The sequence below is a fragment of the Rhinolophus hipposideros genome (genome assembly GCF_964194185.1).
Source record: "Rhinolophus hipposideros genome assembly, chromosome: 3".
In the NCBI taxonomy this organism is placed as follows: Eukaryota; Metazoa; Chordata; class Mammalia; order Chiroptera; family Rhinolophidae; genus Rhinolophus; species Rhinolophus hipposideros.
In genome coordinates this window covers 34,631,607-34,919,964 of record NC_138049.1, presented here as the reverse complement: position 1 = coordinate 34,919,964, position 288,358 = coordinate 34,631,607, and the positions used below count along the sequence as shown (strand labels likewise).

The window sequence follows — 288,358 nt, the reverse complement described above, 5'->3', positions numbered from 1 at the left end:
AGTTTAGACCAACCTACATAGTGATGCGTGTCTGTAGAATTAAAACACTCTTCTCTAGGACACATGGTTTACATTTTCCAAAGCAATAAAGCATGACAGGGTGTAGTCATTAAAAAGTAATCATTCCTGTGGAGATGGCGCATCCTGGGGCATACAAGTTTATCTAGGATTATCCGAAAATGAGCTAATTTAATGAGGAGTGACTTGTCATCTTGGAAATATAAAATAAGCCAGCACACTAAATTAAAGAGGCACAAATAGTTTTAAACAGCCTGGGCTCAAATTTAAATGTTATTGAGATTAAGCATAAAATAGCCCATACTTCAATATGAGTGCCAATACCGTATTTATTGTTTTTAACAAATAAGGTATTGTTGCTTTATGAGATTCTCTTTGTTAACGGAAGATAGAAAAACATGGAAAAGAACAAAGTGTGACTACCTACAGCCTCTGAATTTCTTATTGTAGGCATTCCAGTTTGGTAAGTTAAATTGGTAAAGGAACATTAGGATAGTATTCCAAAATTTCAATTGTTGTGGTACCAGTGTGTTATACAAGGCTCAAATTGTTTTAATGTTTTGAAAAAAGGCTCAGCTTCAGACTCCGGTTCTAATTGCTAAGTACCCAAATGGCTGTCAGCATCTCCACCCAATGCAGTCTCCCTTCTCACTATGACACACTGGCCTCCCTTCTGACTTTCTTGCTACAGACAAGGTCATTCCAGAAGCTACTCTTTGATGAGGTCCAGTACCTGCCTCACCCCCATGGAAGAGGCTCACTGATTAATCTCTCTGTCCCCTGCAGCAGCCAACCTGCCAAAGAATGCTGCTTAAATTACAGCTCAGCTGGCTTATTTGTCTCTTGTTTCAAAAATGTTGAATGGCTTCCCATTTCTATTAAATTAACTACAAATGCCTCAACCCAGAATTCAAAGTCCTATATAATATGGCTCCAACCTTTCTCCTCAGTTCATCACTTTCTACTCTCTGACTCAAGCTCTATATTTCAGTAAAATTGAACATCTCGTATTTCCTCATATTTTGTAGTATTTTTCTCTACTCCAGGGCACTGTTTTTATTTTCCTGTGTCAGGAGAGAATCCTCAATATGATTTTAAATATTATCTACTGCAAAAACAACTTTTCTAATTTTTCAGTCATATATTATATCCCACTTCCTTGACACACCAGTCATTTTTTTTCCTCTTGTATTGTGCCTTATATCATGGTTGACTTTTTTATTGGCCATGTCCCTGGTGTTAGCCCATCTACTCTGGGAGAGATACGTATAGCATCTAACTCCAAGAAGACATCTCCTGCAGCAACCAGGACAGTGCCAAGCATACTGTGGCTGATCAGCTATTTATCAACGTATTCAACAAAGACCAAGTAGTCAATATGTGCCAAACAAAATGCTACTGATATTTAAATAGAGTTTCATAAGTAAGGTCAGAAAAATTTTCTAATCTCATAACATGCTTTGAAGAAAAATTTTTCTACATCACCAATTCTTACCAAGCGTTTATAAAATTATTTTAATTTAATAAATTTTACTAAAGAATTTAATCTATAAATGTATTATATAAAATATTAATTTAATATTGAGTATTTCAAATGATCTATGCCTGGAATTTTCATCCTTCTCACAGAAATTCCCTTAATTCTCTCTTCACTTCATTCAGGTCTTTGCCCAAAGGACACTTTCTCAATGAGGTCTGCTCTGGCCTCTCTTATCTATTCATGCCGAAACACACACACACACACACACACACACACACACACACACACACACACATCCTATATCCCTTTCCTGCTTTAGCATTTTGTTTCTTCTTTAGCACTTACCACTCTTTAACACATAAATATTTTACTTATGTATGTTTTTATTGTCTATTTCCCACACTAGAATATAAATTTCATAAAAGCAGTTTCATTTGAAGAATATATGACTATTTACACAAGTAATGTACCATAGTAAATCTAAAATAATGCTTACTGAAGAGATTTACAAGCAGAGAAGTGACCAAATGCACATGATCTCATCCATGAGCCCTCATTAGCCTACAAAGAGGCAAGTGAACCTGGACTGGATTCACAGACTGAAAACAGACACTGCTCTTGAGCCATTTTACATGCTCTCAGGAGAGGGAAGTGATGAGCGGACACTTAGTTAACTATGTTAACAGTGAGAACTTCCTGGTCAGAGGTTGAACTTGTAAGAAACAGGCAGCTTCCATTGAGCAGGATTCCTACCACTCTACTGGAAAGTAAGAGCCTCGGAACCATCCAAATCAGACTCAGGTTTGTGAGAGCTCATTGTATATAGGAGTCTATTCATCAACTGTGACAGACACTTAATTGTTCTGTTGTTTAGGAGTTGGGTGTTAATAAATATCTCCTGTAGCTGGGTCAGATAAAGAATAATGTGGCCAATATTTCAATGAGTTTGTATTAAGAGCCAATGATTGGGACAATGTTAGAAAGGTGTTCGGATCTATCCGTCCACATTTACAATACAAATGAATTGTTCAAACCACCCTCACCATGCCAAAAATCTTCATTTACTTCCGAAGATTTTATGAGTTTATCCCCAAACTATCACCATATATTGGGAATGAACCAAAATTTTTTCTCCCCTTTCTTCACTGTTGTATTCAAGTAGTTAGGATGGTTCCTGATGCATAGTAGGCACTCAATAGATATTTATTGCATGAATGAGTTAATGAAACATTGCCAATCAATGAAGTTTCTTGCCCTCACTTGTTTCTCTCATGTCTGTGTTATCAGTAAATGTAAAAGTTATGTAGTTTGATACAAGAGGTTATTATTTTTTTGCCAATTTAACCTTTTATATATGTCCAGCCATGGCAATGAGCAGATAATAATAGCAATAACTAACTTTCAATTACTTCATCCTGAGGTTCTTCTTAGATTCTTGTTATCGCTAAGGTGCTCTGCCATTATGAGAAAGATGCCAATCATTTATTTTCAAAAAACCCTTTCTGACTCCATCAAGCTTCCATGGACTTCTTTTTATTTTATTTTATTTTTGCATAATATTACATATTTCTATACCACGTAGCTTGTATCTTTCCGTCCTTCTTATGCCAAATGGTCCCTTAGTTCTCCTACATATTACCTTCTGAGAATATTTTCTCAAGTATTTTAATACTTTCTTATTTCATTTTCTTTAATTGACATTCTCTAACATAATCTTCTTTTCATTGTAGCACTTCCATTTATAAATGCAATATAATTTATCAAACTAGCATGATGCAACATCTATCTTTGTTATGATAATCACATAAGATCCATTAGCAATCTGAATGAGAAAAATCTGAAGGGAGTTAAAATGTTATATTAATCAATTCTATAACATTTTTCATTTTAAATCCATTTGACTAAGGCACCATGAATTCTGGAGATACAGAAATGGGAAGGGAGTTATATGTCTACAAAATGTACAAATAAACACCTCCTTATGTCAACTTCAGGATATATATATATATATATATATATATATATATATATATATATATTTAGAAAGTTCATAGCTTATATTAGTTTACTGAGGCTGCCATAACAAAATGCTATAGACTGGGTGGCTTAAACAACAGAAATTTATTTTCTCACAGTTCTGAAGTCTAGAAGTCCAAGATCAAAGTATCAACAGGTTTGGTTTCCTCTGTAGCCTCTTTCCTTGGCAGATGCCTGCCTTTCTGCTGTGTCCTCACATAGTCTTTATTCTGTGCACTTGTATCCCTGGTGTCTCTCCATGTGCCCAAATTTTCTCTTCTTATAAGTATACCCGTCAAATTGGATTAGGGCCCATCCTAAAGTCTTCATTTTCTTTTAATCACCTATGTATAAAAGCCTTATCTGCAAATACATTCAAATTCTGATGTACTAGGGGTAGTATTTCACCATATGACTTTTGGGAGGACACAACTCAGCTCATAACATAGCTCATGATAGAGAAAAAAATACAGTCACAAAAGCATGTAATTTAAAATAATTTATGATAAATATGGTGAATTCTAAAGGAAGATTATGATAAATATGCTGAATAATAAATATGGTACACAATAATAAATATGTGGGTTGGTTGGTTAGATGTTTAATTGTTGTTTTGTTTTTGAAGAAGTGGGACATGAGCTATGCTACAAAAGGGTACAATTTGGCATCCAAGAATAAGCATTGTGCAGTAGAATTAGAGACTAGGTGAAGGAAATAAATTGCACACATCCCCAGTGGCAGGACAATATCAGATAAAGAATAAAAAATTTATCTGCCTGGAACGTTAAGTATGGAGAGTAGTGATTTGCAAGAGCAGGAGCAGGGGTGCCCTTTGGGTGGGAAAAAGTGTAGAGGGATCTAAGACAGGAAAACCTAGGTAGGACTTCACCATCACAATTTGGATTTTACTCTGTCGGCAATAGGAAAGTATAATGGTCAAAGTACCCTTGATAGTTCTAAATAATTACATGTATCACTTATTTTTTGAATGTCTATATTAACAAAAATCTAAATTACAAAGCATTTGGTTTCCTTCAAATGTTTGAACACTTCCTATTTCATAACAGTACCCCAAACTCAAATGAAATTTTTATATACTAATTCTTAAGAAACCAAATCAATTCTTTGTTTTGATCATTTGGTCACCCTTCACAAATTGTAACACCTTTTTTCCTTTTTTCCATAAACTATGGCCTTTGGTTCCCTAGCCATCCATGGATTTATTCTTACAAGTTGAAGAAAATAATTTTCTTTTTACGTACAAGTTCTTAAAGTGCAACTCTTGAAGACATGTGAGAAAATAATTGCATGCCTTATTTTCACTGACGTCTAAGTGAAATATAACATTTCTTTCTAAAATGAATATAGTCATGTATCGCTTAACGACAGTGGTATGTTCTGAGAAATGCATCATTAGTTGATTTTGCTATTGTTCAAATATCATAGACTGCATTTACACGAACCTAGATGGCATAGTCTACTGTATACACCTAGGCTATATGGCAACCCTATTCTTTTTAAACTATAAACCTGTACAGCGTATTACTGTACTGAATACTGTAGGCAATTGTAAAAAAATGGTAAGCATTTGTGTATCTAAACATACCTAAACATAGTAAAGGAATAGTAAAAATACAATATAAATATTTTTAAAATGGTACCCCTGTATAGGACACTTACCATGAATGAAGCTTGCAGAACTGGAAGTTGCTCTGGGTCAGTGAGTGAGTGATGAGTGAATACGAAGGCCTAGGTCATTACTGTACACTACTGCAGACTTTGTAAACATTGTACACGAGATTAAATCAAGCACAAGAGAAAATGATACAGTCAAAAGATGCCGTAAACACAAGTTATCTGAGGCTACTGCCTGCATAACACAACATACAGTTACATAGCAAACATTTTTTAATAAGTAGAAAGAGTACACTCTGAAATAACAATAAAAAGTGTTGTGCAATAAATACATACACCAGTAACAATCCTTAATTATCATTATCAAGTATGATGTACTATACATATTGTATGTATTTTACGTTGATACGACTGGCAGCACGGTAGGTTTGGTTACACCAGCCTCACCACAAACTTGTGAGTAATGCATTGCACTCTAACATGACAATAGCTGTGATGTCACTTAAGCAATAGTAAGTGTTCAGCTACATATTATAATTTTATGGGACCATCGTCATATACACCGTCCATCATTGACCAAAACATTACACAGTGCATGACTGTATTGGTGGCAGATCAGGCAGATACTGTCATAGGAAATTACAATTATTGTGAAAATCTTGAATACGTTTGTGCTCATCTAATTCAGAATTATAGAAGTATCAAACCTGATGCAAGATCTTATTATTTATTATGTTAAAAAAGATGCACCTATATTAAATGTTATGATTTTTAAGTATTTTGATTACTATAACATAATTGTGTATAGTTGTTGTTTTCTGTAAGCCTTTGAATTTAATTTTTATGTATTAAAAACAAATTATTCTGAGGAAAGGTCCATGAGTCATACCAGATTGCCAAAGTAGTCTCTGGGATAAGAATAGTTAAGAACCCATGCTTCAGAAGGAGTCTATATATTACTCAAATAAGGGAAGGGAGAACTGGCTTTTGTTATTGCTCCCTCTTGTAAGAAACGTGTATTTAGGCTTTTGACTACTAAACCATCTATTTCTGTATTTATCAGACTCCTTTGAGTCAATACCTCTGAGCTTTCCTAGACAGCTTCTTATCACTTGAACATTGACTGTAAATGGATTCTTTTATTTAGTTTACCCTGGAGTCAGAACAGGCAGGAAGAAATCAGGATGAAAGTAGTAAAGCATACTAAGAAAAAACTCTATCAATTAAGTGTTAATGCAAAAAAAAAAAAAACACTTTATTTATCTTCTTGATTTTTATTTCTTTAAAGTGAAATTCAGCATACTGAATGAGCTTATCACAAGGTTGCCTAAATGCCTGCAACTTTTTGGCACATTCTTTCACCAAGTTCCACTAGGGATAAAATGTAAATATATATTTCCACTTAACCAACCTCCAGATAAGATTTTCAAAGGTAACAAATAACATCTGAGCTCCTCAGATGGAAGCTGCTCTATAAGTACAAACTACAATTCTTACTATTCTTACAAATATTTGCATCTTCGGATCTCACTGAAACATTTAACATTCTTTTCACATAACCTGTGCATAGGAAAGTGCAATCAGAGCATGCTGCACTGGAAATACCTGCTTCCTGTGAGAAGTAACAAGAGTCTCAGTGAATATAGCTTGCTGAAATTCCCATGGTGTTATCAAGTGAGACCCCAGCCAGTTCTGTCCAACAATATTTAAAGCCTCCCTTAGCGATTTCACTTTAGGGAGAGACTGCCACGACCAAGAAGTAAATGAGTGTTTTGCTGTTTCTTGGCTCACACAAGGGCCTGGTTTTATCAATCTGCTGCACAGCACTTCTGTCCTGAAAGACGTCTGTGTGACTTGGATACCGTTTCAGAGTCACACTGGATCCTCTTATGTCTTGCCAATTAAATTATCTTCTCCAGCCTTTATTGCTGCCAAAGAGGTTCAAGCTGAGATTAGGTCACACTCCTCTTAAATTGTTCTTTGAAATAGTGTGGAGGGCCTCGTGGAGCACACGAGCATGCGCAAGCATAAATGCTGCGTCGTCCCAGCCTCCCTAGTAGGTAACTGAATTTCTTTGCAGAAGTTCCTCCCGTTGTGCATCACCACCTGAACCTCTAAGAACTCAGGGGTCCTCTTTAATCATATTAAGTTAAATTACAGCACTACCAAAATTGTGTGTTACATGTGGGATTTGACTATCACTGTGCCAATTAAATTACAGACCCGGCATTACAGCAGTTGAAAGGGAGTTCTTCAATTGGTCCTCGTAAGGGACTATGGGGACCCAACATTGATTCTATCTTGTATCTCTATAAAACGCTCTCCATTCTACTCCACACCTAAAAAGTTAAATGTTTAGGAGCTATCTAGATATTTGCTATTTTGCATGTGTTGCGTCCTGCACTTTGCCTCAACCCTTTCTTTCCCCATCAGAATGCTTCATAAGACACGCCAAAGATAATGGGCCTTTATTTTGAAGTAACCGTGACATGTAAAATTGAGCTCTTCGTGGATTTTATATTATCACCAAGGTACCAGCTCTCCATGAAGAACCAGCTTCAACCTCATACTCTAGACTTGCAAGAGACTATAGCGCCTTCTCTAAAACATTTGTTTAAAGTGCCTCTTAGGACTGTTGAGAATGTCAAGATGAATTTCACTTTCGTTGCCCAGTTGAGGAATGACAGGAAGAGCACCTAAGGTTGTCTTGTAAAAGTGAGTAGAAGAACGAGAAATCCTGGGGTTATGGTGCCCAGTTCCACTCACGAACATATCAGCTTCCAAAACCTAATCATTCTCAGCCACTTGTCCCTCCCACACATTCCCTCCTCTGCCTACTAACAAAACCATAGTCGTGTATTGTCTAAATGCCTACATTTCTTTCTATTTCTACTGAAGGAAACTGGACCCTCAGTGCTCCAAATTCCCCATGTCTGAAGGTGATGTCACACTTAGAACACATTGCCCATATTGCAGAGACTGGAGAAGCACAGGGAGCCCTTGCTTAAATGTTTGCTTACACAATTGCTGGCACAGTAGAATATTAACATGAGGAAAACATAGGCTCTAGATGACATGCTTTTCCAGAATTCTTCTCTTTGTTCAGAGTTCTGAATCCAAAGAATAATTTTAACAGAGTTAACAGAATGAAGGGTTGAAAATTTTTTGGCAACTAGACTTATTGGGGTGATCACATCCTAAGCTATATAAATGCCCAACCACTATGCTGTACACTTGAAACTAATACAATATTATATGTCAACTATAATTGGAAAATAAATTTAAAAAAAAAGAAAAATTTTAGACAGGCAATAGAATTGAAAGCAAAGATTATTAAGAGGCCTTCCTCATCTTTAAGGATTTTTCTTTGAGGTGTCTTTTTTTTAATTTGGAGTACAGAACACACTGTGTTTCACATGTCTCAAACTTCATGCCAATTTCCTGTATTACTTCAGGTGTTAATGAGGCACAAGGAAAATGAAAAGAAGCAACACGGTTCACTTTCCTGTGTCTTTTTTTAATATTTTTTTTGTTTAGTTATAGTTGACATACATTAGTTTCAGGTGCACAACATAGTGATTAGCTATTTATATAATTTACAAAGTGATCACCTCAATAACTCTGGTACCCATCTGACACCATATATAATTATTGCAACATTATTGACTCTATTCCCTATGCTGTACTTTACATCCTGTGACTGTTTTTATAACTAGCAATTTGTACTTCTTAATCCTTTCCCTTTTTTCCAACCTTCCCTCCCAACCACCCTCCCACCTAACAACCATCAAAATGTTCTCTGTATCTATGAATTTCTTTCTGTTTTGTTTGTTCATTTATTTTGTTTTTTTAGATTCCACATGTAAGTGAAATCATATAGTATTTATCTTTCTCTGTCTGACTTATTTCACTTAGCATAATACCCTCTAAGTCCATCCATGTCATTGCAATTGGCAAGATTTCATTCTTTTTATGGCTGAGTAATATTCCATTGTGTGTGTGTGTGTGTGTGTATGTATGTATGTATGTATATATATATATATGTGTGTGTGTGTGTGTGTGTGTGTATGTGTGTGTGTGTGTATATATATATATATGTATATATATATATATATATATATATATATATATATATATATATATCACTTCTTCTTTATCCATTTGTCTATCAATGGGCACTTAGGTTGCTTCCACATCTTGGCTATTGTAAATAATGCTGCAATGAACATAAAGATGCATATGTCGTTTTACATTAGTGTTTGGAGTTTCTTCGTATAAATACCCAGAAGTGAAATTTCTGGGTCCTTCTTTGGCTCTTGTTATAGGCTTTGTTTGAAAGTTTCTTTTGTGTGATATAAGTATTGCTACCCTAGCTTTTTTTTTTTTCTTTAAAGAAGTGTCTTTAATATTTCTTGTAATATTGTTTTGGTGGTGATAAACTTCTTGAGCTTTTTTTTTTCCTGTTACTTTCCTATTTTTTTGACAGTGCTGCTCCAAAACACTTTTCCACGTAAATTAGATTTTGCTTTGCAATTCTATAAGGTCTTATCCACCAAAGAAGTACTCGTGGCAAAAAGGCAATGGAATATATGCTCTTGCTTTCACAATTGAGGACATTGTCACATTCAAATTCCACAAGAATATTTGTTTTACTTTTAAATATTGGTGGAGAGGTATGTAAGATGTCAAGTCCTTGATATGCTTTTTTTCCCCTTGCCCATCCACACACATACACATATTCTCTCACTTTATCGCTCACATGTATGTACCCCACTTATAAAAGACTTTGCAATGCTTTTCTTCCCACCTAGTTCTTCTCAAGTCTCATTTTTCTTGCATGTCCTCCCTTTCCTAGCCTCCTCCATCTTTTCTCTATATCCTGACATTTTGGCCAACTAGACAACTTTAAAATTCCTCCTTATGTAGGTTCCATAAGTTTATTTGCTAATTTTAATTATACTTGGTAAACATAAATTAGGTGAAACCATGCTGCATTCAGATATGCAAAAAAATAGATTGTTAACTACTGGTAGAACTCAGTACTGTTTTGCTCCTATAGATTTAAAATAGCATTTGAAATTCATACGCTATACAAATTTTGTTTTGTTTTGTGTTTTTAATTTTAAACTGGCTCCTGCCCACCCTTTCAACCTCAGCTCCCATTGTATTTACACTGGCTCAAGAAGTTCTAGTCCCATTGATTTTCTTTCTGGTGCCCAAATGATGCCAGCTTTTTTCCTACATTGGGGTTTTCGCACTTGCTGGGCCCCTGTACCTAGAAAGCTCTGCCACCAGATCTTTAGATGGCTGGTTCCTTGTTTCCTGTTAGATCTCAGTTCAAACACTACCTCCTCAGGAAAGTCTTTAAACACACCCAATCCAAATCTAATTCTTCTCCCTTATACAAAGGGTTGGCTAGCTGATAAAAGTTGACTGTAGGAGTAAGATTTCAGTACTTTAAAAATGACCATCTATTGTCTTCTAGCCTCCATTGTTTCTGATAAAAGTAATTTTTTAAAAAAATTGAGATGTAATTTACATGAAATTAATATTTTTTCGACTTAGAATTCTATATCTAAAGAAAAAAAATTTTTCCAATGAAAAAGGTGATAATTTCTGAGTAAAATATCTTCCAGCAGATAGGCACTGCACTATTGAAAATATTAGCAGGAGTTCTTCCAATTGAAGAGAAATGATACTAGAATATACATTAAAGAAAGAACACTGGAAATGTTAAACAGGTAGCTAAACATAAAATGTTATGTTTCTGTCTTTCATCCTTTAAAAGACAATTGATTGACACGTGCCGAGTGATGAAATTGTAACCTTATTGTAACCACTCACAAAAATTAACTTGAAATGTATCAGACTTAAACAGACCCAATACTGTAAAACTCCTAGAATAAAACACAGGAAAGAAACTCCTTGACATCGGTCTTAGTAGGTTTTTTGGATATGACACCAAAAGCATAAATAACAAAAGCAAAAAGTCATTAGCCTACCACCAGAAGCAACTACTGTTCTTATTTCTATCAGTATAACTTAGTTTGCCAGTGCGAATACCTTAATATATAGGGAATCATATAGTATGTAATTTTTTCAAGAAACAATTACCTGACTATTAACATTTGACATCACACCATCTGATAATGGATACACATTTGTTAAAATTATAATCACATTAATCTTTGTAATACCATTAAAAGTAAACTAAATGGAATGTTTGTGTTCCTATTCTACAGATAGAAAAAAAGTCCAAGATATTTAAAATAAAAATGCTAATAATTTAAGTTTAAGAGAATGTCCTTAAAAACTAAGTATGTAAATTTATATTATCTTTAGATGGTATATTACTATAATTTGTGAAAATATTGACTATAACAGACCAGGATGGAGTTAATTAATTTTTTATTAAGGTTTTATATCCAGCCTGATTGCAAAGGAAAGAATGTACAAACTCTACATTTCTGTCAGTGTGAAGAAATAATAAATTTTACCTCTAAGAATGCCAAAAGCCATCTCAGCTTTCCTCTCCATCAGGCCATCAGTCTAATCTGTCATCTCAGCGGCACTCACTGGCCATTCTGTGAAACAGCCTTCAATCTTAGCCCTTTGAGAGCCCAGACTCCAAACTTCACTCTAAGAAAAACAACAAATCAGACTGTCCTGATTTGACAATGCTTCTTATGCTAAAAGAACAATATCACAACCTTCATATACAAGACCTCTGAGGTAACAGTAAAAGGATGTCAGTCACCAAATACACCTCAATCATTTTCTAGGTATATGAATTGTTTAATTAACCATACTTCAAAATTTTCCTACCTAGAGGGGAAACAAAAACCACCTTCTAGCTGACTTTCTCTGCCTTATTTGTAGTAGTTTAATAATTGGCATGACATGTGACATAAAAATTTATACCTTGTCATTGACTGGGTTGTGCTTCTTTCCAGAGATAGAACTGTTGATGCAAATGCCATTAAATACCCATTTTATAGCATCACATTTCCAAAGATGTTTTGAGTTACCACAATCATTGAAATTCACTCACCCGTCAGATAATATTTCATTCTGTTCATAACATCACATTTTTCCTCTCGTGCAAAACAATCCATAGTCGTATATTGTTTCTTTCTTTAAGCCACAGTTTTCTAAATTGAGTGTCTAGAATTTATAATCAACTGCTTCATTAAATTCAGGGCAACTTTAAATGCTATGGTAGGCCTTCGTTTGGTGGGCTGTATGACCTGTGGTTTTGTTTGATCTGCAGCATAAAGAAACAGTTTTTCTTATCCTGATCCTATAGCTGTCTGGGAAAGGTGACACATGGCGAGACATAATAATAAGAGAGGATATAGCTGCCCTAGGCAGTCAGATACCAAAGCCAGATGATTAAACCATTATGTAACATTCCCCAAAGGAAAAGAAGGGGAAAAAATTATTTAAAATGCTTAACACACACACACAAAAAAAAACACCTCCAAAACAGAACTCACACATCTCACACATGCTGTATGTGTTTTTGTCCCTCCAGACCCCGCCCTCTGGCTCTGTAATTCTTCCTATTTACATAGAATTCATAAAGGAAGGAATGATTGTTTTTTAAATGTCTGTTTACCGGGGAATTCTTTTCTTCAGTTATTATACGGAAATATCAACTAGATTAACTTTTAAAATATTATAAAAGGGCTTAGAATTTTCCACCTCTCCCAATAAGGAAAATTGTTTTCTCTCTTTCAAGCAACAGACCTAAAAGACACACTCATGCATTGTGCTGAATCTACGTATTTATCTAATTCAAACACGTTAAACACTAAAGGAACTGAAACACATTGAGGACAGTTGAGATTGTTAGATTAATTACTATTGATTGATGTGTTTACTTGGCAACTTCAAGACCTATTTACTATTTAAAAGCAAACCCTTAATCCTAAATCTAACATGAAGATTCATAATTTGGGTAGACTGCTTTTAGGTCCTTGAAGCATGCTCTGTATCGACACTCTTGTTTTAGGGAGAAGAGTGGGGAAGAAGGAGGAATGGTGTATATAGTTTTATACCTCATCTTCTGGAAATTCAGGAGTTAACTCCTTTCTTTTATTATCTTCAACTTGGTTGAAGGCAGGTAGCAGCCCTCTCTAGAGACAGATTCTGTCAGCACTTCAATAGCTCCCTCAAATGAGAGCAGTCACATTCAATAGCGGTTAGAGAAAATAGAGGAGGTATTTGCTTTAACCAGAGAAGAGGAAAACATTAACAAACCAAGCATGTTATTTTAAATATATGAAAGCATCACGTTTGAAAGGTAAGAATGCCTAACTGAATCTTGTAATATGATGTTGGGATCACCTGTACGTAGGCACCACTTCAGCCCTTCTGCTGGGTTCAGCTTCTCTCAAGCCAGACCTTCCCCTTGGGAATTTCCTGTTTCCTGCCTATTGGTCTCCTTTCATACCCTCACGCTCATTTCAGTCTTCCTGAGAAAGGTGATAAAACTTCTCCAGTCTTTTAGCAACATTCCAGCTGTGTGTCTATGAACAGTGTGCAGATAAACACCTTAAAACCCCATCCCATTTCCCTACAGAATTGGACCTCCTAGAGTGAGGTAGTATGCGGTTTAGTTTCCATTTTTTCAGGAGAACAGTATCTTTTATTTTAACTACCTCTGCATGTCATCCATTTCAAAATTTCATTATGTAATTTACACCTTTTTAATTTCCTTTCTTGTCTTTTTTCCCCTCTTTTTATCTTTACCGCCTAAAGTCTGCCTTCTCTTGTTAACTGCTTTCTGACTCGTTATTTCACTTCTTATCATCTGTTTTAAGTCCACCAGAGGCTACGTAAAAGATTATTAAACCTCCAGAGGACTGACTGGTACTCATGCATTAGCTCAGTGATTCTTACTTGTTTCCCTCCGATAATCTCATTAAGGCTTTCTTTTCTAGCATACACTATGTTATCCCTATTATTAAAATAACACCAAAAAAGTGATCCACAGTTTATCTTCCTTTTGCCACTTTAGGAGAACTATTAAGTTATGAAGGAAAAAACAAAGGAGGGAATCTAGAAATGGCTCTTCTCACCATTAGTTAACAGCCACTGGTTATTCAAGTTTCCGTTTTTCAAACTTCTCAGAACCCCTGATGGCTCCCTGAAGATCCTGACTCCATGAGCACTTTGGCCTGTCATACAGCCCTGTCCTATGATTTCATCAAGAACTGAACAAAAAATGAGCGTTGTCTAAGATACTTTCTTTGCACCATAACACATTTAGGAGAACCTATACTTTTGAAGTCGTTCAAAAAGTGTTACGTTTTATCTAATTTAGGCTATGCTTAAAATAGAGTTTGAAATTGTTTATGAAAGGATTAAGTGATGTTTTTGCAAAAGGTGTAAAATTTATTAAAGTGCCCAGGCCAGCAATTCCATTCTGCATATGTTCTAAAGAAATAATTTGATAATTTAATCAATATGTGTGTTTGAATAAGAGGCCTTTAATAGAAAAAAATATTGAAGCTACCTAAAACTCATAAAGAATTGAGTGACTTATAATGCACTTATAATGGAATATATATATATATATATTCCATATATATATAAAACCACTACAAAAAGTTAGAGTTCTGTTTATTATCATTGAAAGATTTTTATGATATTTTGCTGAGGGAAAAGAACAGGTTTCAAAGAGAATGTATAATAAGATGATATTTACATTGTTACAAAAGTTACAAAAAAGTCTTTTTACTATATAGAGAGATGTTATGATAGATAACAGTATGTTAACAGAGATTAAGTGGCAGAATTATGAGTAATTTCTATATCTCTAGTTTTTTATGAGTAAGCATAGCTTAATTTTGAACTTAATGAAATTTAAATCCAATTTTAAAAAGAAGGGTTTGTCTCATAGAGTAATGGCCCTAAACGAAGAATGAGGAGGTAACATCTAAGATAAGTTTTGAAGAAACAGAAAGAGTTGTCAAGATGAATACAATAGTTCTCTTTGAGGCAGAAGGAACAGTAGGGGCAAAGGCTGTTACAGGTTGGGGGACTTGTTAGAGAGAATGGCATTTATGAACAACTGCAAGCATTTCAGTGTGGCTAGAGCATATAGTGCAATGGAAATAAAGCTAGTGTGACAGGCAGGAGGCAAATCTTGAAATGCCACATATGCCAGGTAAAAGGGTTTGAATTTTCTTCTGAAGGAATGTGAAGGATATTTTTTTAAAGAAGACTGACATGATAGGATTGCATTTTTAGAAAGATCACTCTGGCAGCACTGTGGAAAATAAATTGGCAACCTATTACAGTAAGCTCTGCAAGAAATGGCAAGGTCCCAGACAAAAGCATTGGCAGTGTGTTTGGAAAAAAGAAAACCAAGTTTATAGATCTTTAGTAAGGAGAAACTCAGGTCTTAGTAGGTTGGAGGCAAGGGTTCAGGTGCCAGTGATAACCTCTGGGATTCGGGCTAATACAATGAAATAGACAACGGTGCAATTAATTGAGACAGGGAGCAAGAGAGCAGGGCCAGAGCTGAAGGCAAAGAGGACTCAGTGCTGAGCAGGATGAATGTGAGGGACCCCAGCTCTTCCAAGTGATGATGCCCACATTAGAGTCTGTAGTACTGGAGGGACTGCTGAGCAGTGGGTGTTAATTTAAAAGTCTTCTTCCATTTGCAACCAGGTGTTTGAAGGATTAGTGTATACTTGCCCTTAATATGACTTTCATTGCACAATCCAGACCAGTGTCTCCCACTTTCTTCTCTGTATACTACCGTTCTCAATTAAAATTATACCCAACAGTCTTCAGGATGCTACCTCCATTCACAGTGGAAGATGTGAAATACAGAAGTATATGAAGTGAGAAATCAAAAGGACCCAGGAAAAAATTTGATATCATAATTTCTTAATGCTCTGTTAAAAAAAAAAAGAACCTAGAAAGAAGACTGAAATGTACTTGTATCAACAGGTAGGAAGAAAAACTAGAAGAGAGTTTTGTCAGTAAGGCTAAGGGATATGAGAATTTCACAATGCTGTGGGGTTTTCAATAGTGTTGGAATCCAAGCCAAGTTAAGTAAAATAAGGTCTGAATATGGTCCATGGACTTAGCATCCTGAAAGTCATTGGATATCATCTTAGTGAGAACAGTTTTAACATAGAGGAGAAAAGTAGAAGCCTGCTTGTTCTGGGTTGTGGAATGAAAGACATATGAAGAGCAGTGTAGAATAATCCTTCAAAAAGCCTGGCTGCTAATGGGTTTGGCATAAGCGGGGGTGGGGGGGTGCTTGTGTCAATGGGGGGCTTTTTAATGTTTCAGTGTTTTTCTGCAGAAGGGAAAAGAACAGTAAAATGGGAACATTTAAGGGTAAAGGTGAGGTAAAGCTGGTTGATGAAGAAAGGAAGCAGGAAGATGCAGTATGTCAATCACAGTGGAGGGATCAACTATGGTCCAGAGGATGAAGCCCCCACGCAGGGAAATGGAATCATAGACCTTCAGGATGGATAAGGATGGAGTGCGTTTGGATGGGGAAGAAATATTTGGGGCTTTCCTCTAAGTAAGATACCAGGACCAAATTAGAACTTACATTGGGTTTCCCCAAAAGGACCAGAACTAGCAATTTCTATCCAGATTATTAGTGCCAAAATAACCCAGATCAATCACACAATAAATTTTAGAAATGGAATAAAAAGGACTTGTTCATGAATCGGATGAAGTTACTATGGAAAAATGATAGAGCAGGGTCTGAGGTATTGACAGTTCCAAGGAAGGTGCAATTTAAAATAAGGCAATGAGGGTAAGCAACATCATGAAGGCAACATTCGAACAACACCTGAAAGATTTACAGAGAGAATACCCAGGGCCCAAAGGCTGTCATTAGCTTATTTGTTCAAGTAATATAGCAAGAAAGCTCCTGGCACCTACAGAAGAATGGCAAAGGGAAAGGGAGGAATGGATCAGGTCAGAGAGATAATAGGGGGACAGATTATGTCACAGTTGGGGGTCCTTGTAGTAACTTTGGCCTTTACTCTGAGTAAACTAGAGAGCCAAGAAGGTTTTGAACAAAGGAGTGACATGATCTGACTTAGATTCTTAAATGATCATGTTGGCGACTGTGTTGCAAGTAGATTATTGGTGGAAGGGAAAGATTGGAAATGGGGAGATGAGTTAGGACAGTCTGCAGCCATCCAGGTGAGAAAGATGAAAACTCCTACCTAGGAGACAGCAGTGGTTAAAAGTCATCAGGTTCTGGACATAATTTGAGGGCAAATCCTACAGTATTTCCTGTCAGATTGGTTCTACAGTCTGACAAAATAGGATAGAACAGTTCCGCAGGCTTTGGGATTTAACATCTGGAAGGATAGCATTGTCATAACCTGAAAGAGAAAGGCTGGGGTACACTCCGAGAGAAGAGCAGTTTAGTTCTGGTAAGTGTGTGATGTCTACTAAGACATCCAAGGGGAGATGCCTGCTGGGCAGTTGGAAACACCAGTATGGAACTCCAGAGATACTGTTAAGGAATTTGGTGATTATTTTCAAAAGTAAATTTACCAGCCCTAAAGGGAGCTGAAGATAAAGGTTTTATTTCCTTCCCCCTCAATCCTTTGTATGCCCACTACACTTGGGTATAGCATGTGGAAGGGACCCAGTCAATATTTGATGATCAAGTAAATCAAGCACAGACAAGTCTTTGCTACCATCAAGGGAAAATGCTTCATCTTTTCTGGCTACAGGACTTTGGAATGTTAAGCATTCAGTGGATTGAGTGGTAAAGGCAAGAGTAGGTAGTCAGACAATTTTTGAGACTGGCAAAAATGGAACTCAGAAGTGAGCTCTGCATCTGCCAACTTCCCAGAAGACTAAGTGGGCCAAATCATTCTGAACCTTCTTGTTCACTTTCTTGGGATGAAGCCAGCCTTTAATCACCTCAAAGGAATTTCCATTTTTACCTATTGGATTACTGGTTTCACCTGAGAAGTTGATACAGGCCAGATTTAAAAAAAAAAAATACCTCTGTTATAAATTGGCATCATCTCCAAACACTATATTGAAGTTCTAAATTTCTTAGGAAACTTTGAACACCCAGAAAGCATGACATTATTTATTTTTGTTTAATCCCATTTCATTTTCACCCAAAAGCTCTTTGAATAGCATATAACCGTATACATTTAAAACTTTGCAATCTATCGTGGAAAAGTATATTGTAATTCCACATGAACATAAAGAGAATTTTATCTCTGAAGTGAAAAAAATGCCTATAACATCAGTCTTTTATTCAACTTGAGCAGTGACCCACCATCTTAAGTATGATAACCCTGAAGGAACCAAGTGTATCGAGCAGGATTATTGCACTGGAAAGCTCCAGAATCCTCTTGACACTAGTTTAATTGAAATAAAGATTTTTTTTTCTTTTACTATTTTGAACTTTTCTGTTCCTTTAGTGAGGTCAAGCTGCTAAAATAACAGTATTATCCAAAGAGTCAGGGGCAAGGGACCAAAAAAGAAATTTGAAGTGGACCAACCTGGAAGGATTCGGTAATGTGAAAGTGCCTGACTTGTGCCTGTATCAACATTCTGCTCCTTTTGACTGAGGTTGGCATCTCTGGCAGAAAGAAAATCAAACCTCATCCTCCTCAGTCTGTTTGCAGTTTGGTTTCGGGGGAATTTTTGTTCAGAAACATTACTCAGAGGTCTCTGTTCAAGCTCAATCCATCCTGTGAGAAATGATTAAACCTAATTCGTCTTGGTTGTTCATTAAGCCTCCACAGGTATTTTTGCATAACAATGGACTGTATATTTCTACCTAATAGAATAGCATTGGGTTTTCTCCAATAACACCAGAGCCCTTGTGTTTACTCTACACTACACTTGGTTTTTAATGAAAGCATCATACTTGAGCTTGACGTTACTGAGTCTGAAAAACAGCAGAAGTTCTAGACTAGAAGGACTAAGAATACAAAGGGGATTGTTTCACCTCTCTTTTTCATCTGCCCTCCAGTCTCTCCATACACCCCCTGACAGGGGAAAAGGAATTATAGCCACAAAAAGTTAGTGAAAAAGTACACTGTCATTCCAGTTCTTTATTCCGTCTCATTCAAGAAGTATGTAATGTGTGTTGTGTGTCTGTATGTCTGTGTGTGTGTGTGTGTGTGTGTGTGTGTGTGTGTGTGTGTGTTTCCCTTGCCTCCCAAATAGTGTAATCTCCTAAAGGTGGAACTATGTATTTTATTTCTATGATAGCCTGTATTCCTCTGAACTTCTACATTAATATAGCCTGAACTATGTTATTGTATGTCTTAATTTTTATGACATCTTTCTACTGTACTATGTTTTCTAGGAGATAAAACTGTGGTTTCTTTCTTTTTTTTTTTTTTAATTTCTCTAACAATAGCTGGAATACCAAGCTTCAAATTACAGGCACTCTATACTGACAACTATTCATGTATTTTTATGCCAAGTGATTTTTTTTTTCTCAGTTACTTTGCCCTTAGGAAAATTAAAAGTTTCTTTTTTTTTCTACTGCTGAGTATGTATATTTCATCTTTCTTGTAAACATACAACTCAGGTTACAGGCTTAGGTAGTTTCATTAATTATCACTAATGACTAGAAATCATTGAGGTGAATTTTTACCTCTGCAAAATGAAATGTAATCAAAGAAATGTACTGTCATGCGGTCAAATTTTTTAACTGCCTAAAGATTTAAATATAAGGAAATTGATTCTCTATCATTCAGATTTTTAATAAACAAATAATGTTAAAACCCAGAAGGAAAGTTATGCTTTGGGGTATTCATTTATGTTTACTTCTCTCAACAGCTGCATTTCAAGACAGAAATTTTAGTTCATGAAGTAGATATTCCCGAAATCTATAGTGCCTAGGCTGGGTGGGCAGCATTGTGTAGTGGTTAAGAGCACGTATTCTGGAGCCAGCCAGCCTGGTTTTAAATCCATCTACTTACTAGCAGGTGACTTTCAATCAGTCAAATCAGTCTATGCTCCAAATTCCTCATCTATAAAGAGGGTATCATTATCATACCAACCTCATAAAGTGACTGTGAGGAGTAAAAGAATTTATGTGTGAACAGTGCCTGGCAGAGTATTATATAAATGTCAATTATTATTATTCGCTGATACTCTCATATTGAATATGTTTATCAGGGATGAGGAACAGCAGTGTCTCCTGGCTCTTCAGGAAGCTGTGGATTGAATGTGGCATGTGACAGGGATAGTGAAGTTGCAAGTAGTTGGGAATCAGAATAAAAGGGATTTATTTAGAAGAACTCATACTTAGTCCCAAACAAACTCTAGATGGGGACTTTGATGTGGAAAGGGAAGTTAGGTATAGGAAAAGTATCTCCTAAACTCTTAATTTTAGAAAATTGATCTGCGGAAGCAGACCAGGGGTAATTTTAGAACTCAATCAACCTTCATAAAAGACCATGAAAATCAACAGAATGTCATCTCCTACTCAGTATTTCTTGCTCCCTTAAGCCCACATTCACACACCCATGCACACAAGCGCATAGCAATGACATTCAGTAATTAGGTTTCAACAATTTTGAAGTCATTATGGTAAAGTGAGAGGAGATAGATTGTCATCAAGCCTCATTTTTCTGGGAGAACAACTGATAATGACAGCATCTTTGAAGACCAGAAAAAAGCAGATGTCTTTCTCCCTCTGATTCTGATGCTGTAGCTATGAAGAGCATGCTTCTTTGTATCTTTTCAAACATAGGAAAAAATATATAACTAAATGGAGACCATACTTTCCAGGAATTAAGGGAAAAAACAAGTCTGTGTCAATACTAATATGCTGAGTTACAGGAATGAGAACTTGGTTCTCATAGCATCAGGATCACGATTTTAAAGCAATGAGAAAAGAAATTAATTTCTGCATTTTCCTTATCTCTGCAAATTTATCAAATCCTTTTGTTTTCTCCTCCCTTCTTCTTAAGTGGTGTCATCAAGTGGTGTCATATACTTGTTAATAATTTTTGACAAGTATATAATGAGAAAAGTTTAATGATATAAAATTAGAAGGAGAAAATAGAAACAGATTATCTGGATAGAATTAGTTTGATATAATATACGAAGAGTGAGAGCTCAAATATATGAATAATACTTATTAATAAAGAATATGTAAACATTTTTAAAGATTTTTTTTATACTTTTAAGATTTTGGAGTAAAGGAAACAATTTTAAACCAATGTATTTAAACTTCAATTTTAGAAGATGTTTCCATGAAAATCTCGAAATTAGTTGACAGTTCTCAACTCTACACCCTTAAATGAAAAAAAATAAAGAAAAAGGAAATCGCTTGAGCAAATCAGTACATGTTGGGAACAAAAAAGAAATTAAAAACTGTCTTCCATCTTGTGGGGATGACTGAATGGTTTGAGTCTGATAGATATTTAGAGAGAAAGAAAATTATTACAACGCATGGTGTTTCTCCAAGGAGCTCAAAGTGCCTTCATAGTTGTGATTTCATTGACCTGTAAACTATATGAAACATAAGCTTCTGTGTCACTATTTAATAATGAAATTTTAAAGTATAATTATTTAAATGAGTTAGCCCAAGATATATGTTTAAAACTAACTGAAAATGGAAGCCAGTGAATCCTTCACAGCCTACAAAGTGTTAGGTATTATGCCTATTCATTTCCCAGTGAAAGCCTTCCATCTACTGGGATCAACTTATTCTCTGAGATAAAAAAAAAAAAAAAAGTGTTCGAAACTCCCACCCCATATACAATGTATTCTGCAGCATCACTGGGGATTTCTTGGAACCTTTCTTGACACTTTTAATTCCACTCTTTCAACTGAATTCTCAACTGTCCTTTTACATCCCATCTTGTACATCATCACCTTTATTCCTTCAGTTTCCCAAAGTACTGCTCATATATGAATGCATAGCAAACCTTTCCTGAAGTTTAAGGTATAATGAGATGTTGGTAAGATGATGACATTGTACAAACATACCAAAAAATTAAAAATAAAATTTGGATAACAGCAATCTATATTCTTGAAAAATCCACTACGTATTCTTTCTGCTAACTATTTTCAGAGGCCCAGATCAATTCCACGCAGCCAGGCTTATCCCTGAAATGACCAAGCAATTCCTCTAGTAGGTATTTCTTTAAGAGAAATGAAAATATATATTCACAAAAAGATCTGTAGAAAATGTTTAGGGCAGCTTTCTTCATGGTAGCCCAAACCTGGAGCCAACCCTAATGTCCTTCAACAGATGAATAGATAAATAAATTGTGGCGTCGTAGGAGATTTTTGCTGTCGTTTTGATATTGCAATCATTTTGATATTGAAATGATAGCAAAAATAATGCAAACTGAGGCTTGAAAAGGTCAGCCTACTATTACTGCTCTTAGAAACTGCCACATCAATGTGAACAACCCAAACTGCCCTGATGGATGATTAAATATGTGATACCACAAATATGTGGTCCATTTGTTATCATCACCTCAACAAACAATCAGCCAACCCCAAAGAAAAGAGCTGCCTAGATGATGGACAGCCAACCACAAACGCGCGAACGAAGTCAACCATGTCTAGTAAAAGAACTGTCCATCTAAACTCATCCCAAATTGCCAACCCACAGAACAATGAGCAAAAAGTGAACAGTTGTTTCAAACCCTAAATTTTGGGGTGGTTCATTATGTAGCAAAGGTGAACTGACATATGAATATTCATGCAATAAAATGCCAGTTGAGAATAAAACAATGAATTACTGCAATATCTTGGATTAATTTCAAAAATAGTATGCTCAATGATAGAAGACAGACACAAAATAATATTATTCTATTTGTATAAATTTCAAAACCATGAAGTTATTCAATGATTATTGAAATCAGAAAAGTTGCCTGGTGAGTGGGGTGGGAATGACAGGAATAGTGACAAGAAAAAGTCAAGAGGGAACTTTCTGATAATGGAAATATGCTTGGGGTATCTTGAGAATGCTCAGAGCACGGTTTAAGGGTTAATAGGAATTACAATAGACTAACTTAAATTGTGTAATACAGGTATTTAACAGGGTACTATATGAGCACAGAGCAACGAGTACCTATCTGTGCCTTTTGGCATTTAGGAAAACTTCCCTGAAAAGTAAGTATTCTTGAAGTAGCCCATGTTGCATGTAGGCACTCGCTATATAGTGTTAAATTGTGTTTGCTAGATAAGGAAATGTCATATTCAAAAGCATGAAGCTATCAAACAGTATAGCATGTATATTGGGGGAACTTCCCAGAGATTCAATATGGAAAAGTAAAGAGGAACCACAGGAGTTGGAGCTAGAAGAATAAGTAGGATTGAGCTAAATCATGTGTGTTCTTGAATGCTTTGCTAACAGCTCTTTGTTTTATGATCAAGAGAGCCACTGATTATATTTGGGGACCCTTTAAACCATACCACCCCTATGAGGATCCACCTAATGTGAAACTCACCTTGCTCACCAGAAGTAAAGTGAAGGTAATTAGTGGCTCACCATTCTATGTCTAATATTACAAGCCCAGTCTAATGTGTAGAAGTGTACATAAACAATTCAGAGGAGGACTATAAAATCATGATGAGTTGGAACCACTGAAAGAGAACTAAAATGGTAATTAAATGAGTGGGAGGAACACTCTAGTTCTCCTATATACTCCAGGTTTCCCACTAGTGTCATTAAACTCCTCTGTGGTTTCTTTGGTAGCTGAGCCAGTTTGTTTCTTGCTGATTTCCAAGATCTGCTAATCCAAAGCTCCATACTGTCCTCTAATTTCCAAATTTCCAACTTGGAAAACTAGGTGAACTTAACTTTAGGATTTTTTTTCTTTTTCTGAATGTGAATTCAGTCTTATTTTTAGAATCTTATGATCCTTTCATTTGAGAGTGTTCTCAGTTTTGCCTATTTGAGAAGTTAACAGTACTGTGTAAGAGTGAAAAAAGTAGGATTTCAGGTTTGTAGACATTGACTCAAAGCCTTTCTTTACTATCTCTTAATCTTGAGACATCTCTTACTTTTGCTAAGCCTCAATGTTCTCATTTGTCAATTATGGGTGATGATAAAAATTATCCTTTTTGTTCTGGAAAGAATAGAGAGGACAATAGTTGCAAAGATGTTAACATATGCTCAGAATGTCATGAGCACTCCAACAATGGTAGCTATTACCTGAATACTAACCCCAAATCACTAGCTTTTCCTTTTCTACCTGCCAGAGATTACCAGGATGTGAAGGGTTAGTCAGGTAATTGGTTGTTCTGAGGTTTAAACATTAAAAAGTAAAACACACAAACACAGTTGCAGACTCTCCTAGTTTATATATTTCCAACTGGTAATAATTGTGTTTCCAGAAATTAATGAAATCCTTTCATTATGAGGTAGTTGACAGTGTCTTTCACCCCCATATTGATTATAAATTACGTGGAAAGAAGATAATCTAGGATTTATGTTGAAAACAAGGTAACTCAGATAGAAAAGAAGAAAGGGTCCATGAAGAACACTAATCATAGCCAATTTCTAACTCCAACGTTATTCAATCCAACTAGATTATTCTGCTACTCATGGATACAGTTGACAAGCCTTTCAAGTGACACTTTGATTCAGTTTTGGGCCTTTTAAAATTGCTTTGGGAAAAAACTGGTCTTCAAATTTGTGTCTTCCCCAATCCACATCTTATTCCTATTGGGGGTTCTTTTTCTCTTACTACTTTCACTCCCATTCATCTTCCTCTGCCACATATTGCAGCAAGTACTTTGCTTCAGAAGCAAGCTTCATTGAATGCTACATAAAATATGTTTTCATAGAGCATAAAGTTTATTCCCACAGATGTCGTGGTAAAGGGACCGATTGCTCCAAGGTTCCTATTCAACTGTGTTTTCAAAACCCTAATAATACATCTAAGTTTACTATAACATTCGGAAGTAACTTTTCTCTCTAGCTGGTACATCCTAAAGTTTCCTTTTTACATAGTTTCTTTTTTCCATTTTCAGTACAGTGAGAGCACTGAGAATTATTCTTGTTGTTCTAAATTGATCTCTTCATCATTGCTCTTTTCAGAGCCCAGAGCTTCAACCAGATACAGATCCACTGTGTAGTCTCCATGCATATATTATACATGTACATATTCTTTTTTTTTTTTTGAGATAATTCTTCATTTTAATGAAATACAATTCCCTTCAATCATCTCTTTTATATTATTGCTTTCAGTTTAAGAAATCTTTACACATATTCAACATCATGCATATATTCTCTTATTTTATATTCTAGAACTGCACTGTCCAATATAGTAATCACTAACTTTTAGCTACATGTACATATTCTTATGACATCATCTCATTTATGATTCCTTGAATTATGGTGTTGTAATATGTGCTGCAGGATTAGGTACAGTATATATTCTACACTTTTCCTTGTCTTCTAAACTAGCACCATTGGGGGAAAAATATTAATGTAATTTTATCATATTTTTAATATTAGTTATTTTCACGAATAGTATTCCAATATAATTCTCCTATTCTCTTCAGAAGAATCTAGCCTCATATTCTCATTGTCATTATTGGAACAACACGTTCCCTCCAATGAAATACACTGAAATGTTTTAGTCTTGTCTATTAATGTTGACACACCTAAAATGGGTTGATTTATTTTTCATATGCTTTACTTGTACAATTAATTTTACTCTATCTTTTCTATTATCTCCTAGCAAATGCTATGTTATCTGTATCATTTGCCCCCCCCAAAAAAATTATGTACTTATTTTGTTGAAATTTTTTGGCCAGCAGTATTGATTGTTTACATTTTAAAGAACATTTTAAATTTCACTTTCAAATGCTTCATTATGAATAAATGAGGGTCTCTATTATATGTGACATATATGCAATCTTAAACTTAGCTTTACTCCTAAAATAGTAGGGTGTTGTTGATAGGTTGCTTTTTACATTTCCCATTTTTTAATTGAGATATAATTCATACATAACATTGTATTAGTTTTAGGTGTAAAACGTAATGCTAGTTATTTTCAATGAACACTTTTGGTTAAGGACTCCCATTGCATTTCCTACTTCAAAAATTGAAGGCATCTTATGGCAATTCTATTGCACTAGAACAGCTGGTTACTTTATCACCTCCCAACTGCCATATGTATAGAATGGTTGAATTACTTCTCTCAGTACAATTTTTAAAACTAATCTGATATTTAAACTCTGACAGAAGTATTGATAACCATGATGACATTTGAATTTTATCGTTTGTCTTTCACCCTGCCTGAATATCTTCTGCTCTGCCAACTTTACTAAAACATTAGATTCATTGGAACTCAGGTCACTTTTTGGTAATTTTGCCCTGAAGAAATCTACTAGTTTCCAGAGGTCGATTTACAATGGGAATTATTGGGTAAGCCAGTGTTGGCATTTGGTTCAGTCCATTTCCCAGCCATAAGTAGATAATACAAGTTTGCATGTACATCTACTTTTATTTAATCTTTTAAAAAGTGTTTAATACCGTCATGCTTGATGATGCAACACAAATCTAAAGGCTGGTATTGGATATGTTTCTGATCCTCTGAAAAGCTTTTCTGACCCAGTAGGCTGTGAATGTTCACAATAGCCCTACAGGCAATCCCCCATGAGTTAGTGCAGGTTGATAACCGCACCTGGATGATTCACAGCAAAGACAATTTGCAACATGCTCTTTAGTAGTCCAGCCAGTGGGATAGTATGGAATAAGAATTATCTGGTGGGCAACAGAGTTGATACACCAGCCCACATAAAAAAAATTTCATATAAAAGACCTTCATTAATAATACTGATATAATCATATTGGAATCCTTTGCTGAAGCAATCTCCAATTATATAAATGGAATAAGATACAAAAGAGCAAGTAAGATATTTGCAACAAAAGTATATTCAGTGAGGGCATTCTATTCTGTTCAAATTCATATTACAAAAAGCATGGCCTTATAGCATCTCAATTATGAATTCAAAACAAAAATAGATGATTTAATTTAAATGAATCAGAGAACTAATTTATTTGAGAATGAGGTAATTGCAGATTTTAAAAAAAAAAAGTGTTTGCCCGTCCCAGTCTTCACTTCCAGTCAAGCAAAAAAATGTTGAATAATGATTCTATATTGTATCTACATCAAAAACTACCGTGGATTTTTATTTGATCTAAGGGTTCAGAATTAAAATGTGTCATAAATGTGTGTTTAAGGAAACAAGTATATCACCTTACTTAAATATATTTGACAATTTAAAAATTATAATACAAAAGGTTTTTAACAAATAATAGTACCCTAGCATGTATTATTTTTAAAATAAACTTTTACCTGAGATAATTTTAGATCAGGAGCAATTGCATGAAATAATGCAGAAAGATCCTCTGTACCTTTTCCCCAGTTCCCCCTAATGGAAACATCCTGCAAAACTACATAGGATATCAATATCAGGATACTGACCATTGATGCAATCAAGTGAAGAACAGTTCCATGACCACAAGGACCCCTCATGCTGCCTCTTTATGGTCACATCCACTTCCCTGAGACCCGCACCCTCCTTAGTCCCTAGCACCCACTAATCTGTTCATTTCTATAATTTTGTCATGTCACAGATATTATGTAAATGGAATTATACAGTATAGAACCTTTTTAGATTGATTCTTTCCACTCAGCATAGTTTTATGGAAATCCATGCAGGTCATTGCATGTGTCAATTGTCCCTTCCTTTTATTGCTGAGTAGTAGTCCATGATATGGATATACCGCTGTTTGTTTAGTCATTCATTGAAGGACATCTGAGTTGTGTCTAGTTTTTGGCTCCTAAGGACAGAGCTGCTATAAACATTAGTGTGCACGTTTCTGTGTGAACATGGCTTCATTTCTCTGGGGTAAATGACCAGGAGAAATTGCTGGATCTTATTGTAGTTGTATGCTTACTTTTTAAGAAACCTCCAAACTGTTTATCAGAGTAGCTGCACATAAATAGTTTACTCTTTCTGCTTTCAAGATTTTTGTCTCAAACAAATGAGAAACAAAAACTTATAGACACAGACAATAGTTTAGTGGTTACCAGAGGGTAAGGGGGTTTGGGAGTGGGAGATGAGGGTAAGGGGGATTAAATATATGGTGACGGAAGGAGAACTGACTCTGGGTGGTGAACACACAATGGGATTTATAGATGATGTAATACAGAATTGTACACCTGAAATCTATGTAATTTCATTAACAATTGTCACCCCGATAAATAAATAAATAAAAAATAAAGAAAAGAAATATTCATTCCAAAAAAAAAAAAAAGATTTTTGTCTCTGGTTTTCAAATTTTGACTATTATGAACCTTGGTGTAAATTTCTTTGGGTTTATCCTGTTTGGGTTTCACTCAACTTCTTGACTATATGTAAGTTTAGGTCCTTTGTCAAATTTAGAAACTTTTCATTTCCTTCAAGTACAGTGGACCTCGGTTTTCAAACGTAATCCACAAGTTCTGAAACTTTCGAAAACAGCGGACAGCTGGGCCTCTGGATCTTGCACTCAGCGGAAGACACATGACATGTTCCACTTCTGAGTCGTGTTCAAAACCTGAAGCATTTACTTCCGGGTTTACGGCATTCATAAACCAAAATGTTCATCAATGTAGATGTTTGAAAAACCGAGGTACCACTGTACTTTTTCAGTACTGCTCTCTTTTTAGTTTTCCTTTCAGGACTCCAATGTCACACACGTTAGATGTATCATTATGGTCCCATGGATCTCTGAGGATCCAGGTTCAACTATTTTTAATCTACTTTTTTTTCTTTCTTGCCCATTTTGGGTTATTTCTATTGTTCTGTTTCCAGGTTCACTAATTCCTTCCTCTGTCTCTTCCATTCTGCGGTGGTTTGGTTTGGTTTGGTTATTGCATTTTTTTTCCAGTTCTTAATTTTTAGTTTGGTTCTTCTTTATGTTTTCTATTTCTTTGCTGAGACTATTGTTTCATTTATTTTAAGTGTGTTCGTACTTATTGAAGCATTTTTGTGAAAGCTACTTTAAAATATTTGCCAGATAATTCTAATATCTCTGTCACCCAGCTCTGTGTTAGCTTCCATTGATTTTCTTTTTTCATGCACGTTGAGATCCTCATCATTATTGATATGATGAGTAATTTTAAATTGAAATATGGACATTTGGGGAATTATGTTATGAAACTCTAGATCTTTCATAAGCCTTCTGTTTTAGCTGGCTTCCTCTGACACCACTTTAGCAGGAGAAGAAGGGACACTGGCTCATTACTAGTGGGGATTAGAAGTCCAGGAACTGGGGTCAGCCTAGTGGCTCAGGTGTTTGGAGCACTGTGCTCCTAACGCCAGTTCAATTCCCACATGGGCCAGTGAGCTGCATCCTCTACAGCTAACACTGTGAACAACAGCTCTCCCTGGAGCTGGGCTGCCATGAGCGCCGGAGGTCCGTGTGAGCTGCGGTGGGCTGCGGAGTGCTGCCACGGGCTTGGGGGTCGGTAGGCTGAAGAAGGAGGGGAAGAAATCTAGGAAGCCCACACAGACTCTATTAAAACCCAAAGAGGGAGGGCCTTCTCATTAAGGCCGGGAGGCAGTGGAAGTCCCTGCTCTGTACTCAGCCTTCACTGATACCTTCATTGATACCTCCATAGGAAGGAGGGATAGGACTGCCTTGTTACTACTTACAGGTGGCAGGCGCAGGGGACTGGCCTCGTTACTGTGGGGCCTTGGTGAAAATTCTCCACTAGACCCCCTCTGACACCACCCAACTTGGGAAGGGAGGGTTGCCTCCTTACTACCGAGTGAAGCTAGGTGTCTAAACTCCCAGTGTGGTTGCTCCCAACACTAGGGAGGAGAACTTCCTCCTTCCTGGCAAGAAAGAAAGTCCAGGATCCCTGTCACACTTCTCAGGCACCACAGCCTGGCCAGGAGAAAAGTCTTGGCTCCCATTATTTGCTGCTCTGGTTAGAGAATGGGGCTACAGTTTTTTTCTCTGTGGTGTTGGCTAAATAAGAGCTATTATTGTCTTAAATATTTTGTGTCTTCCTAGGTTATCCCCTTCACAGTCCTTTGGCTGGAGAGAGCAGGCTTTTGTTGGGGCTTTTTTTCCGTGTCAATTGACATTTCTGGATTGCAGGTTTCTTTAGCTCCAAGTCTGATATATATGAGACAAAAGAAAAATAGAGTACCCGTTCTCATGTCCTTTCTCAGGCCCCAAGATTCCTGTCTAACTTCTTTCTGCCTTTTGCAGAAAGGCCCTTTGCAAAGTCTTCCGATGTTGGTTACACATATAATGTCCAGGGTTTTGAGCTATAAATAGAGGGAGGTTTATGGGAAAGTAGGTCTATTCCAACTTCCTAGAAACAGAAGTCCAAAAGACACATAGTATTTTAAACACAAGGTTGTTACACTTTCAGTTACTACAATTGAATCTTTTTAAATACTTACCAAAAGGCTTTGAGTTCCTCTTACCTATTAGCTTCTAAGTGAATTTCTGGGACATACCATCATAATTTGGTTTGTACATATGAAAAGAATTTTAATCTGATTTAGTTATAGAGAGAAAATATGATTTTCTTTCAGCCAGTAATGACATCAAGATAATATGTAATTCCCTATCAGGTGAATTAGAAGTGAACAAATCATATTAGATGTAGCAAGGTGAAAAGATGAATAAAACTAAACACATTGAGGCTTAGTTCTGCTTTGAATGCCAAAGACTGACACAACTGGAATATTTGGGGTTTTTATAAGTGTATAATTATATGTTTGCCTATTATGATATCACTGGTATCTTTTATGATTGTTGTAGCCATCCTTAAACAAGAAACAAAATAACTGTGTTTTAATTCCAGGTACTCACATCTGCTCAGGCAGTCACTGTTCTCTGCCTTAGATACCATCACTCCCTTTCACATTGCCCAAACTCCTCTGAACTGGAGCCCTTTGCTCCTTCCTGAACATAATTTACATCTTCCCGGAGCTTCTCTGAGTTCTGCTTGGAAGATGTCCTCTCCTTTCAGCAAACCACCAATAGCTTACTACTGGCATGAATCCTGAGACTAAAAGTGGTAGGAAATAAGGCTAGAAAGAGAGCTAAGTATCGCATTAGGAAGGATTTGTATTCCATAAAAAATGTCATACTTTTCAGTAGTCACTTAGTATGTATTCAATTTCCTTCTTTCTCCTGACACTGAAATTAATCTACTTAGAATTACAATCACGTGTGTATTCTTGCTACAAGATTGCAAATTCCTTCAGGATTGGATTGTATCTAAAACAGTAGCTCAAACAGGGGCAGTTTTGCCTCTTAGAAGACATAGGGCAATGTCTACTGACATATTTGATTGTCTCAATTGTCAACTGTCTTAATGGTAGGATGTCACCAGTTAAACATCCTACAATGCACAACAGACCCCATATAAAAGATTGTTCAACCCAAAATGTCAATGGTGTCACAGTTGAGAAATCCTGGCTTAGTTAGTTCATCTTTGCAGCCCAGGTAGCAATTAGCAGAGTTGCACATTAGAGGAGCCATTCAGTTGTTACAAAGAATTTGAAACCCCTTTTATATAGGTAAATTTTATCAATTGCTATGAGGGAGTAAAAATTAAATTAGAAATTTATGTGGTATGGGAAAATTAGAAGATAACAGAGGTTTATGAATCTTGATTAATTTGGGGGAAACAAATTTCCATTTGTACTTAGTGGTAACCAATTTAAAAGCTGAAGTTCTCTTAATCAGCAAGCTTTGGTAATGAAATGCAGCAGGATTTACTTTTATATCAAAGACGCTCCCCGGATAGTTAAAGAATGCAACGGAATACAATTAAAAGATCACTGGTAAGCAAAATACAGGGCCTTCGCTGCATTCTGGGAGAGGAATGCAGTTAATAATCTAGAATTGAGTGACACCTTAATGAGAAACTTAAACTTATTCACCCTGAATCTCAGAATTTATTAATGCTCTTTACCTAGATTTTTATTTCCAAAGCAATGAAGTGATGAGTAAGAATCAAAAGAAAAGTTTGTGAGTGGGTAAAAAATTGCTTTATAGATAATTCAAGTAACATGTATTTGAAATTAAAGAGAAAAGATAAGCTATTGATACATCTATAGCATTTAGCCACGGATGGTAAGGACTTGTGTGGAGGAAGAGGGGAGCGATAGACATTCCCTAGCGGATTTAACCAAACCCATGCCTCTTTATAGCCACAGGCAGATTCAAGTACCAATGACAAAGTACTCACGGGACTGGGTCACTCAGCAATTCGAGCATTTCCATGGGTCCTGGTAGATAAAAGATTAAGAAGTGTTAAGCATAGTCTAATTTTCCAGTACCCATGAAAATTCTCAAATCACCATGTGATTTTGTTTGGTCAAGTCAACTATCTTTGCTAAAGCCAAGCATGGAATCCTGGTTTTGAATTGTACCATGTACTCTAAAAATAAGTACCGGAAATACAATGATACTGATGATTCTATTATATAAGGAAATAGTTCTTACTATCTCTATTTTATTGCCAATAGCAACATATAATTCAAGACAAAAAAATGCTGACTTGGTGATTTTTCTAAGACATTTTTTTTTAAAGAAAACATTCTGGGAATATAGCATCGGTGGCACCCTTATTTAACTTTCTATCATGTGTCCTGGCTCAGATACTGCATTTGGGGTTGGGAAGGCAGGGGGTACACATTCCCTATCATCCGGGATCTGAAAACAAAAGCCCTTGAAGAACATGTTGCACAAGTATTCTTCCCCATCCATTCCTCTCCCAAGCAGGGTCACGACTTCTGTGCCAGGATAGCCACTGTTTCATTCCATGCCAGTTCTCTTTGGAAGAGACCTAGAATCTGCCAGAACATGCTTGCTCCCTCAAACCCCAGTTAGAGATTCTCTGAAGTTCCTTTTAACTGGACTCCCCTTTGTCTCCAAATAGTTCTGTGCTAATTATATATCTAGTCGTGTACCCTGTGACTTCAAATGTTCCATTCACATCTTCCAGAAGGACTGGTGTGAGCTAATGAAAAGCAGCGTCATTAGCCTTATCACAGCACCTCCTCTTGCCGTTTCTAAGCTTGCTGATGGAAGACTGCAGCCTTTCCTAACGTTACCTTCCCCACACCAAACACTGTCCCATAGGGTCAGTGCTCAGCCAGATCAATGCCTTTCTGAAGTGTCACCGTGAATAATCTTTTCTGTTCTGAGAACGTATTTTTAAAGATTCTCCCAAGATAGATTGTTTGGGGAAACAATTTTCCCACTTATCAGGAAATTATATTAGTTTGCTTCCTTTCAGCAGCACTCATAATTTGACTAAATAAATATTACACTGATATGAAGGAATACAAAACTACTCAATCTGAAGGGATAGATATCAAAGGACTTCGCTGTGTTCCTTTATGGGTACCAATTTCAGTGAGTGAAGACTTCCTGACCACAGGGACCTTTCAGTAGTATGTTTCAAAAAGGATGACGTGATGTGTGCCATCCCTAATTCAATGTGTTGTGATACTCCTGGCCTGCAGGTGTCCACCCCATGGCTTCTCTGTAACATATCATCCTAATTGGACTTGGTATGTCCTGGTTCCTGTTACAGCTCTAAATAGCAAGTCTTTTTACTTACAAAGTGTTTCTGCAACTTTGTAAGTGGAATCTTCTTAATAGCTTGCCCTCAAAGCATTTTTATAATAGTGGCTAATGTAAGTAAATTAGAAGTTGGTTGGCACAAATGCAAGCATGATTGCATTAATGTATGGCAATAATTCTTTTTTTTTTCTTTTCCTGCACCTAAAATAACTTGTTTTAGATTCACTGGTAATTAACAAATCTTACACATAAATACAGGTCAGAGAAAAACAGAGCAAAAGATTTATAAGGTAAATAGACATCACTTGAATCAGGAATCCACACTGAGTCAAGATCCAGTCTGATGAACCATTTGGAATTCTAACTGTAAATGTCCTGCCTTTGAAAAGTCACTGCCTCAGTGAGATTCAGTTCTGTTGCCTTTCTCTCATGTCTAAAGCATCTTTATTTTGTTTCAGCTGGCAGGGTTCATCTACTCCTGTTATGTTGTGAAATGTATAACTGAAGAAGAGGACAGCTGTAAGTATTAAAGCTCTGGTCTGTTTCTTTCAAGTTCACAGCATCTTGTTACTGCCTTTCACCTCGCTTCCCTCATTCTCAGACTATATACCCCAACACAGCATTAGAACAGGGAATAATGTGTTTTCATAAAAGTAAACAGCATATTGAAAGAATTGGGAAGCACCCATTTTGAAAACATATTTCCTTCATTTCACTGAAAGGTACTAAGATCTTGTTTCTCTTGTAAGAATTCTAATAGGGACTATAGAGAGGAAACTGGAAGTAATTTAAAAATATTGTTAACTTGACTGTTCTCTTTTTATACACCATTTATTAGATATTGATAAGTAATCTGTAGAACTACAAATCTTAATCAACAATTTACAATAGTTCCTAAAATTCTAATAAGCATTGACTTTGGATTAATTCAAGAAATTTATCTTCAGGCAACCAAATGTTCATATGTCCTTTTTGTTCCTACATTTTGATACAAATGGCAGAACTCTATGTCAGGTTCTCAGCATGGAGTCCTACCTATTGCTTGATCCAGAGTTGAGACGGTGGTACCCTCCTACAAGCCTCTAAGAGGTTCCATTGTCCTCTGCTCTTCTAAAAATGGCAGGTAGAAGGTTTCACTTCTTACTTGTATCCTAAGGATCTGAGTGCTATCATGGATACTTGCTCATGCAGCTATATTTACCCTGAAGAAAAATCAGAGTTGGGAGTCATTTGTTTTGTTTCCAAAAACATTCATATTGATTGGGATTTTTGAGAAAATGGGGGGAAAGATAACCCCCCCAGAGAAACCACTGCTCTGTTGCAGGATGATTTGAGGGGGAAAAGTCCAGAGAAATGTGTGTTTCTTTTTCACTTTCCAATCAAATCAGAAAGGAGGAGGCAGTATCAGGTGGTTAGAAGGAGAACTTGTTCATCCATACTAATACGTGGTGTAAAAGCAGGAATACACAGTATATTGCTTATATAATTTTGTGTGTAAAAGGAAACGATGATCCTTTCATTAAAAAAGCATTTATAAAACACTTTTCAATGTATCAAGTGCTCTGTCAGGCTTTGGAGATTTTAAGAGAATAACACAGAATCTTTTACCTTTAGGAGTTTACCGTCTAGTAGGGAAAAGCAGACATGTGGACAAATAAGTATGATTAAAAACTCTCTAGAGTACATAGTGGGAGGAGATAAGAAAGGGACCAGGAAAGGCTTCATAGAGATAGACAATCTAGAGCTTGGTCTTGGAAGCTGAATCGCCAAAAGATGAATAGGGGAGCTGATACAGGAGTGAGGTGATCCACTGCAAAAGGTGAAAAAGCACAGAGGCATATCACAGCCAGCCTTGTTGGGGGTAGAGGAAGCCAGGTTAATACGACTAAATTGTATCTGGTGCTAGAGGTGGGCATCCAGAGAAGACTGGAAAAGAGAGCATACATGAAACAGTAGAAAAATGGTTCTGACAGAGTAAGGAATTTGGAGTTTATTTTGTATAGCATGATGGAAATCAATTGGCAGGTAGTTTATAAAAATAAAATAGCATAATCAGAAACGTACTTTAAAAATACATCACATCGGTATCAGTATGAAGAAACGACATTGGGGTTGAGGGCAGCAGGTTAGGAAAAGGAAGTCTACTTAGACACCATGAAAATGACTGAAATATGAGGGACTAAGCCTAGTACTGAAGGTGGAGAGAATAGATGTGATAGGAGACATGTTCGAACAAAATGATTAAGGGGATATGGATCGGTACTGTGTAAGGGTCAAGGGAAAAACTGAGAGATTCCTGGTTTTCTGGTATAAGTGAATAGGTAAATGGAAATGTCACTTGAGGAAAATAGAATGAGGATGTGACAATTGGTTCAGTTTGAACAGGTTGAGGTAGAAGTGCCTAATGAATATTCAGAAGAAGACTTCTAGTAAGCACTTGTCTTATGCACAAAAGATTTATTCAAAGATTAGGAAGGGTAATAGATACATGGATTTTTACATGTATGGACTCCACAAACTATGTCAGTTCACTCAGATATTACCATTCAATGTTTTTGTGCCAAATCCTTGATGAAAGGGAAAATGTACAGGTTAAATTTCATATGGGAATTGAACTTTCCTTGGACTATAAGGACTGATTTCATTTCACAATGATGCCAGTGCATTTTTATCTACAGAAAATACTGACACATCAAGTCTCCTAGACAGACAATAAGTATCTTTCCAGAATAGTGCCTCCCAAAGGGGATCCCAGAAATGCTCATTCTATAAGATATACTGCTCAAAGTTATCCCAAAGCCAAGTAAGTTTGACACTGAAAACTTATACTTCACACTTATATATTCACATCTCTGAGAGTATTGCGATAAATCAATTTTTCCTAATCCACAGTTTTATTTTAACCATGTTACTTTGGGTGAGGTATAGTGGGGACAAATGCAGATCGAAGAGAGCAACCAAAACTAGTTTTGCCATTTTATTATACTCAACATTTTCCTGGGGAGAACACTTGATGCCACCCAGGGCCTCTCAAGAAACTCTAGGATTGGTGCCAAGGCAGAGAGAGAAAGACAGCAGAATCGTGGCAAGCACCTTTATTGTGGTTTCTTTCCATCTAAAGAAATGGGCAAGGCAGGGTAAGCAGGTTTAGGATTGGCAGGCTAGGTTTGATAGTGGTACCCTGTGAAATTTACATTCACTGTACTGTTAAAGAGTACGCCTTGGAGCTACCTAACGTCTCCCGGTATTTTAGGTGAGCTGAGGTTTGCTTGGTAACAGTCAGTGGTCCCTTTGTAAATGTTAGGGCATCAATTACAGAAACTGAAAGTATAGTTAATATCCAAACATTTGAACACAGAGCCCTTGTTTGATAAGAAATCTTAATATTCCAGAGAACTGGAATTCCAGAGAACACCTTTTATGGAATTTTGCCCTAAATCAAGTCATTGCCAAAGCCATGTAAACCCAAGCCATTATTATGCCAAAATACAAGCTGACTTCTCATCGGCAAGTGTATAATTTTAGTCTTTTCGCTCAATGAGCAAGATATGAATTACTTTGTATTTTTATATTCAAGTAGACGACTGATGCTTACCTTGGACTTTGAGGGGACCAAAGCCTGGAGGAGACGGTCATTTGAGCTAATTCTCCATTCAGTTACGTTCATTTATTTGTAGTCATTCACATGTGCACAATTAATGAGTATTTGTTGAGTACAATGCTTTTGATTAATATTTGCCATGTATTATTATTATCTTGGTCCCTTGTCTGTCTGTTCACCTCCAGACACTGCCTAGAATACATGACTTCCAGTGCCCAAAAGCAAAAGAAGTTTTAAAATTTCTGTCTAATTTTTGGTAATTATATCATAAAGAAAATTACTTTGATCCATTGAAAGCACACTGGCTTGATGAAAGTCGGTCAAACACACACATACACACACACTCACACACACAGAGATGCTCTCAGAAAGTAAGCCCTGACATATAGGAAAAGTTTAATATCTATGTAAACAGGGAGCGGATCTCCGTGTGTCTGCTCTTACCTGCTGTGGATTTGTAATGAAGCATCCTGATAGGAAAGTCATGCAAGAGGAGGTTCTAGCAACCTGCCTGCCAAATGAGTTCAGTTTCTGTTCCTAAGAGCCTCATGAGGAAGAGAGGGCAGTTTTGGTTCTGTAACTGTGCTGAGAATGGACTGTGGAGATAAGAGTTCAATTATGGCAACTGGATAATTCAAGTATTCTCGGCATCGTTCTGAAGCTGACAGGCTACGTGCTCAGTTTTGACACTTCAAGCCTCAGCCATAAGTGTAGCCAGGAAGCCTCAGAGACAGAAACCTCTGGGAGCTATGGAGAGGGTTCAGGCTCCAGGAGCAAAGACTCAAACTAGACTCCCGAAATAGCAATGAATCATCGTTGAACAAGAGGGAGTTAGACTGCAGGCACCTCAAATGCCTGAGAATTTTGTTTCCCGTATTTTTCCTTTTAAACAGTATGTCATTTGCTTTTCTAGAGCCTAGTCTGATTAATATTTATATTGACATTTTCATGCAAAGTTGTTGTTGTTTCTTATGGAAAAGCCTGGACCTTGGAGTTCACATCTCTGACCCTGGAGTTATCTAAGCCTGAGCCACAGCTTGACAGGCTGACTGGCTGTGCAAATCACAGGACACCACTGCCATCTACTGTGCCTCCCAGGAGATAACAACCACCCTGGGAACAGAGAAGTCAAACAGGAAGATGCAAACACTCCCGCCCCCAGCTATTAGTTGCCTGGGGCTGCAACAAAATACAACAACTTGGTGGCTTAAACAACAGCAATTTATTTTCACACAGTTCTTAAGGCTAGAAGTCCAAGATTAAGGTGTTGGCAGGTTCGGTTTTTTCGGAAGCCTCTTTCTGTGGCTTACAGACAACTGACTTTTTGTTTTGTCCTCACGTGGCCTTTCCTCTCTGTGCGTGCATGCCCTTGGTGTCTCTGTTTCTTCTTACAAGAAACTGACCTCATTTAACATCAATTATCTCTTTAAAGGCCTCATCTCCAAGCACAATGACGTGGGGGGTTAGGCCCCCAATATATACATTTTCGGGGAACACACTTCAGTCCATAACATCACACACACACACACACACACACACACACACACACACACACCATGTGGCTCCTGGATATTTGAAAATGCCTAGAGGACACAGAATGGGCCTCACTTTGGCTCACTGGCCCATGAAACGGCTGTGGGTAAGAGGCTCCAGGCTGCAATGCTACCATCTTCCTTGGGCTCCATGCTTCCTGCCTCCAGACAGGAGTATATTCAGCATCCCCTGCTATGGGGCAGGGTGATCTGCCTTCAGATGAGTAGCTCCTCACAAGCTGGGACCCTGCCCCAGAGGGTGTGTCTTGCCATTTGAAGCCTATTTTGAGTGGGGCAGCCATCACAACATACTTTTATATATTTGTTCATGAAAAGCCAACAATGTGTCATAGGAAAAAAAGGTTTTCTCCAGGAAAGCAGACATCCCTTGCTGAGCTGTCTTTGTGGCTGGCTCCTCACTGTACCATCTGTTGCCAGCCATGCTGAGTTTTCCTTATGACCTCCAGTATTTTCTATTCCCCTCTACTTGTTCTCTTTTACAATATTCTGTGAAAGAAATAAAATGCTCCGAGACTCTTGGTCTGGTGCACCTTTTGTCATATATGTAGCTCTTCTCTCAATCAATCCTCAGTTCTCCTGCACCACAGTTGGACGTCTACTTGCAGTGATGGAACTGAGAAAGTATGTCTCTGCTTCATTAGCATTGTTACACCTGACAATTAAAAGGACAACATGCAGCCCTGGTAAATATCACTAATTGATAATAGAAAGAAACATTATCATTTGATTTCTCAATTTTTATTCTGTGGTCTTACAAACCTTTGTTTTAATAGTTAAGCTAAAACTAAACATTGATCCTCTAAAAATGTGTCCCTTTTTCTAAGGAGACACTGTCGTTTCTAAAAGAGATTCAGTGTATTTGCAAGTGTTATTAACTATTCAAATCATTTGGAGAAGTTATGGAATGTCACTTAAAGTATAGGCTACGAGAACTTATTTTGAAAAAAAGTATTTAAAAATGAATTCTAGATGTTTAAACTTATAGATGCACATATGCATGAACCTACCAACCAAGCACAAGTTCATAAAAACCTGTCCTGAATTCTTCAAAATCAACGGGCCTTGGATAAAAGTCACAATTGATTTATAGACCCTTTCATTTGAAAAGCAAACCACAGGAAATTATTCACTTCTCTGAGGCTAATAATTTTCTGTTATTTTTGTTTGATTTTTCTTCTAAGGCCTGCTGACCTAAGCTTCTGTGTATTGAACTATCTTCTGTGTTTTGATCATTTTTCCAGTTTGTCAGGATAACTGAGTTTGGATGCAGTTCGTTAAGCACAATCATACACTCTCCCACCTATGGAAGAGGCTAGAGGAGGGGAGCAGGGAGGCAAATTCCACCATTAAAAAATATTTGGCTAAAGTTCACGTGTCTAGAAAACCGGACTGCAGGTCTGTCCTTGCGGCCGCGGCGTGAGAGCAGAGTATGAACTGCTGCTGCCGGAGTCATGGCAGGACAGGCATTTAGAAAGTTTCTCCCCCTCTTTGACCGAGTATTAGTTGAAAGGAGTGCTGCAGAAACTGTAACCAAGGGAGGCATTATGCTTCCAGACAAATCTCAAGGAAAAGTAGTGCAAGCAACAGGAGTAGCTGTTGGATCCGGCTCTGAAGGAAAGGGCGGAGAGATTCAACCAGGTAGCGTGAAAGTTGGAGATAAAGTTCTTCTTCCAGAATATGGAGGCACCAAAGGAGTTCTAGATGACAAGGATTATTTCTTATTTAGAGATGGTGACATTCTTGGAAAGTATGTAGACTGAAATCAATCACTACTGACATGGCATCACGTGAAGCTGCCCATTCCACTGAAGTTCTCAAATCTCATCATGTAAATAATTTCCATGTCTCTTTTGTAATAAACTAATGATATCCAAAGTAAGGACATCTAGTGTCTCTTAAAATTTAGTTCCACTGTACTGATACAAACATTTCCAAGTAAAAATATACATATAAAAAAATATTTGTTTCTTCCTTTTATAAAGAAATGTACATTGACTGCAGAATGTATAGAAAATATAAATAAAAAAAACAGAATGACCCCACAATTCTAAATTCTGGTTCTCAGTTAATATTTTGGCATATTATATATCTCCTAGTCTTCCTTCCTTTTTTCCTTCCTTCCTTCTTTCTTTCCTTCCTTCCTTCTTTTTTACCTTCCTTCCTTCCTTCCTTCTTTCTTTCCTATATCTATCATCTATCTATCTATCTATCTGTCTGTCTGTCTGTCTGTCTGTCTGTCTGTCTATCTATCTATCTATCTATCATTCTTTCTGTCTGGTTGTTAGGACCATACTATACATCTGTTTGGTAGCCTGAGCTTTCTTTCATGTTATTTATAAATCACTCTACAAAGACAACCTAATTAGCACTTCAAAAAAGGTGCCAAGTTTTTGGGTGTCAGATAGACAGGTAAAATTAAGAGAACGATGTGTCTATTTTACTTTTCACATATCATATGCAAGGAATCAAATGAAAGAAAGAGTAGTATACTCTGTTTTATCACCTCTTTACAAGATTTGTTTTATAATTCTGAAGTTGACTGAGTGAAATAATCTTGTCCATATCTGGCAACTTCACACAAAAATAAAACTTGTCATTTCTTGCCCCATCGCCGAACAGAATCATCACGTTATCAGAGCCTGGAGAGCCAGACTTTGAATGCTGCTAATCTCTAGCCATACTCTCTAGAACCATAATGGGACGAAGGTAGACGGTGTCACCTTGCTCCTTCCCCAACTCCCCAAAACACAGGAGCTCTGCATTTATTTAATTTAATGACTTTTCGTTCTGCTTCAGAATTCTTTTGGACTAACAACACTGAAGCGTTTAAAACGGTGGAAAGCTACTATCTATAGCTCTATTTCAACACCTTAATTCTGTAGAACCACAAGATTAAACGATGTGTCCAACGCGACCGAGCTTCTTCATGAACTTTTGTCACCAGCCCAGCACATATCGGACTCCTTCAGGGTAAGAGAGTATTAGGGGAGGCCACTGGGCACCACACCTGCATTGACAACGACTACGTATATTCTCAGCACCTAACATATCCCCAACCTAGAGCACGACTCAGTAAGTATCTGGGAAATAAATGAATCAATCAGTCAACTCTCCACAAACATTTTCTGGACTATATGGAAACTGCTAAGGAAATGTGATTTGTCCCTAGACCCCAGTTTATGCTAAGTCAATGAATAACCAATCAAAACAAAGCACCTTTTGTCATTTTCTAAACAAATAAAAGGAAAACCAAAACTGTGCTGTCATATATAAAAGTAAAAGACTAAATAAATGACCAACACCTGAAACAAATGCCTGCATGTGCATATGCCTCTTGTCAATCATACGCAAATACTTATCAATGACAACAGCATTCCCTAACAGTGACACATACAATTTTTTCATTAAGTCTCCCAAAATTAACACTGGTCTCTTTTTCAGCCTACTATTGCATTCCTCCCTCTTGTGGTCACTGAGAAAATATGAGCTTTACTTTTAAATCGGAGTCTGATTCATCAACAATTACATCTCATTTTCTCCCCCTTTCTCATAATGTCTCCTCCATTATACTATACTGCTTTGTACACACACACACACACACACACACACACATTCATACATACACATGCACACTATGAACATTTAAAAATAAATCTTATGTTCCCAATTTAAAAAAGGGAAAGAAATGGATTCATTTCTATCCTTTATTGATTCAAAAGAATCAGGATCTTGTTTCTAATTTTACTATATGTGCTGCCAAAGCAAGCACGAGGACTTTGTTTCTAAAGAATCAATGTTGTGGTGACAATATTCAGACAAGCAAAGGAGGACCTTTACCGGGTGTAATAAAGGAGGCCTGTTGTTCAGTACACTAAAGTTATTCATTAGATTAATAATATCCAAGTTGTTTAAATCAGCCTCAACAGAAAAGAATGCTAGAGCATGTGACTGGAGGGAGAAGTGGTGACATTTACAGAAATGACTGAGAGAAAAATCTTCTGTTCTAATTATTCTTCGATACCCAGAGCACCTGTAATGGGGGTTCTGTATTTGTTTCCTCTTGATCCTCGCATTGGTGACAACATGAGAAAGAAAACAGCTGAGTGGCAGAAAGATAGGATGCTTTGAGCACCAGAATGTAGACATACATGCTCACAAAATAAAGTTGCTTGTCCCTTAGTCCCATCTCGAAAGAACAAATGAGAGCAAGACAAAGTGCTGGCACAGGAAACAGAACTCTAAAAGCCCTCAGAAGCTGAGGCGTGCAGAGAAAGAACCTTCAAAGTTAGTCTTTTGATAAATGATAGTGGCGGGGGTGACCACTTCAATATGTCCAATTGTGCTTTGGTTTTGGAAGTGGCATCTAATGGAAACAGAAGGCTGGGCTTAGCTATTTCCTTCTTAACAGCATGAAGACTGAAAAACACTGCATCTCTAAGGATGGCCACCAGGTATGCGGAACTAAAACATCTGAGCATAGCAACCTTACATGCAGCTCTGAAAGAAAGCCTTGTAAATAAGCGAGCGCAGGGCAAACCCTCAGTCCTGTGTGACATTTAAATGAGGCACTTCTAGCAGCGGGAACTCAGGGAGGCCTCCACTAGGATTGGTATGGCATTGTGTGCCAGGGACTGAAGAAGAAACAAACTTGAAGCTCACAGGAGGTGAAGTTTGTTTAAATAATAGAAAGTAATTAGGCTGAAGACAAAAATCAGCAATGGCATTTTATAATTACAATTAATTTAAAGGTTAATTTCCTTTGGTGCTAAAATCTTATTTAAAACATTTACCAGGAAAGGAAATTAGGATGTTACTATCAAGAGGCATAGAGTGCTTCTGGGAATCCATGCCTATTATCACTTGAAATTAGGTTAGGCCCAAAGTGGGAATTTCAATTCATTTTTGTGTATAATAGATGGTGGTCAGGGCTCAAAGTCAGCAGGGTCAGCTGTGGCAGGCAGTGCAAAATTTGCATTTTTGGTTTGTTGGTTTATAGGATTAATTGCAAATGTTTCCAACAAAGGACCCTAGTTTATACATGAACAATCCTGACACAAAAAGAAAATTGGATATGGATTGCTGCCTTTGTAACTAATGAAGTTGATGTTAAAGAAATTCCCAAGAGCAGAGAGGCAAAGGAAGCACATAGTCACACATCCATACACCTTCATCACTGAACTAAATTGAATGGGGCGACAATATTTCTGATGGCGCCAAACCTGTCAATCCTATTCTCCTCTCCCAAGCCCCTCTGTTTTTCATCACTGTTTCTCATTTGGGAATTTTCATGTCTCAGGTTCCAAATGCCATATATATGTATATATCCTATTCAGTAGACCATTTCTCTGTAAACTTGACTCGTAAAATCGGTGCATAATACTAGTGACAGCCGGAGGAAAATAACTGTTCTGTACTAATTTTTCCCATTCACGGTGCCTTTGCAGATTTGCTCACTTTAAACATTTTATCAGTACCACCGGTACATAAACCAATCCCAGAAATAAGGAATTGTGCAGAATCACAGTGCTATGAACAACCCTGGCAATCACTTACCTTAATCCCCTAATTTTACAGTTGAGGTAAGGAATGCTCAGATTGACTTGCTCCAAATCAATCAGTCATGTAGAGACAGCACTGGGAGCAGAACTTAAGTTTCCTGATTCTAAGTCAACTTCCCGCCTCAGTCCATTGTGATACTCGAGATAGACCCTTTCAACACATATTTCTTGAGTAACCGCTCTCTGGTTGGCTGTATTAGTAGTGAGAGATGAGGCAGTGAACCAAACAAATACTGCCTTTGCTTTCCTGGTGCTTTCAATCCAGCACATTTCACACAATGAATTACACTGAAGTTCTGACAAGGAGAGGAGGGGTGCTATGAGAAGGCACCCCAGGGCCATCTGGACCAGTTAAGAAGACAGGAAATTCTTCCCTGAGGAAGTGACATTTCAGCAGAAACCTAAAATATAAATCAGAGGGATATGTAGACTTTAGCAAAAACAAATGTGCCTTTTCTAAAGACAACTACAGTTTCGATCTATATTTACCAAATGTACATCATAATTTACATAGGATTAAGTGTTTTAAATGAGCTCGATATAGCAAATCTCAGTTTCAACTTTTCCAAGTATCGATAAAAATGTCAGAGTAACCACTGGACATTCTGTTTCCGGAAACGGCAACTGTCATCCTAAAAACATGATTAATTTAGGCTCAGGAGCTTTGTGATTTTCCTTTCTGGAGGCTGCAAATGATACACAGATTATGTTAACAAAAATTTCAAGCCAAGAAATATTTCTATATTGGATCATTATAGCACGCATGCTTTATTTTTTATTTCCCTAATATACACATTAATGTGCCCACGCCCAGTTAAAATCATTGCATTTAAATGGGCTATGCACTCTAAATATATTCTGGATGTCAGTTGAGAAGACATGCCATCATGTCTAGCTAGCCCACCTATAGCTTGAAGTAACTGGTCTCAATTTCACCTGAAACGCATGTTATATATAATTGAAAGCAATTCTAACAGAAAAGAACAAAACAAACACTGGTAAATCTAATCCATCCAAACGTCATGGCATAAAGTGAGTCCAAGCACCTTTAAGGTAAAGTTTACTTAGTTAATTTATCACATTTTGCACGCTTCTTTCTCCACATCTATCAGAAGTATTAAAGATATCTGAATACATAATTTTCTGATTCTAGCTTTACAAATATTTGACCTTCTCAGCTCTTACCACCCTCATCACCATTCACTGCATCTACCCCCTTGATTTCCTTCATCAAGAAGGCTAATTTGGATTGCCTTTATTATGGAGAAAGGAGGCTTCTCCAAAATCACCAATTCCAAAATTCTCTGCCTGACTGTAACACCTATCTTTTCTCCCACCTTGTTCTCCAGCCTTCCTCCTGGAGAAATGTTTCTCCAGGAAAGCTCCCTCCATTGGAACCTTTGTTTCATACTTTGGATATTTCTAGTTATCATGCAGTTCCAGGATTAGTAATGGTGGTGATACTCTCACTAGCACCCTTGGTTTTCTTTCTTGCTTGCATTTGCATTATGCTTGGATTTTCAAGACCTATGCCTGATAAAGCTCAGGTTCAGTTTCTCCACTTCTAATCCTGGGTTGCTGCATAGTACCTGCGAAGTCGCTGTGCACAGCTGTATGCTCTCTCCTGCTCACAATGCTTTCATTCCTCTGCTGTTGACAGTGCTTTCAGGACCTGTTTCAAACCTTTCCAAGCTCCTTAAGCCTAGCATGCAAATCTGAGAAAAATCAATGCTATCAAACATAACATCCTTTATTTTTTCCCCCAGAACTTTAGCAGCACACTATACCAGCAATTATCCTTTTGTCTCCTTCCCACCCTGCCCAAATCTGAGAGAAAAAGTTACTCCAAAGTAATCCTTCCACCAAGCATTGACCTCATGAGCTCGCAAGGTCTTTATTCTTGCCCCTCCGTTGGATAGTTCCTTTGCCTACATCTGTGTCAAAGCCTCATAGACCACAAACCAGGCAGGTTCCAGCCTCTCTCTGTGCTTTTGGATAACTTAGAAGGTGATTTCCCAAAACACTTGAAATGTGGAAACTCAGTTCTATGTAGCTTTTAATATAAAACATCTTTCCTTTTTTCCACATATATCACACATGTTGCTTGTCAGACCACAGTTAACCAACTAAGTGGGCAGTGGAAGGTTTTCTATAGGCCTACCTCAGTTCTTCTCAGCTTCTGCTGATGAGTTCTATGCTTATGACATTCCATACAAAACTCTAGTAAATTATCATACAAAGTACTCATCCTCTAAGAAAAGAACCTAATATGCATTTTTAAAGCATAGTTCAAATCATTTTCTTTGTATAAATCCCTTTCAAAAAGAGATGAGATCCCAAATCCATCCATCATGTACCTTTAATATACATGCCTCTAAATGTTACACACATATGATTCTCTTATTTGCCTTGGGTCCTCTGAAGACAACTCAGGACTGTTACCATTTTCTTTGCAGTTGCTACAGAGTTTTCTCTTTGCCTCAGCTTTCCTATCTGTAATATGGGTATGTTTACATCTGATCTACGGAGGCATAGAGAGGTCCAATTATTTTAAATTAGTAAAGCACCATATCAGTTTAAGAACTATGATATAATAGCACTAATAACAGTCTGATTTTGAAATTACCAAGTAAGAGAAGAGTGCTTTTTGAATAAATATTCTTTGCTAAAATATGTTCCCCGTTGTGAGCTTCCCTTTTATTTAAACATTTTATTCATGAACACTGAGTCCAGCAAACCTAAAGCTGCCTTTTTTAAATACATGCTGGCAATGAGGTACTGTAAAATAAAACTGTATCTTGGTTTTAATGACAAAGCCACTAGTCAACATACTCGCTTTTGGAGACAGAGCTGGGAAAGGCCATGAAGGGAAACAGTTCTGAAGCTAAGCTTAAATATTTAGGAGAACATATTGGAAGACATTAAAGAGTTTGTGTGGGCCTATGAAAATAGAGCATATATCCATTATCTCTGCAGGTAAGGATTTCAAGGTACTTATCTCCAGTTGTACAAAAGAAATTTAGACCATAACCAACCATATGCCAAATTCAAAAAAACTGCCTTTCTCCCACAATTCTTAACCCTATGAAGTTAGAATTGTGTTATCATCCCCACCTTATGGAGGAAGAAATGTGTGACCTGCTTAAGGGTAGGGTGCTCATAAGAAGTGAAGGCACAACATGAGCCCAGGTCTTCTAACTCCAAAGCCCTCAGTCTTTATACTCCTTCACAGCTTCCCTGGAAAGTAACACTGTTTTATATTATTAGAACACTGTTAGATGGCAAGATCCTGGTCTCAGCAGAAGACCAGCATGTGTTTCTTCAAATCTCATCTAAGGTATTACCCTCACTGAGAGCTGACAGAAATAGGCAAGAGCAAAAAGACAAAACAGTTTATTCAGTGGAACTTATATTTCATTTTTTAATAAGTTTTTAGAACCAAAAGCTTAAAGTGATTACTCAAACTATTTCTAAATAAATATGTATATATTTTTTTTAATGATACCACAGTGGTGATTGCTTTTCACTTTCATTGTTTAGCATATGTAAATGCATTAACAAGTTTAAAAATATTGAAGATCTGATTCTGTTACAACTAAGAGAAATATATGGAAAATAGGACTCTAAGACCCTGAGGAAATACATATTTGCTGAACAGGGTTACGAAGTGGAGCATTTGTAGTGATGTAGCTAGTATGTCCCATTTCCCTCATTGTGTGCTTCGCCTGCCAGAAGCTCTCCATAGCATAACACTTTGGTGACCTTTCAAGCAACAACAAGATAAAGTGCCCCTATAAAGGATTGTATTTTCCTAATCAGAAAAAAAAAAAAAATCTCAGACTCCACACTGAGGGATTTTAGCCCGGATTGAATACCTCAAGCTCACACTTAACTAAGCTCAGTTGCTGCCAGCAAGTAAGTCTGTGTGGAAGAAAGGCAGTTCTTTTGAATTTGGCGTATGGTTGGTTATGGTCTAAATTTCTTTTGTACAACTGGAGATAAGTACCTTGAAATCCTTACCTGCAGAGATAATGGATATATGCTCTATTTTCATAGGCCCACACAAACTCTTTAATGTCTTCCAATATGTTCTCCTAAATATTTAAGCTTAGCTTCAGAACTGTTTCCCTTCATGGCCTTTCCCAGCTCTGTCTCCAAAAGCGAGTATGTTGACTAGTGGCTTTGTCATTAAAACCAAGATACAGTTTTATTTTACAATACCTCATTGCCAGCATGTATTTAAAAAGACAGCTTTAGGTTTGCCGGACTCAGTGTTCATGAATAAAATGTTTAAATAAAAGGGAAGCTCACAACGGGGAACATATTTTAGCAAAGAATATTTATTCAAAAAGCACTCTTCTCTTACTTGGAATTTCAAGATCTGACTGTTGTTAGTGCTATTAAATCATAGTTCTTAAACTGATATGGTGCTTTACTAATTTAAAACAATTGGACCTCTCTATGCCTCCATTGATCAGATGTAAACATACCCGTGTTGCAGATAGGAAAGCTGAGGCAAAGAGAAAACTCTGTAGCAACTGCAAAGAAAATGGTAACAGTCCTGAGTTGTCTTCAGAGGACCCAAGGCAAATACCTCCAATGAGGCAAAGTGTAAGCAAGTACAAATTTTATTTTTTTTCAATTTCTGCCCAGTTATGTACTTGTTTAACATGATATAAATTGGCCAGAGAGAGAAAAATGGTTTTTGCACCAATTCTCTACATTTGCAACACTCAATAGCATTCATTAATGAATGACCCTCTCACTCTAGTCATTTTGATGCTAAAGGATGTCCTAGCTTCTTTCCTTCCACTTCTCTAGATCAAAGAGACTACAGTGGTGGCTTCTCCCTATTGGTATCCAAAAACAAAACGTTTTTGGTTTTTTTTAATCTCACAAGACCCAGACAACAGCTCACATTCCAGATCTTCTATAAGAGGTTGTCTCTTTATTATCATTCAAGGCCTTAAGAAGGAAAGAGTAGAAATAACCAGTCAAATTGCATTTGGAAGTTTTTTCATGCTCCAGTCAATTGCCTTATTTTTCTTTACAACCTATAGCATCTAAAGAGTTCATTCAGTAAATCTATACTGATGGTCTTTTATGAGCCAGACTACACTCTGGGTTCTGGAGTGACTGTAATAAACACTAGTAAACAGTACTTCTCACACAGGTTACACTATAGTGATAGAAACAACAAATAAACAAGTAGATTTATAACATGTCAGGTGGAGACAGGTTGCAATGAAGCAAAATAAAACCAGGTAAGGAGAAAGAAATCCATGTCTAAAATCCCAGCAAGTCCCCAATTTGCTTTGCACCAATTAATTACATTTCCCTTTTTCCCCGTGTTTCCTGGCTTTTGCCACTTGTATGTGCCACTTACAACTTAAACACTACATTTCCAAATGAAGCCAAACACTAACTCCCTCATGACATTCTTTTTTGTTCTGGTAAAAGCAGCAACATTCTCCTAGCCAAATAATTTCTGAGTGAACTTCGCATCTTGCCTTTTTTTCCCCCTCCCCCATATTCAAAAACGTGGCATGTCCTAGGTTTTCTACCTCTTTCTCCATTTATCTTGTACTCATTCTCATCTTTTTTTTTTCAGTCCCCTATTTCTAATTCAAGCCTTCAATATTTCCTCTGTCTTTCACATTTTCTGATAAGCATTGAAAATAAAGCATTGAAATAACATAGTCCACCAAGTGGCTTTAAGGAAAACATCCCTCCTTACTTTGAAAACCATCACTATAATCAGAGTTACACAAGACGGGACTGAGAAAATACATAATTTCCAGAAGAATGGACTGCTTCAATGTTTATATGATGTCTGCACAATTTATCAGACACAAAGGAAATGAACTAAACCTTGAAAGACACTTACCTTATCACCTCTTAAAGATACATTACAGAAAATCAAAACTTCTTATTCATAACTATTACTAGCAAATCCAGCACAGGTAGTTTTTCTTTGGTTATTGTTCATATCAGAATATTCTGAGAATATTAAATTGGAGATAGGACAAAGATGAAGGAGTAAATTTTCTTTAAAAAAAAAACAACAACAGAGAAAAGATGCTGGAGACTAAATAACAAAGGGAGACATCTACAACCAACAGATACTCAACTGAAGAACTCTAAATTTTTTTTAAGTAAACAATAAAAGGAAAAGGAAAGCCTGAAGATTTGAGATTTAATCCAAAATGTGATGCAAAACCTTTGATAACATTCCAGAACTTTTCTAGAATAACATGAGTCAAAAACAGAAATGCTTTTTCAGTATAGTTATAAGAAAAGAGAATGCCTGTCTTCTAGTCCCATCCTGAGCTGGTGTGTGGTCCCACGCAGTCCAATAAATCTGTATTTATCTGTAAAATGAAGATAATTACTCTTACCCTATCCTCCTCACAACAATACTGTAAAGATAAATTATACCACCTGAAAGGACTGTAGGAATTAAGTATTTTACAATGTCAGGAATGTATTTTATTTTATTTTTTATTTTTTATTTTCTTTGGAGAATATTGGGGAACAGTGTGTTTTTCCAGGACCCATCAGCTCCATGTCAAGTTGTTTTTTACAATCTAGTTGTGGAGGGTGCAGCTCAATGGCCCATGTGGGAATTGAACCGACGACCTTGGTGTTATGAGCAATGCACTCTAACCACTGAACCATCCAGCCTCCCATTGGCAGCTCAGCTCCAAGCTCAAGCTGTTGTTTCTCACTGGTCCATGTGGAAATCGAAGGCGACCTTGGCGTTATGAGCACTGTCCTCCAACCACTGAGCCAACTGGCCACCCGAATTATATTTTATTTTTATTTTTGATTCTGGTTTAAATATTAACCTCCCGTCACTCCATGAGTGAAATGGTAAAAATCCATCCTGATTACAGTTAGATCCTCTTCTTTTCTCATCTTGGTTCTGAATCACCTGCTGTTGGAGATAGGTTGCAATGAAGCAAAATAAAACCGGGTAAGGAGAAAGAAATCCATGTGTAAAATCCCAGAAAGTCCCCAGTTTCCATGGTCCTGGCTGATGTGAATGATCAGAACATTTGCAATTCTGCCACCGGAGCTTTAGTGCTATTGTTCCCAGCTGAGTAGCTGCAAGCCAGTTCTACGAAGCCACACACCAGACAGGTCATGGCTAGTAAGAGCAAGCCCCAGACACTCAAGCTCCATTTGCACCACATGCTCAGGGCACACCTCCTTTCCCTTCTGGCCTTTTCTCATGTCTTAGGAAGGTACATTGTATCAGGCTCAAGCTTTGTTTCCCATTTTTGGCCCTGATTCTATCGTGTTTCCCAGAAAATAAGACCGGGTCTTATATTAATTTTTGCTCCAAAAGACTCATTAGGGCGTATTTTCAGGGGATGTCGTATTTTTTCATGTATGACAATCTACATTTATTCAAATACAGCCATATCATCTTCTTCTGGAACATCGCCATAATGCACTAAATGTGTCCATCCTGCTATCTTAACTGGGGCTTATTTTCGGGGTAGGTCTGATTTTCCGGGAAACACAGCGTCTGTTGGACTTGAAGATTCATCATGATTCCATCAGGTTATCCCTTGGTTCACTCTATATTCTTTGGCTTATAATTGCCATCTGGCTTTTTCTGCCATCCATCTGAAATGCCTAGAAACTAGTTAAGAAAATATTTTTAAGCAACACCAACACTAATAAACCTGAGCTTGACTTGGATCTCCATATCAGTGGAGACCTTACTGTTTATATCTGCCCTGATTTTCTTCATCGACTCTAATCACTCTATTCTCCAGCACTAGGGTGTGGACCATCCTACTAAAGGGGAATCTCAGAACAAGAAAACTCTAAAGCTGTGAATATCTCTCAACAAATCAGTCCTTAATTAAGTGTCAGTATCGACAAGAGGAAACCCAAATGAACAAGAATTTAAGCACTATCTACAGTCGTGGCCAATAATTTCTCAAAATATAGTCATTAAATATAGTTGTCATTCAATTATTACATAGCGCTTCTGGTACTGCTTATATTAGCTAAAGACAAATGTGGGCAATTCGAAAACAAAAGAGATTCACTCTCTTTTAATTCATCTTCTATAAAATACTTGGTGTAGTTCCATAGTTGTCCCAAATTAAACATTTTGTCTTTTTTATTTCTCCTTACTGCATGGGCTTAGAAGAGTCCTAAATTTTTTCAGGGGCTTTTAGTTTTCTTCTTCCACACCATATGTCTCTCACCCAGAGCTCTGCATTCATTATCTTATTTTATCCTCACACCAAGTATATGAAATAAGTATTATCATCCCTTTTTTAAGTGATGTTAAGAGATTTGTCTAAGGTCACACAGCAGGCAAGTGGTCAAACTAATATTTAAACCCTGATCCTTCTAACATCAGGGTCTCTTTTTTTATACTAGTCTATTTTTGATGAGAAGAGAAAGTCTGCCTTGAATAAAAGGGTTTTCACAGTAGAAAGAAATGAGATATTAAACTATAAGTAGACATGGAGGCACTTTAAATGCATATTAGTAAGTGAAAAGGAAATCGGAAAAAGCTACACACTGTAGGAGTCCAACTACACGAGATTCTGAAAGAGGCAAAACTATGGGGATAGTTGAAAGATCAGTGGTTGCTAGAGATAAGGGGAGAGGCAGGGATAAAAAGGCAAAGAACAAAGTTTTTTCCGGGCAATGAAACGATTCTATATGATACTAAATTTGTGGATACATATTATTGTAGATTTGTCAAAACTCATAGAATATAAAACACCAACAGTGAACCCTGATGTAAACTCTGGACTTTGGGTGGTAATGACGTGTCAATGTGGGTTCATTGACTGTAGCACATGTACCACTCTGGTGAGGATGTTGATAGGAGGCGAGAATGCAAGGGTGTGGGGAGAGGAGGTACCTGAGAACTACTTTCTGCTCAATTTTGCCATAAACCAAAAACTGCTCTAAAAAATAAAATCTATTAAAAGAAAATTCCCCCACTCAACAGAAAAATGGACATAATGGAGTTTATGGGACTTCACACCTTTCTCCAATTTCTGCCTGTAACACTTAGGATTTTATAAATAAAACCAGAATTAGTCAAAACTAAGCCAATAGAATAAGATACTTGAAAGAGTAAAGCTATCCTAGGGCATCCTAATTCAGTCTCTATTCCCCTTTCGTTCTCCTTCCTGCCATCTATCTTGTCAACCTTTTTGTTGTTTTGCCTCTTTTACCCCCACCACACAACCTCTGAATCCAGGAATGGAAAAGAAAAAACAAAACTTTTTCATAGTACTCTTAGTATTTACTGTTCCAGTTACTACTGCTACCAGCACAGTGTGTGTAAAACAACCTTTTAGTTTGCTCATGGATTCTGCAGGTTAAGAATTCAGACAGGGCACAATGACAATGGCTTGTCTCTAATTCCTAAATCAGGGGCCTGCCTCAGCTGAGAAGATACTAAGACTGGGCTGACTCGACAACTAGGGGCTGAAATCATTTGGAGGCATTTTTTCCTCACAGGTCTGGGTGTTGATACTGGGTATCTGTTGGGATCTCAGCTAGCCTGTCAACCGAAATACATATCCATGGGTTCTCCATTGTTCTCTCCATGTGGACTAGTTTGGGCATGGTGACAAAGCTCCAAGAGAGGGCATCCCAAAAGAACAAGAGGGGAGTCCATGACAGTTTTAGAATCTAGACTTGGAAGTCATATAGTGTCACTGTATTGATCAAAGCAGCCACAAAAGTCTATTCAGGTTCAAGAGGAAGGGACCCAAACCACTGAATGGGAGGTGTGTCAAAGTTACATTGTAAGCACATTTGAAATGGAGATATTGTTATAGCCATTTTGGAAAATATAATCTACCATAGTAACTCTTGTTATGTCTTATTGTACGTTAAATATCTAGGTATATACTGCATTTGAATGTTTGGTTAGGCATAGTTCCACATCTTTATTTGTGATTGATTATTTCAGATTACAAACCACAATGGCAGGGACAGCCATGTTGAGTTAATTTTCATGAGCTTCACTATAGCACCTTGTACTTGACAATCACAGTGCATAGTGTTATTACTAGTGTTGTAAATTGCTAATAGATACATGTGCTTGCCCCATCATTATTTTTTACATTTGTGATGTGATGCAGAAAATCTCCACACTAACCAAAAAGACATATAGCGTCTTTAACGTGCAAGTGAATTTTATTACTACAATTAGGTTTTGCTAGCTTGAGAGGAGTCCATGCATTCTTCTCCCAAGTGAATAGATTCTTGTAAAGCAATAATTGCATCTCACAGTTGGGGCAGGGGGTGAATCACTATCTTGAGGGAACTCTTTTTTTCCTCCACAATTAGTCACTTCTAGTTTACTAGGTTATTAAAAGTTCATATTAGGCCACTGTGTCAGGCCATGATTATGAATAGCTTATGTCTTCTAAAAAGTTAATTAATGAAGGCAATTGTCCCTTTTCAGTTGATTTCATAGGTGGCTTTGATTCTTATGGCTATCAAGGGCCTCAGAAGACATCTCATTTACAACTACAGCCTATGTACATGTAAGTACTCTACTTGGGAGGTATTCTTCTGGGATACTAAAAACTGTTTAAGAAACATTCTTGTGGCATAAAATAGATGGCATGCAACTTTTCTTCAGTTCTATACTTTCAGTATTTTCTTTTCTATTCATATTGTTTTGTCTGGGATAATTCTAATAACATTTTCTTCATAATTTTTTTAATTTAACTTATCAGAAATGCCATAGCTCAAGTTACCTTTAGTTGTACGTGACTACAAAAAAAAGTATATGTTACTTTTTTGAATTACCCAAAAAGTGTATATTTTGAAGATGATATAACATTACATATAGTTATATGTACTATATATAAACCATATGTTTTAGTTTTCCCAGGATAGTCTGAGTTTACATGGGTTGTCCTGGTACAATTACTACCAGCACCCCCCATTACTCTCAAAAGTGTTCTCATTTGGATGATAAATGATAAGCTATCAGTCTAGTTATACATAGTGTTAGAAATCAAAAACTGAGCAATACTCTTTCTCTATATTTTTCTGATATTAAAACTGAAAATGAAACATAGTACTAAGACTGAAACTTATCAGACCCTTAACTCTAGCACTCCAGAGAGCAGACATACAATCAGAGCCTGATTTTTATATCTGTGTTTAGGCAAATTCCCTTGGATAACAACTGATAACAAATTCTATATATCAGCATCAAGTGATATGCTGAATTGCAAGCGAAGATCAAAATAGAAAGTAAGATTCCAATTCATTTCGAAATGTGAGCTTCTCTTTTTGAAGATATGTGTTTGTCATTGTTGTCCTTCACCATTGAATCATTTTCTCTTTTAATATTGTTAGTGTGTAGGGTAATAAATGGATTTGTGGAGAGATTAATCTTTATGCAGACCTTTATAAGCTCTTTTTTAAAAGGGGATGATCTATGCATCCTACTTGCATTTTTATTTGTGTCCCTTGTAGTTCTCTGGAAGTATTTGGTAACACCTCTTGTAAAAAAGACTTTATCAGTTCAGATATCAGTCAACACTATATGCCACTCAAAGCATTCCCTCTGTAAACAGTATATCACCCACCCCTCTTACATCCCCACAACCACTGTCCTAATTCTGCATTCATGACCTTAAGTTTTCCATTCTCTTTCTTATTTTAGAACTCCTCTCTCATCTTCCACAAGGATGCCAAATTAATCTTCCTAAAGTATAACTCTGATAATTTCATTCCCCTGTCCCCAAATTATCAATGAGTCCCTATTACCTACTGAACAAAGTCCAAATTCCTTATCATAGCCTGAAACTGTGCTGATCTGGCCCCAAAGTTTCATTGAAATATTGTCTAGTCTCTTCAATCCTTAATAACTTTTGAGCCTCAGCAATATGCAGATGATGCTAGGACACGCTAGGAAAATGGAATGATGAATAAAAACTGGCCCCAGTCCTCCAGAAGCTTATAATCTATTGAGGGCTTAAGTAGTTTTATGTCTCCTCTTAGCCACTTCTTTTTCAGCCAAACTATTATGTTGGTGCAAAAGTAATTGCAGTTTAAAAGGTTAAAAATAATTGCAAAATCCGCAATTACTTTTACACCAACCTAATAGAACTCTTGCCTTGTGCAAATATGACGTGTATTTTTCCAAGTGTCCATACTGTTTTCTTGACATAAACATCTTTTTTTTTTCAAATTCCACTCTTTGAAACCCCACTAACCTTCAAATTAAATCTTAAAATATATCTCCTTTATGAAACATTTCTTAATCTCTCTTCCTCTGTTACTTATCTTTTTTTTTCTTTTGCCCTATACTACAGTTGTTTCTATTTATATCATACCTTTCCTTATCTTTTCAGGAAGATTAGATAGCTTAATAACAACAACAACAAAAGATAAATCCTTTAATTACTTTGCCATTCTTCTCAATATTATATCATAGCCGTATGTTAAAGTAGCCCATTAAAAATAAAGGCAAAGTGGTATGAAAAAGTGGTTAAGATGACTTATTGCAAACAGCCTGAGATAAAATTCCTTATGAACTTGGACATATAACTGTATTTGAATAACTTTATTTATTCTCACAAAGCCTAAATTTCCTAGCCTAAAAATAGAGTTGATAACATACATACTTCATATAATTGTTCTCAATTTAAATGAAATAATGCATGTAAAGCATATAAAACATAGGATGTACCATACAGTATGTGCTTAGTAAACATAATTTATTAGTAGTATAAACATGATTATGTTAACCATTATTCATGAAAAGACTTTATCAAGTCAGAAATCAATATATGCTATATTTCATTCCCAAAGGATTTCCTCTGATAATAATATAACTCATATAATACTAGCCCAAGTACCATGTAACAATGTGTTTGTGATCAAGAGCAAACCAGGACATCTACCATTGCTTGCTTCTGACAATATCATGTAACATTTTTATCATGCAACATTTCATTGTGTTGGTAAAGAGGAATAATCAATAAATATGATCAAGCTACAATAAATTAGTTGTAATTTATTGTAAGGATTGGCTATAATAAAAATATTAGAATGCTAATTTTACATCATCAACTATTTATTTCAAAACAGGCATTTATAATTCTAATGTTGTCTTTCAACAGCGGGCTCTGCAAATTTAATATCCAGCACCAAATTCTTTGAGGACAAAACTTTCTGATTTGTTAAATAGAATACTTTAAATGCTAAAGTAAAAGGAGTAAAAATATTGTTTTCTTCTTTACTGCCAAGGAATGGTAGAATTATATAAGAGCTTTCAACTCTTACTGCTCATGAAGTAAGTTAAATATTTAATGGAATTCAATTTTAGAAAGTTAGAAATACTTAAGATATGTAATAAATCACCAGCCAAAATATGACTACCATCGCTTCCACAAAACATCCCCTAGGGGCCTGAAATACTAGAACACTAAGATTTTATTTTACAGATGAGGAACCTGAATCAAGAGAAAGGAAAACAAGGTCACACAACTTGGCAGTTGTGCAACCCCAAATATCAACCTGTTTTCCCGACTTTTAGTTCAGTTGTACTTCTTCACACTAACTTAGCTGCCATAATTCCATTCATGCCTGCACCCTACCCCCTTTTCTTCATTTATTTTATTCCCTTTTGATTTCACATTATGCAGTGTTGAATGAAGAAGGGCCTTTTTAACTTTGAAGACCTCAAAAATCAATCACTGGAGAGCTGCTGCCTACTCAAATCCTATGAAAAATCAAAGCTGACTCATGCAGAAACCTCGTCCCCTGCCGAGCAGCAGAGACCTGAGTATCTCCTATATCTTTGTCCTTCAGGGTGTACCTTCTCCTGTCAACCTGCTATAAATAAGTTTCATAAAGTAAGCGTAACTGAACATCACGGGCCAGTCCAAGCTACCTGACAGTATTACATAGCAACTGGAAGTAAAAGCTGTTCCTTAGAAGGAGAGCAAATGCTGAACAGTGACGTGCACTTTGAGCCATGGGACTTCCATTATCCCAGCAAATCTTCTGAGGCAGAGAGCCTGGTTAGAGCTTTGAAAACACTGCCTAACTGACTCACTCACGGTCCTGTGTCCACTCCTACAGTCGGTCAACCGGCAGTCGTCTTTTTTATGTTTTTTGCAGTTATATTTGGTAAATGTTCTTGGCCTATAATTCTTCAGATTACCTATAATCCATCTAAAAAGGAAAGGTTTTCATTAATTGTTGTTTTATAGTTTGGTAAACCTCTTTGAAACCAACGATCCAATAATCGCTATGAAGTTGTTGTACAAAAGCATTCCCCTTTTCTAACAAACTACCTGCTTTGACTAGTACTGACCTATGTGCCATAATAAATAGAGATCTGGTTGGGCTCCCTGCAGTATAAACTGTGAGAATGTCCCACGGTCTATTAGACAACATTTGAAAACATCACATTCTTTCTCAAAGTTTAACTGTACAGCAATACATATTCATTTCATTTGTCCCCAGAAATGGATTTTAAATTACCATAAGTGGCCTTTCTGTCCAGGAGGTTGCACTGAGCAAAAAGAAAAAGAGAGGAAAATTGTCTATTTAAAAGCACAATTGGGCTTGGAAGGTTTTTGTTTTTTGGGGTTTTTTTTGGCTTGCTCTTATGCTTAGAGAGGTGAGGTGATGACAAAAGGTGCTGAGCTTCCCCCTTTGATTAAAAGCATCTTTGCTTTCTCTCTCTCAGGTCAAAATGATACAGATGGCTTCAGAATGTCAGCTCTTGGACCTTTCAAAAAACTTGTTTCCCAGTGGCCTCCTGCATTTTATGAAGAGCAAGAAGCAACTGAGTTTAACTATCTATACATGTTAACAAAACAAACACAAAGCCTCCTCATACACTGGGGCACGCACGCACACACACACACACACACACACACACACACACACACACACACCAATTCCACTTGGCCTCCTCTGTATAACTGAAACAAATATGCAGGACACGCCCATCTTGGATTTCCTGAAAGCGGGCTTCCTTCTTCCAGGCCTTTGGAAAGTTTAAAAGGAGACGTGTTGGTGCCCTCTGCTGGCCATCACTGACTTCTCTGCAGCCCACTCGGTGGGCCTCTGCAAGCTGCGAAGTCACCCAGGGCACAGTAGCTTGAGAGTCCTGTCTTCTGCACTCCATAAGTCTTGACAGTACCACGGCTATGTAGGCAATATAATTGCAAAAACAAACAAAACATGCCATGATGATCTCGTAACCGAAGTCTGAAACGGCAGTTTGTTTGCCCTAAAGGCTGTACGTACATACTTGCCTTAACCCACCTAAGTTGTGCGCCCAAGAATCTCAGTGCAGACATCCCCAAGTCACTTCCTTTAGGCTAACACACTGCTATGAATTCCGAATGAGTTCGAGTCTGTGTGTTTTAAGTCAAGAAACAAGACTGGATAGCCCAGCAGCTCCAGTGTGTCTGTGGATGAAAACTGCCAGCTGTCAGCAAAGTGCTTTACCATTGAGCCTCCGCAGTGGCCAAAAAGAGACAAGTAACAATAATCACAACAATAATAAGTCATCTTTGTAATTCTTAAATATGGTCTTCTGATGCGGTTAAGTGGGACAAAGTAAAACTTAATCTACTAAACTCAATCTACTGGAAGCAGAAAGCAGAAATGGCATAACTCACTGATCTTATTTATCGCACTCTACGTGCTTTTATAAGTCTATAAGTATCTACAAATGTCTTTTACTAACACAGAAACAACTGTGGATTTCTATCAACAGAGGCCAACTGAATATGTATTAGCTATGTTTACTCTTTTATATCTAATTCAAATTGAAGACCCTATGTAGGTGAACTTTTTTTCCTAACTTCAGCGTACGAGATTATTTTTTGGGTGGGGGGGGAGCAATAGTTACCTTGGTGAAATATTTGAGATCTCTTCGTGGTAATTGGGGGATTCGTTGTGTGTTAGAGTGTATTTTAATCCTCTTGTATTATTGTGGCAGAAAAACTGTGCTGTTAACGTAGTTGGCAACAAGATGCCTTTGGAAACTTAATAGTAGGTCAATGTGTTTATGGAATATTCTGAATTCCTAGGAAATTTTGTTCAATATATTCAAGCATTATTTGGTTTTCATTAGTAGAAAACATAGTTAGCTCAGGCTTGTCAGGAACTCAGATGAGTCATATTTTTCTTGGACCCACCTGAAACACTAAAATCAATTTTTTTAAATGAATACACCACCTTTAAATACAGTGAAATTCAGACTGGCAAAGGTATAAATTGGCATAGAACATTTTCTCTTGGTTGCTATGACGTTTCGGTTATTGGGTTAACCTACTTTGGGCCTTAACCCATCCAGAGCTACATAAACCAGTCCCATTAATGTGTTGCATGGATGTCTATGATATAAAAGTACACGCATATACATTTGAAAATGATAAAGGAACAAAGGTTACTATTGGAACATAAACTACGGAAAAGGTTCCAGCACTTGTGCTTGAATTTTTCAGTGGCTTGTATATGCTTGTCCATACAAACATGTACAAAACATAAAATTACAAACATGTCAGTGAAACCTCATCTAATGATTTTATAGTGACATGCATGTTTAACGTATGAGAAAATATTTACCACTGTATTGTCCTTTGATTCTTAAAATATAAACACTATACATGCCAGAAACTATTCCAATGTAATTATTAATGTGACTATTAAAATGAGGTTTCACTGTACATTCATGTTCTGATAAGAATCTACCTTCTAGGACATGTTATATGGATAGAGATTGAAATGCACAGAGAATAAGACCTCATATTCCTGCTTTAAGTTGCAGTCAAGTTACCACTAAATCACTACTATCATCACCACCAAAATTTCAAAAAACAGTTGTTGACTACTAAAAAAGTGGACAGGTCTTTTTTTGGGAGCAGTGAGCACAGTAGTGTGATTAAATCTGGAAAACATCTAAGTTGTATAGCTGTATCCTCCTCAAAATCCGGTGAAGAATGCTATTTTTCTAGGCTGAGCTTTTGTTATAAACCTAATATTCAGAAGGCAAGAGTTACAATCCTGATGTGTCTTTATTTCTTTTTTTGCGTTTGTTAATTCTGAATGTATTTTTAACAGAGTGATTTTTTTGACTTACTAGTGTAATTTGCATTTTAAAAATAAATGGAAAAACAATTAAGTTTTGGAGCCATCCCTGAAAGCCCCTGATCCTTTTCACAGTGTACTTGATTATGCCATTGACAGGATAAGCTTATTAAACTTACATGGAGGCAATGCTGATATTCCATTCCAAGCACAGATGTGTTGACAGTAAAAAGAAAATGCCCCGTCATGGCACCATTTTAGCTCAGTCATATAGTAACACGTACTTTCATTATCCCCTGACACTGTGTTTTGTTTTTTTTTTGTTTTTGAGAGTTTTGGGCTTTTATTTGTTTATTTTATTTTTATTTTTATTTTATTTTTATTTTTGACAAGACTGCCTGGAATAGACTTGCTGTCATTTGGGGATCTTTTTCTTTGTTTTTTCCCTACCCCTAGCTGGAATTTAGAGTTAACATCAGTCTAAAGCTGACAAAGGTATTAAGGCACTATATTAAAAACCTTTGGTTAATGTAGGTAGGGTTTTTCATATTTTGTACACCAAATTATTTAAAATAAAATAATGTAAAATGCCTATGTATTGCCCCTTGATGACATAGTCTTTGACAGTGACTCTAGTGAAGCATGTTGGGGTAAGGTAGGCAAATAGAAAAGATTAACCCCTGGCATTTGTGATTGTCCAACCATAATTTAAGCTGAGTTTCACTGTATGGATTAAAGGGATAGGAGGCAGCAGGCTGAGGCTGCTGGTGGGGTTGTGTCCTTTCTCTCACTGTACACAGGCACACACCAGCCCCCAGAAGAACAAAATGCCCAAACTGGTGAAAACAAGGAAGGCTTTGAGGCAGCATTCAAGAAGCTGAAGATCAGCTCATAGTACTTGACTTCTCTGCCACGTGGTGAGAGCCTTGTAAAGGACCAAGTCTGGTTTCCCTTTGCTCACTGCGTGAAAAGTATGCTGATGAGGATTCATTGAAGTAGGTGTGAATGGCTGTCAGGTTGTTGCTTCACACTGTGAGGTCAAATGCACATAACAGCTCAGCTGAATATAAAGAGATAAAAGTTAATAGATCAAATATATATCCTAAAGAAAAGATTCCTTCTTCTGGATTTCTCAAATGTCGTGTGCATTCAGTAAGTAACAGTACCAAGATCTTCATTTGGTAACTATTAAAAAACATCATCTCTGATATAGTGAAGCAAATATCTAATATTCCACTGTCCTATAACAAATGGACCATTATAAACTCAGAAATACAAATTTGTTTTAAATTGGTCACACTGTAGAACAAACTTTTGAGAACCAACCCACTTATTATAGAGACAGTAAACTAAGGCCCATAGAGGTTAAGAAATTACTCAAGATTACCAAAAATCCTCCAAATGCAAATAACTCACTATTCTACAACAAATTCTAGTATGTGTACTCTGGAATAAAACAAATCCCAGGCCTGTAAACTGACCCTGGACTGTGTAAATCAGAATGAACCCTGATAAGGACGACCCTAAGATAATGTAAGATCATAAATGTCTCTGAATTATTGTGTATTAGGTTCAGCATAGTCTAAATGTTAAACATGTTTTATCGCTATACTTCTTTTAAAGACCAATAACTCATACACATATGTGTATATATAGAATATATAAATATGTTCTATGTAAGTCAACTAATTATGTTCAGTTTCAGGGTTAGAAATTTGTCTGTTATTTCTTTTATAACACATTTATGAATAGCTAATATTAGAGAGATTAAGATTACTTCAACTGTCCCATCTTGAATACTTCCTACAATTGTCAAGATAATCTTCCTGCAGACATTGTATCTGTCTTTGGCAAAATTTTAGCACTCAACACTTGCACTCAGGAAGCTTTGATATCAAAATCCACACATTGTGAAAAACGAAGCCCCAGGTATTCTCGTCATATGCGAATCTTTGCTTAGGAATCATGTTCAATCCTCTTTTCATTGTGTTACTTCTACCTTCCACCTACTCTTAAGAAAGGAAAGAACAAAATCTGTGATTGATATGTACAATTATAAACATGCTAGTATCTTGAAACAATCACTTTTGATAGCTATGAGAGCAAAACCTCTAACACATTTATGTATTCTATGCCTTTTAATTCAACAAAAACGTGAACTAGATAGTACATTCAAGTGTCTTATTTACCGCTGAAATGTGCACAAGTGTCATGAGTTATGATTGCTGGTGATAACAAAGAAAACAAAGGTGAGTTCCTCCTACAAGGGATAAAGGCATATCGTTTTATATTCTCTAGAATTATGAAGAAGGTTGTTTTAATCCTTAAATATTATGGAGTTTGGAAACACATGAGCTAAAAATTTCATAGTTAGTGAAAGTTGATTTCTATAAGATAAATTCAGAGAGGAAATATCCTTTTATAAGCCACATGTAGATGCTCTGACACAGTCTAAATCATTATTAAAAATGTAAGTCTTTTCTATAATGAGGGCATAGCATTGTGGCACCTTAATAATAAAATAGGTATATTTTTTAACCTCTCATTCTACCCTCATATGAATTTATGCTGTAACAGCTATGGAATAAAACAACTCCCCAAAAAAGATTGCAAATTGATGCTGTCACCCCAAGGATGATGGATTGATTCAATTAATCAGTAAGTCTTCTCTAAGAGTGCTTCAGGGAGTTATTTACCAGAGGCATAGCCTGTTTATTCCCTCCTACGCGCCTGTCATTTTTCTTCATTATTCTTCTAGTTTTACCCGTTATATCCTTTGGGGATATGTTGATCTCCATGTGCAGAGAGGTTTTGCACGCAGCTGTCTAGATATAAATCTTCCAAGCCTCCAACTGGAGGCCACCAAAACTCCTGTGCCTCTTGTCATCATCCTCTCAGGCTGAGCAAGACTCTCTCAGGGAAGTCGTGCAAATGGACACTGAGTTAGAAATGATACGTCACTGGGAAAGCATCAAACTGAGTGAAGACTATGAAAAATCCTCCCCTGATGAGGATGTAACCTGGTAAGGTGTGCTCCACACACCTGGGAACGAGCCTTTCCATTTCCAAAAGCAGGTAGGTAGAGAAGAACCAGAGGGCTGAGAAGCTTTATTTTCATGGAAAAACAAAACATATGATTGTGTTGTTGTTTTGAGTGCTGAAAAGGTAAATATTCTTAAACATGAACTGTTTCTAATAGGAAAAGTCATCTGTCGGTTCAAGTTGTAAAGAGTAAAGATTCAAGATGTCTAGAGAACCTCATGGCTAAATCTTGCTGTCGGGGTTGGCTACATAGTTTGTGGGGCCCAGTGCAAAATCACAATGTGGGCCCCTTATTGAAAGAGTAGGGGAAAAAAAAGTGCTGTTAAATATACTGAAATATAAGAGATTTTTCCCAGGACAATTACAGCTACAGAGACATAAGCAGAGGTCAACGGCAGGTGGCAGAGGCAGCTCTGGGTTTTCAGCAGCTCAGAAATCTCAGGCCCTCCACACCCCCTGATGGAAGAAATACCCTAAGATGCAGGAGACCTGGGCACAGGGAATAAACCCATCTCCCAGTGGCTGGTTGTGGTGCTGTCAGAGCGCGTTATGTTCAGGCAAGAGCAGAAACTACATTGACTTGGTAAAAACTACCATCCACACCCCACAGCCCCACTCATCTACAACTGCAGTGCCAGGGACACGCTGGGCGCCAGGTGGCCAGCTCTGCCTCCACAAGATGCAGAGGACTCTATGTACAAAAGAGGACAACCTGGAGATTGTTTGGTGGGCTTAAGCCAAGACGCGGCACTGCTTTTTGTTTTTGTTTTTGTTTTTTTTTGTATAAAAGTTTTTTCCTTTAAAAACATTTTATCTTCAATCAGTATGAGTGGATGTGATATAAGTCACTCTTGGCAAATGTATCACAGCTGATTTTTTATCATTTTTAATTTTGAGAAGCATCTTCCTGCTGATGCAAATGTTACTGGAGCCTGAAGAAGATTTTATAAATGGTGACAACACTGGGATACACTTCTGATAAGTTATTTTGAAATATAAATGATTTTTTGTCATCTGAGTGAGGGGTTCACAGAATAGTTTTTCTAAAAAGATTTAACTCTTCATAAAAATCAGTTTCATGTATCTCTGAATTCAATTTTAAATAAAAATTATACAGTAGCATTTTGGTGCTTTCTCTGGCATTGCCTATAACTTGTAGAGATTGTTCAAGAAGCTAAAAACGGCTCCATGATTTCTGTGTAGTTGAAAACACCTACTTATGTATGTTGCTGTATCTTCAATTATAAGAAAAATAATGTTAAAATTGTCTTCATAATTAGTTTATCTGAAGAATCGTATGAAAATAGAGTTATTTTCAGTCTACTGCTAATGCTACAATCTTTAAGTTTAGTTTCTGTTTGAAAAGCTGTGAATATTTGTTTTATAATGTTACAGTAGTTTTCAAAATCAGAGACTCTAAACTCTTTGAATAATTCTAATAACTCTTATATGCTGTATTGCAATGCCCATATTTATGCTTTTATCTTACAATAATTTACTGACAAAGTTTCCTGCCTGAGCACCAGCAATTCCTGTCCCAGCATGAAGCCAGGTTAATGTTTATGCAGAAGCTGCAGGGACTGACTCTCTTGGGGAATTCATGGACAGGCTGGAATCCCAGTTCCCAGGGCTCCCCTGGGTCCCTGTTTTCCCCCGGGGTACAGAAGCTGCCACTCCGCTGCTGCTGGTGCTGTCACTGTCACCACTGCCAATCTGGTCCTAGGACCCTCCGTCAGCCTGGTGACTCCTCCGATTGCCCTGAGGCAAGCCAGGCCAATTGCTCTGCAAGCTGCACTCTGTGCCCAGGGGTCTGAGCCAGTGCCATTGGGTACTGATGATGGATCACAAACAGTCACCTGGGGTGTCACTCCAGGACATTGCCTGTGCTCACCACATGCTTAAAAATGATAGGTTAAGAATTTCATGAAGAGGATAGTAGAGCATAAACCAAGCACTAGACTCCTTTGAGCATAGAGACCATTGTGTGATGGCACACGTCGCATGTCCATAAAGCTAGCCCTGCTTGCTGTAGAAGCCAAGAATAAAAAATTCTTCTATCTCTACCCCCACCTCAAACTTACCCTCATTTTGTTACTGGAATAAACAGAATTAGGGCATATTTCACTTATTAAAAATAGTTCTGGGTGTTTTTTTTCTAAGAATGAAAGAGTGATTATGTTTCAAAAAAGAATAAAACACAAAAGGAATAGAGTGGATACCTTGGGTACTAAGGCTGGTGAGTATTTTCAGACCTCACGGTGAATTGGATCAAACATCTGCTTACATGCATAACTAACCAGGTTTTTATTCCACTTCTATTAAAGGAAGAGTTTTGTTGACGTAACTGAAACCTATTATGGTGCATGGGCACTAACATTTCCTGGCTCTACTGCAATCTGGTAAGTCAAGTTTAAGAATAAGTTTCAAGAGAAACAGAAAGGGTTGTTTCTCAATCCCTCCCACTAACATTCTAAACTGAGAATCATTGATGTCAGTGATAGTCTATAGCTAATACAGTTAAAATAAGATGGATATATTGTTAAAATGCATTTAGACACTAAAAGTATAAAAATATAATTATAATGCATCATGTATCAAGGCACCATATATCAAAAGAGTAAATTGAAGTGATTATACTTTACGTAATTGAGGGATATTTTCATCCTTCATATTTCTCTCTGTAGAAGTAGATTAGAAGCAGTTGAGTAGCATATTCCCCTCCCTTACTCTTTCATCTAGTTTTTGACATTCAGCAAGGTAAGATAATATTAAAGATACAATAAGTGCCACACAACACTCTACACGCTCAGAGCATCTAAGTAAAAGATCCAAATCTCAAACACAGTCTATCCACAGAGCCCACAGTTCAAACCTCTAATAAACAAAAGTCTCCAGAGAGGAATATGGAGATGTGAGTAGCTATGTTTTCCTTTGAGGTCAAAGATATGTCTCTCTGATTATAATCAATTTTTATTTATTCACTCAGAGAATATGTAGTTCTGACCTTATTCAAGTCACTTCCTTCCATCTAGTCCCACTTTCCCAAACACATTCTATGGAGGCATGAGATGGGATTTCTTGACAGTGAAGGCCACGAGGCAGAAGGTGGACTTAAGGAGGTAAACTCTGGAATTATCCCTCTCGAACGGTCAATCAAGGCTGAAATATGATCCTATCCTGACCACAGGATCACTCCCCAAAATCCATTCCGTGTCTGTACAGGGAGGAATGAAAGCACAGTGAATTTTGGTAAACATGATCAATTCTGAAGGAAAACAAGACATATATTGTGTTTATAAATTCCCTTCTCCATAAGCCCCACTTCAGTGGTGCTTGACATTTAAAATTAGAACAGAGACGTGCTGATCCAAAGTAAAAAGGGATATGGATGGGCAGTAAACCAGAACTTGTTCAGGATTCTTTGCCAGTGTCACTCATTCCTACAGACAGGATTTAATGTCACTACAAAAAGTCACATTTTCCTAAAGGACTATTTACATTAGAAGGCTAAATGGAAACTGAAACAATTCCCTACAGTCTTCCACCATTCATGCCAAGGGTAATAGTAGTCCCTTATTCTTAGTCTCATCAAATATCTATTGGTAATTTCTCCTTCTTAAATAGTGTACATTTACAATTAAAAGGCAAGCATCTGAACAAAAAGGAAAAAAAATACTAAAAATCCTTACCTACTGATTTATCTTCTCTTATATTTTGTCCATAAAAGTCAATAGCATTTTATGTGTATTACTCATGATTAGTGGGTGGTCACACGTTTTCTTCAGTCTTGCTTTAGCTGACAATTTCAATTTGTATTAAGGGAGATGGAAACACATACAATTGATATGACCCTCAAATTTTAATTCTAGATGTGAATCACTGCATTAGTTTCTTACTGCTGCTGTAATAAATTATTACAACTTGGTGATTAAAAACAACATAAACATATTAAGATACCCTTCTGGAGATCAGAAGTCAGAAATGTGTTTCACTGAGTTAAAATCAAGGTGTCAGCAGGATTTTGTTCCTTTTGGAAGCTCAAAAGATAATCCATTTATTTGCCTTTTCCAGATTCTAGAGGCTGCCTGCATTCCTTGGCTAGAGGGCCTCTCAAAGTCAGAAGTGTTACATCTTCAAATCTCTCTCTGACTCTATGGCCTGTGATTTTTATCCTCACGTCTCCCTGTCTGACATTGACCCTCTTCCCTCCCTGTTATAAGGACCCTTGTGATTACATTGGATAATCTAGAATAATCTCCCCATTTCAAAATCCTTATTCATATCTGCAAATGTGGCTACAAAAGTCCCTCTGTTATGTAAGGTAATACATTCATAGGTTTCAGGAATTAAGGCATGGGACTCTTTGGAACCATTATTTTACCGACCATAATCACCTAAGTCTCTACCTAGGTACTACCCCACACACCCTGGTGTAAGATGTTTCTGCGGAGAGTCGGCCTTCCTAATTGGTGATATATAATATCATGTAGCATATTAAAAAATCTTTAAAGAGTTCACAGAACTTCTAAAATTAATCCTTTGCTTTCTAGCAATAAGAGAATCCAGGAATGCTAATGTGGGACAGAATCTTAAAGATGAACTTGTTACTTACTACTTTTAACACAGGAGATTGCTGTGTCTTAGACTAAAGGTGCCCAAAGTGGAAGAGCCCCAGTGAGACTCTCAGGTCACTGCTCTTTCCACGCCATCACACTATTACTAATAACTTATAAAATCCAACTTATTTTTACTAAATTATTTTTGAAGACTGAGTGTGACTGAAAAAAAGAAAAGTGAGTCTCTAGAATGGATTAGCTGTTCTCTACTTGTGAAATTTTTACAGGAGTTTTCTATAATATATAACTCATCCATTTTGATTCACATCAACTTAGGAAAACATGAAACATGATATTGAACGTTTTTCACAGAAGCATAATATAAATCAGCTTTAAGTATTCATTAACTAAAAATAATCTATGCACATATTAAAATATAAATACTATAGAGATTTATCAAGTGACAAATAAAAGTCATCCACCCATACATCCACCATATTTCCTATCCCTAAAGGTAATCCCTATTCATCATTTCCTCTGTGTCCTTCCAGAAAAGAACACTGACATATAGAATAGCATATGTACATAATGTTCTTTGTGGGGGCTTTAAAAAATGTCCAGAAATGAAACTGCACGTACTGAACTTTGCTTTTGTTTACTTACTAATTTACCTATACCTCAATACCTCATTCTTTTTAAGAGATGCTGAGTATAATCCATTCCATGGAGCACCATAATTTATCTACCTATTCCCTTATTGGCAAACACTAAGTGGTTTCAAGGGTTTTGTGTGTGCATTTTTTTTTGTCACAAAGTGCTTTTAAAATTGTTTTGTTTATTATTTTTATTTATTTCAGCATAGGTTCAAAATCACTTGGTGATTTTGGTTCAAAATCAAACAGGTCTCTCTCACACCCCTGTCCTTTAAGACCGGCTTCTCTTTTTGAAGGCAGCCATAGTTACACATTTTGTGGGTGTACCTTGCTTTTTTCTTTTTAACTTAACAAAATACCATGAAGACCTTTCATAGCAGCACTCACAGTCTTCAGTGAAATCTATTCCACATCTGTTAATTATCACCATCTCTGGGAATAACTGAGTCCTTTTATAAAAGAAATTTTTGATAGGAATTTTTGTTGTTGGCAGTTTATTTTTGTTTTCAAAATATGGGAAATGTACATTTGTTTATGATAATTCAGATCTTATTAAGACAGGCAAGATTTATTCATAGAAATCTATTCTGAGGCCAACCAACCACCTATGTCACCCATTCAAGGGCCCAACAATGCTTCCTACAGAGAAACTCTTCCCTGTGTCTATTCTAAGTGCACTCTTCAGCAATTTAAACATGTTGACAATTTCTTTGTCTTCAGTGAAGACAGAATTACTGCTTATCACTCACTACAAAAATGAGGATAAATGTTTCTTTAAAAATATGTGCCATGTGGATTTTTGTTTCTTAATATTTCAAAATAACTACAATCTTTGTATAACATGTCAGAAAGAGAAACATTTACATCTGGAAAAAAAGGCAAATATACATATATGTGTATATATGTATATATGCATATATATATGCATATATATGTATATATATATACATATATAAACCACACAGAAGAGGATGCAATTACTGACATGCAGTGTATGTATAAATTGTGGTCAACAAAGGAGGCAACAGCAGTTCCATCTTCATCAGGAAGAAGAAATTGATATCCAAGGGTCTCTAGGGAGTATTTATGTATATGTATGCAAATTGAGATAAAGATTGTAGTCAAGCACCATGTTGGTTCCAAAAAACAGGATTTATAACATATATCTTTTTCTCAAACTTTACAAAATGCTTATGAGTGCAAATCTGATAAAGACAAGCTTTGAAATATACCACCATTCTTTGTAAATTTCTCATTGCATAAGTAACTACCCACATTTCAGAAACTTTTTTTTTTTTTGCTGGAATTATCCACCAGATATTTCATTTAAATGTTCATTGACTTATCCATGTGCAGTTAAACAGATCTCAAATTTTCCAACTGGGATTACCAATGAACTTGAACCTATCCTATCTTTCTCAGCTGTATAAATTAATTTATATGCATTGAGGATCTACTATGTACTATAATTTCTGATGAAATACAAAGGAGTTTTAAGACTGAGATATCTGCTTCAGTGAGCACAAAGGATTCATAAGGCATGCTAAATATGAAGTGAGTGTGATAGACTTGAGTGCTGATTGAACCACTTGTGACTATAAACAAAGAGTCTAAATTTCAATGATTTATTTCTTATGTATGGTACTGAGATTTCACTAAGCAAATAAGACTAAATAGTCTTAGTGAGGAAAAACAAAATACCTCTGATGATGATAGACACCTATACTGTGAAAAAACTTACAAATTGTTCATAATCTGGTATGATTAAGAACAAAGGAATCAACTGCAGAAAATATAAAATTCATTGGCTCTCATTTTTTCTTCTTTCCCATCTTAACCTCTCTCTTCTAAGCCTATTACAGAGACACAGAGAGAGTGAGAGAGAGAGAGAGAGAGAGAGAGAGAGAGAGAGAGAGACCAAGATAATTTGCAATTATGCAAAAGTTTTCCATCTTTTTGTCTTGTATTTTCTTACTTTCAAAATAGTTGAAGAATCAGAAATTCCTGTCCTGGTTTTAGATTTTAGTGCCAAAGGGCTTGACCTAAGCATGTATTATGTAAATTGTACGAGAGATTTTAGACCAAGGGGACTTAAAATTAAAAATGAAATTCAAGTATCAGGAAAAATACATTAGTTTTCATATTGGACACACTTGAAAAACAAAACCCTGAGAAGCTAAATTGTGTGTTTGTCTATGGGTAGTAAAGCAGTAACTTCAATTTGGTGCTACAGCAGTCCCCCTTATCTGGGGGATACATTCCAAGACCCTCAGTGGAAACCATGACAGCCAATCTGATAACCCAGGCTGCTACTAGGTGACTAATGGTCTGGAGCATATATAGCTAGGATATGCTGGACCAAGGAATGAGTCACATCCTGGGCAGGACAGTGCAAGATTTGATGGCACTACTCAGAAGGATGAACAATTTCAAAGAGATGAATTGTTTATTTCTGAAATTTTCCATTTAATATTTTTGTACCTGGTATACCACAGATGACTATGGGTAACTGAAACCAGAGAAAATGAAACTGTGGATAAGGCAGGGACTACTGTACCATAATTAGATCTGGGTTGGAGCCACTAAATCCACAGTTATGTCTGAATCTTGAATAAAGTGTTATTCACAGCTAAGTACCACTCTATTCTCATTTGAATTATTCCATACATGTGGCCTCTCATGGTGGTTACTGAGATTCTTCCAGTGCAGCCCTCTGGCCCCAGTCCACCCTCCTAGAGCTGCCTCAGAGTTCAGATGCTAAATATCTGATGTTTCACCCATCATGCAATCCAATCTCAAATCCCATTCCCACTTCATTCTCCTCAACCTGTCAAGTATGTGCTTTGAAAGCTGCAGGATTTTCATAAGCTAACTCTCCTATATCCTTATACATTTCTCTAAACATGAATGTGAGCCTCATTGTCTGTATCATGATTTTCACATGTTAGGGTCAAAAACATCTCCTAGAATGCTAGAGAAGCTGCAGCAGCATCTTCTCCCACCACCCCTTTGCCACCGGACTTCTCAGGAATCTGCAACCACCCAACGAGCGGCCCAGGGCCACTGGCTTAACTAACTACAATGGACTCTGTGTCCAGACAGCCACTTGTAGGTGGCAGTGCCCAGGCACAGGAGGAGGTACTGGAGGACATGGTCCTGGTGGCAGAGAAGCCGCAGCTGCAGCATGGGGCAAGCATGTGCCAGTGAGTCACCATGTGGAGGAGGTTCAGTTTCCTGTCCATGACCTCCGGCACAGAGGTCGCACTCAACCCTGGGTCCAACATTATTGTGCCCCAGAGTAAACTGCACATGGAAGGATGTTGAGTCTGAAGGAGGATGAGGCAGTAGAGTTCACCTTTAAGAAATCTGCCTAGGGACTGGAATCTCAGTGTCACCAGCCCTGGTGGGTGTTCTGTATTGGGAATGAGAGGCAGTCAAAAGGGAAGAACAAGAACATGAAGAGCAAATCAAAGGGAGACAAGTGGGACAACTCCATTGGGTGCACAGATGTTTGCTAGGGTTGTGTCCTCTTGTTGGATTGATCTCTTTATTATTATGTAGTGCCTTTCTTTGTCTTTTATTATAGATTTTATTTTAAAGTCTATTTTGTCTGATATAAGTATCGTTACCCCAGATTTTTCTTATTTCCATTTGTGTGAAATATGTTACTCCAATCCTTTACTTTCTGTCTGTGTCTGTTTTTTGATCTGAGGTGAGTCTCTTGTAAACAACATATGCAAGGGTCCTGTTTGCTTAACCACTCAGCCATGCTATGTCTTTTGATTGGAGCATTTAGTTCATTACATTTAAAGTGATTATTAATAGGTACATATTTATTGTTATTTTATTATTTGTATTTCTGTTCTTCTTTGTTAGTTTGTTTTCAATTTTCTTCTTCTGCTTAAAGAAACCTTTTTAACATTTCCTGCAATGCTGTGTTGCTGGTAATGAATTCCTTTAGCTTATCCTTTTCTGGGAAGCTGTTTATCTCTCCTTTTATTTTAAATGATAGCATTGCTGGGTAGAGCAATATTTGTTGCAGGCCTTCAAAATTATCACTTTGAATATTTCCTGCCACTCCTTTCTGGCCTACAACATTTCTGTAGAAAAGTCAACTAATAGTCTTACTCCCTTGTAAGTAACTAGCTGTCTTTCTCTTGATGCTTTCAGGATTCTCTTTGTCTTTAACTTTTATCGCTTAAACTATGTTTCTTACTGTGGGCCTGTTTGGATTCATCTTGTTTGGGATTCTCTGCACTTCCTTGGCTTGTATGTCTTTTTTCCTTCACCAGGTTAGGGAAGTGTTAGGTCATTATTTCTTCAAATAGTTTCTTGATCCCTTGCTCCCTCTCTTCTCCTTCTGTTATTCCTATGATGAGAATGTTGTTGTGCTTATGTTTCCCACGGGTCTCTTAAACTATTTTCTTTGTTTTTTATTCTTTTTCCTTTTTGTTGCTCTGATTGGGTGAATTCTGCTATCTTGTCTTTTAAATTGCTGATTCGATCCTCTGCTTCATCTAATCAGCTGGTGATTCCTTCTAGTGTGTTCTTCATTTCAGTTATTGTATTCTTTACTTTTGACTGGTTGTTTTTTTATGAGTTCTGTATCCTTCTTTATGCTGGCTATCTCTTTGTTTAAATTCTCACTAAGTTTCTTAAACATTCTTATCACCAGTGTTCTTAACTCTGTCTCTAATAGGTTGGCTGCCTCTGTTTCATTTAGTTCCATTTCTGGAGGTCTCTTCTGTTCTTTTATTTGGGACATGTTTCTTTGTTTCCTTATTCTGACTGTCTCTCTGTGTTTGCTTCAATATATTAGGCAGATCACCTATGTATCTCAGCCTTTGCTGGGTGGCCTTATGTAGTATGTGTCCTTTACAGTCTAATTGCACAGTCTCCCTATACTCCTGTACATGTGTTCCAGAGGTGTCCCTTGTATTGTATGTATTCTCCTGTTGAAGTTGAGCCTTAATTGCTTTTGGCTTGTCAGTGCATGAGATTGACTGACTAGCTATGAGGTTGACTAGCTATGAGAATTGGCTATGCCCCCAGTGTATGAGCTGCTGTGTGAGGGTTGACCCCTCAGAGGAGGCTTCGCCCCTGCAGACCCTAGTGACTGCAGAGAATTTCCACTGGTGTGCCACTTGTAGGTTAAACCAGGTAGTGCTCTGTTTTGTTCTGAAGTTGGCTTCTGGGTGTACTGTTTCTGGTGTCTCTTGAGCGGGGCTCCTGTGCAGAGCAGCTTCAGCCCTCTCTGTTACCAGCTTGGTAGATGCCTCAAAGCTGTAGGCAGTTGGCTGATGCCTGTGCTGGACCTGGAGGATTGTGGGGGTGGTCTCTCTCTTAACTGGCTGCCATCAATATTGGGCCAGCGCCCCCTCGGCCTGTTGCCACCTGTCAGTTGCCCATAAGGCCCAGCTGTTGAAAGAGGCTCTTTCGGAGTATATGTCTGGATGGTTGACCCAGTGTTGAGGGTGCCCTCAGTGACGTGGCTCTTCTGGGCAGGACGGAGTTCAAGTGAGTCACAAAATGAGACAGGTAGTTTTTACAAGTTTAATGTAGTTTTTACAAGTTTAATGTAGTTTTTACAAGGTTCAGATCTTATGCTTTTACTGGCCTGTGACCCCCTTGTACAGTGCCCTGAGGGCACTGCAGCCAGCCTCCACCTAAGGCTTGCAGATTCCCAAGAGCTGCTCCCAAGTGGCTGTGGTGCAGATATGGGATCAATGATCACCACCAAAATCTCCCCAGGGCACTGTGAACTGTCCGTGGCTGTAAAAAACCTTCTCCGTGGTTTGTGGGGGCGGGACTGATCACTCGGGCACCCAGAGTGCTGCTGGCAATGCCGCTGTAGGGGGGCGGAATGGTGTTCCCGGGGGCTAACGAGTGTGGTCAGTGGTTTCTACCAATTCAGTGTAGTCTCAGCTCCTGGACCAGTGCTGGGTCCACATAAAACAAACCAACAATGAAAACCAAATATACCCACACACAAATAAAACAACATAATAAAACAACATAGATAAGACAAAAATATAAAAACCAAAATCAACATAACGAAACAGAAAAACAGTAACCAAAAACAATAACAAAACAAACAAGAGAAACAATAACAAAAAAGAAAATAGAAAAAAGGGAAAAAAAGAAAAGAAAAAGAAAAAGAGGGAAAGAAAAAACAGAGAGAGAGAAAAAAGGATCTCTGCCCACTTTAGTCTACAGGTGGCCTGTGGGGCAGAGCCAGCAGCCCAGCAGTAAAGAGTCTCCTGGAGACTCAGCACCAGCTGTGCAGAGGGCAGGGACCCAGTGCTTCACAAGGTGATACCTGTGCTCGGGTTCCACCAGACCAGTGAGGTGCCAGACCTGGCCCTCTGAGGGAGGGCCCAACCAGGAAAAAATGGGGCACTCCTGAAAGCCACACATGCACTTGTCTCCACCTCAGGCTCGCAGGCTCCCAAGAGCTGCCAGCAAGTAGCAAGTGGCCTCTGGGAAAATGCTCACCACCAAAATCTTCGCAGGTCGCTGGGGGCTGTCCTCCACTGCAAAAAAACTGGATGGTGTGTTGGGGTGGGGCTGGCCACAGACCGCCCACGGTGCCCCTGGAAACGCAGCTCTAGGTGGAAGGGGCAGGCCCCTAGGGCTCCACAGGGTGTGGTCACTGGCTCCCTGTGGGGACAGAGTCCCAGAGAGCGGTTTCCAGGTCTCAGCCTCACATGGAAAGGTGCTGACTCAGTTATTAGATGGCCATCAGCTGTAATCAGATGGCCATCCGCTGTGGCTGGTTGGCCGTCAGCTGTTACTGGTTAGCCATTAGTCACTAATTAACTGCCATGGCTATGCAAGGGGGTTGGTTGTTTAGCAGCGAGGTGGACTGCGGATTGCAGTTCATGTGGCTCTTGCTTCCTGTATCTCCAAGCCAGCTGCCAGCAAGACTATAGTTATATAAACCCCCTATCCATGGCTCCACTGGTGTTCCTTTTTGGCCTCACCATGTCCTATGTTCTTGTGCAAGGAGCGGGACCAGAGACCCCCGCATGACACTCCCACAAAGTCAGAGCAACCTCCGTTCCTGCACCAGCAACCAGCCTGCAAAAAAGCTCCAAGAACGCTTTGGTCGGCCATTTCTCTGAATGAAGTTCCCAGCCTAAGGCCTTCCAGCAAATGCTTTCCCACTGCCAGAGTCCCTCTGCCTGTCTCAATCTGCAGCCTGTGGGGCAGGGCCAGAGGCCTAGCAGTCAGGTGTTTCCCAGGCAACACTGCACAAGTAGTGTGGAGGGCAGAGACCCAGGGCATTACCGAGGCAGCATTCAGGCTTCAGCTGATTCCACCAGACTAATGAGGTCCCAAACCTGGCCCTTTAGGGGAGGCCTTCCCCCTGAAAAGATGGCACCATCCTGTTATCCACACATGTGCACGCTCTACACAAGGAGAACAATGGCTCCAGCTCCCCAGCCAAAGTCTGAGCTCCCTTGCCAAAGGCGCTCAGTTCAGTCCTTCCCTGCAGGCTCCTGGGACCCCTGAGCTGCTACTCCCTCCACCAGAGACCAGGTAAGAGCTCACCAGCAAACGAATCTGTGTGCCGGCTCCACAAGAGGGTGTCTGGGCCTCTAGCTGCCCTCCACCCTACCTGGACAGGCAGAGTTCTTGTTGATTTCCACTACCAGCTATGGTGGAATTCCTTTTCCCAGCACAGGACCCCTGGACTGGGGAGCCTCGCATGGGGCAGGGAGGGGAGGCTTCCTCTTCAGGGAGGACCTCTGCCACTGAGGTGTCCCTCCCGGCTTTCACCCCTTCTCCATGGGCCTGGACTCAGCCTGCCTCGTATCTGTCCCTCCTACCAGTCTCGACATGGCCTCTTCTTTAATTCTTTTGTTTTAGTGGTCTGTTCAGCTAGTGTTCAGATGAATCCCAAAGTTGATTGTTGTATAATTTATTTGTAATTTTGGTGTGATCCTGGGAGGCAGTTGGTACAGCGCCGACCTAATCCGTCATCTTAGACCGCCTGTCATATATCATTTTAATTTTTCTTAATATAAATATTCTGGCTTTGTATTTTTTGTGTGTTTTGGTGTAAGATCTTCATTTCTGCACTGTGTTCGCAGGGTACATGAGCAATCAGGGATAGTGGACAGCAGCTCCAGGTCAGTACAGCAGGAATACTTTTTGTTGTTGTTTTACTGCTACAGAGGACAGCTATTTGGAGTGCAGAGCCTCTTGACCTACTTCACTTTTGCCTAATAGAGCTGGCTTTTCCGCCATGGTGTCCTCTTGAAACACCTTCACCTTGAACGTTTCACGGGAGACTAGGTTTTAACTAGGGTGCCCCATAACTTGATTTCCTCTACTGGAAGATTGGAAATTGATCTGAACAGGATAAGATGGTGCAGAGAGGTTAGGAGAGGCTGGGTCAGGTGAAAGGCGTTGAGAGGAAGCCAACACTAGGTGAGGGTTGTCTAATATGTGATGAAAATGTCTTGTTCTAGATCTCTAATCCCAGGGAACAGCATTCAATTTCTATACTAGATCCATCCTTCACTGGATTGGTCCAGGCCTACCATGCCCAGCAGGGAATATGTGTGTTTTTATAAAAAATGTGAGTTGGTAAGAATAGGTTTTAGTAATAATACCTTGGTACCCATCTTTTGCTGCTTAGGAATGGATATATGAAGCAAGGACTAAAATCTTTAACCTTTACAAATTCTGGGCTTCTCCCCTTTGGCTTCTAGAGAGACCATAAGGGATGGCTTCTTTGTGGTGCCCGGAGCCAGTGTCTTGCCCTGCTGCCGCCTGATAGCTAATGGAGAAAATGGGGTTCATTTACCATGACCTCATTCCTTAATCCTCTGAGTTTTGTACACTCTGTTCCAGTCACACTGGATTCGTTGTTATTCCTTAAATATGTTAGGCATCTTTTCTCTATTTATTGTTGTGATTTCTGCCTGGAATGTTCTTCTTCCACATATCCACATGGATGTCTTCTGTACTTCCTTCATGTCTTTATTATAGAAGAGTCATTTCAGTGGAATATTCCTTCAACATTTCATATCTTCCTACCCTCTTCAGTTTTTTTTCTCTTTAGTACATATAAATAATACTATAAGTCTACTTTTTGTCTCATTTCTCATTATTTCCCCCAACTAGAATGTAAACTCCTTTAGAGCAGAGATCTGTATCTATTTTATTATTTTATCTCCAGAGCCTAGAAGAGTGGCCTGGCATATGATTGGTATTAAATTAAATATTTCTTAAATGTGTGAACAAACCCTCTATCATTCAATTATTCCTCTTGATTTAAATATAAATAATATTCACAAAGAAAATGCATGTTCTGGAATCTTTATTTCCCTTCAAATATTAAAAGAGTGAATTTAGTATAATTTGAGAAAATGAAATGGACAGTGACAAAGTCAGGGAAACTAGTTAAAATAGTACCATGCAAATGTGAGGTAATTTTGATTTGGACCAAGATGCTGGCAAAGAGATTAGAACAGCAGGGAAAAATTTGGTTTCACTGTGGGAGATGATGAGATGGTACAGAGGAAGGAAGGCAGAGTCAGGACTGAGATAGCACTTTGAGTTTTAGTTACTAAGGAAATGACCAAATTAGAAGGATCCTAAGTGGCAAAGAAATTGAGTTTATACATCCCAGCAGGAATTTTAAATTGTGGAGCTGAAACTAAGGAAAAACACATAGTAGACATGAGAAGTTGAGGATTCTTTACATAGGGATACAAGCTGAAATCATGGAGGAGAAAAAAACTCTCTAGAGAAATCTGAGCAAAAAGAGAAACATAAAACCAGCCGTGGGGCTTGTCATATATTCATATTTTTAGGAGGAAAGAAGGGGAGAAATGTGACATAGATAAGAATCATTCAAGAGGTAGATTCAGATAACAAAATATTAAGCCAAGAGAATGTTTTAAGAAGGTAGAGATGGTCAACAGTGATAAAAGGTTTAGGAAGATCATAAAAAATAAGGTCTAAGACAGATGGTTGGATTTTTCAATTTAATGTTCAGGAGTCAATTTTTAAAGTATTAAGATATATAAAAGGAAATTGATTCTTTCAGAATTATATACTATACATATACTATACATATATACTATAATCTATTGTCAGCTTTCTTTCTATTGCATTTACAAATACACATAAATTTATAACACACTAGTTCATTAACACTATAGGAAATGGTACATTTTATGTAATGCACTGATAATGGTTTGGCTATTAATACTTCACTTCTTTTAGGGGAGATAATTCAACTTTATTCCTTTGCAACAGAGCTAAGTAAAAATCTATTGAATTATTTCAGGGTCTACATCAATTCCATTAAAAAGAATTAACCCTGGTTCCAAACAAACTTGAGCTAAGAGAAACAAACTGTTAAAGTACCCTCTCTCCTTCCCTTCTTCTTGTGGAATAGCTCCTGGTGTCCAAGGAGGTTTTATGTGCTTCATGAGAACACTAACCTCCCAAATACTCTGAAACGATGATAGCTCCAAAACAGAAATTTTAGTAATTCTCTCATTCCCTTCTCATTTTTAAAAAGAAAAGGATTTTGGACTCTTCTTTCCAATTATCTGCCTACCTAGCTACCACCAAGACTTAGACAAAGGGGTCAGCAAAACATTGTTTTTTAAAGGCTAGATAGAGATAGTAAGATTTTAAGATTGTTCACTCTACAGTCTCTATTGCAATTATTCAACTTCGCTATTGTAGCATGAAAACTACCATAGACATGTAAAAATGAATGGCTGCAATTGTTTATAAAAACAGGCAGCTGACTGGATTTAGCCCATGGGCTATAGTTTGCTGGTTCCTGATATAAACTAAAAGCATGCTGAAGAGGGAGCTATAACTATATTTTGTCTATATTGAAATAGAATCATAATTTTTTATAGACGTAAAAAAAAACACTCTCCTCTATTTTTTCGAAGAGTCTCTGGTTGTTGCATATTTCATTTTAAATATAAACATATACCTAAGGCCAAAATATTAAGAGTTCAAATAAACAGGCAAAGAAAAACATATACTGTGACCCTCAAGTCAGACAATACTTATGTATTCATTAATTTATTTTACATCTGTTTGCATGTTGCCTATAACGTATAAGTCATTGTGCTAGGTACTATAAGGAATGCGAACATGAATAAGATTTAGACTCTTTCATCAGGAAATCAAGAGCCCAGTAAGGAAAATAACACATGTTCATAAATATATATAATACAAGGTAAACAAGGAAATGTGTCACAGGAGAAATATATATTTTTCTAGATGTGGGAGGAATTACTCTTGACTGACTTAAGGAAATGTGGAAGTTTGGGAGAAAGATCAGAGTACTTTTTGTGAAGGAAATGATATACAAACCAGGTCTTATAGATCGAGGCAAGTAGAAATTAGAAGGCAATACCAAAAGAAAGGACAAAGAAAACAAAAGAACAGCATTGACAAAAGTCCAGTCATTAAAAAAAAAAAAAAGCATAGACTATGGAATAAAAATGAATAATTGCTTTTTATAGGAATACCAGATTAAGGGCTAAATACGGATAAAGCCAGGGAATTAAGTAGGAGCAAGGCATTGTGTGTGTTATATGCCACTAAGTCGGCTCTGATTCCTGATGGCCCTATGAATAAGTCCACAATGACCTGTTCTCAACAGCTCCGTTCAGCTCCTGTAGACACATGCTTATGGCTTCTTTTATGAGATCACTCCATCTCACATTTGGTCTTCCTCTTTTCCTGCCGCCTTCTGTTTTTCTTAGCATTGTGGTCTTTTCCCAAAAACCCTGCCTTCTCATGATGTGTCTGAAGTAGGACACAAGGCATTAGCAGGAATTAAAAGGAGTTGAAGCAGGGTGGATCCAAGTCTAGGGTTGTGCAATCTGAAGCTTACCCCATTTTTTGACCTATTTAAGAAAAGGAATATAAAATTTACATATAAAAATTACTATGTATTTGGAATGAGTAAAGAAGTTATAAAAATTAGAAACTTTTAAAAGCAGACAAATACTGCAACTGTCACAAGATCCAGAAACTATCCAGAAACTATGAGAACACTCTGGAGTGCGTTACTGTCTGACACCTCTCTCTGTTGACTGAATACACTCTTCAATCACATCTCCATATGACAAGGAAAATAACCTAGTCTTTATTCTAGCACAACTGATCAAAATTTATTATCAATAGTATACAAAAGTTTCTTTCAGTTTCACAAAATATCATTGATGATAAGTACATTTTTAGGACTGCTACAAATTTAGATAACTCTTTAAATTGGGAGATTCCAGGCATTTCAAAGTATTCTGTTCAGTGACTAATCATAAATATTCCTTGGATTGATGACAAATCAATCATGAGTCACTGATGTTGGTACATCATTAGTCTTATCTTTTTAGGAGAATTTATCCTTGTCAAGAATGTAAATCTTTTATCAATGTGTACATCTGATTCATGTCTCATCATTAGTCAGATTATCAAATAGTTCAAGAACCTATTCATTATTTCCTTTCACAACATATTTCTTCCTCTTAGTGAGCTTAGAGGGGAAAAACCTCAGATGATGCCTTTGGTAAGGATATATCTGTGGGTCACTGAAATAACACTTTCAATGATTTCAATTATGAATTATGTATTTCTACAGTTTGGCAATCTTATAACCTATATCTTTAATTAAGTGTATTTAAACTGTTTTAGAGATTTAAAAAATATAAACAAAGGAAGTCATAAAATTGCATATGCTTTTTCCTAATAAAAAAAATTTATCATGGCATTTTTAGTGCCATCTAGTGTTTAAAAGACTTCATACACAAAATAAATAAACAATTTACTTTTAACTTTTTGTTAACGTATATTCTTTGATTCTACATTCCAGTAATTCCTTCTAAGATTTTATATTAAATGTTGTACAGAAAATAGTTGAATGTAAGACCACATGAGCTTTTAGAAATTCAATTCAATTAATTCTCAATAAGAGGAATTAAACTATTCCTTCACTATTAAGGAGATGTGGGGTGGGACCTCAGTTAACATAAGACAAAGAGACTAGTTCTCATTAAAATGAAATGTACAGTCAGAATGTTTTCATAGACTCTGCGGTCTAGAAGGATATGTTTGATTCAAATCAAGATGAATTTAATTAGTATATGGTATTTATATTTTAAAAAGTTGCTAACTTATATCTCTACTAAAAGTAAAAAGTTTTAGTTAGCAAATCAATAAATTTTTATCACCATCACCAGCAACAGATGTCTAAGTTTCTTAATTTTATCAAAATAAAGCTTGTTTCGTTTTGCTATTTTTATCCTATAACAAACAATACTTGATTAACCAAACAAGTTTATTTAAACTATTTTATTGTTATATATGAAATAGAAAACTAAAAGTGAAATAATTTCTGTGATGTCAACATGGGAAATAACAAGTAATAGGCAACAGATTTAATCTTTCCCCTTTTTTGGTATTAACTCGTTGACCATACAAAAGACCTGAATTTCCATGCTATTAAACTCATATTGCTCTTATATTCAGAAGATTTAGACTGAGAAATAAAGTCAAAACAAATTACACATTTTTAAAAAGTGATGCATACTGTAAATACCACAAAATCCTGAAAATACCATAATATTTTTACTTTTTTTTTTATCCTAAGCTAACTTTTTAAAAACTCCAAGTAGCAAATTGCACTCTTGTTGGCTCACAGAGGCATTTGCAAGGATGAAGCAATGCCACTCAGCAGTGACTCTCACTAAACACTAATTCTTCTAAGTGGAGGTGGGTGCTCACTCTTCAGTCCTTAGAAAACTCAGCCACAAAGTCACCAGCCTCTGTCAGCCTTTGTCTGCAGGAGCAACCCCGCCAGCCTGCTCCATCTAGTTCAGGCCTGCACAGGTCAGGAGCCGGCCATGCCGGGATTGTAGGACTAACTCTCTATGGTCCACCAGGAAGTTATGGAAATATGAATATGTTATTTCAAGACGTTATCCATCAATGATGTGGCACACTGAACCTTAGTCAATCCCAGGGAAGGAACACGGGAGTGGACCGTGGGTAAGGCAAGTGAGTAGTGCCTGGTTGGAAATTCCCTTGATTAAAATTGAATCTTGGATAGCACCAGCATCAGTAGGTGTGCGGGCGTCTATGTGAAAATCTGTGTATATTAAGTGACAAGCAACACAGGCCTCTCTGACTAGTGGCCCAAATTACATTTTGCTGTGAATTCATCTTTGATTCATAAACATATACGGTCATATCTACTGTTTTGCTATTCTTTCTAATCACTCGGTAAATATTCTGAGTGATTGATTTCTCCCTTTAAAAAGAGACAGCAAATGAGAAAAAAATTTGTATATAAAGAAGAAGCAATTTTTATCTCATGAGTTTCTGCTTAATACAGGCTATATTAAATTTCATCTGATAATTAGAGTAGCAATGTGAAAAGAGTGCCCCCAAAATATTTATTGAGTTATTCATCCTTAACCCTAAAATTTATTCTGGTTTTGGTGGATGGTTGAATCTGGACTGACAGGTTTTACTTATTATCAATTACAACATTAGTGCTCAAAAAAGACATAAAGACAACAAAAAGAAAGAAAAATCATAAATTTGATTTGCTATTGTGTTTTGCTTACAATTTTCTTGTTTTCATTTAAGCATTCCGTTAAAAATTGCTTCAAATGTGACACAATGGTATGGTATAACCAAAACTGTTATCATTGCAAAATTTTGAAACCGAGTGTTATATGTATGTTTTATTTTTCTAAAACAAATTTGTAGGAGACTTGTATGTTTATTATATTTTTATTGGTAAAAATTATTTTTATTTAGCCCATGTATCTTATTTTCTTTTCCACATAGAATCAGAATTAAGTAATCTCAGGCAGATAAAAACAAGTTAAATTTAAAGAATTGTCTAAAAAGCCCCAATCATAACTACCTGCATTAATTTTTTACAGTATTTCACAATTTTCTTTGCACAGAAATTCTTTATAATAAGTAACCATTCTATTCTCGAGTATTTATAATAAATACCCAAGATCATTTTCTGAGGTCCTGTGTTCAAAGAAAATCAATTTTAGTACATCATTCTGAAAAACATTTTAAAAGATGCCTCATGAAGCTTTCTTTTATAAGGTAAATAATTGTTTCTTTTTTCTAAGTCTGCACTACAAACCTCTAAGGCAAAGTAGTTTACCTACTTACATATTTGTTCATTTATTCATTTAACATTGAAATTCTTTCTTGATTACAAGAAAAGAGCTTGAGGCATTATACAGATATAAGAAAGCTTTTTAGAATAAAGTATACAGGAAGACAAAAGCATGTAAAATGTTTAAGTATTAAATATATGAGTGTCCTTATAAGAGGAGAAGCAAATGCCTTTAGGTGTGAGACAGTGAATCTTTTACTGTGTCATTCACAATAAGCCAGTTTTATTTTTTAGTAGGACACTTCTAAGTTTCTTACTATGGCAAAAACCATTAACTGATGTACCAGAGCTCAAAGATAACCATGCCACACAGATTCTCCATGTTTTCTTGCCTGCACTACCTCTGCTGACTCTTAAGAAGCAGAGTGCAGTTGGGTAGGGCCGCGACCCACATCTGGTACTACTTAGAGGTCACAGGGATACAGTCAACATGGCCTTTTTGCTTAAGAGACCAAAGAGCATGATGGGGAAAAAATCACTCTGGAGAAACAAAGTCAAGATCCACATGCTGGAACCAAACACCATAGGTCCTACCAGAGGGGGACAGGAAATGTATTCTCCCTGCTTCTGTGTGGCAACAGCGTATGATGTGACAGATAGGAGGTGGCATTTTATGAACCAAGTGAGCAACAGGAGGTGAGCACGGTGGCCTGGGAAGCAAATCAAACCAGCTCATTTGGTTGGTAATGATGGGGAGAATATCACTGACTTATCACTTGATAAGTCAGAAATCTAGAAAAAAAAATTTTGCTTGGCAGATCTTGACCTGCAAGAGTCCAAAATTCTTATTTAGAATTGAAAAGGACTGTATAGTCACAAAAAAGATAAATACTATATAATGCCACCTATACACGGTACCTTGAATTCATAGAAACAGAAAGTAGAACAATGATTGCCAGGTGCTGGGGCAGGGGGAGGAATGGGAGTTACTGTTCAGTGGATATAGAGTTCTAGTTTGGGAAGGTGAAAGGAGTTCTGGAAATGGATGATGGAGACAGTTGCACAATATGAATGTGCTTAATGCCACTGAAATATACACTTAAAAATGGTTAAAATGGTAAATTTTAGGTAATGTGTATTTTACCCAATAAAAACAAATGGGGGAAAACTGTATACTAGTCTTCTCCAAGTCCCCTGGAGAGGTGCAGGGGATAGTTAGGAGCTTGGAAGGAAACAGTGGCTACTTTGGAGTTAGCACCAAAGTATGTGAATCTCATCTTCATCACTTCTTAAGGTGTGACCTTTGGCAAGTGATGTAACTATTCGAGACTTGGCTTCTTTTAATTTGTAACATGGAAATAATAACATCTACTTGGTAGTGCTCTTGCGAGAAATAAGATTTGGTTTTCATTATAAATTTTAAGATTTCTACCTTCACAAAGCATTTTTAGTATTGCAAATAACAGTGATAAGAAATCCATCTACAAGACATTCTTTACTTTCTTCCAAGCTGCACATTTTTACATTATACATTAACATCTTTCAATGACGTATTTCACGTGTCAAGTATAAACTTCCATTTCCCCAAAATGATTATTTCCATGATGGGAGTCTACTTTCCTCTATGACCAGTTAAGACTTCATGGTGCAAAATTATACTTACTGTTTTGCAAATATTCTTTACTCCCAAAATCTCTCCTTAAGCTCATCTAAGAAAAAATCTTCTCACCTAAACCTGAAAACTGAATGTGCTGAAGACAACACACAACCAAGACAGAATAGTTTAGTTTCTGGGGAGGCCTTAACATAAGGAACTCTACTAAGGTCTTATAGGATATGCAACTGTCTAACTCTCCAGCTCCATTTCACGTCCCCCTTCCCTTCATTCACTTTTGGAAAGACAATGATATTTTATGTAAGTTAGCATTAAACAAACATCACATCTTTCTATCATCAGCTATCTTTAAGAGATGCATTTGGCTTCAGGTGTCATCTATTGTATGGTATTGTAGTTGAGTTGGGCATTTCGAATGTTGGATATCAAACCATTAAGTTGAGGAAACCCTAATGACAAATACAGGCATGGGAAACTAATGACTCTGCCTTTGATTAAAACATTCATAGATTTCCACCCTTCCCACAAACTCATAATTGTCACCTTCTCAATCACCTCTACAATATTTTACAAAACGAGCAAGCACTACATTTAAAAACAAGCCTATTTCTTTTTTTTTTCTTCTTCTTCTTCTTCTTTTTTTTTTTTTTTTTTGTGAAGAAACAAGTGGAATGTTTCTCCACCCCCCCCCCCAAATAATCTTGGTCATACTCCCGGCCACCACAGCCCATCTATCACTCTGAGCCTTCTGGGAGAAGAGTTGTTGAGGATCAACAAGACAAGAGGAGTGTGGGAGAAACGAGCACTTTGAGAATGGCAGGGGCAGAAGAAGACTCTAAAAGTAGAGTAGGTCTTCTTCTCTCACACCCTGTGATTTCCAGTGTGTGAGTAACAACAGCAACAAAAGAGAAAAAAAAGGAAAAATACCGCTAAGAGAGGAGGAGAGTAATGATGAAATAGTAGATAGGAGCCAGGAAAAAGGAAGAAAAGAAATCTACTGGTCATTGCTTTGTGCCTGTATCCGTTTTCTGTTGCTGCCATAACAAATTATAACAAATGTGGCTGCTTAAAACAACACAAGTTTATTATCTCACAGTTCTAGAAGTCAGAAATCCTACAGGCTCAGTGTCTCTGGGTCCCACAGTGCTTAAATCAATAGATTAGCAGGGCTGCATATCTTTCTGGAGGCTCCGGGGAGAAATCTGCGTCCAAGTTCACTTAGGTTGTTGGACGCAATTCATTTCCATGCAGTCACAGAATTGGAATACCTGTTTCCATGCCGGCTGTTGTCCAAGGGTTGTTCTCAGCTTCTAGAGGCTTGCCTGCATTTCTTGGCTCACAGCTGCGCTGGATCGAGTCTTTTTCATGGTTCAAGTATCTCTGCCTTCTCTTTTTCCCACATCCCTCTGACTGATGTTTCTGTCTCCCTCTTCTGCTCTAAGGGCTCCTATCATTACAGTGGGCCCACCAGATATCCAGGACAATCTCTCCATTTTAGGATCAACTGATTAGTAACCTTGATTATATGTGGAGCCTCTTCACAGCAATGTTGAGATGAATGTTTGATTGGATAATGAGGGGATGGTAATTTTAGGGGGCAGCTTTAGAAATCCTAGCTATAGTGGTAAATGCCATGCAGACTGCTTTCCATTCATCATGGTATTTAATTATCCTAAAATAATGTAAGCAGGGGATAAGTACCACTAACAACAATAGCAACAACAAAAATCCCCATATTTTTTTGTTTCCAAACTAGTCAACTATCGCTATCAGGCTACTTTAATAAATCTGTAACAGGATTTTATTTGTTAAAGTTATACATAAAAAAATAAACTTTAAAGGACGTGTCTGGCATAAGCAAGGGACAAGTATAACAGGTTATTCTGAATCTTTTTAAAGAAAATCTGACCTTGCTTTGTCTCTGTGCTTATTTAGTGTGCCCCAAAATCCTAATGCTGAATCAGTGATCGTGGTATTTCCATGGCAACACATCAGGGTGCCTCCAGCATAAGGCCATCTTCACTTAACTGCAGCATAAACAATTCACCTGATTATGGGCTATTAAGAGGCTAGACACAGGACATGTGAGTAGAAAAAGAAAGAGAAGGTTCTCTTAATGTACCTTGGGATACATTTTAACAATCTCTGCTAAGCCAAGATGAGTAAGAAGATGCTGATAAAATGGTAAAAAAAAAATTATTTCAATTGGATTTTGCAAAAATTGCACAGGTTCTCAGCTAGCTTACTTTATAGAAATGGTTTGCAAGATTCAGGATGGTTTTTCTCTGTGCAAAGTGCCAATTTTGAAATATTGTTTCTCTCTTTCTTCCTCATTATCCACATGGAAAAAAAATCCTTTCTCACACATAAAACACAAAAGTGGGTCTCACACAAAAGTGAGAAAGTTTATACTTGTATTATGTACTTTATATGTTATTTTGAACTGAGAGAGAAGGGAAAGAGTCTATAATTTGGATTTTTATGTTAGGAGCCAAATCCAAAAAGAGAACAGCTTTTTAAAATCATCATTGACAATGTTTAAGTCCACCTAAATGCATAAAGTTTTCCTGAGAGGCACCCCACCAATCGCCTTCACCTCTGAATTGAACTTTCCAGGCAGACCCCTCACTGAAATTCATACGTATTGTTATTTAGGCTGTCAATGCTGAGATTTCTATCTATCAGTAAGCTTTCTAAAACGTAAATATTCCTGGGAGAAGAAATGTGTTGTCACATTAAGGTCAATGAGTTTTAACAAGTTTACTATCTGTTCACAATCCCCCCACTATCTTTAAGAAAAAGGGGGTGAAATGGCTTCCCTTTAGGTACACATCTTCTATATGCTTGTAAGACTGCCTTTCTGTAAATTCTTCCCCCAAAGGTGCCCTTGTAGTGCATTTCACATTCAGGCTTCAACCCACTCTCCACCCTCCACCGATGACCCTGTGTTCATGCAGAATGTCTCACCCGTGGATAGCCGTTCTGAGGATGAATTTCAAGGACCTGTATATTTGATGACTGAAAGTTTTAATGCAAAGGACTCTCTCCTCTCTGACAATGACCCAATTTTACCAGGAACTCATTAGTAAAATTATTATTCAACAGCGTTAACATTTTGATCGGATAGAGCACTACAGAAAAGACTGATTATTAAAAAAAGATAACACAACCTTTCAATATCATAAGAGCTTTTTGATATGACTATGTAAAGCACTGTATGGTGAGCATTCTACAAAGCAACCAAATAGAATTTTATATGTAAACTTTGATCGCAGTTATGACTTAGCCTATAAACCTGTAAGATAAGCAATATATCACATGCCTCAATAGATAAGAGAGAGTCAAAAAGGCCCTGAAGAAATTCTGAGCATATGGTGACAGATGCAATCACGGAAGAGCAAGAAAAGTATGGGCATTAGGATCAGGCAGAATTATCTCCCAGTCCTTACTTGGCCACTTACAAACTGGTCACCTTGGCACACTGCTTAACTTCTCTGGGCCTCTGTTTCCATAAGCATAAACCATGGATAATTAGAAGGACATATAATACATTGTCCAAATTGGGATATTTTAAAGAGTGAAAGGGGGTGCTATTAATAATAACTCCTGGACAACAGGAATTAATCAAGATGGTCTGGAAGCCAGGTAGTATGTTTATGCTAACACCACAGGGTTGTTGGGACAATTAATAATTTACTTAGCATGTAAAAGACATGAAGCAAAAAACTATCATTTTTTTCCTGCTTCTTTTCCGCTCGTCTGGGGGACAAGAAAAAAACACAACATTTTGTGCTTAAAAAACGGCTAAGAAGGACACAACTTGTTAGTACTTATGACTATGTAATAAAGAGATTATGCAACAGCTAACAGAATTTATACTCTATCTGCCCACTAAAATATTATAAATTAAAATATAGCTTATTTTTAGTAATATATACTCTACAATCCACAAATCTAATCATGCTTGTTAAAGGAGTACTTGAATAAATGAGTCACAAACTCTCCTCTGTCATACATCACTCTTTTTCTGCTTGTCTGAGTCTTTCATCAGGTGTCAGTGGAGAGAGGACAAGATTTGGAATCAGGAAAACCTTGATGCCTGGCACTGCCAGTTATGTGATCTTGGAAAAGTCAATTAAACTCTTTGTACCTCAAGTTCCTTTTTATTCAACCAGCAAGCATTGGACTCTTTGAGGTGATGGCTAGGGAATACATAGTACTTCACTTGACATATAATAACTGCTGAATTACATCAGTTTTCTTGCTTCTTTTTCCCTTATGGTGTTCCCATTTGACCCCTAAGATGCAATGTATCTTGACTCCCAGATGTAAGTTTCTTAGGAGCCTTCCTGGTGCATATAAATGGTTCCTGGTCATCATACACTGACTGCATTTAAGGTAAACTGGTCAATCACTAAGTATCAAAATTATTGATCTACAGTCACATTTTAGAAATTTAATTATAAAAAAATATGAAAAGAAATTCTAACAAGTCTTGGAACCCACCGATAAAATTCAGAATTTCCCATACCTACTAGTAACCAGAAGAGGGAGCTCTAAGATTAGAATAAAACCAGCCTTCTTAAAGCTAAAATTTTATCACATTCTCAATATAAACAAACTCTGAACATAAATTATGCAATAAATCCAGAAAGAAGGCAAAAAAATTCTGAATCTTTATCAAAAGATTTAAATATGGAATAAGTTGTCTTTTTGTTCTAAGTGCAATATAAACACTGATTTTATTAATACAAAATGCTTTCTTTCACATGTTTATAAAACAGTGTGTCAGCTCACATATCAGAATATATACAAGTATTTTAAAGGCTTCCAAGGGTATTATGACATGTTATTTTTAATGTTTAAAAATGTTTGAAAGTTACAGAGGGTAGGGTCATTTTCCCCTCTGTTATATTCTTCCAGCTTCATTTCTCCTGGCTGCCAACGTTTAAGGGCTCAGTCCTAAGGCTTTATGAACACTCAAGTTCTGTGATTCTCAGTGAAATTAGTCTTTTATCCATTTATGGTCAAGCCTGACTGGCTTTTCGTTTTCCTAGTAGCTATGCCTATCTATCCATCTATCTATCTAACTGTAATTTCATCAGTCACACCTTGTGATCTATATATGTATGGCAATTTATCAGAGATCAACCAGAAACTATGAAAACCACAATTATGTCATGACTTATTTTCCATGTAGTTACACACACAACAGCAGGGGTAGAAGATCAGATCGTGAACTGCTCCAATCCATTGAGCTAGCTGAAACATCAAAAGAAGGAAAAGTTCTTCTCCATTCAATCAATGTTATGCTCACATATCTGAATACATTTTTACAAGAAAGTAAAAATACGGAGTTGGGGGATTTGAATATGGTTCTACCACAAAGAATCTGTATGGCTCTTGAAACACGATTTCTCTGATCTCAATTCTGAAATGAAAAGAATAATTGCCATTGTACAAGGCTACTGTGCAGATTAAATAAGAAAATATATAGAAAGTTCCTCCTCCAGTGCCTGTAACACAGAAGATCTACATAAACGGCTTTCTTCTGTTCTAATTTTACAAGACCTCCATCATTAAAGTTTGCATTTTTATACCAACTACATACAGAAAACTCTATGAATTAGATATCCATATTAAAGCTTTCTCATATACAGAATTGATAGTTGATTATATAGTGATAGTGACAAGGCAATGTCGAATTCTAATAAAACCTAACACTTTTTTGAGCCATTTATCAGGCACCGTATATCACAAGTTGGAGTTAATTCACTCATCAGAATCTTTTGAGCTAGGTCCTCTTAAGTGTCATCCTTTTACCCAAGAAGCCATGAAAAGGCTACTTAATTGACTCAAAGCCACACAACTAGTGAGCAGCAGTTTGACCACAAAATCCAGAATTCTTAGCCATTGCCCTTTACTGCTCAAGTATATGCTAAAAAAGGAAGTTAGCTTAAGCATCATTTGCAGTAGAGTTTCAACACTCAGTATATTTTAACAAATCGGAAAAGAAATTGTATGTATGTGCCAACTCTGCTAATATGATGAATATAAGCATCACAGTTTCCATCCCTATTATTTCAGACAGAGGTTGCTATATTACAACTGTGTCCTAGAAAACAGAAAGTTTAGTAAACCAGTAAATTGATAATGTTATACATTTACTAACACTACACAGTATATTAACATGCAAATGAGTAAAGACATCCCCTTTCTCATTTCTGGTTAAAATTCAACAGATATTATTTGCTAAAATAACCCATTTTGTTGAACAATACTGAAAAGGAAAATATATTGATCAATGATTGCTTCCCTGCGATCAACCATCATTAACTCACTGTTAGTTTTGAACACATCTGCGTTTTAAGATACATTGTGTTATTCAGATGTCTCTGTATGTTGTACCAGAGGAACTCCCTTCAGCATTACTGAAGTCCACTAGAATGATTGCCAGTCTCAGACCTGACGCTCACCTGCTCTATTGAAAAGACTGTTATCTGGCTTGCCACGCTATCCACATTCTACTTTATATTATTATTTCACCAACACCTATTGATAAAACTTACTACGTGCCAGGTACTATTCTAATCATAGATTGACTCTTTTAAATCTCATGATAACTTTGTGAGATGTGTATTTTTGCTGTCCCCATTTTATAGCTGGGGAAACTGAGGCAAAGTGTGCAGTCACCTGCCCGAAACTAGTAAATAAACTATAAACTAGTACATAGCAGAGGCAAGATTTTAACCCAAACAGTCTAGCTATAGACTTTATGCTTTAACCACTATGCTATCTACACACTACCTCCCAAGCTAATTTTCTAAAGCACAGATATAATTACAGAAAATGAAATCAAATTTCTTGGCTTAACATACGAGTTCATTCACAATCTGTCTTCAATAAACTTCCCCCACTTCTTCGACTAACACTACCCCACCTCCACTTTGTCTGAATCCTAGTCAAAAGTTCTGGTCATTCTGAACTTCTATTTCACGAATATACCATATACCGACCGAGTCTTTGCAAATCTGTTTGCACTGACAAAAATTGCCCTTTTAATTTTCTTTGTGTGGCACATTATGACCATTCTTCAAGTCTGAAGTCAAAATTCTCATTCTCTAGGAAGCCTTCCTGTAGTACCTTTGCTGAAGTTACTCAGTATGCTCCTAAGCACTTTATTCATTTATTCTGATGATAGAGTTGTGTTATGAGTCACTGATTTAAGCGTTGGGACTGTTGCTGTCTGAGAGTAAAGTCAACATATTTTCCATTTTAGTGCCTCTGTCACCTATCCCACATATTAATTCCACACGATACTAATAACTGGCAACTTTGAGCAAAGTATTTACAATATACAGCAATTTCAATGTTTTTATATGAGCTATTTTGGGTGCTAACTAACCCTTCGAAAGGTAAATGTTATCCCCATTGTGTACATGAGAAAACTGTGGGTCAGTGGAAATAGTATTGTAACTGTCTTTGAAACTATGATTTTGAAATTTAATAATTTAAAAATCAACCATAATTATTCAACCATAATACTATTACAACACCGAGTATGTATGAGGAATTAAAGTTGAAGGAAACCACTAAATGAAAACCAATGATGCAAACCACAAAGTTCATGTTCTCAGAATCTTGGGAACAGTATTAGAGAGCACTTACCAGGGAATATTGGTATGTCTCTGACATTCAAAGGCCTGAGGACTTGAACCTAGCCATCAGAATCAGTAGCTGTTATGAAAATGACTCAGCCTCTCTAATGCATGCAATATACATTTGTGTTATTAAAAGTAAGGAAAAAAGAAATGGCGGGAAGAGATGGCCCAGTCTTCTTCCTTCTTCTACCCAGAATAACATCAAAAGCTCATCCTGAAAGTCTGCAGTTTATTCATTTGCTTGTTCATTCTTCCATGCTTGCTTTCAATAAATATTGTGTAGTCCCTACTTCATGCCAGGCACTGTTCTAAGTAGCCAAGATACAGGCAGAACAAGGCAAGCAACATCCTTGCTTATGCAACACGCCTGTGTCCTCTTCTTTAGAGGTAAAATCTCCTGCAGTGGAAGTTCACTGCGTTAGGACTTCTGTTTCTCCTGCTTTTGCTTTTGCTTAATTAAAATCCTTATTAGCTGATCAGGGAATTCAAATGAGTTCCAATAGTATCAACCCTCTACTTAGGTAGAGGGTTAAGATACTTCGTTAATAGAACAAGGAAGAAGCGTGGCCTTTAAAACCTTGAATTCTGTGATATAATCTTAAATTGTTATGCTCACATTTTATAAAGTGACAAAAACAGCAAACTCGGGGAAACAGCTATAGAAAGAGATAATCTCATCAGGGGAACACAAAGTCTGTCTTACAAAGAAAAGGAATTTGAGAGTGACTCCCATTTGAATACTCAATAACCAGCAGAGACAAAAATATGTAACATAAAAGCTTGGTTTTCTGTCTCTGAATTGCATTGTTTCTGTCCAAATAAAATAAAAATTTTCTAGAGCAATTGATTTAACTTCCTAATTCTTCTTTCCTCCATCGTAATAAATGGCCCCCATTCATCCCAAGGATAAAATATAAGTAGAACACAAATGGTTGAAAGTTATTGGAGGATAGATGTGCCACCAGATCACGTTTTATAGAACTGACTCACCGTTTATCCTTAGACATGCTGGGTAGTTTCCGTATTTATAACATGGGGTTCACAGAACTTGTTACTAAGAATGCATGAACCCTCAAGTAAAATTTAGTACATGGTGCCTCATACTCAGAGTTATATCACATTATTACCCAAATTGGAATTGGCTTTGTAGCAGATTTCAGATACCAGAATCCTGCAAAACAACTGCAACAAGTCTGTGCATTCCTAGCACACCTGAAAGCACATTCAAAATATTGGTGCATCTGCTTTTCCCTAAGTCGGCAGCTGCAGCTGCTCACGTTGCTGTGGAATCTGAAGTGACAGTCCTCTCCTGACTGGCAGTGTTACTGTCATTCAGGAGAGAGATCACAGAGACCGTATCCTCTCAGCCTTTGACATTCAGTTTACAGAAGCCAGTGGGAAGCCTGATGGCATATCAGGCTAGAGATTAGAAACCTTCAAAGCAGGAATGCCTTCTCCTACTCATGGAGATTCAACCATCCCTGTTGGGACTGGACAGATCCAAGAATGAGAGAAAAATGCATTAGAAATCTCCACCTCCTTAGGTTTTCACTAACAGGAGACAAGCAAACCCAGAAATATGAGCCTTGGTACTGACACCTATGGTTGAGGGAGAGAAAGAGAACTTACTATGAATGTCTCCGGGGTTGGCTAGGGGAAGTTTCAGGAAACATAAGCATTTTTTTCCCTCCTTTTTTGGCATTTTTTTTTTTTTTTACACGGGATTTCCTGGTCACACCATGAGGAAATATGTATATATGCCCCATTTGACTTAGTGGCAAAAATCAATTCCTGTCATGTTCTTTTAAGGAAGAAAAAAAGAGGCCTCAAACAGCCAAAAATAAAAAGGTACAAATTGTTATGAAATTCAATCAGAAAATTTTTTTTAAGAGAGGCAAGAATTATCCTGTAATTCATTTTAATTTAGTTGTTTTTGTTTTGTTTTGTATTGTTCTTTGGGTCAAATATACTACTTACATTGTGAAATACACTGGTATTTCCATTTTGAGATTATTGCTCAAAATAAATTTTACTTCTTGAAAGGTTTAGGCCTTATAGCAAGCCAAGGGTGATTTATTGTTAAAAACACTTCCTCTTTCTCTCCATTCTCGTCCCACCTTGTTTTGTTTATTGTGAAAGAGGGAAATCTTCAGTTGACACAGATGTGGGTGTTTAGTTTAAGAAAGAAAAATGTTCTAAACTGTTTTTCCACACCAGTACGGGAAAAAAAATTCATGGAACGAGTTGGATCATTTGCTTTCTAATCTAAATGATTCTCACACACTCTCTCTCTTTTGCTCCTATTCCCTATCTCTAACTTACAGCATTTACTATTTCCACATCTTAAAATGTTCTTAGTATTTTCCTCACTCAAAAATTTCTTACAATTGTTCAGTTGTTCACTGCTTGTCTAGATAAATAGTCTCTCTCTCTTTCTCTCTCTCTCTCTCTCTCTCTCTCTCTCTCTCTCTCTCTCTCTCTCATATTATATATCTAGGTAGTATTAGTATTTAATGAAACACTCTTTGGAAAAAGCTGTTCTAAATTAAGAGCTTTATAAGAATTTTGGTTCCCTATAGCTATACCACATATTATACCAAGTATAACATTTTGTGGTAAGCAAATATATCTCTAAACACTAAGTACCCAGACTCTAGCTTCTCGTTTTTGTTAGTGAGTTCAAGAATGATTATAGTTCAAAGGATATCTTTTTACAATCTCACAGGATCATGTAATGTCAGCTTGCTTACATTTTTTTGGTTTTCTTTTAAATCAGGGGAAGAAAGAGGAGTAATTGTATCTAGTATTTACATCCAGTGGAGCGCTAACAGAAGAGAGAGCTTACCCGGTGCTCAAGTGTTATGACCTGAATGTTTGTATGGCCCCCCAAATTTATGGGTTGAAATTTTAATCCCCAAAGATGACGGTATTATGAGGTGGGGATTTGGGAGGCGCGTAAATCCTAAGACTGGATGTCTGATGAATGTGATTAGTGCCTTCTTTCTAGAGAAGGCTCCAGAGGGCACCTCAGCCCCTTCTGCCATGTGAGGTCACAGTGAGGAGGTACAGGCTGTGAACCAGGGGGGCCTTCACTAGACCGTGACTCTGCCGGTGCCTTGATCTTAGACTTTTCAGCCTCCAGAACTGTGAGAAACCAGTGTCTGTTGTTTATAAACCACCCAGTCTGTGATATTTTGTTATAGCAGCCATATGGAGTAAGATACTAAGTCACTGCTAAAGAAAACGATAGAGAGAGAGACAGATAGGCAGAGAGACACAGAGAAAGAGATCTGTAGTGACGAAAATTGAAAAGTAATCTATGCAACATACATGTTTTGGAGATTTATAATGCATCATTGGGTATTAAAAACAAGAGTAGAGAAGTCACTTTCATTCTTTTTAACCCAATGTTTTCCAAAGTTTACAATGAAACTTTTTAAAAAAGTGATACTTACAAATATTCTATAGATCCTGTGTTCTTTAAAACACCCGCTAGAAATTCCAAATTTAGAACATATATAAACAGCACTAAGAGAAAATTGCCTATAAGATTAAAAGCATTTGTTATTAATTTTTAAGCTTAAAAATTATGTACATTGTCCCAAATTAGCCACTACAGCAGGCTGCTATGCTATGGTTGCTATGACACTTGCCACTACTTTAAATTACATTTTTGAGTTCAACCCAAGAGACTATTGTTCTTCCATACTTGTTTTTCCACTGAAGTGACTGAATGATTCCACAACCACAAGTACCTTCTTCGGGGGATCAAAAACCCAAGCGTATGCCTTATCAGAGAATGAGATACCAATTAAAATCCCACTCAAACTGAACTCTTTATTAAGTCAACTATACATGAATTACTTTAAAATGGAAACACTAGAGAAAATTTTTCAGACATCAGCATGGCTACCGTACTCCTGAACCTCACTGTCCTCACACCTTAGCCCCTTTCTAATCCACCCGTCTCCTATCATACAGTTGTATCTCTTTTCCGCGGACACATAATTTATAAAATAAGTGATGTTTGGTATTAAAATGTTTTGCGGCTGTCACTTAACCACAAAAAGTATTTAAGGCAAGGCCCTTTGCCTCAATGAGTTCAAAAGCTAGAGGTAGAGAAAATTGCATAAGCAAATAATGAATGAACAAGAGTAATAAACATTGCACAGGCATACTTCAGAGAACTTGCTGGTTCAATTCCAGACCACTGCAATAAAGCGAGTGGGGCAATAAAGCGAGTCATAATCTTTTTGCTGGTGGAGGGTCTTGCCTTTCATTTGCAAAAAATCACACTTGTGAAGCGCAATAAAGTGCAATCACATGAGGTATGCCTGGGGGTCTGTAGGGTCCTGTGGGAAGGGTGCTGAGCACAGTGCAGAGTGACTCAGTCTCAGGGAATTCTGAAAGAGTCACAGAGGAGGTGAAGTGTAAGTTGGATCTTCAAGACAGGGGCATAAAACATGATTGTGTATTTGGGCTTTTCTGCATGGTTGAGATGGGGCATATAGGTTAAAACTGACAGGAGGTGAGACAAGAAATATAGGTCATGGGTAACAGATGAGAACATCCCTCAGCCAAGCTAAGAAAACTGGACCCTTCCCTGAAGGGATAAGAACCCCGAGGAAGTTTTAACCAGAGAAATGATACGATGAGGTGCTGTTAGTCTTCTTTAAACTGTTTGTCGGAGAAAATTAAGAGTTTTCCCTTAGTCTTTAAAAAAGCTTAAATCAGACTTTTTGCCTCTGACCCTTCCATGATCTCATGCATATAGTCAAAACAGAAATAACAAGCACAAGTCTCTGACCTACATCTCCAGTGGGAGCGAGCTGCTCTTGATGAAAGCTCTCAGACAAGAATTGCTGCCCTATGTTGCTCTTAAAGAAATATACTTTTCTCAACAGTTTTTATATGGAAAATGCTAGTGAGGTGTAGCTTCATGTATGTGGAAGTTTCCTTTATTATTCCAAACTCTGTTGCTGTCAATAGGTCCAAACTCTTCCCCTCCTCGTATGATAACACAACCTCATTAAGATCAGAAAGACACAAAACCTGCACTAGGTATAAGGCACTTCTGACAGGTTTGAGCCACCATCTAAACCAATTTTATGACACAGGAATATACTCTTTACTTTCTATTCTTTACAGGCCAGGGGTAAACTTTTAAAGCATTACATAGTCTTAGGGCAATTAGATTCAATGTAGCAAAATTTGATGGCAGGTTAAAACAAAACAAAACAAACAAACAAACAAAACAGGCAGGTGGGAACCGGTTAGTATTGAAAGGGAAACATTGTACAAAACCATTAAGTACAGCCTTAGGAATGTGCATAGAAGAACTAGAAGGGCCACAAAAGCTGAAACTGATCATCCCAAACAAATAGTCATCTTCTTATCTCAGTTATTTTATTATCCACACATGAAAATAGAGTGAGAGTAGTGCCTTCTTTACAAGATACATGTTGGAGCTTAAATGAGATATGTTCAAGAAAAGCACTCTGGAAACTATACAGTGTTTTGTAAGTTTGAGTTGTTCTTACTGAATGACTGAATGACTTACTGAATGCCTAAACATAGTCTCAGCTCTTTGAACACCGGCTTATAGAATTATATGGCCTCTGCTGCTACCCCATGAATCAGTGTACACACCCTCCTTGCAATGAAAAGTCCTGATTCCAGAATTTTGTATGTGATCCCTAGGGCCAATGCATTTTCTTGCCCTCATATTCAAGCACTATGAGAAAGACTTTCAGTGATGTAGTTATAGATAAAGGTCTATTCATTTTCTATTTTAGTCTCAAAGTTTTTTTCTACCTGTGGTTCTCTACGTTGTTCCTTTGACCTAAGATCTTTTAACTAGTTTTCACAACTGTTCCTTTCCTGGAGACTCCACCCTTATGATCTGTGTCTTACACATTCCTTTTGGTATTGCTTTTCCTTCCTCTCACTGAGCAAAGCGTTCTCCAAACAAGAATTGCTAGTTATTTTCTTCCTTCCTTGAGAAAGCCCATCTGTTTCAGGTCTTTAGCCATCAGTTTTTGTGAATGATTTACCCACTGACCCCTGACCCCATCAAGTTCCACATTTTTTCCTGTTCTCTGATGGTGACACCCTCTCAAATGAGAAAAGATAAACACTAAAATCTCCATTTCCTCCCAAGATTTGTCCGTTCTCACAAACAGGACCCTTCTCAATTTCACTAACTGTGTAGAACCATCTCTCCATTCTCGCCAATCCCCTAGGAGCTTTTTTCCCCTATCACACTTAATCAGTTGCCAGACTCTGTTGCTGTTTCCTCTGTATTATCTCAGAGATCTGCTCCTTCCTCTCAATGAAATAGATACCTGAATCAGATTCTCTAGCCTGACTAAATTGGTTCTCATTATCTTTTGCGCCACAATTCTCATTTTCAAAGTTTTGAATTGTTTTTTTATTATTTGTTAGTATCATCTTTTCCACCCACTTATTTGTCCACAGTTTCCTCCAGACTTCCATTTCAATCTGCACTCTGTTCTATGTCATTTGTACTTGGTTTGAAGAACTTCATCCAAAGCAGTCTACGAATGTTTTCTCTCTCTGCTTCACATTTTTTTTCTTTATAACCCAGTAGAGAGAACTTGCAATATTTCTTAACTAAATTGAAATGTAGTCTACAGATAGCACAAATGTCTGTACTTTCAGGGCTCAGATTGGGCTACATCAGTACTACCCAATAAAATTTTCTGTGATGATGGAAATGTTCCATACCTGCATTCTTCAATATGGTAGCCATTAAACACTTGTGACTACTGGACATCTAAAATGTAGCTAGTACATCTGAGGAACTGAAATGTAAATTTTACTTAATTTTAATTTAAATATAAATAGGCACATGTCTCTAATGGCTACAATATCATACAACACACTCTAAGTCTAAGCCCTAGGCTATCAAATGAGACTTCATTTGATACGAACTATGAGAGTTCAACCCGTTAAAACATAATAAGCTTTTCAAGGACCTAGGAAAATATCTGAGATGTCCTTCCAAAAAATTATTATAGAATAACAACAAACTTCAAAATTAATACATGTTTAGATGTTGCAAAACATACTCAATTTGTCAGTTTTAAAATTATTTAAGAACTCAAAAATTGCACTGTTTCCAAATAAGGTGTTATTTGTATTTTTTGTCTGCACAAAAATTCAACACATACATACTTACCAAGAAATCAAATAACAGCTAGTTGTAAATTACATGAGTTTCTCATGGCTAAATTTTATCAAAAACAAACTATAAAAACCTCTACAAATTTTATAGCAAAACTTAATGTTTAGTGTGTACATTTTTTATATATTTGATATGACATGAGGTGGGGATTCTGTAAGAGTGTCTAGTCCATGTTCAGATGTAACCTACTGATCTACCTAACTAAAAGTAGGTTCCAAACCACACACCCAGCCTCTCTTTCCCTTTACTCATGCCCATCCTTAACATTTATAGGAGAATGCAGAGTATAAATGGAGCTTCCTGCCCCATACTCACCTTTCTTCCCATCCTATTTTCTCCTATACCAAGAAAGACTTCATGCTCTTACCTGTGGATATCTCAGTCCAGCCCTCTTGCTTTCAGAAATTGTCCTAGGAAAGTTCACACCTGTGGCTCATTCTTCCCTTTAAAATACAAACACCTTAGGAGGTCCTGGGAGTGGGGAATTCTGGGATTGCTGATTTGGGATGTCCATGACCCTTAACGGCAGGTACTTCTTGCTTTGTGGGCAGAAGTACAGCTGGAGGGCCAGAGTAGAATGCTTTAAAGTATGGCAACTTGGTAGTACTGCTTTTACCTTTCTGTACTCCCATCATAGAATTTAACACTATCTGAAATGTTCTTTTTTTATCATTTTTTTTTCTTTTTTCTTTTTAAATATTGCTACCACTGGACTACAGTAGACTGCCAGTTATGGTACCCAGAATGATAGGACTCCTGATGATAGAACATCAACTGGCTTTAGCAGATACCAAATGAGTATTTGTAGAGAAAAGTAAATGTTTATTTTTTTTTAATTTCCTATTAAAGAATGACATTCATATTGGAAAGAATATTGATTGATTTAAATTAATTAAATTCCCTCTCACCCAATTATTTGCCATGATCTTAGTCGGTGGGGATAAAACTAAAATCTATTCAATGGTATTTCTTTCATTACCCCTAAATTTCTTCTTCTTCTTCTTTTTTTTTTTTTAATTTTCTGCCTTACTATATTCTCTATGTCCAACTGCAGTTTGCCACCTGTTAGTGGGTTGCCAAACTAATTTAGCATTGTAGTTCCCAGGGTGGTCTGTGGAAACCTGGCTGGTACCAAGATATTTTCAAGGGTTTCATGAGATCAAAACCACTTTTGTAATAATACTAAGATATTATTTGTCTTTCTCACTGTGTTGACATTTGTAACATAATGCATGATCTTTCAAATTATGGTGCAAAATCATAGTACAAGGAATAATGGGTGAAACCACAGATTCTTAGCAAAAATCAAGGCGATAGCACCAAACTGTACTAGTATCCACTGTACTCTTCACGGCAACACACTCATAGTTTTAAAAAAATGCTAATTTCACTTAGAAATATCCTTGATAAAACAGTAAAAGTGTTCATTTGATTAAATCTCAACCTTAAGTATACATCTTTTCAGTATTCTCTGTGACAATACAGGAAGGGTGAAGTAAAATGTTGTCTCAGGGAAAATTCTCATACAAATGAACTACAAGATGAACTACATACTTTTACAATGACATACCATTTTTACAACTGAGAAACTATTCTTATTCAGACTAGCATACTTGGCCACTACTTTCTTGAATATGAGCAAAGTGAGCATACATCATCATTGCTCTTATAAAATTCAAGATTTCCAGCAAAAAATGGAATTTTTGGAAACTTACATCCACCACTGTGAGCCTGACAATGTCCCAATACTTAAGGACTTTTTTGATGAGATGGATGACTACATTACTAAAAGCAAATTTTTATATTATATAATGAACTATATGAACATATGGAAAATCTTTATAAATCAGTAAACGAACATTTTTCAAATGACTAATGCATGATATTCCAGAAACATGCATGGGTAAAAGATTCATCAAAGTGCAAGCCAAGCCAATGGATTTTATTATATATAATATACATATATATAATATATAATATACATAATATATATTATATAATGTAATACACATACATACACACAATGGAATGTTACATAGCAATAAAAACGAATGAAATCTTGCCATTTGCGACAATATGGGTGGACCTAGAGGGTATTATGCTACATGAAATAACTCAGATAGAGAAAGACAAATACTGTATGGTTCCATTTATATGTGGAGTCTGAAAAAACAAAACAAATAAACAAAACAAACAAGACAAAAATAAGCTTATAGAAACCAACCAAAGGGGTGGTTATGAGAGGCGAGAGAGTGGGAGTATAAGTTAAAAGGTGAAGGGGAACATAAAAATATTGTGATAAATTTGCACAGTGACAAATTACTAAAATTGGGGTAATCACGCTGTAAAGTATAAAAATGTTGAATCATTATATTGTACACCTGAAACTAATGTAACTAACATAACAATGTATACCAACTAAAATTAAATAATCAAATAAAAAAGACAAACTCATAAAAAAATAGTTCATTGACACAGTTTCAGATTTCATGATGCAAGTAACTTTTAAGAAACTATCACTCATTGAATTTTGGTATAGTAACAAAGAATATCCACCATTTGCTTCAAAATGCTACTAAAATTCTCCTCCCTTTTCTAGCTACATGTATTTGTAAGGCCAGACTTTCTTCATATTCTTCGATTAAAACAGCATATCTCAACAGACTGAACACAGAAACAGATGATAATCTAGCTCTTTTATGCACTAAAGGGATTAGCAAAAATGTAAAACAATGTCTTCTTTCACTAATTTTTCATGGGTTTTCATTTAAAATAAATCATGTTAACATATAATGGGTTTATTATTCTCATTTGTAGGTAAATATTTTAGTTATTCATTAGAATTTATAATATGGTAAAGATTGATATGTATAACCTACATAAACAACAGCTTTTTAGGGTCTTTAATAATTTTTAAGAATGTAAAGAGTTCCTGAGACCAAAGTGTTTGAGAACCACTGACTTAATATATTTTGACTAGCATTTTTAAATGAAATAGAATATAAAAGAGCAATGTATTTTTACATTACTGAAATCATATTTTACATTAATTTTGTTTTACACGATATGGGTAAATATAGTTTCTTGAAACCTTTGTTTTAGTTATGCAGATATATGTGAATGTGTACTGGGTCACAAGGTAATATTTATTTTTTACTTTTGTAGTCAAAAATTTTGAGAAAACGATGTACTAGTTCATCTACTTCTTAAGAACAGAGACTGTTCTTTTTCTGTCTTTGTAGGCCAAGATGCTTAGCTCAATGTCTGGCACATATACTAACTCAATAAATATAAAATGGATCCACTTTCAATTTCCATATCATATATATCAGCAAATCCTGTTCATTCTGCCTTCGAAACCTACCCAGTACCTGACCACTTAGCACTAAATCCATGCCATTCTTATTTCTACCCTGGATTATTGTCATGGTCTCTTACCTGTTCATCCATGATTCAACTTTTTTGCCTATAGTCAGACCCTAGAATGATTCTGTTTCCTGTCTGTGATGTCAACTCCTGTTATTCTTCCCCTTTGTTCATTCCCCTCAACTTACCCTGGCCTCCTCCTTGTTCCTAGAACATGCAGTCCTGTCACTAGGACTTAGATTTCATCATCACAAATTATCCATTTGTATTATGGACAATCAATCAGCACCCCTTCCATGGTTGCTTTTTGCCACCAGCCTCTCTACATCACATTTCCCATGTTGTTGGATAAGTTTTTCCATTATTTTCTGGAACCCTGCATTGCCAATTGCACTCTTCTTAGTACTGACTAAATGGTCATGCCCATGCTTATATAACTGAATCACCTTAGCTAAATGCTAATGAAAGATTGGCAGAAAGCCGTTGAGAAATTAGCAGCCCTCTGAATATTGCTCGTAAATCAGATGTCAACATATAAAAGGAAAGCTTAACTGAGGTAATGTGAAATTCAGTAATAACTCAAACAATATTTTCTGGAGTAAAAAGCAAAATTCTTCATATGGAGCAGTTCTTAAATAGACAGTAGGAAAATTAACAAAACAGAAATGTAAAGTGATATTTTAAGGAAATAATTTAGGTAAATTAATCTATGTCTCAATAAGATAGGGCTCTGAATTTATTGATAAAGTAGTGTTAAAGAAAGACATGTGACTAGGGTCACAGAGGAGTTGACTCTCTACCCTTTCTTTCACAGCAACTGAATTTTAAAAGTTCTTATTTTAAAAGTAATTTAGAGTTTAGATGTAAAATTGACCAACTAGGTTTTTGAAATTTTCTTTTTTTATTATGCTTCTATATTTTTCTGAATGTTTATATATCCTTCTGTCAGATGGAGATAATTATTTTTCCTGGAAGTAATATATGACCATAAATTTAATTTCTGTGATAATTATAATCCCTTTCTTGGTCAAGTAACAAGAGAATCATAGAGAACAGTAGATATTGCAGTTATTTCCCAGACAGCAGTAAACAATTTTTTTTTCTATACATGACTAATCACTGGTCCTATTCCAGTTCCAAAATGACTGTAAATCAAGTCAGATTTCTGCAACATTTCTTTCACAATGCAATTTACTTTGTGAATAGTCTTGTAGGGTTTGAGGGATGTAAAGTACCAGAAGAAATTTTTATTGTATTTATGTTAAGGGAAATGACCAAAAACAGAAAGTGAGGGGCAAAAAAAAAAAAAAAACAATCAGACAAATATAAATTAATGTAAAAAAGTGTATCCATTAAGATGGATAAAGATAAAAAGAAAGCAAGATCACAATAAAAAGCCAGTTGGCAGCTTTTTCAGACCAGTCCACACGGAGTCTGGCATTCACTGATGCCACCCTAAGCTTGGGAACTAGTCCTGCTTTGTCGTAAATTATGTTGCAACTCACTCTGAGATGCCCCAACTTAAATTCTTGGGATGACCCAGAAGGTTCTTAATCAACACTGGATAATACTTGACTGTGGCTAGGATTAATCTGTTCCCATAGAACAGAGACACTGAGCCTGGAGTTGAAATATGCCCAGCACTGTGGCATTATTACCTTAACCAAGTTTTTAATAAAATAACTTACTCAAAATAATAGCGTGTAAAAGATGAATGGGAAATGTACAATAGAAAAAAAAAGTAATCGAGGCTGTATCAATATTAATGAGTAATGAACAGGCAATTTGTTATTCCTCTATTCATTCTTTTATTTATGTGACCATTCAACAATCACCTATTATGCACCGTCAACTCCTGGTGGACTGATGAGACAGTGTTCTTTTCCTTAAAGATCTTACAGTCCACTATCTGGTTGTTGCTGCAAACCTCAAGGTACCATAGCTAATAAGTTTATAATAAGCATAAATACTTATGAATGTTTGCAATTTAATACTTAAGTCTTTCAAGGACTGTAAAGAATATCTAAGAATAATATATCTTAGCATAATTGCCCAGACATCTGAGGCAGCAATTTGGTGAACAAAGTCCATAAATAAGATAGAAAATAAATGGAAATCATAACACAATAATTTTATAGTTTTAAGGTTGTGACATCAGAGCCATTCTATGAATTTAGGTTGCTGTGTTTTTTTTAAAATAAAGGAATCAGAAATAAGAAGAAGATCATCTGCAGAAACTGACTCTAAAGTAGGCAAATCTAATTCCTTTGGAGTTTAGCATAACCCAGAGAGCAACTACTATGAGAAATGGTTAAGATTTCCTGAACTTGTACTCCGCCTCAACATATTATTTTGTTTTTCCATAAAGAATACCTATAAAACTCTTCAAAGGAAAAGACCATGCATGCTCTTTTACTGACAACTAGGAAAAATGAATCTGAGAGATGATGTCCTTTTGCCTGGCTGGCCCAGGGGAGAGAGGAGCCCTAGGAAGAGGTCCTGATAGTGGTGAAGGGAAGGAATCTGCTGATGCTGGGGGAATCTGTTGAAGTCGCCAGAAGAAAGGTAAGGAGTCAGTTTAAAAGAAGCTCCTGAAGCTTTACCCAATGTTTTAATTCCTGTGCTCCTGGGTACTTCCCTTTTAATGTGTCTCAGCATAGCCTTCCAGGGGAAAATATTTCACATGCTTATGAGTATGTTCTGATGAATTAATGAAAAGCATACCAAAAACAAAACAAAACAAAAAACAACGACAACAAAAAAACACCCAAGTTCATTCGTTCCTTATGGAATAGGTAAGTTCGGATTTTATATAGCAAAGGTTAATATTGATAGAGTGTGTATTCCATGCCAGATACTCTACATGCACTGTTTTCTTTACTCTCAGAGCAGGTCTGTGATGGGTACCCTTCAATTAAACTCAATCTGCAACAGAAGGAAGTGAGCAGGTTAGTGTCCTCAGTCATGCACTACTGAGTGCTATAACTGGGGATCAAAGGCTCTGAAATTTTAAAACATATTGCCTGAGGCTTCCTTGAGCCCTTTCCTTATCCTGTTTTTCCAATGGCTGTTTTGTTTACTGAATTTTTTTAGCTCTTTGTTTTCCTGGCTAATACACAACCTATAAACCTCCTGGCTTCTGTTAAAGGAGTAATGCCAATGGACCCAGAACATCAGAGAGCAGCTGTGTTATCTCAAGTCACAGAATCCCCCAAGGTCTCAGCATCTTTGCAAAACTCAGGGGTTACATTCAATTATCTTTGAGCTCAAGGATTATGTTTTTGATTTTCCATTCTGGGAAAAATTATAGACACCACAGATGTTTTCAAAGAATTGATTAAATCTCACTAGATTGCTTTTTTTTTCAAGAATAAGATCTAGAAAGATGTTAGTGAATATAAAAATAAGGAGAAAAAAGTTCTCTTTATTTCTCATCAAATCGACTTTTTGAGTAGTAAGCAAAATATGTATACTATATATGAGGCAAAACAGAAAAAAAATCAATTTTGGGGGTAAAATGCATGTATCACAAAATTCACTTTTTGACTTTTTAAGTATACAGTTCTGTGGCATTAAGCACATTCACATTGTTGTGCAACCCTCACCACTATCCACATTCTTCCATCTCCTCCCCCAACTGAAACTCTTCACCCATTGTACATTAACTCTTCATTCCTCCCTCCCCTAGCCACCATTCTACTTTCTGTCTCTATGAATTTGACTACTCTAGGAATCTTACATAAGTGAATCATACAGTAGTTGTCTTTTTGTGATTGGCTTTATCACTTATCATGTTTTCAAGGTTCTTCCATATTTTAGAATATGTCAGAATTTCCTTCCATTTTAAGACTGAACAATATTCCACTGTGTATATATATCACATTTTGTTAATCTATTTATTTGTTGATAAACAATTAGGTTGCTTCCACCTTTTAGCTATTGTGAATATTAGTGCTATGAATACAAGTGTACAGATATTAGTTCAAATCCCTGCTTTTACTTCTTTGGAATATATACCCCGAAGTGTAATTGCTGAATCATATAATAATTCTATGTTTAATTTGTTAAAGAACTGCTATACTGTTTTCCCTAGCAGCCTAAACTATTTTATACCCCTACCAGCAATGAATAAACATTCTAATTTCTCCACAACTCCTCAACACTTGTTATTTTTTTATTCTTTTAAATAATAGATATCCTAAGGATGTGAAGTGGTATGTCATAGGGGTTTTGATTTGCATGTCACTAATTACTAGTGATGCTGAGCATGCTTATATGGGCTTGTTGGCTATTTGTATATCTTCTTGAAGAAATGTCTGTTCAAGTCCTTTGCCCATTTTTAAAAATCAGGTTGTTTTTGTTGCTGTTATTGAGATGTAGGAGTTCTTTATATATTCTAGATATCAATCCTTTATCAGCCATAGGATTTGCAAATTTTTTCTTTCATTCTGTGGGTTGTGTTTTTATCCTGTTTCTAGTGTCCTTTCATACACAAAAGTTTTTAATTTTGATGAGGTCCAATATATCTATTTTTTTCTTTTTTTTCTATGCTTTGGGTGTCAAATCCAAGAAATCATTGCCAAATCCAATGTAATGAAGGTTTTTCCTTGTTTTCTTCTAAGAGTTTTGTAATTTCAGGTGGTACATTTAGGTCTTTGATTCAATTTGAGTTAGTTTTTGTATATGGTGTAAGGTAAGAATCTAACTTCATTTTTTTGCATGTGTATATCCAGTTTTCCTAACACCGTTTATTGAAAATACTGTATTTTCCCCATTAAGTGATGGGGAAATTTTCTTGTAGAAAATTTTTTGAACACATACAAAAAGGTTTATTTCTCAGCTCTCTATTCTATTTCATTGGTCTATATGTCAGTCTTTATGCCAGTACCACATTGTTTTGATTACTGTGGCTTTGTAATAAATTTTTAAATGAGGAACTGTCAGATTTACAAGTTTCGTCTTTTCTTTAAAGATTATATTGTCTATTCAAGAAAATTAATTTTAACGCAGAAGTAAATGTACCGTGTTTCCCCAAAAATAAGACCTAGCCAGACAATCAGCTCTAATGCATCTTTTGCAAAGATTAATATAAGACCCGGTATTATATTACATTATATTATATTATATTAATTATATTATATTGCATTACATTACATAAGACCTGGTCTTATGTTAGAGTAAAATAAGATTGGATCTTATTTTAATTTTTGTTCCAAAAGACTCATTGGAGCTGATTGCCTGGCTAGGTCTTATTTTCAGGGAAACACGGTATTTAAAGTAAGATTAAGATAAGCATTTTTTCATAGACATACAATAAAATACCCTATTTGTGAATGGGAACTTGATCTCCAGGAGCTAGTTCTCTAGTAGGGGAGATGTGTTCTAAATTAGATGCAAAGTAAAGTGCCATAAAAGAAACTAATAACTAAGCAGATTTCAAAGAAGTGAGAAATTATTTCTGGTGAAGGTTAGCAAGGAAGATGTTTTTGAGGAAGTACAGTTTGAACTTGGTCTAAAAAATAGGAAACCAAGATGATGAAGAGTATATGTGTTAATTGATTCTTCTACCGTTTACTTTTACCTTGGTTCTATATACAATATAGCAGTTATCCAACCTGCAGTTACATTATTTAAGTAGTTGTGGCTGAAAAAGAATACTCAACTAACTACTTATAATAGTTCGTATTTTGTGTCATTATGTACTTTCCCAACTTTGAGGCAGAACTGCAAAATTTCTTCAACATGCTTTCAGAATTAATGATTTTTTTTTTAAATTCCTATTTTAAAAGGTCTATTGGTTCACCTGCCACCCATCCCCCCCACCTCCTCTCTCATCTGGCAACAATCAATTTGTTATTTCAGTAAAAAAAGAGAAGGGATTAAGATGTACAAATTGGCAGTTATAAAAACAGTCACTAGGATGTAAATTAAACCATAGGTAATAGAGTTAATAACATTGTAATAATTATGTATGGTGTCAGATGGGTACTAAACTTATCAGAGTGATCACTTCATAAGTTACATACATGTCTAATTGCTATCTGTACACCTGAAGCTAATATAATATTACATGTCAACTTTAATCGAAAATTTTTTTAAAGTTAACAATTAAATAAAATATATGTTTTAACATATCACCAATGAAGATACATAGATGGCAAATACATATGAAAAAATGACCCACACCATATACAAATTTCTTTTTAATTTTTTTATTAGTTTCAGGTGCACAAGACAAAGTAATACTTAGACGTTTGTCATTTATATCCCTCACACTGTGTGAACCCCTCTCCCCCCATCCACTATCCCTCTGACATCGCACAGAGCCATTACATTTCCACTGTCTCTATTCCTAATGCTGTACTCTGCTTCTTGTAAGTATATACATACATATATATACATATACACATGTAAAATTATAGTTGGCATTCATTATTGTTCAGCTTCAGGTGTACAGTGCAGTGATCAGGCATCTACATCATCCCTGAGGTGGTCTCCCAAATGCAACACGTGTCCATCAGATACCCGACAAAATCTTTACAACATTATTGATTACATTCCCCAAGTTAATTTTCAAAACCCCGTGGCCATCTTGTGGTTACCGACTGTTTTCTAATCCCCTCACCTTCCCCCTTATCCCCACCTCCCTGCCCATCTAACAACCCTCAGTTTTTTCTCTATGTCTCCAAAACTGTTTCTGATTAGTTCATTCACTTATTCTTTTCTTTAGATTCCGAATGTAAGTGAGATCATATGGTATTTGTCATTCTCTGTCTGACTTATTTCACTTAACATAATGTTCTCTACGTCCATCCATGTTGTTGCAAATGGTAAGATTTCTTTCTTCTTTATGGCTACGTAATACTCCATTGTATAAATGTATCACAGCTTCTTAATCCAGTCATCTACCGCTGGGCATTTCGGTTGTTTCCATGTCTTGGCTATTGTGTAAAGTGCTGCAATAAACATAGGAGTGCATAGATTTTTGAATTGGAGTTTTGGATTTCTCTGGACAGATATCTAGGAATGGAATTGCTGGATCATAAGGTAGTTTCATTTTCAGATTTTTGAGATACCTCCGTACTGATTTCCAAGTGGCTGCAACAATCTGCAATCTCACCAACAGTGCACAAGCGTTCCCTTTTTTCCACATCCGCGCCAGCACTTGTTGTTTTTTGATTTATTGATGATAGCCATTTTGACTTGGGTGAGGTGTTATCTCATTGTGGTTTTTATTTGCATTTATCTGATGACTAGTGAGGTTGATCATTTCTTCATATATCTGTTTGCCATCTCTTCATGTCCTCTGCCCATTTTTTAATTGGGTTGTTTGTTTTTTTGGAGTTGAGTTGAGTGAGTTTTTTTATAGATTTGTGATATTAACCCCTTATCAGATATATCATTGGCAAATATCTTCTCCCATTCAGTAGGATGCGTTTTTGTTTTATTGATGGTTTCCTTTGCTGTGAAAAACTTTTTAGTTTGATGTAATCCCACATGTTTATTTTTTCTCTTACTTCCCTTGCCCGAGGGGATATATCAGTAAAAATCTTACTCCGGGTAATGTCTGTGAAGTTTCTTCCTATATTTTATTCTAGGTATTTTATGCTTTCAGATCTTTTAAGTCTTTAAGCCATTTTGAATTTATTTTTGTATATGGTGTAAGGAGGTGGTCCTTCTTCATTTTTTGCATGTGTCTGTCCAGGTTTCCCAGAACCATTTATTGAATAGATTGTCTTTACCCCACCGTACATTCTTGCTTCCATTGTCGTAGATTAAATGGTCATATAGGCATGGGTTTATTTCTGGACTCTCTATTCTGTTCCATTGAGCTCTGTGTCTGTTTTTATGCCAGTACCATGCTGTTTTGATTACTGTAGCCTTGTACTATAATTTGATGTCAGGTATCGTTATACCTCCCACTTTGTTCTTATTTCTCAAGATTGCTGAGGCTATCCGGGGTCCTTTATGGTCCCATATACATTTTAGGATTATATGTTTCATTTCTGTGAAAAATTGTCCTTGGTAGTTTGATAGGAATTGCATTGAATCTGTATATTTCCTTAGGCAGTATGGACATTTTAACTATATTAATTCTTCCTATCCATGAACATGGTATGTGTTTCCATCTATTTGTATCTGCTTTCATTTCTTTCTTCAGTGTCTTATAATTTTCTGAGTACAGATCTTTTACTTCTTTGATTAAATTTATTCCCAGGTATTTTATAGTCTTTGTAGCAATTGTAAATGGGGTTGCTTTTTAAATTTCTCCTTCTGATGTTTTATTATTGGCATATACAAATGCAACTGATTTCTGAATATTAATTTTGTATCCTGCTACTTTACTAAATTCATCTATCAGTTCTAATAGTTTCTTGGTGGAGTCTTTAGGGTTCTGTATATATAGTATCATATCATCTGCATATAATGACAATTTTACTTCCTCCTTACCAATTTGGATGTCTTTTATTTCTTTTTCTTGTCTGATTGTTGTGGCTAGAACTTCCAGCACTATGTTGAATAGAAGTGGAGAAAGTGGGCAACCCTGCCTTGTTCCTGATCTTAGGGGAAATGGTTTTAGCTTTTCCCCATTGAGTTTGATGTTAGCTGTGGGTTTATCATATATGGCCTTTATTATGTTGAAATATGGTCCCTCTATTCCCACTTTCTTAAGAGTTTTTATCATAAGTGGCTGCTGGATTTTATCAAATGCTTTTTCTGCATCTATTGATATGATCATGTGATTTTTATTTTTCATTTTGTTAATGTGGTGTATCACGTTAATTGATTTGCAGATGTTGAACCACCCTTGCATACCAGGGATGAATCCCACTTGATCATGGTGTATGATCTTTTTAATGTATTGCTGAATTCTGTTCGCTAATATTTTGTTGAGGATTTTTGCATCTATGTTCATTAGCGATATCAGCCAGTAGTTTTCTTTTTTTGTGGTGTCTTTGTCTGATTTTGGGACCAGGGTGATAGTGGCTTCATAAAAAGTGTTTGGGAGTATTCCCTTCTTCTGGATTTTTTGGAAGAGCTTGAGGAGAATAGGTGATAATTCTTTTTTGAACGTTTTTTAAAATTCACCTGTAAAGCCATCTGGTTTAGGGCTTTTGTTTGTTGGGAGATTGTTGATTACTGATTCAATTTCCCTGATGATAATCAGTCCATTCAGGGTTTCTGTTTCTTCTTGAGTTAGCCTTGGAAAGTTGTACGCCTCTAGAAAATTGTCCATTTCTTCCAGATTGTCAAGTTTGTTGGTATATAGTTGCTCATAGAAATTTCTTAAAATTTTTTGTATTTTTGCAGTGTCTGTTGTCACTTCTCCTCTTTCATTTCTGATTTTATTAATTTGGGTCCTCTTTCTCTTTGTTTTAATGAGTTTCCTAAAGGTTTGTTAATTTTGTTTATCTTCTCGAAGAACCAACTCTTGGATTCATTGATCTTTTGTATTGTTTTTCTGGTTTCTATTTCATTTATTTCTGCTCTAATCTTTATTATCTCCTTCCTTGTGCTCCCTTTGGGCTTATTTTGCTGTTCTTTTTCCAGATCCCTTAAGTGTGAAGATAAACTGCTGATTAGTGATGTTTCTTGTTTCTTTAAGTAGGCATGCAATGCTATGAATTACCCTCTTAGGACTGCTTTCACGGCATCCCATAGATTTTGGGTCATCGTGTTTTCATTTTCGTTTGTCTCGAGATATCTTTTGATTTATTCCTTGATCTCCTGCTTGACCCAGTCATTATTTAGCAACATGTTATTCAGCCTCCATGAATTGGTGTGTCTTCCAGTTTTTTCCTGTAGTTCATTTCTAATTTCATAGCACTTTGGTCAGAGAAGACAACTGGTATGATTTCAATTTTCTTAAATTTATCAAGACTTGTTTTGTGGCCTAACATATGGTCTGTCTTGGAAAATGTTCCATGTGCGCTTGAGAAGAACATGTATTTTGCAGCATTGGGGTGAAATGCTCTGAAAATATTGATTAAATCCAAGTGGTCCAAAGTATCATTTAAGGCTGTTATTTCCATATTGATTTTCTGTCTGGAGGACCTGTCCCTTGTTGTCAGAGGTGTATTGAAGTCCCCTACTATGACAGTGTTGCTGTTGATCTCTGACTTTATGTCCATCAGTACCTGTTTTATATATTTAGGTGCTCCTATGTTAGGTGCATAGATGTTTACTAGGGTTATGTCCTCTTGTCGAATTGATCCCTTTATTATTATATAGTGCCCATCTTTGTCTTTTAATATGTTCTTCATTTTAAAGTCTATTTTGTCAGATATAACTATTGCAACTCCAGCTTTTTTTTCGCTTCCATTTTTTCGCTTCCATATTTGCATGAAATATGTTACTCCAACCCTTCACTTTCAGCCTGTGTGTGTCTTTTGATCTGAGATGAGTTTCTTGTATACAGCATATACAAGGGTCTTGCTTCCTTATCCACTCAGCCACCCTATGTCTCTTGATTGGAGCATTTAATCCATTTACATTTAAAGTGATTATTGATAGGTACATAGTTATTGCCATATTTAAATTTGTAGTAAATTGTTTTCATCTTTCTTCTATTTACAGAAGTCCTTTTAGTATTTCTTGCAATGCTGGCTTGGTTGTAATAAATTCTTTCAGTTTGTTCTTTTCTGGGAAGCTCTTTTTCTCTCCATCAACTTTAAATGATAGCCTTGCTGGATAAAGCAATCTAGGTTGTAGGCCTTTGTGTTCCATCACTTTGAGTATCTCCTGCCACTCCCTCCTGGCCTTCAATGTTTCTGTAGAAAAGTCATTTGATAGTCTTATGGGAGTTCCCTTGTACGTAACCTTCTGCCTTTCTCTTGCTGCTTTTAAGATTCTCTCTTTGTCTTTAAGCTTTGCCATTTTAACTATAATGTGTCTTGGTGTGGGCCTGTTTGGGTTTATCCTGGTTGGAACTCTCTGCACTTCCTGGGCTTGTATGTTGGTTTCCTTCATCAGGTTAGGGAAGTTTTCAGACATTATTACCTCAAATATGTTCTCAATCCCTTGCTTCCTCTCTTCGCCTTCTGGTATTCCTATGATGCGCATGTTGTTGCGCTTGATGTTATCCCAGAGGTCTCTTAAACCATCTTCATTGTTTTTTATTCTTTTTTCTTTCTGTTGTTCTCTTTGGGTGATCTCTGCTAACTTGTCTTCTAAGTCGCTGATTCGATCCTCTACTTCATCTAATCTTCTGTTAATTCCTTCAAGTGAGTACTTTATTTTGGTAATTGTGTTCTTTAGTTCTAACTGGTTGTTTGTTATGATTTCTACATCCTTCTTTATGTCGTCTCTAAGCTCCTTAAACATTCTTATCATCAGTGTTCTGAACTCTGTCTCTGATAGGTTGGTTACCTCTGTTTCATTTGGTTCCACTTCTGGAGGTTTCTTCTGTTCTTTTATTTGGGACATGTTTCTTTGTTTCCCCATTCTGGCTGACTCTCTGTTTTTGCTTTGATGTATTAGGTAGATCCCCTAAAGTTCTTAGTTCTTGCTGGGTTATCTTATGTAGTATGTGTCCTTTATATTTGACTTGCCCTACTTCATTCTTCTTCTCTGCATGTGCTCCAAAAGTGACTCTTGTGTTGTGTATATTGTCCTGTTAAAGAAGATCTTTAATTGCTTTTCACTTGTGAGTAGGTGGGGTTAACTCCTAGGCTGACTAGTTGTGAGACTTGGCTCTGCCCACCGCAGGGCGTTCTGCTGCATGAGGGTTGACCGCTTAAATGTGGTTTGGCCTCTATGGACTCTTGTGCCTGCAGAGAATTCCCTCTGGGTGTGTGACTTGTAGGTCAAACCCGGTAGTACTCTGGTTTGTTCTGGAGTGGCCTCTGGATATGTTGAATCTTGTGCCTCTTACGCTGGGCCCTTTTAAGTTCTTCTTGCTGACTTAATAATCAAACTAACAAAATCAGATTAACAAAATAAAATCAAATTTAATATATGCACATGGGAAATTCACAATACGTGTAGAAATTCCAAAGATAGTGAGGTAAACTTGGGTGCTTTGCAGGTAATTTAGGAAGAGTGGCACACTCATGGAAGGTAAATGCCCATATACAAATTTAAACAACAAAATACCACTACACACCTGTAAGAATGGCCCAAATCCCAAACACTGACAAGACCAAATGCTGGTAAGGATACGAAGCAATAGGCACTCTTGTTCATTGACCACAGGGATGCAAAATAGTATAGCCACTTTGGAAGACAGTTTGTCAGCTTTTTTACAAAACTAAACATAATGCTTACCATGTGATTCAGTAATCGTGATCCTTGGTATTTACCCAAAGGAGCTAAAAACTTATGTTCACACGAAAGCCTGCACAGGGATGGTTATAAAAACTTTATTCATTATTATGAAAATTTGGAAGCAATCAGGATTGTCCTTAAGCAGGTGAATGGATAAATAAAGTGTGGTATATCCAGACAATGAAGTGTTATTTAGAACTAAAAAGAAATGAGCTATCAAGCCACAAAAAGACATGGAGGAGCCTTAAATGTATATAAGTAAGTGAAAGAAGGCAACCTGAAAAGGCTAAATACTCTACAATTCCAACTAAGTGACATTAGGGAAGAGGCAAACTTATGAAGATAGTAAAAAGATCAGTGGCTGCCAGTGGTTAAGAGGGAGGAACGAATAGGCAGAACCCAGAGGGTTTTTAGGGCAGTGAAAACACTCTGTATAATACCATAAAAACGGATGCATATCACTATACTTTTGTTCAAACCCATAAAATGTATAGCACCAAGAATGAACTTAAATGTAAACTATGGACTCTGGGTAATAATAATATGGCAGTGTAGGTTCATCACTTGTAAAAAATGTACCTCTCTGGTGGGCATGCTGATAATGGAAGAAGCTGTACGTGTGTGGAGGAAGTAGATATGTGGGAAATCCTGTCCTTTCCATTCGCTTTTGCTGTGAACCTACAACTGCCCTAAAAAAAATAAAGATTTTTTTAAATTTTAAAAAGGCCCATTTTGAGTTTTGGTTTGAGATGATAAAAAAGTTCTGGAAATAGATAGTGGTGATGATTATACAACAGTATGCATGTACTCATATCACTGAACTGTGCACTTAAAACTGGGTAAATTGGTAAATTTTGTTATGTATATTTTACCACTGTTTTTTAAAGGCCTGTTTGTTGCCTCAGATATAATGTTATTTTACTTAATGAAAACTTCTACAGATGTTAAGCAGAATTATATATATATAACATGTAGTTGAAAGCCTGTGGGAAATATGTAGGCTATGATAGGGAACCCTAAATATTGGTAATTGCTATTTGTACAAGTGGATTTAGGCTCCAGGATCGATAAACTGATAATGTTGCACTATGGAAAAACAAAAGAGCTTCCAGGAAATTCTGAAAAGTCGAGTGGAAGATTTTAACTTAAATGATATGTTTAAAAGCAATTAAAGAGGAAGATGATTATCTAATTCCTCAGGATAAGTACTAAGGGATATGAACCCAAACTGGAAAGGCAAGTTAATGGAGCAATTTTTTTACATGAAAATAAAGCGGTAGCGTTTGGTGCCCAGTCAAGATGTGTTTCTCCAGAAATCTAGAGCAGTAGAGAAGAGAACTCACTCTAGGCCTGGGGGCCAACCAGAAATATTCCCAGAGATTTTTGGCTTTTTCTCAACTGTAAGGAATCCTCTCTCTCTCGTGGCTTCTCTCCAACATGAGTCATGCATCTGGGCATCAGCTCCCGCTTCCTTAGTAGTCCCCAGACATTCTAGATCCAAGATTTCATAAGAAGCTAGAAAACGATTATTTGGTGTTTTGAAATGATGATAGCCTGCTTGAGAGAAATAGGGTTGTGAGGAGCTCATGCTACCCCAGAGTGGGCCTTCAAAATGTGCTCCTTCCCCCTAAAGTACAGATTAGCTCTGAGCTAGACTATATCAAGAGCATGCCTATATGTTTACCAAATATTGATGAAAACCCACCCTGTGTAATGAAATGGATAGGACAAGGAGGCTACTGTCTTCGAGAAAGTTTCAGCCTCAAAGAAACTTGACATACTCGATCTCAGCCAAGCAGCTCAGTATGTATTAGACTTGTGTATTCATTTACTCAGTTAGCCCTGATTAAGCCCCTTCCGTGGGCTGTGCTTGGTTCCAGGATTAAGGACAATGTAGATGAGTACCATGCGCTTGTGCCACCAGTACCTATGGACATATTGTAAATACGGTTTTCTGTGGGCATTAAAGCTGAAAGGGAACAAGAAATTATCATTTTTTTTACTCTATATTTGTTAGATGTGATTTGTGGTTTGAACATTTTCAGTACAACTGTCATGCCTTATTTGGTAGCAACAATGTTTTCCTAAAAAAGAAAAAGTACTCTAAAGTTACACAACAAGGGTAATTAAACTGCAAATGTCATACCCTTAGGCATCATATTGTTTGGCATCTCAGCTCCAGTCTAAAATAAGTGGAAGAGAAGTCTTTACCCCCCTCTACCTTCTTAGGGCTAATTCATCAGAAAAAGTTCTTGAGCCCCTGTTTGACCATAATGTAACCCTGTTTATTGAAAGAAAAGTGAAACGTTCCTAGCTGTATTGAAACATATTCCAATGCTCCTACTGAACCTTCCAAGACAGGTGCTCCTGTCCCTCCTGTCCCTGGGTTGCATGGGAAGATCTTGCCTGGTGACAGACACAGTGGGAAAATCACAGTCTGAGAGTGCACAAGCCAAAGGTCTGCATCATCCTTTTGTTGTTTGGTTCATTTTGGTTTTAGTTTCTTGACATTTGTTAGTGGTCCATTTCTATAATTCCCTGGGAATTATTTACTACCAATTCAGTAATAAAAGAGACCTAGAAATGAGAAAGCAAATGCGGCCATGTCTACATTCGCAGGATTATTTTCTCTGTACAAAAACAGAAGGCTATTTTTTTGCCTCCTCCAGCTATGCTAGGTTAAAATTATTTTCCTTTATAAATCAACATACTGAAAAAAATGAAATAATTGGCATATAATTAAAGAGAAAAATAAATACATGAATATTAAATTTGGGAAGTCCATTTATTACTTCCAACCATAAAGTCATTCCTTTTCTATATTTGGTTGTCAGAAGAGGGATTTTTATTAGACACACATATAAAAAAAAAACACTTTTTAACAGAAAAAGCCAAAGTAGAGGTTTCAGGGAATTGGAATGTAATTCCAAAATAGCAGTAATAATAGTTCTTAAATGGTAAACTTTTTAATGCATTAATATACTAGAATTAGAATATTATAGTCTGACTTCCCTTGAGTGCTCTAGCTCCGCTTAAGTAAAAGCCAGCATCACTGGATCCATTTTCCTTTTCCCTTGAGCTTGCCTTCCCTAATTAAAGGAGATAGTAATGGCGCTTAGATTTCATCTAATCTGGCTTTAGGTAATTATGTTTCATTGTAGCAATTACAAGTTACATTTATAATGAACAATAAAAGGAAAAAACTTTCAAATTCAGTTTATTAGGCTTTGAAAACCGGTTACAGAATGAGCAGTCAAGATATATTTACTGCGCAATCAAATACTTCAATGAGAATGTCAAATTAAGTCTAAGGAATTCATGCCAAAGGCTCTCTTTAAACTATAACTCTAAACTCATTTCCTCTACAACCCTCTTCTAATTTACCCCAGAATAACACTACCGTTTGAATGCTTCCTCAGCATTGTATAGATAGCCCACATATTAATTTATCTTGTCCATAAAATGTGGTTCTTTAATGGGATTTTTTTTCTCTGTGTATAGTCTTTCATTTACAGGTAAGTTCTAGGAGGGGAGAAATCACCGTCTCTGTTTCTTTTGATTCTTTTTGCAGCTTTTATGCAAAGTCTTCTCTTTTCCACATGTCTCACTTAAATTCCTTCACTGGGAGGGTTCCTCAGTCATCTCAAGATCCAAATGGAACCCTAGTTCTTTTCAGAAGTTCTTCCTGACCATTGTAAACCTAGATCCTTTCCTCTGCTGATCCCCTACAACTTTTCCCACATTTATCACTTACTTGACCCCTATATTATATTGTCTCATAGTATTAAAGATTGTTAGTTCCTTAAAAAATTGGATTATCTTCCTGTCATGTGTTATCAATCCTTGCCCATGCATTCAAAGAGTAATTATTAATTATGTGTTTTTTCAAAAAACATACCATACAGAACAATTGTTGTTATAAGTGTATTTGTCTAAACATTGTCACTTTTTAGATAATTAATTTAAATTTTTTTCTCTATAGATGGAAGATTGATTGTAAGTTTTCTCTAAATCCTGGTATTTTAAATAAGTTTTGGGTCATGATTGTAAACTGTAAGTGAAGTGTACATTAATGGAAATTCCTTTGAATATTTCTCCTATTAATTTTTCAGATGCCTCTTATAATTGATATGGCACTTTTAAATTTGTTCTATTAATTTATTTTTCCATATAGTTAAGTCGCTGTTGTGCTACCATGAGAAAGTATAATTTAGCAAATTCTGCCTCTGGTGTATGCTGTCTTGCCAAGATATTCTGTTTGTTTTTAACATTATGTAACCTTTAGGGAACAATGTATTAGGTCCCATCTGTTTTGGAGAAAAAAAATCTGGCCATGATCTTGGAATTTGAAAATAAGATAAGGATTATATTTTTCTACCCTCACATGACAAGAACTCACCAAAATCTTTTGGTATAAAGGGTCTCACCACTTTTCAAAGATGCCAAATTAATACATAAATATAGTTTTAAATGAATATGTAAATACAGTTGGTTGTAAAGCTAAATTGTACGTTACCAAATAATAAAATAAAACAGTAGACTCAGAATCATGATGGCCTTTAAATCCTTGCAGTGCATCTGCCTTTTGAGAGAAATCACTTAAAAACCAAATTAATCCTTTTGATACATTTACATAGTACTATCTTGGGTAAAACCCAAGATTGATCAGAGTGAGAACAAAGTCTATTCTGTAGGAGGGGTGTCATTATAAGGTCCTAATGTCTCTTAGAAATATAATGCTGAGTTCAGGACAGTCCATGTTGGCCAGGCTCACGGCCTTACTACAGGAATCTGACTGTCTAACAGCCAGGCTCATGGCCAGCCATGTTTTTGGTATGTTTGGCCACCCTCCAGACATACCTTGAAATGTACTATGTCCACTCTCATCTACATACATTCTTTTACATGTTTAGGGTGCTACAGACACAATACCAGAGACTTAGCAAATGAAATCTACTCTTTATATACATTTGATTCTCAACTCATCTGAGCTCTAAAGCAAGTTAACAGTGTGAAGTATTTTACCAACAGATAAAGGAGAACACTTTTTTTGCTAGTTCTAGGTGGAGTCTCCCACTCTTCTCCTGTCTGAGAAGAAAACTTTGTAGCAATTAACAATGTTAGCTTGTTTTTTTGTCTGTTTGTTTTGTTTTGTTTGTTTTTTACTTAGGTCTTGTTTTACCCTATGAAATTAGTGCTTCAAACACTAAGTATTTGGGTTTGAAAGTAGCTTGATGATTCTGGATGAAGATGATAATGCAGGAGAATTCTGAACTTATCTCCTCCCATGGACACACTGAAGTTACAGCTATAGATAGAACAATTTCTGGAAAAAACAAACAAAAAAAAAAACAAAAAACAAAAAAAAACTAAAAACTGGCAGAGCGACCTCATCATATTGGGTAAACAAGAAGGAAACCACATCAAAGCAGCTTCTACCAGGGACCCCTCTACATCGCCTGGCTCATCTGGTGGCCCATGGGGCTTGCAGTCATGGGTCCTACATGACTATAACCAAGGGAAAAAGAGTTCTTAACAGCTCTCATCCCCAAGACATAGCAAGAGGCCACAAACCCAGGAGCTCAGACTGTCTGTGAAAGAGGCCAATCACCTTATCCTCATAGCTGTAGCCTGAAGAGTAGGCTTCTAATTAAACACACATAGAAAGACTGAATATAAGAAACCTTTCCTGAGACCTTGGAGGGTAGGTAGGCACAATCTTGGAGCTCTCCCTCTGCCACACTCTTCTTCTGGCATGCTTTAGAGCATCAGCATCACTTGGAGGGGAGCATTTATACGTGTCTGTTGCCTCAGTTTTTATGTCTGGTGCCCTGGTTTTGGGCAGCTACCACCCAGCAGATTCCCTTTGATCACCTAGCTCTGGTGGCCTGGGGGACTTGTATTCCTGGTCCCATAGGACGATAACAATTGGGGAGACCATGTATGACAGGCTACCATCCCGAGAGCACTGCATAGACAGCAGACTGTCATAGACAGCACTGCATAGACAGCAGACTGAAACACACTTGGGCCTATATGTGAAAGAGACCTACCTAATTGACCTGGAGCTACAGGCTTAAGGGCAGACTTCAGGTTTGGCATGCTTCTCGAGGTTACAGAGCTGCTCTCAGAGAACATAGGCTAGGGGACATTATCTTTATACTTTGCCTCTACCTCACTACAGCTCATCAGTATCTCTAAGATAGGAGCTTATAAACTCACCGGGAGCCCCAATTTTTGCTACTGCTGTCCAGGGGCACCTCCAGATCTACTGGCTCTGATGGTCAGTGAGGCTTACAGTTGTGGTCCCACAGGACTATATGTATTTGCATTTTTTAAAAGCTGTTGCCTTGGGGTCTGACTTTCAATCATCCTGAATCTAGGTGCTCATTGAGAGCTTCCCCTTTGGGACATTGACTGGTCTTGGGACACCCTCAACTACTGGGAGCTATCAAAAATAAAATAGACTACTTGGACAATCACTAAGGTTTGAGAGATAACCAAGCGCCAGAGCAGGTTTGAACAATAACTTTTGCCTCTTACACAAGGCCAACCTTTCGAGACCGGGAGACATCACTGCTTTATCTAATGCATAGAAACCAACACAGAGAGTCAGAAATATGAAGAAACAAAGGAATGTGTTCCAAATTAGAAAAACAAAACAAAACAAAAAACAAGATGAAATTTCAGAAAACTATTTTAATGAAATAGAGATAAGTAATTTACCTGATAAAGAATTCAAAGTAATAGTCATAAACATGCTCACCAAACTCAAGAGGAGAATGGATAAACACAATGAGAACTTCAATGAAGAGACAAAGAATATAAGAAAATATCAAACAGAAGTCACAAAGCTGAAGAATACAATAACTGAACTGAAAATACACTAGAGAAGTTCAACAGCAGGCTTGATAAAGCAGAGGAAAGGACTACTGAACCCAAAGAAAGGGCACAGGAACTTACCCACACAGACCAGGAAAAAGAGAAGAGTGGGAAAAAAAAAAAAAATGAAATAGCTTAAGGGACTATGGGACAACATCAAGTGAAATAACATTCAAAATATATAAGTCCCAGAAGGAGAGCAGAAAGAGAAAGGGGCAGAAAACTTGTTTGAAAAAATAATGGCTGAAAATTTCCCTAATCTGGGAAAGGAAAAAAATATACAGATCTAGTAAACCCAGAAAATTCCAAATAAAATGAACCCAAAGAGATCTACCCCAAGACACAATATAATTAAAATGTCAAAAGCTAAAGACAAAGAGAGAACCTTAAAAGCAGCAAGAGAAAAACAACGTTTTACATACAAGCAAGATTTTTCTGCTGTAAAACAACAAGCAGATTTTTCAGCAGAAATGTTGCAGGCCAAAGTAGAGGCATGATATATTCAAATTTCTGAAAGAAAAACCTTCCAACCAAGAATAATCTATATGGTAATATTATTAGTCAGAAATGAATGAGAGAGAAAAAGTTTTCCAGATAACCAAAGCTAAAGGAGTTCATCACCACTAAACCAGCCTTACAAGGAATGTTAAAGGGACTTCTTTAAGCTGAAAAAAAAAAGGTGCTAATTAGTTGCAAGAAAACATATGAAGGTCTAATCTCACTGGTAAAAATAAATATATAGTAAAGTAAGTGGATTAATCACTAATAAAGCTAGTATGAAAGTTAAAAGACAAAAATAGTAAAAGTAACTGTAACTACAATAATTAGTTAAGGATACATGAGATAAAAACATGTAAAATGTGATATCAAAAACAAAACTTGAGGGGAAGATTAAAAATGTAGAGCTTTAGAATGTGTTCAAACATAAGTTGTTATCACCTTAAAATAGACACTTACAAATATAAGTTATTATATGAGTATGTGAGCCTCATGGTAACCACAAAACAAAAATCTGTAGTAGATCCATAAATAAATAAGTAAGTAAATAAATAAATAAATAAATAAATAAATAAATAAATAAATAAGGACTTTAAGCACACCACTAAAGAAAATCATCAAACCACAAAGAAAAAGAGCAAGAAGGAAAAAAAAAAAACCCAAAAAACAGAGAAACTACAAAATAGTCAGAAAAACAATTAACAAAATGGCAATAAGAATATACCTATCAATAATTACTTTAAATGTAAATGAACTAAATTCTCCAATCAAAAGACAGAGTGGATGGAAAAACAAAACCTATCTATGTGCTGCCTACAAGAGACATACTTCAGATGTAAGGACACACACAGACTGAAAAGGATGAAAAAAGATATTCTATACAAATGGAAACCAAAAGAAAGCTGAAGTAGCTATACTTATATCAGACAAAATAGACTTTAAAACAAAGACTGCAATAAGAGACAAAGAAAGGTATTACATAACAATAAAGGGATCAATTCAACAAGACGGTATAATATTTGTAAACATTTATGCACCCAGCACAGGAGCACCTAAATATATAAAACAAATATTAACAGACCCAAAGGGAGAAATAGACAGTAATACAATAACAGTAATATAATAATTGAAAAAATAGCTTGATTTATAATACACCATTTACATCAATGCATAGATCATCCAGATGGAAAATCAATAAGGGAACATCGACCTTAAGTGACACCTTAGACCAGATGAAAAAATAGCTTGATTTATAATATTAAAGGGGCAGGAGCAAAATTAAGTGTGAGGGCTTACTAAACACAGAGCTCCTAAAGAGCAACATGAATATGTCTTAAGCCATTAAATTCCAACAATGCAGTATTTGTGGTAAAGGTCTAGAACTGCAGTTTTTATGTAACTCCAATAGGACTCACTTGATAAGCAAATTATGTTACACAACAATAAGTGACTTTAATAAATGACGCATCCTTTAGAGCTTTTTATTATTTGTGAAACTTAAGTCTTAAAGCAGTAAAATTATAACCTAAAATAATGGCAGTTTTGCTCTTTTGCTCACCCTTCTGCTTTCAACAAAATAAAACAGTTAAATCACACAACAATGCTTTCTGCTTATCATCTTTCAGTGTAAAATCTTTCAGTTTTAAGAGTAAGAGCAATTATTCCAAGAGAACTAAATATATTTGTGCAATAACTATCATTTTACTTAAAATAGCGCCACTAGTACTGAGAATCATTCCTTACAGGCCTGATTCTGGTCCTACATAGCAGGTCACTAAATTGAAGGATATGGCTCAGTCTTGACCATCACGTCTCTTTTTTCAATCCTCAATGTTTCTCATGAATTGAGGTTCCCAGGAGTAGGCATTAGTCTTTCTGTGCTCTCACATGCACTTGCTGGATAATGGCACACACTCCACTCTAGAAAATGCTCCAGTTTTTATAAAACCCCATCTTATTTAACTTAGTGCACACTATCTAACTATAATATGTCTAACTATGCTTTTAAATCCATTGGCTTTATACTTCCATTGAAAAGCAACAGATTTGAGAACTTGAAACTAAAGTGTGCCCACAGTAAATGCTGTAAAAGTAAAATATAAATGGGTCGCATCCTGCATAGTACAATGTAGAACAGTGAAAGAGAGCATTCCTGGAAGTGTAAAGGTATAGCAAAGCTCACAATAGGGTTTCTTTGGAACACGCGTGGGCTGCTGCTTGCTCTGTTCTCTAAACACCCTGCAGAAGGTCATGATTTAATTTGCCAGCCTTCCCTTTCAGGGTAATTTGAAGCATGCTTCTTATAGCTCTCCCTTCCCTGGTGTGATGAAATTGAGCCCATAGAGCATATTTCCATGAGAAAGAGGCATCTGTATATTACACAGGCGTCACCTCAGCATTCCTTTCTACCTACCAAGAACTTTTTGAAAAAGAGATTCATTTAATCTCCTTTTTAATGTGACCCAATATGTTTTCTCAAATGGGAGATTTTCTCAAATGTGGCATTCATAACAGTCTGCATGGGTTTATGTGGCGTGAGTAAATCAAGCAGGGAACCTCACCATTTTGACAGTCTGATTTAACTGGACCATTTTAAAGCACTATTAGCCGCAAGAGCAAATACAGACAAGCCAACCGAGGAATTTTTAAGCTGGCCCAATTGAGTCACATGTTTATTCACACAGACAACCTCAATCACCTGAAAAACTCTGAATTTAATAATATTCCATGCTTTTAAGGATTTCATTAGAGATTTTTTAAGACAAGAATTACTCAATGCCTGACAAAAAGAAGTATTTGAGGTTAAGAGATGTGCCTGCGTGGTCTAGTTCCATTGCTCCCAGCCTTAATCATTACATCATCCATCCAAAACTCCTTGAGATCATGTTTGGGCCAGTACTAGCTATAATTGTTTGATTAATTCCATAGAAAGCCTGATTCACTGAAGTTAACTTGAGCCAGTCTACACTTGGTTTTCTATTTGAGCATTGAAAGGCAAGTAAGCAAGTTGCGTTTCATGTAGAATAATTAGCTTGTAATCTGTGCATTTAAACAGAAGGCTAACTAAGAGGGACTAGTTTTGACCAGACTTCTGCAACAAAAATGGATTCAATTTCTATCCCAGTCCTATAATTTGGTGACTTTGGTAGTTGATGCTACAGTCTTTGGCTTTCCAGGGCCTAGTCTTCTGAAGACGTACTCCAGGATACCTGAGGATCCCAAGGGGATAACAACCAAAACAACATACTCACTCCAGGAAACAGTTTGCAATTTCCCACCTGCTTCGGAGATAAGAGAAATTCTCTTACACCTTGCAGCCAGCTTTAAAGCTTCATGGTTTATGCAAAGGGAGGAATTGGTTCCTGAGCAATCAAGGGGTCTCTTTACAGCCAGTAGAACTCGATAGAAATTCTACTAGACAGAAGGACATCTATAACCAAGATGAGTTATGATGAGGAAACACAGATCTACTGTTCTTCCAACTCCACAGAAATGCTCACCAAAAGAAAGAAACTCAGTTCCGAAAAATTAAGTACAGGTTAAAAGAAGGAAGAATTTATTTGATGAAAACAAAACAAAGAAAAATCCACTCCAGGAATATTTGATATGTGAAGAGAGTCTCTCTCTGTTATTTTAGATACTAGCCTCGATGACACAGAAAGCCATGGCATGAGATCATGAAACACTATGCACTTCTAAGAATCCTTAATTCTATATTCAAACATAATGGTATAATTTACTTGATAATAGCATGAACAATATTTTGCATCAAGTAAGCAAATATTTTTAAAAAGCTTTCTATGTGTTTAGCTCTACTTATCTTAGATGATATAATGCATTTTTTTTTTGTGGTCTGTATAAAATTTCTCTTTGTGATTCTATTCCCTGAGAGTCACAATACCTACATTCTGCTTTAGTTTTATCATTTTGTATATATAAGAGTGATCATGTCGCTTTCTTACCTTGAAAGCCCTTTTTTCTTATTGTTTTTAGCTAAGGGTCTAACCAAAAAGATCTAACTTTGAATCCTGTCCCAAATATTTACAACTTAAGTGAGTTAAGGCAACATTTTTAATGTCTACAAGCTTCAGTTTCCCCACCTGTAAATTATGATGACGATAGTATTTTTCTAATAAGGTTATTATGAAGATAAAATGAATGTAACGTACTTATAAGGAAGGGATTATACTAAATGCAAAAGAAATTTTATTATTCTTATATTAATGAAAGCATATACGTTCTCATACGCTATTCGTTTCTGCACTGATGGAGGTTGCATTCTCATGGGAGTGACAGGCAATAGATAACTTAATTTCAGGTAGTGGTAAGTGCTGGGCAGTAAATAAAACAAGATAAAGAGTCAGAGTGATAGAACAGTGTGGGAAGGATGTTTTAGATAGGAAGTCTACTCTGCCAAGTTGACATCTATAGAGAACTCTAACTGGCTGCAGGAGTCAGCCGTGCAGACATCTGGGGTCAAAGCACAAAAGGCAGCAGGAAGAGAAGCATATAGGCCGTGAGGGGGAAATGACTTTTGGGGGAAAAAAGCCAAGGTGTCCACAATGGAGCAGGCAGACAGAAAGGTCATCTTAGAGGAAGCTGACTAAACTTAGAGGCCATGGTAAGGACTTTTTGTTTTACTTGGCTTCAGAAAGCCAATGACTAATTTTGAGCAAAAGCAAAATTTGATTTGATTTGTTTTTGAAAACTACTCCAGTGGTTTCCTTTAGCTACTTGATTACAAAGGATAATCATATGATTTTTTTCTTTCTATCTTTCCTGAGCCTGTATGTGTCTTGTTGCAAGCACCTATTTCGTTTCCGAAAAGACTCCTATTTCTGACTTCTTGAAACGTCTTCAAGAGAAAATAAACTCATATTTCTGATGAGGAAATAATCTGAGCCTCAGTACGTCTTGGGATAAAATGGCATTGTCTGCTATTGAACATGTTATGTTAACATTTTAAAATAAAATTGATCATTTTAGTTATGCCCATAAACTTTTTATGTGTTTTCTTCATATTATTATCAATATGTACAAGTTTGCTCAAATATTCATATGAGTGTATTAATAGGATATCATTGGGAGCTAATTACTTCAATCAGACATGTACAAAGTGTTCTTTAATCAAAATGCTGCAAAGTTATGACTAGTTTTAACATTGTTGGTCAAAAATTTTTTTTTTTAAATTTTAATTTTTTTTATTATTTGGTGTACTTAGCATTAGCCCTGGAGCCAAGAAGTCAGTTCAACCATGCCAGCTGTGTGACAGCAAGCTAATCTCTTACCCATTTGTGACTTGGGTTTCCTCATCTACAAAATGAGGATGCTAGATAAAAAATGATAATTTTTTTCTCTATGAACATTATATCTAGATAAGTTGTAAACATTCAATTTAGCATTTATACAGCATGTGATTTACTCATTTAGTCTTTTCATTTACTCTGACTTTCTGATGTGTCCCTTAATTTATTGGTTTCTTAACTTTTTACACAGAATCTTCTATTGTAGTAGCACCTGACTAGCTCCATGTAGAGTGAAAATGAATTTTAAAATTGATCTTTATTACGTTTTCCTAAAATTAACCTTTTTTGACTTTCCTATATGACAATATATTGCTTTTAAATTCTCAATAGAAAATTACACATTGCACAAGTCCCTGGGAAACGATGTCATAGTTTATAGCACCATTGACTAAACAAATTTTTCCTGAACTTAAAAATTTCCTTATGTGCTGTATTATATACCCCAACTAAAGTATTCCTTATTTCAGACTGCAAAAGGGCTTGTAACTTAAAAAGTTTTATAACTTGGTTTAACTACTTGTATTATAAGCAAATATTGAACAGCTAAATAACGTGTCTTGAAATCCTGTGCTTGGAAAATTCTTACTGTTGAATTTTTTTCTCCTGGAAATCTGGCCTTAATTTGCATTGAATTTCAATGACTTCCTTAAGCAAATACGTGGAGGTCCTCCAGTCTAATAGAAATGTGGGTCCGCAGACACAATTCTGCAAAAACAGTGAGCTCTTTGGCAGTTTTAGAAAGATTGAAAGCTGGCCATTGTCCAGACCTCAAGCTGTTCACACTAATTCCAGACAGGCAGTGTAAGCAAGACACAATATTGCCCTGGCCTGAGGGTAAGGATTAGAGCACAGATACTGCTGAAAACTGGTATTTGTGGAGCAGTTTCACTGTCATGATGAGTCATGCTTATGACTCAAGAGGCTCCTAAACGCTGTGGTTTTGGACTTCTGCCAAGTGTCCCAGCCCCAAAATGGCACTCCCTATACAGCCACGTAGATGGTCTAGATTTTAGACTATGTCAAGAATGGAAGATAAGCGCATACCCCAACAATGCTGTGTTTCTCTTCCCCATCCTAGGAGATTATAAATTCGAGGATTTCTTAATTTCGTTTCTACCTCTATTATAAACCAACTATAAAAGTTGGACTGAGTCCAAAAAAAAGCAATCGTTGGTAGTGGATTTAGAAAAAGAAGAATTAAAAAGGCTAATAGCTCAGCAGCAACAAAAAAGAGGAAATGAAGCAAAGGTCACTACATGTCTGGAAAATATTAAATGACGTAAAACAATAGGAAATTCAGATAGAGCATAAAAGCATAAATCAGGAGAGAAGGAAATGGACATATAAGCAGATTAGATTCTAGAAGAGTGTTTCTCAACATGACACACTGTGTTTTATGATGTTACTCTGAAATTCAAAGTGCTTTGTGGAGTATACTGCAAAAAATTTTATAGTGTGAAAAAAATATTTCTGTTGGAAATGAAGCTACATAATATTACAATGTGAACATTTAGATGAGTAGGTTTGACAAAATGAGAGAGAGCTGGCTCCAAAGAAAAGATAAGAAAGTATATTGTAATGTACAGCTGGTGATAAAGAACAATAATGTATCTACAAGGATAGCCAAGAAATTTGCTTTGTGAGTATATGACAGAATTTAGAGCAGTAAAGAGTTTTTCCCAAAGGCATAGTTCAGAAATCCATCAGATAAATAATGTATCTATGGATGCTTTTCTAAACTAAGTGAGATATTATAAGCAGAATGTTTTTATTGTAAATTTTGCTGATTTGTTTTGAGCCTTTTAGTTGTTCCAAATTTTTAACAATGCTTTTGCATTCAAAAGATGTGTTAATACAAAAAAAATTGTGAAGCAATGACCTACGAGAGTATTTTAATTTGGGGTGCGAAAGATAAGCATCACTGCAACTCCAATTTCTGATGGATTCCCCAATGGAGCAGGTCACCAAGACCTTCCCCAGAATTGTTTAGATTTGCTGGAGCAAAAACAAAACAAACAAAAAAAAGTTTGAAACCAATCTGATCTAAAACTTATTTCTAACATTGTGATTAATCATTAAAGCATTTAAAATGAAATGTTAAAGAACTATAGACCATATGTCCTGGGAATAAAGCTATTCATAAGAAATAGGAGTGTATCTATAAACTACATTTTTTTCTATATTATTTAAAGAGAATTTAATTTTTGGATTTAGTTATATCATAAGAGGCATTAACTTTCAATTTATTGAAATATTCCTGTTAACTCGTTATTTGAAGACTCATAGTATAACTAAAAGAAAAACTTTGAAGAATAAAGTGAATTTCTTTAGGAAACATAAGATGAAGTTAGAGGATGAAATTTTATTTCATCCATTCATGAAAGTATAAGGGTGTGTTTTTTTTAAATCTAATTCTAAAATTTTTGCCTGAAGGAGAAGAGAAATTTAATTAAGTGGCAAATTTGAGCCATCTCATATATCCATAGAAATTAAGCATATTTGATTGTTTAATTTGATTATTTTCTAGAATATTTTAAAATGATTAATATTGTGAAACTCATATTCTGACTGATGAAATGGGATTTTGTAATATTGCGATTCCCAATGAATATTTTACAAATGTTCAGTGTTTAATAAGTCTTCAAAGTAAAAAAAAAAAAAAAAGAAAAAGAAAAAAGAGAAATAGAGGGAAATGATAAACCGTTCTGTTGAGAATTACACGTGATCTAATTTGGATAATACAGTGACTTAGTCTTAATTTATTCCAAGATTCACTTGTATATTAAAATGAACAGCTGGTTAATTTAATACTTTCTGTTATAATTTATTTGCTTCTCGGTTATTGTTTTCATCTGCCTGTTGTGTCTAATGTAAAATTATGGAAATATTTAATTCTTAATTTTAATGTAAGATAAAATAACTATAGCCCAATATTTCCCTCTTTATGAGACAAAAAATTGTTCTTGGTATTTGGATTCTTCTCATATGACTGCAACTTTCAGTAAATTAGACTATCATTATAGATTTCTCCAAATGCTTTTTCAAAGAACATAAAATTGGTCCAAGTATTAATTTTGATTCCACAGTTCTAGTTCTAAAACCATACTTTCATTTTATTGAATTATTTTTGTGGTGACAAGACACAAAAAGTCAAGAAATCTCATTTATTTATTTGCCTTTATTTCCAAAAAAATTTCCTCTCTTTATTTGCCTTTACTTTTTTCGGATCGCTATTGAAACACTGGTATTTTTTTTTTTTTAAGTTTCAGGTGTACAAAACAATGCAATAGTTAGACGTTTATACCCCTCACATGTGATAACCCCCCTCCCCCAACCCACCACCCCCTCCAACATCATACACAGCTGTCACAATTCCACTGACCCCATTCATTATGCTGTACTCCACATCCCATGACTATATATATATGTTAAATTGTAGCCAACATTCATCAACATTCCGCTTCTGATTTAGGTGTACACCGCATGGTCAGGCACCCACACCATCCATGAAGTGGTCCCCCCAATAAGACAAATCCATCAGACACCCTACAAAATCTTTACAACATTATTGATTATATTCCCCAAACTGTCTTTTGTATCCCCATGGCAATCTTGTGTTTACAGATTGTGCTTTTTAATCCCCTCACCTTCTCCCTCATCCCCACTCCCTTCCCATGTAGCCACCATCAGTTTTTCCTCTATATCTCTGAGACTGTTTCTATTTGTTCATTTATTCTATTGTTTAGATTCCACTTATAAATGAGATCATATGGTCTTTGTCTTTCTCTGTCTGACTTATTTCACTTAGCATAATGTTCTCTAGGTCCATCCATATCGTTGCAGATGGTAAGATTTCATTCTTCTTTATGGCTGAGTAATACTCCATGGTATAAATGTACCACAGTTTCTTAATCCTCTACCAATGGACATTTCAGTTCTTTACATGTCTCGGCTATTGTGAATAGCACTGCAATAAACACAGGGGTGCATAAATTTTTCTGAATTCATGTTTTGGATGTCTCTGGATAGATACCTAAGAGTGGAATTGCTGGGTCATAAGGTAGTTCCATTTCCAGTTTTTTGAGATACCTCCATACTGATTTCCAAGTGGCTGCACCAATCTGCAAACCCACCTACAGTGCACGAGTGATCCCTTTTCTCCACATCCTCCCCAGCACTTGTTGTTTGTTGATTTATTGATGATAGCCATTCTGACCGGAGTGAGGTGGTATCTCATTGTGGTTTTTATTTTCATTTCCCTAATGATTAATGAGGTTGAGCATTTTTTCATATGTCTATTTGCCATCTGTATGTCCTCTTTAGAAAAATGTCTCTTCATGTACTCTGCCCATTTTTTAATTGGGTTGTTTCTTTTTTTGGTGTTGAGTTGAATGAGTTTTTTATAAATTTTGGATATTAACCCCTTAGATGACATATCATTGACAAATATCTTCTCCCATTCAGTAGAATGCTTTTTTGTTTTATTGATGGTTGCATTTGCTGTTAAAAAACGTTTTAGTTTGATGATTCTGATTTTTTCTCTTACTTCCCTTGCCCAAGGGGTATATCAGTAAAAATATTACTAAGGATAATGTCTGTAAATTTACTTCCTATATTATTTTATAGAAGTTTTATGGTTTCAGATCTTACATTTAAGTCTTTAATCCATTTTGAATTTATTTTTGTATATGGTGTAAGAAGGTGGTCCAGCTTAATTTTTTTTGCATGTATCTGTTCAGGTTTCCCAGAACCATTTATTGAATAGACTGTCTTTACCCCACCGTACATTCTTGCTTCCATTGTCATAGATTAAATGGTCATATAGGTATGGATTTATTTCTGGACTCTCTATTCTGTTCCATTGAGCTCTGTGTCTGTTTTTATGCCAGTACCATGCTGTTTTGATTACTGTAGCCTTGTACTATAATTTGATGTCAGCTATCGTTATACCTCCCACTTTGTTCTTATTTCTCAAGATTGCTGAGGCTATCCGGGGTCTTTTATGGTCCCATATACATTTTAGGATTATATGTTCCATTTCTGTGAAAAATTGTCCTTGGTAGTTTGATAGGAATTGCGTTGAATCTGTATATTGCCTTAGGCAGTATGGACATTTTAACTATATTAACTCATTCTATCTATGAGCTTGGTATGTATTTATCTGTATCTTCTTTAATTTCTCTCTTCAGTGTCTTATAATTTTCTCAGTATAGGTCTTTTACTTCTTTGGTTAAATTTATTTCGAAGTATTTTATAGTTTTTGAAGCAATTGTAAATGGGACTGTTTTCTTAATTTCTCCTTCTGATAGTTTATTATTGGCGTATACAAATGCAACTAACTTCTGCATATCAATTTTGTATCCTGCAACTTTACTAAATTCATTTATCTAATAGTTTTTTGGTGGAATCTTTGGGGTTCTCTATGTATAGTATTATGTCATCCGCATACAATGACAATTTTACTTCCTCCTTATCAATTTGGATGCCTTTTATTCCTTTTTCTTGTCTGATTGCTGTGGCTAGAACTTCCAGAACTATGTTGAATAAAAGTGGAGAAAGTGGGCAACCTTGTCTTGTTCCTGATCTTAAGGGGAACTATTTTAGCTTTTCCCCATTGAGTATGATGTTAGCTGTGGGTTTATCATATATGGCCTTTATTATGTTGAGATAGGATTCCTCTATTCCTGCTTTCTTAAGAGTTTTTATCATAAATGGCTGCTGAATTTTGTTAAATGCTTTTTCTGCATCTATTGTTATGACCACATGATTTTGATTTTTCATTTTGTTAATATGATGTATCACATTAATTGATTTGTGGATATTGAACAAACTTTACATACCAGGAATGAATCCCACTTGATCTTGGTGTATGATCTTCTTAATGTATTGATGAATTCTGTTTGATAATATTTTGTTGAAGATTTTTGCATCTATGTTCATTAGGGATAATTGCCTGTAGTTTTCTTTTTTGGTAATGTCTTTGTCTGATTTTGGGATCAGGGTAATAGTGGCCTAGTAAAAAGAGTTTGGGAGTCTTCCCTCCTTCTGGAAGTTTTGAAATAGTTTGAGGAGAGTAGGTGATGATTCTTTTTTGAATGTTTTGTAAAATTCATCTGTAAAGCCATCTGGTCCAGGGCTTTTGTTTTTTGGGAGACTGTTGATTATTGATTCATTTTCACTGGTAGTAATCAGTCTATTCAGATTTTCTGTTTCTTCTTGATTTAGACTTGGAAGGTTGTATGCTTGTAGAAAATTATCCATTTCTTCCAGAATGCCTAATTTGTTGGCATGTAGTTGCTCATAGCATTTTCTTAATTTTTTTTTTTTTTTTTTTTTTTTTTGTATTTCTACGGTGTCTGTTCTCACTTCTCCTCTTTCATTTCTGATTTTATTAATTTGGGTCCTCTCTCTCTTTTTCTTGATGCATCTGGCTAAAGGTTTGTCGATTTTGCTTATTTCTCAAAAAAACAGGGCTTGGTTTCATTGATCTTTTGTATTGCTTTCTGGTCTCTATTTTATTTATTTCTGCTCTAATCTTTATCATTTCCTTCCCTGTTCTCTCTTTGAGCTTATTTTACTGTTCTTTCTCCAATTCCCTTAGGTGTAAGGATAAACTGTTGATTTGAGATTTTTCTTGTTTCTTTAGGTAGGCCTGCACTGCTATGAATTTCTCTCTTAGGATTGCTTTCACTGCATCCCATAGATTTTGGGTTGTTGTTTTTCATTTTTGTTTGTCTCGAGGTATCTGTTGATTTCTTCTTTGATCTCATTGTCGACCCATTCATTATTTAGTAACATGTGATTCAGCCTCCATGTATTTGTCTTCCAGTTTTTTTCTTGTCATTGATTTCTAATTTTATAACACTGTGGTCAGAGAAGATGCTTGATATGATTTCAGTTTTCTTAAATTTGTTGAGACTTGTTTTGTGGCTTAACTGTGGTCTATCTTGGAAAATGTTCCATGTACACTTGAGAAGAATGTATATTCTGTAGCTTTGGGACAAAATGCTCTAAAAATATTGATTAAATTCAAATGGTCTAATGTGTCATTTAAGGCCGATGTTTCCATACTGATTTTCTGTCTGCAAGACCTGTCCCTTGTTGTCAGAGGTGTGTTGAAGTCCCCTACTATGATAATGTTACTGTTGATCTCTGTGTTTATGTCAGTCTATATCTGTTTTATATCTTTAGGTGCTCCTATATTGGGTACATAGATGTGTACTAGGATTGTGTATTCTTGTTGGATTGATGCCTTTATTATTATGTAGTGCCCTTCTTTGTCTTTTATTATATTCTTCATTTTAAATTCTATTTTGTCAAATATAAGTATTGCTACTCCAGATTTTTTCTCATTTTCATTTGCATGAAATATCTTACTCCATCCCTTCACTTTTAGATTGTATGTGTGTTTTGATCTGAGGTGAGTCTCTTGTATACAGCACATGCAAGGGTCTTGTTTTCTTATCCACTCAGCCACCCTATGTCTTTGGTTGGAGCATTTAATCCATTTACATTTAAAGTGATTATTGATAGGTACATAGCTATTGCCATTTTGTTATTTGTATTTCTGATCTTAATTACTTAGATTGTTTTCATCTTTCTTCCTCCTAAAGAAGCACTTTTAGCATTTCCAGCAATGCTGGCTTGGTGGTAATGAATTCCTTTAACTTTTCTTTTTTTTTTTTTTTTTTCTGGGAAGCTCTTTATCTCTCCTTCAATTTAAATTATAACCTTCCTGGATAAAGCAATCTAGGTTGTAGGCCTTTGTTTTTCATCACTTTGAATACCTTCTGCCACTCCCTTCTTGCCTGCAAAGTTTCTGTAGAAAAGTCAGCTGATGGTATTATGGGAGTTCCCTTGTAAGTAACTCACTGTCTGTCTCTTGCTGCTTTTAGGATTCTCTTTGTTTTTAACCTTTGCCATTTTAACTATAATATGTCTTGGTATGGGCCTGTTTGGGTTCATCCTGGTTGGAACTTTCTGTACTTCCTGGGCTTGTATGCAATTTCCTTGAACACTGGTACTTTTAATACTTCAAAATTCTTGAAGCATAAAATCCTGCATGCTGGAAACCATACACAGAGTAAGTATAACACATCAAACATGATTATTTTGGAAAGGACCATGAGGTAGGTATATAAAAGCAGTCAAGGTCAATTTACTAGATTAGCAAGAAAGCACTGTGCTATAATCATATTAGTCCAAATTAATAATGGGAAACTTTGAAAATTATAGCTTATTAAAAAGTGCATGTGAGACCTTCAGAGATATTTCCTATGACTACTGATTTATAGGCTGGTATCTGATTTGTTGCACCAATAAAATCATGGTGCCTATAAGAAACAATTGTTGAACAAAATAAAATGTGATTAGCTATCATAACACTGCTAATCTACAAAGCAAATTAATATATCCGTAGTAGGCATTGAATGTATATATTATATACATACATATATTATATATTATATATAATATATACATTATATATAATACATATTATATAATATATAATATATATAATATATATAATACATATTATATGTAATACAAATAGATAATATATATTATATTATGCATACATATATATTATATATAATATATTATATATTTGTATTATATATAATGTATATTTCTATTGTCTACTATGGATATATATATATAATATTATATATTAAACATAAATAAATAGAAAATAGAAATAAATAAATAAATAGAATAAATAGAAAAATGGCCAAATTATAATAGAAGAAATACATTCAATGTTACTAGTAATCAAAGAATTGCAAGCTACTTGGGAAAGAGAGGAGAGGTTTAATACATTAAAAAGGCAGAACATTCTTTCATGGTTTGACTGTGAAGCTTTGGTCTTTAAAATAAATATAACTTAGAAATAAAGTGATTTGGGTACTTCTAATTTGACATTTATCTTCTCCTTTAGTTTTTGAGGATTGTCTTTAGTGTGCTATGTGTTTTATTTATCTGTCAGTAAAGAGAGGAAATATAAAATTTTAAAGAAATGATTAAGGGATCTTGAAATATGAAAACTTAAAAAAAAGAAAGATTGCTAAGTGGACTCCATGTCTACACAGGAAAACTAACAGTCTGATATTTTCATTGATTTATTTGTATTATTCATTTGCCATATTCAAACTTTCTTCTCTGAGAAATCACAGAATGTTAGATCTCAATTGGGTCATCTGGTCCAACCCATTTTCATTCCAACATAAGAACTAAAGACATGAAAAGTATACAACTTTTCTAAATCATATAACCAATTCATGACAGATTTGGGACTCGAACACCTTGGTTTTTCGACTAAACCCCAACTTGATTGGATTGACAAGTTAATTGCTTTGAAAAGAAGTACAGATTTTTGAATTGGAGTTTTGGATTTCTCCGGGTAGATGCCTAGGAGTGGAATTACTGGATCATAGGGTAGTTCCATTTTCAGATTCCTGAGATACCTCCATACTGTTTTCCATAGTGGCTGCACTAATCTGCAGTCCCACCAACAGTGCACTAGCGTTCCCTTTTCTCCACATCCGCGCCAGCATTTGTTGTTTGTTGATTTATTGATAATAGCCATTTTGACTGGAGTGAGGTGGTATCTCATTGTGGTTTTTATTTGCATTTCTCTGATGGTTAGTGAGGTTGAGCATTTCTTCATATGTCTTCTTGCCTTCTGTATGTCCTTTTTAGAGAAATGTCTCCCCAAGTCCTCTGCCCATTTTTTAATTGGGTTGTTTGTTTTTTTGGAGTTGAGTTGAGTAAGTTTTTTATAGATTTGTGATATTAATCCCTTATCAGATATATCATTGGCAAATATCTTTTCCCATAGAGTAGGATCCCTTTTTGTTTTATTGATGGTTTCCTTTGCTGTGAAAAAACTTTTTAGTTTGATGTAATCCCACATGGCATTGTACATCAGAAGCTAAACATTAATGAATGCCAACTATAATTTTATATATATAATGTGATGGTTCAGTGTGAGGTCGGAGGGATAGTGGATGGGGGGAGGGGGGTTCACAGTATGAGGGATATAAATGATGAACGTCTAAGTATTACCTTGTTTTGTACACCTGAAACTAATAAATAAATTAATTAATAAAAAAAAAAAAAAAAAAGAAAAGAAGTACAACTCTATGTGATTTTTTCACATTCATTCCAGGGGTCTAATGTTGCTGGAAAGCTTTGCTCTCCTCCCACTCACTTTCTTAAAGTCATCTCAACATACCTTGGGTAGCTCTTCCGTAGACACATCCTTCTTTTCTTCATAAGGTGAGAATGGGGCTATGTCATTTACTATATCTCACCTCCTTCTCTATGGACATTTACTGCCTTCTCTGAGATATTCTCAGTATTTCCCAAGGAACCATCAACCTAACTGGGCATTTTAAAATGACATGGGGAGTGGTGTAAAGATAGGCCTATAGCAAAAGGGAAGGTAGTAAAAAGTATGTGTTTATCAAGAAAGAAAATGAATAAAGCACAGATAAATTGAGAACATCCAAGTACAATTACATTTGGAACCAGTATATCTAAGGCAATAGAAATATATTTGTGTGGATGTTCCTTCTGGAAAATCAGGTCAGACAACTCAGTCCATTAAATCACATTAATGTATTCAATATTTTGCTTGCTAAGGAAGTAAAGAAGGAATTTTAATGCCAAATATACGGCTGAACACTCACCCTCTTGCAATCGTGTCTGACCCCACAGCTTTAGTGAAACTATTTCTTCCAGACAAATCTACACCTTAAAATGTGTACCCTCCTTTATATTTTCCTCCCCTACTCCCATTCTCTCCTCTCCACTAAGTGGGTGTGTTCCTGTTTTCCTTCTTACCACTCCTATTTTACAGGTTTTAGCTAGACTTTTCTGTTCTTTTCCCTCTGAACTCGACTGTCCATGAGAATGTTGCCCCATAGCTTTATCCTTATGTTTATGAATCCCAATCTAAATTCTCTGTTTCTTACTGCAGAGTAATTCTATATTTCTAGCTATCAAGAGGCCATCTCTTTTCACTTGATCTTAGCCAAAAGGCCGAGAAGCGATAGGCCATCTGTCTTTGAATGCACCGCCATCAATAATCAACACACATTTACTACTGAGGAGTCAAAAGTGCAGAATTACAAAGAAGAAGAATAAAAGTTTTCTAATCTCAAAGTAATTACAATTAGCCAAAGATCAGAATGAATAGGCTAACAGAGAAGCTGAGAATTACTTGAAGAAGTAGTGGGCGTTAAAATTGGAAAGGTAAGAAGATTGTAGGCTGCAAATATTCCTAGGACTGCAAAAATCAGTCTTACTCAACAAGCGATATGAAGAAGCAGACTGTCTTTTATCTGTAGTGATTCATTAAACATTTTTTTTTGAGGCCTGCTATGTGTCAGGTAATCTTCTAAGCACTGGGGATGATTTTATAGCATTGAAGTAAACACATAATGTCCTAGTTCTTATGGAGCTTGCATTCAAATGGAAAAGTCAATGAATAAATAAGTAAAATAAATTTAAAAGATAATTTCTTTGGCACTAAGTGCCATGAAGAAAATGACTCTAGATGATGTGATGGAAAACGGCTGAGGTTACACTTGGACTGAGACTTGAATATGAAGAAGAAACAGCCATGCATAGAAGGGGGTGGAGGGAGCACGTTCTAAGCAGAAGAATAACAAGTACAAAAGCCCTGAGGTAGGAATAAGCTTGGCATAGTGAGAGAGTAGAAGGCCCACAGATGTGGAGCATAGTACAGAAATAAAAGGGTGTTATGAGATGAAGTTGAAAAAGTGGACCAGAGCCAGGTTGTGTAAATCTTTGTCGGCCAAAGTAAGAGATTTGAATATTTATTCTATTAATGACAACCTACATTGGTGGCACTTCATATCACAACATAAATAAATTTACTGAATATATCACTAGAAATGGGGTAACTCGTGAAAAGCACACATTCAGAAATGCAATATCTGTCAATGTTTAACCAGTATTGTTTAAGGCTCAGAGACAGTGATCTAGGAGACATAAAGATAGTCACTAGAAAAATGTGTCCTTTGCAGATTAGGGATGCTTCATCAGAGATTAAATTGAATATATACCCACGCCATCTTTTGATTGAAGCTTCAATTTTCCAGGTACTTCGATACCAGGAAGGGAGGGACTGCTACAAATTGTTGCATGAGACATGGACTCCTGGAATTTGGTCTTTGGATCAAATTCCAAATTAATATTTACTTTGTTTTCCTTTGTTATAACTCCACTCGGAATTTTCGTAGCTTTATTTCATCATGTAAGAGGCTAGTTAAAACTGAGTGAATCTACAAATGGTATTCATTTATTCATCAACAAGTATTTACTGAGATTCTATCTGACTGATCTTGTGCAATAAACTGGGAATATTAGGTGCATAAATGATAGCCCTACCTTCAAAGAATTTATGGTCTGATGGAGAAGAGAGATGAGCAAATAATAACTAGAAGACAGTGAAATAACTACAGTGTTATAGGTAAGCAGTGGGCAGTAAACGTGAATTTTGATACAATACAGAATAACTTTAAATCAAGCCAGAAAGAACCTGAAAAGTGAGAGGACTCTTTGCATTGTTAAAGACACAATTATTCCAATTTATTAAGCTTTTCTTTCCTTCAAACTAAATACACGATGCTATTGATACAATAACAATAAAATGCAATACAATACTATTAAAATTTTATTTGGAAATATGTATTTGGAGTAAGATATGTAACTAAAATTAGCAGCATTGTAATGACTGTTAGAGTTCCTTAAAATATTTCACTGAAAATGTTTCATGAGAAAAACCATGCATCTTGCGATTGCTCAGGCACAGGAGATGTGGTGTAGGGCTCTGCCATCTGTTTAGTAAATCATTTATTGTCTTCCATTCGAAGGCTAATTGTAGGATATTTAGTGATACCTGCAAAATTCCTTTTCAGAGTGGTCAAAGGAGCTGCACAGATGCAATCATTAAAGCATAATATATTTTTAAAAATAGACTATATTCCATGCTTTCATGTCTCAATTCCTATAGACAGCCAGATAGAGCAAGAAGACATTTGTTACTGGACCATGCCTTTCAGGGGCTCTGAGCTTTCTCTTTATAGGAGAATCGGTCTGGCCACATTTTTCCCAGAGCTCATCTTTTCAAGTTTTCACTCTGGATTAAATCTGAACTTCTATATAAAACAATTAGACATAGTGTCTCATTATTTAGTGTGTTCAGGCTGCTATAATAGAAGGCCATAGATGGGGCAGCTTATAGACATCAGAAATGTTTTTCTCATATTTCTGGAGGCTGAGAAGTCCAGGGTCAGGAACCCGTAGATTCCATGTCTGGGGAAGGCCTGCTTCCTAGTTTATAGACAGTTCACTGTGACCTCACATGGAGGAAGGTGCAAGGCAGCTTTCTAGGGTCTCTTTTACAAGGGTACTCATCACATTCGTGAGGACCCCCAAAGACTTCACCTCCAAAGAAATCTATCACATTGGGTGATAGATTTTTGAATGTTTAATTTTTTTCTACCTAATGTTTTCACTTGTTATTTATTTTATTTATATATTTGTATTTACATATAGTTGGTATACAATATTATATTACTTATAATAGTTGCAGGTGTGCAACATAGTGATTTGATAATATGAATTTTGGGGAGACACAAACATTCAGTCTGTAGCACCTTGTTTGTACTTTCTTCTTCCTTTCGTAAAGAACCATTTTTTCTTTATCTTGAAATTACTAAGAGGTTTGTTGATGTTTAGTTTCATAATTATTAGAATTTTTTATAAAGTAGTTACACATTTTTTTCATTAGCAGCAAGCATGTATAAAAATTCCACTTGCTTGACTCTCACCAACATTTGCTATTATTAGTTTTTCTAATTATAGCCATACTGATGGTTGTGTACATGTGTCCCCCGAGGTTTTAACCTGTGCTTTCCTGACAACCAATTATGTTCACACTTTTTCTTGTGCTTATCGGTCATTCATACATCTTCTTTTGTGAAGTTTTCTCTTCAAATTCTTTGCCCGTTTTTATGGGATCCTTTGACTTTTAATTATCAAGTCATAGTAGTTATTTCTACAACTTGGATGCCAGTCTTTTATTATCAGCTACACGTTTTAAAAATATTTTCTCCTAGACTTCAATTTGATGGTTCATACATGTCCTTTGATGAGCAGTTTTAAAGTTTGATAAATTGATAATTTATAATGTGTTTTTTATAGTGATTGTTTTCCATAATCTCTCTAAGAAAACTTTGCCGATGCTCAAGTCACAAATCTATTCTCCTATGATTTCCTTAAAAGCCCAATGATTAAGGCTTTTACAGTTAGACTTAAGAGCCATCTTCAATTAGTTATTATGTATAGTATAAGTAGGGGTCAGAGCTAATCTATAAGGGAGGGTCAGTCCACTAGCAACTTGCATGGGTATTGAAGCAGAACTTGTCAATTTTTGAAATTTGTAAAACATATAGATTGTTAAGTATCTAGGAGTAAGTATTCAATGATAGTATCTAGCATGTCAAGAAAAGTAGATATATATTTTGAAAAGTTGTGTTTTCTATTGAACTTGATCCCAGTTTACTTTCATAGCCTTCAGGAGAGTCAAAGTCATGATACAACTCTCTTGCAACATTTTACTGTCTTAATTATTGGTATATTTTGGACCTGGAAGAATGTGATTATCTACAGTTTAGCTAGTGATGGCACTTCAGACTTATAGCCCTTAAAGATGGAATACATTCAAGCGATCCATATAAACCCTCTAATTTTGTAGATGAGAAAATTGAAGACCAAATGATTATGTGATTTAAAGTTTACTTTGGAAATTAACCAAAGTTTCCTCATGTTGCATGTCCAATGACAACATTTGGACCATATCCTAGGGATTTTATTTCTGTAGTATATCGCTACATATTACTAATACTATCTTCTCTGTCTTTCTGTTGGATGTCTTTAGGGCTATATTATTTTGTGAGCTGCTAAGAATCACAGAGGTTTCTTGAGTAGTTGATATACATAAGACAATATTTGTATTATTGAGAAGTAAGTTAGATCATATATATGAAAGCACATCCTAGAGATTGTGGTACAAAATAAGCATCCAATAAGTACTTGCTCTTCATCCTCTTCCTATTTCTCATCCCTTTTATCATTTTGTTCATACCCTGAGGACACATTTTAATTCAGGGAGAGCAGGAAAAAGCAGCACTCCTATTCTTTTTTGGAATCTTTTATTTATTCACATTCTTCTAAAATAATGCAACTCTCTATACTCCCATGCTTTTTTCTCCTCTTGCTTTACGTATCCCTAGTATTACATTGCGTTCTCCCTACTACAGCTGGAAAGAGACAGATAAGTAAGCAGAGTGAGGTCAGCAGGGTCCCAGGCTAAGGTTAGTGAGAAGGGAGTAATTATTGTCATTCTTTTTTAAGGAAAAGAATTTGGGAGAGAGAGAGAATCCAGGAATAGGGAAACTATCTGTAAAATGGCAGACAGTACATATTTTAGATTCTGTGAGAGACATTCTGTTCCATATTCTTTTTTTTTTAATAGCTCCTTAATAACATAAAAACTATTTTTAGCTTGAGGGCTGTACAAAAAGAGGTGATGAGCTATAGTTTGCCGACTTCTGGATATCAGACATTCCTATTGTATACTGTTGAATAATGACATGAGATAATGCATGTGAAAACACATTGCCAATCGTGCTATAGATATGTGTGATATTAGCAATGTTAACATTTACGCCTTTGTCATTTGGAGGGCAGCACAAAGGCCTGAAGGAATTGAACATAGGTAAGTTTTGATGAAGGGAATGATGAAGGAAAATTCTGGGTCTTGCCAGATGAAGATGGTGGGCAACACTGTTTTTCAAGTAGCAGCATAAGATTCCAGCACTTATACCAGGAAAAAGGCAAGGTAGAGGAAACCCCAACACACACGTTGTTTACTTCACAATATTTTTGCAAAGCTAAACTCAGTAAAAATAATCTGATTGCTTTGGAATTAGAGAAAAATGGCATAAAACCAACAGTTGTAACGCTCCCTCGCCAAAATGGAGCCATAATTTTACTATTTTAATAATTTGATTATAACATAATTTTCCTAACACACTAATTGTGTTAGTTTCAGGTGTACAACATAGTAATTAGACATTTATGTAACTTATGAGGTGATCACCCCGATAAATCTACTTACCCGTCTGACACCATACATAGGATTATAACATAATTATTCAATAAACAATTGCATTTCTCTCCAAGTTCCTATTTTTAACTTTTACTTAATAGTCTTTCAACTGAGTATTTTAAATAAAAATAAGGAAATAAATCATCATACACTCTGAGTCCTCACTGCTGCATTTTAATGAACATGAAAAGTAAGCATTGTGTCTAGACTTCAAAACATGTTTTAACTCATATGTTCTGAGGAAAACAAAGATGGTAGTTTTCCCAAAAGTCAAGGCTTGTTTGAGTCAAGTTCATTGACAGTTATTTATCCCTGGTAACATTAAAAATGATCCTAATTGTGTTGCTTCATTTCCCTTCTGAATGTAAAGGAATTATTCCTAAAATAACAACCTAAATACTCTCTAGAGCATAGGATCTGCAAGGTTTTGCAGATCCAGGTGTGACTCACTATGACAATTCGAGGTCAGCAGATTGCATGTATTCCCATATGCCTGCAGAATTTCATCTACAGATGCCACTTTGAGAAATGCTGGCACCATGCTGGATGGGTTCTTAGGTGTGGGAAATCCTGTGCCTACAGCATTGTTTAGTTGTAATTTCCCAATATCTCTTAGTCATGCATAAAATTGGAACCAAGTAATTAAATAAAAAATATCATGCGTCACAGAACTGGGTAATCATATTAAATACCTTGACTAATTCTCTAGCTTAACTATTTGTTGTAAAGAAGGCAGCGTTGCACCAATTGATGAAGCATAGGCATAATAAGAGTGTTACATGAAGTTCAATGAAAGGGGAAAAACAGCCATAGAACTCCCAGCTGCAACCCTCAGAGAGAACAGTATCAGTAGGATCGGCTAACAGAATAACAATACAAGTCAGAGGAACAATCTTAAAAATGTATTTGAGTCACAACCTACTCACATTTCTTTTAGGAATGAATGATTTCTATGACTAACATCACTATTTTTAAATGGCATTAGAAATGTAAAAAAACCCTTTTGTGAAATATAAAGTGCAAAAATAACTAAACTGAGTTAGCAAATCTTGTTTTAGAAAGGCATAAAAATTACTTGTATGAAATTAGGTTTATCTGAGGGGAGGGGGGAAACTTTGGAGTCATTTTTAATCCCCTTTATGTCACCCTTTTTACTACATTACACCTATTAGCATATAACATATTAGTTCAATCTGTACTGGTGACTACCATTTAATAAATGTTATTGAGCACCTACTATGTGCCAGGCACGGTTATATCCACTGGGACAAAATAACAAACAGAAAGAAAAAAAAAAATCCCTCTTCTCACAGAGCTTAAAATCTAAGGTGGTGGTGGGGAACAGAATTAACAAAGAAGTAAATATATACTGTGTCACTTGGTGATCACTATGAGGAAAAATAAAATAAAGAGCCAGAGATGACTGGGGAAGACATATATGAGGGTGGTGATTTTTATCGAGGTTGATTAAGGAATAGACAAAGAAATATTCTGAGCAGAGACCAGAAGAAAGTGAGAGGGGGTCATGCATGTGACAAGGCTCAAGAACACGCCAGGCAGAGAGAACATGGATCAAGGACTTGGAGCAAAGGTATGATTGGGACATTTGAGCAAAGGGCCAGTGAGAATCTGCATGGTGAGTGCAGGAGAGGAGAGAGGTGTGAGAAAACGGGGGACCTTATGAAAGGCCTTAAGAAAGACTTTGGACACAGGAAGCCACTGGTGTGACCCTTCCAACTTTAGACCCCATCACATCTCAACATGACAACATAACAATAGGTTCTTACCTTATATCTTGCCTCTTGGGTCTCCGTCCTCTAATGCATGTTTAACTTTTCCGCAATATCTATTGTTCCTAAACCCAGAACTGATTATGACTCTCCTATTCAATATATCCCACTAAGACAAAACGAAGTAAACCAAAACACCTGGTGAAATCATTGTCAGAGCAGTCAAGGCTATATAATCAGAATCTCTAAAGACAATAGATGGTACAAACAAATGGGGTAGCTTAGGAGAGCTTAGTAATGAGGCCAATTATGAAGGTGTGGACGAGGTTTAGGGCTTGCTTAAGTGCAGTACCTTGGGATCAGCAACTGTGAGGAACCTTACCTCCTGTTGCAAGTTGAATTGTGTCCCCCCAAAATATATGTGAGGTCCTAAACCCCCACTACTTCAGAATGTTATCTTGCTTGGAAATAGGAGTAGTGCAGATGTACTTAGGTAATATAAGGTCATACTGCAGAAGGGTGGGTCCATAATCCACTATGACGATGCCCATATAAGGAGACAGATATAGAGACAGACACACAGAGAGAAGATGGCCATGTGATAACAGAGGCAAAGATCAGAGTAATGCTTTAGAAGCCAAGGAATGCCAAATAGTGCCAGCAAACAGAAAAAGCTAAAAGAGGTAATAAAGATTTCTCCCCTACAGATTTCAGAGGGAACATGGCTCTACTGACACTTTGATTTCATGCTTCTAGCCTCTACAACAGACAATAAATTTTTGTTGTTTTAAACAATCCAGTTTGTAATACCATGTTTCCCTGAAAATAAGACCTAGCTGGACCATCAGCTCTAATGAGTCTTTTGGGCCAGACATTAATGTAAGACTTGATCTTATATAAGACCCTGTCTTATATTATATTATATTATATTATATTATATTATATTATATTATATTATATTATATTATATTATATTATATTATACTGTATTATATTATAATGTTATATCCGGTCTTATTTTAATATTAATTTTTGCTCCAAAAGATGCGTTAGAGCTGATGGTCCCGCTAGGTCTTATTTTCAAGGCAACACTGCATTTTGTTGCATCAGCCCTAAGAAACTAATATACCTCCCTTTGGCCTGAAGAAACTCTCAGAACCCCGAGTTGATAGTACTCATGGCCTTTGATAGAAGGGCACAGAAAACAAACAGGGACCTGGCAACTGAAAGGTAGAAAAATAATGACCTCAACCCTCTGATCACCTGCCAGTGCCTTCCCTGTGTTGAACTACATTGGAAGGCAAAGGGCAATTTGGGGCCATTGATGCATGTCCTTAAGGGTCAGTCTCCAGGAGCAAAGAGGTTAGCAAAAGGAGGGAGGGGGTCTAGAAGGACAAATAGAACAATCCAGCACAAAGTGCCTAAACAATTTTGAGTCAGCCTTATCTTTCCTGCCTCATCTCCTGTCCTTTCTCCACACATTGCATATGAAAAGACGGCCAGGACCACTAGCCCCCACTCAAGGCACCGTATATGTTCTGTGTTTGCTCATATAATCCCCCTACTGAAATATTGACTATCCTTGCCAACTTCTCCATCTGTAAAAATCGAACTCATTTTCAGGTCCTCCATGAAACTTTCTATGATCCACTTAAGCAGAAATGCCCCCTGCATTGCAACTCCCATAATCCTGAGTTATAACATCCAGCAAATAAAATAACATCCAGCAAAACCTGTCTGTTTTCATAGTTAGGCATCTGTCTCTTCTATTTAATTGCAAGATTCCTTAGGGCATGGATTGAGTTATAATTATCATTTATAAATCCTATGCATTTCACACCAGTGTGTGCAAAGTACAGAATTAATATCTATTGGTTTAATTGAAAATGATCATTTTAGTATTGAAATAAACCGTAGAGTCATCCAGTTCAATCTTCCCATTTCACAGAAGTAAAAACTGAGGCTCTGAAAAGTTCAGGCGAATAGACAATTAATGGCAAAATAGGATGAAAACACAGATACTCATTTGCCCAGTCTGGTCTTTCTCATTGTATAATTATGGAGTAAATCATCATTTTCATAAAGCTCAGAATAACAGCTCCAATGTCTTCTAGAGATAAGAAAAAAATAAAATGTAAATGAGCTAGGAATATGTGAATAAAAATCCTTTGAAGATACTTGCATGATGAGAATTTTTTTTTTAAGTATTTGGGAAAATATTTTGAGCTTTATTGATTCCACAATGTTTGAGAAGCAGCTTGTGGTATTCAACATTCCCCAAAGGCAGCTGTGTTCTCCCATCCCAACTTGGTATCAATGTGTTAAGAGATAAACAGATAAAGTCATTTGCCATAATTCTAAAATAAATACAAATGAATGACTTAAGCTGTCAGCCTAGAAATTTTCAGAATCATTTAATCCTCTAGCTAGATTTTGTCAAGCAAAATGTTAAAAACCAATTTCAAGCAACTTGTATATTAAAAAGGCCAGTTACTTATCTCTATTTTCTGAGAAAATCAACTTTCTTGTGTGACAAGAAAAAGGTAATACGTTTTCTCTTATTCTCCTTTTATATTAAACTTGTCTGATTCTTGCAGTAGTGAATACCATGCCTTTCCAATTACATCTTTTTGCTCGGGAAAACAAGGAAAATGAAAACCTAAAAAAGTTAATGAACATCCATTTTTGCAATGTTATAGTTCAGGAATTTCCTAAGACTATACTCAGGTTCAATAATTTTCTAGAAAGACTTTCAAAACTGTTTACTCACAGTTATGGTTTATTACATTGAAAGGACAAAGATTAAAATCAGCAACAGACAATGATACACAGGGCAGGGAACAGGAGAGACCAGGCATGAGGCCACCAGTTGTCCTGTCCCAGTTGAGTTGTGTGGACAGCACATATTTCTCCCAGCAATGATGTGTGACAATATGTATGGGCCAACCACGAAATCTCATCAGGCATTAGTGTCCAGGGTTTTCATTTGGAGTCAGTGAGGTGAATATGGCTGATGTTAGTTCCCAGCTCCTCCAGAGGTCAAGGTGATACATGACCCAAGACCCCCAAATAAATCACATTGTGCATGGCCTAAGGATGCTAGGTAAACAAAGAGACTCACGAGTTAGGCCATTCCTGAAGTCAGGGTCTAGAGGTTACCTCCCAAGAGCTGGGGGCAAGGGCCACACCTTTCGTTAGGATAAGTTAATCCTTTACTGCACAAATGTCTCTTGCAAATTTTAAATACAAATTTCTAAGAAATTAGGGTCTAGATCCTGTTGTTTCTGCCCTATACCTGAGGTTTCCAAACCAAGGTTCCAAATTTTCTTGGTTGATGGAGCCCTGTGTCTCAGTTATTTTTCATGGGGGCCATTAGACCAAAAGAAGTTCCTAATAACTTAACAGCAGTAGTTTGCATGGTATCCAACAGGTGATGCTGTGATTCCCTAAAGACTTTCAAATATCCCATGGTGCCGCTGGAATTTCCTTCTGTGCTTCAGGGTACCTTGGCACACAATTTGAGAACCATAGTTCTATGTAATGCTTAAGTCACTATACCAGACCATTTTTTTTTTTTAATGTTTTGTTGAGAACTAAATATGTGCAGTATGCTAAGAACTGGGCTTCCGAATATAGGTAAAATATGCTCCGGACAAGTTAAATTGTTCCATAGATGTCAAAAAATTAATAATAATGAAAAATATTGGGGAGAAAGAATTATTTCCTCCTTTGAATAAATTAGGAAAGTGAATTTTCCAGAGCTTAACAAGGGATCTAATAGACAACCAGGAAATATTTGTTGAATTCAATTGTAACACAAATAGAAGGACTTGCTTTCCTTAATTATCATGAGTATGGATGCAAATGATAGCTATTATTAACACCAAGCCTATAGCTCTGTTCAATAGATAAAATTGTTTCACTCTTTTTAAAAAAATCTTTTCCTCTCTTTTTTTATGCTGTTATAAAAGCAATACAGTGTTTTAGAAATTTTAGAAAGTAGAGAAGAAAATTATAACCACGTCACCCTTATATAATAACTACTATTACCTCTGTCCTTATTTTATCATATACATGCTACACAGTTGTTATTCTGTACATTTCCCTGGCCTTTTTCACTTAACATAATTTTGTAAGCACTTCTCCACTGTTTTAAATACATCTCATCTCAATTACCTTTTACTTCTTCCCTAATTTGGAAGAGGTTTCTTGTCCTTTTGCGAAGAAAAATCTCAACTTTTTTCAGAACTTTAAATGTTGTTATGTACAAGTTCATTTTCGGCTCTGTTACTTTGATGTTTGATTAACCTGTCGTTTGGACAAAATGCTTCCCTTCACTGTGAATTACCCAGCTATGATGGTACTGAAGGCTGTACAAGAAAAGATTTATCTTGCTCTTGCTGACCCAACCAACAAGGCATTCCAGTCTCACAGCCAAGGAGGAGTCAGGCTGTAAATTTTTCTGACTCTTGCTGTAAATAAAGCCTGTGTGGAGGAGGCTATGACTTGACACTCCTTTCAGAAAGGGAAGTTGAGGAACAGAGAGAACTGCCTCTTTCTTCATGTGGCTATGTGCCTTGGGAAGAGGAGACTGGGGATTTCTAGATGACGAGCCAGGGCTGACATCTTTCTGGTAAACAAAAACCACAGTAGTGGAAACATTGAGTTACCTTTAAACTGCAAGGTCTTGGTGAGGCATTCAGTGAAGAGAGAACTGGTTCTCTCAGGTTAGAAAGGGTGGATTTTGTACTGTTAATGAAACTGTTCTGGCCTTAATTCAAAGAGCATCCACAGTGTGAATTGAGAGATGGGATTTCCTTGGCACAGTAGTCATTTGGGAATGAGTTTGGGCACTGAAAAATATGCACTTGTATTTTGGAAATGAGGAAATGGCAGCACAGACTTAGAAGTATTAACTATGACTGAGTTTAATTCTGAACATTTTTAGAGCACTATTGTCATTAAAAGAGATAAAAAAGGAAATTCAACAAAGGTCAGGAAGGGAAGCTGTCAGAACCATAACCTCAGGAATAGAGAGCCATTAATTTATGGTCCTAAATTGTAAATATCCAAAGGGTCATCAACAGTCAATATTTGATTTTTCCCCTTTTTATTTCAAAGAATGTGCCCATTAATTAAAAAGTGAGATGCTGTTTACAGTATTTTTAATTTCCAAAAATCTCCTTAGAATGATTAGGGAAATAGTCTCTCTTGTATCCTAACTATTGATGGGATTATAAATTGGTGCTAAGTTTTTGTGATAATGTGTGTCCAAAGCCTCAGTAACACATCTACCTTTTTCTGCAGCAATTTAACTTTTAGGACTTTATGCTGTGGTATATTAGGAATGTACACAAATAATACATATTAACATATATTAAGTGGCACATATTTTCTTAAAATCATAAATTACCTAATTTTTTAATAAAATGGAATTGGTTAAATAAATCATGACACATCTATAAAGCAAAATTCTTTATAGTCACAAATCATGATGATGTACAGATGTTTTAATAGTGTGAAAATGTTCAGGATATATTACCAAGTGAAAAAAGGGCCAAAAAATATATATATAATTTAACGTATTTTAATACACACAGATGCAAAAACAGAATGAAATATACCGGTATGTTAAAGTAATATCGGTTGTTATTTTGAGTAGTGAGTAAAGTTCTTCCTTTGCCTTCTTCCATCCTTCTTTCCTGCCCTCCCTCGCTTCCTGCCTTCCTTTCTTCCTTCCTTCTTCTCTTCCTCTCTTCCTTTTTTACCCTCTCCTCCTACTACTTCTTATTCTTGGTTTTCTCTGTTTTCCAAGCTTTGGGGCTTTCATTTTACAATTTGAAAGAATACACTGTTTTGTTTTATTTTTAACATTATCTCATAAAAATCTGCTAGCTTGGATTTTCCTTAGGAAATTTAGGTGGAAATAGAAATAGTTGTGTTCTTCTCTTTTCTATTTGATGCCCCTTTCCCCTAATAATCCCAAGCTGTCTTCCTCTGTGGGTGAAGATGGGAGAAAATAGGAAAGGGAGGGCTAACAGTCCACTTTCATAAGAACGCCTAGAAAACCATTCTACCCTGTTCATTCCTCTTCTGGAAATAATTAAAAATAAATAAGTAAGTAAATAAATAAATAAATAAATAAATAAATAAATAAATAATTTCTTTTCATCTGTTTTGATAACTAAAGGACTAGTAGAAACCAAGGAAAGTATTTGCTGTATAATTACTTCATGCCATTTTAAAATATTATGTATTTCTTCTCCACAACAGTTAACAAAGTTTTTGTTTAGCTTTAATTTGTATAATTTAAATGATTCACAGCTCTTCTGATATGACATTTTTCTAATAACAATAAATCTAGACTCTTTAATTTTCTAATTAATGTCTGAATAAAAATTTTCTAGGGAAACCAAACAAGTCATGAATAAAGTCCAGGATAAGAAAAGTGGTAAAAGAAAAAAAAAAAATAATGGTCTATTACGACCAAAAGCAGATGACTATGTCAATTGTCAAACTTGACACTGTCTCCTGATATTGAAGCCTTGGGTTTAGGGAAGGTACACAGCTTATTAAGAAATACTGAGAGTTGAAATGGGTAGTGGCAGCTAGGGCTTATGTTGTTCTAACAACTGTATACAGTCTGATGTGGAGCAGATGGTCTGAGTGTCAAGAATATTAAGCTTGTGATAGATAAATGACATTTATGCTATGGTAACTATTTTCAAACAATCCTTTTTAAAAAGTGATTCCTATCAACACAATCATAGGTGCTTCATTCATTTATTTTCAGGGGAAATTTATGGTGTAGAACTGGCATTTTTAACTTTGCATTTCAACTCTTTTCCATACTTGCTGTTATCTCATGGATCCCAGATTGAAAACCAGGTGATGCTGGACCCATGATTCAGGCAAGTCTGGGTCTGTCTAGAGGGTGGAGATATGGCATGCCATGGTTCTGTTTTCACAAAGGGCAAATAAATCCCGTAGGGAGGAAGACATGTCAGTAAGAAGGTCTGAGAGCTATGGGACTCCATGAATCCCAGCAGCGATTTCTAGTTGGTTCAGTGTCAAGGAAAGCCCCGGCCAGTGAACTGAAACCTGAGTGATAAGGAACAAAAAGGTGGCTATTGCAAGAACAAATTCTTGAAACATCTATGACAAATGTGTGTGTGGGGGAAGGAATCCCAAAACTATAGGAGGACCTTGAAGGGTTTGATTGCTGCAGACTGTGTGGAGATATACTCGCACTTTTTTGTATCCGTTATTGTTACTCTAGTCTTATTCTCAGCGGGTTGTCACCTGGAAAACACAGATGATTTTTATATCACTTTTGAAAGAATAGAAAAGTAGTTATCAGGTGGCATACACAACAGGCACATACATGTGGGCTTCTTGTTCCTGACTTTAAGACAATAAACACTGAAGGTATTATTTGGAGAAAAGAACAGTTAATTGGAAATCAATTACCTAAGAAGAAAAAAATCCCTCAATAGCACTTAATCTTCCAAAAAAGAATTGTTCATTCTTGGGTCAGACTGATAAATGAGGTGCCAGTTAAACTGATAGATTGGATTTATCCCTTTGGGGTACAAGTGAGTGTTAGATACACATGATAGAAACTTTCTTTTGTGTTAAACTGCTTTCTTAGTATTGCATAGCTAGTCATCTTTCCAGCATTTGTATCTGATTTGGAAAATATTTTAGAACAACCCAGCAATAGCTTCAAGATAAGATAAATTGTACACACTTCACAGCTCTTTCCTATTACATGAATGTGTAAATTGAATTCTCTCACAAGATGAAAAAGCAAGGGTTGGCTTCCCAAAAATGTTTTCATTGGCTTTATGGAACTAAAACACACCAGTCTGGGTGACTAATACTTCCTGTAAAATAAAGATAGATCAACACATAATTAAGTTCTGGCTGAAATATAATTGTTGTCTTGGAAACAGTTTTGGAGATAAATATGGTTATGCTAATAAAACATTCACATTTCCCACCAGTGATCCAATTTATTAATTAGGCCAGGTCATCTTGTTACCTTGTGCTATCCAATCTGAAATGTTTAAAGGGTTAAAAATAGTTCTTAAAATAACAATGAAGAGGAGGAAAGGGGGGTAATCTTAAATTAGTTAACAGCTCTTATAAGGATTCCAGTGGGAGGATTAGGTTAAAATCGCTTTTTTGTCTTCTTAGTGGGTTTCAAAGATCCATCTTACCCCATTAGGCAGAAAACCGAGTTGTATACCGTATATCGCATGCAGTGTGAACTAAGAATTCCTAGCGTGATTTCTCTGAATTCTCTCTTTGGAGGACTTAAAAAGGGATGGGCCCAGGAGAAACAAGAGCAACCAAGTCCTCAATAGCCAGTGTTTTCTGGTTCCAGCTCTGAGTATACAGCAGTTTTGTAGGAAGTTCTGCATAATGCGTAGCCCGAAGGACAGCCTGCCTGCTCCGAAGGGTTTTGTTGAGGCCGAGTGTGAACTCTGGGCGCGAGAGCGCATCACGACTTAGATCACACCCACTCGGGGTGTGCGTGTGATTGAGCGCGCGGGTGCCTGCGCGCGTGTTTACGTGTGGGGAGGTGTGCGCCAAAAGGGTGGGGTGAGGGGCAGCGAGGACGGCGCTAGGTGAAGCGGAGCAGAGGGAGGTCGCCAGCTCCAGGCTCTCCCCCAGGGGCCCCGGCAGCGCGCTCGCGCTCCGGCTGCACCTCCCCGTGCACGCCGCGGCGGCGCCACAGGCCCCTAGACCCCCTTGGACCACCTCCCTCTGGCCGCCCGTCCCGCGCGGCCCGCAGCGGGGACCAGCGATGGCGCGGGACTGACGGCCACCTCCCTCCGGGCCCCCTCCGCCCCTCCCGGGGCTCGCGGGGCCCTCGGCGCCGCCCCGATCTGCATGTGGGGCGGGCGCACTCGCGCCGGGAGCGAGCGGCCCTTGGCGCCCCAGAGGCGGTGCCCGGCCGCGCCGGAGGACGAGGAGGAGGAGCCGCGGGCTGGGCCCGGCTCCCCGCGCGCCGCGGCCCGGGAGCACGGGCTCCCCGGAGGGAGCTCGGGGCGTCCCAGCCCCGGAGGAGGGACCCGGAAGCAGAAGCAGAGCCGCGAGTCGAGCCGAGCCGCTGCCCCCGCTGCCCGCCGGCGCCGGGTGGGGGTCCCGGCGGCTGGATGGGCAGCGGCGGCGTGGGCCGCGGGCGGCGATGGGCGAGGAGCAGAGCACGGTGAGCGGCGGCAGGCCCCAGGAGGCGGGAGACCCCGCTGGAGGCGCCACAGGCCACCCCGAGTCCCCGAGGCCGCGGGGTGACAGCGCCGGGGCGCCGGGGCCGTGCGCCGCCTCCGCGGAGCCGAGCGCTAGCGGCTGCGGAAGCGACTCGGGCTGCGCAGACTCGAGCGCCCGGGAGCCCACGAGAAGCCGGGAAGCCCCGGGCTGCGCGGAGAGCGAAGCAGCGGGATTGGCACTCGCCGGACCCCTCAGCCCCCAGGCTTTGCAGCAGCAGCTGGAAGAAGAGGAGAAAGCTGGGGACCGAAACGAGGGAAGGGGTGAACAGCAGGAGGCGCCCCTTGGAGAGGAGCCAGAACCCAGGACCCGCGGCGGGACCCGGGACGCACTGGTCCTAGACGTGCTGGGTCAGCGGCGCCCGCCCCCCGCCAAAAGACAAGTCTTCTGCTCCGTGTACTGCGTGGAGAACGACCTGCCCCTGGACCCCACTGCCGAGCACCGCTCTCCGCCCGCGTCGCCACCTCGGGCTCCGCCGGTGACGGATCCTCCCAGCCCCCGGCTGCCCCTCCCCACGGACCCCCTGGCCCCCGATGGCGGCAGCATGGAGCTGGAGTTCTACCTGGCGCCCGAGCCGTTCTCCGTGCCCAGCCTGTTGGGAGCTCCACCCTACTCGGGCCTGGGTGGGGTAGGGGATCCCTACGCGCCCCTCATGGTGCTGATGTGCCGGGTGTGCCTGGAACACAAGCCCATCAAGCCCTTGCCCTGCTGCAAGAAAGCCGTGTGCGAGGAGTGCCTCAAAGTCTACCTGAGCTCCCAGGTAACTTCTCCCCCTCTGTCCCCTCCTCTGTGCCCCAGTCAGCATTCCAAATCACTGGCCAGGAAGCCCAGCTCTCCAGCTTCCTACTCACAGGAAGAGGTGCTGAGACACCCTGACCGAAGACCTCTATTGGTTTCTCACATCTCAGTTGTTGTCCTAATGTCGTTATTTAAGTGTGTTTTGTCCTCACTGGTTAACTTGACTGAAATTTAACTCTGCTCTGAGCTTCAGGATTTGGTTGGCAACCGCGGAAGGAACAGGGTACACGGTGAATTACCCTCTGCTTATTTCTTTTACTAGATTGAAAACAAGAGCTTGCTCAAACAGGAGGGCAGTGAGAGTGCCTCAGAGGCCTGGTATCCCAGAAGCTGACAAATAGTGGGCATCAAATAAATATGTGTCGAGTTGGTGATGAGAAAGATTGGAATGATACCTGATTTTTAAATTTTGCTCCATTTATATATTCCAGAAGAGTGTAATTTATTTGTTCCTTGGCCCTTGTCCACTTTTCAGTTTTCTTTTTCCACTGTAAAGTTGAAGTACTTTTCCTCACTCAAGTTTTATGCCAGCACAGTCACACACACACACACACACACACACATACGCAAAAGAGGTTTCACAAAACAAGGGCTGGTGAAACTTTCTTCCTTAGCTCCTTATTTAAAAGCTTGTGTTTTGTCTTGGAAAGCTTAGGAGTACATACAACAGAGCAGCTTTCCTTCACTGATGCCGTGAATGTGTTCTTTCAGCAGTTTTCAATCTGTTACGGTTCTGCCAGTGTTTTGCACAATCTGGAATGCCCGTTGATCCCATGTCTGATTGTCCTAGTCCTTTCCATTTTTCAAAATCCTGGCTGTTCAGGTGCCAACTTTTCTGTGAAGCCTTAACACACTCTCCAGGCCACTGCTTATACTTTCAAAATACTTCTGCCTGTTTTGCATGCACTGAAGTTGTTCTTATGTGTCTGTCTATCTTGCTAGAATGTATGGCAATATCTTATACTCCCTGTATCTGGTAGTTCCGTGTTGAGTCTCCTTCCTGTAATAGTGTTTAATAACATTGGCTGAAATGGACTGAACAGTATTCCACACAGTGAGGCTCCTTTGTGTTTTGTGGTTAATCCATGCTTGTCTAGACTGAAAGTGTGTACCGTGCCCAATTGAGAATGCAAAAGGAAATTTAGACAGAATGGAATGTTACACAAACAGTATCTTGGCCAAGACAGTTGAGATTATCCAAATGTCTATAAGAAACTATGATGTTTCTTTCATGCTTTATCCACAAACATACTTAAATCAGGAGGAATGTCTGCTGCTCATTGTGGTAGTTTCTATGACATCACCATCAAACAGATATTGATGCCCCATATGCTAAGTCATGTGGGATTCAGACATTCTCAATATATGGGCCCTGCTCCAAGGAAGTCACTGTGAGAGCAGATGTGTGTACAACAATACAAGGTAGCATACAATAAGATATAAACAGAGTATCAATACCAGGGAGCACTGAATGTTAAAAGCTGGATACAAATACAGAGCGTTTACAAGTTCAGGGGAGATAGGCATTGTGGGATCCTGTACTCTGCATTGCAGTTTGATTTCCTTAAGGTAGGACCTTTCCCCAAAGCAGATGCATATTTTTTGTTTTTTGTTTTACTTCTGTGAGTTACTTTTAGCAAGTCAGTATTTTGATCTATAGTGGAAAACAGAAGAAATGGGGAGTGGGAGGGTGGCAAGGTGAATTAAGGAATTATCACTGCAAAACAAAACCACTCACTTCTCTGAAGCAATGTAGTACCTGAAGGTTGTCTGCAGTATTTATGATTGTATGTATGTTCCTGAGCTTCTTCCAAAGTATTTGACAGAACTTCCAAAGAAGAAAAATATACTTTATTCAAAACAATAAACAACAGCAAAAAGACGAGTCACGCAGGCTAAGCATGCTTCCACCTCAGGGGTTTTGCACTTGTTCCTTGTGCCTGGAATATCCCCGATGCCATTGCCATTCCCTTTGCTTGCTTGCTCCCCGTTTTCTCTTCAGGTCTGTATGCAGGTATCACCGGTATGGACTTCACTAATCACCCGGTTTAATGTTGAGCCTTACCCCACACTCCCAATCTCCTTTCCTCCTTTTTATTTTCTCCACAGCACCATCGTACTCTATCTTATTCTTCAGTAATCAATTTCCACGAAGACAGGTGCTTTCACATGATTTGTTCCTACTGTATCTTTAGCCCCTAGAATGTCTGACATAAACAGACATTCAACTAATAGTTATTGAATTTATGAAAAGCTGAGTGACAAAGAAAGGATGAGATTACCCCCAGAAACCACAGTTGGGAAGTGATATTCTGCTTGGGCACTAAGTTCTACTCTGACCTTCTTCATGTTTAACACATAAGACAAAGCAGACAAAACTAACAGCTTTGCTAAGTTTGTTATTAAACTTAGAAGTAAAGAGTTTTTAGATAAACGTTTAGCTTGTACAAAAATGGCATTCCTTCAGTTGGATAAAAATAGGGATTTGTGGTTGTAATATTTCTGATCTGTGTTAATTCTAAGTTCCCCTCTGCTCAAAGGGTCTGTGTTACCATGCCACTTATCCTCCCTGTGCCTTAATTTCCTCATCCATGAAATGGAATTGGCACACCATGATCTGTAATGACACACCAGTTGTGAAGCAAAACAACGTCAAACCACAGAGTTGTTTTGTTGCCTTACTGAACCAGATCAAAAAGGTATAGTGAGTGCTTGCTTTCTCATTTTATGTTTCTTGGGTTTGACAGAAGCAAATCTATCAAGTCTAAACTTGCAGGACTCTTTTAAGACCTTTTGAAAGAAAATGATATATTTGAAACAAAAAGTTATTGGTGACCATTTTCACCATTTTTTGGAATCTGTGCCAAATAGTGCATTATTTAACATCACTTAAGAAAATAAAGCAGAGTCCCTATTAAGCATTTTATACAAACATTAAAAATCGGTGCTAAGTGTGAGTTGTACTATTGCCTGGTTAAATTAACTGTCCTATAAGGAGATGCTGAGTTCTTTGAAAGAAGGTGTGAATGTGGATGTGGAAGGTAGGAACATGGATTTTTAGGTGACAAGTCTTATTTCCATTAGTGCCATGGACTGAATATGTGGTAAAGGTTGATGGGTAGGTGTCCTCATTTTTTCAGTACTGACATAGCAGATTAGGTGGTGACTTAAATGCCTCCATACTGTCGTTTAAAAATAATAGCTTAATTTTTCAAAACATAGTTCTTTTCCAGTTATTACTGTGACTGGGGCTGTGGGGAACCATTCTTAGTGGAGTGACTTTACCGTGCAATAGGTACCATGCAGTTACCAGTCGTCAGGGTGAAGATGTGAACTGATAAATTACCATCTTTGGCACTACATAAACGTTGACTGAGCACCATGAAAGAGACAGTGAGAGTTGTGGGTTTATATTGCCTGGTTGCATAAATCTTTGGTACATAAAATTTAGAAGTGCATTTCTCAGTGTCCTATGTGTGTACGTATGACTGGGGCTAAAACACAGAGTCCCAGGGATACCTGCAATCTCCTACAGGTCACTAAGCCATTAAAAATGTTGACCTTCTCAGCTGCTTTGGCCTTTCCCACACTGTCCTAGGAGGAAAGGTCGTTGTCTTCTTTGTTTCGTAGAATGGTGGTGTGCTCCTTTCAGAAGTCCTCCACAAATATCTTTCTTGTATGATTTTGGTTTTAGACCATAAAATCTGTTAGAATATGAAGTATTGACATTCAGTAATTTAGATAGACAGGAGAGAATTGGGCACACCAAGAGCTTTCTAAAGGTACCAGCTGTTGTGGCTTTCATCGCTAGGCTTCAAAGTGGTCGCGATTGGCAGATGCGTGAGTTAGAATGTATACACCTGTCAAATGAGTATTAATGGAAGCATGCAGCACATTTCTCCTACGGATTGCGAACAAAGCAGCTGCTCGACGGTAATGTCCTAAAGTGACTGTCTACTATAATCACCCTAGAATCAGTCACCTAGGGGTGAAAGCTTCTGTATCCTATCATTAAACTCTGAGTCATCCAGGCTTTTACGGGTAAAAGTGTAACCTACTTTTTCCCCTTAAAACCTTACAGCAACCTGCATATTTTTAGAAACTATTATGTTCAGTACAGAGTTTGAACGCAGCTGTCTTCACACAGGTGAATTTACAGGTCCTGTCATTCCAGGTGTGATTTTGATAGTCCTGAAAAATGGGAAGAATAATATGAGCCTGAAATCTGTTAAATCACCCTACAAATTTCAAAAGTGAAAATTAAGGCATATGTAACCTTAATTCTTTTGTGTACAGAACGTGTGTGTGTGTGTGTGTGTGTGTGTATGTGTATTTGGGAGGTGTGGTAACATTTGCTTTCACTCCTTACTGACACTCTCATTTTCCTCTTCTGTCTCTAATAATATCTCTTTAATAATTTCTTTATTTCTCTTTAATAATTTATTTCTGTTTTCTTTTACTGTTCGAAATCTGATTTGCACTGGCATTTGATTCCTGTAGAGGAAACCCCTGTTGAGGGCTGAGCTCTGGGCCAGCAGCACGGGGCCCGGGATGCCTGGGTGTCTCCCGTCTCTTCCAGCTGTCTGGAGATGAGGCGACATGGAGAAACCCTGCGTTGTGCTCCACTTCCTAAGAGAGCTCAAATAACATGACTACTACGACTTAGCTAAGGCAGCAACTCAAACCTTGATAGTGGTGATTATTTTATTTTATTTTTCTCCTACTAAAGTTGAGCTCGGCTTTTATACTTGAAGGCTCTTCCTTACTCCTCATGAGTGTCAGAAAAAGAACATTAGAACTTGAACTCCCAGATTTTTAAGAGTTTTTGATGGGCAATGTGGACATACCTGAGTGATAATTTCTTACAATAAACTTATTCATTTATTAGTGTACCATTTATGCACATAACAAACATTTGTAACTTTGTTGGCAGTATTTCTTCCCAGCTTTAGCTGGTAGCATAAATAAGCTTTCCTTTAAGTTCCCAGAGAGGTGTAGGTCTCTTTTTCTCTTCTTCTTCCTTTCTGGGAGAATTTTACTAAACTCGTTCTGGAACACCAGCCAACATTTTAGTAAGCACATTACAGTTCCTCCTGTTATGTTTAATCTAAAGTAATAAAGCCGTACATTACTTCTTTCTCAATACACATATTTCCTAGAGCACTTTCTAATTGTTATAAAGAGAATATTAGTAAATATCTTGTTCCTTTAAAAATATGTGTTACCCTTACTTAAAAGAAAATATAATTTTGCTAAGTTTGTTTTTGTATCATTCATGACAATGTGGCAAATGTTTAAAATTATAATACATTTTTTAAAAAAATGTTTATTTTGTTCAAAATAACTTTGACAAAAGGGTTTCATATGATAAACTAAATGGACCTTCCCAAATCAAGTTCTGTCTTAAAATAAAAATTCAATGTCTATAGGAAAATAATTCCTAGAATATAGCATTCTCTTTTAACTTTACCAGTACTATTTGCCCCATCAATTTTGTGGTAATTAACACTTGAGTTTTTATGTTTCCACAAATAATAAGAGCAACCCTTTGTTGAATATCTATACTCTAAGTATTTTTATACATATTTTATTATTTAATTTTAATTTACTTACATATTAAATATTTATTACATACCAGGCACTGTTTTGGATATTGGGGATACAGAGCCCCTGGTTTAGGGACTTTATATGTTAGCCTGGGGGGCAGGGGAGACTGACCATAAAATAAGTAAATTATATAGAAAGGGCTATAGAGAAAGAGAAACAAAGGATGGGTGATAAGAACTATTGGTGAGGGGGTTTAATTTTATATGTTTATAGTTTTGGGGGGAGTTGTCAGGGATGCTTTATTTTACAATGGGACTTTTGAGCATAGATGTCCATGACGGCAGTGAGGGAGCAAACCACCAGGGTATCTAAGGGAATAGCAAGTATAGAGTTCCGGAGACAGGAGCATGCTTGGGGGTGTTCCAGGAATGGCAAAGAGATCCATGTACCTGAAGCATAGGGAATGAGGTGGGGAGCGATAAGAAGAAAACAGCAGGAGTGGGGAAGGCTGGACGGATAGGATTCTAAGGCCATAGAGAATCTGCATGTCCTGTGAGTGAGATGGGAAGCTAAGGTATAAAAAGCTTTTAAGCTAACCAGATATGATTTAACCTTTAAAAAAGATTCCTCTGGCTCTTTGTGGAGAATACACTATTATAGGAGTCAAGAATGTCAGCAAAGACATCCGTTAGAAAACGATGGCGGTCGTCCAAAGGACTGATGATACTGTTCAGACGAGGGTCATAAAGGCAAATATGGTTTGAACTGGTAGAATATATCCTGAAGACTGAGCTGAAGAATTTGCTGATGATTGGAGAGAAAAAGAGTCATCGATGATTCAACTTTTGAGCCCAAGCAATTAGAAGAATGGGGTTGCCCTTTAATAAGATGAGGAATACTGTGGGAGAGCTAGATTCAGAGGGAGAATCGGGAGTTCATGCTAAGTTTCAAAAGCTGCTTACACATTCATGAAGGGATGTCGAGTAGCCATTTGGTGTCTGGCATTAAAAAGGGAGAGCTGAACAGAAGATGCAAATCTGAATATTTTAGGCATGTAGGTGATATTAAAAGACTAGATGAGGTCACCTGGGGAGTGATAGTGGATAGAGAAGGACATTGAGGATTGAGTTTGGGCATACCAGTGTTTCCAAATATGGAGCCTGGAGCATATGAAAGAACCAACAAGGAGTCTGAAAGGGCGTGGGCCAGTTAGGCCAGAAGATAATTCAGGTAGAATGGTTAACCAGAAGCCAAACAAAGACAGTGTTTTAAAAAAGAAGTGATCATCTTTATATAATACTTCTGATAGTTTCGACAGGATAAGGATTGAAATTTACCATTGGATTTCCCAACAAGGAGAATATTTGCAACCATCATTAGTTCTGTTTTCATTGGCACTAGTGGGGTTGGCTTTCTGATTCAAGAAAACAGGAACAGCTCTATATCTGTACTGTAGGTAGTAAAATGTAATATAAGGAAACTCAGTTATAGAGACTGGGTAACTTGCCCTATGTCACGTAGCTAGGAAATGACAAAGGTGGAATTTCAATTCAGGTCCATTTGACTCTAAAATCCATGACCTTTTAACAGACTATATATTTGTTATTATATTTATAAGTTAAATATATGTGTTTTATTTTTCCTTTAAGTTTATATCTGTGTTGTACAAAATCACAAATCTTCCAGTCCAAGAAGAAGACACTTAATTACCTATTTTGAGGAAGTGGAATACTCTCATCCAAATTTAGATTCAGAGAAAGATTTCTACCAAACTCAACCTCATCTTCATGTAAAGAAATCAAGAGGAACTGAATGTAGAAAAGTTAGGATTTGACTTGCTGTTAAGTTCTAATGGTAGCATACGCTCCTGTTTTCTTCCTAAGTCTATGGCCCTGCCTTTTGTTTCCATTTGAGTTTTCTTAGTTTACCACCTCTTAATGTTGGTGTCTGTGTGGTCCTATTGTAAACCCTCTCTCTTCTCACGAGATGGGACCATCTCATCCCCTCCGTGGTGTCAGCTTGACTTCCAGATCTTTATCTCTAGCCCAGATTACTCTTCTCACCTTCAGTACCGCTTAGCTCTCTCCTGGACATTTCTACTTGCACGTCTCACCCAAAGATACTGTAAACTTCTCAAAAATCTCCCTTTCCTCCTCTTCTTGCCCACACCCCTAGAGCTTTGCTCTTCCTTTGGGGTTCCCTGTTGCCATCAATTATAACTAGGTCAGAAACTTGGCAGTCATCATTGCGTTCTTCCTCTTTCTCACCTCCCACATTGTATTAATCACCAAGTCCTTTCAATTTTAAAAATATTTCTATCTTCCTCTCTACTTTTCTCTATCTCTACTGGCATTTCCCTTGCTCAGGCCTCCACCATTTCTCTCCTGGATTTCAATCACAGCTTCCTACTTGCACTAATCTATTCTCTACACGATAGCCAGAGAGTTCTTGATAAAATGCAAGACTGGTCTTGGCACACTTCTTCGCCTTTCAATGTCTGCCTCTTGCTTTTAGAATAGAATCTAAACATGGTTTACATGCACTTGAAACGACTCCTGTTTACAACTCTTAACTTTGTTTCTCATCAAATACCCCCTAAGCCTATAACTGTATTAAACCTTTTTTTTGTTCCTTGAGCACACTGTGACTCTCTTAATAATGAGCCTTTGATTTAGTGACGTGAGGTTCTGTCTTAGGGGGATCCAATTTTATTCTTTACTCTGCAGCTCTGGTTTGTCTCTTTCACACTTACACATTCTTCTAGTCTCAGCTTAGACATTTCTTCCTTTGAGAATTCTTCATGACTTCCTGTGTCTGCATTAAGCATCCTTCCTGTATTGTTTGACAACCCTTTGTATTTACTGGAAGATTCTTCTTATTTCACGGTATTTAACTTGCTTGTTTTCTGCTCTATGCTCCCAGTTTTTGCTGATTAATTTCTTAGCTCTTAGACATGTTGTAGGTATCAAATGAGTATTTGTGTAGTAAACATATTTTTTTAGATGACAAACTGGAGGCTGGTGTTGTCAATATATAAATTATTGAAATAGCCAAAATGATGTTTAAATAAAATTTCAACATTTCATTACCTTACTTAAAACCTGTAAGACCCTCCCATCGCTCTACTTAAAGATTCCAGTTCATAACACACTGCTGATGATGTTTGCCCTTGGCTCTCCTCTTTGGTCCTGGCTGTTTATACTTTTAGAGTCCTTTTTACTCTGCTACCATTGTATTTGATCCCCTTTGGTAATTATATGTTTGAGTGATGATTTGACGTTTGATTCATTATCTGCCCCCCAACTATTTGAGCTGCTTTTATAACTAGCACTTAGCACAGAGCCATAATAGAGTAGGTTGCTCAATGAATATTCCTTAAGAGACAGAGTAAATGATTGAAAGTAAAGTATAACATGTTTAGGTTAGTAGAAAAAGTAAGGTAGATATTTGAACTTGAATTTTTGATATCTTATTCCAGTGTATTTAAATTTTTAAAGCAATGGAATGCAATAGCCTGAGTCTTCATCCTGGCATCCCATCCCTCAGGTGCTTCTTTAATTATAAAACCTATTCTGGTTACTATATCTCCTGCTTAACAAATTCCTCCAGAACTTAGGGGTTTCAGACAACCATTTTATTTTGAACATGTCTTGTGGGTCAGGAATTTGGGAAGGGCTCAGTTGGTCAATTCACACTTGGGGTTTCTCGTGGGGCTGTAGTCAGATGTCAGCTCACTCACTTGGCTGGCAGGTGATGCTGGCTGTTGTCAGGATGGTCAGCTGCGGCTGTCTGCAGAAGTGCCTGCACGTGGCCTTGCCAGCATGGTAGTCTCAGGGCAATAGACTTCTGACGTGAAGGCTGGCTTCCTTCAGGGCCAGAGTCTCAACAGACCCACGTGGAAGCTGCATAATCTTTCTGCCCTAACTTTGGAAGTCATTCAGCATGATTTGGGTAAAGCAGTCATCAGCCTGCCTAGATTCAAGGGGAAGGGACTTCGACTCCAACTGTGTGTGTGTGTGTGTGTGTGTGTGTGTGTGTGTGTGTATGTGTAAGTGTCAAAGAATTGGGGGGCATGTTTTTAAACCACCATTACTTCAGATAAAAACCACGAATGGTGTGAATTTAGGTAACAAGCTTTTGACCCTCAATTTTAATTTTTTAAAAATATTTCATGTCTCGTCAATCAGTTAATTAAATATTTTCAACTCATTTTGATTAATGTACTTTGGTGTTGTATTTTGTGTGTGTGTGTGTGTGTGTGTGCGTGTGTGTGTGATTTATCCTTGAAAATTCATTAATGAAGCTTCACTTTTAAGCAAAGCCTATATATAAAACTCATTCTCTTTTAAAATGAAATATTTTAGATCATTTCATTGTTACTGAAATATCTCAAAGGCAGGGTCAGCTTCTACTTATTGTGATTATTAACACTACTTAAAATCATTCTGTATAATTTCCATTATGTCAAAATTTTAGCTTCAGTAGTGGTTAAAATATTATTTGTAAAAGTTGAGTATCTTTCTGAATAAAAAGAGTAGATGTAACGTATTTTTGTAGTCCAGACATGTTGTACACAGAAATAATATATCTAGTTAATCTTTGTTTAGTTGGCCCACCCTTGGAGTTTTACTGTTTATGTTATTCTAGCTTGATTGATTGGGTGATTTTATCATTTGATTAGTCTCTGGAATAGGTGACCATTTAGATGTCCAGATGCATACTCATTTAAATTTCCTGGTTGAGGATCTGTGCACCCTGAAACAGAGGGGTTATATCACTTTTATGATGTGCTCCTCCCCCTTCCCTGGCTCAGGTAACTAAACTCTGGGCTTATTTATTCTTGTGAATGACTAATCCGTTTTTAAATCTTCCTAAGCTATTTGCCTCAATAATATTCACTACTGTAAGATTCAGCGGCTAATTATAGGGTACCTAGCAAATTACTTCCCTTTTTGTGGTGTTGATTCTTGCCTTATTTCCTCACGTGATTATCGGCCATACTCAGTGTTCCTGAAGTGCCTTAGCTCTGAGTTGTATGTGACAAGTTAAATCACTGCAGCCATTTTCCTTTGGTTGCTTAACAATTTAAAACAGCAGGTAAAATGAAACAGTTACTCATCATATTTCACTACACTTTTGCTTCTTTTGATAATGCCATTTTTCCTAATGTTTATAGTTTAGTTGGCTATTAGTTTATGTCTAAATAGAGCTGTTGGGTCCAATCAAAAATGACATTGATGTGGCTTGATCTTAGTGCACATTTTTTATATGATCTCAGTGGGGAAAATACAGTTTTTTTCAATAGTTCTGTAAAGAGTAGGGGGTTTTTATTCTCCTTCCAGAATGGCCCTTGGTGGGAAATGATAGGTGCAATTCCAAGAGTTCTTATGTAATCCTGCTTTTAACTAGTCTTACCGTTAACTTCAGGTTTTTTTTTTTTTCTTTTTTTCTTATGTTACCATTTTTCTTCCTTGAGATTGTGAAAGAAACACTTTGACAACTAGTGTTAGGTTACTTAAAATAAAGAAATATTCAGTATATCTAATGTATTGGTGCCTTATATTAAAATTGTGGTGTGTGTGTGTAAAGTTATTTATTTGTGTACCACAAAAGGATTATTTGCTGGTCTTGATTTGTGAAAATCTAAGTATAGTTATTTCCATGTAAATTTATGGGTTTCAGATGTAGCTTGAATCAACCAAAAATCAATATACCCTGGGTTTACCTTTTCTTGTTGCTAGTTTTTAATATGTTACTTTGAGTCACTGAGGCGTCACCCTGAAGAGAAGGAAGAGCTTGGAGGGAATGCTTGGAAAGAAATATTTGAAATGATAGTAATTTTTTCCCAATAGTTTCCTTTTTTTTTTTTTTTTTTTTTTAGTTTCCAGGATTTCTGAAAAAATACTGTTTGTTCAGATGTTTTTCTCTTTAAAAATCTCTACAAACTTTAAAAACTTGGAAACAGTTTTTGTTTTTGTCGTGTGAAAAATCACCCAAATAAGTTGCTCCGGAGAGTTTTTAAACCATTTGTTTAAAAATTTAACACTTTCTGATTAGCTGCAAGAATAGTTGGTTGACATTTGGGAAGATGTAAATTTACTAGCAGAATTTCATTAACGATCTTTGAATAATTGGTAGATGAGACACAAAAGTAAATATGATGATTTAATAAGCACAGGCAGCAATGCACTTTTTTGTATCTCTGTCTGTGAGAGGTGTTTTTTGTTATGATAGCTATTAACATATCAAAATAAATCAGACATAGACCTTAAAGGCCCAATATCACTACCTGCTGAAGGAAAATTTTTAAAAATAAGGAAGGCAGTTCTAGCACAATGCTTTCACAATTATTAATAATTTTATTAGTGATAATAAGATGTTTTATATCATTAACTAATAAAATTAAAATTAAGATGCTAAAAAAAAATCAGCAGAACTTTTGGATTGTTCTGTTCTAATACCCTCTGGCTTGTTATACGCTAGATGGGCAAAACCCTGTTGGTTTGCTCAGGATGCTAACGAGGTCAAGGTTAGCAGTCAACCTCCTCACAGGCTGGTTACTGACATTCTGATCTGTGGCCGTAAACTTCCCTTAACCCTACACAGTCGTATTATAAAGTGTCTGCTTCTCATCAAGTTACTGTAGCTAAGACAAGATGAAAGAATTACTATTAATCCCATCACCACTTCTGGAAAAACAAAATGAAGCCCATGTTCCAATAGATAATTAGTTGAGTTGCAGAGATTTTTACATAGAGAAATCTTTTCCAGTGGCCAAGACTTTTTTTTTTTCCAATTTGGTCTAGCTATAGAATATCTATTCTCTAGTACAGTAAGTCCTCACTTAACAGTCATTGATAGGTTCTATAACTTTAAGGGAAACGACTTATAAACAATTTTACCATAGGTTAGTTGATAACAAACAAATGTTAAGTTCCTGTGGTGTCTCATTGATGTTATAACAAAATGACTCTGAGGGAAACTTCAGGACCCTCTGTATTCAGTTGGTTCAAGGGAGTCAAAGGGGAGGGGGAGATAGAATATTCTTATTCTATTAAAAACATTTGCTGATCACAGAATATTTGCTTAGCACTATGTTAATCGCTGTGAGAAGAGAATGTCCCCAGTGACCCGTTCTCTTAGCAAGTTAGAAACTCAGTGGGTGAAAAGGAAGCTCTCTAGGCAAGGATTAGGGAATGTTTATGACTAAATTGGTGATGCTTGGTTGCTGATTTAAGTGGTTGTAGGAAAAGAAAGCTGTGTGTATGGGAGTAGAGAAATTTGGAACTTGGCAATTGTTTAAAAGAATGGTGATTGATGCAGAGGTTGAGCAGGATAAAGGAGTTAGGCATGGGGCGTCTCCAAGTGAGGTGCAGTGAGCAATACACATACACACTCAGGAGCACACTTGTGGACATGAAGTGAGAGAGTGAGTGTGCAGGTGACCATCACTAGAGAGGGGCTCACATGGACAGTATGGGAAATCCAGGTGGAGAGGTGAGGGCTGAATGCTGAGCAACAGTGGAACAAAGACTTCAGCACAGGGCAGAGCCTCACAGGCAGAGGAGCAGTCCCTCTGCAAAGTCGGGACGGCAGGTACGGATTTTCAAGAACGGCACAGAGAAGAGTCTGGTCAGAGATGGCTCACAGAGGTAGATGTGGGCCAGATCATATTGAGCCTTGTTGCCCTACTTCGTTCCAACTGTGATGGGAGGCCATTGGAAAGTTGAGTAGAGCTGTAAAATGATAATGCTTTAAAAAGATTCTGGCTTCAGTGTGCAGAATAAACTGTGTTTGAAGGGTGGCAAGAATAGAAGTAGGAAAATGGGTTAGGAGGCAATTGCAACATAGGCACCCCCGCCCTCACCACGGGCTGTTTGAAAGTTCACATTGTGCCACTTGGATTTTAGGAAAGACCTACCTTGGTACCTGTTTGTGCAAACCGAAAGGAATTGTAAGAGGATTTTTGCTTTGAAGAAGAAGCGGGAAAGGGAAAATATCGTTGAATTTTGGTTTGGCAGCAAGCTGTTATTGAAGCAGCGCGTACCCCAGCAGCGAGCGTGGCCCCACCAAGCTCCTTCCATGTGAACTACACTGAGCATGTCAATGTTAAGTCTCCAGAGCTTTGAACTGTGTCTGTGAGCATCTGTGCTGTGTCTCTGTCTAATTTGTGCATCCCTTAGCAAGATGTATCCTAAGGTAATTGCCTCTTCTCTGTGTGGCCTTTCAGTTTACAAAAGCTTTCAGGGGAATGCTCTGCTTTCAGGTAGTGGGCGAAACTGGTAAGCCAGAGCGGAGATGACAATGGTTTGTACTACTAGTGTGCAAGCAGTGGAGGTGGTTCTGTCTCCCATCCTATCACTGGTTGGAGTTTTGGTTTTCAAAGGCGTTGGGAGTGCACTGCCTTCAGCCCAGAAGAATATCTTGCCAGTCCTCGCAGCCTTCCCTGTTTGGAGGCCCTAAGGTGTAACTTCATGGACCAACTGCAATCTTTATCTTTCAGGCAGCATACAATTAATCTCTGTTCAACTTGATGCCCTCTCATGGTTTACTATCTGGGATTGTTTTGTTTGTTTTCGTTCAGTTCCAGAGACACCATGTAAAAGTCACTGACCGAAAAATATGAAAACATCTTTTGAATAGGTGTCCATAGTTGTTATTTTACTGATGATCAGAATCAATTTATCAAAGAAGTTAAGCAATCCTCTGCTACCTAATTTTGTGAAAATTGCTGTTTTTCAGTCTGCTCAATTTATGCTCAAAAATTAGCTTTCATCATGACTTAAAATGCATAGGAACTCCCACCCTTCCCTTCTCACAGATAACAGAGATCTTACTGGTCAACCTTCAATTCTGAGAGGAAGTTTCTAGAACTTTTTGGTAATTCTGCTTAGTCTTGTCCTTACTTTTTAAAATTGTTTTTGGTTCACTGTCATTATCTTCCTCAGTTGATTCCTATCTATTTACACGTATTCATCTCCTACTTCTAATTTTTGTTTTTGTAACAGTGTTCTCTTTTGGTGTCAGTTCCACTTCCTGTACCTTTAATGGGAAAGGCCCTGGGGTCATGGCTTAATCATACAATGGCTGTTTTATTTTGATTGTGGCTGTCCTTTTCTTTGTTTTTAGTAAGACTACAATGATAAAGTAACTCCTTCAACAAAGAGTTGCTTTGTGGATTTTATGCCGAGTAACTGAATTCCCTCTCTCTCCACACTTTCATTTGTTTATTTTAGAGTCCTGAAGTGTTTCCTCTAGTTACCTTCTACTATCCATCATAAAACTAGTAATATTTCTGTTTAAGGTAATGAAATGTTAATTTTTTTTTTATGAGAAAAATCTTAACTATGTATGATTTAAAAAGACTTATTCTGTGTATGGTTTGTCTCACTACACAATACTTACCACTGAATAAAATAAATTTAAGGAACAGTACCATGTTTCCCCGAAAATAAGACCTCTCTGAAAATAATCCCCCGTTAAGATCGTCAGCCAGACCGACGCATTTAATACGTTATGATGATGTTTCAGAAGAAGATGACATGACTGTATTTGAATAAATGTAGGTTGTTGTACATGGAAAAACAAGACATCGCCTGAAAATAAGCCCTAGTGTGTTTTTGGAGCAAAAATTAATATAAGACCTGTTCTTGTTTTGGGGGAAATACGGTATAAGACCCGGTCTTATTTGGGGGGAAACACGGTGGTGTTTACTAAGTTTAAAACATTTTCAAATTAGATAGTGTGAGCAATCATAGATACTGGGTAATATCTAGGAATACTTTAATCTTTATAAAACAATTTGAGAAAAATTAAAATAATTTAAAAATTGGCCTTTATGTTTTATTTTTAGAGCATTCATTAAGTTTGTAATATCTCATTTCATTTCTTTGCAAGAAATTTAACTTTTCCCCTCCATATTAATCTTCCTGTCAAGAACAACTCATTTCGAAGTGAATTCTTTTGTCTTCTTCTATAAGTATGAATGACATTTAATTTTTTAGATCTCAGCACTTTAACATTTTACCTCAGAAGTAACCTATTTTATTGAAAAATAAAAGCTGGTTCATAAGTAATACAAGATAGTTTTTCAATGTTTTCTCACTTTATAGATACTTTTGATATTTTCTATAACAAGAATGTGGTTGTTGCCTCGTAAAAATCCTGTACTATAAGCACTGTCCCCAACCACCAGAGAAAGTGTTCCGGTATTGCATTTTGTATAAATAATACATTTTACATAATTTCTAACTATTGCCATCTCGTAGACTATCATTAATAATATATACTTACATATGATGCTATGGTAGATCCTATCTGAAAACAGTTGTTTTACCTTCATACCTAACCTCTAAAGGCTTTAAAATTTTTTCTATATGATATGCAAACACTTGTTTCTCAAGTCACCTTGATAAATTTAAAAGAAAAAAATGTCAAAAGTTGATGACTTTATGGTATGTGAAATTTTAAATGTACTCAGTTTATGGTAAGAAGAATGGAAATGGGGGCATTACTTAAATGTTTTCTGTGAATAAGATTGAAGAACTGTGAAGGGAAGTCATTCATCTTTCCTTGTTAGGAGGTTTGCTGTGGGGTGAGAAAGGGGAAGAAACAGATGTAATTGTCATAATAGAAGGGCCACGTTATATAGAGTACTTTGTTTTAAAGGAAAAGAAAAGCTTTCTATATATTTCCTGTTCATCATTACTTCAGCTCCCACTCCCCCAGGAGTTCTTAACTTGGTAGTCTTATCAGTTCATGTATTGTCTTCAGATGGTTATAAATGCCGTGCGATCTTATGCAAAATCTTTTTTCTTGTGAGTAGGTCCTTAACATTTATAGGGTTTTCAGACCATTATCCCAAAAAAGTTTAGAGTCCTTAATTGGAAAGATTTTTATGTCTTGGGAGCTAGAGAGAATCAAATTCTGGTGATTCTTTGGTTTTCATGATAGCTAAGGTGTGGGCTAGAGCTCTGATATTCAGTCTATTTAGTGTACAGAAGACACAAAAATTAGAAGATTGAGGTGGTGAATGAAATATGGCAAGGACGAGTGTAAATTTAGAGCCTGAGTGGTGGTTTAGTGGATTTATGTGCCAGCCTTTTACTGCTGGACAGGTCCTTAGAGGTCATCTATTTCAAGGTAAATATCTGTGTATCAAAGCGACCTTCTTTGTACTCATACACTTGTATGAACAGAGATGACCAGTAAAAAATACTAATATGGGTTATTCCATTTTATCATCTATGGTAACCTCTTTTGCAAGGGTGGAGGTGCATAATAGTGACCTTCCACTTCTAGTAAAATTAATTAACTAATTAATTTAGGTCCTACAGTGTTTTGTGGACCTATGTCAAATGTGGTGCTTACTGACTGGACCAGTAAAATGAGGCTTGAAGTTAGAACATTTGTGTTTCAGTCTTTGCCATGTAATAATCATGTGACTCTTGGAAAATACATATAATAGGTTGGTGTATATGAAATCTTTGCATATTGTAAAATGTTTATATTATGAAGCTAGTATGAGCTTGATAAATACAGACTTGGAGAATACAAAAACAATAAGAAAAAAGAAGGTTGTAGTCTCATTTATATCATTAACATTCATTTTAAAATCCTAAAGAAAATACTAGCCAATAAAATCCAGCAAATGCATTTTAAAAAAAATACTATTGCACTATGATCAAGGACAGTTTTCTCAGGAATGCAGCTATGCTCTATTTAACATTGACAAATCTTTTTCATATTATGTAGCACATTAATAGAGAAGGAGAAAAATCATATAATAATATTCATAGATAAAGAAAAAACGTTCAGTAAATTTAAAAATAAGTTATTTAGTCTTTTACGAACATATCAAAAACTTACAGTAAATATCAAACTTATTGGTGAAACCTTAGAGGCATTTCCACTAAATGAGCAAAAGACAATGATTCTTGCTGTCATTGTTATTGTTTAGCTTTAATTATGTAGGTCCTAGCCAATGCAGTATAATAAAGAAAGACAGATCTATAGTTTGGAAGGAAAGAGGATAAATGGTTGTTATTTTTAGAGGATAAAATCACGTACATAGAAAATCCACTAGAATCTATAGATAAACTGTTAGAATCAACAAGAGATTTAGATTTGCTCGCTATATGAGCAGCCTACAGAGGTCTTAATGTACTATCCACCAGCCAGAATCAATGAGAAAAAGAAATTACTTTCAAATAGGTTCTTAAAAGTAAGTCTAAAGACATGTATAGTCTTCACAGAGCAAATGATTAATCATTGAAGGAATTAAAGGAATACCTGAGTAAACAGAGAGATGTGTCCCATTGAATGAGAAGATGCAATGTCATAAAGATGTCAGGTTTCCTAAATCTATAAATTTAACGTATATCAACAGATTTATTTTGTATGTGTTGAAGAATAAAGGCTGAAGATTAATAAAGAAAATTCTGAATAAATAGGGAGGGAAAATGTGCCCTATTATCACAACACATTTTAAAGATAATTAAAATAGTATACTATTTTTATAGATCTAGACAAATTAGTGGAACAGAAGAAAGAGTTAAGAATGAGACCCAGGTGTGTTTGAGGACTTGAGACATAAGGAAGATTTCCCCATCAATCAGTGGGGATAGAGTGGACATTTCAATAAATGTGCAAGGATGATTGGCTTTCACACAAAAATCAATTAAGATTGTTGGTCTCAATTGTGAATAAATAAGGTCCAGATATGTTTAAGGCCCATATGTGTAAATCAAATTTGAAGTCTATTAGTAAAATAGATTTTTTAGATGTTGATATAACCTTGGTTTGAGAAAAGATTTCTTAGGTAGCACCTGAAAAACACAACTCTAAAAGAAAATGACAGATCGCATCTCAGTGAAAAATCTCTGAGGGAGGAATATGAAACTGTAAACTAGGGTAAAGGACAATTTACATGCTGGGAAAACAGGTTTATAATATATATACAGAGGGTGTCAAAAACATATATACACATTGTATAAAGGAAAAAAACTTAAAATTGCAATACGCAATATATGACGATAACAAAAGATGAATACAAGTCACATTTGACTTCGGCAATGACAAGAGGTGCTCAAAGTGGTTACCCTCAGCATAATTTTAATAGTTTTTTCCTTTCTTAAAATGTGTATACGTTTTTCTGGCACCCTCTTTGTGTGTGTGTGTGTGTGTGTGTGTGTGTGTGTGTGTGTGTGTGTGAGAGAGAGAGAGAGAGATAAAGAATTATTATCCATAGTATTAAAAACTCCTACGAAATAATTTTTTTAAAAAAGATAAATCACTCATTAGAAAAATGCAGTTTAATGACACATGACCAAAAAACATATAAAAAACTTCATATTCATTATTAGGGTACATTATGATTCATACTAATGAGGAAAACACAAATTAACAACAAAATGAGATAGTATTTCACACTTAAAAGAGGCAAGAGCAAAAAAGTCTGATGCAAACCAAGTGCTGGTTAAGATATGGGGGAAAAGGGATGTTCAGATACTGCTTGTTCAAAAACTGCATATGTGTGAAAGATAGGTACAAGACTATGTATTGCAACATTATTTATAATAGTTGAAAAATTGGACAGAAATTTCCATCATAAGGAAATGAATGAGTGAATTCTAGTATATTCATAAAGTAGAACAGTCAAATGCACTTAAACTTAACTAAATATATAGAATTAACATACATATACATATATACTGTAAGTACAGGTAAAAAACAGCCACGTTTCAGAATTTAAGCAGTTTCAAAGCAATGAAATTATAAACACATAAAAGCATGCTATATTGTTCAGAGATATGTTTTTAGTGTACTATAAAAAACATAAAATAAACCAGATTTATAAGAGTGTCTGATTCTCTTTAGAAGGGAAGAGAGGGATAGTAAGAAATTGTATTCTTTATCTGTAATATTCTGCTTTTTATTTAAAATATAGGAAACAAAATGATAAAATGTTAATATTTGTTAATGGGTGTTGTAAACATGTTCATGCTACATTACTCTACTTTTTAATATTTGTTTGATTTTTGGAATATAAGAATTTTTAGTTTTTAAGTTCACTTTAAACACACTCCACACAGATCTGCAATCTACAATCTACAATCTCTAAGATTTCTTCTAACTCTAATATTGTGTAACGCTTATCCTCATGTGGCATCCCTGGTGACAGATAATCTAGGTTTATTTTGTAAGTGAGCTTAGCGTTTTTGACTATAAAGCATCTATCTACACAGTACCATGTCGCAATCAAGATGATTGGGTGTAAACTCACCCTGCGAGGTCTGTTACCCTACCTATGTGAACCTATGTGTTAGCAAAAACTCTGGGGACCTCTCTGATGGAAGTTATGGATGACAGTCCACAATTATTCATCATGGTTTTAAATAAAGATTGTATCTCATTTCTCTCTGCCTTTAGTTCTTTCATTGCCTTTTTGAAATGAATTCTAGATAGGTCACAAGGGTAGAAATGATCATCTCCATTCAAGGAGCAGAACTCTCAATTTCCCTTCCTAGTGCAAATATGCATCTGTCTTTACTGCCAAGAGGATATTCGTCTTGATCTGAAACTAGTATTTCTATTGACAGAGCCAAAGATCACTATTTCTATAAATGACTTCCCTTCTTTTGTGACCTTATTTTTGGTTCTTGCCATGTTGGTCTTTTTTTTTTTTTTTTTCTTTTTCCACATTGATAAAGATGACGTCTTGTGGTTAGAGGAAGGGGAAGACAACCACCAAGAACAGACGTTCTTTATTATTATTTTCAAATACTGATCTCAAGCATCCTCTGTATTTTTACAGATGTTTTATATGCATGGCTTCGATCCCTTATCCCTCTACCCGGTTGTCGTCAGCCTTTGCTATATTATCTGTTTGGATCATTATATGTCCTAGCTCCATGCTAGGCATTGTGCCTAATCATTTCAAATAGATTTTTTAAAGGTCTGAATTAAACCAATTTAGTCACTGATTCTAGAGCTTCCTTTTCCCTTTTCTTGCTTACTCAATTTTCAACATCTATAAGCTTCTCTCCTATATCATGGGTTGACAAACATTTTCAGTAAAGAGCTAGATAAGAAATATTTTAGGTTTTGCAGGCAAAGAGGCAAAATCAAGAATATTATGTGTGTAGGAACTTACAAGAGAAAAAAAATATCTACATGATGAAATTTGCATCGCACTGCACCAGAGCCTAAAAATTGCTGTTGGAATTGTAGTTTGAGCTCATAAAATATGTCTGCTTGCAGATTTGCATGAGAATGGGGATCTTGCTTCTTGTTTTAACACTATGGGAAGATTATAAAGCAGCTTGACATTACTTGTGATCGAAATGTTAGTTGTCAGAATGATTTTATTACAATATAACTTTTGCATGTAGCTTCTGTAGTTCCTGTAATTTTAGGTCGACTTCATTAATAAACAGTATATAGTTTTCAGCAAAAGTAAGTTTCCAAAGATGGTTGAAGGCAGTCTTTATCCTTCAAAAAATTTCAACCCGACCCTTTGCTCAAAAAACTTGCAATTAAATTTTACCATTGCTAGCCCATCAAACTATTATTTGGTAAGGCAAGTCAAGATATTCAGTTTCTACTTTTGAAAAAATTCACGGAGCTAATCATAGCTCATGAAAGCAAGGGAATTTCACTGGTGGCACTACTGATTCAATAGCAAGAAAGATTTCAATAATTTTTAAAAAGTACCCGTGGATGAACAATACAGTGAGTAATCAGAGTCTTTAAATATTTTAAATTTTCACTAGCTTTGCAAATTTGTCAAACTAAGCATTTTTCTATAATATACATGTTTTTACCATAATCTGCTGTAACACATCTTAGCAGATTCTACTTCAGGTTATACTGAATTTGTGTTTTCTCAACTTCTTAAAAGATAATCTTGCCTGTAGTTATTCCATGCAGACTGTACATAGAGGCTAATTTTTCTATCATTTCAAACTCAGCATTGACTCCTAAAAAAAAGAAAGCAAGAAAGAAAAGAAAAGCATCAGTAACTGTACATCTATTGACACATAAAGAGCCAAGGAAAATGATATGAAGTCATTTGTCTTTTTTTTAAATTGACTATTGATGTTGCTTCCAACTTCTTCAACTCTGTGAGCAGTATTCTCGCCAAAAGGCTAATAGTCTTAAACAAGTTTATTTCCTCTAGAAACATATTTTTGACATATGCAATATAACATAATTTATTTAACTTACACTTGGTAAATAGCTATTTTTGTTTGTCTAACAAATATGACATTTAAAAACTTAATTTTTGGTTGCAGCCTCATTTTAGTTTTTACATGTTGTTCAGAAATTCTGCTTTGATGGGTATTCTGTTTTAAATTTTCTTATTTTTCTGACTATTGCTTTCCTATGAGTTGGGAATGTTTTGATGAGTGCTTAGGCTGGTGATGTTGACCTATGTTATATTCTTTAGAATAGCTATGGTATTACAAAATAACAAACAAAATGCTTTGCCATCTAGTTCAATAACAAAATAACTCACACTCCACTGTGCCTTCAAAACATGGCATTAGAAGTCCGTTTTATCTCCTTTTGATACATGCATTGGTAATGAAAAAATGAAGTGTCATGGTATGACAATATGCATGGCATTTGAAATGCTATCAAATTATAGCTCTATCATTGTGACTCATAGTACACTGTGCTTTAGTGGGAATCAGTAAAATGTCACCTGTGGTCTCTTATCACAGAAACTCAACTCTGCTGTTGTTGAGCAAAAGCAGCCACAGACAATGCATAGATGATGAGCCTGGTTGTGTTCCAATAAAGCTTTATTTGTAGACTCTGAAATCTGAATTTGATATGATTTTCATATGCCATAAAGTATTATTCTTTTTATTTTTTTTTCAACCATTTCTTAAGAGTAGAAATCACTCTTAGCTCATGGGCCGTTCACAATAGTTAATAAGCCAGAATTTGGCCCCTGGGCCAAATAGTTTGCTGAACTTTGTCTTATATTGATTTTTTTCTCTTTTTTGGATCGTTCTCATCAGCACACAAACTGTCTCCTATTGCTCTTTTCTTTAAAAAAAAAAAAGCAACAAAGTAAACACAAATAAAAACTTTGTATGGCCCCATTTTCCCTTGCAGCTAGTATTACTTTTCTCCAGTCACAATCCAGTTTTTTGCAAAAGTTGTCTATACTTCCGATCTCTTATTTCCCTTCTTTCCATTGTCTTTTAAACACACTTCAATCAAGCTTTGCCTCTACCCTCTGATTGTAACTGCTCTTGTAAAGGTCACCATTGACCTTCACGTTGTTTAATCTAATGGTCATTTTTTTCTTTCTTACATTACTTATTTCTCAACAGTATTTGACACAATAGATCACTTCCTCCATTTTGAAACATTTTCTTCACTTTGCGTAAGGACACCATCATCTCCTGATTTTCTTCCTTCTGCACTGGATATTTCTTTATGATTCTTATTAATTCCAACCCTGTTGAGTTACTTTTTAACTTTTGTTTTAACTCCCAATGTTCTTGATCCTCTTCTCTTTTTATGCTCACTACACTTGTCATCCCATTGAACTTCTGGCAAATATTCTCTATATGCCATTGTTTCTCTAATTTATATCTCCAGCTCAGGCTGTTCTATTGAACTCCCGACTGGTTTATCCTTATATGTGATACATCTTCCCTTGGGTGTGTGATGGGCATGTCACATTTCACATGTCACAATTTCAGCTTTTATGGGTCCCTTTATACCTGCTCCACCCATACATTCCCCCATCTCAGTTGATGGCCACTCCATTTTTCCAGTTGCTTAGACAAAAACCCTGGAATCAGCTTTATTCTTCTCTTTCTCTCACACTACATTCCTATATTTCGTGCATTATTGTTAGCTCTACTTTTAAAATACATCTAGAATCCAGTCACGTCTCACCATATCCACTGCTACCACAGTGAACCATTTCTGACCAGGGATCCAGCAGTAAGATCTAACTATTCCCCTTGCTTCTATCCTGGTACTTTTGTAGAATGATTTCAAGTGAAGCCAGAGGGACCATTTAAAAATGTAAGAGCTGATGTATTTCTCCTTTACAGCAGATCATCAGAATAAAGGTCAAAGATTCACAGTGGCCTGAAGTCCTTCCGTGATCCACATGACCCTCTGCTCCCACTATTTCCTTTCTCACCTCTCTGACTCTGTCTCACGCAGATCCAGCTTCCTGCAACTCTGCGGTTCCTCATTCACATCAGGCCCTTATTCACATTATGACCTTTGCAGTAGCTGTTTACTCTCTCGGGGTGTACTCTGCCTCCTAATGTTTACATGGCTAACTCGTATCTGCTTCCAGGCCTTGCTCAGATGTCAGCTTCTCCTGGTGGCCTCCTCTTAGCACTTCATGTATAAATGCTGCCAACCCTCATGTCCGCACCAGCATTCTTCATCCTTTCTTAATCTGCTTCATTTTTCTGTAGCCTTAGTGTCCACTAATGTTAGATTTTATTTATTTTTTGTATTTATATTTATTGTCTTTCTCTCCTTGTGAGATTGGAAGCCACGAGGACAAGAATTTTGGTCCATTTTGTTCATTGATGAAGCCTGAGTGGTTGACACATGGTAGGTCCTCAACAGATATGTGTTTTAAATACAGTCCTATGTAAAATTTCGCAAATCATGTTTCAGGATCTAGATTTGTAAGCCAACGCAGGAAGGGATTTTATAGTATCAGTAGTCTCTAGATCTGTGCTGTCTGATAGCCCCGTGGTGCTATTTAAATATAAATGTAAATGAAATAAAATTGGAGATTCAGTTCCTCAGTCTCGATAGCAACTATCATGTATTCCTGTAACTAACCACTGCCTACTGTGTTTGACAGCCCAGGTATAGAACTTTTCCATCATCACAGAACATTCTATTGGGCAGTGCTGCTCTGAGACCTTGGAGTCAGGTAGATACTCCCAGGGCCTTACAGATCATTAGTCTAGAAATGGGATGGAACCTGGGGGTACCAAATGATTTACGAAGATTATAAAGCAATGCTTCTCATTTGAAGAAGGCCCTGGGGATCTTAGTGATGTTGCAGATGCTGATTCAGTAGGTCTGGAATGGGGCCCAAGTTCTGCATTTCTACCAAGTTCCAAGGGGATGCCAGCGCTGCTAGTCTCAGGCACCACGGTTTGAATAGTAAGGCTGGAAAGCACACAACAAATGCTAAGGAATACTTCCATTTGATGTTATTTTAGTAGGGCATTCATTCATTATTATCACAAAGCTGTACTTTTGTGATACTTTTGTGTACTTTTAAGGATAATGTCTAAATAAAACTAGCTGGTACCTTTATCACAGGTTTCACACTCAGCTACATATATGAAGACATGTTCCCTATTCTCAGATGAAAGCTTCATGAATAATACATAGGCAGGAGAAAGCAAGAAACTGAGAGGCTGTAGAACATTCATTTTAAGAATGTATCTGTCATAGGATGCTTTGTGGTGCTTTACATTTCTAATCGTGTAGATGTAATGTCATGGCTATTCGCCTGATGCTTATTCGCCTGAAGATGAGAGTACGTAGGAGTTAGCCAGGTATAGAAGGGACTAATGGATTGTGTTAGCTCATTCTGGTTTATGTAATGGAAGTTTAGAATAATAGGAGAAGAGACTTTTCTATTGAAATTGGCTTTGTTGTTGTGTTTCAGAATTTGGGCTTGAATGATAAAATTGCACTGGGGATTTCTATTCCAAATCTTTGTAAAGAACAACTATTCAGCAGGAAATTATTCTGTTATAATATACTTTGCTGTCAAATTCTAACTCTAAAGTCCTTGGAAGTTTAATAAGTTTATTATTACTTTCTAATAAAGCTGACCAGCCTCTTTAACCTGAAACAATTAGTTTATTTGATGATGTCATAGTTAGACATCAGAAAAAGACATTGCTGGAAAGTCTTCTAAATTTTCCAATTTAACAGAATTTTTTTAGGCTGAGAAACCAAGATCATTGGCCTTTTCTACGGTAGAATTACTTGCAAATTTATAGAACATCATAGAATAATAAATATTATGTAACAGTGAACTTCAAAATGAAAAATTTACATATCTTATGAACTTTCTTTTCTCTGTACTGCTAGGCCACTGATTCTTAAAGCTAATTTAACATCAGAAATGCATGAAGCACCTATTAAAAATAGATTCCTGGGCCCTGCCCCAAGGAATTCTAATTCAGTAATTCAGGGCTAGGGCCCAGGAATCTGTATTTTTAACAATTATGTTTGGTTTTCTGGTTAAATGAATTAATATAAATAGAATGCTTAGTATAATAACTGGAAGGTAGTAAGCAATAATAAATATTAGCTCTTCTCTCATCTCCCTTCGTATTGCTATTATTAAAATTAATAGCAGTGTGAAACCTGTGATAAAGGTACCAGCTAGTTTTATTTAGAAAACATTATCCTAAAAAGTACACAAAAGTATCATAAAAGTAAAGCTTTGTGATAATAGTGCATGAATGCCCTACTACAATAATATCAAATGGAAGTATTCGTTAGCATTTGTTGTGTGCTCTCCAGCCTTACTATTCAAAGTGTGGTGCCTGAGACTAGTAGCACTGGCATCCCCTGGGAACTTGGTAAAAATGCAGAAACTGGGGCCCCATCCCAGACCTAGTGTGACTGAAGAAATATGAGAGAATAAGATTATTATTTAATTTCACAAATATTCACTGAGTGCTTTCTAGAGGCTCCATGCACTATTCCAGGCCCTAGAAATACAAGGCGAACGTGCCATGTTTTCAAGTGAAGGAATTACAGGCTAGACCTGTAGGCACATGTAAGTCAAAGCACTTGTGTTGCAGTGTAGTAGGTGTTACGTTGGGGGTGGGTGCAGTTGCTGGGAAGCAGGATAGGTAGGTGTTTGTCAGGGAGGGTTTTATAAAGAACCCTATGCCCTCAGGTGAGATGGGAGAGTACGTAGGAGTTAGCCAGGTATAGAAGGGACTAAGTAAAGAGTGTTCCGGGAATGAGAGAATCACAGCTGAGAGCATTGCTCTTCCATTGAGTTGAAGGGGCTCCACAGAAGCAGAAGATGCTCTGGAGAGGTGAGTAAGACTCACTCACAAAGTGCCCTGTGATCCAGGGCAAGGAATTCGGAGCTTTATTTATCCTGAAGGTAGTGAGAAGTCATTGGAAGTCATTGAACAACAGTTTTACATTTTAGAAAACAAATCCTTCTCCTTGGAGTGTGGAGAAGGGATTGAAGAAGGGTGGGTCATGATGGGAGGAGGAAAATGCATGACTGGAAGAAAAGATACTTTTAAATGTTAGCCTAGAGAAAAAAATATATAAGGTAGGGGTATTTGTGAGTGTGTGTATATGCATGTGTGTGTGTGTGTGTGTGATATGAATGTGTAGACATCTTTTTATTATGGAAAATTTCAAAAAGAAAAAAATGGACAGATTAGTACAATATATGTGCCCATCACTCGATTACAACAATTAATGACTCATGACCAATAGTCTTCCATCTCTGTTCCCACTCACTTTCCCTCTCTTTATTATTTCGAAGCAAATTCCTGACATAATTTCACCTGCAAATATTTCAGTATGTATCTCTATAAAGTAAGGACTCTTTCTTTTTAACATCACCATAATATATTACTACATCAAAACAATAATTTCTTGATAACATATATCTAGTCAGTATTCAAATATCCAGTTGCCTGGAAATTCACAAATTTTAAGTGAAATACCTGAGGTTGCCCAGACTTCTGACTCTAAATCTCCAATTCTGACTGGGTTGCATTTGTTGTTTCCAGTGTAGAGAAAATAGTTACTAGGATGACTTTTGGTAGGTAGGCAGCAAAAATTTCTACAACCTACTTTTAAAAGTGTCCTGAAACTGATGTATCCTGAGGTGCCCAGTATTTTTTCTTCAATGCTAGTAATGCTGCAGTAGGCAGTTGTATGACATTATATTTCCAATTATGCTTTTATCTTTTTAGGAGTAAGAATTATACTTGAAAATTTACACCTGTTACTTGACTCTGACGTTCGTAGCTCTGTGGCTGACTTTGGCAGCCTCAGGAATTTGGAGCTCACTGTCTGAAAGAGATAGCATTGATATAATCAAGGATATAGCAGAAGAATTTTTGATGGTCTAGGAATATACAATATCATTTGTAAATCCAGGATGCTAGTACTGTGCAAAAATGGGATGCTAAGTACTCAAAATTTCCCCAGGGAAATTTATATTCCCATTAAGAAAGAATTAAACAAGATTATTGCTTGTTCTTAATTGTGTTCATAACCCTGAATAAGGGAGATGTTTGTAGCTTGTTATTTATTGTATCTTGACTCATTTTTTTTTAATTTAGTAAAATTTTATTGCCTTTCTCTATTCTCTTTTACAAATTTTATTTTGTGAAATATACATGCAAAGGACTGTATATAACGTATGGTGAGAGTGTAAAAAACAACAATAGAGTTTTAAAAAAATGAATGTTCATATATTTTATATGCCTAAGAAATGGAACCACAGCGGTACCTCTGTCCTGTTCAGTTCGTCACAGTGCCCGTGCAAAACACACCCTGTGCTCTTCACTTGAGAGATAATCAATATCCTGGATTTGACTGAGTCATTTATGAATATAGTTTCACCACAGATGTGTGCATCCCTAAACAGTATTGTTTCCTTTCGCCTTATTTCACCTTTGTATAAAAGAAAACATGTATATTCTTTTAGGCCATGCTTTTAGAATTCTAAGTTAAATTTCTCCAATCCATCCATATTAAAGTGTGTGATAGCAGTTTGCTCATTCTCATGGCTATTTTGTATAGTTCACTGTATGAATTTACCCCGATTTACTTGGACATTATACCGTTGATAAACATTCGGACTGTTTCTGTTGTTTGCTGTTTCTATTACGGACAATGCGCGTACATATCTTGAATTTATATCTGGGAACGGTAAATTCATGTTTCCCAAGAACGTGCGTCTTTAGCTTGGTAGGTATTGCCAAATTGTTTTCCAGAGTGGTTCTGACAGTTTATACTTGCTCTCACAGCTGATGAAAAGAAGTTCTGTTGCTCCAAACCTCAACATGACATTGTAGTGTCATATTTTAGTCTTTTGTCATTTTGGTGGGTATGAAAAAAAAACCTCATTGTTTGACGTATGCATTTCCCTCACTTACAATGAGGTTTAGCTTTTTTTTGGATGACTATGGTTCATTCATGTTTTATTTGAAGTTCTTTTTCATGTCTTTAACACATTTTTCCATTTGTCTCTTCGGTTATTTGTCTCTTCCTTATAGATTCATGGGAGTGCTTTTTTTTTTTATACTCAAAATACCAATCTTTTATTAGTTATGTGTGTTGCAAATGTCTTTTCCCAGTTTGTAGTTTTCTTTCTCTATACTTTTTTATGATGCTCTTTTTATGAAGAGTTTTATTCTCTTTAATTCACTGCAGTCTGAGTCCCACCATTCTACTGATGTTGCTCTTTTGAAGTTAAGATCTATAATCAGCGTAGGTCCAGGTTTTGTGGAATCTGAAGCTTATACAATATGGCTATACTCTTTAAGACAAAGAATGCTACTGTGTTTCCCCAAAAATAAGACCTAGTCAGACAATCAGCTCTACTGCGTCTTTAAAATTGTTCCAAAAGACGCATTAGAGCTGATTGTCCGGCTAGGTCTTATTTTTGGGGAAACATGGTAAGTTGTGAAAATTAGGTGCAAAAAATAGAATAAAAAGTAAATCAAAACAAATTAGAATTTTAAAAGCTGACAAATACTACAAAGTCACACAATTTAAAAATATATTTGTGTTAACTACCTTGTAAATCTTCATCTAAACCTTTATTTTTTTCATTGTATACACTTTGATTACCTTTGTATGACAAAAAGTTACAACCTAATTTGGGAAGACAGACTATAACTATGATTTATATTTTCCTCAAGTAGTTAATTGTAATATGTTTTCAGTATTGCTAGTTGGAATGCATAAAACACATACCTCCTCGTGCAGACTTGTCTGTAGTACTCCTATACATGTGTGTCCTACAAACGCAGACACGCTAATAAATTTTATTTTATATAATTTCTATCAATAAATAAGAAAATTTGTGTTGTATTTTTAATTGTTAAACTGATTGAAGAGAACTTCTGTTGACCTAGGCATAGAGAACAAAATCCTTATTTAAATTGTTTTTTATTTGATAATTGGGATGACATTCCTATAGATAAAATTACGTTGCCTTACATTTCAAATCTTGTTCTTCCTCAAATGCACACATATTTCCCACTCTGGGTTCTGTAGGACATGATCATGTTGTGATACAGTCCTTGTAGTTTGATGTTATCTCCAGGTAACTGTACAGAGGAAGTGAGACATTCCTGGAAGTCATTTCTACTCTGGAGCCCTACCAATTAGTTAACTGTATTCAGAAGTGACTGGAAATCACATGCACATATCCTCAGAACTCAGACTTATTCTATCCCTAACTCAAATTCTCCTTAGGCAAATCTGAAAAACTCTCACTTGTAGCTGTAAGTATGGCCACAGACCCAGTGATTGATGGAGGGGGCGTCAGAGTAGAAATTGACAGTGGTGTTAACCAATTTAATTATCTTATTTCTGCAAAAGTGCAATCATATGAAGGGAATCTGTACAAGTGAGAGACCCTGACATTCATTTCAGGGAAATGCTGTCTTCTCTCTCTCATCCTCTCTGCAGCTGTGAACACTGCTTGTTTGCTTGTTTCCTTTACATTCTCTTCACCTTTATTGCTATCTCACCCTCGATGGCTTCTCTTGACCCTATTTTCTCAATTAATGTGTTTCTCCATCATCTGCTTTCAGACTTTTTTCCCCACTCTGTAAGTAATCCTTTGAGTTCGGTGATCTTGTCACTTCAGCTGACCTCAGGCAGAAATGACTGCACAATTTCCTTGTTGGGCCCTGATCTTGCAAGCTCCCGAGCCCCTTTTCTGATTGTGAGTTGGGAGCATCTCCCAAGAATTCTTCATCTTCGCATACCTCAAATATGTCTGGGAGGAAAGTTTTATATTTTCTGCAGAACATTCACCACTTCATTCTCCTGCATTCCTTTCTCAGTTACTTGTCATCTCCTAGTTACTTAGTCTCAAATCTTGGTCATCTCGGAGAATTAACTCATTTCCCACAGTTCACTTACCCCATTTTGCTCCTCCGTTAATGACAGCTTATGGGTCACTCACATCTGTGTTTTGTTTTCCTCAGCTCCTTTCCTGTTCTACTCTCTAACTGATACTAACTGCCATAAGGTCAACAGGGGGAATGAGGACTAATTCAACTGGTGTTTTCTTAAATGCTAGTGTAAATCCATAAGCCTATCTAGATCTTTACTTTGCCCAACATCCCAAATTCAGAATTCTCTAAATACCATTTTCCCATATATATTATTTTTATGTTAGTTGTAATCCATATCAAATGTATAGTACTTATTTGTCAACATAAGATTATAAGTGTCTGTCAGATTATAAACTTGTAGTTGACAACAAGTCTGTTTTCCCACTTTGGTCAAGAGCAATGCCTTACACATAATAGGCACTGAAGAAATGTTGAATTGCCTATCCTTCAAAAGTGCTTTTTGCTGCCACTTTTTGTCTTCAAGTGTAAATCTGTCTGTGTATACCTTTACATATATTCTAGAACCTGTAGTTGATTATAGCAATATTTGATATCAAACACCACTTCATGTGTCAAGATGACGTAGATCCTCCAATGAGCGTACAAGGAGAAACATACTGCGTATTATGGTGAGGATGAGCAGGACATGCTGGCTCATGCTGGTGGTGGTTCTAAGTCTCCTAGTCAAGTGCTGAGAGTGATTGGTTGGTCTTGGGATATTTCATTTTCAATTTCCTCTTGTAGGAACACCATTCCATTTTTAGCCTGCTTGTGACATCAGTGGCTCACGGCAGGTGCATGGGGCAGTTGGCACTTGACGCTGTCAGGGATTCATTGCTTCCTCAGCTGACAAGCCTGGCCAGCAGATCTCTTCTCCAGTTTCACTGGATGCTTTCTGACTTTGAATACCTATAAGTGTATTTCTTCTCTCATCTCTCCCACTTTTTTTAGAAAAAACAGCAGATACAAATGGTCTTTCTTTTTTTGTTCCCTCCCAAGATTTAAAATTGTAGTTCAAAGTCACTGATAGGGTTAGTGTGGTGCTATAGAAAAGACACTGTACTGAGCCAGAGCCTAAAGTATAACTACAGGCAGGGCAGGTGACCTAACTTGTCATATTTGCCTAATCTTGAAAATGGAGAATGAGCCCCTCAGGGCTGCTCCGCGGGATGTGATAAAATGATAAAGACTGCTTTGGAAATTATGGAGCAGGATTTCTTAAAATTGAGAAATATTCATACCACTTTTAAAGGAAAAATATTGTCATGGACTCCCTGCTGTGTAGATTTAACTCTATAATATACTCAAACTTCTAGTTATACATTTCACATACTTTATACTTACTCCTCACACAGTTCTACAGCTAAAATTGAAATAAATGATAATATAGATCACAACACAGTTACACAATCTAACTAGAAATTAACAAGATCAGTTTAATGAACTTTTTTTTCCCCCTGAAACTAAATCAGTGCGATGAATATTACCCTGATTACTCTGTCACTGGTCATGTGATGACTCACTTCTCTCCAGCCTTTCTCCATTGGGACTACAGATAAACCCCGGTTGTCATCATTTTGTATTTACTTTCTGCATTTATATCTCTGTTTCTTTTCTTTTAGCCCTTGACAATTAGTAATACAAAATTTGCCATGTTGTGTCATTATCTTTATCTTAAATCGGTGTTTTAATTTATTTAAAAATCTGGAAGTTAAAGACATATTCTATTTAAATGGTATGAGATGAATAATCACTTGAAAAGTTTTGTCTTTGAAACTGGTTTTAAAAAACATTCTGTGAATACAGCGGTAGTCACTGTATATTGGATCCCAGTTTAAGAAACACTAACACATAATGTTACACTATATGATGTGTTATGTATAACACATAATGTATAAATGCAAGGGGAGGTATTAGAGATGACAGACAAGAGTTATAATTTGTCTACTGTAGGTTTTATATGAATAGAAATGCTGTGAAGAAAGCTTTTTATTATTTTTTGAAAACCGTAACTGTTGATTTTTTCACCCATAAATATTATTTTTTCATGATTTCTTAAGGAAATTTTGGCCCTTATATTAATCAAGTATTCTAGGAAAACATGGTGTATTTCAGCTTTGTATTCATCTTAGAGAAATAGACACATTAGAATATATTTTGTATAAATATGTATGTTATATAATATATAATATGTTATATATAATAAATATAAATATATGTATGTTATATAAATATATTGACTGAAATATGGGATTATCTGCATGTTTCAAAAGGAGTGGAAATAATTTCATGATCCGATACATCTTTGGGGAAGTTTTCCATGTTCCAGTTTAAGTCATGCTTTATAGTCCAGTAGCATGCTTCATTGATGGGAAGAGATAGTCCTGAATGGATTACTATAGTAAAAAGATTTTTTAAAAATAGGGTAAGCTTAAGTCTTAGCTTTGAAGAGTAACATTTATGTCAAGCATTTTTGTTCTTTTCTATGTAATGCTATAAGGTGTTTCAAAAGTATAGAATTACGATGTATGAGAACTATCTTCCAATTGCACATCATTTAAAATTTCCAGAGCAACCTTGGACTATAGAGTCTCAAATTTTCAACCATCATCTCAGAGATTACCTTTTGCTTATTTGACATTTTGCAGAATATTAATTTTTGATATCCTTATTGATTAATATTTATCTAGTGCTGATTTAGGAAATTTTTCTCATAAGGGAAATAAAAAAAGACAAAAGTATTCTGAGGATTAGAGTTCTATTAGGGAATGCTGAATTCAATATTTATATGAAGTTCTTTATAAATTCTCTTGTATCCTTAATGTGTTCTTTCTTGTTATCGGTGGTGGTGTGTGTTATTCTCCCCCCATGCTCCACTCCTGCTACCATTTATTTTTAGAGGCTATGCCTTTGAGTCAGTGATAGAGTTGTGCTTTTAGGCTTGTTGAACTTGAGAACTATAGAATGAGGGATCTCGTGCAGACTGGGCACATAGTGTCCCATGTTAATTTTACCGTTTATTAGTATCTTGTGACAGACAAAGATGTAATAATACATTTTTATCAACCAGTAATTTAAATATGACAATAGAAATAAATTGCAGTAATTTAGTTAATGCCCAATAATTCTCATAAGTATGCTCTTTTAAGTATGAAAATGTAAAGTTAAAATTTGAATTACTGTCATTATTATTAGAGATTATTGCTTACTAGCCCAGAATTCACATACTTGTCTTTGTTTTCCTCTTTGAGTTTACAATTATGAACTGCATATCGGATTTCTCCCTGTATGATAGGAATACATTGTAATGGAATCCTCCATGCATCACTGCATGGGTTTTGTGTTATTTGTGCTGAGAGAGGGAAACAAAATTTTTATCTTTTAATGCTGACTGGTGTGATTCAAAGCAACGATAAGTCAAAAAATGTACAGCAGCTGGAGAACAAATGTTCCCCCCATCAGTTACCCCTGACAGATGAGGGAGTAATTCCAAGGCAGACCTCTAGAATTACTGTGTTTCCTTCTAGGCAGGGTGTACTAAAATAATTTTTGCAGGTATATTTTAAATGCTGTTCTATTCTAAATATGAAATAGGATCTTTAGTTACAGAAATTTTTATAAATTTCAAACTCCTAGTCGATGGTATACATTAAATTAGTTTGCGATTGTTAGAGGGTAAAATATTAGAAAGAATAATCATCCTCAAAGTGGCCTATTTGGGTTATCCCATCGGGGACATCTCTGTCTAGTTGTTTGCTGCTAAATGAAGGGTCTGTCTGGTCTGTTGCTGTTGAGTGTGAGGAGGCTTGTTTGGCTGCTGAGGAATTTAGCTGCCACTTTCCAGGCACTGGAACAATGTGCTCTCTTGTAGATTAAGTAAACCATGACCTCAAGTCTTCTTCTCATCAGAAGCTTCATGGTCTCCAACTGGCCCGAATCGTTTTAAATTACTGTCCTATTTTTGCTGCCATCTCAGTACGTTGGCCACCCTTCATCCCCCCATGGGACTTAGAAGAATTGCTTGCTTCTCTGTGCTTTGTTTTGGTTTCATTTCTTCATTTACTTCCAATCTGGACACCTTCCCTGACTTTCATCCCCAAAGCTATTCTTTCTTTTGACCCTATTACGTACTCCTACCTCTGACTCCCTATTTTCCTCTGGTTCTTTCCATCGTCAGCTTAACTCTGGCCCTGGCTTTCCTGTTGGGAGTGTCCCTGAGTCCTTCCTCGTCTTCTCTCCTTTCTGCCAGTGTCCACAGGGCCTTTGGGCTAACTTCTGAAGCTTCATATTCCTCGTTAGAGGGGACTCTCCCCTATTATTATGTTATTATTGTAACTAAGTACTTTATATATGTTGTGGAGTCTTTTGGGGTCTATTACATGTAGATGGAGGAGAGAGGCTTGCCAACTCTGTGGGTCAGAGAGGACTACTTGTTGTATTGTGATGGTTCTAGACCCACAGTATAAGGCAGAGGTTTCGGATAGGTAAGAGCTACCAGGATGCTATGGAGTCTGAAAACTTTATTGTAAGAGGAGAAACTGAAAAACATTGGTTGTATGTTGGAAAGATTGATTTAGTAATAGCGGTGGCCAAAGATTGAGTGGCCTACCTTAGTCAGTAGTGAGCTTCCTGTCGTTACACACACAGACGCGTATACATACACACGTACATATACGTCAGTATACACATTCATGCTCAGCCACGTACAGGTCGCTAAGCATCAGATATGTGGATATTGATGTTTAAAGTCTGCCAGTATGATTTAGTGATTAGCATTTCGTCTAGAATACGTAGGTTACAATGAAACAGAATTCTCGTTTTTTCATCTTTTCTTCTCATTTGAGTAGTTTTTTTATATTTGTTACCAAATAGCTGTGATTGGAGTCTAGGATTTGTACTTTTTCAGTCAGTCTCAATGACATTGTGATGTGTGAACATTTTATTCACGTTCAGGTCAGTAAGAAGGAGAATGGAGAGGCAACATGTTTCTATAATAATAAGAGCAGGGAGTAAGCATATCGTAGTGGAAAAAAGTGCTGGCTCTGGAGTCAGATGGATATGGGTCGAACTCCCAGCGCTGCTGCTTGTTGGCTATGACCTTGGAAAAGTTCACTTCCCCTAGCCTCAGGGTCCTCATGTTATAATGGAGATACAGTAGCTAGTACATAATAACACTCAACAATTGATAGACAGCAAAAGCCTCTTCATCAAAAGGAAATTGTAGCAAAGGAAAAGGCAAATATTTATTGAGTGTTTGTGAGTAGCTATTGTCATAGCTCACACTGTGCCCTTTCAGTTATGCTGCCCTTTAGTCCTCAAACTCTCCTTGTGAGGTAAATGGGTTCTGAAAAAGAAACTGAGGTTCACAGAAGTTAGGGAAGGCCTGTGAGGGGATCTCAGAACTAATTGATCCTAGCATTTATGTGTAGTCCCATTGTCCCGGAGCTAAATAATGTCAAGTTCTTTAACACTCTGCTCTGGAAATGTATCTTCTTTAATTATATTTTTGCTTACCAGAAGACCAGTTTGTTTCCTTAAAATTCAGCAATCAAAAAGGTTACCTTTCATAGAGGTAGTTTTGGGAAAATATCCAATAGGAAAGTTTTAGGTAAATATAAATAATAGATCCAAAACCAGTGATTAAAAGAAACGCATCTGGTGATAATTATTTATCTTTGACTTGGGATCTGCATCCAGGTGTGACCCTGTCACTGAGGTCCAGGCCAGCTGTGGACCTGAGAGTAGGCAGGTGTCCGCGCAGCAATGGCTGGTATCATATGGCCGTTCCTCTCCCCTGCACACTAGCCTTGCAACTCTAAGGGACTTTTCCCGTGCCCTCACCCTCACACCACACCTGCCACCTTCCAGCCAGGATAGTTCTCCTGTGGCTGATGAATCACACAGTAAGACGCATGGGGGTGCGCGTAGAGTGCAGATGAGCGGAGCAGTGAAGGCCCTCCCCGCAAGGAGAATAAATGTCCAGCACATTCAACACAATGAGAATGGTGTTTTTGCCCGGCTTGAAAATTGTCCTCAAAGGCAGGTACAGAAGCATTCTGAGTCATGGTAACATCGTTGGAAAAAGAACAAGGCCCTTAGTGAGGTTCTGTGAGGACCTGAAGCTTTTTAATGATCTTCTGTTGTGTTCACTACAAGCCTTTTTTACAAAGGAAGAGGTAGAGTTATCAATGCATAAATATGTCCATAAAGGACAAGGGCCACCGCTTTCTCGTGTTGAAATGTTAATTCTGATTTGTTTCTTAGAAAGTTAGTCTCACCACTTTATAGTCACACAAATATTCGGATTTTTTTTCAATAGTTGACAGAAAGGAGGCAAAAGGGTATTTTCTAAAGGCCCGAGTATTGGATTTGTAGCTGCAATGGAAAGGACTGATTTTGTAAACTCAGCCTCAAACGTGGTGCCTCAGGTCACTCGGGGAAGTGTCTGAAGTTTCTTGACATTGAAATATCAGCATATTGAGACATCAAAGGACAAAAATGTCAGCTCTGCAATTTAAAGACAGATATATCTTGCATAACATAAGGGTACAAGGTAAAACTCCTTAATGATGATGAGAGAGCAGAAAGACTGTTTTACAGGCAACAGAATAAGAAACTTGATCTCTGCAGGAAAAATTTGTGTGATAAAAGCAGATATCTGAATTGGGTTTTCAGTCACCACGTGGACATCTCTTAAGCTTGCTGTAACAGATCTTCAAAGCTTCCTTTGAAAATCTTTGGAAAGAATTGCTTTTCTTAAATCCAAACCTTTGAAACCTCAAAGAAATACTTAATCTTTATGAATTTTTAAGATGTAAGGCTAGAAATTCCCATACCATGTTATATGCTAAATATGAATTTACATTATGCTCTGAATTATATGCAGTAGGAAGCTTTCAAGTATGGACGGCTGATTAATATAGTTTTTTGTAGAACATCAAGTATTCACGCATCATTAGGAATCGGGAAATTTTTATTGTTTATGTGGTAAATTCAGGTATGATTTATATCACACTTTCTAGGAATATTATTTAAAAGGCCGCTAAGGATGACTTCTGCTGGGTCTGACAGCCTTGAGCAATAGGGAAGAAAAGGTGCTCATTTATAAGGACTCAGTAATAAGCTATTAATTCAACAGATGTTTTAAGGCACTCTGCCAGGCCCAAGAAAGTGCCCTCAAAGTCTGCAGGGTCTCTGGCAGCTCCCGCCAATGACCAGAGGCCCTAAAAGGCTTCTCGGGGAGCTGCTGCTTTTTGGGCTTTTGCCCCTAATGGTGTCTTTTAAAATGTGAGTGAAGAGTGGAGCATAGACATCAAGTATCCCTTTATGTTGGAGATGTCGAAGTTGTATTTCATGTAGAGAAAAGCACTTGAACTTTTTTCTCGAAATTCTAAACTTTACATTATCACTGTGACGTGGAAGTTGCGCGATTTTAGTTAGAGATGTTATCTCAGGCAATTGTTTAGTAATACTCATCTCTTAACTACAGGGCTACAGAGAAGATGAAAGTATGTAACCTCACTTTCCTAACAGAGTTACTGGCATGACGTTGTCAGGTGAATTATTTCAATGACTGTGCTTTTCACCTAGAATTTCTATTACTTTTTCACCTCTTTTTATTTTTCCATGCAGCAGCCCTATTCTTGCCTGATAGTTTGTATTCTTCTTTTTACCAGTTTGAACATTTTAAACCTGCTTAAAGTCTTTTTTCCATGTGTTCTGCTGTCCACAGTGCTTGGAGTGCAGAGATCTCTAGTTTGTGGTGACTAATGTTTCTGGCACATGTATCTCCTTGTTCTTAAGCTTGCACTTTCTTACAGTTACAGGCATCTTTACTAGGATTGTTTTCCATGGATATCCCTTGTGCTCCAGGTTAGAGAACTACTTACAAAGAAATTAAGCATTCACTACTCCCAAACCCATCGTCACATGCAGTTTCTGTTTGGGGTTCATGAATCACAGTGGTGCTATGAGTCTGGACATTTCAGCCCTGAGCACAATCCAGGCCTCGGTTTCCAATGTCTGGGAATGTCTCTTTTTACCTCCCAGTGAAGGCTGATGGGAAGCCTCTTGCCCTTGGTGATATATTGGTTAGTCCTGCCAATGGAACAGCCTTCTGTGGCTCTGTGCGTTGAGCTCAGGTCAAGATCTCCTTGTGACTGGATCCTTTCCCTTCCTTTCATTGCCCTCATCTGTAGCCTGTATCTTGCCCCTGCCTTCTGGATTCCTCTTTCTTCTGGAGCCTGGAGCTTTCCCTCTCTTGGTTTCGAGTTGAATTAGGTAATAAAAATGTTTTATTTTATTCAGTATTTTTATGTGTTTGTGCCTGATGGAGACATTTTTCCTATCAGCTAGGTTCATCATGTTGTACTGAAGTCACTAAATTACTTTTCAAAAAAGGCTTCTAATTGACTATGCCACTAGCAATACATGAGAGTATTAGTCTCTTCATGCTGCCATTAGCATCCAGTGTTATCATTTAAAATGTTTTTTCCTGATTTAATAGTTGAAAATGATACCTTATTACATATATCTTTTATACCAAATTACATGTGATTTTATATAACTAGTTCACAAAGAACAAGGAAGTAGGTAGAGGGGGCTTCCTTGAGCAGAGGTGTCAAAAATGTATGTATAAGAGTTTTTGTCCTTTGACCTTGCACCATTTTTTTCTCATTCATGGGTCTGTTGCTGGGTAAAGGCACAGGATAGGAAAATAATCAAGGCCGTTGGTTAACTAGTTTTCTTCTCATCCAAACTCACAAGCCACTTCAAGAAAGGAATGAAGGCAAGTTATGTAGACAAAGAGGGCACATTTATTTGTGCTACAGGAGATTTCCTAATTTCTTCAAAACAGCTACTGTCAAGCCCTCTGAGAGACATGGTACCTGCACAGTAGATTATTTTCACTTTCTTAGAAGCAGAAGTGATTCTTTTACAGATGATGCCTTCTCTTTCTAGGAAGCATAAGAAGGGGGGCAAGCGAGGCGATGGGGGATGAATATATGCCAGGGAGAGCTATGACCATGTAATAATGCATCAAGATGCCACAGGACTTTGGTTCATGGCAGCTGACTATTCTTGGCATTATAATTCGATATAGACTTTCTTTCTTTTCTCTTTCTCTCCTTTTTTTTTCTTCCTTCTTCCCTCCTTTTTCCCGTCCTTCCCTCCATCCTTTCTTTTTACCTGAAACACATAGACTTGTCTTTATCAAATACCAAAGACTTTGCTTTCCTAACTAGTATCAGAGATAAACAAGCTGCATTCCCTCTCCATGCACACTCATTGGGAGAAATGTCTGCAAAAACTTTATATCCTTGCATTTTTACTTCCTGTTGACCTTACCCATGCTGTATTATAGAATCTTTAAAAATGTTTGTGTCCTCATATTGCTCCAGCTATTTTAGACTAGTTTCAGTAAATAGTTTTTTTGTTTTGTTTTGTTTTGGTTTGGTTCATGCGTGTCTTTCTTTACCTCCTTTTGTGAAGACAGCTCAGCATTCTTGTTTACTAAGTCTAAACGTTAGACAGGTTTTCTGACTGGCAGATTTGGCTTTCACAGAGAAAAACAGGACAGCAGTTGGCCAGCAACCCTCAGGGTATACTGGATGTCTTCTCTGCATCTCTCATCCATTTCACATAATTAAAATAAGCAACATTTTCTTCAATTATTCTCCTTGAGTATTTGCTTTAAGGGAATGAGGATGGTGTTATTAAGTGGCAGATACAAAGCTGTCAGTGTAACTATAAATTATTTCCTCCTAAGATAAGAACTGCCAGAACATCATGACTTACTGTATTTTAGTTTATTTTATTCTTGGTTTATTAGTGACCATATGCGTTCAACTTCATTTTCACTTAGGCTTTCTTATTGTAAATGTGCTAATTAAAATAAAGTATTAACTGATTTGATGTGAAAAGTGATAATACGACATTAAATATCTACATTGTTATAATTGTCTTCTAAATAAGCAGTTCAAGAAGTAGTAGCTCACGGGAGCATTGCATTTTGCAGATTTGAATGTCTGTACCAGTTTCTATTCTGCTGTGCAGACTATTTCATGTTGAATCAGTCTCTAGGAAATTTTGTCAAAAATGCTTTAATTGAGATTTTTTTAAAAATTCAGTACATGTAAAAAATAGTAAAAAATGTATGGTCCACTATATGTAAAAAATAGTGGACCTTTTAGAATTTAAGAAAAAAAAGCAACCACTTTTGCTTAAGTATATACTGGCCCTTAGACCCAGCTATTTAAGGCCTTAAGCAAAATTTGTAGAAAGAGTCCTTTTTGCCCCTTTGCTCCTAGCCACCCGGTGCATCGCAGGTTAAACCAGGGACTCTGGGGTTCAAGTGCCTTTAGTAGTCTCCCTAATGCTGCCATGCTTGGGTGCAGCAGAAATCTGAGAAATAATCTAAGATCTGCCATCTCCAAGGTTCAACCCTCTTTAGTCTCTATTGGTACCTAAAATTCTGCTCTTAGATTCATGATTTCCATTAAAATGTGCCTCCAAAAAGATGGGGTGAAATTCAGTTATGACATGGGAATGTTGACACACTAAGCTATTGGCATACCAGACACATTAGCACCAACTCCTCAGAATTAAATCACTTTGGAAAGCAGTCATTTTGAAGGTAGTATGGTGGTGATAAAGGGAACCAAGAATTCAAGAAATGAGTTGTTGACGTTAAAAGGTAAGGAAGCAGAACACCAAAGACAAATTTTTCTTATTTTAAGCTTACGTCTAGAGCTTATTCCACAAAAATTGTAAACTTCAGAGGCCGTAGACAGCTCAAAAGACTAAAAGCAAATACTGAGTGTAATTGGGCTCTTGTCTTCAAGGATACAGATAATAAGATAACCACTGTTTATTGTGCATCAATCAGGCGCCATGCTCTGTGATTTTCAGTTTCTTGATCTGATTATTTTAGCATTGTTAACAATTTTCTTCATGTAATTACTAAAAAGTCATGCGGTTTAGGTAATGTCTTAGAGAATCTGCTCACATTCATTAGTGTGGATGCATCTTTCATTGAATTAGATCCCAAAGTTTTACATGAGAGAGCAAAGAAGTGTTAGATTCTGAAAAAGTCACTTTTAATTTTAAAATGATTGCTTTATAGGAACCAAATATTATTTCTTTCGTGATATTTTTCCATACAATTCTTTATTTGCCATTGCATTTCTTTTTCTTTCTTTCCTTTACTGTTCCTCCTCTGTATTCACTCCCATTCGCTGCAGGATTTAAAGAAATTCTTCCTGGTAGGATATCAACTGCCAGCCCTACATTTTGGTGCTGAGTTCTTGTCTTTGTCCTGTGTCTTCATATGCATTTTGGTGGGAGCTGAAAGGGTCACATCAGGAGGTACAGGCCAGATGTTATTTTTAAATCATAAGCCACTTTCTGCTTTGTAAAAGCTACTCATTGAACAAATATATATTGAAATTTATTAAAAGCCTGGATTAAACAAAAGAGGCAATCAGAAATAGTTTGATATCTAGTCCTTTAAAAAAATGCTTAAAAGGAAGCAATAAGAAACTTAATAAAAAGAGAGGCATTCTAGCTGTTTCCAAATACTTAAAATATATTTCAATATTTATATATGTATATAAATACATATACATATGTATTTATATACATATATATGTATATACATATATATGATACACATGAATACATATCTGTATCATGTATATATGATACACATATATGTGTATATAGACATATATGTAATATACACATAATACTGATATAGGAAGCATTATGAAGATCTGTCCTGGTGAATATAACAAAATAAAGATTTTTAAGATTGAGTACCCTTTCTGTCAGAATTTGGGAAGTTTTTGCACATTGATATTTGCAAATGTTAAACTGATAAATATGGGATAACTACAATGAAAATGACATTTTAAATGTACTCCATCATAGCTACAGTGTGTTTTTATATACAAATTTTATTAACACTGAATAGACACATTACGGGTAGTGTTTCAGAATTGTATATACTGATTTTGGGCTTCTATTTAAAATATATTTTGATAGTGATTATAATTTAACATGATCTTCATTGATAAAGGTAGATTTATAATAGGGTATTTCACATATTTTTAGAAAGCATTAGTTTTGTGATATACAGAAATTTATTCTATTTAAATTTTTTCAAGAATGTGTTCCCATGTTTCCCCTGGTGCTCCTCATAATAATATGGCAGCAGAGAACCTGTGGGAATTAAAGTTATATCTTACTTTGATAATGTGCTAGTATCATTAATATTTTAATAAATTAGAAGTAATTGATTTGACTTAATTTGATTTGGGGCTTTATTGGAAAATCTATGATCAGATTTGAATGTCTTATTCTTGTGCATTATATTTTGATGACTATCTTCCACTTCTTTTCAAATACCTATTTCATAACTCCTTAAATTCAAGGTACCCTTTCAGACCTTCACGTAAATTATCTTTGAACAACACGTTTGTCATGGGTGATTTTTGAGATATAGAATATTAAATATTTGTTTCCAGAAAGTTATTATTTCTAAAAGATTTTGTAAAAGCCCATAGGAAAGAAAAAGATAGATTAAATAATTGATATTTAATTTTGATTTTTTCACTGATTCAGCATATATAGATGTGTGTGCGTGTGCGTGTGTGTGTACTTGTGCTATGAGTATGTGGCCAGGGAAGATTTCATGGATGATGAGATGGTTCAGAAGAGACCGGAGTGAAGCAAGGGATTGAGACGTGAATACCCACACTGCGGAGGAGCCTCCCAGGGAGAAAGATCAGCAGACACAAAAGTGCTGTGGCCAGAGTATGCTCAGGTTAAAAAAAAGTATCTCAAAGCTTTGGCTATTTTTTAATGCAAATTTATTCACTGTACTATTCTTATTCATCTACCATATCTAGTTCATATAGAGGTACAGTAAAAGAAAATTATGTGAATTCTGAGAGAAGGTATATAGCAAGAATACTCCATGTATATTCATTGTATTTTCATCATTCATTGAGTGGCAAGTGGAAAGAGCACACAATTTTTTTGTCTAGGAGATCAAAGTCCACTTGGCCATTATTTACTAGTGGATAATGTTTATAAGGTAAATGACATATGACAGCACCAATAAGTAAAAGCAGTTATTTATTGCTATAAGATAGAAAAGTAGGAAAATTAATTTGTGAAATCCTAGAAACATAATGTCCTCTAGGCTACAGACACAAGTTATACTAAGCCAATCTGTTTAAAAAAAGAATTATATTTAAGATTTTTACTCATCAGCCTGTTATTCTCTAAATGGGGACTGTGTCTGGACTAAATCCAGGACTAATATGTTATACAACTGCAGAGGGCACCATTCATGTAGCCAGCCCTAGGTAATACTATTCATATTGTATTCCCTGGATTTGCGCAGAATGGATGACTCTTACTGAACTAGGTCCTTCAGAATATATTGGAAGCTCTTCTGTGCTTTTATCAAAATATCACTGTAGAGCAGATAGGAAGAAATTTTGAATAATCATGAAGATAATAACTAACACTTACTGAGATTGTATTGCATTCCAGGCTTTACTCTAAATGCCTTGCATGGACTAGCTCACTAAATCCTTGAGAAAACTCTATGAGGTATGTATCGATGATGAAAACCAAGGTGCAGATAGAAAAATCAAATTATAATTGGTATAGAGAGCTCTGCTTTCTCCTATTTAATATTATGATTATGTTATTTGGTACAGTTATTCATTGAACAGTATCCTTTCTGATGGAAAGAGAACATGAATTCTTCTCATTACTGATTACATCATCCAACTGTACATAGAGTAGTCAGCCTCAAGAGATAACTGAATCTTTCAGCTAATTATTGTTATAAACACTCAAAAATCAAACACACCTAAACCAAACTTTTCATATTGGTTAGATGCTTGGCACATTGATGGAGAGTAACAGACTGTTCTTCTAGTGATTCTTTCATTTACCTGTGGTACAATTGTCTGAAGAATCCGTTTTTGTAATGAAGGGAAATTACTTTTTTAATGAAAAATTAATATTTTTTCAGGTCAGTCTCATCTCATACATAATTTATAGTATAGTATTGATGGGGTGTCCGTCGCTTGTTTGATTGAACTTTTGAGCAAATCCAAAGCTGCCTCCTAATGAACAATGTGACCTCGCTCATGATATTGTTTAGAACACCTAAGCCTTGAAACTAACTGGTCCTGCAACTATGTACATTTATTAATCATATGTTGTTATTTTCACAGAGAGCCACCAACAGTGCCATTTAAATACCTAGTGTCTGAAGCATATAGACTTTCACCTAACACTTAGCAGCCACTTAGAAGTCTTCTCCATATCAGTATATATGTGTGTGTGTGTGTGTGTGTGTGTGTGTGTGTGTGTGTATAGTCTAGTTTTTATTAGGTCAACAAAAATTGTGGATATTCCAGGAAAGGACCCAAAGGGACACATTAAGTGTCCTGTCTGAAGTTACATCTTTAGAAAACTACAAACTGGGATTATATTACTTTACATCCTTGTAAAATAGCTCTTCACAGAATTACAGTGTTGATTTTAAAAATAGCTGTATATTAGATGTATCAGATGTCTTTAAAAAAAGTTTATAGTTTTAAAGTTAACAATTTTGTGGGTTTTCCTAAAACAAAATCAGAAAAGCACACACATAATTCCTTATCACTAGGATATTCATCACTATATTATATAATAGAGAAAATATGGGAAACTAAATACTGAACGGTAGATATTGATTAAAGAAATAATGAGACATTCGTATATGTAGAGACTTTAATTATATATTGACTATATTCAAATGGATACACTTGTACATTAAAGTATAAAGAGGACTTGAAGGCACATATTTGCATCCATACATACATAAATGAAAGTCTGAGCAAATATCACACCTTAATAGTTATTACTAGATGGCAGGACTATATTTATTATTCTTTGTACTTTTCTAGATTTTAAAATTTTTCTCAAAAAGAATTAAACATGGAGTTGGCAATGGGAAAGTAGAAAGTTAAAAAGATAAAATATAGAGCACTCTGACAAATTTTACAGTGAGAACAGAATAAAATCAGAAGCTAGGGGAAAATGGTGTCAATAGTGGGATTCCTTGTTTAAGATAGGATAGGTTAAAGCTGTGTTTTCAAACTGAGTCATGACTCATTAGTGCGTTGTGAAATCAATTCAGTGGGTCATTAGTGCATTATTTTAATAGAATCTGTTCAGAAAAGAGTTTAACTTAGAAGGCATGAGCTTGCTATCCTTAGAAAGTCTACTTGCAAGTTGGCTCCTTGGCTGACATATGGGAACTTGAGTGGGAAGCATTTTCCTACAGTGATGTGAAACTTTCCCTAAATGATAAGAGTGGGTCACTGTCCCTAACCTGTTTGTGCGCATAGTATAGTTTATCTTGAACACCTGCCTTTCTTCTGGGAGGCTGGAATTTTGGTGCCAGGCATAGGAAGCTTATGTAAGCGGTCCCCAGTAAAAAGCTGAGGCCCTGAATCTCTGATGAACCAGGATACTGCACACACATTGTCTTTTGCTGGAGGAATTACGCACATTGTGTGTGACTCCACTGGGAGAGTCCTCTTGGAAACTTGCACATGGTTTTCTCTGGCTTTGCCCCGCACACCTTCTCCCTTTGCTTATTTTCCTTTTTGCTTACATAAATCTTAGCTGTGAATACGACTAAAAAGAAAAAAAGACATGGCCATACAAAAACATCTTTTGAAAACTACTTTTGATGAAACTGCCTTTCATGATAACATTATTTATATGAAGAGTCATACAAATTTTCTTAGAATTCCATGTAGGAAAAAATGTCTCTCTCTCCCATGCTTTTCTCTATTGGACAATAACAGCTATTTACCCCAATGTGTTTTTCTCATTTGTCTTTGCATTGGGAAACACAGAGTAAAATTTGAGGTTTAATTGGGGTTGCCTGAGCAAGGTTTTTAAATCAACTATACCAGCTCTTTGATGAAATGTCAGATGATCTTTTATCCCTATTTGCAGCTTTATTATATTTGTCTGTCTTGTTATAAGCTGCTCTAGGATTCTGTGGAATTATAAATCAGGTATAAAAACCAGGTACATGAATTCATAAGGGAACAAAACAACCTATCGTGGAGTAAATAGGTTTCTGAATAGGTCATGTTATTTTGGGAAGTGTACACATTTCTCTCTACTTGATACTAGAAACATACGTTTTATGTTTATAGGCCTTTAAACTCAAGTGTATATAATCCTATGATTAAAATAGGGATTAAATTCCTTCCTTAATTATGTATATTTAAATTCCATTGACTTTTGGGGAAGTTACTATTAAGGTTTAACTGAATGTGTATTTTTACAGTGTGGACACCAATTACATTAATCTTCCTATTCAAATTATGTTCAGTAGTTATATTGGCATGAGCACAGCATTGTAAATGGATTAACACATTCAGTGGTAAAAGGTTAACATTAAGTGTATAGAATTACAAATCCAATAATACAGAGAAACATTTATTCACTTAACAAAAGAGGTTACCATATATTTCCCTTAATCAGAGTTTCTGATGCATTTAAACCATTTTTGGTTACACCCAACCTCCTAATAGTGCACAGTCAATAGAATTAGAGTTTTGTTTTGTTTTTCTTAAGCAGGGTGCAGCTCACAGTGGCCCATGTGGGGATCGAACCGGAAACCTTGGTGTTATCAGCACCACGTTCTAATCACCTGAGCTAACCAGCCACCCCTAGAATTAGAGTTTTTATAAGTACAACCACTAGCCATTTCTAATGCTGGCTATTTAAGAGTTTGGATAGAGTAATGTGTAAGCATTAAAGAGAAGCTTTATATTCTTCATGGAAGCATGGTAAGAGGGCTTCTTTGGCATTAGCATCAATTAATGATGCTAATGTATTTTGTACACTATTTTTAATTTTTTTTTTTTTTTTTAGTTAAGCCTTCCACCCTGCTTTTGAAGAAAGTTATAATTATCTTTATTTTCATAAGATCAAGTGACTTGCTGGAAATCCAAGGAGTACTGGTACAGAATAAAAACTTAGAATTATTTACAGGTTTTTTTCCCCAAAACTCAGCTTAATTCATGCCTCATTTTGATACAACAGAATGAGTTCATTGTATTAGTTCAAGGACAAATCTCCTTGAGTACAAGAATTTTCATTGAAAACATAACATCTTGTTTGTTTTAGTTGAAGCCTTTCCAAACACATTAGCATTCACAAAACTTGGATTTCAACTCACAAAGACAGTGAGAACAAGTGAAAATTCAACAGTGGACCAGAAAGCCAGACTGTTTTAGAAGAAAGCAGACAGGGATAACTGACTTAACAGAGCTATTTGATACTTAAATGATTAAAAAACAGGCCACCAAGAGAAAAGGTTAGATTGCACCAGTGAATCTCAGAAAGTCTTTGGAACAAGAGGCACTAGAATGTTTAGAAGATGGTAGTGAGTTGTGGAGCTGAAAGTAATAGGATTAGCTGAAAATCTGAATAAGGAAGGGGAACCCACCGCCCTCACCTTTCTGGAGCCTGCATAGTTAGATAGTTACCCTTCTCCCAGAGTAACTGGGGTAATTGGAGGTTTAGCAGGGTGTTGCAGGCTCAGTTTGATGAGGTAGAGGCACTACACTGAAAATCAGGACCTGTGACAAGTCCACATAAAGGCCCGTGAACCCCCAGCCCCCAGTTGATCACATGCTCCAGCACTGGCAGCTAGACATACCCTTTCAGGCACAAAACCAGAGAATTCTATGGAGAGTATATAATCCCAGGAGAAATACCTAAGGTTGCTGACACTTGGTGACTTCCCAGCAAAAAGGCCAGCTTGCCACTTGACTGTAGGAATTCAATCAGCCAGTAAACCTGGCTCCCAGATTTTCCAATCAGCTTTTGACTACCTTACTCTGAAATAAGTAGATACCATGACACCTCCATGAAGGTGTTCTCCACCAAAACAGGGAAATGAAGCAAAATAGCAGGTAACGTGCGATGCAGGAAGCTATGGGCTCCAACATAGGAGAAAAGGGGCAGGCTCAGCTCCGGTCCATGTTGGAGCTAGAGGACAGAAAGCTCCAGAAAGTGTGCTCTATGATAGAAGAAGTAGAACTTGATAAACTGGTTCTACTGAGTATGTGGAAAATAATATTCAGGGGGAGGGTATAATTCAGTTGGAGAGTTTGAGAAATATTAGTAATAGGAGTATACAAAGTTAGAAAATAAAAAACTAAGGATAAATACTAAGTCCTAGGAATGCAGTAGTTGTATAAGAAATAAAATGGCATTATAACATACTATTAGGATCAGCACTAAATAGTAAATATTACTAACATAGTCACATTCTAAATATGTATAAATGTAGTCACATTCTAAATATGCATTATTTAACAAAAACTTGTTACACTATTGGGAGGATGGAAATAAGTAAAATGGTGAGAAAGGTATGAGAATTCTAAATTCTAATCTTCCAATATAGGAGCATAAGCATAGTCTCTATAAAGATAAAGGTAATAACAAAAAGAAGTAAATAGAGTTGAAGACTCTTTCTCTCTTGGAATAGGGGTTAGAGTTGGATCTCTGTTTTATTATCTACCTTATAAGAATCATTTGACTTTTTAAAATAGCATACATGTATATTATTGATAAAAGTAGAGTGGACAGTCACTTACAGGGGACGTACCTAACTCTAATTTTTAAGTTGCATACTGTGTTTTCCCAAAAATAAGACCTAGCTGGACCATCAGCTCTAATGTGTCTTTTGGAGCAAAAATTAATATAAGATCCGGTATCATATTGTACCCAGTATTATAGTATAGTATAGTATATTACATTATATTATATAAGACCCGGTCTTATTTTAATATAATATTATTATATTAAATAATATTTAATTATTTAATAATATTTATTTAATAATTATTGTTTAATTATTTAACAATAATAAATATTTGATTAAATATTGTTACTATTTAATAATATTATTATATAATTATTATATTATATTAAAATAAGACCAGGTCTTATATTAATTTTTACTCCAAAAGACGCATTAGAGCTGATGGTCTGGCTACGTCTTATTTTTGGGGAAACACGATAGACAGTATTGTATAGCTCTATGACCCTGGGAAAGCTACTTAACTTTTAAAAAGCCTTAGTTTTATAATTTGCAAAATGTGGATAATGGTAATTATAACAATAAAAATAGCCTCCTAATGAATGTTACGAAGAGAGAACAAAATGACGCATACAAAGCACTTGGTATAGTACTTGGTATATATGACTAATGTTGGATATTATTAATACTATTTTAATATTTTACTATGAATGTATTTGACCCTAATCCTTTAAGTTTTTGATAGGCTATGGGGAAATCAGATTACGTCTGAATAGCACTTTGGCTTTATTTAATTACCTTTAAATCCAGAAATGATCATGTCTGGATATTTAATCAATTTCCAGCCAAAGGTCATATCACTAATAAAGTTTTTACTGCTAAGGCTAGTTAGAGTTACTTATTAGAACTCTTTAAGTTTTCTATTTTAAAGTGAGGTATTATTTTGTATACTCTATTTTCAAATGAGCTTTTAGCTTATATCTACTTCTGTTGCTGAACATTTAAAAAATTCTAAAGTATATTTTTATGATTTCCAGTACATTACATATACTGATAACTCTTCCTTCTTGTCAAGTGCATAGCACATTATTAGAGCTCATTTGATGGTTAGGAATGAATGCAAGTAATGACTATAGATTGCTTCAGCTAATTTTGAAAATTCTATTCTTCTTGTGTTATGTATTTGGTAATGCAAAGCTTTGGATGTTTAAGACTTTTATTTCTGTTCATGATTAATTTGATTGTCAAAATCTGTCTCTGAATACTTCTTACAAATGTATTGGAGAAGACCACCAGAACGTTTAGTATAAGTGTATGTGTCACCAATTTTGTCACCAATATTCTGTCTTGTATTCTTTACTTAATTATTTATCTGGGAATGCTTTATCTCTTCAACTAGATTAGAAATAACTTTAGGGCAAAATATGAAAGAAATATGAATATATGAATATATTTGCTTACTTTTACAAAAAGAAACATAGAAAGGATACACAAGAAAGAGTGGAATGTTTACCTGAAGAGGTGGATGGGTACAGGTTGGAAGATAGAGTAACAGTAAAAATATTCTTAATATACTTTCCTATTTTGAATCATGTTACTGTTTTGCTTCTTCTAAATGAAATTAAATAAAAAATGATTTTTTAAAATAGCAAGCCTGAAGATAGAATATGAACAGAAACAAAGAAGCTAAATTATTAATCAAATCGATTGCATAAAGACCCAGAAGAATTAATTCAGACAACTTTAAACATAGTGCTCTGACTGTATGCTTAGCAAGCAAGATGCATTTTTAGTAAAAAGAGAATTTTAAATAAATCTTGATCTTTATGTGTGGTTTGTTGTTGCTAGTTGGTATAGTAACTAGGAAACTCTTACATGTATATTGAAAGATGAATCAAATAAGTAAATACATTGATAACAGTTGTTTTCGCCATGGGAGAAGAGACATATATATGAGTGAGGAAAAATGAGAAAGAAGCCTTGTAATATTGGGTTAGAATTGCAGGCATCAGTATTAAATGCTGATTTAAAATAAAGGAAAATTATATTTTAGACATTTTATATTTTAAAGTATATGTAAATATATAAAATTTATGTAATATATAATTATATACTGGGGGTGCCAAAAAAAGGTATACAAGTGGACACTGCTCAGTGTTGCTCAAGCAGTAGTTTGCCATAATCAGAAGTGTCTGGATGCTGATGGTAACCACTTTGAACACCTCTTGTATTATAATTGCAGAAGTCAAATGTGACTTGTATTCATCTTTTGTTATCAGTATAGAGTATTACAATTTTAATAGTTTTTTTTTTCTTTCTTAAAATGTGTATACATTTTTTTGGCACCCTCTGTATATACATATACATATTTAATAACTGATGCCTGGAAGGGCCTAGAGGCAATGATACCCGAGTAGAAATAAGAGCCTCTGAAACTTGGATTTTGGTTTCAAAACAGTATTCCCCATGAAAAGAAACAGCATTGTTTGGAGAATCAGCTGAGTCCAGCTCTAGGAAGGAATTATTCAAGACTAATGCAGACTTAGCAAAAGGACACTGACTTAAAGAGGTCCCCAATGGCCAAGTTTGGTACAATCTGAGTGATGGTGATGGATTGTAACATAATGAATGAAAAAGGAAATGCTGAGTCTATAGTGATACATTTTTTAAAATGTGATATGAAAAATGCTCTTTAAGAAGAATGCCAGCCAATACATCTAGGAGGAATAATAGAACTAAAAAAATACATTTGCAACCCTAGTACAATATCTGATTCAGGAAGGATTATCAGTAGATGATAAAACCATTGGGTAAAGTGTTGTTGGGGAACAAAATATAGTCACATGGCTTAGTGTCAATTACAGATTGCATATTGATTGCAAGGGGAAAAAGTACTTTTACATTGGAGAGATCTGACAGATATCACCATAACCAAGTAATCAAACTTGTCATCATAATAATGGACTAAACTGAAAGAATATGCTTCTTGACATAACACCACAGAAAGCACACATAACCAAAATGTTTGTCACATTTTTTATGGGGAAATAATGAACAATTCCAAATTGTGAGACATTCTATAAAACAAGTGGCCTGAATTTCTCAAATGTTAATAACAAATTATTTTTTAAGCTGAAAAATTAAACAGATGAAAGAGAAATGACAATCAAATGGACTATATGATCTTTGATTGAATACTGAATGATTTTTAAAAATCAGCAATAGTGACAATTGGGCAAATAGGAATATAGAATGTGTATTAGGTAGAAGTATTTTATCTGTGCTAAGTTTCCTGATGAGATGGTTATATTGTGATTAACTAAAAGTATGCCCCTATTCTTTTAAACGGTTAAACAAAAGAGAAGAAAAAATAAGAGGTGTGTGTGCGTATGAGAGAGAGAGAGAGAGAGAGAAGAGGGAGGGAGAGAAAGACTTTAAATGTTTCAGAATTGAAATCTGGAAAGAAATAATTTGAGAGACAGATTACATCATGCATTTTTTTTTTTTTTAAGTACTCTAGCAAATTCTTTGCCAGGACAGGGACTTAGTGAATGTTTTGATTTTGCAAAAGAAATGGTGTGGAATTGAAGGCAATCGGCATGTTTCCTAAAATGTGAGATATATCTTAGTTATGATGTGTGATCACAAAATACAGTGAATGCTGCTGCCAAGAGCCATCCAATGGAAAGGAAGGGAACTTCAATATGGAAAGGGGTGCATCGAACTTTAGTAACAGTGTGTGACAAGTTTCAACTTGTCCGGTGCAGTCAGCCAGGTGCGAGCTACGGTTGAGAGAAGGTGTGTTTTAAAATATGCCGTGAATCATCCTCCATCATGACAACGCCCTGAATCACACGTCACTGTCACTTCTGGTACGGCAATTTCTATCAAATAAAAACATTATGGTGTGTCCTCATCCATCTTATTCACCAGATCTGGCACCTTGCAACTTCTGGCTCTTCCCCCAAGTCAAAATCACTATGAAAGGTAAACGTTTTGAATTGATTCAGGACATTGAGGCAGCCACGACAGCATAGCTTAAGACACTCACAAAAGAGGACTTCCAGAACGGCTTCAGAAAGGGGCAAGAACGATAGGGATACGTGTGTTAGAAGTGAGGGCGATTAATGGCAATGTATCTTTTACTGTAATATATATATTTTTAATTTAAACATTCATTGTAATTTTTATCACACCATATAAATGTTTTGAAAATATGCAATCAAATAATACTGAGACATTAAAATGAAAATCTCTCTAAGTTGCTATTCAGATGAACACTCCTCTTTTTCCCTTTGAGAATTGCCTGTCGCCATCTGTTTATTACGAAAATGAATAATCCTTGGCTGACATAATATACATTAAAATGATAATATAGTGCCAATTTTGCATATCATATTGAAATCACAGTTTGCCTCATATCTCAGTCAGCTTTATGAAAAAGCACACAGTAAGCCTTGGCAAGGACCATACACATGCTGTGAAGGCACTCCACCTGCCTCAGAAGCCAAGTACTGTTCTCTCTCACATTGCTCTTTATAGGCACTGCGGCTGGTGTGTTTCCTGTGCCAGACTTCCCACCATCAGCAGGACTTTATAAAGAGTTGTTTATTGTAATGATAAACAATGACCACTGCAATTAAGAGACACCTTCTGGCTTGAGATCAGACATCTGCCAAGGCTTTGATGATTCTAGTTCAATTTATTTCAACAAACAAATACTAAGTGCTTACTGTGTGCAAGGCAGAGTCCTGGTGCTTCCTAGGATACCAAGATAAGTAAAACGTGGTATGTGCCAATGAGAGCTTGAGATGTTTACATCAATATCTATTATTAAGAGGTAGAGAATGAGAAGCAATTTAAGAGGCCGACAAACAATACCCTGTGAGCATTTGGTATTCAGAGGTCCCGTGTCTTTAGTACTGTCATGAAGGTCTCTCAAAATGGAGGATTGGAACCCAGTTATCCAGATGGTTTGAGACATTTACAGAATCATGATTCATGGATGTGAGATCTGCTTGTATTTTTTTTAATTGCCCTCCGTTCTGATGTTAATTCTTGCAACTAGACTGCCAAGCAAACATCTGTTCAGGGTTGGACTCTGGATACAGGCTTGTGGCTTTGGCTCATCTCGCTGGAAACCATTCTGACTTCACATGGAATATTATATAATCTCCATGAATACTGCGTAGTATGTATAGCACATCCAGCTATTATTATAGGTCAGCACTTTGCTGGAAGTTTCACAGAAAAGGAGAAAACAACAAATACGCTGATGTATATTAAAGCTTACAATAAGTAAAAACATTTTTAAACCACATACATTAAAATAATAATACTGCCATTTTTGCTTATCACATTAAAGACACAAGTTTTGGAGGTTGTTGTGTTTTAGTTTGTATGCTTATTTTTTATTAAATAATGGCACTCATACAGAGCAAAGTGTGATAAAGCGTTGCTATCATAGACTGTAAATAAATATGGCTTTTGGAAAGCAAATTGGCAATATATGTCAAGAGTCTTAGAAAAAATCGTTTTGAATCGATTTAGGACATCAAGGCAGCCACGACAGCACAGCCAAAGACACTCATGAAAGTGGTCTTCCAGAACTACTTCAGAAAGGGGGTGTGAAGAATTCCCCAGGTAGAAGGAATACCATGTTCCGAGGCAAACCACTATATGACTGGGGCTTAGCCTGCACTGGAGGGGATGGCAACAGGGAATCTGGAAAAGTACTCAAATTGTGATACTGGGGAGTGTTCACTTAATCCTGAGCACAAAGGTATTATTGAAGTATTTTAATTAGTGGAGTATCATGATTAGATTTGTGTTTTAGAAAGAGTACTCCAGAGCCTGGACTGACTTGGCAGCAGTGGAGATCAAAAGATGTAAATGGTTCTTTGGAGTGTGAACAGAGTAGAATTTCGTTGATTGATTGGTTGAGGGACAGATGAGGCAAGAGAAAAGTCAAGAGGAAATAATACTTTGTTTCTGTGCCACTCCCTGTGCTAACGAACATGAAGGAAAGTGGGCTGTCAGGGAGAGACAGGGTGAAGGTGAGTTCAGTTTTAGGCTAAGTTTGAAGTATTTGACTGGAGCCATCGAATAGGGGATTGCATGTATCAGAAGCTCAGCAGAGAGATCTGGGCTGGAGTTTACATGGAGAATCCTCTAGCATATGTGTGGAGTCGAAACCCTGGGCTATAACTCTCAGAAAGATTACTCAGTGAGAATAACCCATTATAAAGGGAAACTTGGAGACTTGGGAAGCTTTAAGAGATAGACATTGGAAGAATCCACAAAGAGGACAGAAGGAAGTATCAAGAAGCAAGAGGATGTAATCTGTTAGAGATCAAAAAAGAAGCAGGTGTCAACAGTGTCAGTGCTGCAGAGGAGACAAGTAACATAAGAATTCACAAGGGTATTTAGCAATGAGAATGTCATTGCTAATTTTGTAGAAAGTGGCTTAAAGTGGAAGGGTGAGACAGATATTAATAGTAGTAGGTTTTAAAATGTAGACACAGAGACGAGAATATTAAATAATCTTTTAGTTAGCTTGGCTAAAAATGGAAGGAGAATAAGACATAGAGACTGAGGCACGTAGGGTCATAGTGAGTTTTTCTTTTGTTTTTCTGTTTTCATGGGAGAAACTTGACCACGTTTATGTGCTTGCCTGAAGTTACCAGAGACAGTTGAGATCCCTGACAAGGCAGGTAGAAGTATTCATCTTAGGAAGCTTGAGAGGTCCTGCTTTCTAAAGACAAAGGAAGAGAATGAACCCCCTTATATGTGGGGAACAGAAAGTGAAGGCATTCTCATCTGACCACATTAGATTTTCCCCTGTCAAGTGGGAGGTGAGATTGTTGATTGCATGTGGATCAGTGAGCTGAAAGGGAAGCGAGGTGAGGACTTGAGGAGAGACGTGAAAATTAGAAATGGTTCATAGGTGAGGAAGGGAGGACCAAACAGACACAGAGAAGGGCTGCTGCTAAATGATGACAGCCCAGATGAGTTAGGAGACCATCTGTTTGTCTACAGCACTGCCTAGAGGAGGGAAGTGAAGGTTGGACTGCTTATGGTTATCAAAGTACCATGTTTAGAGAGGCATTTTGTGTTTTTGATGAAGCATTTAAGAATTCTCAGTAGCCACTAGTAACATGGCATTATTATTCTAAGTGGTTAATTTTGCCAAGTCTGGGTAGGCATCTGCAGGGCATAGTGTCAATGTGTTCAGGCATGGGCAGTGTCTGCATTAAAGTTAGCAAGTTCTTTTTGTGTGACCTTGGGCAAATTACTTATTCTTCTGTTCTTTGGGATCCTGATAGTATCTTTATTAAGAAAAATGAGGTGATTGATAGAAAGTGCTTACAACAGTGGTTGGCTATCACACATTCAATAAATGTTAGTTGCTGCTATTATTGTCATCATTATTCAATTCACTGTGACAATACCAGAAGTTTCTGGAAGGTTTAAAATTTAAGTATTTAGGGTAGAGCACAAGCATGTCATCAGTGTTCCACTTTTCTGTGGTAGAAAGAATGGCAAACGACACTGCATTCCTGTTTTGAGAGCATAAAATTAAAACACATTAAAAACTTTTCTCTGAAAAAAATAGAGAATCAAAGTTAGATGTTTATTAAGTCAGTCTTTTTAAAGGCAAGTTTCCATATCCAATCCCTAAACTCTCCAGGAATTGCACTACTTTCCTGGGTAATGCTTGATCCCATGGAAGCCAAGTCGGTGTGTGATTAACATAACTACCCAAATCTATCTCCATTACTGAATTAAAAAAAAAAAAATTGAAGCAGGAGAAAGGTCCCGGATGGTGGATTAGGTAGATGCTATGTCTACTGCCTCCCAAAATCACACCAAAATTACAAATGACTTATAGAACAATCAGCCTCAAGAATCATCTAAAGACTACTTGATTCTCTGTAATTAAGGATATAAAGAAGAGGCCACATCAAGCCTGACTGGTGGAGGGGTGGAGACCTGAAATGGGTAGACCCAAACCCACAGAGTGGTTGAACACCAGAGGGACACCTTAGTGGCAAAGGTTCCCATAGAAGAGGGAGGGGTCCCAGACCCACACCAGGCTCCCCGGGCCAGGAGTCCTGTGCCAGGAAGAGGTGTTCCCACAACAACTGGTGGTGAAAATCAGCAATGACTATGTCCATCCCTGTGAGACAGAAGGCGGCACAAAACCCAGACATTCTCTTAAAGAGCCCACACACAGACTCACTCACTTGCAAATACTAACCTGGTGTCTGGTGGAGTGGTGGCAAACTGAGAGGTGCCAGAGAATATGGAGAAAGACTGAGTTGTGTAACTTCAGGGCTAGGGCTGGAGGGACAGCCACCATTGTCCCTGTGTGGCACCTGCCTGATATGTAGCCTACAGTAGGGCACCATCTTTTCTATGCTGAAACATCCCGTAAAGGGCCAAATCTGATACTGCGTTGGTCTGGTAAAATCAGCACATGCACACCAACTTGGTGACACCCTGGGTCCCTGCCCTGCACTGCTAAGTACTTCATCACTGGGGGCACTCCTGGCTCCTGGGCACCAGTTCTGCCCCACAAGCTGCAGAAGCCTTTTACAACAGTGGATGGCCCACAGCGGCCTGTTGAAATTTTAGAGTGGGCAGTGAGCCACAACCTGTGTCGCAGCCTTCCTTGCATATCTCTCGGGGACCTGAGGGCCTGAAGCGAACGGTGGCTGGCTGCATTGTTCGCGGGCATTTTGCAAAGTGGTCACAGGCCAGGCACTGGCACAAGATCTGAATCTGCATTCATCTGCAAAAACCAGCAGCCATGCTTTGTGACTCCCTGGATCCCTGCCCCACCCAGCTAGCACTGCACCACCAGACGCATTCTCAACATGAGGTCACCTAGCCCGGCCCATGCACCTAAGGATGCTCTTTCAACAGCTGAGCCTTATGGGCAGCCAGCAGATTGAAATAGGCTTAGGGGACCCTGGGCTTTTTGCTGAGCTGCCCCAAGCCCAATAATGGTGTCAGCCAGCCTTGGTTCACAGTGAGGCCACCGCACACACCTCCATGTCCAGCACAGGCAGCAAACAACCACATGTAGCTTGGTAGCTCCTAGCAGGTAGCCCCAGGCTGGTCACAGGCAAGGCTGAAAACGACCTGCATGGGAGCCCCTCTGAAGAGACACTAAAAACAGCACCCCCAGAGGCCAGCCTCAGACCACACCAGAACACTACCTGGTTAGCCCCATAAGCGACACACCCACAGGGTTGTCTCAACGGGTACAAGAGCCTATAGGTTTACATCCCCCTCTGAGGGGGGCACCCCACGCACACAGCAGCTCATGTATTGTGAACATAGCTAATCCTCACAGTCAGTCAGCGTGGGAATCAATCCTACCTACTGACATGCCAAAAGTAGTCAAGGCTCAACTACAAGAGGAGAATATACACAACACACACAAGGGACACTCCTGGAACACACACACAGGAAACTGTGCCACTGGACCACACAGGACACCTACTACATAAGCCCACTTAGCAAAGACTGAGACATAGTAGAGCTACTTAATATATGCAAGGAAATACATAGAGGCAGCCAGAATGAGAAAACAAAGAAATGTGCCCCAAATCAAAGAACAAAAGAAACCCCCAGAAAAAGAACTAATAGAATGGAGGCAACCACCCTACCACTGGTTTAAAACACTGGTTATAAGAATGTTTAAGGAACTTAGTGAAAATTTCAACAAAAAGATAGTAAACATACAAAAGAACATAGAAACCAGAACTAGTCAGAAATAAAGAATACAATAACCGAAATGAAGACTACACTAGAAGGAATCAACAGAGGAGATTAGATGAGGCATAGGATAGAATCAGCAATTTAGAAGACAAGGTAACAGAAAACACCCAATCAGAGCAACAAAAATAGAATAAAAAAAAATAGTATAAGGAACCTGTGGGACAACATCAACTATAACAACATTCAGATCATAGGAGCACCAGAAGGAGAAGAGAGGGAGCAAGGGATCAAGAACTTATTTGAAGAAATAATAACTGAAACCTTCCCTAACCTGGCAAAGGAAATAGACTTATAAGCAAAGAGTCCCAAACAAGATGAACCAAACTGGCCCACCAAGACACATTATAATTAAAATGGGAAAGGTTAAAGACAAAGAAAATCCTAAAAACAAGAGAAGGACAACTAATTACTTACAAGGGAGCTCCATTAAAATTATCAGCTGAATTTCTCAACAGAGACTTTGCAGGCCACAATGGAGTGGCCTGAAATATTCAAAGTAATGAAAACCAAGGGCCTACAACCAAGACCACTCTACTCAGTAAAGCTATCATTTAAAATTTAAGGAGAAATAAAGAGCTTCCCAGACAATCAAAAGCTAATGAAATTCATTACTACTAAGCCACTATTACAAGAAACGATAAAAGGACTTCTTTAGGTAGAAGAAAGGAGAAAACAAACAAATGAAGATCAAAAATATGAATAATAAAACAGCAATAATTATGTACCTATCAATAATCACTTTAAATATAAATAGATTGTAAATGTAAATGCTCCAATAAAAAGACATAGGGAGCTGAATGGATGAGAAAACAAGACCCATGCATATGCTGTCTATAAGAGACCCAGATCAGATTGAAAGACACACACAGACTGAAAGTAAAGGGATAGGAAAAGATATTTCACACAAATGGAAATGAGAAAAAAGCTGGGGTAGCAATACTTAGACAAAATAGACTTTAAAACGAAGGCTGTAATAAGAGACAAGGAAATTACATAATAATAAAGGGATCAGCCCAACTAGAGGACATCATGTTAGTAAACATGCACTCAACATAGGAGCACCTAAATATATAAAACAAATATTGACTGACATAAACACAGAGATCAACAGTAACACAATCATAATAGGGGACTTTAACACCCCACTGACAACAATGGACAGATCTTCCAGACAGAAAATCAACACAGAAACGGCGGCCTTAAATGACACAATAGACCAACAAATATCAATATTTAATTGATATTTTTAGAGCATTTCACCGCAAAGCAGCAGAATATATGTATACATTCTTTTGAAGTGCACATGGATCATTTTCCAAGATTGACCATATGTTAGGCCACACAAGTCTCAGTAAATTTAAGAAGATTCAAATCATATCAAATGTCTTCTCTGAAAACAATGTTATGAAAATAGAAACGAATTACAAGAAAAAAAACCCTGAAAAACACACAAATACCTAAATAATATACTACTAAATAATGAATGGGTCCACAATGAGATCAAGGTAGAAATCAAAAGATACCTGAGACAAACGAAATTGAAAACACAATGACCTAAAGTATATAGGGCACAATAAAAGCAGTCCTTAAAGGGAAACTCATAGCAGTGAGGAACAACAACAGAAAAATCAAATCTATCTTTATACCTAAGAGAACTGGAAAAAGAACAGCAAATAAAGCCCAAATTGAGTACAAGGAGTGAAACAATGAAGATCAGAGCAGAAATAAGCTGAAAGAGACTAAAAAACAAAAGATCAAAAGATCTTTTAAATACAAAGATCAATGAAACTAAAATACGAAAGATCAATGAAACTAAAATACGAAAGATCAATGAAACCAAGAACTGGTTATTTGAAAAGATAAACACAATTGACAAACCTTTCACCCGACTCATCAAGAAAAAAAGAATCTATACCAGAAGCTAAACATTAATGAATGCCAACTATAGTTTTATATATGTAATGTGATGGTTCAGTGTGAGGTCGGAGGGATAGTGGATGGGGGGAGGGTGGTTCACAGTGTGAGGGATATAAATGATGAACGTCTAAGTATTACCTTGTCTTGTACACCTGAAACTAATAAATAAAAAAAATAAAAAAATAAAAAATAAAATAAAAAAAGTAAGCAAAAAAATAAATAAATAAATAAATAAATAAATAAATAAAAGCCAAAAAAAAAAGAAAAGAAAAAAACCCAAATAATTAAAATCAGAAATGAAAGACGAGAGGTGACAATGGATACCACAGAAATACAAAAAAAAAAAAAAAATTAAGAAAATACTGTGAGCAACTATTTGCCAACAAATTGGACAATCTGAAAGAAATCAATAAATTCCCAGAAGCATACAATCAACCAAGGCTGAATCAAGAAGAAACAGAAAATCTGAACAGACCGATTACTACCAACGAAATTGAATCGGTAATCAACAAACTCCCAACAAATGAAAGTCCTGGACCACCAGATGGCTTCACAGGTGAATTTTGAAAAACATTAAAAAAAGAATTAACACCTGTTCTTCTAAAACTATTCTGAAAAATCCAAGAGAAGGGAAGGCTCCCAAGCCCATTTTATGAGGCCATCATTACCCTGATTTCAAAACCAGACAAAGCATGACAAAAAACAAAAACTATAGGCTGATATCCCTAAAGAACATAGACAAAAATCCCAATATACATAATAAATATATATTGCTGAAACCAAATTCAGCAATACATTAAAAAGATCATGCACCACAATCAAGTGAGATTCATTCCTGGTATGCCAGGTTGGCTCATTTTTTTGCAGATCAGTTAATGTGCTACATTACATAAACAAAATGAAAAATAAAAACCACGTCGTCATATCAATAGATACAGAAAAAATGTTTGACAAAATCTAGCATCCATTTATGATAAAAATTCTCAGCAAAGTGGGAATATAGGGCACATATCTCAACATAATATTATAAAGGCCATATATGACAAACCCACAGCTAATACCATACTCAATGAGGAAAACTTAAAAGACTTCTCCTTCATATCAGGACTATCAAAGATGCCTTCTTTCACTACTTTTATTCAACATATTTCTGGCCACAGTACTAGCCACAGCAGTCACACAAGAAAAAGAAATAAAAGCCATCAAATGGGAAAGGAAATGACATCAAATGGCATTATTTGCAGATGACATAATACTCTATTATAGAAAACCCCAAAGATTCCAACAAAAAAAGTTATTAGAACTGATAAATTTCATGAAGTAGCAGAATACAAAATTAATATTCAGAAATCATTTGCATTATATACGCTGATAATGAACTATCAGAGAAATTAAGAAAATAATCCCATTTACAATTGCATCAAAATAAAATAAAATACCTAGGAATAAATTTAACCAAGGAACTAAAAGACCTGTACTCAAAAAAACTATAAGACATTGAAGAAAGAAATTAAAGAAGATACAAATAAATGGAAACATATACCATGTTCATGGGTGGGAAGACTTAATCTAATTAAAGTGTTCATACTACCCAAAGCAATCTATAGATTCAATGCAATCCCTATCAAAATACCAATGGCATTTTTTGCAGAACTAGAACAAATAATCATAAAATTTATATGGAACCATAAAACACCTCAAATAGCCATGGCAATTCTGAGAAAGAAGAACAAAACTGGAGGTATCATGCTACCTGATATCAAATTATATTACAAGGCCATAATAATCAAAACAGCATGGTACTGACATAAACAGATACATAGATCAAGGGAACAGAATGAGGAGCCCAGAAATAAATCCACACCTGTGTGGTCGTTTGGTCTATGACAATGGAAGCGAGAATTAATATTGGGGTAAAGACAGGCTATTCAATAAATGGTACTGGGAAAAATGGACAAAGACATGCAAAAAAACCCCAAAAAACTGGACCACCTTCTTACACCATATTCAAAAATAAAATGGATTAAAGACTTAAATGTAAGACCCAAAATGATAAAACTCCTAGAAGAAAATACAGCAAGTAAACTCTCAGACATTACCCGTAGTAATATTTTTACTGATATATCTCCTCAGGCAAGGGAAACAAGAAAAAATTTAAAAATGGGACTACATTAAACCAAAAAGCTTTGCGATTTTCCAGACAATATGGCAGATTATGTAAATGCTGTGCTTACCTTCTCTCAGAACTACATCAATTACAAATAAATCACAAAACAACCATAATTGAGAATCTGAAGTCTAGCTGAACTGAAGCTCTACACCTAAGGACATACAGACGAAGCCATCTCGAGTCTGGTAGGAGAGTCAGAGACACAAAACATGCTGGTCCCATACCTGCATGTGACAACTGAAAATTGGGAGGGAAATTGCAGCTGCAAAGCTCCCGCTCTGAGGATCGAGGAGTCCCAACCCCTCACAAGCCCGGTGTTTCAGTGCCAGTGACAGAAGTCCCTATAACTTCTGACTGTGAAAACCGGCAGAGATTGCGGCTGAGTGAGATGGAGGGCAGCTGCGCTCCCAGGTGCTCCTCTTTAAAGGACGACGGACAGACTTACTTGCTGATGGACTCACTCGCTCTGAGTTCCAGCGCTGGGGCAGCAGCTCGAAAGAGTCCAGGGACACTGGAGGAACTGAATTGTCTGGCTGCAGGGTGAGGGCTGGAGGGGCAACTTTCTCCCAGAGGGAGGAGTTGGTGGAAGTATTATTTCTTTGTTGAACCTTCTGCTCCCTTGCATGCAGATGCAGCACACATCACATCTGAGTCTCCAACAAATTGGCTATCACCTTCTGTCAGCCCTGCCCTAATGATTCCCAGAAACCATGCCCCACCCAACTTTCAGGCACACCCAAGTCACTTCCGGTAGCTTTCCCATATAGATAGCCTGCTTTGCCTCATGCTGCTGACTTTCTTAAAATCTCTCAAAGCTTTACAAAGCCCAAACAAACAGCATCTGGCTTTGGCATGTCCCATAACTCTGGCTGAGCATCCCTAAGCCCAGCACTAGCAGCAGCTCGCCAGTATTACAAGGAATGTTTGAGGGACATCTATAAGATAATATATATATATATATATATATATATATATATATGAACAATAAAATGGTAAAAACTACACACACACACATATATATGTATATATCAATTACTTTAAATAAAAATGGATTAAATGTTCCAATCAAAAGATAGGGTGGCTGAATAGGTAAGAAAATAAGACCCTTACATATGTTGGCTACAAGAGACTCACTTCAGATTGAAAGACACACACAGACTGAAAGTAAAGTGATGAGAAAAAGACATTTCAATAAATGGAAACAAAGTAGAAAAAGCTGTGGTAGCAATGATTATAGCAGAAAAACTATACTTTAGAACAAAGGCTATAACAAGTAACAAAGAAGGACCCATTTCTGGGTAATTATCCGAAGAAATCCAAAATGCTACTTTGAGGAGATGTGTGTATCCATATGTTCAGTACAGCATTGTTTACAATGGCTAAGATGTGGAGGCAGCCTGGGCGTCCATTGATGGATGAATGGATAAAGAGTAGGTGGTACATAAAAGTATATACAATGCAGTATTGCTTGGCCATGGAAGGGAATGGGTTCTCGCCATCTGCAGTAGCATGGATGGACCTGGAGGGTATTGTGCTGTGTGAAGTATGTCAGACAGCAAAAGACAGATGCAATGTGATTTTGCTTGTATATGGAATCTAAAGAACAAAATAAACAAATCAGAAACAAATTCCTAGGTAAAGAGAACATTTTGATGGTTGCCAGATGGGAGAGGTTTGGGGGTGAGTGTAAAAGGGGAAGGGATTAAGAAGTACAAATAGGTTGCTACAGAGTAGTCATGGGGATGGGATGTAGGATATAGCATAAGGAATATAGTCAATAATATTGTAATAACTATGTATGATGTCAGATGAGTACTACATTAATCGGGGTGATAGATGGAAGGGGGTTGGGGAACGGTGAAAAGGTGAAGGCATTAACAAGTAGAAATTTATAGTTACAAAATAGTCATGGGCATGTAAAGTAAAGCATAGGAAGTATAGTCAATAATATGGTAATAACTATGTATAATTCCATGTGGGTACTAGACTAGTCATGGGGATCACTTTTTAAATTATGTAAATGTTTGACCACTATGCTGTACACCTGAAATTACTTTAAAATAATTGTGAATGTTAACTGTAATTGAAAAATTTAAAAGGGGGGGGAGGAAGGTGAATGAGAATAAGAGGGTCAAATTTCCAGGTATAAAAAAATAAATAAATCATGGGGATACAGTGTAGAGCATAGGGAATATAGTGATTAATATTGTGATAACATGTTCCAGTGTCAGATGGTTGCTGGACTTATGGTGATCACATCTTTATGTATATAAATGTTGAGTAACTATTTGTACACCTAATATTATAACTAATATAATATTGTATGTTAGCTCTATTTTAATAAAAATATTTTTTTAAAAAACTGAAGTCTTTTTTCACAGCAGAGGAAACCACCAACAAAATGAAAAGACAGCCTACTGAATGGGAGAAGGTATTTCCAATAATACATCTGATAAGGGTTAATAGCCAAAATATATATATTTTAAAAATCCAATTAAAAAAAAGGGCAGAGGACCTGAATAGACATTTCTCCAAAGAGGACATACAGATGGCCAATAGACATATGAAGAGACACTCGTCACTAATCATCAGAGAAATGCAAATAAAAGCCACAATGAGATATCACCTCACTCCTGTAAGAATGGCCATGATCAACAAATCATCAAACAACAAGTATTAGTGAGGATGTGGAGAAAAGGGAACCTTTGTGCACTGTTGGTGTGATTGCAAATTGGTGCAGCCACTATTGAAAACAGTATGGAGTTTCCTCAAAAAATTAAAAATAGAACTGCCTTATGACCCAGCAGTTCCACTCTTGGGTATTTACCTAAAGAAATCCAAAACACGAATTTGAAAAAACATATGCATTCCTATGTTTACTGCAGTGCTATTCACAATAGCCAAGATATGGAAACAACCGAATTGCCCGTCAGTAGATGATTGGATAAAGAAATTGTGTTAATTTATACAATGGAGTATTGCTCTGCCATAAAAAAGAATGAAACCTTACTATTTACAACAATGTGGATGGATCTAGAGGTTATTATGCTAATAACTGATGCTTGTTAGATGGGGGAGGTAGGGGGTTGGGGGATGAGTGAGAAAGGTGAAAGGATTAGGAAGTACAAATTGGTAGTCACAAAACAGTCATAGGGATGTGAAATACAGTATGGGGAAAATAGTCAATAATGTAAAAATTATGTAGTGTCAGATGGGTACTAGACTTTTCAGAGGGATCATCTCTTACATTTCTAACCACTATGCTGTATACCTGAAAACAATATAAAATAATATTGAATGTCAACGGTGATTAATTAATATATAAATTAATATACATTAATTAATATATATTAATTAACAATATATTAACAGGTAATTAATATATAATTAATATATATCATATATGTATGCTATATATCATATCATATGATATATATTAATATATGATATATATTAATACATATATGATATGTATTTGTATATATATATAAAAAAAATACCAGGGGTGCCAAAAAAATATACACATGACTACTTGTATTCATCTTTTTTATCAGTATCTATTGAGTATTACAATTTTAATACAGTTTTTCTTTCTTAAAATGTATTTCCTTTTTTTTTGGTACCTCTGTGTATATATATAGTCACAGGATGTAAATACAGCATAGGGAATATAGTCAATGGTATTGTAATAGCTATGTACAGACTCAGGTGGGTGGTACACTTGTTGGGGTTATCACTTTGTTAGGTATATTAATAATGTCTAATCATTCTGTTATTTTCTACACCTGAAATTAATAGTAAAAAATAACTCAGCTCTTTGCCTACCAGGAAACAAAAATTAAAGCACATCAAAAGAACCATGATGTACAGTTCTAATAGTACAGTTGCATTATTTTCACTTGCAAAGAGTAATAGTGCCTGGGACATAGTAAATATTTATTAAATGAATCGTTGAGTGACCATGACATCATTTGTATTATTTTTAAAACAATTTATAGTTTGCTTATTTACCTTAATCCCCTTTTCTGGTCTGGCACCAGTTTAAGTATATAATAAAATCTAGGGGTCTCTGCTCCCAACAATACACAGGTGAGCAAAACACAAAAGACAATTTCAGGACCCCTGGTTAGGATCCCCTGATATGTAAACATTCTGTGTAGTTCCAAAAGAATTTAATTTTTAGAATATGTATTATGGCAATTTATTGTACTTCAATATTAAGAGATGAGAATGTTTAATAAAACTTGATATAATACCAATGCAAAGTAGTATTTGTATATATGAAGTATTTGTATAGTATATAAAATATATGTATAGTATTTATACAAATACTGCAAATATAACATATAAATACTATAAAAATATATAACATATTTATATTATGTTATTCTCCCTTTACATTTGTATCTATGTATGGTTCATAAGAGAAAAGCATAAGAGTTTTTAAAAACAACTTGATTTTCTGCTTTACTTATGATTATTAATTGTATTAAAATATTGTGATGTGTTCTGTTTCTATATAGCTCCCAGTCTTATGATGTGGTCCCTATCTTACTGTCTCCCCACATACTTAATTTTCTTAAGTGAATTATTTCAATCAAAAACCTCACATTTGAGTTATCTCAGTTTTAATATATGAGCACTGTTTACCTTGTTGGCCAGTAGAAAAGTGGAGAGGTTTCCTTTGATAGTCGTTGTATGGTTGTATGATAGTCACTTAAAAAAGCTCAGTTGAAGTAGAGTGTGATTTTCTAAAATGCATTTGCAGTAATTCAAGACCTTTTCAATCTAGTCAGAGAACTTTCAGTAAGAGTTTATGGTATATTCGTTGACCATGCAAGTCATTTTTGGACACTTCTGTATCCCAGTCATATTATTAAAAGATATTTTTAAATCTTTCAAAAATCTTATTTTTAATAAGATTTTTCCCTACTTTGGAAGTATAACATCCAGACATCAAAAGAGAAGACATTTACAAATATAGGTATTTTTTCTCTTTTCATATTCAAATGCATTTTATCTTTGTTTCTGGGAGACATAAAGGAAAATTTGGTCACTCTATTAAACAGTATTTTATGTCTGGAAATAATGAATAAAAGCCAAGAAGAAGGGAATTATATTTTTCTTCATTGAATTTAAAATCTCCAGGTAATAAGCAGACTATTCCTAGAACTGGGTGGATGGTGCACAAAGATTCTTTGTTTTGGCATGAAAAGGCTCTGTTGAAATTGCTCTTTTTAAGTTAAAGAACCATGTTAACTTGGTTTGACGTTTAGGAAAGCATTGATGCTTGCCAATACTGAAAGACCAAAACCTGCAGGGGGGGAAAAAAAGCATTTAATGGTTGTGAGTAAAAATATGGAACATGTGTTTTTTAGAAGTGTCAAACTTGAATTACTTTCAAGCTTACAAGTAGTATCATAAATGTGATTTTGTTGTTCTATTTACTAAACAATTTTCCATAAGAAAGATTTTGGGATTTGAAAAAAACCAAAAACAACTATTTTGACATCAGCTCCATAAAAGGAACATTGCTTTCTATGAATTAGCTGAGATGACAGCAGCACTGTGTGGGATGGGATTCCCAAAGATTTACTTTGCTTTCTCTATTACACACTACAGAAGGCTAAGACAAAGACCAGAACACATTAGTGCAACGGTATTGAACAGAAACTGAGATTACCAAATGCATTCAGAAACAAACCTAAGTAATGTTCATAATTCAGTTTTGAGAGGTAGAATCCTAAACCCAAATTCTCAGTATCCTGTCTTGTTTTCAAGACCAAAGTGTTGGTTATTGGTTTTGCTATTAATTCTAAATCTATCACCTACTATAGTTTAGAAAACACTTAGGCAAAATAAAAATCACTGTATGATCAAAAATTTAACAAAAATATTAGAACTCTAAGAAAAAAAATACTTGCACAACCTGAAAAGTCCATTTTTAGTAATTTCTTCTCCCTTCTCAGTTCATGTGTTTCCATGTATACTTTCACATGCTGATATAAATGCACTGTTCATTATGTTTTCTTATCTAACATTATCAGATGTGTCTTTTATATTATTTTTCATATTTTTATAGAAATAAAATAACCAAATCTACTCATTGTGATCTTTTTCATTCTTCATGGTTTAATTAAAAATACCTTCTTTTCCATGAAAAATCAAAAGCAGTCTATTTTGTGCTTCTCTGCCCTAATTGTGCCCTAACAGACATGTATTCCCATGTCTGTCTCCCCTGATAAACTGGAAATTATTTGAGAGGAGCAGTTTATTCACTTTTAAATTCCTCCCAGTAGCTACTAGAGTGCCTTGCCTTGCTCACGGTAGGCACTAAATAAATAGTAATACTTGGGAATTGAATTAAAACTAATCCATAGAATCACTTACAGCAAAGTGATTGAAAAAGAAATTGAGGTGAGAAGAGAGGTGCAAAGTCACAGGAGGAAAATGCCAATAAAAAGAGGGAAGAAGTGGCAGTACTGATCCCTGATGAAGTAGAGGTAGAAGTTAAATGTAAAAGCACCAAATAGGGAGAAGGCTATTTTACAAAGATATGCCATGAGCCTGTGTGCACCAGCAACATTGCCATTAACTATATGAACCAAAAATATATAAACTAGAAGTGCAACAGTAATTTGAAAAAAAATATATAGTCAGCAATTTCAATACTTCTCTTCTAAGGGTAGATCCAGTAGATAAATGATGAGCTCAGATTAATTGATTTACAACATCAAAGCTGTGATTTAATGGAAATCTATATAGAATCTTACATCTTTTGATTAGAGTAAAAAAACTTTAATGTCCAAAAAAAAAAAAACATTTTAAAAGATTATTTAGTGGGCTAGAAATAAAACCTTAATATTTTCAAAATTCAGATTTTAAGTCTACTTACTCTATTCAGAGTCAGGTAAAGTTGAAAATAAATATGAGAAAAACTCACCAAAACATTTTAACTGCATAGAAATTAAGAAACGCTAAAAGAAGACGTGAAAACAGAACACTTTATGCCGAAATTTTGGAACATAGCAAAAACTGTGTTTATTACTAAAGAGGAAAAACAGAAAACAAAGCAACTAAGGAATCATTTTAAGAAACTAGGAAAAGAATAACAAAATGAAACAAAAGCAGGAAGTGGATAATACTAAACATAAACATTTTAAAAAGGAAAACGAAAAAGCAATATAAAGGATAAGCAAGCCCAAAAGCTAGTTCCTTTAAAAAATAAAATAAAAGATTAATTCTTTTAGGATCCTGATTTAAGGATCAAAGAAAGTAAAAGTGAACAAAATGGGAAAGAGACAAGGTGAGAAAAATAGGATGAGGAAAGAGAAAACCACAGAGAGAAAGAGGGAGAACCTAAGAGAATATTCTATTGCAACACAGGTGAAAATGCTAGAAGAAGACATACGCTAATGTCTTCTAATGTAACTGACTCATTCAAGTTTTCCACTTCTTGGGTTAATTTTGGTAATTTATAATTCCTGGGAGCTTTTCTTCTTTTCCTTCCTTTCAGTTTTTACTGCGGTTGAGGACAATCCTGTTTCCCCAGTGGCCAGACCGTACCTGCATGATGGCTTTGGTTTCTGGGTGACATATTATTACAAATCAACAAAGCTAGGAATAAGGATAGACTTCAAACAATATATGAGGAATAGTTAAAGAAGTGGGGATGTTTTCCTGGAAGAAAAGACTAGAGGGGTATGATAGCTGTCTTCAAGTATTTGAAGATCCGTTACCAAGAAAGGTACGTAAACACATCCCTTAAGGCCCAAGAGAGAATTAGAAATAACTTGTGCCCTGGGAACAAATTTAAGGAGCTACTACATTACTCTCCTGGGCCAATATGTCTATTTTGCAATAATTTTGCCTGCATCTACTACCTTAAATGTGCCCACAATTGAGTCAATGGAACAAATCTGCCTATTCATAATTCCTCAAAATCGTCTGTATTTGCAAAATTTTGCTTTGTTATGTCACTGTGCAGAGTTGTTTAGAGAATTTACTATGATTTGTGGAAAGGCAGAATAGATTTCCATAACTAAACCACAAATGGCTTTTGCTTGTTTACTTTGGCATTTTTGGAATATTTAATCATATTTTGGAGGCCAAGGGGGGAAAAAAATCAATGAAGAGGAAAGATAGAAGTTCTGTAAAATATTTTTCTAAAGTATGAATTTTTTCTAGTCTCTGAAATTTTCACGTGTCTCTTTTTACTGAAATTAAACCCCTGGGTTAAAAAAAAAAAAAAAAGAAAAAAAAGGCTTTCCTCTCCCAGTAGAGTAGTGCTAATTATTAAATTATTACTCTTTGGTACTGAATCAACTAAAAATATTTGCAATGCCATTTCATGTTTATTACTGTGAACTATTTATCTACATTTTTATGACCATATATTTTTATTTTCATTCTTGGTTAAATTTATAAGAAAATTGGGGCACTTTTGATGTAAATGTATATGATTTGTTTTTCTTATGTACCACAGCATTCAGTTCTATTTATTGGAATACAGTATATTCATATAACTTATACTTTTATTTATCTTTAGATATGCCTTTTAAAGGCATGTAATTAAAAATAAATAAAAGTATAAGTTATATGAATACTGAGTGATGAATGAGAATACTGAATTATAGAGGAAGGCAGAATTTAAAATGTTCTCAAATAAGAAGCATAAAAGAGTTTTTCTATCTCTAAAATTAAGTTTGTGAAATACTGCTTTCTAAATATCAAGGAAGATAAATATTAGCAAACTTTTATTGAGTCAAGGACACACACAACTAACTCTCTTACAGAGGGATTAATTCACCTTCAGGACTCCCTGCTATTTCAAATCATGTAAGACATGCTCTAACTTACCTACAAAAAATACCGAAAGCTCATCTAAGCTCTCTAAAGCTTTCGCTCTAGCTAAAACACTGTAGAGTATATATAGTAGTTAAAAGAGTAGATTGCAGACTCAAATTGGCACTGCCCCTCACTCTAGATCCTTAATCAAGGACACACAGCCACATAAATGGCAGCAGAATCTTGTATCTGATTCCCTTTTGGGGGTTCTTTTTATAAATTACGTATAGAGTGTCTTTACTTTCTGATTGTAAGAGACTGGAATATCTGATTTAGATTAATGTAATGGGGAAAATATGGATAACATTTAAACAAAGTAAAGTTAAAATATTTCTTTTAGAAATATTTCCCTCTCTAATAGAGTATAATCAAATATCTTGTCTGTTCAAGTATCTGCCTCTCAAAAGTAAATTTTATCAGTTATATGACTATGTGCTCATCCTGTTTATCTGAGCGCATGTTACACATTTTTCTTTCAGTCTAAATAGTTACTAAGTAATTTGCACTGAAAATTCCCTTCATACTAATATTCTTTAGGGACTGATTAGGATTTGGGAGTTATCTTCTTAAAGAATGAAGATAAGCTATTGAATACTAAAAAGAAAGAGAGGAAAAAAAAGAATTGTTGGCTTAACTTCTAATAATACATCTCAGTATGCCTTTCAAGGAGAAAAAATGGATTAAGTTTATAATTCTTTCCAGAATTAAGAAAAAAAAATTAGTACACTTTTAACTCCTATATCTGAATGTACAATTCACCTGTTGGGTAAAGCTTTATTATAAGCATTCACAAATGATTCCTTTTGTGCCTCATTTTTGCATGTGCACTGTGACGATCTGTTTAACTCTCCAACTGAAAGCATATTGGGACTGCCCGTTAAAAATATACGCATGTTTCCTTTGATCCAGCAATTCTAATCTAGGGAATCTATCTTACAATATACTTGCACACATGTGAAAAATTTTTGTATTACAGTTATTAATTGTGGCATTATTCACCTTAGCAAAATACTATATAGTTGAAACCATCTAAATGTCTGTCAATATGGGAAATAAGACTGGTTGTAGTACAGTGGAATATTAGGCAGTTATTAAAACAAAATACAAGGCAACTTCATATGTGATATGAAAATGTCTGCACAATATATACTGTCAAGTAAAGAATGCAAGGTGAATAACATTTGCTCACATTTGTATAAAAAGAGGGGCAGAATATATACATTTACATTTCTTGTATATGCTTAAAAAGTTTTATGAAGGAAACAGCAGCCGTTGGTGGGATAGGCAGGGAAGAAAGAGTACAGTTGTAAGAGAGAGACTTGCTAATTTATATCTACATTGTACTTTTTGTTTTTTCAGCTATGAGAATGTATGACCTTATTCAAAAACCTGAATTAAAATTTTAAAAATTTACTTAAGTGGGTAAGGGAGCATGGAAGTTCGGGTGGAGAGGAAAGAGAGAAAAAGTTTAAGTAATACAAAAGGGTGTTTTTGTATTATCAAAATCATACAAAAGGGTGATTTTATATAGAAAAATACATTTGTTATGATTAAATAGAAAACTAATACTACATTCATTGTATAGTTATTTAACTATTTAAACATTATTTTGTTGAATCTTTAAGTGCTTTCAGTATTCAATTACTTTATTCAAAATTATATGTAATTGTGGTTTTACTGTTCATTTCCCTGATAATTCATGAAGTTGAACACACTGTCATGTGTTTATTGTAATCCTTTTTTATGAAGTACCTTGACCATTTTTCTGTTGGATTGGTGATCTGCCTTTGTCTTGTTGATTTGGATGCATTCTTTATATATTCTGGATAAACAAAACCTTCTTCTTTACATAGTGCAAATATGTTCTCCTACTCTTGTTTGCATCCTACACTCTTAACAGCATCTGTTGGTGAACAGCAGTTTAAATTTTATTTATTCCAATTTATCAGGGTTTTTTAAAAGATTTTTTTATTAAAATACAGCTAACACAATATGTTAGTTTCAGGTGTACTTCATAGTTATTCAACAGAACCCACCTAGCTCTTTGTAGTGTTATTACCACATTATTGATTTTATTCCCTATGCAAAAGAAGTGGCCACCATGACAAGTCCAGCAACCGTCTGACACTGTACCACAATATCACAGTATTATCGATCTTTCCCTCCCTTTTTACAATTTTCAATTAGAGTTGACATGCAATGTTATTTTATATTAGTTTCAAGTGTACAGCATATTGGTTAGACATTTATATAAGTCATCCTTGATTTCTTCCTTTACTTCGTCCTCCGTATCTGCTCCTTCACCAAACACCATCGATTGCACTTCCAAAATGTACCCCATATCTGCCTGCCTCTTGCTATTTACTTCATTCATTTATCATCTACTGCCTGGACAACTGCTAGAAGCAGATGCCACTGGTAGGAAGAACAGGTACAATCCAGAGTCCTACTGTTCTCCTAGACTCCACTTTTGTTTTTCTGCAGGCTATTCTCCAGGAAGAACCCGAATGATTTTTTTAATGTAAATCAGGGTATGTGACTCCTCATAAAACCAGTCAGTAATTCATATTGAACTTGGAATCCAAGCTACACTTATCACAGCCAACAAAGCCTGTGTGTTGTGGCCCATTTAGTGTTTCAGTCACTCAGTTCTGCTACCTGCACATCAGGCACCTTCTGCCGTGGGGCCATGGTCCTTTGCCTGAAGTCTCGTCCCCTGCATTATCTGCATGACAGGCCCTTTAGTTCTCAGTTCTAGTTGTCACCTCCTCAGTGATACCTTCTCTGATCAGTTCTTTCATAACACTGATTACAATCTGTCTGGTTTATTTAGTTGTTTATCATACATTTCCTCCAGTAGAAGCACTGTGTCTCCCTCCTCCTCTCTCCGGAGTCCATCACAGTGCCTAACCCATAAAAACCACATTTCATTGAAATCTAAGATGTAATCAATTGTAGGATTCAGTATTATATTATGAGCCACCAAGAAAATAAAAATACTGCAGAGTAAACTATGACATAATGCTGATGACTATCAATTGTAAGATAATCTTGACTTTTGAGATATTAAGTTGAAAACAATACATGCTTGAATTGATGAAATGTGCATCTTGTTGAGTAAATGAATGAATGTACTTTGCTTAATCATGATGACTTGTTTGCTAGTGATCTTTTCAGGAAATTATTCTGAGAAAGATAGACATGTAGAGGCCAAGAAATTGCATAGGTCATTAATAGCATTTTATTATGAAAAGGAAGATATTGCTAGTATGAAGAAGTGTGAGTAATTCAAAGGAGTGTATGAGTAATTGTTCCAAACTGCCAACGACTAGCTTACCAGCAGTGATTACAATTTTGTAGGTCCCGGGTAGGCCAGGAAACTTGAATTTTCAACAAACACTTCAAGAGACTCATGCAGTTGTCCAGGAAGTAGACTCAGGCCCTACCGTGTTTCCCCGAAAATAAGACCTAGCCAGACCATCAGTTCTAATGCGTCTTTTGGAGCAAAAATTAATATAAGACCTGGTCTTATGTTTTATTATAGTATGTAAGACCTGGTATTATATTATATTACATTATATTTATTATATTATATTATTTATTATACCTGGTTTTATATAAGACCAGGTCTTATATTAAAATTAAACAGGTCTTACATTAATTTTTGTTCCAAAAGACGCATTAGAGCTGATGGTCCAGCTAGATCTTATTTTCGGGGAAACAGTATACTATAAAAGGAGAGAAGACAGAAAAAGTGGGTACAGACGTGGATTGGGAGAGTTAGCAATGGGAAGATGAGGGAATATGATCATAGTGCTTCCATCTGTTTAATAAAATATGAGATCATTTGGCTCGGTATAGTGTATTAGGGATTTTGGAGCTTTCAAAAAGAAGGTATATAGGCAAAGTGCAAAGAGAGGGAAAGCTTAAAGAAATTCTATGGAAATAGAATAGATTTACAGGCAGATTTGAGAAATACCCAAGAAGAAGACAGGGTACTTGGTTGGGTGTTAGATGTTAATGTGGCATGGTAATGAACAGCCCGGCTGAAGGGGTAACAAGGTAACCTGTTCCCTTAAGCTGCCATGCATTGTTCTAGTCCCTAAACAGCATTCCATTTCTATAGACCTGACTGGTCCTGAAGGGCTGTGAAATTAATGCTTTCATTGTTATTATTTTTGTAGTTAGAATAAAGAAAAACTTATGTGAGGGAGGCCAGATTAAAACATTGACCTGGGAGTAAAAAATTCCAGCTCTTACCCCCTAAAGTATGCTATACCCTGATAAACAAGAGCCACGTGAGATGGCCCAAAGTGAGCCTGTTCTGTGTGGAATGAAAATAAATTGTCTTTCACATGCTGAAAAAATGAAGTTTTCTATTTTCATAGGAAAAACGTGCGGACTCCTTAAGAAGGTTTCACACTCTGCTCATGTACTCTGACCCCAGTTCTCTATAGAGCCTTGTCTTCCTCTCCTCACACTTGTGGTCCCTTCTTACTGCTTGTTTTTCAGTCCGTGTAAGGCTACATCTTTAAGTTAGTATGCATTTGTCTCAGTGGGGATGTGCGGAAAATACGGATATCTGTGCTGCAGTGTGCTATGGCATCTTGCTCTCAAAGCCTCCAGGACTTCGCCCATGTCATATCTCCTGTCTGCTTGAAACACCTTCACCCTTGTTTGGCTAACTCCTACTAATCTTAAGATCTCACTTGAAACCTCACTTCTTCCAAGAAGCCTCTTTTGAACCTCTCAAGTGTGGGCTTACCGAGTCTCCCCCATGTCCTCCCTGACACGGTACAGTCACCGAGTCATACGTGCCCATCACCTTGTATCGTGCCGGCCACTGTACTGATTGATAAACACTTGCAAAGCTTCAGTGCCTAACCCAGTAGCTGGCTCAGAATCATGCTTCATAAATGTCACCAGGTTACAAGAGGAAACATTTATGAATTTGTAAAATGTCTTATATACTTGATTAAGCCAGTTTCTAAATAATTTATCATAAAACACAAGATGGTGTATAATAACTTTATCATAACTCTGTAACAAGTGTGATAATAAAATCTGATTGTAACTATAGGAAGACTCATCAAAAAAAAGTAGAAAATTTACTTTGGGCAAATATTTGAAAAACCTCTCTGGACCGTGTTTTGTGCGGTAGTAGCATAAAATTATGTAGCAATCTATGCTTTGAGCAGGTGGGCATTAATCAAGAGTTTAATCTAAAGGCAGACTCATTTCATTATCAGTTTGGCTCATGTCCTTTACTGGTGTTAAATATATTGTTCCCAAGCATCTTTCAGCCTGTAGCTTCTTAACTACCTTTCCTCAAGTCTGCCAGATAAACAGCAAAGTTAAAAGAAAAGCTACTGTGAGTTTAGGTTTTTTATTTTTGTAATTGCTCTTTGTAGTGATGTTTTTCTTTTCCCAAACCAGGTAGCTTTACTCCACTCTTTCTTCAGTCTTCAAAGCACACTTTTTTCATTAATTTCAATGTGTTTTGCCTTCTCAGAATGTAAAGTTTACCCAAGTGAAAAAGAAATGGTTTAGCAGTGTTTGGCATTTGGCGCTATCACTGCCTCCCTTTACTACGTAACAATGGACAAAAGAGATTATGCTACCATGCACATAAAGAGTTATTGTTCACAATTTACAGAGAACATTCTAGGTACTCCTTATTTTAAAGTTTATTTTCTTTTTTCAAAATTTAGTTATGTCCACACTTTGTGCTTTGAGCTTATATTGTAATCTTGAATGCTAGCCATATCTGACTTCCATACCAAATGCTAAATGTAGGATTCCAGTGTGTCCTTTTCCTCTCCTAATCGAACTCCGTGGTCCTTTGAAGAAATTCATTTTATAAATTACCGAAGTAGTAGCCAAATCTTACTAGAATTATTTTTTTAATTGTTGTGATTGGTTTAACTTTCTTACTTGGTATTGTGATTCTGATTAAGAACTATCATATGTTCTTTACATGGAAGAGTCAGGGAAAATAGAGTTAATTTTTGGCAATGAGTTTTAAATTATTAGATATTGTATGTATATGTACTTTCAAAGTTTCCTTTTTGTCCTTTTCAAGTAGTTAAATGTGCTCAAGGTTTAGTGCTGAGATACTCTTTAGTAAAGCTGAAAAATCTGAAACACCTTGTCATCCTAGCTGTTCCTTTAGTTGGCATACTGTCTAAATGCTGTCTAACCCTGGTCTTTCCAGAGGATGGGATGATAATTTTTTTCTTTGGTGAGCCTGTGGGTTAATTCCATTTAAGTCCACAAAAGAAATGATAGAGAATGCTGAAACACTCTATAACTCATTTTGGAAACATTATGTAGTGATTAATTATTCTGTGACTGCTTAATATAGGAACCAAAGTAACTATGATTTATTATGTTAGGAGTCGTGAAAAAATGACAGATCGTCCTCTACTATAGTCATTAAATAAAGAAAAAAAGATGTAATAACCAATGTAATAACCAAAGCTTTTTGTTTTCTCTCCTATCTGTTCTTTCACACAGGTACAAGTTGGCCAAGTAGAAATCAAATGCCCTATCACAGAATGTTTTGAATTCCTAGAAGAAGCAACGGTGATCTATAACTTAACTCATGAAGACTCCATCAAATATAAGTACTTCTTGGAACTTGGTCGTATTGATTCCAGCACCAAGCCATGTCCTCAGTGCAAGCACTTTACAACCTTCAAGAAAAAAGGACATATTCCCACCCCTTCCAGATCAGAAAGCAAATACAAAGTAAGCATGTTCACCAGAGTTGTGGGTTAGATGTCACATGATGGGAGCAGCCAAATTAGGCCAACCTGTGGTGGGCATTAAGTGGGCTTCCTTCCCTTACCGGAGTCGAAGGTGAGTATATATTGGCTATGATTCTGAAAATACATGGCTTGGAAGGCTGATGAAAGGACAGCACTCTTGAGGACTTAATTCAAGTTTTTCTTGGACTTTAAGCATGTTTCAGATTCATCTCGTAACTTAATTAAAAGGCCAATCTTTAAAGTAATTGTCATTACTATTACTAAATATTAAATAAATACTAAGACTTTTTTTTTTTAATTTAGTATAAGCTTGACTTTTTTTGTAGACCCAGTGTGTTCCCCTGGGCTGTGTCTATCATAAGTGAAAACAGTATAAAATATCATTTATTCTTTTATTCAGCAAATACAAAATGCCAGTATGTGCTAGGCATTGTGCTAAGTTTCAGGGATACGGAAGCAAATATGACATAGTCCTTGGTCCAAAAATGTGTAATGAAGGTGAGAAAGATACATGTTCTAAAATGACAGTTCCATATGAGTAGTCAAAAAACAAAACCAAAAATCCAATACACTTGTGCTTTGAGAACATTGACGGAGGAGTTAAGGATAGGATGTCAGGAAAGGCTTCGTAGAGAAGATGCATTTTTGGTGTGTGCGTGTTTTTGTGTGTGTGTTTTTCCCAGCCAGGTAAACAATGGAGAACATTTCAGAGCACGAGATGAGTCAGTGCTCAGGCCCATGTTGAAAAGGAGTGTTTGGTAGAGTTAGTGGGGACAGATCAGGTAGGTAGTTAAGAGCAGATCATATTGACTCTTTGAGGCTGTGCTCAGAAGTTTGAATTGAGTTCTGTAGGCATACAGAAAGATAATTCTGGCAGCGTTAGTAGAGGACGTCACAGGACGGCAAGGCTAAAAGATAGGGAAACCTAAGGCAGCAACTATGGGAGCAAATCGTTGATTTATAACCCTGGCTGTGCATTAGAACCACCTGGAGAGCTCAGACACACCAGTGCCCCAGAACAATTGTCTGGCACATTTTTGAGCCTCTCTGGGTGACTCTAATATGCAGCCGAATTGGGAACCTTTGCAGTAAATGAAGTGGAAACATGATGAGGCGTGTGGCAGTAGTTTTCATCCTTGTCATTACAGCAGAATGGCAGGATGAAGTGGTTTCAAGGGCTGTGTGAAGTCATCTCCATTTCAGGTAAGTTTTTGCCCGTGTTCATGTCTTGAAAGCAGTGGTTATTACATTATTCATTCTGTAGCTTTGAGGGGACCACGGTTTAGCAAGTGTTTCCTCTACCATTGCAATGATGAGCTAGATTAGGTTAGTCAAAGCTTCTAATGAGTATTGGTCTTTGAAATTGCTCGACTTTCACAGTTAATTTTTCTTTTTATTTACTATTTTTGTGCAGGCTAGTCTCTTTAAGGCATAACTATCAGGAAACACTCCCCCTTTTTTTCTTCTCTAAAAAGTGCATTTTTGTGGTTACAAAATTGTATAACAAAATAAGACCCTCTCAATGATTTTGAATACTGACTTAGCAAAAGAATCCTTTTATTTGTATATTCTTTGGATATTTTAAGTTATTTTTATTCTGTTATTGATGTTATCAGAAATTACTAGTTTTCAGAGAACTTGTTATTTCATAACTTTGGATATTTTATTTGCTCCTAAATGATGTTTAGAATTATATATTATACATATATTTTATATATTATATATGTTTATATAATTTATACATAAACTCAGACTATACTATTCTGGAATTTTGTGTTAATTCAAGCATTAGTATATAACTGACTAAAAGTGAAAATAATTTTAAACAATCTTGTTCTTATGAAATGGGTGAAAGGAGGTGTAATTTAAGGTGCATTTATAGCAATAGTGAAATGTTATAGATCTCATTTCATCCAAAATCACCAAATTTTGTTATGTTGAGTACATTTTATCACAATGCACGTGTATTAAGAATAAAATATGGACAATTTGAAAAATATAATATTTATGTAGTTCTGAGTGAACCTAGGGCACCCTAATAACATTTCCCAATGTCAGGCTTCCTCCAATTTCTACCAATTGGATTGTAGGTAAGAAGAGATGTAGGGAGCAAATGGATCAAAATCTCAAATCTAGTAAGCTCGGATTTTTACTTTTGATGAGCAAAGGAGAAGGAAATTTGCTTTGGGAAGATGAGGAATTCAATACAAAAAAAAATGTTATTGATTGCTGAAGCAGTTAAAATTTGTGGGAATGGGTGAGCTATGAAAATCTCAGTATAAAGTAAACTATTAAGCAACTTTAAAGAAATTGGAGGATGCCTAAAGAAATCTGCCACAGAATTGGAGGATGACTTTGGTTGTTACTCTTCTTTACTCTTGTAGAAGAGAAGATCTATAATAGAAAAGATAAATAATCCCTCTGTTCTATATTGTACAAAGTCCTAGGGGTAATTCAAACAATTCCTGAAGCAATGATTTTTACTATTTAGTATAATGTTTATATAGCATTTTTCATCATGAAACTCCAAGCTCTTATGTTAACATTAACTACCTGATTTACATGCTCTACCTGTCTGGATATTATGAATGAAGACGTGAATACTCCAGGAAATCAACTGTGACATTCATGATTACAGTAGCACCCTAAACTTGAGACTAGTATCTTCACTCTTTGTGGTGAACAAATGAATGATTTTTAGGTTTGCTGCATTTTGTTTTAATTCCATTTCCCCAGTAACAGAACCCACTTCCAAATTGGTGTAATTTATCATAACTTTAAGCAGGCTGAATTCAAGTACTCAAATGCAATAAATTGAGTCATAAGGCAACGGAAATGGAGGGGTTACTAATAATGTGTAACATATCTGAACAATTTAAAATCTCTTTATATTTGCAGCCTAAAGTGGGTTTTGTATCTGTTTATAAAACCCTTGTAATGCATATTATTCTTTTTCAATCATTGAGTTACACTTTCTTGATCCAAGATGTCACTCTTTGAGCATTTATTATGGCTTCTGCTGTCAATTCAGAAGCACTTAACATACTACATTAGGACTGCTTGAGAATAGCTGTTTTATAGCAGGAAATACATTTGAGAGCATCTCACATGAAATTTGAGATCTAAAATATCATATTTGGGGATTTCAGTTTGAATAGGTTTTTGTAAATAACTACTTGTTAAATTTTTTATATACTCAGCAGATGTAAAAGGGGTAAACAGAATATATCAGCCAGCAGTTACAAGAACTCTTAAGTGCCAGTTTATCCTTCTAGGCCCTCACTTACCAACCATCTCCCTTCTAGCAAAAGTTTGAGTAAATAGAACTTTTCATTATGCTCTGCACTCTGTCAAACTCATACTATATCAAATAGAACCAGTGCATTCCTAAACTGAAGGATTTACATTGAGACAACCTTGCCTTTGGTCACATCTAGTCTTTTTCATTCATAATATTTATCTTCTTAACTCTATAACTCTTTCCAAAAAGTTATACCATTCCATTTCTACAAGGTTGATTTCAGCTTCCAATTTGAAATCTAATTTCTAATCTAAACAGCTCCTATAATTTATTAATGCAATTCCAACTTAATGTCAATATAGGGAACAAGTTGGTGGTGGGAAAATAAAGATGTTGAAATTGTGGCTTTAATGGCACTCATTTGATGCCTGAAGATAGACCCATTACCAGCACCTGAAGTTTTTTCTCTGTAGCAATTATCATCTGGGATTCTGTGGTTTTGTGTGTGGTTCTGATTTGTGTGGTTATTATTTAGTTTCTCTTTCTCACTGGTCTCTTAGGAGGCCAGGCCCAGGCTTGCATATTGCTGATAACCTGTATCAAGCACTATGTCTGACAGAGTATGTTCTCAAAATACATTCATTGAAGGAAATAATAAATGGGCCAATGCACAAATAATAATGTGTACTGTAACAAATGTGAATGGAAAATGCTGGTAGCACAGGAGAGATTGGGAAAGCTTCATTAAAGAATACACACATTAAACTAAGCCTTGAATTTTTGAATTTGCCAAGCTGAAAAAGCTAGGTCAGAGCATTGGCTTCAAACTAGATTTAAATTCTCAGCCTTCCACATACTAGCTCTGTAACCTTCGATACAGTTTCCACATCTTTCAGTGGTGACTGGGGGTAGTAACAGTACCTGTCATAAGAGTATAGTAAGGATTCAACAAAATCACGCATACAAAGTGCTCAGCACCCTGTCTGATACCTCTTAAGTGCTCAAAACATGCTACAAATTATTATGCTGTGCTAATTTTTGGCAAGAACAGCAGAATGAGCGACCCTGGGTTATTGGGAAGGGAATGGAAGAGTCAAAAAGAATAAAGGTAGAATAAAAGATTGGGTGACTGACACATGGTGTGAGTAAAAGAGGAATGAAATTAACTGTGTCTTGAGGAAGAAGAATGAGTTTGGGGAGTGGAAAACAAGTTTAAAGTGTGTTGATAATGTTAAGTTTGAAGACCCTTTTAGGCATCAAAGAGATTCTTATGCTCAGCAGTGATCTTTTGGAAAGAATTAACATTTGAGGTGGGGGGTGGTCATTGAATGCAAGAGATGAAGAAAAGGATATTTGGAGAAGTAGGGAAAGTTAGTTTTTCATGGAAGAGAGGAGAGGATTGAAAATGATTAAATGTAGTTATTTTCCTTCCAGGAGTTGTACTGAGATATGGGGCAGTTCTAGGTTTCCTTCTTATTCCCAAGTGTCGACCAAGAAATGGTCCCCCTTTTCTATTGCTTTGGAGTGAGTTGAAGAGCACGCATAAATCAACACGGGGAATATGTTATAATAGAAGTAATTCTATTTATGGTTTCCGTCAGGCGAAATTAGTAATAATCCCCACTCTTCCCACAAATATCAAGGAAAACTGATAACTCACAGAATGGTGCTTTGAATCATCATAAGGTAAAAGAAAAAAAGCCAATAAAATGTCCTGGGGAAACTTCCTCTTACTTTATATGTTTAGCATTATTTTTTCTCTCTTGTAATTATAAACCCTCTGGGTAGAGATCACATTGTATAAAACTGCACAAATACATTATATCCTCATGTAGTAAAAGAGCTTTTCTAAGGTCTTTGAAGATATAATCAAATCAATGGATTTGTTATTCCTAATTGGCGTACTTTAAAATGTGCTTAGGTGAAAGGCTGGAATTTGGGTAATACTCAGTTTTACCCTATTCCTCTGTCTATTATTGAACCATCTCTGACTTATGCTGCACTCCAGAAAGTTGCCTCTTTGGACTGCTTCTCCAGATTCCTTACCATCCTGATTTCTGTTTGGGTTTTGCCATGGGTTGGCATTGGCAGAAGATAGGAGGATGGAGGGGGAGAATGGTAGATGCATTACTTCTTCACTCCCTTGCTAATTCAGTGCAAAGTTCTGGCAATGGTCGTGTCCTTCCATGACTGCAGCTTCCCTCTCGGTGGTCCCTCCCTCATATTTATAATTCTCACAGGGCTCCAGAAATTTCTTTCCTCCCTTATTTCTTTGGCCCTAGGGATGGCAATGACTTCCCACTCTTTCTGTCTCTGGGGGCCTGTCAGTCCTCTGTTCAAATCCCAGCTGCACTTCTTCAGTGGTGCTTCCAATAAATAATTTTCATTAACAAGCAGATAGATAGACAGACAGATAGATAGATAGATAGATAGATAGATAGATAGATAGATAGATAGGTGAATTAATGAATGGTGTTTAAATTTCCATCTAGTAAAGATGTTTTGAGAATTTTTTCCATGTATAAAAATGTTTAAAGCTTTCCCATGAAAGTTCAATTAGTATGCTGCTTTGCTCTTTGGTTTTTTCCTGACACCATCACTTTAAGTTGACAGTGTTTACAAATTAAGAATCAGATTGTGCCTCAGCCTTGCAAGATCAGTTTAGTTTATGACAGACACTGTTTTCTTTTGGCATTAATGCATCATTGATGTCAGGAGCCAATAAAAACAAGTGTATTTCCTGAAATGATTGCTGCTAGCATAGATTTGTGAGGGAGAGACAGATGAAGTCGTCTAGCCCAGTTTAATGAAGCTAGCTTAAACAAAGGGTGTGTTATACATGTTACCTTTGAAAAATCTGTAACATTCATCTGTGACGCAGGCCTATGAAATTTTATTCAGATGAATTTCTCCCTCTGTTTACTAGTGACATGCTTTGCTACAATTCTTTGCTGCTTTCTCAATACATAAATTAGCCATAATACTTTATAGAGTCTTTACTTGTGTTTGAACTTCTAACAACAAAAGCCAAATATTGGAATTCATTTGATATTTTAGCCTACATCTAAGGATTAAAAAACAAAACTAAAATAATTGTTATAATCAAGGCACACAGCCCCCATACACGGACCTGCAATGGGACTGAAAACCGTGTTTTTTTCACTTCATCACATCATCCCTTGGGTCCTCAGCACAAGGTACAAGTGAAGAATCATTTCTCTCTGCTGACCTGCTGAGTAGTGAGTAAAAGTCAACAAGTCCAGTGCTCTCTATAAGGTGGTCTGGAAGATGTTAGGACTGCGTTTCTCATCTACCATAGTCTGCATTCCCACCTTGCCATATTCGCCCTCTCACAACTGTAAGGGAACATAGTAGTCAACATGTGCGTGAATCCTTTCTACAAAATGCCTCCCAGTTGGGCATTCAGACAGATTCAACACTTCCATTGTTAAGGAACTTGCTACTTAGAGAATCATTCCCTTCCATGTTGAAAGAATTCTTTGTGACCTTCAGGCTGTCATTCTCTGTCATTCTCTGCTTTCTGTCATTCTCCTGCTTTCACCTAATGGTCCCAGAAAATATGCCCATTTCCTCATGACTATGTAATTAGATGGCCTTCCTGCTACTTCCTGTGGGTATCTCTGGGAGATGTTAGCCTTATTCTATTGTGTTCAGAATAGAGTGTCCTACTGAAAGCAGGATGATGCCATACTGCTTTGGCTAGTGAGTTTGGGCTACACAGATCAGGGCAGAATCTTCCCTGTATATTCATCTATGAAGAGGTGGGTCCTAAGACAAGAAAGACAAGAAATAGACTCAGACAGAGACTTCTCTGGGCCCTGCTTTTGAGATTTAGAGGAAGACTCTCTAAAAAGGTGTTTTCAGGCAGTAGAAGCAAGATGGATTGGTATGAAACTGGTTTTTCAAATTGGGGAGAGAGGACTTTTTTCAAAGGATAAAACCCATATTTCTTAAATTCTAACATGCTACCCTAGAAGAGCATGCCACTCAGTTGGAAAAGAAAAGCTACTACTGAAATGAAAAAGCTAGTACTGTGTAATAAATAGCGAGTTGCATATGTAAAAGGAGCCTGGAAACCAATATGAAGGAGGTTGGTAAGGAGATTTATATGAATAACTACTGTATCTCCATATAGGTTATCTTGTCATGTGTTACTGTTTTTGTCCCCATTTGGTCCCCAATCTTTAAGAAACTTTCAGTTTCATTTTCCAGCTTAGTTTCAGTTATGCTTTGAAAAATTAAGGGAAGTGTTGCTTGGCCACATTTGGACTGTGATCAGGGAGCAGTGCTTCATGAAGCCCATGTGTTACTGGCACTAAATTCAGGGAGAAATCCCCAAGTTGGAGGTAAAATCTTAGGGAATAAGAATCAAGTGAAAAACAAACAAACAAAAACAAACTCATAGATACAGAGAACATTGGTGATTACCCAAAGGCAAGTGGGTTAGTAATGGCGGAGGGGGCGGGGTTTGCAAAATGGTGAAGGGTGTCAATTTTATGGTGAAGGTTTTTGGTGGTGATCACTTTGTAGTGTATACAGATGTCAAATCACAATTTTGTACACCTGAAACATACCAATTTTACCTCAATTAAAAAAAAAATCAAGGTAAGAAGTCAAACCACATTTTCCCATTTGGAGAGTCTACTGCCATTGTTGCTTTAGGATATGATCTAAGGGAGGAGATAGTGCTTCCTTGAAAGTATTTGAAGCCATGCATCAAGTACTTCTTTACTCGTGTCTATAATATCCTGCATTTCTTCAGAATCTTTTCCTCAAGAAAACCATATAAGGTGTTACAAAACTTTTTATAACTATGATATTCCCATATTATTTACATATTGATTATTTAGAACATATCCTAGTCTGACAGCCATAAGTTTTACATGTTTCACATAAGGTGTTTCTGGACCACAATGTATTTTGAGAGACACATCAAGAGTAAAGGAATATCAATGTAAGAGTAATTGGACCCGGTTCGGGGGTACTTTGGCAAGGCTCAGGGTCAAGACAGCTGAAGTGACATCTCTGGGCTACACTGGAACACTTGCTATTTCCCCAATGCACCATGTGATCTCAGGCCTCTGTGGACGCGTAGGCTGGGACCTCTTCCTGAAGTGCCACCCCATCACTTGTCCCAGTGACATTCCACTCTTATTTCAAGGTCACGTTTTCTCTAATCTCTACCCTCCAGCATTCCCTGAAACACCTTTCCCATGGCACCCACTTGTCTAAGCTTCTATTCTGGCAGTTATTACATGGTTTTATACCTCTCTGGGTTTATATATATCTGCCTTCTATAAATTCCTTGAGGATAAGAATTGTAATTCTTTTTTATGTGCCTAAAATCAGTATACTCAGTGTCTGCTACTTGAAGGTGTTTAATAAATATTTGTTGAATGAGCAAATGAATTGTGAATATGTTTTATTATTGAGTGTTTGTCTTAATCTGAAGTTCTAATAAAGCAAATTGTTCTTGAAAAACTGAGTTAGTTTATATTTGCAAGCTACATTTACATGTGGATGTTGTCTAATATTTTGAGTTTGACAAGTAATGATTTTGTGATTTATTTAAAATAATTATGTATATAGGAGTATATAGAATTTAGCAAGAAAAGACTTATCTGGGGTGTTATTTGGTTCTGGACTCTTATTATTTTGTGAGTTTTTCTTTATTTGGCATGATTAATTGTCAAGAGAAAATATCATTTACTTAGGAAAAGTGGGTTGGTTTAACTTGTCATCTGAGTGGTATTGTAGCCCTGATTTCTGGAAAAACTAAGAGAATTCAAAAGTTAAAGGTGTAATATAAAGCCTTTTTATCTTCCATGGATTCCAAGACAAGTTAATCAAGATTCCTAACTCTGATAAGTTTATTCTTGAAATACTTGTAGCCTTGCTTCTTGTAGAAGACTTTACACATTAATCATTATGCTCAGTAAAATGTCATGTGGATAAAATATTTACTAAACCTCATCTGCTAATCTAAGAAGTAATGATATCATCTCAGTCACTGGTCACAAATTAGATATATTGATTTTTCTCTAACGTCATTTAATATTAGCCAATATGCAATATTGGCTATATGGAAAATAATTCATTTTAGGAATAATTTACTGAGTACCTACCATATGCCAGAAGCTCTGTGTTACTTAACTCAGGAAACACAGGATGAAGGAGACACAGCTTTTGCCCACAGTGAATTTGTAGGCTGTTAGGGAGAGTAAACATCTCCATGTTCTATAAGACAGATACTGAATCTGGCTGGGAGGAACAGGGAGGACATCTTGAAACAAATAGCATTTGATCTGGATAAGATTTCAGTAGACAGATTGTATTAATGGGACTTTCTCCAACTATAAGAAGCAGAGATGTGCTCTATCTCAAGCTACCTCAGTTAATGAGGTTTACTGTAAGGCTGCACAGAAAGTAGGAAGGACAGGGAAGCAGGGTTAGCAACCACCCAGGCAGGCCTTCCGGAGAATCCAACACAAAGTCTAGTAGCATGAGAGTTCATTTATCGTCTCACTAGGCGATTGTCTGTTGTTTCTTTCCCTGTTATCTGTATTGCGGTCACTCAGCGCTCCTCTGTCTTTGCCTCCACAGCAAAGGTATATATGTATCCCTATTTCATTCCTCAAGAGGGAAAGTCAGACTTTGCTAATCTCTATTTACAATAAGCTGCACAAAGCTCATGCCAGCCACCTCAGACTGCTTGCCAGCCAGTGGATACCTGTTTTTGGCTTAGAGGCTCATCCCTGGTGTAAATCAGGTGGTCCCCTAGTATAGAGCAGTGGTTCTCAAACTTCAGCATGTTTATGAATCACCGGGGACCTTGTGAAAATGCAGACTCTGATTCAGTAGGTCTGGGTGTGATGTGAATTCTTTGTTTCCTTTAAGCTCCCAGATGACGCTGGTGTTGCTACTCCTATGCCCACACTTTGAGTAGCAAGGATAGAGCACGGTGACCTCTGTGTGAATATAATTACTCAGAAGGCAGGCACTCTGTTTGGGAGGTCTGTGGTTGTGAGGTGGCATTTCATGTGGAGGAATAAATATAAATAAAGGAATGGATGTCTGTATGTGTTTTCTATAAGGTCAATTTTGAATATGATTAAGGTCCAAATGAAGAAGGCATCTTCAGATCAAATAGTACTTAGACAATTCAAATGCAGTCTCTGAATAGCAAGGTTATTGGGGTCAGCTATTCATCCTTGTATTATTTTAATCCAAAGCAAAGCAATCGTTGTTTTAATGTTTTCAGTGAGAAACAGGAAGTAGTTGGGTCTGAATTTAAATTATTCATCTTCACATGGGAGTTTGCTGCAAAACTGTTTGCACAGTTTGCCTCCAAGTCTGCGCTGATGGGGAGAACTGGCTCTGCAGTAGGACCTGGTTGTTCATTATGAGGAGTTGAGAGCCAGAGTCCTGGGTATGACACCAAGTATTGGATGTTTTTTATCATTCTAGTATACTTTAGGAGGATCACACATTTGTATTGTATTCATGGGAGATCCACAGATGTGATAGTTCAGAACTTGGCCACAAAGACCCTTGAACCAGTGTATTGCCTGATATCCATAGAGTTAGTATCAGTTTCAAAGCACCGGTACGTGTATTCTTCTTTTCATTCATTCATTATATTCATTTCATAAATGTAATCTAAGACTGATTAAAAATCAAAGTTTTGTTTTCTGACGATGCTAGAGTCTAGTAATTTAGAATTATGAATAATGTCTAAAAGAAGAGAACTGAATAAAGTACTCAGATCTTTCTGACATAATGGCAGATGGGTGAGGATAAGCAAAGTCTTCTGATGTCTTTCCCAGTTCATTTATTATGTTTGGAAATTACATTCACTTAGGCCCCATGTAATATTTACATCTATTTTTCATGTTTCAAAGACACAAGGGAATGATCATTTTATATTCTATTATCGGGAGGTCACCTACTTTAACTCAGTCTTTTAAAATTACTTATTTTCCCCTTAAATATCAGAAAAGGCAAAAATGGTTATTTTAAGTGACTGACTAATAATATCCCATAAAACACACACACACACACACACACACACACACACACACACACACACACACACAAGGATTATCCTAATTTATGGGAATATAATCTTAAAAAAGTTTTTCAAGGTTCACCTTATGTTAATAATCATGTAAAATTCTGACTTACTAAATAGTTTAACCACATGACCTTTGACTTCTACATTTCGGTTTTCAGTTGTCAAAGAAAAAATACTGTTTAGTATGAGGAAGAGTTTTGGCACGGTAAAAAGAATGCTGGCCTTGGAGCCAGACAGACTTTGTTTAAATGTATTCTTAACACATACTCGCCGTGCTACTTTTGGCAAGTTTTTTAATCTCTGTGAGCCTTAGTTTCCTCATCTGTAGACTTGTGATGTTTATACCTACTTTGCAGCATTATTTTGTTGATAAAACTGAGTAATGCTTGTAATATAGCAGTATAAATATTACCATATAACAATTTCAACAAATAAACATGAAGACTTAAAAATTTTATGACAAAATATTATTTTGTTCTGATATAAATTAAAAGCAAACATACTTTTGTTACTTCATATTTGCTTAGGAAGAACTATCTATTCTTGACATAAGTGAAAAATGCAGTGCTTTTTTGAGTTATAAATCAAAGAGTTGTTATTACAATTGCCACTCAGTTAATGTATATATTGGAACCACCATTGTCCAAAAAGTAGTTTTCCAAAAAAGTAAGTAGTGATATTGTATAGTTTACCAAAAGAAATTCTAACTGATCTTTAAAATGTAGTCAGTAAATTCATTCATACTACGGTAAAGTCATATGCAAGAGCACATAGAATAGTCTGTTATCAATGCTGTTCACAGCGAGACATTTTATTAATTCACTTTAATCACACAGGGATAAGAAAATTAAGTTATCCCCTTAGGTGTTTAGAGAGTGAGGACCAGAAATCCTGTGTGAGAATGGAATACTCCACTGTCATTTAAAATTAAGGAAGTCAGATTAAATATCTTCCATGTCAAATGGAAGAAAAATACTTTCAATGAACATACGAACACACTTTCACATACACCACCACACAGTGAAAATACAAAGATATTTTTATGATGGTTTCCTAAGTACAGGCCACAGAGCCACCGTACTGATATATTTCTGATAGGATCCTTTGTATCATTTTTTATAATTAATATCTCTTAGATTAATTCTAACCAGGGCTATCCATTATTTCAGATGATGCTTCATGGCAAATGCTGGTCTAGCAGTTTACTTGCCAGTGGGTTTTATTTGATGAAGCATCTGAAGGGCTTTGGTTTTATAAAAGTGAATGAAGCCACTAATAAAAAGAACAATGGAAATGCCTGAGAAATTGGTTCAAGGGGAAGGCGAATTTAAGTGTGTGTGGATTTGGGGCATCAGGAGCCACAGGTTTTACTCTGTGTTTCAATCTTGGAGATTTTCTTAAGGCCAAATTGGTTTGCAGAGTGTCAAAAGTGTTTAGTTCCAGTATAGTCTACATACAGGCAAATCATCCATGTCAAAGTAATTCTTTCCTCCTTTAATAATAGAACAGTCGTATCTTATTGTATTTTAGGTCTTGTGGAGGGGGAGATATTTTAAATCTGGACGTATTACAACCTTTTACCTAATTTCCCCAAGCATCACCATTCTTATCCTTTAGACACTTTCAATATTTCTACAAATATTGAAGTACTTAATACTACTTTTCCTTACACAGATCCAGTGCCCCACTTGCCAATTCATCTGGTGTTTTAAGTGCCACTCTCCTTGGCATGAAGGTGTTAACTGCAAGGAATACAAAAAAGGAGACAAATTGTTGCGTCACTGGGCCAGCGAAATTGAGCATGGGCAGAGGAATGCCCAGAAGTGTCCAAAGTGCAAGGTGAGATAAACTTTAGGAGGAAAGGACAGAAACGCATGCATCTGAATATCATTGAACAATAATATTACAATATTGAAGTAAATCAAATGTATAAATTTCTTAATACAGGTCTGGAGAGAAAGAGTATTTGCTGTTTCACTTTTGAAGAGTAACTAAATTGAAGATTTGATATAAAAGCAATGCATATCCTTATTTGTATTACATTTCAAAATTTAAGGAGTCCTCCTATAAATATTGATTTTAAACGTCCAAATTCTTATTTTCCATTTAAAAATGGAAATGTGTATACAGGGAGAAGCGAGAATGAAAATGATATAAAAGTATTATTTCCACTTTGCCACATGTGCTATAATCACTTCCATTAAGCAAGCTCTGAATACTTGTAATCCTTTGCTTTTCTTTCCCTCTGCCATTGCTTATCACTTTAGGATTATATTAAAATGATCATTTGCTTTTTGCAAATGATTTGCAAATCTGGACAGATAGAAGCTAATAGCTAAAATCAGGCCTTAGTAATTTTATGAATTCCCAGAAAGAGTCTTCTATAGAGAAATCAACGAGTCCAGCCTGAAAACCTGGGATTTGATGCTTACAGGATAGGAATTGTTGAAATTGGAAAATTTTATTTAAAGCTCACTTTAGAAAATTACACACTACATGTATATGTGCACTCTACCATATGTGGTTTCCCCTTTTTGCCAATTTTTGGAAATCATGTCTAAATTTTCTTTTAAGAACAATTCTGCAATTCCTTCCTGGAGACTTGGCGCCAGATAAATGAAATTTGAATTATCAGAAAAGTTTTAAATTAATCATTGTGAATCCCACTTGAAGTAATAAAAGTATATCTGAAACTGATTAATCAGCTAGAACATAACACACAAATTCATAATGCCAAATTCACATACTAGTTTATAGATATAGTAAGTAAAACTGTTGCCTAAAATAACATGTCTCATTCTTGGTAACTGTAAAAAATTTTTGAAATACTTTAGATGACCTGGCTCTCTTAAAAGTGAGATCTAAAGATGTTTGCAATAAAGCTCTCTTTGTTTTCCCTGTAGAAGGCAATTTATCTACAATTATCCTTTTGGTTTTAGGGCTGCTTCAGATCACTGCATTCAATTGCTCAGTACATATTTATTCCTCATTCACTGAAGAACAATGAGAAAGTAAGGCCTTTCCCCCCTTTCTGTTGTTGCCTTTTCAGTTTATTCAAAGCTACTGTTCAGTTTTATACTAAACAAATGTCAGTAGGAATTTAGGAGTACTGTTAAGTCATTCTACTGAACATTTTGTACATAAATATACTTTACATCTCTCTGGAAAGCTGTGAAAACAATTACCAGTTAGCCTGGCTGTGAGACATTATGCTGAATGCTCAACACTGCAGCATTATACATTGGGGAAATTCTGAATGAATTGAAGTAATACATAAAAACATACATTTGTTACCGCAATCTCTTCATCTAACATTAAATGGACTCTAATGTAGAGAAAGAAAAATCAGCCAACTGTAAGGGCTTTACTGAATGCACTAAAAACTTACCCCAGTTTTAACAAATATAGAGTTAAGAGAAAGTATAGATGCTGATTCCCTTTGGAAGTAATACTAAAAGGTTAGGGCTTTAAAAGGAATTACCTTTTACGAAGGAGCCAAGGAAGATGGAATCAGGTTAAATGAATACCTTGTAGCAGAGAATCTATTTTCTGGGGAGATTTAAGTTCCATAAAATTGATGTCAGTTTAAGTCATATTTTATGACTTGTTTTTAATACAAATGGTTTCAGATTTCTTTTAAGCATATGAACTTAAAGCTTTGCATTTTCTTAATTGTGAGTTTTCTCTTGGACCTTAAATTATATTTTCTCCATGAAATACTTCTATTCTTATAACAGAAATCCGTGAGGAGATATTACTCAGTGAATTAACATTTATTTTGTAGTTCAAGGCTTTATTTTCATAAATAATCCTATTAAATTTGTAAATATAAAAAAGGAAGATTCTAGGAGTTTGTGAAAAAGAAAAATTTCATACAATGCTTCCAGGTAAACAAAACAGTGATTACATATTTTCATATGAATATGTTTTCAATAACGATAATCAAATGTATTTAAAATTTTGTTGTGACTAAAGTATATTTATATTTTTATATCATGCATAGGTGTATTTGTTTAGACTAACTCATGATTCAATAATAATTTTGATTTTTAAGTGATTATTTTATTTGTAAAGGTCATATAACATATAATAGAAATTTGGAAAAGAGAGGGAAAAAATTTACCTGGAATCTTGCCATTCCAATATTCTCACTCACTATTAACATATTTAGTGTGTCTCCTCAGTCATTCCCCTATTTAAGTAACTTTTTTTTTAATTTTTAATTGTACTGTGCAGATAATTTGACATCATTTGTTTTTCCACTTAATATGTCAAACCTTTCTCATGTTACTAAAAAGTTTTCATAACATTTATTTTATTAATAATGTAATCTTTGTTTAAATATCCCTCTGCTATTGGATACCAAAATTGGCTTTGTTTGCATCGGAATTTTTCTTAAAAAAGATCTACATGTTATATATAATGTGTTGATGATACTCATCTTGAATATATTGTTTTTCCATATTTAGGACCTTTAAAAGTATGTATTTCTAAAGATAGAATCACTGGGTCAAAGGATATCAATGTTTTTAGAATTTTGTACAGATTGGCAGTTTGCTTTATAAAAAGATTGAAACAATTTATAATTCTATCACAAAAATATGAGAAACTTCCTCTTTGAGCGTTTCTTATTAGCATTTCAAGCATTTTTAAAATGCTAATTTAATAGTTTAAAAATATTTTCTTCTTATGTTTTAAATTTCCTTGTTTGCTTTTATATTGAATATAAATTCATGTGTCTTTGAGTTTGTAATGCCCCATTTTAAATTTTATGTTTATATTCTTTGCCCATTTGTTTGGGTCAGGTTGGGGCATATTTTTTATTACAAAATTATAATAAGCTCTTTATTTGAAAATATTAACTCCATTTCTAGCATATTTTCTTTTCTAGCTTCTATTATATTTTTTTTGTATCAGTGATCTTTTTTGTTGTTGTTGTTTTTACTTAACTGGTGTGTGTGCATGTGTGTGTGGGTGTGTATTTTCTTTTAATTTTTAAAATTTTTTGTTTGACCAAATATATCATTGTTTTTCTTTTTGGATGGGTACACACACACAATTTACATATATATATAATTAATTATATATATATAATAATATATATAATAATTTACACATACTGTATGTGAAATTGAAAATAAAATGTGTATATATATTTATATGTTTACATATATTTTATACATATTTTGCTCCTAATCTTACAAACTTATCTATCAGCCAGAAGTTTGATGAAATGGTCTGTTTTCTTTCTTTCTTTCAACTATTGAATTTCTAAATATTTTAACTATTTAACCCACACGTAACTTATTTTGATATTTATTATGCATTAGCTTCCTAAATTAATTTTTCCAAATTGAGACCATCTAACCTACTTGTATTTATTAAATAATTCTCCCCTACCCATTTATTTGTAATTTTTTTCTAAACATGTTAAATTAATACATATAATAGATCTTTTCTGAGCTCCCTATTCGTGTTGTTGCTAGTTTTTCAAGAAAATTCTGTGCTTGTCCTGGTAAGTGTTAAATTATCATGCTTTTGTACCCTGCATATGTGTATTTGCCCATTCAAGCAAAGTTTGATAATCTATTATTTATTATTTTAATTAGTATTACATGTATGAATAAACCAACTTTTCTTTTATTTGCTTATAAATGTTATTTCTCCTGTGATGAGTTTTTACCTTTTTCTCAAGTAGAAAGATCAATTTAACATATGGTATAGTATTATAAAGAGATTTATGCTGAGAAATCAAAATTGTTATTTATAACTGAATTGTGACAAATAACCAGGATGAGTATTAATTTTTTTCCTCCCAAATATGATCAAGATACTTATATATGTGTGATTTTTTTATACTATGGTAAAAATATAAAATACTTTAGGAAGTTATTTATTCATGGGATAGTTTTATGAAAAGTTAATAGTAGCATAATAAAATCAAGTCTACTTAGTCATTTTTATTTAAATCTCACTGCTTCTTAATCAGTCACTTTTTATCTTAAAAATGTGTTTCTATTTTATATAAATTCTTAACTTGCAGAAAATATATGCTAATTTTAAAATGTCTTTCTTGAACAAAGTTGCCACAAAATTGCATCTAATGCATGATCACTTTAATTTTGAATTAAAGTTATGGGGACAGAGTCCCAGAGAGCAGTTTCCAGGCTCTCGGCCTCATGTGGAAAGGTGCTGGCTCGGGTAGTAGATGGCCATCAGCTGTTACCGGTTAGCCATTTGCCACGAATATAACTGCCGTGGCTACGCTAGGGCATTGGTTGGTTGGTTGGTCGGTTGGCAGGCAGGCAGAGAAGCGGATGGCGGATCATGTCTAGCAAGTGCGGTTAGCAAGCGGATTGCAGTTAGCAAGAGGTTGTTGGTTGGCAGAGAAGCGTGGATTGCAGCTAGCAAGTGGGGTGTATTGGGTGGCAAAGAAGCAAACTGCAGATTGCGGATCGTGTGGCTCCTGCTTCCTGTATCTCCAACCCAGATGCCAGCGAGAATATAGTGCTATGACTCCCCTATCCATGGCTCCGTGGGTGTTCCTGTTTGGCCTCACCATATCCTGCGTTCTTATGCGGGGAGCAGGACCAGAGACCCCGCATGACAAAAGTAATAGAAGATTTAAATTGTGTTGGAGGTATTAGAATATTCGTTCAGTGTCACATAAAAATTTATTTTGACACTATGTCTTATGGCACAGATTAGATACTAAATTTTGGGTTAATAAGAAAAAGAATTGCTAAGCCAAAGAAAATGAAAAATTAACACACCTAAAAATTAACAAACATAAACTTATACAACACAAAACAAATAAGTAAACAAATTTTAAGCAAATGTACACTTTAGATTTAAATTTTTAATGAAATTTTTTGGAAACAATGTCAGGAGTCAAGTAGTGCTTTTTTCCTATTGTAATAAAAACAACAAAATTTACTGTCTTAACCATTTTTAAGTGCAAATGTTGTTATTTTAATTTATGGTTTTGAAAGCTTCAAATACTCAGTATTCTAAAGTGTACAGTCATTATGATTCTTTAAACGATAGGGTGACATACCACTAAATTAAAAGCACAAACCAAAGTAATCTATTTTTAATGTTACTTTGTCAGAAATTGGCTACTACACATAATGTATTGTTCAGCACATACTTTTTGAAAGTCTTTTTAAAGGAAATTTTTAAATAAATGTTTATTTTAATTTTTTTATAAATGTGACTCAGGTGGTAGCAAAACCCCAGCTGGATATTCCTAAAGCCCTGAAAATTTTAGATTTTAGAAGAAGAATTAAAAATATCTAATATTATTATCTAATAGTATAATAAACATTATTAAAGAGACAAAACATTTATGAAACCTTCAAGAATATGGGTGAGAACTTGTAAGAATGGTTAATGATCCAATCTTTTGGTTGTTCCTCAAAAGATTTAGTATTAGTCAATTAGTGTTATTTACCTTAACCAGGTTTTGACTGTTAGCCATATTTTCTTTTTCCTTTGTAAAATTTTGAATTATTGAAAACTCATTTTTTCCAAAGATAGATTGCTGCGCTGTGAGTATATATTTTTTAACATACGTACTTTCAAAAGAGAGGTGGACACACCGTCAGGCCCTTTAACGTGATAATTTGAGGCAAGCCAGTTTAAAGCAAGCAGGAAGTTAAAGTTAATAACCAATTGTATAAAGGCAATAGATAAAGAAGCATTGTCTCTTCAAAAATATTTCTGAAGCAAATATTGCATTATGTTAACATTATTAAAAGTGAATGGTGACTCTATATGTGCCTGTTACATTATTACCTCTAATTTGTTAAATGTTTGAAATAGTTCATGATTAAAAATAAATAAAATCTAACAAGGAAACAGAAAGACTAACACTACAGCTTTCTGGAGCTGCTTAAACATCTCTATTTGCCTACACACCTCTAAGGATTTGGCTGTTACATATTTTTTCCTTAGGTAAAAGTTAAATGTTACTCAGAATATTGGGCTTACTAAAGCAAAGTTGGGTTAATATTTCTCAAAATGGTTAGCATTTTGTTTTTAATTTGGAAAATTAAAGGGGAATTCCTCAAACATACCTTCCCTAAATTACCTTCTTCCTTAATGTCAGGTAAGAGAAATATTTATATCAACTTATGTAACATGGTATAGATACAGTCACAGCCAACTAGATTACATGCCACTGGCCTCTTGTGATATATAGATACAGAATATAGTGATATACAGTACAGAATTTTACACCTGAAACCTATGTCACTTTACTAATCATTATTACCCCAATAAATTTTAATTAAAAATAATAATGATAATAATCTCACATATTTGTTTAGGACATTTTATAAGGCATTGGATAGAGATAATTAGGAAATTATACATCTCATAGGCTACTATAGAAGTAATGTGATTTATGAATTCATGAGTAATTAAGTCACTTATTTTATTTCAGGTTCATCATACATATTCCCTATTTCTAAGGACAGGATAGTTATAAAGAAGGAAGGGAGGGAGGAAGGAAGGGAGGGAGGGAGGGAGGGAGGGAGGGAGGGAGGGAGGGAGGAAGGAAGGAAGGAAGGAAGGAAGGAAGGAAGGAAGGAAGGAAGGAAGGAAGGAAGGGCCAAGATAGAAAGTGCTGAATTCTGATATGCTGTATTTATTTTACTCATGAAAATGCCTTTGTATAATGCTCTTTCTTTGCTGTGCTGGCATATACTGATCTAACATATACTGATATCACGATGTGTTAGTCCCTGTTGTAGTTTTATACATATGTTTTCTCATCAACTCCTTAGATGTGATACTAAGATGCTAAGTTCCAATGTGCCATCCAGATCTTAATTATTAAGTGCCTTTTGGTGCAACTCTAAGGTTTTTCTTTCATAGTAATAATAAATTGATAGGGCTTAGTAGTATGTATTTTACTTTTGTTGTCTCATTTAATTGTGAAAAGAAAGTTGTGAGGAAAGGGTAATTACCACCATTTCAAGATGTAGTAACAGTTTCAGAGAGGTTAAGTAACTGGACCGAAAAGCAGGAAAGTTAATTATATTCATTCGTGATTTATTGTGAATTTAGAATTAAGAGGACTTACTTGTTATGATATTGCCCTTCAGATATTTTATTATCTTAAATCTTGCAATAGGATGTGTCGGGCACAAATGTGTTTTCAGGGATAATGACTAATTTGCCCCTGTTTACATAAAATGAGCACAAAAGCTATGTCTGTGGGCTCTTACTCGTATATCTGAGTTGTAGCTATGTCGCCTATGGTTGCTGAAGAAAGAACTTGAAATATTAATGGTGGATCTTATAGAAAATCCCACAATTCTCTAGTATTGCACACACCACTGGAAAAGCACATTCAGGGTCCAATGACTGCTTTCAATAGTACCCATTCAGGCAAAAAAGAGCTTCTCCTTGACTACTGGTTACCCATTTTAACTCTCTACATTGCTTGAAACCACTAAATTTGGAGCAGTGGTTATCACTGCTACTAGTTTCTTGGTGTGGCAAAGTCTAGACCTTAGTTGTAAGAAGAGTCTGATCGTATGATGGCAGATACTTTCTAGGATATTAAGTGTATTGCATCCAATGCCCCAATTTTATGAGAAATCATTTTAATATTTGTTTACTATCCTGAGATTAAATTTATAATATGACCACATATAACATTTCATTAAATTATCAGTACATTGTCCTAATTGTAATGTAAAATTGAACTAAATGAAAATATCATGAAATAACATGTATTTCAGCATGTAAAAGCTCAGGTACCATGACATTAAAAGATACAAAGAAGCAGTCAAATTTTTTAGCCTATTTATAATGCATAAATTTTGATTTAAGAAAAATTTGGATTTAAGAAACTTTGAAGTGAAGCTTAAATATTATCAATACCTGCTCTTTATATTTGACATGTTTAAATGAGGATAAACTAAGTATATATGTATATTTATATATGTATGCATACATATGTATGTATACATGTAGCTATATTGCTAGAAAATTCAATATACATTAAGCCATGCAAACATATTTTTCACTTATATACAAAATGGAGTTTGATTCTGAATACAATCAGTCTTCTCAATTTACATACTAGTTATATAACTGAAAAATCCATTATCTATTAAACCATGCAAATGTTATTTTGCATTTATATGTGAAATAGAATTAGGTTCTATGTTCAAATTTATAAACAGACTTTCCCCTGTATGAAATCTCTAATGTATTAGAGACCTTTATTATGGACAGAACCTAACTCTCTACGGTGCAGGATATCTCAAGGATTGTAGGACAGCCATAAATGCCAGCATCAGCCAAACATCCCCCTCCAAAACACACACACACACACACACACACACACACACACCAAAAAAACAAACAAACAAACAAACAAAAACACCTCTGAAACATCTCCAGGGAGCTGAGAGCTCTTATTGAGAGCTTTTGTTGTAGTCTCCTGAGAGGGATAAAGTCCAGTGAGGGATAAAATCCAGTGAGCTGCGTAGACAGGAGATTGATTGAGTAAAAAACTGTCCATTTTCCATGTGAATGAAGATGGGGCCACTTTTGCTAAAGAATTTAAAGCTTTCTTAGCCAGTTTATTTTCATTTCAAGTTTTAAGAGTTGTTTTTTTCTTTCTACAGCAAACTCAGAATTCAAAACGGTACCAATTTTGCTGGGCAGCAATCCATAGGCAGAATATAAAGGTTTGGGGAACTGTGAGCAAAGGTATATATTCAGATGCCTGCTCAATGTCTTACTTGCCTTAATAAACTTCTCCAACAAGAGTATATCTTCCTCTCTCCAAGGCAGTTCTTCTCATACTTTCTTCATCTCGGTAAATGGCAACTCCAGCCTTCTAGCTGCTCATGTCAAGAATTTATATCATCCCAGACTTTCTTTCTCTCACACCCCACATCCGTCAGTCATTAAATTTTGTAGATTGTACCATTGAAATATGTACATCTGAAACCTATGTAACTTTACTAACAATTGTCACCCCAATAAACTTTAATTAAAAAAATAAATAAGAAATAAGAAGAAAAAGAAATATATTCAGAATTTGACCACATCTCAGCACTCCCATTGTCTCTAATTTGACACAGGCCATCATCATCTTTTTCTAAGATTTTTACAATGGCCTCCTGACTGGTTTCTTATTTTCACAGTGTTCTTAACCCAACAGCCAGAATAAAGCTGTTAAACATAAGGCAGATTATGTCACCTGATGCTCAAAACCTCCCATCTCACACAGAGCAAAAGCTAGTCCTTATAATGATAATATGAGCCGTCATACTGTGGACACCCCTCAACCCCATTATTCCTACTTCCTTCATCCTTCTCCAGCCATACTACCCTCCTTGCAGTGCTTTAAAAACATCCGGCATGTTCCCTTTTCAGAGTCTCTGTATTTACTCTTCTCTTTGTTTGAAATATTATTTCCCCAGATATCTGCATGGCCAACTCTCCGCCTTTCATGTCTTTGAACAAAATTCAGCTTCTCAGTAATAACCACCTTCCCCTATCTCAACAGGTAAAATGCCCCATATATGCTTTATTTTTTTCACCATATTCTTTTCACTCTTTAATGTGGTAGATATATTTTGCAGCCACAAGAGCAGGGTTTTGATCTGTTTTGATCCTTAAAGTAGCTTTAGCATTTAGAGTAGTGCTGGGCATTGTGTAGTGCTAAATAGAAAGTTGTCGAATGATCAAATATCACTTTTCCTTCTTCCATACATGGACTTTTAGTGAGAATCCATTATGTGCTCTGTAAAATATAGTCCTTTTTTCATGAATCTCATAGAAGTCAAGACGCAGTCATTACACTGAGAAGGATAAAACACTGTTACACTTCAGTAGCGCTTTGCATAGTATTATAAGAGGGTTCATGGTGAAAGGGACATTTCATTCATCTTGGGGAATGTTGAGGATTATTGGATGAATTTGGGGGGTGATGAAAGGTATCCAGGAGGGGGAGTATTACAATTAAAAGTACAAGGGCACAGAGCCAGGAAATGTGTGCTGTGTACAAGAGCCACAAGTACTTTGTGGTTCCCTTAGACTAAGGTTCATAGAAGGAAGTGGTGAAAGGCGGGGCTATAGAAGCAGACAGAGGCCTTGGCTTTGCATGCAATGTTAAGAAACTTGGATTTTTTTCTTCAGACTGAAAATTTGTAAGCAGGGGAATGCTGGTATCAGATTTATATTTTGTTGGTTGTTGATTATATGAAGGTAGTTGTCGATATCTAGAAGGAAATTACGACAGTGTGAGCTAAGCTAGTGAGTGGTCAAATGACTGGAGAAGAGGAGAAGAATTAGATAAGTGTCTTGGGCCTAAAACTATCTGATTTTCGTGACTAGTTGGATGTGGGAAGTAAGAAGAATATAACCACCAGATATCTAGCTTGGGTGTCTAAATGGCTGGTGATACCATAAGCAGATAAAATAATGAAGATGGACTTAGTTATATTTTGCCGTTGTTGGGCCAGCGGCCTGTGGAATGATGATAAATGTGGTTTTCCATATTTGACTTTGAAATGGCTTTAAGTCATGTAGGTAGCTATATATATATGACCAGGAAACAGGTTACATGAGTCTGTAGCTCAGGAGCCAGGACCACAGTGGAAATTAAAAAGTGAGATTACATTGTTTTGTACACCTGAAACTCATTAAAAGAGAGAGAGAGGAGAGGAGAGGGGAGGGGAGGGGAGGGGAGGGGAGGGGAGGGGAGGGGAGGGGAGGGGAGAGGAGGGGAGGGGAGAGGAGAGGAGAGGAGAGGAGAGAAAATAGAAATGAGATCCAGTGGAAGAAAGTTGAAACAATTTGAGTGTGGAAGAGATTACCCAAAGAGTATGTGCAAAGTGCTGAGCCATGGATGGAATTAAGGGATAGATGAAGAAATAGGAACCTAAGAGACATAAGAAGAGCACCTGGAAAAGAGGTGACATTGAAGCAAGAGTATATAAAAGGTCAGAAGGAGAAAGTGATCAACTTATTACATGACACTGAGAGATACAATAAGATAAGAATTTAAAATTTGAATATGGCAATTAAAAGGTCATGGATAATACTCATTTGTTCTTTTAATACATTTTTTTTTAGCTCTAAACATTTTTATTCAAGTTCACAGGGGAGCTGTATCAGTCAGTGTCCAAAAGTATTATTGAGAACACACTATATGACAGGACCTATGCAAATCCCTTTAATAAAATAATAAACAATATATACATGATCTGGGTTCCTTTAGATCTTGTCAACCAGGAGATAGAGGGTTTGAGTGGAGGCATACAGATAATTAGAGAGTTTTAAAATGCAGAGTGAGAAATGCTGGGACAGGGCTGGGGCAGGTTGCTTCTCGTTACATGAATACAGTGCCATGAATATGCTATGTTGGGGATACTCTCCCTACCGCTGAGTCCTATTAACTGGTGAACTGCTACTTGACCTTCATTTCTCAGATCAAATGTCACTGCCCTAGAAAAGCCTCTTCTGACCCTTAGACCAAATCAAGCCCCTTCAACTAAGTACTCTCTTCACACCTTGTCTTTTTCCTTCATAGCATTTGTCATAGTTTATGAGCGTATATTTATTTGTACAATTGATTGTCTGTCTACAACTTGGATAACAAGCTTTAAGGAAAGGAGCCGTGTGAGATTTTATCAATGGACAAATAAATAGTTCTTGAGCGCATGAATGAGTGAATGTTTCCTGGAGAAAAATAGTGTATTGGATGTCTTGGTAACATGGGGTTGCTGTCAACTGAGAAGGAATAAAAGCAGTGAGGTATTCTTTAAGAAGTATTCTTTAAGGGTATTCTTTTAAGAAGCTTTGTAGAAATGGAAAGGTGAGAGTAATTATTGACCAGAAGGTTATGTGGAATTAAAGGAAGGATTTTTTAGGATTGAGAGCTACCTGAACTATTGGAATGCTAAGCAGTGTCACAGAGGGAAAGAGGGGAAGATGAATGTGAAAGTGGGGAAGACTGGCATCTGAAGATTTCTGAGAACAGGGGCCAAAGGATCAAGGGCAGTATGGTAAAGAAGAAGGAAAAGTAGGGGCTACTTTGTAGTAAGCTCTACCCCAAGGAATAAGAATAGGACAGTACTCTTTCCTGTTCTCCAAGAATTGCAGTCATCGTACATCAATCATAAGTCTTCACTTGAAATCCGTATGAAATTTCCTATAACAAAGAAAACCAGTACACTGCAGGACAATTAAAGTTGTCATTAGAGTATTGGCTTTTAAAAGCTAAGATAGCAGGGGACACCATGTAATTTTGAAGTCAACATGTTATTTATGTTCTGTTTTACAATATAGTCTAATAGAGGTAACCACTTTTAGTTTGATGTGACAGAAGAGGATTCACTTATGTCTCCATTTTTTTTCTTCTCCTTCCAATTTTTGATGGTGAGTTTAATTCTTCTTTTGATTATCTTTTACTTTTAAATAATGTGCTTAATCTTCTGTTCAATACACTAACAATTTTAGATGATATATGAAGACCTAGCCATCCTGCAATTCTTTTTGCTTCTTCCCATTTCCCATATTCTATAAGCTATTAACTTTGCTTATATATTGTCAAATTAAACACTCACAAAATACAATATTTCATACTTCTGTTTTTTTCTAAAGGATGATTCTAATGTTTAAAAACCAGTTGGGTGTTTACATAATCAAGAACATATCATTATGGAACTTAAGATTACATTTCCTTTTCTGTGAGATCACAACTTCTAGGGAAAGTGCACTTACCATCCTTGTTCACTATCAGTTGCTTAATCATGCCATATTTGGTTATGCCTCAAATTTGGAACTTACATGCCATTAGTTTTGTATTGCTTTTCCTGAAAGTTCTCATTGTTTTTCTTTTTTCCTTACTGAGAGTAGGCATACCCATTTTATTTACCATGTTATTTAATATTTAACTCCTGAGTTATTTTATTGCTGGGTGTATATTCCGTTGTTATCTTTTGAAGATGTTCTTAACACCAACTGACTTCCTATTCTAAATTGGACTTAATGCTTTTCAGCTTTTTCTGAGACTTCTCAGTATTCATTTTTGTATGTGCTAACATTGTCTTTTCTTGAATTTTACGTTCACTTAATGAAGTGCTTCCTTGAATTATGGCCCCAGAAAAGGTACAGAGGAGTCTTAGCAGCTCTGGAACTGTTTTATTTTTGCCTCATATATTAATTTTTATAGTTGGATAGAATTTTAGGTTCATAATATTTTTATCAGATCTTTGAAGGCTTTCTGTAAATGTTTGCATTTTTAAAAATCTGTACATTATGGAGAATTGGTGTAGTGAGCTAAGTAAAGAATTAAGCATTACTCAGGGAATTTTTTTTAACTTTCTTCATAACCTGCTTTTAATCAAGTCTTCCAGATATCAAAAGCCACCAAGGCACGCACATATAAAAAAAATACTTTTAAATAGAGTAAATTATATCTTCATGACAATAATATATAATAGTTAATTTAGTTATCATTTCCTGCTTAAAGAATAAAATAAGCCTTCCTTTCTTGGTGAAAGTGGAGATAAATATTTGTGGGCAGAATACGTATTGAATTAATTATACAATGGGTTAGCTATTTAGCAGTTCATTTATTCTTTCACCTTATGATTAAGTAGAATCTGTATGAAAATAAAAAGCTGAATTCTAGTTCTATTTTTAGATACTTTGTGGGCATTTTATTAAACTAAATATAAACAACTTGAGGAAGACAGGTACTAAATATATGTATATATTTTTATGAATAATCTCTTATGACAGGTGTTGATATATCCTATGAAGAATAGCATAGGCTCAAAAATGGTCCATCTTGTTATTTTTGTCTACGACAATGTGGACTTCGTATCAAAAACTCTTATTAAATATCTGGAATATTCTGAACATTCATGTCATGACTTATAAGTATAAGGAGGTATAAGCAACATTTAGTTTCAATATTCAATTCCTTCAGTATTAGCAATCCTTATTTGTTATAGATGGAGAGAGAGAAACCCTGTGAGTAATAAGAAACCAAATGACAGTTGAGGTTTATGAGCAGTTGGCTTAAACTAATGAATTAAGAATATCTCTTCGGTCCTATTCTGTCTTCATCTCTTAAGTAAAAACAGAATTTTGATTCTAAATCATAGCCACTTGAGTGATTCATTTGTTTTTAAGCAGAGCTAAACTGATGAATGTTTTGAAGCTATAATAAAAAATCAAAACAGCTTCATTGAGAAATAAAATGAAATTTATGTAAATATAAATTAAACCTACATTTTAAGGCTCGATATTTTAAAAATAAACAAAGATGGCATTGTTAAAATGTGATCTTTAACGATATACACAAGAGAACTCATTTAGCATATGAAATTTATTATCCCCTGGATGTCAGGAGTTCAAAATTACAACTTGCTTAGCAAATGTGAAAAGTAATGTCTCTTGTTGCACTTTAACTTGCATTGTGTCAGTTCATTTCTCTGTTAGTATCAAGTTATATTTATATATAATCAAGATATATTTGCGGTAGCATTAAAGGAAGCACTGTGTATTTAACAGCTGGTTAATTATGAAATCATTTTTTCATGATTAAATCATTGCCTTTATGTGTGTAAAGTATTCAAATTAAGCTATAGAACTATGTAATCCTGCAGTATACAAGATTACTGTAGAGTATTGTCAGAGCTTGGAATTTTATCACTTCCTGTGCAGAAATATTATTGGACCAACAATATTCTAGTTGCCTGCTGTGTTCAGAATATTGTTTTAGAAATAAGGAAACACTGTTAAGAGAGACTGTAAGTTGCAGTCTTCGTGATTTAAATGAAAAAATTAATTTGTCTCATAAAGATTTTAGAACCCAATGAAACAATATTACACAGAGATGTAAAATGACAGTGAAAATTATATATGGAATTTTAAAGCAAATGAACTGTCAGTGACAAGTTTACCTTATTAGAACAAACTTTCTGTCAGAAAAAAAAAAAAAACTTTTGATATTGTTTTAAAGGAAGAACATGAAATAAAACACTGCAGAAACACTCAGAGTTGCCTTGTACAGGAGAGCAGACATGTTTGCTAAGTGCAAAAATTATGCTGTCAATTAACAAAAACTATGACTGACCCTCTGGTTTTATTTTTAAGTTTATAATAAGAGTCTGCTTAGCATAATGAAGAAGCAGACATAAATCAAAATCCTTTCTGCATTCACTGCAGCAGATTACTTTTCTGATCTCTGGTTATGAGTAAGACTGCCAGTCTCACGATATGGTTATGAGGCTGAAAGGTGCTAATATATGTACAATGCTTGGCACATAACGGGCTCTGAGCAAATATTAGTCATTTTCTCTTTAGAGGTCAAACACAACACTGCTACGTGACCAGGAACTGTTAAGCTTTATCGTCTCCACTTTAAAATCAAATACAACATAGAGTCAAAAGTTGAGTGTATGATGAAATAACCTTTATTCTGGGTGCTCAGCAGTTCTCTTTGAACATGTTTTCTCCTAGTGTTCAGGTGGTAATGGATCAGACATGGATCCGGGTCCAATAGGAACCTTTGGCCGACATTATTCCTGAACGCCATCTACTGTGCTAAGTGGATGGGGCAGAGTAATCAGTTTCCAAAAATCATTCCCAGAAACAGACACTAGAGGGGAAGTGCTGGACTAGGGGCAGATTTACCAGGAAGCTACAGAGCCTACGCTTCAGAGACCCTCACCTGCACAAGTTTCTTTTTCGACCTTGCATCTAATTTGTTTGTAATTTACATTCTTCTCCTAAAAGAAGGCTGGTTAGATAACTTTCAGGCCCCACAATACCTGGATCCACACTGACTAGACTGTCAGGTAAAGGAAAAACACAATTTCAATGTAATTTTAAAAGGATGAGTTTTCCAATAGCAAGAAGAGTAAGTCTTGCTTGTATTGTCCAAATAACAATTTGTTAGTAACCCTTGACCACAGATGCTCAATACCCTTGACCACACGCTAGCACGTGTCTGTCTAGGAAAGTGCTCTCTAGTCCAGCATCTGCCAAAGAATTACCCACATGAAGAAGTGAGAAAGGAGACCACCTGTCAGTCTGGGCCTGTGCAGTTACATTGTCCAGGTATTTTATTTCTCACATTTTTCGGTGAGTAAAGGGCAAGGGATAAATGGGAACCAACATTGATCTGACTCAGTATGTGCCAAACAATGGGTTAGGCACTCTACATATATGATCACATTTTTATTCTCACCTAAGTAATGCCACCTAAATTGAGGTGAAGTCAGGTAACTTCATTTTGTGCAGCTAGTGGAGCCAGAATTTAAACACAGGGCTTCTTAAAGTCAAAGCCCCGGTTCTTTCATCCTCCCTGTGAGACTGAGGCTTACCTGCCAAGAATCAATCAGTCACTAGGAGGGAATGCACATTCATCCTACACTCAACCTAATGATTTTGAATACCTAACATCCTGCCAGACACTTAGTTAACTTTCTTCGTTGGTTCATTCACTTACCATGTATTATGAGCCTACTGTGTGCCAATCATTGCACTGCCTATAATGTGCTGCTCTCTGCTTAGTTACTACTGCTTCAATAGTGTCACCATAACCTAGAAGCTTTCCAGATAGGTAGATTGATAGTCAGATAATAGGTAGGTAGGCAGGCAGACAGACAGACAGACGGGTGGATAGACAGAAGGATGAATGGATGGATGGATGGATTCACAAATATATATATTGCTGAAATGAAACTTTATCCATTACTATGATAAATCTTTTGTTGTTTTAAAGGTGGCCTCAAATGTCCTTTTAAAATTCATATTGTTTATTTAAATGAAAGTTTAAAATTTTAGTTATTTTATCACTAAAACTGAAATACTGCATATGATTTGGATTTAGCAACTTCAAACTTTTTATTCTGAAAACTTATAAAATAAGGTTATATTTTGAAATGGATAACTTTCTTTATCTCTCAGTGTTTTAATTTCTCTTTTCACATTAAGACATTCTCTTTTTCCTGAATGATTTCATGCTATTTCCATAATCATTGTCCAGTTTTTGGAAAAATGATTATAACTGTGCTACCACCAAAGATCAGGGAGCTACATTGTGTATCAGGGAAGGAGAGCATGATTTCAAATGAAATATTACAGTTGTGGACTGTGGCCAAGGCCAGCAGACAAGAGTCAAGCAACCACTGGAGGGTTTCACTCACCTATTAATTGTGATGTTCTCAACTGCGTTAAAACATTCACTGACACACTAGTCCCAAAGCAAAGTCAAATATGGTATTGGGAACATTTTAAATAAGTTTTCTAAACGAAGAACTTTATATACACTATACATATATATATATATATATATATAAAATATAAGAATAAGTGGTATGTGACTTTAATGTAGTAGGTGCCTACTCTGTAGTGAAATGGAAACTCTTTTTAGTTGGTCCTGTTTTAATCACAAGAGAGTTGGGCAGTATAACCAAACCTTTTTTAATGAAATAATATGTTTTCTTTCATAAGTGCTCAACTAACAAATTGTGCACATATTTGAGTGAAAGATGGCATCGATTTATTAGTGTCTATGAGGATTCTGAGTCACGCATCCATTATATTTCAAAGAGTAATATTTTGATTATAACATGGCCTCGGTACTTGAGACAGTGACTATCACATTGGGTCTATGGTATACTATTTAAGAATAAATTCTTTGTTACATTATGGATGAAACTATATTTACATGTAACTTAACTGCAGCATTAGAGGAAAATATTTAGTCGCCCAGATGGCATGATGCAAACAAGTCTATAAACATATTCGCAAATGGTATTAGAGTTGGCATTGTGAAATTAACATGACATTGTGAATACACTTATAGCTGCTATCGTTTTCTTCCACAAAAAGAGCTTTCTGTTCCTTAATGTTTATTCACAAAAAATGTACATAATCCTTACTTTTAAGGAATACTCTTTACCTCCTCTTACTCCCCAAGTCACTTTGTTCTTGCTGATCGTAGCAAAGTATATATAAGCAAAATATACTTTCACAGGAGGAAATTTTAAATTTCCTCCTAACCATTGAGTTAGGTGTTTGTCTAGAAAGATATGTGAGTTTTCTTTGGGATGTGATAGATTATATATCGGTCAAAATCAGCCAACATTGTACCTGAAATGTTATTGAGCTTTGTACACAGGAAGTATTTGATACAAACATGATCTTGGAGAATGTGATTATAAGTAAATTGACAGTCTCAGGAAAACAGTGAAAGGCTTTTATCTTGCAGAAACTTGTAAGTGTTGTTCCACAACATTTGCTAGATTTTACTTTTTAAAATCTTGATAACCTTTCGTTCTCTTTCCCTCTTTGCTGATACAGATCCACATCCAGAGGACTGAAGGATGTGACCATATGACCTGTTCACAGTGTAACACTAACTTTTGTTATCGATGTGGGGAGAGATACCGCCAGCTCCGTTTCTTTGGAGACCACACATCAAACCTCAGTATATTTGGATGCAAATACCGCTACCTCCCAGAGAGACCTCATCTAAGGAGATTAGTGCGAGGGTCGGTCTGTGGTGAGTATCCCATGGCTTCCAGGACTTTTCCCTGGGAAGTAAGCAGAGATGCTAGAACTTAGAAATGTAACAGCCATGATAATTCGGAGCACCTGCCAGGTATTCTAGTGGGGACTTCACCCCAAAACAGGAAGAAGATTAAAATTAAAAATTTAAGTTTGTTAGTAGGACCTTACTTACATGAGCAAGCAGATTTTGTTCGAAAAACAAATTATTCATTATACTGCAGAAATGTGAAGTTATTAATCTTTTGAATTTCTGAAACCCTATTGTAAGCCACTTGTTAAAAGAAACAATGTCACATTTATTTTTATGTTGATAATACCCAGCAGCAAATCTTCCACATATCCTCTATTCATTCATGGAGGACATACAGTACAATACAAAAAAATCCATTATGTTTCAGAGCTCCGTAATGGAGTTCTATTGTATCTATATAGTTGATAAGTCATTGTATATATTTTTCTATTGTATTAATAGTTAATATTAATAACAACAGTTAATGAAATGAGTATCAAATATCCTCATTGCATGCAAACCCAAGTTTAAATATCCCTCTTCATACTCAACAATACACAGTGTCATACACAAATATGAAACATAACACAGATTCCTACTCTAGCCCAGTGCTACCTCCTTTCTGGGATTCATTGTTCTTCTGATTTAATAGTTCTTCCAATAGCTCACTACTTCTCTGGAATGTACCCACTGTGAGATTTCTTCCTCTCTTTTCATCATGAAGAACTCCATTATTTCTTTCTCAGGCAATCTATCCCATGCATATGCAATACTTGTTAACATCTTCTACATTTCCACTTTTCCACTTTTCCACCTACTTTTGGCTAGTTACTTCATGAACGTTTATTTATCTCTCGTTGGCCCTCCATCACTTTATTGCTATTGCAAACCATTCCCCTCTGTAGAATGATATGATGGTTAATCAGAACAAATGATACGTTTTATCAGGTAAAAGACAGAACATAAATTTTAAAATTCACTTTAACTTATGGAAACCAGTGCCATCATTTTCTAAAATCTTGCATGATGTATATAAATATCCTTATTGAACTTTAAACATAATTTTCCATAGCCAACAGCATTTAATATAGTCAAGATCGGTTTTAATGATTTTCAATGTTTGTTTTCTGTTTATTTGTTTTGTAGTGCTACACATTGTAATTATATAACCAATATTTACATAGATTTTGGAGGGATAGCTATCTATAACAGCACTACCATGAGAAAACTAACTGTAAATTAAGTTATGAACTATAACCTATTTGTAAGTCCTTACATATAGAGAGCAACCTTAAAACACAAAATCCTAAATTTTCTGCATTGTTGGTTATTAACTTTCCCACTTCAATGCCATTTTTTGGCAAGATGTTTTCTTTCATTTTTATTTTAAGTAATCTTTTTTTAACCATCTTTTTTTCCCCCTTTTGTTTTTTTTGTTTAGGCATTCTTAAATAAGGAAAGTTATTTCCTGCCGTATTTGTCCAATAATATTTTGGATGAATTCTCTTTGTGTCCTCTCACTGTTTACCTAGATGCCACTAGAATCCTCTTCTCAGGTCATTAAAAAAGTCAAGTTACATAACAGCCTGTGGAATGGACTGCCCATAAACATTGTCAGGAAGGAAATATCTTCTCTGTATAGTCCTTCTGTTTTTTATTTTAAAATTTTATGGTCAGCTTTCTGTAAATGGGGAGAAGGTGAGGGTATTTTTAGCCTATTTTCTACTCCATGTGTGTGTATTCCAGAACAAACCTGACAAAGTAGAGAACAGCTGCCTTCAAGCTCTCTCTCCCACACATATTTTCCCACCTCCAGCACAGCTGTCCCTACCTCCTATTGGACCGTAACTCCCAGTGGAGTGATCTCCACCTCTCCATCTGTGGAAAAGGCAAGGAAAGGGGTTACTCTGTAAGTCACAAATTTACTTCCCTGCCATATAAGAGAGATGATGCATCATGGCAAAGCCCTCCTGCCCTCTGTCCATTTGGATGTAGCCCAGTTTGTTCACTCAGTTTGGGACTATGGCTGCCAGGTATCCTTGGACAGAGGCAAAGAAAGGGCCTGCTCTTCTCTTACAGCTGGAGGATACGAAATATGGTCTGCATCCCATGTGGCCGTGTGTGCAGCTACAGATTCTGCTCCTAGACAATAAGGAGACCAGAGATTTAAAGATGAACAGCAGCCTCTGACATGAGGGCATCTCCCTCGTAAGGAGAAGTAGGCAGACCATTCAGTGAATGGCATTGGGAATAAAACTGACTGAAGAAAAACGCTTCATTCTCATATTATTCCATGCAAATATTCAAAGTATTAAAATATTTGTTAGCAAAGAAAATGTAGGTTTTTAACTGATTTCTGGATGGCAAATAATTTATATGAAGAAAAGCAATGGATACCCCTCCAATAATAAATACTCATTAAAAAAAAAAGATGAGATCTGAAACCAGAATTGAAGAAATACAAATAACCAATAAATGTGTTTAAAAATGTTCGATATTATTAGTAGAGTTATAATTTAAAATACAATGAGATTTTTTTTTTTGGATTATTGATCAGCGAGTATTTTTGTCAAGTTAATGCTCCACTTTCATATACTATTAAATGAATTGGAAATTTTCTGTAATTCTTTTGCAAAGAAATTTGGTAGTAATGTGAAGGGCATTTTAAAATGTGTATCTAGATAGGACAATGGTTTATTTGCAAGTATAATTTAAAATAGTAAAAAGAAACAAAAAATTAAGTACTCGAATAAATAGGATATGATAAATAGATATGATAAAATATTAGTGTGTGCTATATCTCTAAGGACAGTTTCAAAAGTAGACTTAAACATGTATTGAACATTGATTGCATGATTGGAATAAGTTTATTACTTCCCAAAGAGAGAAACCGTGTATCTGGGTCTTTGAGCTACGTAAGGTTTGGAAAACAAAATCAGTGCTGTTACTTTGCAGTAATATTTCGTTAATATTATGAAAATATATTGATAATTATTTAAAAAGGAAACATACTGAGCTATGTGTACAGGAAAAAACAGATTATTTTAAAATATGTGAGCCAATATATTTTAACCTTATGCATAGCTTTAAGAATGTATGAAATGTAATTGCTCAATAAGATTTAGTATTACTATTTAGATTCTGTCATTGGCGAAAAATATAAGTAAAACCCATGGCTAGACATTGTGTCAATTGAATAGCAGTTTTTTTAAGTTAGATATTAAGAACTGTATTTTCTATTTGTCTGGTCATGATTTCAAATGGTTACAAAGACCATTTCTTAAGAATAAGAAAGTTAACATTTTTCTGACAAATTTCCAACAAATGGCTCCTTTATGTTTCTTTCTTTTTTTTTCCTTTTCTAATGTAATTTATTATTCAAATTACTGTGCTTAATTTGTAGAATGGTATTGCGGGTTTATTCTTTTTTTAATTATTTTTTTTCAATTACAATTGACATTCACTATTATATTAGTTTCAGATGTAGAACATAGTGGTTAGACATTTATATAATTTATGAAGTGATTCCTCCTTATAAGTCTAGTACCAATCTGACATCATAAATAATTACCATATTATTGACTATATCCCCATGACTATTTTGTAACTGCCAATATACCCTTCTTAATCCCTTCACCTTTTTCACCCAGCCTCCTCAACCCGCCTTCAATCTGGCAACCATCAGGTTATTCTCTATATATTTGAGTCTGTTTGTTTTGTTTGTTCGTTTGCTTTGTCTTTTCTTAACAGCTGTGTGATTCTGCTGCAATGTCCTGCCATTCCTTCCTCATCTCTTGTGTTTGGGTTTTGCAGCTATATACTGCTGTGTTCCAAGCCTTAAGATCAAGATTACTATATAACAAGATATTAACTACCAGCCTCTTTTTTTTGTGCTAGTGCCTCTCAAAGTTAGTGCCATTCCGATTGTGAACTCTGTGTTATGTTTGCATAGAACTAGAGTTTATTATTATCATGTTTATTTATTTATTTAGGGGGGAAAAAGGCAAGTAGATGCCATTTGGCAACCTTATCAGTATTTAGCCTTCTTATAAGTGCTTCCTATTTAAATTTGTTAAAATGATTAATTTGAATAACCTTTAATATATTGTATGTTTATTGGAAGTTTTCTCTAACAATAGTACTGAAACATCCCATTTATTTATCCCAGTTTATTAGGTATTCATATTATTATTTTTCTTTGGACCCAGGAAATAGATAAATCACGTTTTCAGATGTGGGCTTGGGCAAAAGCCCTCTGTAGTACCTACTAGCTAATTATATTTTCAAGACACAGCTCAGAATGTGTAGCTCCTGTCTGAATCTTTCAGAATCTTGGAAATTGAAAATGGAAGAGATGTAAAGGAAAAGCATAAAGGTGAACGGTCCTGTTAGATAAAGTGATCCACTGGCTTTGGAATTTTTTGCTTATGGAGGATAAATGATTTATGAGATGTTTGACTAATGTGCCCAGGACTTAAATTACTAAACTTACATATGTGTATTTGTTCTACACCTGAAATATTTCCTTAGAGAAATATTGCCTTAATTATAGTCAGACTTCTTAAAAACTAGCATACACTGTGGTATTTAAAAACATTGCTAAAATTGTTGGGTAACTTTGTTTTAAGACTGTTTAAATGATTTTGCCTTTTGTTTTCCAGCTGGAAAATTATTCGTTGCACCTTTAATCCTGGTCTTGGGATTAGCACTAGGGGCCATAGCCGTTGTAATTGGTAAGAAACACTTAACATATCTGAGATTAGAATTCTTTGAGTGCCATAGAGACAATATGAGTGTAAATTTAATAATCTGAGTCTGTTATTAAGTGGACATGATACTGTTCCGTGCTTGCTTTAGATAGGCAATTAGTGTATGAGTTATAGATTCAGAGGCCCGTGTTTCATATGGGATGTATTTGTGTGACACTTTTTCAGACACTTTGATCCACATATCTAATAAAGCATTATTAACCACTTCTTAATACCAGTATTAATAGAACTGGTATTTTAGTGAAAGAGTTCAGTGGACTAGAAACCCAGATTTTCCAATTCTGAGTTTGGATAGGAACATCAAAGGAAAGAGGCTCTGGTATACCTTGGGTGTTTGGTTTGTTCCAGTGAAAGGTGCCCTGGTGAAAAAGATACCTTCGATGTGTATAAGAGCATATACCCAACATATGCTTGAGGACCGACAAATAGAAAATGTATCTGTGACTTGTACAGTTTTGGTCATACAAGTATATTAAAATACATATTTTAAAGCAGTGATTATCAGACTCTAGCATGTTTTAGAAGAACCTGGAGGGCTGTTTAAAGCACAGGTTGCTGATTTGTCCCCACAGTTTCTGATTCAGTATGGTGGCAGGGTTCGTGGATTTTTAATAGTTCTAAAAAGTTCCCAGGTAGTGCTGATGCTGCTCGTCCAGAGACCACACCCTGAGAAAAACCATTGCTTTAGAGTATATTAAATTAAATGCTATAGATACTATGTAATTATTCCACATAGTAGATCGCATTTCTTTTGTGTGTTTTTTTCCTAAATAAAATAAATTTTTCATATGTAAAGTTCTATTTAAAAAGTAATGTTAATGCGTAGGACAGATAGAATTATAAAGTAACTGACATTTAAGTTTTTACAATGAGTCGGACTTTATAAAGTAGATGCTATTATTATCTGCATTTTACAGTTGAGGAAATTAAGGCTTCTTCATAAGTGGTATAACTGAGAATCAAACCTGACATGTGGCCCACAGCCCATGTTGTTAAGTAATGGACTCCTCTGCCTGAAACTGAAGTGTGAATTCCATAGTGTGCAAATGATATGACTAGAGATAATAAAGAAGACTTAAACCGAAGGTTTGATATTTTGATAGAAAACATTATTCCATATTCAAACTGGTATCACTGAGATTGTTAAAAAGGGGAGAGAGCTAAAGAAAAATAATAAAGAATGAAATCTTGTAGAAGTAGATACGTTCCATAACAGGTATCTTCCCTCTTTTTATTTTCATGTGTTGCTAAATAATTATTTGTAATTCATTTGCAAAATGGAAAATGTTCAACTATGTAAACCTAAATGCCTCTCCTCTTAATTAGTGTAACTTTTTTCTTTTTTTTAACCCCTAGGTTTATTTGTATTTCCTATCTATTGCCTTTGTAAAAAACAGAGAAAACGATCACGGACAGGTATGCACTGGTGAAAGGCAGATGAGTTCATCTAACTAAGCTGGTTCGGGTAGGACCTATACAGAATGGTATACCCATCTGAGAGTCGCATCTTGAAAAACACGGAGAGGAATCTTCTGCCCTCTCGTCTCACCGGGCTTCTCTGCAGGCCACAACGTCCTAGTGCCGGTGCACTCCCAAAATGGTACCCTGTCCTTATACAAATTGCTGCTTTACAAAATTGGTCACTTTCATACACTATAAACATCTGTATCATAGTCTGACCTTCTTAATGAGTCTTGGAAGAAAATATTTTCATTAAGAACCAGTTATCCTCAGAATTGTCTGAGCGTACCTCTCCTGAACATTGCTTGGATTATCTTTGTATCTGAACCCTCCTCTAGCCCATCTTGTGAGACTTGGTGTGAATAACTGAAGTGCCACCTGTACCAACAAGCAACACCACTTTTCAGAAGATAAAGGCTCCCTGTACGTCCCTGGTTTCATCTGTGGCCCAAACAATATAATTCCTTCATTCTTCAGATTCTGTCATTGTTTAAAATCTCAATGCCCAAAAGGGAACTAATGAAACTAAGTTAATGAGAAGAATCATGAGTTACTGAAGTGTGTATGTGTAGGGGTGCAAATGTGTGTGTGTATAACTATCTGTATTAAAACTTGGCCCAGTAACCTTGTACTTGTCAAGTTCCATGCCTCTACACTCTTTCCACATTTCCATAGACATATTTAAAGATGATGGTTCCTTTGTGGGCATAATTTGGTAATGTACTAAATTAAAGTCAATGTAGACAACAGGCTATTTCAATGTTGACCCTTTCTGTTTCTTGCTGTCTTTGTCTCAAACACACACACACACACACACACACACACACACAGAAAGAGAGAGAGAGCGAGGAAGAGAGAGAGAGAGAGAAATGTGTGCAATGTCACTCCAAGGATCATGGAACTTTATAAACTGGCAAAACTGATAGACTGATTTTAGGAAACTTAAGACCTGAACATTCAGTTTTTCTCAGATTTCTTATGTTTTGGCATACGTTTCACTATATGAATAAATCCTTCAGGCAAAATTAGTTAATTTAAATAGCAAGTTTGCTGTAGACAGAACTGCTTAAACCTTTAAACAAGTCCCTATTCTACTTAATTTTTCACCAATTTGTAATTACAGATAATTCTGCTTTAGGTCAAGGTGTGATATTATTTACTACCCCATTTTCTTACCTCTTCTCTCTTTTTAATTTGTCTACAAGTTTTTCATGAAAACAAGTACTAGTTTTAAAGGAGTTTTCTTATGTTTGCTGCTTATATGCATAATAATGTGCTGGTGTCTTCTTATGGAGGAATAATTTGAAAACAAAACTTTTGTGTTTGTGGGTTTATCTAAAATATAAACTGCTTTTGGAGAAGGAAGCAAACAAACAAAACAAAAAAAGAAGGAAATATTTTCAGGAAGTTTTACCAAGCTGAGAAGTCTTTAAAAGTAAGAAAAGGGACAAGTAACTAAGTTATGTTATTCCTTTGTTTGATCACAAAAACTCATCAGCAGAAAGGAAGTAGTCCCCTAAGAAGCCTAAAGTTTTCACTTGTTTCCAAATCCTTAAAGTTAGCTATCTGCATAGATGTAGCATTTATTTGACAGCAACCTTGTCTGAATTGAAATACATTATGTGATAAAACATGCATTAACATGGATAGTTTGTCTTGGGCTGCAGAATATAAGAACATGTATCATTTTTATTTGACCTAAAAAATCCATGACAGTGAAGTTTTCTTGCATAACAAGAAAAGTTTTCTTGCAGAACAAGTTAGATAACAAGCCAACACACTTCCATTCTTTCTGAAAAACACTCAGAATAGCTATCGCATACTTCTGGACTAGACTATTTACAGTTAGAGGAGGGTGTACCATTTATGGTTCTGGAATGGATATTTCTAAAGCATAACATGATAGAAGAAAAAGGGATGTGTTCTAGTTTCACAAAATGATCTTTTCATCCATCCATCCATCCATTCATTCAACAAATATTTATCGAGTGCCTATTCTACATGCTCTAGTATTAAAACTGAGAGATTGAGAATTTCTAGCCTAAATCTATGTAATTCTGTCATAAATTGCTTAATTTTTATAAATTAGTCTTTTCCAGATGTAGGTGTTATTTTGACAATATGTGAATATGATGATTCTAAATCTAGTGGACATGTTTATGTATGATATATATGAATGTATATATAATATTTCCATAAAATATTATGTATGTTATATATATTATCCATATGTTTATGTATGATATATGTACACATATATAATATTCCCATAGATGCATATGAATACATATGCCATATACATATATACCAACTGGCTAAATAACATACTCTCTAGTCTTAGATAATCTATTTTCTTCGGTTATTGTATCTGTTGTCTTTGGCCTACTCAGGGATTTTTAGTGCTTTCTTTGAATAAGTTATCTTGAGGAGATATTTTTATATTATTTGGAAGTGTTCCAATTTTCCAGTTACAAAGTGGTATCTGTTATCAGTGAAAGCAGTTTCATCAATGCTTGAGCTAACATGCACTGTGTTCCACAGGATTGTTCTTTTTCTATGGCGTAGATTTTTTTTAATTAATGTATGCATTTTTCTCTTTTAAAGTGTTACATATTAGGCCTTTTCCTGTTGGTGACTTAATTATTTGTCTTTTTTTTTTTTTAACTAAGTGTCGTCAAGATCTTAAAAAGAAAGAAGAAAATACAAAGGATTATTTATATGTTAGTGCCAACATGAAGGTAAAACAATAGTAATAACTTTTGAGATGAGTTCTCAAAACTACTTTAGAGAATGAAGCGTACACATAAAATAAATATCTTTCTATCCAAAGGTTGTCATTTTTATATGTTTTTATTGTAAATTTAATATATACTTCTTTTAAAAAATCAAACCATTTAGAATTATAAAACACAAATTTCTCTGCCTAAACCACCCCTTGTTTTCTAGGGGTAACCACTATTAATGGTTTGGTGTGTGTCCTTCCAGACACTTTCTACAAATATACAAATAAGTGTTTGTGATTGTATGTGTCTGTGTGTATGTTAGTTTTATACAAATATAATGATAATATTCTTACTGTCCTGTGACTGTTTTTCATTTTATTATATATTGGTAGACACCTTTTCATAACAGTTTAAATAGATTTACCTCATTCTTTTCTAAATTACTACATACCCATTATAGGGCTATACTTTAATTTATTCGTTTAGTGCCCTACTGAATGGGCATAAAGATTGTTTTTACTTCTCCAGTATAAAGCATCAATGAAGATCCTTTACATATATTGCTGTCACTTTTTGTTAACATTCCCATAAGTTTTTTAATTTGGTTTTTATAAGATATTTGTAATAAAATTTTAATGCATTTTCAGTGAATGAAATCCTAAAGATAGTATATTTGAGACTTTTTTCTTGGAGAAAAAGAAAGGTTATATAGAAGTGCATAATTTTTAAAAAGAAAAGCATCTTTTGCAGGATACTTTCCCCTTCTTGATTAGCCAAATACATACCTTGCCAAAATGTATAAAAGAAAATTCATCTATTCCAATAAAAATAAAATGTAATGAGGTGTCTATCAGATATCCGAAAAAGATGCATTGATATTTGGATTGAGTAAAAAAAAAAAAAGAAAAGTGAGGGGTTTAAATGAAATAAATTGATCATGTTTGTCACATTTTTTTTTAACACTATCCATGTTCATGCATGTTGCTCTACAAAGGAACTTAATTATGCCATTGTGAAAAGTAGGAAGCAGTATGTTGGCAATTATGAGTGACCACAATTATTCATAGAAAAATAGATTAGACTGTATGTAAGGTTGGGTGTCTTGTCGGGATGCTTTGTAAGTTGTGGAATAACAACGAAACATTTATTTCACAATGAATCCCAGCAGTTCCCTAGAACTGCTGTATCAGGCATTAACAAGAGGAGAGGGGTCAAAACTGTTGGTACAAGCAACATCCTGTTGCCACCACCCTGATTTTCTGATAGGTTCTATTGTATCCTAAAGTACAACAGACAGGAAAACAATGAAAGATAATTAAACACCAGTCAGGTTACAACCTGATATCATTAATTGTACTTTCTCTGCTGTGGTGTCAGGATTCATTGCTGCCTGTCAGGAGATTCCCAGCCCCGTGCTACTCACCCACCATCTCGAGTCCCAAGAGCCCTGGTGAGCCTTTATTTTTCAATCCTACCACCTAACTATATGGTCCATGGCTCTCTTAAAATACCCTCGAACTACTGTAATCTCTTCCAATCCCTGGTGACCCTCCCCAACCTCGTTTTTCTCTACTCCCCTAATACTCTAGCTCCTCTTCACTAAAAAAGGAGGAGGAGAGACAGGAGAGGTCGAAAATTCACTCTGGCATGTGCACAGCATCAGCATTCCTTCCTGGTCTTTGTCAAATTAGAGTACATCTGCCAAGACATAGATCCAGCTCCTCCCTCGTTAAACAAATGCAATTGTTTTTACTATTAGACTTTTGTCCTGCCTGTTAAATTCATAATTATTTTTTTAAAAGTTAGTGGCCTAAATAATACTAATTGGTATACTTCATTAAGTACCAAAATAAAAAATCGTGCCAAAAGCCATTTTAGATTTTAATTTTGTAAGCAAGCTGCACATATGGATTAATGTAAGTCTTTTCGTTGGATTGTATGTTCATCCTTTCGTATTTGTGGCTGAAATCTATCCCAACTATTGAAAGTAAGTTTTCCTGTGGTCAGCTTTATTGTTTTGTGGTAAAACCTATTATAAATATAGCCTTAAAATTCAATAATGCACTTTAAAATATTTGTGCCATTTAAGTAATCTGACAGAATTAAGGAAACAATACATATAGTTTGGTGGAGACAGTAGAATAACAGTGTTAGCTAATATGGCACCTCTTTAAATTTGAAGGGGGTAATCTGAAGCTGAAAATTTAAAACAAGTAAAATATACCTGGAAAAAATGTAGCCGAGTTTCTGAAATTATAGTAATCCTATAAATTGGTGTCAGGAGCTCGAACATAGCAAGTAATTAATAAATGTTACCTAATAACCTAGTTGGAATGTTTGTTAAAATATTAAGTTAATTTCTACTGCAAGTTTTAATTACATCTTTATATTTCATGAAACCTATAAAAGAAATTCTATGGACTAGAAACAAAGTAAATCAAAGCCACTACCAATAGCCAGTTTGAGAGTATTTGTTTTTCAAATCTTTGTAACTTAATTATGACATTTTCCTCCTATGGAAAATAAGTTCCAAAATCCCATTTTAATATGTATGTTTATAATTATTACTTTAATAAAACTGAAGTAATTTTGTAGAAGCATTAAGATATGGTCTGAATAAAATCAGAGTTCCAAAATTTGGGGAATATTCAAAATTGTGAAATATTAACCTTTTTGATACAAAGCAATGATGCAAACCTTTAAAAGCGAAATGCAGTCGAACTCTTTTGTAACTGTGGTTTTAAGGACAGAACTATGCTCATTTCATAGCCAACAGTGTGTGGGACTCCTGTTGTACATCACTGTTGTGAGGCTGGAACTTTATTTGACTTCATCCAAATCCAAGAAGCAGAGAGTCTGTTTGGAGCATTAGCTGAAGACTTCATATATCACATACCTTATAGATCCCCATATATAGTGCCAATTTTAGAAGCATGTAATGATGCATATTGCAAACTATATATATATATATATATTTTTTTTTTTTGCTAAAGAAGTGACTCTTTTGAGAATAATAACATGGACTTAAAAGGCAATAAATTATTTTTTTAAAACACACAAAAAAGATTGCCACTGCTTTTTTTTGTTTGTTTCCACTTTCTTTCAGCTTATAAAAGAATTCCAGTAGGTATATTTAACTCTGCATCCCTTAGAGTATACAGTCTTATTAGCATAGAAAATAGATTTTCATGTCCATTCCACATTTTTGTCATTCTGTTCCATCGTTAACATTAAATGACTTTCTTCTCTGCCGGTGAAGTAATACTCTCATACTTAACATCAAGTGCCTGTTTTCTTTTAGATTTCCTGGTTATCTGGGCTTTTCCCCTCTGCAGTCCCCAACCTGTCTTGGCCAAATGTGGGATAAATTCTGTCTCAGCATTAACACTTTTGATTCTAATGAAATGAAATTCAAACCCTGAAAGGACTCCATAATTTGGCAATGGTAGTGAACATAACTTACCTTGGTTTATTTTATCTGTAAATTGAAATGTCTGAGGAGTACCTGGAACACTGTCCCTCTTCATAACAGGAGTTGGAGAACTCTGCCCAGCCCTCTGACAAGAAGTAAAGTAAATGAGAAGATGTCAGTTGGATCATAGAGCCTAAAATACTCTAAATCCAAGCTTCAGAAATTGTTTCATGAATATTATCAGGCTAATATTGTGTTCACATATTAGTTGGACAAAAAGCACTTGTGGGCATTCATGCAATCTGACACCAAATCATTCATGATTCATCCAAAAAGGCCAAATGTATGGTTTATGGTTTCAGCAAAAAAGTCATACAGCTTGGACTTGGAGCTAGCTTTATATAGTGCAACATTTGTAGATGAGACTGGACTATAGATTCATACCCTGTGAACATTATTAGACTTTTTGATAATCTAAAGAATCTAACTGACGTTAGCCCTGTTCTAAAGAAACCATTGTCGTTTGCAAATGTTCAGTTGTTTCATTGATATGATTGAGATATAAGCCACATTCAAGATATATGTAGTATTGGTTTAGTACGTGATATGGGAAAGTTCTAGGGAGAGTCAAACCGGTGTTAAAGGGCCCCAGAAATTGCAAAAATAGTGTCATTTCAGATTCTTCCTTGTAGCTGGCAAGCTGTGCTGTCGTTGGTCCTTGGTTCCCTCTGAAGTTGTTAGGTGTTCACCTCATGCCCCCGCGGGGTAAATAGTCTCAGTAATCCAGTAAATTCTGAAAAACAGCATTTTTTCATCAACATATCCTCAGTGTCCAAATATACTTTCATTGTTCCTTTCAAGTAAATACTATCTAATATTTGATATAAATATTATATTTTATGTTCCTCTGTGAAGAAAATTCTAGATAAAATAATTTTTTTTTTTTTATTAGCTGACTACAAACCCCTTTTCTAAGACCTTATTTTTTTTTAAAGTCCCATATGGCAGTAGTTTACTTTTGGTATTTGATCATTTTCATCATAATTAAAATTCTGTGGATGGTATTGAAAAAAATAAATCAACCTTGTAATTCATATGAAACGTAGAACAGTAATTGAGATATATATGTATATAAAACCATTTACCTTGACAAGGACAATCTGTTACAGATTTTTAATATGAAAATTAATTGACAATCTTGTTGCTTATGAACGCAATTATTAATTTAAGTAGTAAATTTTGGGAGGTCACAGAAATAATTTTGTGTAAGAGGAATACAAAAACAGTAGCATTAAAATGTTATTAAGTTATGTTAACACATTATTTATTAAGAAGCCACAACAGTTGTTTTGTTTCTATTTTAAACAAAATTGATTATAAGACATATTCATGAGACAAATATATTTATGTATGTGTATATCTATTACAAAGCTGTGGAACAATAAAATTATTCAAATTCTCTTTTTTCACAAAGAGTAAATTGCTAAAAAGTAAAATGTTTGGATGTTTAATCTGTTATTACTGTATATTCAGAAATTACAGTTCTAAGGAGTAATTGTCATCTCCTATTTGAATTATCGGAATATATCCCGTGTTAATTAAATTCACACGAACAACAGCAAATGAGAAAAACTTTTTATTTTGATTTTAAGATAAATGACTTTCATTAATAATTTGTAACATATCTTGTTCATTTTATATATCGCATATTTGTCATTTTTCTGTAAAAATTTATAGTCATTTCCCAAATACTGTCACAATATTTTTTATGTTCAAAATGAGCCTAGTTGAAATGAGATTCTATTTTTTCAATGATGTTAGAAAATATTTATGTAATTTTATTTTTAAACATTTTTAACATTTCATTCGTCATACTATTAACTTTGGTATTCATAAAACTAAGTGGAGAAGACCATTAGGAATATATTTTAACAAAGAGACAGGTAGAAATAAATAAAAAGATGATATTGATATCACATAGAACTCCGTGAAAGAAAATTGGAACAGGAAAAACAAATTCTGTTGAGATGAAAATGTTGTAAAATAAGGAGTATTTAAGACCTTAATTTCTTACATTTTGATAGTAATCAACTTATTTCCAAATAATTATTCTATGCTCTTGGTTCCATAAATTTCACTTTTAGCATAATATATAATTTCCCTCATTTTAGTGTTTATATATTCATTACTAAAATGAAAGAAATAAATTAGTGAATAAAAGCCAGGGAAACGGGGGTTATTACCATTTTCCAACAGCACTAATGTATAGTCCATTTAATCTTTCATATGGTGCTTTGTGTGATGAGAGTATATAACATTTATATATGTTATTAGTGCCTTATTTTTTTCACTTGACTTTGTTTCTTATCTAAAGAGCCATATATTTTTTGTGAGTGTTCCTTGGTCCCTCTATTTAAAGTCCTGATGAGACAGTGTGTCTTTAGCGATGTATATAGGCTGTAGTTGCTATCTTAATCCACTGTAGTATCTGTAGGACAGCAGGTTAGCCAATGTATTTTTCTTAAATTATTTTTCATTTTTAATCTAAAGTATAAAAAATATTAAGCACCACAAATTGAAGCCGTTATAATTGAAATGTATTTTTAAACCCCCAAAAAGGAATGATTATTAAAGTTTAAAACAGGAGTTGGAATGGCTGTCAGTCTTTATCTATAGTTCCAATTAAGACAAAATTACAAAAAGTATTAAAAATGAAAGTAATTATATGGTACTTCAAGAATTTGACCAGCTCTCTACAACTTGTCTTTGCTAATATGTTATCTGTAATCTCCTTCCACACAGACGCTGCAGAACCATGGTGTTTGCTATTTATGTGTAGTTAGTTATTCATTTACAGTGGGCTTTATAGACATCGACACATTTTGTACATATGTTATTTTGCTCTGATCTTTGCCTTTTGTGTTAACTTTATACAAAAAGCTAGTTTTGTTGTATTCTTTATGTACCATAGTATATAATTCAACTTTTCCTGATGAATGTATGATGAATAATTAAAATAAATCATGTGCTTAGAAAAGACAAAGACACAGGCTGTATATGCAAGTATGTGTAAATATTAGACAGAGAAAAAAAGGAAAATAATCTTCCTGCCAATAGATAGGTCCTGCTGGACAGGACCTGGGAATTAACAGATTTTTTTTTTTAAGCAGTGAAATTTTAAAATCTATTACCTCAAGAATTTCTAGTGGGTATGTATCAGCGTACTGATCCTTCTTAGTAAACACTATCTCACCTGCTGCTGGCAGTAAAAGCAACCCAAGTGTCAGATCATACAAATTTTAGGGGCAAATCTTTCCAAATGGATACCTTGTGATATTTTGGAGTCTAATTTCTGACTTTCAGTAATGTCCCTCTGGCCTTTTGTTATGGCTGGGCTTTCTTTTTTGTTGTTTTTAGTCGGTTGTTTTAGAATGGAGGGGTAATCTTCATTATGAGATCAGATCTCATGGAAGGCTGGAACGACACTCACGCTACTTGGAGGAATACTATAAGGGGAATCAACTACTTTGATTGTCACTGTATGAACTGTTTATGGTTCCTGTGGGGTGCTGTTTACTCCCATGATGTGTGCAATACACCATGCAACATCATCTAGCAATGCCTAATAAAAGTTTTTAAAAGAGAAGAATCTTGTCTTTTTTTCAATAGATTTGGAATTTAAAGAAGTTAAAAGGTAAGATTTGACAGTGCCAAAATTAGATGTACATAAGTAAATTTGATAAGAGTTATTGAAGTCATTTCTGCACTAGATTCTAAGAATGAAGAAGCAGAAATGAACAAACTCCTAGGTATGCTTTTTGGAAGGTGGATTGGGTTGGGTTGCTGGGACGTGATTGGAGGAACGCACACACATCAGTGAACATCAGCCTGAGCATTCTTCATGGGTGTGATAAAGAAGCAAATGCTGTGGAAGTAAGAGTGTAGCTAAGGTGGGGATTGCTCCCTAGACAAAGGGGGCTGGATTGGACTCACCCAACATTAAACAGAAGAACTTCCTTTCACCATATTCTATAATTACCAACGAATCAGTTAATTGTTTTTCCTTGTGTCGTGTGAGGCTTTGTAGCAAGAATATGAATTCCATGAGATCAGGGATTATGTTCTGCTCACTTTTGTGTCCCCTGTGCCTTCTATGACAACTGGCAGGTACATCACAGCCACGGCAATGCTTGTAGAATAAATGCCAAAACTACTAAATTGAGGTTTTTCCCAGATGTCTCAATTCCAGAAATGATGAAGCCAGTGACTCAAGTTGGGTCTTCCTACTCCAAATGGGTGCGTGCGCTAGAGTTGAACTAACCAACAGAGCAGCAGGAGATGACCACTAAACAAGAAATGGGAAACCTAAGCTCCAACTTTGGGTTCTCACCCTCTAGCGTGAGTGCTTAGTAACATCACCTTGTTTGGGCCTTCTCACTCTTTTCTACCTTAAATTGGAGGGATTGTTTTAGATGATTTCAGAAGAAATATTATGTAGTGCCTTCTAAGTGTTCATCTACTATATTTGTTCACATAATATAATCATGTGTATTTGTACATAAGCCTTACAACCCCCCTGTAGTATTATTATTATCCACATTTTACAGAGTTTACAAATTAAACAAAACTAAAAATGAGAAAGGTTAAGTGATTTTTGAAAGTCAAGCAGCAAAGCTTAATTCAAACTCAGGGCTGCTGACTGCCAGTATGCTGTTCCCACCCCTTGGAAAATGTTAGTATCTCCTGAGGGGGGTGAAAAAAAAGGAAGAGGGTGAGACCCTTTCACAATTTCAACATCCATCGCCCAAATACCCAACTCCCATCATCAACAAAATAAAACAAGAAAAACAGGTCAGGATTGCCTTTGTCCAGTGAAGAGAGGGCCTGGCAGGGCAGGTATCCCCCCGCAAAGACAGGCTGTCTCGCCCGGCAGGGCTCAGCGGATGCTTTCCCAGCACACCTAGCAGCCTCAGGCCAGGCGCACCCGGTCCACTGGAGGAAACCCCTGGACCACTGCGCTCCTGGGATCCAAGGTAAAAGCCTTCCTTCTGGGAAAGCAGGCTGGTGCACAGTAATCTCTTCATCCCCAGCAACCTTGGCACGAGGCCGCAGGCAGGCTGGAGCGCCAGGGCAGTTGGGCTGTGTGCGGGCGGTGACTGCCCTGGGGCTGGGTGCCTGCGGGGAAATAGCTGTACAGTGCGAGATGGCCACAGTGGGGTAAATGCTGCCCAGGCGCAGCACTCCACCTCCCTACCTCACTTCCCCCCCTCCCCCTCTCCCTCCACCCTTTGCCCGCCCCCCTCCTTCCTCCTGACCCCCTCCCCCCCCCTCCCATAGGGACCCAGGGTACCTCAGGTCTCCAGGAAACAGCGCATCAGAGTACTTGAAGCAACAGGTCCTAAGGCTGTCATCTTTCCCCATGTGTTTAAAGGAAGAAAGTGGGGTGTTTTCAACTGAGGAAGTGAATTTTTCAATTAAATTAATTTTATGGGGAGCTTAGAAAACAGTTGTCTGAAGTATCCTTGTTACATCTTCCATTTGCCATATCACCGTTCATAAGCCTGGCTGATCCATTTTCTTCATCTCATTGAAAACACAACCCGAAAGAAAAAAGGAACAGAAGGAAAAGAGATGGAAGGGAGAAGGGGAATGAAAGAAAAAATAAAGGGAAAAATAAGAAGATAGGATAGGAAAGAGAGGCCAGGAGTTCATCTGGAAGAGCTCTGGATGGCTGCGGAGATGCAGTGAAGTCGGGACAGTGGCAACCCCTATCTGATTCCAATCCCAAAGTCAATTTTCTTTCCACTACCTCAGCATGTCCTGATCTGTCCAAAAACATTAGAATCGCCATTGTTGTATTTTGTGTTAATGTTGACTGAGGCTGAATAATTTGCCCCATCACCCAGTCTGTTAGGGACAGAGCTGAGACCAAACCCAGGCCTAACACCCTTAAGCACTGGATTGCTTCTCAGAATCTCCTCTTATTAACCAGGGAATCAGAGATAAGTTACCCAACCTGTCTTTTAACATCTGTTATTTTTACAAGGAACATTGGGAAAAAGGGAACAATAATACAGAGTTATTTTTCCCACCAAATGAGACAGTATATCTGCAAGCACACATTATAATGCGCCTTACTTTCTCTCTGACTTATTCGTCCATTGAAAATCTATTCAATATTATATATTCAGTTAACGATTTTTTCAGTAAACATGTATTGTACAGAGCCCCTATTATGTTATAAGAAATATACTGTACATATTTATTGAAAAAAATCCACATGTAAATGGACTTACATAGTTCAAACCCATGTTGATCAAAGGTCAGCTCTATGCACATTTAGGAGAAGGCCAGGCTAGGCCAACATTGGTCTAGTGGAGACAGTGCTAGGCTAAGCTTTAGGACAAATGGATTTGTATCTTGAATTTTTTGACAGATCTGCTCTGTGATATTGGGTTAGCCACATACCTTTCCAGACTTCAGTCTAAAATAAGGAGTGCAATGGAAATCTCTAAGATGTCTTTCAGCAATTAAATTCAGATCTGTGCGACCAATGGAATAAAATTGAAAATCCAAAAATAAATCCAAATACATATAGGTAGATATTTTTCAACAAAGGAGCCAAAAACATACAATAGAGAAAAGAAAGCGTTTTCAATCAATGGTGCTGGGAAAATTGGAAAGCCACATACAAAATAATGAAAGTAGACTACTATCTGTCACCATATACCAAAATTAACTCAAAATAGATCAAAGACCTAAACATAAAACCTGAAACAATAAACTGCACAGAAGCAAACATAGGTACTAAACTTATGGACCCAGGGTTCAAAGAGGATTTTATTAATTTGACCTCAAAGGCAAGGGAAGTAAAAGCCAAAATAAATGAATAGGACTGTATCAAACTAAAAAACTTCTCCACAGCAAAAGAAACCATCAACAAAACAAAGAGGTAACCAACCAAATGGGAGAAGGTATTTGCAAACAATGCCTCTAATAAGGGGATGATATACAAAATATATGAAGAACTCATACAACTCAACAACAAAAACAATCCAATTAAAAAATGGTCAGAGGACCTGAACGGACACGTCTCTCAAGAAGACATACAAATAGCCAACACATATATGAAAAAATGCTCCTCTTCACTAGCTATTAGGGAAATGCAAATCAAAACCACAATGAGATATCACCTCACACCTGTTAGAATGGCTGTCATTAACAAGACAAATAACAATTGTTGGCAAGGCTTTGGAGAAAAAGTAGCCCTCATATACTTTTGGTGGGAATGCAGATTGGTGCAGCCACTATGGAAAATAGTATGGAAGTGTGGGGACAGAGCCAGGAGAGCAGTTTACAGGTTCTCGACCTCACATGGAAAGGTGCTGGCTCGGGTAGTAGATGGCCATCAGCTGTAACTAGTTGGCCGTCAGCTGTAAGCAGTTAGCCATTGGCCACTGATATAACTGCCGTGGCTAAGCTGGCAAGCGCAGATTGTGGCTAGCAAGTGGAGTTGGTTGGTTGGCAGAGAAGCAGATGGC

At 36.1% G+C, this 288,358-nt stretch overlaps 3 protein-coding genes across 12 annotated transcripts in view; all 3 read left to right on the top strand.

Moving 5' to 3' along the window:
- The window catches only part of NKAIN2 (sodium/potassium transporting ATPase interacting 2), a gene marked incomplete at its 3' end in the record, with an annotated part of 885,500 nt that extends 823,771 nt beyond the window's left edge, over positions 1-61,729 (top strand). For 3 of the 9 annotated variants that reach the window (XM_081041436.1, XM_081041438.1, XM_081041437.1), the window contains 4 exons: positions 34,175-34,235; positions 54,891-54,972; positions 55,605-55,693; positions 59,148-61,728. In XM_081041436.1, coding sequence (XP_080897562.1) covers positions 34,175-34,235; positions 54,891-54,972; positions 55,605-55,629 — 168 coding nt within the window. Of the gene's footprint in view, positions 1-34,174; positions 34,236-54,890; positions 54,977-55,604; positions 55,694-59,147 lie in introns of those variants that run through there. The other 6 variants (XM_081041444.1, XM_081041441.1, XM_081041442.1 and 3 more) reach the window with 3 other exon arrangements.
- Positions 40,322-40,630, top strand: LOC308494135 (10 kDa heat shock protein, mitochondrial-like; the record flags this gene model as incomplete). The annotated part of the gene is made up of 1 exon (XM_081041524.1): positions 40,322-40,630. The coding sequence occupies one exon, from the start codon at positions 40,322-40,324 to the stop codon at positions 40,628-40,630; it is 309 nt and encodes a 102-aa protein (XP_080897650.1).
- Positions 61,730-156,690: 94,961 nt separating the features above from the next.
- RNF217 (ring finger protein 217) lies at positions 156,691-277,754 on the top strand. Of its 2 annotated transcripts, XM_081044926.1 has the most exons (6): positions 156,691-157,663; positions 236,285-236,518; positions 249,549-249,713; positions 268,233-268,434; positions 273,114-273,185; positions 274,578-277,754. In XM_081044926.1, exons 1-6 carry the CDS (start codon positions 156,827-156,829, stop codon positions 274,649-274,651), a joined length of 1,584 nt encoding a protein of 527 aa, XP_080901052.1. In that variant the 5' UTR covers positions 156,691-156,826; the 3' UTR covers positions 274,652-277,754. The 2 variants fall into 2 exon arrangements, with proteins under 2 accessions (XP_080901052.1, XP_080901053.1); XM_081044927.1 differs by lacking the exon at positions 249,549-249,713.
- Positions 277,755-288,358: the final 10,604 nt, after the last annotated feature.

Excerpts from the sequence above, each read along its gene's own strand:
- RNF217 (XM_081044926.1), top strand. The coding sequence starts at position 156,827 with ATGGGCGAGGAGCAGAGCACGGTGAGCGGCGGCAGGCCCCAGGAGGCG. Across the intron at positions 236,519-249,548 it reads GATCAGAAAGCAAATACAAA|ATCCAGTGCCCCACTTGCCA; the intron begins GTAAGCATGTTC and ends TTCCTTACACAG. Across the intron at positions 268,435-273,113 it reads AGTGCGAGGGTCGGTCTGTG|CTGGAAAATTATTCGTTGCA; the intron begins GTGAGTATCCCA and ends TTTGTTTTCCAG.